Here is a 241,695-nt window from a genome sequence, read left to right on the forward strand (position 1 = left end):
AAGTGCAAGGCAGAAGAGCAGAATGAGTGGTTCTGGGGTGTGAGTCCGCAGCTGGAATAGCCGACAGCCTTTGGGCACAAGCCCAGCCGAAGCTGTAGCCAGCTGTGAGCAAAAGGGCATTTTGCTTTCTGGCTGCAGCTCTGTTGAAATGACCCTCTAGTTCAGAAGAGGCCTGGGAGGTAGTGAGGAGGCGATCTGGTGAGACGATGTGAGAAGGTGGCAACCCCAAAGCTGAGTCTGGAGTCCTGCGCAGCACGGGTCTGGAGGGAGATCTGGACGTGAGCTTTTCATCAAGTCCTGCTTATCTACATTTTTCTAGGATCATAGCTTGCTTTCTAGCATCAAAAAAATACTTGCATTAAGAATTGTTAGTGGGTTAAATTCTGCCGACAGTGCGAGAAGTTGCTCACTCGGGAGTCATTCGCTTCTTAAATTACAAATCCATTGCATAGAACCTGAGACAATCCAGCTGCAAAATGAAAACCTGATTTACATCAGGTTTACTCTTTCTGTTGATCTGAGTGCTAGAGTATGTTTAAAATAAATCAGTTCATTGTATGTATAGAAACTAGTTTCAAGACACACAGAAAACTAATCATAATTTATAAACTAGTTGCGCTGCTTTAAGACTTTTATATCATATGTTGCTTTGTATGAAGACATGTTTTTTATATATGACATTATAGTACACTTAAAAGCATTGAACACAACTGATGGAGACTCATTATAGGAATTGTTTACAGTTCTTACCTTCATCTCGGAATAATTCTACTTAATGTCCCAGCTAGTCTGTGCTACAAAGAAACAATTTCCTGCAGATTTGTCCTGTACCACTGACAGTCTGCCACTGCGAAAATCCCAGCGGCTCTGCTGGCTTCCATGGATCGCTCTGCCACACGATGTTTGCTTCCCCACGTTCCCTACCTGTTGGATGAGGCAAAAGGTGGGACCAGCTCTGATTTGAGCTCTTCTCATTCTGACGGGGAAAGCTTCCTACCTGCCTTTGGAAATACTAAATTGTGCCTGTCTGTTTCTTTGTGTGCTCACCAGTTTGGGTCTTTTTTCTCTTCCTGGCTTCAGGTTTTCTTGAATCTTGTAGAAACATAATATGACTGACCCTCCACTGAATTTGACTGTAATTGGTCAACAACATTAAAAATTATTAGTAAGCACAACAGGGAGGTTGATCATATCAGCTTGGAAATTTGGTGTTCTGTTTAAAGCCAGGATCTAGTTCATTCCAGAAAGACGAATCTTGAGTGATGGCTCTCAGGTTTCTTAGGGGAGATGGTGCTTTTTGAAACAGGATGTTTGGGAAGTTTTAGTTTGTAGATCCAGAGCTGTGGATAACGTCTTTGACACTAAGGAAGCTGGGATTCAGTCTCGCTCTTCTGTAGACCTGGGGCCAGTGATGAAGCCTTCATGCCTCCATTGCTCACTGATAAAACTTTGCTAGTAGTATTTTCCCTTCTTGAAGGGGAAGAGGAACTGGAAGTGGGGCAGTGTTGTAAGGGTAAATGTATTAAACACACTGAGATGCTCATATGTGTCAGGATTATATATGTTTGGGACTAATCAAACAGACCCTCTTTTTGTAAAACAACATGCACTTTTGAAAATTCAGGCCCAGTGAGGGCTTTTCAGTTTGAATGCTTTGATTTTGGCATGTTAACTCAAAATCCTTGTTAGGCTATAGAAATATTTCTCTGGAAAAAGCATGAACATGGTTTTTTTTTTTTTTTCTGGACAATGTTGATCAAGTAGTTTAAAGAAACAGTTTTCACTGTTACATTTCCACACCCCCTCCCTTGATCTTATGCATGCACAGTATTTGTTAAATTTTTCTAATCTGACGTGGGTGTGTTTGCTCACTGTGGAATGAGTAATTAACATCCGCAAGCCACCACATAATACCTGGCGTGGCAGCTGCCGGCTCTGTCCCACACTCTCAAAATCATTTGGCTGAAAGAAGAGTGCTTTTTAAGGAAAGGCCAAGGCATAAGCATGTCCCTGTCGTAGATTACGTATATTTTGTCCCTGTATCTCCTGCCCCTCCTGCTATCTTCTGAGCTTTGGGGAGTGCCGAGCGGTGGTCGCGTCCCTGGCTGATGCCGCCTGGGGCACCATGGGCGCTGCCGGGAGGCACGGGGCTCAGGTACCTGCCTGGCCCAGCCTCAGCTCTCCCCAGCCAGCCTCAGGACCTGGGACTCGAGCACAACTGGAGCGGCAGTGAGGTTCAAGACATGTTAAGGCACTTGAGTTAGTCCTAGTACGTCTTGTCCACATCCAGCGTAGGTTAAAAAAGGCACTGATGTCCTCATAGTCTCCTCTCCCCCCTGCAGTTTCCCCAAATAGCGTGTTTTCTGTCAAAATAGCACATGAACGAACATTCTCAGTTCGAGCCCAAGCCCTATATTCAAAATAACAGGTCTCACACAGGCAATCCTGACCCAATTTTATCCCTGGTTGCTATGGCACTCTGCGGGCTGGGCGGGCGGCGGGGCAGGGCGATGTGGCGATGGCACACAAGCCTTTTGTTGCTCCTTGGCCTGGGTCCAGCCAGCCCGTTTCCTCCCTTCTCCCTCCGCCCCGCAGCAGCTGGCAACAGCCTACCTCTGCCAGCCAGGAGCAGCAGCCAGGCTGCAGCCTCTGCCGACCCTCCGGCTCGGTGTCCCGGAGAAGCCGCCTTCTCCCAGGCACCCAGAGCTGTTCCCCTGCAGACCACAGCTCCCATCCTTCGGCTGCATGCCCCTGCACTGGAAAAGCCTTCATCTTCCTGCTCCCGGGCTTTGAGCGGGCTCCCTCTCCTCTTCCCTCGCTAGTCGCTTTCCAGCTGTCCTGTCCCCTGCTTTACCTCCTTCCAAAAAAAGGAACTTGTTACAATACTTTTAAAGGATGAGATTTAAAATAGGTCATCTTCTTAGTAATGGGTAGAAAGGAAAGTGACTTCTATGAGCAGGATTTAAAACAAAACTCATTATTTTAAAGGCAGATGTTTTAATTTCTAGTTGATGTTGAATATATTGCAATTGCCTACACGCAGTAATATAAGCACAGGATTTGCAAATTTGACTTTAATGTTAATTTAGCTGGTAGAGATACTCTGCAGGGTAATCAGTGCTTTGCATTTTTCATTCAGTCTTAATGTTACACTTTCCCTTCCACAACATAATCTAAACCGCCGACCAGCTGGCTGTGTTGATTAAAATCCTCTTTCTGCTTTTTATTAATCTTCATGGTTCTGCCCTAGAATTATGAAGTGGTCATGGTCTATCAGGAAGGAAATCTGCTGGGCCAGAATGCAGTATTTACAAATTGAGATTTCTGCCTAAAGCATATTGCTGGTTCCTGAAATAAGTTGTGTCCTGAATTCTTTGTTATATCCACAGAGCCTTACATCAGTTTGGAACAAAGCTCTTCAGATTAAATTACTTACAAATAATTTGTGATGCGTGTGGCTGACACATTTCCTCACTGAAAACTTAGATTAAGAGAATGTCATTAGGGGCTACGGGTGACAGAGGACTTTTGTTGTCCCTAGGCCTAATCCTGCCTTTCGGAGGCGTAGAGTCATGCAAGCTCTTCATGTGGGCCCTCATTGCCTTTGCCCTGATGGCAGAGGGAGAATGGACAGGGTCAGGATATTGCTGCAAGGGGGAGCACTGATCCAGAAGTCAGAGGTTCCTCTGGATGCACAGCAAAGGGATGGGAAACGTTCTCAAATGGAAGGTGATGGAGCAGTGGGAAGGATGCTCTGATTCCCAAAATTCATCCAAAGGCTGCTTGGGCACAGCCTCGATCTTCCTTGCTCTGCAAAGCTCCTTGCACAAAGGCCGTTTGTCCAGACTGGATGAGATTCACCCCAAACAAGTAATGCGCTCTGTGTGTTGTTCCTTTTTTTGTAAATAACTATTTGATCACGATGAATTGGGTTTTCTTAACTAATTTGATGTGATGATTAGGCAATCACTTTAGCATGTGCTTTTTCAATTATCTCTTGTTAACAAAATGAGGCAGTAACTAAGCATAATCTATCTTTTCCTGATTTCTCACAACGTTAATTAAGACTGCAGATATTCTTGCTGAGGGGTTTGGATATCTTTGGATCTAGGGATGGTTAATGTGGCTATATCCTGTATTTATGCCATCTATACTTTGGCCAAGACCCTACTCTTAAGGATAGTACCCAGTGAAAATGTTATGCAGGTAGAGAGATCTGCCTACAGGTCTTTGCTGCGCTGTTCCCTGCTGCATGTTGCTGTTGGGGACTGTGTCAGTGCAATACGTCTGGGGCAGAGAGAGCACAAAATGATGATGGACGCTTATAAATAACGCATGCTAATGCCGCAGAATTTTGCTAAAGGGAGTGAAGTTTGGTCTTAGCTTTTACTCTTTTGTTTCCATAGTTGCACTTAACCACAAACACCCATTTTTACTATTCAAAATAAATTGCCTTTCAAATTCTATGCCATTGCCATCTGTTTTGAGTTTTAGCAAGGGGCTGTAGGATTTGCAGGTTGAAGAGTCAAGGTCCCAAAATTTTCTAGAAGCTTTTCTCTCAATCTAAGGAATGATATGCCTTACCTCAGCGTGTCTCTCACCATTGCAGGGGTATCCAGCCTACAGCAGAGTAGGACGGAGATAGGCCATGAAGATGTGAAGTACCTGCAGCGTTAAAACCATGGCTTCCCATGACATGAAGGAGAAGGAAGTTTCCTGTGAGCCAGCTACACAACTACTTGCACTGTTGAACACAAGCTCTGACTATTTGGGAATTAGTCTTTTGTGAATGGAGCTGTTCTTTCTCCACCTTCTTGTGGGTGTCTTAAGCCTTTGTAGGGTGCCCTTTCCTCGAAGTCATGTTTCTCAGTTTCTAGGCTGGTTTGGAGTCTGCTGCAACCTTATGATTTTGCATTTTTACTCTTCAAAAGGCAATTCCTTTTTCTTACTTTGGAGGGTCTTAGTTGCAAAAAAGTCAATGCTGACTTCCCCTCTTCCCAATTTACTTCTGTCAGTTTTCCAGGCATTGACAATAGTTTTTGAAGCTCTGATTTCTTCAGGCATAGAAACTTGCACTAGCTGCTTGCTGTGGTAACCTCATTGCTGATAGGGTGCTGGTCAGCACTGTTTGGCTGGCTGCTGAAGGTTCATGGGCACTACTTAAAAAACCAAACCCCAAAAGGCTACTGGGTGGGGCAGGTTAATCACCTTGTTTTTCGTGTGACCGCACAGTTCTTACTTTCACTGGACTTTTGCCATCTCGGGCGTTTTCTTTAATATCGTGCACATGGAGGCTGGGGTCGGGCTGCAGAACTGACTGGTAGCAGCATTCAGTCGATGCTGTTCCCCTCTAGCCTCCTGTGTTCCCATCATGCTCCCCCCCTACAGCATCATGGCCAAAGCAGCTCAAATTACCCTCTTGGCATTTGTCTTATCGCTTTCCTTTGTGATCTGCTTGCTTTAAGGTTCGGTGTTTTGCCTCATCTCTTGGTAAATACCATGCCAAACTCAAAATTCATGCCCTTATCTTCCAGAAATGTTCAGCAACTAGGGATCTCTCTGCTGGCTTCTGTGTTTCTCCCTCCTTTTGGGCCATCGCTTTTGTCCCTGGGCTTTCTCATGTAAATCCCTCTTCCAGTTCACTATTTCCTACAAATACCAACCCAAATCATCAGAGGCTCAGCCATGCCACCAAATATATATTTCATGAGCTTTCATACTGTAGTGTTGTTTCTTCAATGGGCTTCTGTGCATGTGCATGGTCTTACTGACTTCAGCTGGTGCCCCACGTAGCACTGGTGGTCCTCTGGGTACACATAGCAGGCCCCGGGGCGCTTTGTCCACACGTGCTCCTCAGCACAGGGCACAAGCTGAACGCTTCATAAGCAGAAAATACAAAAATGAACAGAACTGCTTAACAAAAGAATGCAAACTCTGCATTTCTGGGTCACTTTACTCTCCCTTAAGGATTTCTTTTTGCATTAAGTTATGTGGTTAAGTGTGTTTTTCAAGACAACAAAAAGACTGACCTGCAGGATCTCACTCAGTCCGTCTGTCTCTGTGAGAAAGGGGTTTGGTCTCCTTGCATCTGCTCAGACAGCTACCAAGAACCATACTCCCTGTGCTTACTTATTTAAATTGAATTAGGTATCATGGTTACACAAATCAACACAAAACTGGTCTGTGTATATAAGAAACAGCTGATGTTCTGTTTCTGGAGTAAAATATATGTAAAGAAATTCTTTTTCGATGCAGAAAAGGGAAAAAACCCCAAATCTGTCGAAGTCAAGCATATTAAAGGAGATGGTTGCAAGAGGAAGACCCATATGCTGTACATAATATGTGACTTTCTTCTTCTTCTACGTCTGCCCTCCGAAAGATGAAAAATTACAAGGGCTGAAACTGAAAGCATCATTAAATGTTAATCTGCTGGGGCTTCCTTAGTGCTAGCGAGGTCAGGCTCTGCCGCAGAACATAGTGACAGATGGAGCATCCTCTGTGAAATCATTCTGCGTTGCCAAACGCCGTCGGTAGACGAGCTGTCTGCTGCCATGCACGTGCTCCGGCCGTGCGCCCCGTGAGCTCCCTGCCCAGGGGTGGGAGTGCTCCGAGGGACCCGGCCCCCCGTGCAGGAAAACGCTGGCGCGAGCATGTCATACAGACACCGAATTAGGAAGGATGGGCTTTAGATTAGGGCCAGTAATGAGCTTTCTGCCTCTGTGAGCGTATTATAACCTGCAGGCAGGAAAATGTGGGTTTTGAAAATGGTTTGTCCTGGCACAGCGCTGAGCCGGGGATCTCTAAATTGCTCTGAAGGGCACTGTCCCTGCCGAGCCTGGTTCCTGTGTTTTCCATCGCCTCGTATGAAAAAGACTCAAGTCTTGGAGATTTACCATGTTTGCAAAATTAAGTTGAAAGCTCCTGACTGACAGCCTTAAGGGCTTTTCACATGAGCACATAAAACTATACCGCAGCTTAGACAGAAGGATAGGTTTTGCTTGGTGTCTAGATACACCTGCTTGTGGCCAGGCTCCCTACGTTGCTGTGCTTTTGGCATCAGCGCTTTGTAACTCACCGGCTAATTTAGTGATGAAGCTGCTGACAGAAAAACAAACCAGTCAAGTTCCTTTGTGAAGCTTCAGCACAGAAAAAATGGGAATGATCCCCAAATCAGTGCCTGCCCCAGCTCCTTTTTGCCAAAGTCCTTTGCAGCGGAGGAGCTGAGGCTGTTCCCCAGGTCTGCCAGAGCCAGCGTTGCAGACACCGTGGCCTTAGGGCCTGTCTGCTCTCGTTCAGGAGGGAGATAACATGAGCACTAGTTCCATGTGACCTACGCCAGTGACATTACCCACAGCTGGTCTGCAAGCCTCATCTCTGCCTCGCGTATGGAAGGGAGCTGTTCCCGCTGCACTAGCAGAGGTGAAGAAACCTCAAGCTCTGATGTCCTGTCTCTGGTGTCCTAAAGCTCTGGTGAAGTGGTGGTGCCATTGCCTCAGTGCTACCTGATGCATTTTGGTGATGGCCTCGGTTACAAATGTAGTTCAAGCAACTTGTGAGAGGCACTGTCACCATCAATAAATTATATAATGTTTGGGGGGTTAGCAAAATCCTTAGAAAACTGTGAAGCTTTGCTCCGTCACTGCTGCTCATGAGTCCACTGATTTTAACTGTGTCTAACACGGGTTGCACATTTTCCCAGCATGGGTAATTTCCAGAAGTCACTTGCTGGGCTTCATTGCTTTGTGAAGGCCAAGGACGTTTGTGGAACCTTAAAATGAAGCTTTTAAACTGAAGTGTTAGATCAAGAATTGAGTTTTTGTATTCGAGCTCTTGCCTCAGATGAACTGAACAGCATCAAACCTGAAACAAATGGGGTGAGCACCTTCACCTATGCATCACAGCAAAGACGAAAACAACATAATCTTTGCTTAACAGAAAGACATTATACTTGCCAACAAAGGTTGTAGTTATTTACACTTTTGAGGCAATTGCAAGCTTTCCCTCACAGTGGTTGAAGAGATGTAAACACCCAGAATATGAAGGTGGCTCAGCCCTGAACAGAATAATGTCTAGGGCAAACCAGTACTGGTGGTGGTGTACCTTCAAATATCAATACATCAATGGTAGTTAGACTGACAGGCAGCTCAGATGTCCGTGAAGTGGGGACAAGGTGATAAATTGTCCAGCTGAGCAAGGGACAGCAGAGGCTGAGACTACTGCACATTCTCCTGGACAAACTGTCTGCATTCTCCTGGAGAATGCAGGAGACTCCCACAGCATTCTCCTGGAGAAAACTGGCTGCTCATGGGTTGGACGGGCATACTCTTCGCTGGATAAAAAACTGTCTGGATGGCTGGGCCCAAAGAGTTGTGGTGAATGGAGTTAAATCCAGCTGGTGGCTGGTCACAAGTGGTGCTCCCCAGGGCTCTGTATTGGGGCCAGTTCTGTTTAATATCTTTATCAATGATCTGGATGAAGGCATTGAGTGCACCCTCAGTAAGTTTGCAGATGACACCAAGTTGAGCGGGAGTGTTGATCTGCTGGAGGGTGGAAGGCCCTGCAGAGGAATCTGGACAGGCTGGATTGATGGGCTGAGGCCAGCTGTATGAGGTTTAACAAGGCCAAGTGCCGGGTCCTGCACTTGGGTCACAACAACCCCCTGCAACACTACAGGCTTGGGGAGGAGTGGCTGGAAAGCTGCCTGGCCGAAAAGGACCTGGGGGTGTTGGTAGACAGCTGGCTGAACATGAGCCAGCAGTGTGCCCAGGTGGCCAAGAAGGCCAACAGCATCCTGGCTTGTATCAGGAATAGTGTGGCCAGCAGGAGCAGGGAGGTGATTGTGCCCCTGTACTCGGTGCTGGTGAGGCCACACCTGGAATACTGTGTCCAGTTTTGGGCCCCTCACTACAAGAAAGACATTGAGGTGCTGGAGCGTGTCCAGAGAAGGGCAACGAAGCTGGTGAAGGGTCTGGAGCACAGGCCTTATGAGGAGCGGCTGAGGGAACTGGGGTTGCTTAGCCTGGAGAAGAGGAGGCTGAGGGGAGACCTTATCGCTCTCTACAACTACCTGAAAGGAGGTTGTAGTGAGGTGGGTGTTGGTCTCTTCTCCCAAGTAACAAGTGACAGGATGAGAGGAAATGGCCTCAAGTTGCACTAGGGAAGGTTTAGATTGGATACTAGGAAAAATTTATTCACGGAAGGGGTTGTCAAGCATTGGAAGAGGCTGCCCAGAGAGGTGGTAGAGTCCCCATCCCTGGAGGTATTTAAAAGATGTGTAGATGTGGTGCTTAGGGACATGGTTTAGTGGTGGACTTGGCAGTGCTAAGTTAATGGTTGGACTTGATGTTTTTAAAAGTCTTTTCCAACCTAAACGACTCTATGATTCTGTACTACACCTGAGGTTACCCAAGAGGGCCCTAGCAGATCAAGGAGTAGAAATGGCATCTTCCAAATTGCAAAACAGCTTCCAAGCCAACGGCTCACCTTTGCTCTCTCACAGACATCTCCTAACCCCTCTTGATAAGCTCTGCTGTGGGCCTGCCTTCCAGCAGGTGGCAGAGAGCCAGCTCACGTAGGCTTGCAAGGAGTTTTGTAGTCCTTTGTAGTAGTAGTTTTGTTTCTCAAAACAGCAGGCATCACACTGATGGTGTGACAGACAGTTTCCTGTTGGGTAAAATCTCACTGACTGTGGGATTAAATTTATGTTTCTTCAAAAAGGCTAGTAGAAAAACATGCTTATCTCAGAAGAAGTGAAGTTCTCCCTTGGCTGAGTGGAGTCGTTGGCTCATCTTCTGGGGAGGGAGGAAAAGTGGCTGCTGTTGCATGGGGTATCTGGGAGCACAAGCTCTACACAGGATGGGAAGAGAGAGCCAAGGTCACTTCCCTTATGATTCATTGTGGACTTGCAGCATTTCTGTGGACTGTGGAATTATAAAGTCCTGGCATGTCTTGGTTTGCTTCCTTTTCCTACAGGTTTTATTCAGACTTGTATCAATTTTCTTCTCCAGGTATATGCCCAGCTGGATTTTGATAATGCCTCCAGAGGCTCCTGTGTAGTTCTCCCTTCAATTGCTGCCTCCTCTCTGGGAAGATTTTACATTTCAAAATGTGCTGAATAGCACATTTCCCACATCTACTTTAACAGTGCTAGCAGAGCTCCATCCCCAGGCTCTGGACACTCCCAGGACACAGGATCAGTGCATTGCTCTGCTTCAGTGTAGCCATGTCAGATTTTGTTTTTAAAATGTCTCATTCAACATATCCTGGAATATTAATCCTTTCTCTTCAATAGATAAGCCCGTGTTTTTGGCAACAAATGCAGGAAAACAGCCAGTATGGAGCAAGAACTCTGTGAATTTGCTTCTACTGAATGCTGCACCATGCTAAGCTGCTCTGGTCCAGATGGGGCTGCAGATGGGGGTCAGACATCCACCTTTTTATGTCTCTGGAGCAAACGTTCCCCTCTTTCCATGCTTGCATTTGCAGGGAGCATGCCGCATGTCTGAGCAGGGAGATGGACATTTGTGTAACACAGCTGGTGCAATGTGTTGCAAACAAAACATGTGCTGTGCTTCATCCTGGAGGCCTTGGTTTTTTTCTTTCTTCTTTAATTGTTTCAGTGGACCTAACTAGGCCACTCAAAGAGGAAGCCTGTGGCTGTTCCATATGCAAGAAATTAGCCATCGCGAGCAGGTGATGAGGTTCCTGGAGCTCTGCGGTGGGTACCCCAAGACTGAGGTGCTGTCATTCGTCTGCGTCCATTAGTGACCTGGAGGAGAATTTGACTTATTAACTTGGCTTCCTCTGCTGCTTCATGCTGCAGTGTAAGCCAGTGCCATTGAGGGTTCATCTACATGGTGCTTTTCAGGGAGAAGTGGGTAAGCCAGCTAGAAGCCCACCCCAAAAGGTAAGCGAGGTCTTCACAAGTATTGCTGATGAGCCCTGCAGAGGCATAACTAGAGAGCCCTCACAACTTGCAAAAGCTCTCCTGGCATTTGTGTCAAGTATCAGGGAAAGAGGAATAGCCCTCTTGACTCCTCAGGTGATGTCTTCTGACATCTGCTTCAGGGTAATGGTGGGTCTTACCACAGTTTGCATAACTGCAGATATTTGTCCTGTCTATGAGTTTCACTTTTGGGAATCTGGGCAGGAGAGTTTATCTCAGCTGAAGTATTGAATGGATTCGTGTTGTATAATTTTCTGGGTGATCCAGATTAAACATCAGCTCCCACATCACTGAGTAGTTCACTGGAGGTTTTTCTTCTCATCTGCTTTGCATGTATCTGAGTCCTGGCTGCGGGTTGCAGCTGCAAGACGGAGAGCCAGAGGGTGCAGCAAGGTGGTTTCTGTGGGGCATGAAAGCCCCTCAATCCTCCATGAGCAAACCCATTCCCAGTACTGACCATTAGCCTTGCCTGTGATAAGCAGCAACTCTTCTCTGGTTTTTGTATTGTTTGGTGCTTTTTCCTTTGGAACAAGAATTGGTATCGTGTTATTTTGTCCCATTATTTGCTGTTTTTCTTAATGAGTGTCCTGGTTTCGGTTGGGATAGAGTTATTTTTCCTCCTAGTAGCTGCTACAGTGCTGCATTTCTGATTTAGCATAAGAATAATGTGATAACATACTGATATTTTAGTTGTTGATAAGCGGTGCTTATACTAAGTCAAGGACTTTTCAGCTTCCCATGCTCTGCCAGGTGCACAAGAAGATGGGAGGGGGCACAGCCAGGACAGCTGACCCAAACTGGCCAAAGGGCTATTCCATACCATATGACATCATGCTCAGTATCTAAACTGAGGGGAGTTGGCCAGGGGGCAGGGATTGCTGCCTGGGGACAGGCTGGGCATCTGTCAGTGGGTGGTGAGTGGTTCATTCACTTGTTTTTTCTCGGGTTTTTTTCTCTCTCTCTTTTTTGTTGTTTTCCTTTTCATTACAATTTATTAGTATTATTATTTTTATCTTGTCTTGTCTTATCTTATCTCACCATTAAACTGTTCTTACCTCAACCCACGAGTTTTCCCACTTTTGCCTTTCTGATTCTCTCCCCATCCCACCGGCGGGGGGAGCAAGCAGCTGCGTGGTGCTTGGTTGCCAACTGGGGTTAAACCATGACAATGAGTTTCTCTAAGGAACCTTATTTAAGCAAACAAAATTTGAAATTTAAACTTTAGACATACTTAACACGCATATGTACCTTTGGCAGGATTCAAGCCCAGAAGAGAGGGAAGAGAGAAACCGACAGACAAAGAAAGATGCAGCTGAAGGAATTGCTCGGTGAAGGAGCCTCTTTAACCTCTGTGGCTGCTTTGTGCTTGCTATTTTTACTTTCATTTGGATTATAATGTCAAAGTAACTAAAATAACTGAAGTACAAACAGTTGTACTTAAAGGAAATTACATGATTAAGGATTTGCCTGCTTGAGGAGAAAATAGTGGAGCTTAGTTACCTTAGGCACAAGCTAGATGGTGCTAGAGCATACCAGTGAGATGGAGTTCACCTAAGGGCTGTGTGAAACTAAAATATGATGGTCAAAAGAAACAATAATAAGGGGAACTCTTCAGCGTTAGAGGCTTTTTAACACCTGTTACTTTTGTTCTGACTGTGTAAAAGTAGTCTCTACTTCCCTGATCCTCTCAAGATGCCCTGTCAAATGTATTAACTTATGGAAACCTCCCTTTAATATTCTTATATTGAACTGACTAATACAGACGACCCTGCTCCATGACTTGAAGTAAGGGCAATTTTGTCTCTCTCCTTCACTTCTGTGTTTGCACTACATCAGGAGAGCAGTCAGACATTCCCCAATGCCAAAGGGCGGCACCACTCAGCTTGGAGCTTACGAAGAGAGATGTGCATTGATGGAGTAACGTTCAAAAGCTATTGTGGGACCAAAGGGCATAATTCCCTTCGAAAACCAGTGGGAGCTGTACTTTGGAGTTTCCTTCACCGCAGACCTTCCCCCAGCGTGCTTTCATCAGTACTTCCCCTGTTCAGACTAAGGGAAAAAAGCACCCTTGGTTGTGAGTGATTTAAATGATTAAGTGGTTTTTGGAAGTTTTGGCTTGCTTAAAAATGAATTAGTTTGACCTGAGGAATGAAAGAGTTTCACTCTTTTACCTTTAACTCCAGTCAAAAATTTATGGCCATAAATGTAGTCAGAGGATCCAATCCCTCAAGGGCTTGGCCAGCTGCAGATCCTGGGCTGCTGCTGTGTGTTTTGATGGGTCCTTCAGGGCAACATACCCCACTCGACAGAGCCCAGAGTGCTGTTGGATGGAAGTGTGTATTTGCTTCAGAGCAGAGAGGAAGCAAAAATGGACTGAGCAAGTTAAACAGGTCTCCTTTTTTTAAAAAAACTTTATTCTTACAGGTTTTGAAATCTGTACACTTATAAAAGCATGGCCTATGAAGACTTAAGGTGTATATAACTTTGTCCATATAAGCAATCCAACTGCAAGCAAAGCGGCTGTTCGTTTAGGTAAAAATCCCACATGTGCTTTAGTCTGCGCACTCAGCACCTTTGTCTGAACTTGTACAGCTTTATCAGCATGATATGGTAATGTCCCTACACTGAAATGTGATGTGTTGGATACAGCATTGGATGGTGAGTCAGGAACCATATCTTCTGTTTCTGGCTCTTCCCTTGACTTGCTGTATGATCTTCTGCAGGACTTAGTCTTTACATCTCTTCACTTACACATGATATAAAGATGTTTTCCTAGCCACTTTCCAAAGCACCTTGCTCTTCAGAAATGGATAGCCCTGTGACACCTACGTATTACTGAGTGTAGCAAAAGGAGGAAAGCTGGAAAAGCTGGATATGTTCAATGCATTTAAATATGCCTGGCAGTTAATAATTTAATTGGCAGAGTGCCCTAGGTTTCTGGCCAATATGCCTGTTTTCGTGAGCTCCTGCCGCGTCTGACATACTGGCCTGCTGCTGTTCAGACACAGTTGTACATCTGGTAATCTGAGCTGCGCTGCTCCATTTCTTGCGTCCCTTTGGTGAGCATGTTGGAGCCAGGGTGACGCTGAAATACTCAGCCAAAGATCTGTGCTTTCGTCTGAGGCTTGAGGACATGCTGAAAGTGGTCCTTTTTGCAGCATGCAACGTGATCGTCAGGCACAGTGGAAAGCTGCTGCGATGAGCGGAAGAAATGGTGCTCGCACAGCACCGGTGCTGCTCTGCGAGGTGTACGTGTGGGAGCATAGGTCGGCGAAACATCCAGAAGGGTTGCACAGCTGCAAAGGGCACAGGGTGCAGACAGCAGGCTTCAGCTAGCCAAGCTGCTGCTGAGCGGCCTGGTGTGTGCCTGGGGAACGGCGTGCCAGCACACACCGTGCGAGCCTGGTCCTCAGAAATGGCTACGGAGTTGGTCCAGAGCTGCCCTCAGGCTGGCATGGCTATTTTGGCTCTGGAGTGGGGTATCTGCAGCACAGGGCTGTGGGGCACAGGGACTACCTGGGACCTGTGGCTCCCCCAGGAGTCCTGGCAGGACTACATGCCTGGTTCTCAGAACTGCATTGGGCTTGGTCACTGTGAACGTGAGTAAGGTGAGGCTTGGAGGCTGGAGCAGGTATCGTCTGTGTTTTCCAGCTGTATCGACTTGATGTAACAGACATGGGTTTGGACCCACAAGCCCTTTTTCAGGCCTGAAGCAGTGGCAGCCAGTTTTGCTCTTAAGCAACCCAAAATTGTGCAGCTTCACTTGCATCAGCTGGTGGAATATTTATAGCTTCATACTATAAGGTCTCCCCAGTTTCTTGGTCCCTTCCTGCTTATGTCCGTGTGCAGCATCTTGTAAAATTTCTCCATTCTTTGCTGCTTGCATTTATTTGAGTGCCATCATAATTCCGGTCTGTTTTTAAGGTCTTAGGAGAACTAAAAGACTCAGTTGTCTTTTTTTTTTTTTTTTAAATTTTATGAATTTTGTCACAGACTTGCTAGGAAATTTCTTTTCAACCAACAAAGCCTACTGAAAGGTCCTACTGAAATATCAAGTTGCTAGAAGTTTTGTCCCTGTTTGGCTGAGTTTGGAAGGCACATGCAGCTCGGCTGGGAGTCTGGCTGCCTTTTAAGAGCAGGAGGTTTTTGGGTTGAACCAACTGCTGTTACAATCAGCTGGGAACAGTGCCTTGGTAGAGGAAGCCTTTCATATCTTTCTTTCTAATACTTACTATTTTATTTGTTATTCTGTCAAGGACGTGCTGCAGGGTCCTGACTGGGAGTTCTCATTAACTGCGATCTCTATGCATCCTGCAACAGGAATGCCTCAAACTGCTGCCTACAGCTTTCTCCATGGTCCTCTCCTGAGACCAATAAGAAACACCCAATTCCCAGACTTCCAGTGACCGCTTTATTTCCCTTCATTCTCTCTACCAGCTGACTTGCCATTAAAATTTTCCTGCAGGGAAGGGCTAGAGGCTTGCTTGTGAATAAAAAAAAAATATGGCTTAAGACTTCATGAGACATTTGTTGCCAACATGAAGACCACCAAAGCTTATTGTGCTATTACTGAAGAAAACATTTTTTTCAGAGGAGTTACTTTGACTAGTTCTAATTTCCTAGACAAGAGGGCCCTTCCAGAGTTCCCAGGCACCCTCTTCCTTAACTCATTTATGGAAATTTTCTGCAATCCATTTCCCAACCTGTAATTAGGTATTAGTTTCTTTGGATCCTTCACACATCTGTTTTCACCAAAGTGATGAGCTTACTACTGTTATACTGACTTCAGTTTCCCTTGATAAGGGAAGGAAAGAGGAAAGCATTAAAACCCAGCCCTCAACCCCATACGTTGAGAAAATATGCTAGCATTGACAACAGGCTGGCTGATATTCATAATAATATTTTAACTGGACTGCAGTGAAAGTTGTGGAAAGCATCCATATTCCTCAAAACCAGTCTGTAAGCTGGCAGTAGTTTCTGGTTTTGCAGTGGAAGAGTGGAGGTTGAGAAAAAACCCACAAGTTTAAGGGAAGATGGGATTGTTCTCCTGCCACTTAGTTTACCGTGTTTGGTGTGTTCAGCTACGTGCTGCTTGGAAATCAATCAAGGATGTTACAACAGATGTCTGACAAGTCATTCAGCTAGGTACTGAAGATTCAAGCAGTGCTGAGCTTGAAGTCTGCTGGTGGTAGCACTTGACCCAGGTTCAGTGATTGCACCCCAGGGCTTATTGAGCATGGAGTGATTGTTTGGTTATGTTGTCCAAGCAGATGTTCAGCTGCCAAACTTGCCTTACGCTGTTGTTCTGTCCCCTGAGAAAACATGGAAAACATGCTATGCTGGGTCTTCCTGGATGAGAAATTGTGGCTGCAGGGAGAACAGCTGGCTGATCGTGGCAGCCAAATGTTCCCACCTGGAACTCAGCGTGTCCCCTTGTCCATCTCGGAGTGAAGCTGCAAAGTTGGGTTCACTGGCAGCCCTTGCTGCTTGGTCTGGTTTATGAAATGAGCTCTGTAAAACCTATTCCATATGTTTATTTTACCAGAAATCCTATTGGTTTGTGATACCACAACTGAGCATGCTCATGGATATTTGATCCCTGACAGGATAAGACAATGATTTACTCTACAAGGAATTTTAAGTCAAATGTTAGTTCTGGCTCAGCCTGGATTATATATGTGCTGACAAAAATTAATTCGGTGTTTTATTCCTGCCGTGAACAATACAAGATTTTCCTTTGGGGATCCTAAGATTGTTCTTACCTAGTAATTAAATCTTAATTGTGTTTTTGCCAAAAGCAGCATGTTTGGCTCCCAAGGGGGAAGATCTCTCAGTGCCCGTCTGTCCCCTCTCCTCTTCCCAGTTGCCTTTGCCTTGTCAGCCGTTCAGTCCCTGACTCTGCAAACCGACACCTAGATCCGCCGCGCATGAAAATCCCTGCTCCGCGTGCTGCCAGGAGTCATTTCGTTTTGTTCCCCTGGCATCTAGAGGAGGTTTTCCTCCCCGTGAATTACATGCTTTCTCTGCCAGGAGCCACGGACGCACAGTGCGGCTGGCGCAGGGCCATCATGTGCGTGTACCTGCCCGCTGCCAAGCGGGAACACACAGCTGAGATCAAAGGGCTCTAGGCAGGAGGCCCCAGAGGGCTCCCACTTCTCATCCATCCCGAGGGGTTTGCTGGCAGGGTCACCTTGGGTAAATGACTTCAACCCTTGTAACAGCCAGCCTGGAAAACTGTAGGTGCGTGACAGAGCAGGGAAACTGGCTAGATTTAGAAAAAGGCAGTACATAATTCAGTGTGCAGATGTTTTATGTATATCTGCATATATAATATTTCATCAACATCAGTGATCGTAGATGTTCGTCCTGTTGTGAAATCAATCCTTTATGTATCCTGTCCAGGATTCTGACGTCATGTTTATCTTGTCAGGAGTTGAGTCCTTTCTTTGTTCTCCCAAGCCCAAATCCTTTACTGTTATTCTGGAAGAAAAAGCATTGTTCTTATATATCCACCCTTTTGGTGCTGCAGTGCCATATTATTATTTTGTTTCCAGAAATGCTCATAAAAGCTATGTACTTTTCCAGGAAGGTGGATAGCTGTCTCACTGGCTTTCAACACCATCACCATCATCAAAACAATGATGTGCAGTACTGGCAGTTTCGGGATGCCTTTCTTTGTACAAAAGGATAGTCTTCAAAAGCATAAATTCATCAAGCTCTGCAAAACCTTTTGTACAAGTAGTTAAGTTTATAGATGAATTAACTACCATGAAAAAAACAAACAAGAGAACAAGTAATAAAATCCAATCACCTTTCATTCTCTTGCTCAGACTGCTACGTATATCTGTGCCAATGACAAATCTTTAAAATTAATCATGGATTTGCTTTTAGCTAAGGATGAACTATGACAATACAGCCTATTCAAATGGAGTTTTCTTTTTTGTTTTCATTCTGGAACCATATTATGTGCTATAGGGCTTTCCAATATAATGTACAAACCTCTTTCTTTTCCAGACAAGAGCCAAACATATATTATATTATAAGTGTAAACACTTATTTCTGTAAGAATTCATTATTTTTACCTTTTAAAATGCACATAAACATTGCTAGATATGAAATGTTTAGAGCTTGTAGGGCTGAAAAATGTGGTGACACTAGTTTAGCTTTATTACAGCTTTGTCCTTTGCATGACTCAAGGACTTACTCTGCTATGAAAATTATATGCATATCCTTGGAGAAACCTTTTATTTTTCCTTTCTTTTTTGTTTTCTTTTGCAGACATAATCTACACAATGCCAGGAAGAATATTTCCCATTCTTCTCTCGTTCATCTTAGAGGACTTGCGGGGGATTTGGTTTGGTTCTGGTTGCCACAGACATGTGCACTGCAGATGCCAGAAAGACCTTTGGGAGACTCAAACACTGTCATGCAGGAGCTACTGGTAGCGACAACTGCATGTGACTAGGAGGAGGCATTCACTAATTCCTTTTGTCCTTCTGACATGAGTTTGTGAAAACAGACTGAAATGATGATTTCCAGTACTCAAACCAGTGACCAGTGGGAAGGAACAGAGATTTTTTTCTCAGTCAAATTGTCTGTAGCATGTGCCAGTGTTCCGAGTCTTGACCCCACAGCCAGATCATTTCAGTATGAAGCATGTTGCGAGAAGAAGTTTCTGTCACCCATTCAGAAAGATCAAAGGCCTCCAAGATGTGCATATGTTTCACAGTCAGCAGTAATTGATTTTATGTTGAGCTTCACTAGGAGATTGGTTTTGGATTTTGTCCGTCTGAAACAACATAGCAGTTAAGATTTACCTAGCTTATAGTGTTAAGAATTGTATGAGAAGTAATTTGCCTAATGACTAATATCTGAACTGTTTCCTTCAGCCACTCTTCTTGAGCAAGTCCACTGAAAATGGAGATGCTGTCTTCAGGTCTCCCAGTGACAGGATCTGTACCCTATTCTCTAACTTGGATAAACCTCCCTGTACTATGTAGGGCATTCAATTTCTTCATGTGCCTTTAAAAGTGGAAGTAACTTGATGATGTTGGGACTTCCCTAGCTGCGTTCGGTGTTCCCTGTGGATATCTGAGTGGCCTACTCTCTTCCTCTCCCACATACAGACCATCAGAGCCTTCTTCAGTCCTCCTTGTCTCACATCTCCCTGGCTTCTTCCAGCTCCCAAGAGCTATCTCCAGTACCCCCCTCCCAGTACCTTGCTGGGCAATAGCAGAAACCAGATAAGCTGCAGGTAGTGTGACTCAGTGCATTTGCTCCCATTTCATGCCCTCCAGCTTGTCCTTGGGTCAGCTGCCTGCCTTGCTTTGCCCGTAAGACAGTGCTGCTGGTCCTCCCCGTATTTATGCACTGGCTTTCATTTAAATGCATACGCCCGGAGTGCTCATAGGAGTGGAACCTGGGGCTGATGTGTACTTGGTCCAGCTGGAGAATCAGTGTTATTTAAGAGAGCATGGTCATTTTTCTGGTGGTTGAAGGGACAGAAGTTGAAAGGTGGTTGATAAGATCCCCACTGGTCAATGCCAACACCCTGGCGAGCACCTTGGCAGCACAGTGTAATGACATCCTTAGTGGCTTCCCTTCAAGTCAGCCATGAATGTGTAAGGATGAAGCCAGGACTCAGTTTACCAGTAAGTCTGGTTCCAGAAATCCAGCTGAAGCTTTTTTTGGTGGGGGCTAGGATTTGGATTCAAGCATTACCACATCTTGAAACCACAGAAGGCACTCAGCCTTATGGGTGCCCCCTGTGCACTTATGAAAGGTGGGCTCCTCTGGCTGAACATGGAAGGTTTTTGAGGGATAATGTAAGAATTATGTGAGTTACTGGTGAGGAGGATTGGTGGTAAAGGGGTGGCTTTTTCTGCAGCACCACAAGCAGTTGCCATAAGCAGGGGAAAGATGCTTGTCTTGGTTCTGGGGAAAGACACCTGCCTACCCTTGGCATGAGCACCGCAGAAAGCTTTCTGCCTGCTTCTGCATGTGCACGTGGACTGTTTCCACTGCCTCTCATTTTTATCTGTATTGTACCTAGGTGAAGATGAGGAGAAGGAAAAGTCGAGGCTCTCCATGTCAATTATGTTTTGGCAGCGGGTTGCTCTAGTGAGAGAGCATTACTGATGCGATGAGGCAGGGGAAGTGGGAGGGATGGGAGTTACCTGCCCCGGCTGGTTTCCTGCCTCTTAGGATAAATCTACAGCTTGCATTTTTTTCTGCAGCCTTCATCATGCTGACATTGATGTCAGTCTGTGCCGACTTGTTTTCTCACAGCGAACACAAACAGCATTTGATGTGCATATTGTCATTTTCACAGCCCATATGGTCTTCTCAGGTTCCTCAGGTGCTTGGCAGAAAGGGGTTATTCAGCAGCAGCTTAATTTATGGCTCCCTGGGGAGTCAGGAATGCTCCTCAAGGAGGACGAACAGCTAATCCCAAGCCTAGCACTAGCCTCCATCTACGACGGTCTGCAATGTGGAGCATGGGAATAATTTAAGAAAAAAATTAACCACCCTGAGTGAATCCTGAAGTTACTGTAATCATATGTCAAACACCTGCGTGCCCACGAGGGAGCCCAGCTGGATCTTCTACAGTAGCTGGGGCCATAGACTTTTACCCCCTTAAACATGAAATTGGAGCTGGTTGTCCAGAGGAAAGGGCAATGAAGTACAAAAGCTTCAAAGGCTTTAGCTACTGTTTCCTTCTGACTGGGGACAACCCCCTCAGAAGTGAGACTCTCTGGATAAACGAGCCTAGGAGGCACGGGAATTTCTGCCAGAACAGAGAGGCTGGGTAATCAGTCACATTAATTTGGGCTAAGCGAAGCATGAATGAGGCCTTTACCATTCATTCAATGTTAATCATATTGTTAGCTAGAATAACAAAACTGACTCTGTAGAAATCCAGTCTAATTTCCTTTTGTTGTAAAGTTAATCCAACCATGTTGTTATTGCGTAGAAGTTCTGTCTTCCTAAAAGATCTTTGACATTGGCTTAACATCTCTTTCATAAGCTTAATTCTCCTGATTGAATACTGTCTTGGTATTTAGCTGAGATAACCACTCCATATATTTTGTGAAAATAAACTTGTAGTCATCTGTGTACCCTTGAAAAAGACAACTACCAAACATGCATCCAGGCAGAGTATGATAACTCTGAAATAATGAGGAAGAATCAGATGAGAAATAATAATATAAATAGTGACCTAGACATTGTCCAAAAGGTAAAATCATGTGAGAAATATTAAGGTGTATCTTCCGCAAGAGATGAGACAGACAGATACGTGTTTATACTCATTTTGTGGGTGAGAGAAAACAAGACTTGGAAAGATGTCTTAATCACAGTTATTTAAGGTGTGTTTCAGCTCAGTAAAGAGTTACATCATATATATTACCTAAACCTTGGCTAATGATGGTTCTTCCTTAATATGTCCTTAAAATACCGAACTGCACTGAAGAAAAGCTCTAGGTCAGTTAATCTAAACCTATCCTGATCTCAACTTCTGATGCTGAGATAATCAAATGAGTTGAAAAATACAATTAAATCCTATTTTCAGGTCTGGCTTTTGAGCATGTCTTGTGGCCTCCACTTAAAATATCGCCTCCAGGTACCCTCACATATTTTATACACAAAAGCATGAAAATATGTATACACAGACACACAGTAAAGTCGCTGGCAGCCAATGCATTTAACTCTCAGCCAACTGTACTTGTGTGGTGCTTGTCCTTAGTGAACCTTCCTCTGGTATTTGTTTTGTGTTTCAAGCTCATGTAATGTCGAGTTTTGATCAGAAAAGCAATGGGGTTGCATTCTGTCGGTTGCTTGGTTCAGCGTGGGGAATGGTAGGGGCTTTCCTTTACCTCCGAAGTCTCAGTATAACCATCTTCTCCAATATTGCCTGAGTCTACCTTGAAGTGCTTAAGCAGATGTAAGACTGCGCTGCCCCGGGAGGGCTGGGTCTGCCCTTTCCACCTTGGTGCTCCCATCTCCTCCCTGTGTCGGTGTCAGTAACTGCACCACTGTGCCACTGTGCAGTACATTGGGTTCAGGTTGAGAAACACACCAAAACCTAATACAGCGAACGAATAAGCCGAGGTTAGTGCCTGGTCAGACCCGTGAGCTGATCTGACGCACCGTGTGGCAGCAGCGTCCCCAGCCCTGACCCAAGAGCAGCTGTGGGAACACGTAGCCAGGGAGCGGCTCATGCCTTTCAGCCACAACATGGTCTTGCGCTGGCTTAAGTTGCCTCTAACGCCTTTCCTTAGCCCACATGACTGAATTTATAGACAAAAGGGAAAATTCAGTAGAAGTTTTTAATTCTTCCTTTAAAGGTAAATCCCACTATCTAAACCCAGGAAACAATTAAAAAGAATAAACCATTCATTTTTAAAATTCCTTTCTCTTAAAGCTGGTTTCATGACTTTTTGACAGGCTGACCTGGAATGTCCAAGGCCCTAGGCTCAGTAGCTTTATGGATGAAGCGCCCTCTTGGAGTTACCTTCCAGTTAAGTGGCAGATCAGAGTAGTGATTTTCCTTTTCATATTTACAGCTGCTCTTTTAGTGCTGCTAAATATCTTAATTCCGTACATTTCAGCAGAGGTCCTAGCAGTGCTCTTGTCTCTGCATGTTTTATGACTGGCCATCAGACAGAGCCAAGGTTGTATCTTAGGCTTTTGCACCTTTGAGGCATAGACTCCCCTCCTACTGAGGGGCTCCCATCTATGCTTTGGACGTTGCTCTGGCAAGAGAGTAAGCAGTTCACCATTTGACTTCATCTTCTTGCAGACAGCAGGACCAGATCACCCCCAAATTCAAAGACTTGGGTCTTTGTCAAAAGCTGCTGGTGCCTGAAAGTGTCACAGGACTTTCATGCAGTGTGGCATGCCAAGCTTGAAGCTCTTCTCTCCGGCCCCTCCAAACACACATCAAGTGTTGCTCCAGACATCGCGAGCTGTAAGCCTGTAAAACATCCATGCGATGCTCAGCGTCACTAGCACAATTCTTTTTCCTGTTAATTAACCAAAGCCAGAGAAGGTTATAGAAAATATGTTGCAAGCATACCTCTCCAGCTGCTATCCTGCAGTATCACAGACAGGAGTGGGTCCAAATCTTCCTTATTTTAGTGGATTTCTGGGCATGAGTGAGGTGCCGGGTCTACTCTGAAAGGAGGTGTCGTTTTTCTCCTAGGCAGAAAGTGGCACCAAGAAAGAACACCCCAAATTACAGCACCTTTGAAAGCTGGGGAAGTTGGGCTACATTTTAGCTCATGGCAACCCTGAAGACTTGTTGCCTGGAGGCTCTGGTTGTTATCAGCACAAACTGGTTGTCTCTCTACCTGCAGGTACCTAGGTGGGGTTATATGGGGCCATAAATTGCTGCTGGGGAAGCGCTTTCCCTGGTCTTTGTTCTCTCTTGGCTTCGTGTGTCAGAAAATAATTAACAGATGTCTGTGAGGGATTCTTGGTAATGGGTTGTTATCACTGTTTTATGGGTATAGGAACTGCCTTCCAGGATAGTCCCCGGTCCACACCTAGATCAGTGTCCTATGTTTGATACTGGCCAATGTCGCTGGGAAAAATGCCCATAAGCTCTATAATAACACACTGCCCATGCGTTCCCCTTCACCTTATGTGTGATGCCTGAGTACCAATGAAACTTTTATCTTTTTCTCCAGTGTGTTGAGGAAAATGAGAACATTTTTGCAGGCTGCATTTTAGGGCAAGTGACCTGAGGACTATCTAATGTTCCCAAGTTTTCTGTGAGCTACAAAAATGTGACATATTTATAAACATGTTTCAGTTGTAATGCTAATCGACTGAGGCTGATGGCCAGCATTTTGTTGGGAAAGATTTTCAATCCTATAGTGCTTTTTAAAGATGTTGTCCCACGTACATCTGTTACTAGGCTTATTGCTTGGTATGTGGTCCTCAGTACTCCCAGTGTCGTTCATGTGTGGGTGAGGGGCAGTTTCTGACTGGGTGGGCAGCACATCCTCATCTTCAGGTGTGCCTGGTGGGACTGCAGCCCTGGCCACCGTGAAAGGGAAAGGCATGAGGTGTGACTTGCAGGCAGTCTCCAGCCCAGAAGCTCAGCCATGTCTCCCCCCAGCCACCTCAAATTGTTCATCAGCTGCTTTAGCAGACAAACAGTATGAGGTCAGATGGCTGCCAGATCTTGTGTGCTGGGATTACGCCTGAGGGGCTGCATCCTTCATTATCCTTAGCTGGCATCATGTTTGCCTGCTTGTGTTGCAGAGTTGTTTTTAATTTGCTATTTCAAAGTCCCATAAGTGAGACAGTCTTAGCTACCATACCCTTTTCATGGTCATGACATCTTATTCCTGCTCTCCTGTGGGACTTCAGAGTTCTTTTTTTTTTCTTTTTCAGTTTTGAAGATGGAATCCGGTGGCTGGAGTTGTTTGGTTTTGCTCCTCAGTGCACAGAGTAAGATGACGCATTGGGAATTAATTTTCTGCAGCAGTGGTTGGGGGAGCATTGTTCATCTCTGGAGAGACTGCGGCCATGTGAAGGCCAGCACAGATGACCAGCATCGCCTCGCACTATCCTGGAGCAGTTTCATGAGGCAGCGGTGCCTGGATTTGTCCCTCAGGATAAATCTGACTTCTTCTGACTCATTCTCATTTTACAAGACATTGGGGACAGAAACTGTCCTCAAGAAATTTCGTTATGAAAAATATAGTTGGGGCTTTGGCGGTTTTGCTTAACAGGGTTGTTAACAGATGGAATCGGATGTCCGAAGTTCTTTTAGTTTTGATTGAATGGAACAATGGTATAAAGTTAATTAAATGCCAACTGATTTTTGCAAACAATATTGGGGAACAAGAATTATGAAACATAAAATTAGTTGCAAAGTTATCAACCTTCAGATGTTTTTAATCAAGTGGCTCTTAATTAATCTACAATTGATGCATTGTATTTAAACATGTATTGTGATTGCTAAATTCTAATTAAATAATGATTGATTACTTAAAATAGAAGAGGGGAAAACAATCTGCTCTGGTAAAGTCTTACTCAAAGTGTAGATTTCTGCTGCCATCCCTGTGCCCCTGCCAGCACTGGCCCCGTCTGATATCAGCAGTATTTTCTGCTGGGAGAAAGACCGCTTCTCACTGAGATGTAATTAAGCAGTAAATTAATGTTGGTCACGCAAACGATGAAAACTCTGGAGCTTTGCTGGTGTGTGCAGTGAAAGCTGCTCCTGGCTGGTGGCTGAGGGTGCACACAGCTCCGCCAGCCCTGCCCGGGGCGGATGCTCGGGCTGCGAGTGCGAGACAGGGACCCCTCCTGTGCCCACCCCGCTGGGGCACCCCGCTCTCCTTCCAGGGCCACGACGAGGACGTGCTTTGGCGGTGAGGAGCACGGCAAACCCGGAGCTGACTTGGTGCCGATGGAAAAGCGGTGGAAGCTGGTGCTGTATCCTGATGGTCCTTGGTACGTGTCTTTTGACATGTCTTTCTTAGTCAGGCAAGTTAACAGTTAACTTTTAGGTTTTCTTCTCTTTGGTCTATTCCGAGAAGAATATGAAAGGCGTACAGTGTCTGGTACATTATAAACAGGAATAGAGAAATGAGTTAGATCAGTAAGGAAGGTATCAGGTGATACAGGGATGTCCAGCAGCAGGATTTTGGAGAGGCAGAGCATGAGAGGACAGTGAATGGACCTTCCCGTGGGTGGGTTAGGGGCAAAGGTTACTGCCCCTCTGAGTTTTCACCCATAGCCGTTATATAATCGTGGGATGTGGGGTCATGGATGTTATTCTGCATGTTATTCAACCACCAGTCAAGGGAACCCTTTGCAAAAGCTCATGTTGCAGAAGCAGTCTGCTGCTCCCTATTTTGGCAGAAAGACGCGGGATGAGCAAAGGAGGGACTTTTTCATGCTCTGAAGGCCACAGCCTTTCCAGATAGACATGGAAACGCAGAGATGAACCAGTTTACAGGAGCTGATGCTGCACTTGTATCTCTGTAAGATATCTCTGAATAAAGAAGTAGAGCTTCCAGCACTGTCGGTTCAGCACTTTGCCTACTTCAAACACAATGACAGGTGTTGTTTTGAAGTAGTGGCAAAGTAGTCATCATCGAAATTACACTTACAATATGACGAGCTTTAGCATTTACCAAGAGTTATGCATCTTCAGTATGTTTACTGGTATTTAATCTGCAAGGTTGGATCCCCTCAACAGAAAAGTTGACATTGAACTGCTTTCTGGATTCTCTCAAGCACCGTAAAACACAATTATCCTTACTCAAGCTCTCTGCAGATAAACTAGAAAATTAGTTACTCTCAGATGTTATCCTTTAAGAAGCTTTTTAAGACAGAAGAAAACAATTTGTAAACCCTGCAAGGAAGGTTAATTGTCTCTAGTGGGGTGGGAGTATCTTACAGTCTTGTAAAAGCACTGGTAGCTCCTGTAACCTAAAAACCCTGGTGAAGACAATTTTTCTACCGTAGTTACTTGAGGCCAAGCCTGTATGTTGCTTAGCTGAGCTTCGCCTGAGTGGTATTCAGGTAAAAACCATATTGATCAGGGTGTTGTTTCCATTGGGTTTTGCACTCAGCCAGTGAGGCAGGATTTGCTTTCCCCATGGGGACGCTCCTTCGCCTCGCTGAGGCTGTGTCGCCCAAAGTCTGTGAGCCTGTGTCGCTTCAAGGCTTGAAGCGAGTCTGATCTCTGTCCCTCGGCGGTCACCACGTCCCAGCTCTCCCAAGGGGAGGGGCTCCTCAGGACGCAGCTGTGTCCCTTCCATGAGCTCAGAGGGAAGGGTCTCTGTTGGATAGAGTAGCTCTGATGCCTCAAACATCTTGTGGAAATACCTTGGCTCAAATAAAGGATGTAGGCAGTAGGCAAAGTAAACAGACTTTCTTGTGACCTTTTTCTCCTAATCAAGAGTGAAAGAAAATAATTGGTTTTGCACCTGGCACTGTTCAGCAGACCAGCACTTCCACCTTCTGTAGGTGAGCCATGGAGTTATTTGCTCGACGTATTAACTATCTGAAGAAGGGATGGAAAAAATTTAGATGCATAGTTTACAAATGACATCAAATATTTAAGTTAGGAAAGAAAACAAGAAAATATGCAAATGTACAATTTATTATTCATTGGCAGTAGCAATTTCCCCTTAGAGCAGGCAAACTGGGAAGAGCAATTAATGAACAGTCTTGCGTTTTGGTGTGTGTGTGAGGGGGAGCACAACCCATTTGGGTTAAAGCACAAGGTGGAGGCAAAAAGTACTTCTGCCCTTCCTGGATGATGAATGAGAGCAAGCCCTGAGCATGCCTCCTGCTGATAGACAAAATTCACACCAGCTTTATGCCTCGAGGTGACCTGGCCCTCACTGTGGGACAGGACCCAGCCTGGCACAGCACCAAGCAGCTGTGTCCCTACTGAGGTGATGAGGTCTGGGATCAGTGCTTGTGCTGGTGAGCTGGCCAAGACCTTCACGAGCTGCTGACAGGAATGATTTGAACGATGGATTTATCCCAGGGGACGCTGGATTAATTTGCAGGCAGGATGGAGGAAAAAGCTAGATGTGATTGTCAACAGATCACAGAAAACCTCTAGCTGATGTTCTTAGTAATTTAAAAATAACAACCCAAGTGCCGGATTGTGTGAGGGATAGAGTGGAAAAAAATTTACATGGGATTATTATTTGTCCTTTCGAGGAATTTGCTGTCCACCTCACCAGAAATGCGGCTCTTGTTTTGTTTGCCTGTTGTTCAGTAGAGCAGAGAGTGCTCTGAACCGGGCAATAAAAATTAATGAGAGCAGCAAAAGATCTCCAGGAAATACAGCAGAAAAAAACCCCAGATTTTTTTCATCTAGAGATGTATGAAGAGATATGGTGGAAGGATGTACGACAACAAACAGTACAGAGAAAGCAAATTGGCCCAACTGAATTTCCTTCTAGTACTAGCATAAGAGGGGATTTTGTAAAATGAATGCATTAATATAAAATGAATGACTTAAAAGAAAGTGTTAGCAATCTTACTGAAAGGAACAAACCCAGTGTATTTCAAAAGCTCTGCATATCCTAAATCATCCAATTATACAACCTTTGCAGTAATCATATGGACATCACAGTATTACCATTTTACAAAATATCACAATGAAATACAGCTTTTTGTGTTATGAATACCAGTTTCAGTAAAGAGTAAGGTGGTTTTACAGTCAGAATAATCTTAATATTCAACATCTCCTCTTCAAATGTGTAATTGTGCATTTGTTTGATAGCTAGCTTGGGGTAAGCGTGCTGCAGATTCTTTTTTCCCTGACTTCTAAGTGGAAAGAAATAAAACATGGCAGAGAGATTTCGTGTTGAGAAGCGGTGAAATCCAACACTCACTTCTCAAGAAACAAAGGGGCTTTGTGCAAGGGGCAGCAGGCCACGTTACCGATCTGCCCAGGCAATGCCATGGGGTAGGAATACAGTGCTCCTGTTTCTGTGGCAGATAAGCAGTGGCTATTTCTTCTTGATACTCCCAGGAGAAGTCTTTTTGAACTTTGCAGTCATAGGCAGGGACTAAGTCTGGCTCCAGACCTGAGGAGCACTTAGTTCGATGTCATCAGAAGGATGGCTCCCCTGGGTCAAATCAGAGGTCGCTCGCCCCCTTTTTATTTTGTCTCAGGCATTTTACTATGTATCCTGAGGTTATCGTGTGGTTTCCAGTGCCTCTCAGTGCCATTCAGCAAAACCTGTCTCCAATCTTCTTTTTTTTTTTTTCTAGACGACTGGTGAATTTGTGGGAGAGCCCACAGTGAGGCACAGGTCCTGCCTCCTGCTAAATGGGGAGGTCTGCAGAGTTGAGGCTCCCTAGGTTTCTGGCTCAACTTATCCAGTGAGTTTTTTGTGTAAAAGTAAGCAAAATCCATCCACTTTTTTCTGCTCAGTACCTTCATAGGTATTTCTCTAGAATTGCTCTGCTGGTCAACTAAAAAGTGTTTTTATTGTTGCTGTCATTGTAGTGTAATGAGATTTCCCTCTGAGACGCTTTTATGTACTTTTCCGAGTAGAACCAAACCAACTACAATTTTAACGTGGCTTCATATCAGATTGAAATTGTACAGACTACAGAGATGAATTTTTTTCCTTTCTTTTTAAATTGGTTTCTGATCTACCATTATATATAAAACTGCTTACCTGGAACAGTCATTTTTGAAGTGCTGCATGTTCTACTATTTCCATGTTTGGCTGGTTGTTTTTTTTCCTGAAAAGTGGCACCTGTTTTTCCTAGTAATTAGTGCAACAGTTCATGCCAAAGCTAACCGATTAAAGGCTTGGCTTTAATTTTATCAGGTTACTAAAGCACGAGCTGATCTCTGTGTTTTATTCATCTAATAGTAAGTAGTGTTGCCAAAAGTACTCTTCTAGTTCCTGCACCATGCTCAGAGCAGAGAGAGAGGCACCCGCGGAAGGCTATTTAACCTGCAAATCTTAAACACTTAAGGAGATTATCTACCATTTGGAGATGCTCGCTTTCCTCTTTGACAGAGGAGAGAGCCTAGATGACTAGTTTAGACTAATCTAGCCTATGCTTAGGTAAGACAAGCACCATCCCAATTTACCAACTTAAACACTGACAAAGATCTTTAGACCACGAGGTTGTGCAATATCTCACTGGCCAGAGAGTGCACAGAGAATGCTCAGAATAGTCCTGGCTTGGCACCTGAACTGTAACTCAAAATTTATTTTAGGAAAAAAAACCCTCATAACAATGTTAAACAAAAAGTTCTGCCTTATTTAAATAGTACTAAATGCCATAATATTCAAGTTGCATTAAATTGTCTCATTTTCATAAGCAATTGTTTCTTTGTTTCCTGTCTTTATTCCTATTATATATGGCGTTTGTAAAATGAACAAATTAAGAAGATTCAACAAATATTTGTAAATGGAAACCGAATTTAACGATGAATAGAAATGATGAATCAAAAGGTTAAAACCCAGTTGCTTCAAGAAGTACGTTAAAATCCCTCCTGTAAAGCAACGATACATAGCACCTCTGGATGGGGCTCTACAGAAAGTAGGCCTTATATGTTTTGAAAGTTTGGGGTTTTTTTTGCTCTTCTGCCTTGTTGTCTGGTATCTGCTTTGGGCTTCCACCCTCCTTCTCTTTTTTTGGTGGAAAGATCCAGAGATTATAGCAACTCTGAAGTTTCATAGCATGGGAAAGCCATTTCCCAGCCAGAGTTAAACTCAACCTCAGTGCCCTCGGAGGAATTGATGAGGTGAGGTGAGCTTCTTTTTTAGAATAAAAATAATATTCATTATATTAGCATTACTTTTTCTACCCAAGTATTCAAGGACCACAGCAAGATACTGCACCAAAAGCCATTAGAAAGACACTGGAAAGTTTTAATCTTTTTTCTCTTTTTTCTCTTTTTATCATTTTTTAGCAGCTGCCTCAGGTCAGACCCCCCTTGGTTTTCTCCTCATTTGCAATCCTTAGCATATGAAATCCACAGCCGTGGCTGGCCCCAATGGGTCACAGCTGAACCTCTTCCCTCAAACAGCAGTGCAAGGTTTACCAGCTTTTCCTGACAAGAAGCGAGTTATCCATGGTTTGATAACACATTACAGGTCCAAGAGTAGTGTGATTGCAAAGGGGACATAGGTTTTTTTCTCCTGAACTTTGCATCTTCATTTCTTGGTTTTAGATGTGTTCATCTGGAGTGCTTTTAACTAAAATATTAGCTAAAACATTCCTATTCCTTATTTGGGCTCAAAAATCCCTGGACGAGGGACTGGCCTGTCCAGCGGGCAATAGGGACATGTCCTCTCTGCCCATTTTTTCTCTGATTTCTGAGGCTGCACGAGGCACTGCATGCATCACTTAGGAACAGTACGAAACTGCCTGCATCCTGATCTGATTGAAATTATTATGTTGTCTAGAGAAACAACATTCAGATCAAACATCTTTTAAAAAAAAAAAAATCCCATATGCTGCTAATTCCAAACAAAGCTGGAGTTTGCCTGGGATGTAATGACACCAGCCTGTTGTGCTCTTCCGCAACAGCCTGTAATTATTTCTCTCCTCAAACTGTGCATACATCATTGAGGAGGCTGATACATAAATAAAAAGGCTGCATTAATTTCAAGCTACATTAGGAACACAGGAGTAAAAATAACTGAAGTCTGATAGGTAGAAGAAAAAGGCAAAATTAGAAGAAATCTGACTGAGAGGTTTCTGGGGGAGTTATAAAGCAAGGACGGAAAAAATGAAACCATCAGAAAGCAAAAAAGTTTGCTATTGCTGCAGAATTAGGTATGGCATGTGGGCTCTGCGGGTTCCTGCAGGCCTTACACTTGATCATTTACGGGCTGGGCAAAGGCAGCGTTGCAAAGGTTGGGCGTAACCCCTGGGCCTTCATCTTGTCTTCTTCAAGGCCACGAGGAAAATGTGATTGTGGGAAGCCCAGTGTGATTTTCTAAATTGCACTGTTTCTCCAGGAGGAGGACATGTATTGGGAAAACAGGTAGATGGAGCTGACAGAGGCCGTCAGGGAGGTGTTGGGTGCTCCTGCTTTCCTTCTGCTATTCGGGAGTTTGCAGTCCAGCTTCAAAGGCGTCGGTGTGCCTGAGTACCAGCTATGTGAAATAGTGGGTTAAACTGGGACTGGAATTTCACATGGCACTTGGATTTGACATGACAAATCAAGGTATCTTCCCATCCTCCCCGTCTCACATCTGGTCAGTTCATCTCTCGCAGCTAAACACAGGTATATTCTATGCGCTCCCAGGAGATGCTGTTTTGGCTGCCAAAACAAACTCTTTCAGGCTAAGGGACATTCTCTGTCATTTTAATTTTTTCACAGCTGTTATGTATAACCAGGAAGGAGGTGGCTGCATTTTTCAAACTGGCATGTTAGAAGTTAAGCTTTTAAATCCATAATTAGGTACATAAATCTGAGCTATTCAGTTCCCAGAAAAGCTGAGTGTTTACATATTCTGCTGAAATCCCAAGGGTGAGCGTTTTGGCTAGCAGATAATGTACGCTATATATAAAGGTTTTTTTTAAAACAAACCAAATCAATTCTAATCTTAAATGTTCAGAAATCAAGGCCCTTGTTAGAAGAAAAGAACGCAACGATGAGTAACCCGCCCGGTGCGCAGCCGTGTCCTTCCCGGGGAGCACGCCATCGCCTGAACCGTATGTGCTCGGCAATTGGTGTCGCTGCTTTCTTTTTCCCTGATCTCATACATCAGATCTAACTTTTCTGGCTAGGAACTGACTAGTGACTTTCACCAGTATCACCCTTTTGGAAATTTCCCTCCAGCTCTCCGGCAGGGTTTTTCCTGGAGGTGAAGCCTGATGCTCCTGGGCTTTGGAAAGGGAGCCGGGTGCCTTGAGCCAGGAGGGAGGACGGGGCTGGTGGCTGAGACGGGGGTCCCGCAGAGCCCTGCTGCGAGCGGTGGGGTCTGCAGTGCCGGGAGGGGAGAAGGGAAGGGGCGCGAGATTCGGGTGGCGAATGCTGCAGCTGAGCAGGAGGGGTGAGACCCGGCCTCAAATCTCCATCCTGCCTCATGCAGGGGGGAGCCTGTGGGGGAACGGAGCCCCGACCACCCCAGGGTCGGATGAAGGTGTGAGCTGGTGGCTTTCCAGCATTTGGGGGCTTTTCTGTCCTTTTTCTGAATGTGCAAGGCCTTCCTTTTATTCTCATCCCAAAATCTAACTGGAATTTAAGATTTTTTTTTTCTTTCTTCCACATTTCAGGACTTGGGAAAAAAAAAAGTGGGCTGAAAATGAACATAAATTTCTATTTAATTTTTAAATAAATAATTTTTAAATATAAATAAATAAATTTTAAATATTAATCAGTTTTCCATGCGACGTACTAATGCTTAATGAATTACCAACTAGGGACCAAGGGTTTTTTATGCAAGGTGCTTTACAGAAATCTGTTAAAACCCAAGTGCTGACAGATCACTCTTTCCTCTAGAGTTTAGGATTACATAGCGGCTACTTATGTTATGACTAGAGTTGTAGTCTAAATTCAATTATGGGTATTCCATGGCAGGTTTTACTGCACTGTATATCCAAGTTAATCTCTGTAGCTTGACTGAACGGCACCAGTGAGAAACCTGACTCATGCAACACAAGCTAACAACTTGCTACCCTAGAAATACTTGAGAACTGACTTTTTCTTGAGTGTTAGCAGGAGCTGATCCAAATAAATTCTTCTACTGGCAGAGGTTGCTGAAGGACACCGGAAGTTTTCCTCTGAAGTGACTGCATTTGTCTGCAGAAATACTGAAGTAACAAGTGTTTGTTTGGGAAAACGTGTTAGGTTTCTTTCCCCTTTCCTTCTCCTCTCATTACTGTCTGTTGCTTCCTCTTTTACACATCAGTCTCCTTAAAGAGGGAGCCGCTCCAGCTGCGTCAAAATAATTTTCTTTTAAGGGTGCATGTTCTTCTTTTGTTGATCAAAAGCAATTAGAGAGAGAAGAGCTGACAGTTTCACTGAACTGTCAATGAAAATACCATAATGAACAGTTCATTTTGAAATAACCAATTCTCCCATTAAATGATCTGTAGCCCTGGGAGGAAGAGCTCTGTGGGAACAAGACATATTGTTTGTTGCAGTGCCTCTGTGTTGATCTTCCGATATTTTCTAGGAACACTGTGGTATCAGTATTTTGAAAGGAGCATTGCAAACTGTGAAAGAGACTGCAGTGTACCGGGATCTGACCTCACACTGGTGACCACGAGAAGTTTCCTTCTTTCTTCAGGAGCGTCTGGGTGTTTTGCCTCCATCAGAGCTTTACTATAAGCACAGAGCTCTGTGAACCCCTGTAAAAAAAATGTGAGAAAGATGCCAAGTTCAGCTTACTGGTTTTAAATAACTTTGGTTAATTGCTTCATAAACCCAACTGTACAGGTGTTTAATGAACCTTTTCTTTTAATGATCGTGAATGGTTTGAAGCGCTGTCCTCTTCCCCTGGGAAGGGTTTTGTAGGACACCGCATATCCACGATGTGGGCAGTTGGGTATGCACACATACACCTTTATCGTATTTCATAGGCAATTGCATCCAAAGAGCAGCAGCAGCAGCAGCTGAAAATGCAGCACATCTTTGCACTGGGCATGGTCCCTCTGAAAGACCCCAATAGCTCTTCGTGGCCACACTCTCATGTAAATGCCTGTGCTGCAGGCTCTGCCTGCCCTGTGCAGAGGTGGAGAATTGAACAGACTGAGGAACTGCTTGTGGGGAGATGTACACGACAAAACCAAATGCTAGAAAGACATTAAACACTTGGTGGAGTATAAGAGCAGTTTGCTCAAGAGAGGCAATGTGCCTAATGTGTTTTAGATGTATCTTGTTTAACCTAAAATCCATTAAGGAAGAATGTACCTGTCCCTAATTGGCTGTACTAGGAATAAAACTTGTTTTGCGCTCTTAAATCCTCTTTCTCCCTGAGTGACTTCCCCAGGACCACCCATGCGCAGACTTTTACTGCTTTCTCTTTTCCTTTCCATGACCTCCCATGTTTTATATATTTAGGGCTTCTCCCCCATCCCTAGACAAGTTCAATCCTCTTCTCTCTGTCCCATCTCCTCTCTCCCGTTATTCCTTCATGTCGTGGTTTAACCCCAGCAGCAACCAAGCACCACAGAGCTGCTTGCTCACCCTCCCCCCGCCCAGTGGGATGGGGAAGAGAATCGGAAAGGCAAAAGTAAGAACACTCATGGGCTGAGATAAGAACAGTTTAATAATTGAAATAACATAAAATAAAATAAAAGTAATAATAATAAAAATTGTAATGAAAAGGAAAACAATGAGAGAGTGAGAGAGAGAGGAACAAAACCCAGGGGAAAAAAGTGATGGAACCACTCACCCCCCACCGACCAATGCCCAGACAGTTCCCGAGCAGCGATCGCTGCCGCCCAGCCAACTCCCCCCAGTTTATATACTGAGCATGATGTCATATGGTATGGAATAGCCCTTTGGCCAGTTTGGGTCAGCTGTCCTGGCTGTGCCCCCTCCCAGCTTCTTGTGGACCTGGCAGAGCATGGGAAGCTGAAAAGTCCTTGACTAGCATAAGCAGTACTTAGCAACAACTAAAACATCAGTGTGTTGTCAGCATTCTTCTCCTACTAAATCCAAAACACAGCACTGTGCCTGCTACTAGGAAGAAAAATAACTATCCTGGCCGAAACCAGGACACTTTCCCAGACAGCCTCTCCCCAAGCCAAGGCTGATCCTTGGGCTTGTGAAAACGTGAGGGAGAAGAGTCTCCTCTGCTCCTTGCTGTCTGATCCTGACTGACTCACCATTGCGATAGCGTTTGACCTATTTCCAGGCCAGGAGCAGGCACGGGCAAGTGGCTGCTGCTTCTCTCTGCATCTCACAGATGTGTCCTATACTGTGTCGCTTTACGTCTACAGCGAAGTGAAACAGAGCAACCACTCCTCTCTTGCTCAGCTGATGTCTTGTCTACCTCCCTGACAAAGCAGGGAGGGCAGCTTATGCCTGGTATTACAAATCCCTTCCAGGTAAAGGAAACTTTCTCAAAATGCATCTGAAGCTAACCTGCCTCAGAAATGGTAGAGCTCATAATTTCTGTTGTGAATGTTCTCTCCCTGTCCTGGGATTTGAAGGACTTCTCCACTTTGCTCCTGGGGCAGGGCCAGGACTGTGCTTGCCATGACCTTTTAGCAGTGCATCAAATGGCGAATGGCTTCTCCCAGATATGGTCGACTGAAGCACTCGGTCTTCGTGGCACACTCAGGATGGCACCATCTTCACATCTGCTTATTTGGGACATATATTTTTTTTCCGCAAGGTCACATAGGAGGTGTCACACCGCTCAGCTTTACACATCTGATTTGACCACCCACTCTCCCTATGTTGTTGCCTCTGAAGTCAAAGGAGAGATAGGTGCACCGAAAACCCCAGAGGGGCACTCGGTCTGCAGCAGGTACGTGCAGGGCTCAGATGGCTGGAATAGGTACTGAGTGAGAAGCTTGACAAAACCCAGGAAAGACTTTTTCAAGTCTTACTTCTCCATGAAATTCTTCCCTGGAAGGCCTAATTTCCATGTCTTTTTGGTACTCATCAGACCAAATTTATGTCTTATAGCACAAGTATCAGAAATAGCTTGTACACTGAAATGACTGGCTGGCATCCCTCACACAGAAAGTCAAGCCAAATGGTCGGTAATACCATTATAACCCTCTTTCTTGATCCTTCCTGGCCTCTAGGCCCTGCTTTTATAAATGTTGCAGCTCTGTCACCGATGATCTTATTCAGTAAGGCATCTGCTTGAACTACCAGAAGCTCCAAAAATATGGAAGTAAAATTGCCTTCCACAAGTATCTTATGGTTCTAGGGTATGGTGACCAGCACTTAGACACCTTGCTGCAATTTGCAATAGGCTACTTTAAAGGTATAATCATTTAGTCAATGTAATCAGTAAGAGTTCAGAAACTAGCACTGAGCGCAGCAAAAAACTGATGACCAAGTTGGTGTCTTGACTCCCAGAGATCTGGAAAAGGGAACTTTATCTTTCCTACCTGACTGGCCAAATCCCCCAGCTGTTACAGCAGCTCTCAGGCTGCTGCTTCACTGCCCCACTCCAGAGCATTCAGTTGAGAGTTCAGAGCTCATTACTTATTTTTCTAGTTATACTTAATTTTTTAGCACAATTTCTCTCACATACTCTTCAGGGTGTGCATTTTGTGTTATTCCTATGCTAATAAGAACCCATGAAAAGCCTTTTCAGGAGGGCAAAATGGATCCCAAATTATTAACTCTGCCTGGATATTGCTTCTTTTCCCAATTCTTGTTTCCAAATAAAATTAGTCAGTTTATGCCTCCTGACCCAGATGTAATTTATAGCGTGGCTGTCAAATAAGAACTGGTTTAGTGCCAGCAACTAGGGAAGCCTGCTTTGTAGAGACATAAGGAGACTGTTACTTGCAGCTTCTCTTACAGGGTTTGGGTCCTATTTAAGTAATGAGAAAATAGCTGTCTGTCTCCAGAATAGTATAAATGGCTGCCTTTGAGTGAAACATTTGGTGCTGTTTTTGTGCTTTTCATGTTGCAACAGTATGCTGCCTCAGTGCAGCCTGATACAACCACTGATGTGTCCAAGCTGGAGATGAAAAACAGCAAACATAACAATTTTATTGGGCTGTTTGTTAGGATTTTATATGGAGTTTTTCAGTGGGAACCAATGCTGCTGGGGTCTTGTTGGCAAACATGAAAGTTCTAATTATAGATGAAAAGTGCATCTCACTTTGATTTGAGCTCTGTAGGACTAGGCTATTTTTGTGTAATTCGTGGAATGTAGTTTCACACTAACATCAGAGATAGGGATGGATCCTCTCCTTATTTTGAGGATGTTCATGAAGAGTAGTGGGTTGCATAAAGGCTTGGATATGGTGGGCCAAACACCCTTTTTTTTTTTTTTTTGGTTGCTGCTTTTCATTTGTGGTCCTGTATTGTGTGGCATGAACAGCCACCATATGAACATCATATCTTGGCATCCTATTACAAATTCTCAGCAAGTCCAAAGCTAAGCAAACATCACGAGCGTATCCTAAAAAGGCAAATTGCCTCCAGAAAATGGCATTCAAATAACAGAGTTTTTCCTCTTGTCCTAGGGGTTAGGCAACCATCTTTGGTCAGTTTGCAGACCAGAGGTCTGACACAGAGAGGATCCTTTTAGGCACGTTTTGTCTCATTGCGACATCCCTCGCAAAATGTGGCTTCTGCAAATTGACTTCTGTGGAGGTTGGTGTCTGTATGAACAGGGGCAGCATTCACTGGAATGGGGTTCAGTGCTCCAAGGGAGGGCTGCATGTGGCAGAGTGTGATGCTGCTTTGTCTTAAAACCAGAAAGTTAATATCCTGTCAGGTCATTTGGGTTGCATTTGGGACGGGGCATTCAGTGAGTGTGTGCCCCTGCTCGGTATCCTCAGGCACTCTGGAGCAGACTGATTTAGGAGTTATTGCCTCTCCCTGGGCAAGATGCCCTTGCTACCTTGCCTCTGGCAGGAACCAGGAGGGTCTGGGGCCTCATGGAGGGAAGCTCCTCCTCTTCCTCCTCGTCTCCAGTGGGGGTCCAGATGCCCTGGGAGCTCCTGACTCTGTGAGAGGCAGGAGCAACTCCCTGCTGCTCTCCCCGAGGTTAGAGATTCACCCCTGTGAGGAACTACGCAAAGCAAAATCTCCAGGTGCCTGCTGAGCCTGGAACTGTGCTAAGTCTTATTTCTCCATGCCGAGCGCCGTCAGAAAGATCAAAGCATTGCTGAGAGGAGGAAATAACAATTACTTGTTAGAATTAACTTCTGCATCATAAATTGCATTTTCCTCCTCTAATATAACTTCTTCCCAGTTGCCTCTACCCTTACTTGGAGCAAGGTAAATCTCCAAGGCCCAGCTTTGGATTCCATTAACACTCCTGGAAAGCTGGAGCAAAGCCACCGGCTCCTGCAGGGTCGCTCCAGCTACGCACCTGAATCCGGTTTGACGACGGCAGAGCTGACGTGACAGCCAAGAATGTGCAGGAACAATTTAAAGCAGGACTGGAAATGTTTCCTCTTTAAAGAAAAGGAGGTGATACTGAGCCCTTTCCACATGCCCATTTCTGAAATGAAAGCCAGGCTGAGAGCAATGGATATATCCTGCACAGACTGCAAATCATCTCATCTCATGTCTGGTTGCTGAAGTCCTGGATTTCCTAAGCTCTCTTTCCAAACTTAAAAAACTTTTTCCTAAGTATTAAACCCAAGGCAAATCCATATGGTGGATTATAATAAATGCACTGATATTAAAAAACGAGCTCTCAGAATAAATTATGTGATCATCTTAACCAAAAGCCTTTTGCCTTTGTAGAAGCTCTGCACTGGAAGACCTTCAGTTGCTGTTAATTTTGCTTGCTTATGGGAGCTGTGAGTAGGAATTTAACAGCAGCACTTATAGGGGCACCTCTCACTGAAGTGGCCCATCCTGTGACCAACATCAGTGCTTGTAAGCCGGGACGGAGGGCGAATTCCCATTGTCAGCTGAGAAAAAGAGTTTGCCTTTCTCCTGATAATTTCTGTGTGATTCCCCCTTTTTTCCCCGAGCTTAATATCCAGGATTGTGTAGCCGGTTCTAGAAATTAAACTCTTAAAGCATGGTCATTCCTGCTGAAAGGGTGAGGAAGGGAAGGAAAGTCTTAGTGAGCAGCAACCTTCCCCCTCCCGGCTCACCTGAGTGCTTGTTGCTGGTGAAATCCTCCCCCTGGTGCCTCTGAGCAGCAGCTCTCAGCCCGTGGTCTGGCGGTACTCGGGGAAGGGTGTCTGCCAGGTCCATGGAGGACAACTAGGAACAAAACCAGGAATGCTGTTAGGAAACCCAAATTCTCTGCCAACATTTTGGAGGGCGGAGTTGAAAACCAGTAGCTGAAGGGTTGTATGCAAGGTACCAAGAAGTGACAGGGCTGTCGCTCCATCTGTTCCATTACCTGCCCTATGGGATGGTCTCCCTGATTTTGCTTTGCTTGGTGGCACAAAGCTTATTGGTGTTATCCCTGCTGCTGGGTGGCAGCAGCCATCCTGAGTTTAGCACACAGATAATATACCTCTGCCTTCCACTTTCCAGAAAGCAGCAGTAACATTAACACAAACCCTCTTTTTCTTAGTAGTCCCTGTGGTTAAAGAAAATAGTGATCAAAAATCATAACTTTCCATGCAGCTTTTATACTATTTGAAGGGCTGGGCTCTCCGCTGCCCTCTCCGTGTGGAGTCATGTGGAGTGTTTGCAGTCATGGAGGCGATGCTGAATTCGGCACACTGGGCACTGTATGTGTGACATGCTCTGGAGTGATCAGCACTTTGAAAATAGCCTTTGGGTGTTACCTGTGTTAGGGCAACATTCCAGAAAGAAATAGTATTAACACCTCACAAAGCAACGTGGTGCTGGGCAAGGACACAGTGACAGTGGGCGGTTGGATACCCTCTCTCCCAAGTGCTGTGGTATCTCCTACCCACCTCTCCCAGGGATCCCTTCCTCTCCCAGGACACATCCTGCCCACCCTGGCTATCTCCTCACCCTGGCCCAGCTGCACATCAGCATCTGTGCCCTCTGCATGGATCCAGCAGCATGCCCGCTATTTAGGAAACCAGATGTGCTGCCTGTGCCACCTGCATGTGCAAGGACCATGGCACACATGCCGGTAGCACCACAGCCTCTCTCCTGACCCTCCATGCCGGGCAGAGCAAGTTTCCAGGTCTCTGCTCTGACTGCATTGGGTGTACGGGGAAGGCTGCGACGGATGAATGCTGGAGCAGGGACATGACAGATGCCCGTGCTTCCCGCGGGTGCACTGCGCTGTACGTGGGAGCCTTGCGCGGACAGCTTGCATCCAGGGATGACCTCGCGCTGCAGCCACCTGGTCAAGCACCTCTGCTGGGCAGCGCCTCCGAGCTGGGGCTGGGTGCCCGGCTGCGCTGCCAAACTCACAGCAGTGCGCTGCCAGGCAGCGCTATACAAAATATCATAGCCTGCAATAATTCAGCACGATCAAGTGATTAGCAGCTCATAAAGGACCGTGTAAGCCCATAAAACTGTTGGACTAATAACACAGGCACTTGTAGCCTGTAAGAACCGAATGATGGTAAATGAGGTACCAAGGTATTATTCTCCAGCCTGTCGTTACCCTAGTTTGTTTGTAATCTTGCAGGCATTAAACCCGATATTGATGACAATGGAGTTGACTGTATTTGAGAGGCTGGACTTTAATTTTCAGTGCAGGTACAAAACCCACAAAAGCAGCAAAACCAATCTGCAATTAGGAACATTTTCCTGAACATCTAGATTTACTCACAGCAGTAGAAAATTAAGTGCCCATCACTGTGATTTTGGCACTCAGAGTTTGATCAGTGCCTGGTGCTAAGGAAAAAAGATATTTTATAGCACCACAGTTCCACCTTCAACATCAGGTTAAGTGAAATTACCCTGAACTGGAAAAGGTGCCTTTGCAAGGAAGGAGTCTGAGTGCACTGCAAGAGCCTCTGCTTGCAGACTGATAGAATATGTGTGAACTGGAGACTCATTCCCATTGTACATATAGTCTTAATAAGGGAATAACAGAATAAAGGAAATATTTGTCTTCAGATTATGTTGTCTTGATAAACTCGTTAACACTGGTTAAACTGCATATTTCCTGGGTAGTGCCTGATGAAGGATGTGCATATGCCAGAGATTCAGCTGCCACTAATATAATTGGTTTGTGCCACTGGAGTTTTATTTCACAGCAGGTATATCTACCTTGCCATCACAAGGACCTCATTGTGTGGACGCAGCAGAGTGGCTTCAAGTGCTGAATCTGCATTTGTTAGCATACACGTAAATGTATTTTCTTTTTTCTACTTTGATGGAAATCCTTTACAGGCCCCCCGATCTTGCCCTGAGCCTGTGAAAGTCATGCTGTATGGAAGGTGCTGAGCACATGAGCCTAGCCCATTCCCTATTTGGTATTTTTCTCTCCCCTGATAACTGGGATGTTTCTGCAGGACCCATCCTCTGCAGCCACCACCCTGACCTCCAACTTGGATTGCAACTTGCTCCTGACTCAAACAGTAACACAAACTCTCATGCTGTTAGCATATATTTTTCTTTATTCAGAAGTTAATTGAAGGTGAGCATTTCTCTTTCTTCCTCTCTCTGCCTTTCAGGGGTTTGTCCTGGTCTGGTTCTAGGCTATGTTTTAATGAATTGGATGATGGAAATGGGTGCATGTCCATGAAAAATGCAGACAACATTAAGCAGTGAAGAGCTGCAATGAGGTTTGGACTTCCAGCCGGTCTCAAGAGGTTGGAAACAGGGTTGCAAACAAGGAGATATGATTCAAGGAGACAAGAGAGCAACTGCACTCAGGTATGAATAACCACATGCATCGATAATGGGTGCCAGTATCTGAATGCCAGTCAAGGCAGCTGCTCCCCAGAAGGGGATGGAGGGTTGGTAATAGATCACAAATGGGCAGAAGTAGATGCTGTGCAGTTAGGAGAAAAGGCAAAGGTGATATAAAAGTATGAGCAGTGGTATGGCCTCATAGGCATCTGAAGTTAATCTTTTTCATTATTTTTGCACCAGAAACTCTCCAGACTGAATGCTGGGACCAGGTTTGGCCTTTGCTCTTAACAAAGATGCAAACCACAGAGCCTAGTGCAGAATGTGCAGAAGTCTAGAAAACATCTCTTATGAGAGAATGTTTAGAGAGAGTTTGTTATATCTAGAGAGGAAAGAACTGATGAGAAACTGAGGATTCATGTGACATGTAAACGGCAGCTGGAGGGAGGAAGGAAATCTTGTCCCATTCTTAGTGTGGATCAGAGAAGTAAGGGGCATATGTTTCTGCAGGGAAGATTTTAGCTTTGATGTTAGAAAAATAAATTTGCGAAGTTGTAGCAGCAATGTAGCACATCTCCATGGAAGACCTTACAGTGGAATGTGATTGTATTTAAGATAAAATTGATTTCACTCATTCACACATTTCATAGCCACATACTCACATGGATCAAAAATGTGTGTATCACAAGACCACAGGGTAATTCACATTGGAAGGGACGGACCTTGGAGGTCTCTAGCGCAAATTCTGTGTTAGTGCAATGCTGCAGTCAGGTCCACAGAGCCAGAGGTGGTGATTTCACAACTTTTCTGGGAAACCTTTTTCCTTGGACAAGGCAGAAGCTCCATGATTTCAGTTTATAACCACTGGTTTTTATCCTCCCACTCTGCACCTTTATAAAGAGCCTGGCTTTGTGTTCTCAGTAACCTTCCTTTAGGTACTCGAAAGTGGTATCCAACTATCCAGGTGGTCTGGTCAGGATCCTTGTGATTACAAGGAGCACAAGTGACACCAGCTTGGGTCCTCATCACCTCTCATGGATTCCAGGTAGCTTGGTGACTCTGTGCTGGTTTTGGGCAAGCTTTTTGCACCCCTTGGGAGCAGGCAGTAATTAGGATCTTCTGTTTCTCAACCTTTTCCCAGCTCTGTGTGCAGGATTCACCAACTGTCCTCTGTCTTCTTATCTGGGCATGGCAAGGTTCCAACCCTGGTTTTTGTCTTTGCCTTTTTTGTCTTCCCACCATCACCTCTTAATGACTTTTCTTAGTCTGTTTGTAGGTTGTCCTCTGTTTTAGGCAGTTCCTTGTTTAGCCTAGTCCAGGTGTCTGGAGAAGCTCCTTGTAGATGTGATAGGATCCTGATGACCTGCTAAGAAAGGTGCTGTTAACCCCTGCCATTCTTCTGCTGTTTTTCCTGGATCTTCCACACTTGGACTTTCCCATCCATTCTGTATTCAGACTTAGCATTTCTGTTGCAAATGGGAATAAACTGCGTTTATGGAATCTCTGCAGAGATCTGGAGATCTTTAAGAACTGGCCAAACCAAAATCTGACAGAACTGTTTTAGGGAACGCTGAATCCAGCCATCAGCTGTAGTTCTGTGGTCCATGCTTACATTACTCTATCCAGATTTCTTCCTTATAGCACAAAAAGCCCTAAAAACATGAGCTGAGAATAACCAAAACCTTCAAATTAGAATGCAACTAAATAATTTTGTTAATAATGTAATCATTTCTAAGACACTGTCCTGATATTTTTGTGCCTACCATGATTTTCTGAACCCTTAAAATTAGCAATTTTAAGCATAGCATATGGTGTATAGGGTTCCACAATAGCAGTAAATAAATACAGGCCTGCATTTGCATCTAGAGTCCCCTTCACGTACTAATCGTGTCCATTCCACACCTGCACCCCTAAAGGCATGAAGGCAGTTCCCATTTGTTCCCTTTTTTCTTAATATTTAAGGGCAACAAAAGCTAATGCAGCTAAATGTTACAGTGGGAGCTGTAATTGAGGTTTCGAGGTCCTGTGGTATACACATAATTTAATTGGGTTATTACACCCTTTGGTGAGGAATCATTTGACAGATGGACACCGGTCTCAGCAAACCTCGCAAGAGCCTTCCTGCAGTAATGCTCTCCTTTTCCCTGGAGAAATCAGGGTGAAAACCTCAAGTCTGTGGTGCTTTTGTCCTGGATGCAGCAGTCACATCCACACAGCTGGGTTCACATTGCAGATGTGGTAGATGGCTAACTTCCATGCAGATCCAAGCACAGCTTGCCTGGATAGCTGTCAGTCAGCAGCTTGTCCAAACTGACAACCTTGGCTGAATTCACACCTTTGCTTACCACCTCACTAAAATAACCTGGATATTGCAGAGGAAGTCCAAGTGATCTGTCTTAGCTTAGCACTAGTTCATTTATTGTAAGTGGAAAGAAAGGGGCCCAAGGAAAAGCAAGGAGAGGTTTTATTTCTTACCACCATCCAGTCCTCTTCCTCCTCACACCACCAATTGCTGGTCTGTAATGCTGTTTGCTTCCAAGGTCTGTTCCCCAGTGGGTATTTTAAGGCTTAACCTTTTATAGGGAAAGGTGTTTTTTTATGCAGAAGGGCCAGGAAGTTTCCTGAAGTTACTCTGGGAATTCATCCAAAACATAGGACAAGTCCTGGCAAGTGGCCAGCCCTCTCTGTGAGCCACCTGGGTCGGGGAGGTTCCCAGGCAAATCCTCTTAGCAAAGGTTTTCTCCTCAAACAGTGCTTTGCCTGCATGTAGCTATTTCCAGGCTATAGTCAAAGCTAAATTGGGACATTATGCTCCAAGAAACTTGGCTCCACTCTAATTACATATTTAGTTACACCATTATTGAAATATTATAAATACCCTTAAAAGCGGAACAACAGCCTGCACTTTATGTGCAGTTTGGGAGCTCCTATCGCGGCCGATGTTTGCCTCTGTGAGCACACAAAACACTTCTGAAACCCAGAGGGAGCCCCTTCCATATGGGGACAGCAAGAGGTGAGATCCTCTCCCCCAAATTGCTGCTGGTGTACACAGAAGCACAGGCAGCTTGGCTGCCAGTAGGTGTAGGGATTCGGGTCACTGCAACCTAGGTGGGTGAGCAACCAGTTTATCGCAACTTTTCCTGTGAATGCGTCAGAGGGTTTGGAAATGGGTAGGAAAATACCACTGCGAACTGGTGGATGGCTTCAGGAGTTCCTCTGGATGTAACAGTAAACCTGCCTGAGCTTTTGCACAGTTTTTTCCCTGGTGACTGCAGCTGGATGGAAATAGAAAACGAAAGAAGCTCCAGTTTATTTGTCATCAAAGTGGATATTATTTACCAGACTCTATTCCAGCTACCACAATGGTATGGTTACTGGTTTTCTGTAAAATAGATGTCAACTGTCATCAGGCTAATGGGCAACAGATGTTGTCCAGAAAAAAGCCCTCCTGCACACAGCATGCAGCACCAGGCTTCCCGCTGCTGTGCCAGGGCTGCCACATCTGCAGGGAGCGGGGCACGCTTGCTCAGTGGGGGAAAGAAAAGGGTTATGTGTTACCTTACCTTTTACTGATTCAGACATGTTTCAGACTTGCACACCTTCGTCAAAGACGTGTTATTTCATTTAAATGAGAGCATCTCCAGAACAGGTAGTGGGGTCACAGCTGGGAGCATCACACACCAGTTCAGGCTTCGTCCTGACAACCGCATCTCTCCAGGGCCCTCATTTCCCTCCAGCAACCTCCACGGCTGAACGGGGTTCAGCTGAGAAATCAAAAGGCTTTAAGAGCAGCAAACACAACTGTGAGTTTCTGTACAACAATTAATTTGGTTAAAAAAAAAAAAAAAGTTACCAGGTTTTAGCATATCCTTTGGCAACAGGGCCCTGGTGGATGGGAGGTACTGTGGGAAATCTAATGAAATGTGGGGTTTTGTGGCCACCCCGCTCTCCGAGCAAACTACCGTAACACTGGGTTCATCGCAGTGCACCAGTTGTACCTGTGAGGACAGGACAAAGGCCAGGCCAAACGCTCAGAAAAATTGTTTCCCAGTGAAGACATAAACATTTCTAGCCAGCTCAGTATTTAATGAGGACAGGGTAAACATTTTTTCTTAGCGAAATACGATGCTGTACATTTCTTTGCTAAGCATCTGCCTGTTTCCTGATGGTAGCTTAAAAGTGCCTAGGTGTATTTAGGTGTATTATACCTTATCGAGACATTTTGAACCGAAAGCAGCCCTCCTGCCCAGGGTGTGCTGCTGGTGCGTGCTCTGTACTGGTCGTGCATGCTGATTTGCAGCACCCTCTGACTGCTGGAGCGTAGGAACCCTGCAAAAGGTGGGAGGTTTGCTTTATGAGACTACCTCCAGAGCAAAATAAAACTAGAAACAAAATATACTTTTTTTTTTCTTGGTTTTGTAAGCAGTGGTGGGACTTCTGCACAGCAGAACCTTGCTTCATTCCTGTAACTCGACGGGGTCTCCGTAGATTGGCACTGAAATTGTTTTGCCATTGTAATCTCGCATCGTAATGGCATCACCAGGAGGTCCTTCTGTGCATATGCAAGGTCCATTACACAAACATCCACCTCCTTCTGCTATGGCGGTCCCACCTAATAATGACTTTTTAATGAGTTTTTCCAGGGCTAGGGGTTTTTCTTTTAAATCCAACATTTTAATGACGTTTTTTATGACATAATCAGACAGTCTCCCCAGACCATTAGACTGCTTGTAGTGTTACAATGTCTAATTGTGAATCTCAGCAGCAGAGATTAGGTGCTTTCCCTCTTTCTCTAGGTACCTGGTTTAGCACTTAGAAACCCCATGGAAGACAAAGGCAGGCTTGTGCAAGGGACAGTTCGAAAAATAAGGCGATGCCCTGCTCATCACAAAGGACTTTACCTGTGTAGCAGACAGACGGCTGGCAGATGAGGGGAGGCAGGCAACAAAGGTCCCCATGCTGTCACCCAGCCTGTGGCTCTGAGTGCAGTATCAAGGCCAGGGTGCTCAGGGCAGACATCTCCGTTACTCAGAAGGGTTTTATTTTGAGTTTATGAACCAGTATATTGTCCTAAGCTGTCACCAGCTTCCAGTTTCCTGGTTTATACCTTGCATATTTTCTTTTTTCCCTTACAATTGCATTCCCTCCCTTTTAGAGTGAGGATTAGCAGTTGCCCCCTTTCCCATTTATGAATGTGATTTTTATCACAATCAGGTGATTGCCTTTTTTGTATGTATGATAAATACTTCTGTGTGGAGGGAGAACTGGTTTTAAATCCTTGTTTTGTACAACCTTCTCTGCAAAATGGGTCTTTGCTAGTTTTTCTTCAGCTCACGTCTGTCCCACCACCTCTACCCTGTGGACCTCAGGCCACAATTTCGGTGATGGTTTCCAGGCATGCAGGCTATCTGTGCCTTGCTGCGCTAGCCCACATTCACAGGGGAGGCTGAGTAGCCAGGCTTAAGCTCTGGCTTTTGGTGGGATACACAATTGCTTAGAAACAACATCTCCCCACGAGCCTCCAGGAGAGCAGGGAAAAGGGGCTGTCCCAGCCGCGTCCCTGCTTCAGGGTGCAGGGCACCTGGTGGCAGCACCCCTGTGCCCACGCATCGCCTCCACCTCTCAGTCCCACCAGGAGGTCCTGGGGTGAACGTGCTGCAAACCTTTCACTTCCAGCCCCTGGCTTTTCTTTTTGTATCAGTAGCTTTGCCTTCTTGGGTTTTACTTCTCTTTCCTAGGTGTGATTTGTTTCTTTAATACAAGGCTTTGTGGCTGGCTCAGCACAGAAAATGTTTGGGGTTTTGCCATGAATTTGCTGGTTTTGTTGTTTTATCTGCTGTTGAATCCGCATCTGCTGCTTTGCTCAGCAGCTCACCCCTTGGCTCCTCTCTGCCCAGGTTAAACAGGAGCTCTGCCACCCAGGGCCCTGTGCGATAGCATTTGAGACCCTGTCTGGGCACAGATTAACATTCATTTCTTTGATATGATGGTTCATAGCTCTGACGGGCTCTTCACACAGCCACAGCACCTCTGGCCTGGGGCATGTATGACACAAACTTTACAGGTCTCAGAGACCTTCTCGCCCTGGAGAGCTGTGCAGAGGACACAGTGCACAGCATGGTGTTTGTACATCACTGCTCTCTCTGGCTGAGGCTGTTGCAGGCTCAGCACTGAATTTTTCCAGCAAAGGGTGGGTCTGTGGTGGTGCATTCGCAGTGGCTGCTCCCTCGAGGCAAGGTGGTCCCTCTTTGCTCACAGGGATGGCCGTGCCCCTGCCCTCCTGGAGTGGCATCTTCTCTCGTGACACTGGGATTTGACCGTGGTCCCAAAAGGTTCTGAACCTGTGTCTCTTTACCAGCTCCCCCCAGGCACCGTGGGCACCAAGCTGTGGGAGGGACAGGGGAGAGGGACCAGGACGTCTGACTGGGGAGGGTGAGCTGGGGAAGGCAGCCAGACAGCACCTTTCTCCTACATATGCTGTGCCAAGGCACCTCAATTTTTTTGTCCGTAGGGGGAAATAGCTTCAGTAGGATAAATGGTGAGAACAGTCGAGAGCTTTCTGGTAGCAGACAAGGTGCTGTGGAGTTCAGCTGAGCAGATTAGGGTTTAGGGTTAAGGTGCTACATTCCCCTTCAGGCATCAGGATCTCCTTTTGGATCTGTCCCGAGACCCTGTCATGGATTTGGCCCTTCGCATTTGTGGCCTCTTCAAAATTGAAGTGCAGCTTTCCCTGGAGTTTCAATGCTGGTTTTATTTTCTTTACTAAACCCAAATTGAACCACTCTTTATAAATTAAATTCCCATTCTTGACAAGTATACAATGATAAGAGATTTTCTTTGGCCCTCAGTACTGAAAGCTCTTGCAGTTCAGCTTAGCAAAATGAGGATTGTTTGGGCTAGAACAGCCCAAAATGTACTTTTCCAGCTCTCTCATGGAGAATACTTTAAACAACGCCTTAATTTAGTCTCGGCATTTGCTCAGCTCCCAGCTTTAATTACAAGTGAGAACAGGGGTCCTTACGAGGGAAAAGCACAAAAAAAGCAGAGCTTGGTTTTCAATCTGATCTTCAGCCAGGTTTTGGCAATGAGGAGCCAGCTGGTACCCTCGGAAGGGAAAACAGCTTTAGTGCAGTGAGACCATCAAGTGATGGTGCCTTTCCAGGCTGAGCAGTCACCCGTGTGTCATCTGGGGGTTGTCCTCACTGCAGGAGCAGGACCACAGGCTATATCCAGCAGTAAATCCCTGTCTTCTCGCACCCCCCTGCTCCTGCTCCTTGCGTCTTTTCTCTTCCCAGCTGTGGAGAAAAGGGTGGTTTCTGTGCCCTGACCCTCTGCCCGCCCTCTGCCCGAACACCCTCTTCCCTGTACCCCCTCAACTCCCACCACCAGCTCCCAGTGCCTTCGCCCCCTCATCTCCTCCCCGCAGTCCACCCCATGGCCCACTGCAGCCCCTGGCTCCCCCGTGCAGCCCCTGTGCTCCCCAGGGAACGTGGCTGAGTATGTCATGTTTTGGGGAAGAATCATCTCAGCATGGGAATGTATGTGAATGGATCCTCACTGGAATCTGCAGCAGTGACAGCACCTTTTGTTTCTCCAGCATGCACATTTAACTTTATCAACCATTAGACCTTGAAATGACATTCTACCCTTAAATATACTGTTGGGAAATGAATTCAGCTGAGTAAATTGCAGCTCTCTCCAAATGTGTACAGGCTTGGGTCAGCTAGTATTTAAACTTCTTTTTATTGTACACTTTTTTATGGACCACAAAGTGTGTGTGTGCAGTTCAGAAAGAAAAAAAAAAGGAGGATTCTGCTGCAAGCAGATCATTTGCAAATATTGAGTGAGTGCATATGAATTTTACAGTGTAATTAATATGATGAAGTTGGTGTTTAAACAAGGAAGTTGGTTTGGCAAACCTGTGTTTGAGCAACACATCTGTAGGAATTTCATTGAGAGCACTGGGTTACATCTCTCCTCTGAAATGAATCTTCTGCTCCATCCATCCTGATGAGTATCCCTGAGCTGCAGAATTCCTTCCAGTACAAAAGAATTCATTTTCCAATATTGTTATCTTCCTGGATAGCTTTTGGGTGCATATATTCAAAACCTATAACCCATGCCCCAAGTGTGTTGCAAAAGCCACAAAGACCATGTTCTTCAAAGAAGATAAATCTGAAGGACTTGAAGTAAATGTCACAGGTAAAAAGCAAAAAAGAAAGAATGGGACACAGCTCAAAGAACAGAAAGAGAGGACAATTTGTATACAGTAAGCAGGCAGGTGTCTCTTTAGGATGGTCATGAAGAGGGAGAGTATTCACATTACCTGATCTCAGGCAGCAAATGTGGGGTGCATCAGAGATGCTTCCCACATAGCCATGGGGAGGATGGATTTGCTTCCCTCCCTATTGACTCTTGAGGACACTCAAGAAATGGCCCAGCACTCTGAGACCTAAACTGGCACCCTGAGAAGCTCCTGGGAGGACCTAAGGACCTCAGGCCATCTGACCTCTGTAATCCTTGCCTTGCTGCTTACCAGGAATATTTGCTGCCTCTGTTGGCCTCTTCTGAGGTTGCTGCAGAAGCAAACATCCTGCAGGGCATGGCCTGTCTGTGCCTCCCATGGGGGTCAGTGAGAAGCCCTGAAGGGTGGGACTCATGGCCACATTTGAGGTGGCTATAGTCAGTTTGTGTGTGTGTCTCCCCAAAGGCATAGGGTGCAGATCGAAAGCGCGTGTGACTGAGTGCACGTATCCAAAGTCACCGCAAGGAATGCACGGAGGCAACCAAGCTGGTGGTTCACATCCAAGTGCTAAGCGTCTCTCGTGGCTTTTTTTGCCCTGTTAACATAACCGGCCACCCACCAGTCTGTCTGTGGTTGTGGCAATTGCTCATGTGGGAAGCGGCAGTGTCATGGCTCGCTGCTCTGAGTGGCGCTGGCCCAGCGGACTGACTGTCCTGACCACTGCTTGTGTGAACACATCTCCTGAGGGCAGTATGGTGTTAGGGTAAGTGACTCCCTCATCTGAAAAATCCACTGCCCACTTTTCTTCCTACTCCTTTCCTGCTTCTCAACTACTCTCTCTTATTCACCCATATAGGAAGCTCTGACAGCTCCTTTTCCCTAAATGTCCTGTGTTTCCCTTCTCACACATACTCTCCCATTTAAAACACTGATGTACATCAGCATTAGAGAATTAGAAGTATGGTGCATACTGTATGTAGCCCTTCATCATCACAGAGGTTAACAACTTAGGGTCCCATGCTGAGCAGATCTTACACTCGCACCCTCCTGCCATGCCAGTTAGATGAACTGAGGAACTTTGATTCTAAGTAGTTTTGATTAGTAAAAGTTAAGGGAAATTATAAGAAATTTGTTTAAATAATTTAAATAGATTTTTATATTGGGCATTATGTATGTAATTGAAGTCAGAGACTTTTATTTGATTAGATATAACAAGTGTGGATGTTAGAAAAAGTGTCATATATTCATATGTTGCTGTTTTCTAGGCTGGGTCTATGGAAAACACTAAGAATTTCTGGGTATCAGTGAAATGTACAGCAGTGGTGAACATGATGCATTAATGCTGATTAAATACTGATAAAACCTCATTAAATAGAGATAGAAACTACTGAACTGAGTAGTACAAACAGAATGTATGTGTGTATATATATACACAATGTATCTGGAATGTTTTCTTCAATACTGTTTCTCATCTCAGGAAAGAATATAACTCAGAAAACATCCAGGAAGGAATAACAAAGCTAGAGATTTGTTGAGACTTACATTTAATGAGGAGAATACAAAACCAGGGAGTAGTTTTCTTCAGGAGAATGACGATGTAGTGAGAACTTGATTGATTATGAGGGTTATAACACAGATCAATCTGTTCTCTTGACTGTATTTTATAATAAAGGAACAGAACAGTGCTTACATGAAAGGGCAATAAAATTGTAAGCAATAAAAAGACTTACTCCCACAATAAGTTTGTGGTGGTCACTACTGGAAGAGGTCATCTGGGTAGGCAGTGGGGCAGGATTTAAACAAATGTGCGTCACACAGAATGAACAGGTAATGTATTCTCAGACAGCACCACTGGGACCCTCACCCTCCCCAAAAGGGGTCCAGAAATAAGCCAAAGAGGAATGAAAAGCAGCCCTGGAATGGCCTTTGGGGCCTGTCATGCCCATGGCTTCATAGATTGAAAAAAAAGGTGTTAATATATTCCAGGATGGGAGGCCAAAAGGAATGAAATGAAAGGTTGTGGTAACAGGAACAGGTTTGCTGAGAGTGCATTCCTCCACTCCATGTCCACACAGGATTTAGCTGCATGACGCCTCTCATTTGAAACTGTTGGAGTCAATAGCAGTTCTAGCTATATCATGTACACATCAGTTTAAGATTACTGAAAATACATGAGGTGAACAATGATTAATATGTTGATGTGTTTTTATAGTCTGCATGTAATATTCCCTCCTTTCATACAATGTAAAGTGTCTGTGGTATCTGCTCACCAGCAGTTGCTGCATCTCGGTTTACACCACCACTGGCTTAACAGAATATTTGTGACATAATTCCTCTAATTAATGACTTTAACAAACAGTAAAAGATTTTTCATAAAGTTATTTTTACAATGTTGGTTTTGGGTAGTTGTGTTGTTATTGTAACAAATTTCTTAATTATCAGGCAATGCGCTAATTTAAACTAGGCTCTACTTGTCTCTGGGAATAAGGTTCTTAATATATATAATTAGCTAAAACAACACATTATTTAGCTGTGGTTTTCAGAGCCATATTATATTTTTAAATATGCCTCCAGTGGGATGGTGTTATCCTTTTATTTTTCCCTGGCAGTGTTGGCTCCAGTCAGTCCCTACCTCCAGCGACTGCCAGCCTGCCTCTGCCCCCGCTTTATCCCGGTGGATCTGAGGGCCCAATAAATCTCATGTCCACCTGCGGCCCCGGGTTTGTTCCCACCCAGACTCTGGAGGAGGGAATCACTGCAGCTCTTTCTGGCTAAGCCTGAAGCCATGTTTCTTCCTGTTTTACCCTGGTTCCTCCTTCTGACCTTGCTTTGCTCCAGCACCTGGTCCCGTGTGAGCTCCTTGTCTTCTGTACCTCTAATGCCTGACCATGCTCTTGACTTGTCCTCTGGTCCGGTGTGCTCTCTGTTCCACTTGTCCAACTCCCAGATGTGCTTCTTGCCCAATACCTCCACTCAGCGCAGCTTTTGCAGTGACTTTGGCTGTCCTGCTGTAGCACACTGTCCCACGTCTAAGGCATGAGCCCAGCCTTGCTCTAAGGACTGGGACAACCTGGCAGAAAACAAAACATCCCCAGCAGGCAGGGGATCTCAGCCCACGTATGTGGTTCCCCAGCAGCCCCCGGCAGCCCCAGACCATGATCCCTCCATCCCTAAGCTCCCTCTCCCCTGGAGATGATGATGCAGATGTTTTATGTTGCAGTGGAACTTTGGGGTCTTCCCAGACCTTGCTCTCACTATCCCATGGTGCCTGCCTTCAACGAGGATTTCTGTGCTGTACAGGGAGATGGTGCCTGCTCCCACTTCCATCTCCCAGATGGCCTCTGAAGATGACTACTGGATTAAGTAATGGGATCCTGAGTTAGCTGCTGAGGCAAGGCAACCTCTTTAGAGAAGGGACATCTATACCTGGCCAGAATATGTGCCGCTAGTTGTAGCAGTTTTAGTGTGCCGGTATTATTCTATCAGTGAGGAAAGAGGAGAAAGTACCCATCATCACAGCTACGCTGGCCGTGTGGAAAGTACCAATATTGCATCTGCTGTTCCATCTTTAAGCTGATTAATTCTGTGCATAAAAGCTTGTGGAAAGCAGAGATTTACATCAGATCTATCCACGAAATTCAAGATATTTAGCAATCCTTCTATCCTCAATTAACCTTTAACTTCTACCAGGCCTAGGAGCCCTTTGACAGCTGTAATGGTATTCTCTGAAGGTAAGGAACACAATCATGCGGGCTGAATGGCTTATTCCATAAAATCTCTTTGTCAGGAGGCAATTAGATAGGCTATTTAGATGTCTAACTCTTAGATATCTTATTCCCATTGGGACTGATGCAAGCTGAGTGCCTAGGTAGCTTACTATGCCAATTGTTTCAACAGGTTTGGGGAAAAGGAATAAAAAGCTACACCACTTTTTTTTTTTTCTTTTTTAAGAAAACCATGCAAATCTATACTTGTTAATGGAAAACATTTCATTTTCAAGTCAGAAAAACCAGAAAGTTTTCTAAAAGAGAAAAATACCTGCAAAAATGTGTTTGTGTGAGAAACTAATTTTTTGTAAGGTAGCTCTAATGCCCTTTCCCCCCTGCAAGTATGATCCTTTCTGTGCTAATTTCTGAAATACAAGAAATCCTAAACTGAGGAACCAATGCACGGTGATTTGACAAGGGAGAAGGGATATGCTAATGCAAAGTAAATAGATGTAATTAAATTTATGCAGGTCTTTGCAGTGCCAAGGAAAGGAAGGAAAAAGTTCTCATATTGGAACAATGCTGGAATGAGTTTTGTAAAAAGCTGGCTTTCTCATTTTTATCCCTTTGGAGCAATAAAGCTCAAAACAAACCTCAGAATTTGCAAAAGTGAAACAAACACCGAGGAATACAGGCGTGTAATCTGATAAAGCTGATGAGCTCATATCTACAGGACCTTCCTTTGCCTGCTGTGAAAGCTGCCCGTGGATGTTCTCTTTGTGCATGCTGCACTTTTTCTAGCATCCTTTGTTCATGTTTCTAAATATTCCCTGGTCTCTCCATTTTCTGTTTCCAGTTGTACCCAAACTCTGTGCCAAGTAGGGTGGGAGAACCCCAGCATCCCCTCCAGCCACAGGGCAAGCACTCAGCGCCGGATCCTCCACAGCCACCTCAGTCATCTCCCTGCCTCGGGGCAGCTGGTCCAGTGAACCCCCCACCTCCCGCGCTCCGGCTGCCTGCCTGGAAATCATACCTAAGTGGAAAGGAGATTGGGAAGGACAGAGGATCAGGCTGAGGTCCAGGATACCCATTTGTGGAGCTGCTGCTGCATTAACCTCCCTCAGAAGCCGGGAGTTTGCTTCCTCTTGCTTTACCCAAAATAATTCATGAGGCTCTTAAAATGTATCCTGTGTGTACTAAACAGGGAAGCACACACAGTGCACCTGAAAGATGGGATGAGAAAATAGGATATCTGAGGAGGTGCTAACAGTTTTACTGGGTCTTAATGACTGGGGGGAAAATTTTAAAGGCTGCTAGAAGACAGAGGTTTCTTTTTTCCATGTATAACAACATACTCCTCCCAGGCACAGCATGGAGGTGTGGAGCCCCTTGGCTGGTCTACACTTAAAAATGATACTGAAAACCCTCCAGTGGGGCAACACAGCAGAAACTCAGGCAGCGATTCGGTGTGATCTTACTCTCCCACTTGCACTGGCATGTGTGACAACACCCATGCCCACCCGGCTACGTGCTGCCTTGGCACAAGCGAAGCACCCCATGTAGATGTACTGCGGGTTCCTCCTAATTGCCTGCAGACTGGCTGCCTTCTGAGAATTCTTGTTTTACAAGTTTTAAAAAACCAAACTCTCCACCAACCAGCTCTCCGGAGAGTCTGGCATGCTGTCAATGCTGAAATGTCCGCAGGCTTTTACTCCTGCCTGAGAGTGTGTGTGTAGATTATTCTCCTGTATTTCAAGTTTACAAGCACGCACATGCCTTGCTTTTGACATGTAAGTTACTCACAGTTAGATCAGTTGTCCTCCTCCCATGTAGATGCACGGGCACTCACAGAGTCAACACGTCTGTCCATAAAAAACAGGTATTATAATATTATACATGATATACAGACGCATGTAGGCATACACAGATGGTGGATGATCTATTGATTTTCATTGTTCAGAACTGACCCATATTTTCCTAGAGAGACATCTGACCTGCACATGATATAATACAGCAAGCCCAAGAGATATGGTTATCTTGAGGCCCAATAATGAAAAGCTTGAAGAACAGCAAAATGCTGTTGCCCTAGCAAGTGAAACATGCTTTATATAGTATATGCCTGCTTATGCCAAGGCCCTTGGTCAGATGCAGACACAGCTGCTGGTGCTTTATTCAGCAAAGCGAAGGAGTCTGTACCTTCTGCATTATCAAACCGACCACTGGCCTTCCAGCTGCTAAAGACAAAGATTACACTGCGAAGGAAACTCAGAGTTTTCTGAGGTCAGGACAGATGAAGGCAAATATTTCCAAGGACAGACAATACAAAGAGGGTTTTTTTTTCTCTTCTGATTATGGTAGCCCCTGTAAACTTGCCTTTTAAAAAGGTTATTTCTTCTAGTACGCAATTAATGGTCCTCTGCTTGGTGTGCTCTTGCGCTACCTTGCAATTTATGAACCATTTCCATTTCAGACAATGAAATTTTGACATGTGACATGGGATGTATGGAACTGCTCTCAACTGCCTTTGGGGCTGATTTTAAGCCAATCAGTCTGGAGTTTAGCTGTTGCCGAGAGCTTCAAACGGGTGCATCCTTTTCCTTGGCAATCCCTTTTATGCTATGTGATCTTTTTATGGGCATTAGCTGCTTGGGATGCACACAACTTCTGGTTATAATTTTCGGTAGCAACTGATATTTTCAAAGATGCTAAGAACCAGATCATTAGCTTTGAAGTAGTGGTATGAGTGACTGACATGCAAATCCGCCCTTACCATGGTTCATCTGGCTCTCTGAGGATTCCTTCAGCAGCAGGAAGCCCCCAGGGGACACACAGCTACTGCATCTGCCTGTGTCCCACGGGCTGGAGGCTGGCATTTTGGCATTCACTCCGAGGTGGCAGTGGCTCAGCACTGCTGGAACAGTCCCCGGGGCTGGCAACGCAATTTACAGCAACCACCAAGTTCCCTCATTTACAGCTAAGACGTGGCCAGCACGGCTCTGCAGCAGCATGGGGGAGCGGCACAGGCAGCCGAACCGTGTTCCCCCTCACCTTCTGTTGCTCACCATCTGTGTCCCTGGGGTCCACTGTGCTGCCTGCAGTGTCAGGAGAGGGTGCAGCCAGTGTAAAATTTCAGAATTAGCCTAATATGCTCTGACAAATGAGGGAATGGGATGGCTCTACCTCGTCCACCAAGCCATCTTCGTCCTCCTTCAGAGGACAGCTCATTCTATTACTGCCTTTTGAAGCCTAGTGGGCTTCCTGAGCACAGCTGGTGACCCCCACAGAGTCTGCTTGTCTTGTTACTCATGTCTATGATTTCCAAATTTGGATGCACTGATCGTGAAGGACTTACACAGCTGACCTGATTTTCCAAATTAGTGAAAATTACCATTAGTATCTGCAGCAGTGGCAGCTTATGGACTTGAGATCACTCGCTTACTGAGATACAGAAATTGTTCTTCTCTCTTTGATCAGAGGTACCTCTGAGCACCTGGAACTTACTTAGCACCTGATAAACTATTTGCACTGTTTGCATCAGGCCTGAAGTTAGTGGTGCCAACAGAGAGCTCTTGCCCGAACACTTCTGTCTCTCTTGGTGTACAGTCCAGATTTGGTGTGCCCCTTTACTGTTTGAATGCAGGCTATCTTCCCTTACAGTCTGAACGGTCGATGAACTTAATGAATGTAAGATTTTCTCATTACATTTCTTAAAGCAAATATTTCATGATTGGTGATATTATTACAGAATATCACGACGGTGCAACTTTTCAATAGGGACCACAGTAAAAATAAGGAACCCACAGAGAAAAAAGCATAGTCTCCTGGCTGCTGGTATTGATGAACCTTCACTTGAAGACTTTCTGAAGTCACCCAGAGGGAAGATGCCCTTAGAAAGTGTGCAGATAAAGATTTTACAGGGGAATACCAGTACAGAATAGATGATGGCTGAAGTTTCCTCTCTCACGGTAAGGCCCCTTGTTCACAAGGGTTTTCTTAAGATAATTAGAGGTTTAACTTCAAAGGACTTTATAAGCTGAGGGAGGACTCAGGAGGCCTGGAAACATTCATATACATTCATTTCATGATCTATAATCAGATGTATCTGCTCCATACGAGAAACTAGCAATTCTGTGAATAAAACAGTTTTGAACTCAGCTCTTTGACAGTAACCAGGTACGATGCTTATTTCATAAAGCATTTTGAACCCTACTCCAGGGAGGAGATATGCAGGCAGTTCCCCACTTTAGTGACTTTTTCCTAACTCTGGTATTATTTAAAGCTTGTCCCCTACCCCAGGACCCTCTGAGAAAGGGCCTCGGTGTGTCTGATATTCTCTCCATCTTTTCATAGAAGGAGAGAGTCAGAGGGGGAAGCTGCAGCACTGCTGGACATCGGCTCTGGTGGGATTCATTTCTCCCCCCACGTATCAGAGGCAAGAAACTCTCAGAGAGGCTTTTGGAAAGAAGTAGCCTCAAAGAGGACTTGTCTTGCCACGGCAGGATTTGTGTAGCCTCTGTCTTGGAGAGCTTGGGCCGTGCTAATGCCGATTCCTTTAAAAAATGTTTCCATCCTCATTCGTTTGTAGTTTGGGGTCTGCTGCTGAGGGAACTCAATGAGGAAAATGTGGTGAATGAATTAAGTCTCATTAAAACCAGACAATCCCCATTATCTGTAGAAAATAATAAGACCGAGTTGTCTAGCTGATGCAGTAGGTGCTGTTTAAATCACTCCTATAAACAGTAGGGCTTAGAAAAGTGCAAGTAATGCAAGTTATTCTACATTTTAATAGCGTATCTTTGTGTGTAATTGGAAACTGGAAGGCAAAATGCACAGTGGAAACCCAAATCCTGCAAGGTGAGCAGTAATGAAACAAAAACACTTTCTTCAGTGTTCAAGATACAAAAATTACCAGAACGAGATTTCTCAGTCTACCAGAAATAGTAAGAAATGAAGAAGTGGGGGAGGGAAATTATCTAACTTGGAAAGAAAAAGAAACAAATGGAGAAATAGCCTCATGCTGTGGTAGAACCTGGTTTTGCATTGAACAAGAGGCAAATTTCCTTTTGACTTTTATGGGAGCCAAACCTTACTTCTCATCAGAGCTGCATGTGCTGGGCCCATGACCACGTGTCCTCTACCCGTGTAGCTGTAGCTTATGCTTGGAGCAGCTGCTTGGGAGCAGCCAGGCTCAGGATTTCTCTTATTGGAGTGGGAGATAGCATGTGTAGCCTAACCCATGTCCCATCATTACATGGGAAGGCTCCAAGGCTGCATGGAGGAGTAAAACAGTCTTGGACCTTCACAGAGCCCTGGACCTCAGCTACTGCCCCTCCTTCAATAAGAGTATAGATGGCGACCTTGGGAGTCTAGACTTCAAAACCATGTTAGATTTATGTTTAACAGGCAGTAAATTCATAATTGTATACTGAGCACATTGTGCAAGGAAAAGCTGAGAGAAAGATGTAGCTCACTCTGAGAGAACCAGTCTGTATGACAAGGGTGATGTGTATCAGTGACTCACATGTTGGTGCTGGGAGAATGAACCTACCCTCCGGAAAAAGATTGACAGAGAAATTGTAGATTCTTCCTCCATGTATTATTTATGAAGATGGATGCGCAGAAAATGCTGCAACACTGGGAAGCAAGTATAAGGTACCATGTGCGAAGAGAATAGCTGAAAGGGCAATGTCTGGAGGGAAAAAGACTTGGGAAGAGTAAAGAAGGGAAAAGTAAAGGCAAAAATTGATACAGTGAGGTTGTCGTAGTGAAGGTTTTTTAAATTTCTGAAATATTAATAGTGACCATTTTCATAATAACTTTTAATGTTTATCAAATAGATGAATAAAAGAAGGGACCAACGAGCATGCCAATAAAGACTGATGAAGTAAATGCTTAAAGAGAACATTTACAAATGTATTTTTCCATATATTTACTTGAATAGCTACAGATATAGCAACCAAACTTAGTGACAAGACACAGAGATTATATGATGAGATTATATTCTCTCTCTGTAAGGAGACAAGCACTACTACCCTAAGGCTAGATGTGGTTTCCTGACAACTGCATTGTTATTTTCATTACATGATGTGATACCTGGATGCTACTAAAGTATCTTTCTCCTCTGGGAGGACTATCCTGATGAAATACAATTATTTTGCCTCTTTACTATCAACAGGTTTGAATTTTTACAGAGTATATTTTTGAAATCTCTGCTCCTACAAATTGAGTCAGATTAATGTAACCAAATAATATCGCAGCAGCTATGAATACAGAAACATTTGTGTATTTCTCACTACTTCTTAACTAATGCAAGTATTTTTTTCATTGCTTATGACTAATTGTTGTTGTGTCAAAAGCAGTAGACAGGAAAATTGGTGTTTCTTCCAAACATATCATTACAGTCACTGAAGTAATGAGAAATACATCAGATATTTTTAGGTCATCATTTTTTGTCAGGGAAAATAGCAACCTTTTTGAATAAACTGGAAATCATTATTGCTTCCACTGGGATTCACAGTGAATGCACTAATTATGGTGAATTCATTTGGTACTGACAAAGTTACAATGAAGTAATTTAATGGAAGCTCCATTATAAATTGCAATGGGCCGGGTTGTACCCAGGCCAGAAACTTGTTTTTCGGCCGTGCCAGGTTCTCTGTCCCCCAATGGGGTGCTGGAGGGAGAACAAACTGAGCTGAGGGGGTGTAAATCCCATCCCCCAGCAATTCCCTGGGATTGCTCTCCTGGCTACTGTGCCCTTGGGCCCCATGGCAGGAGAATGAAGGGCACCCCCGGGGCTGGGGGAGAGGCTGGGGGCAGCTTCTCCATGCTGCAGGGCTTTGGGGCATCTTCAGGGGCAGCACTGCACGTACAGGAGCGCTCAGGGGCTGCCTTTCCAAAATGACTTTATGTATAGGCACATCCTCAGGAAATTAATCTGCATTAACTAGAGGTGAGTGTGTAAAATACCTCATTAAACCACAGCAAGCTGCGGTGCACAGATGCTCACTAGACTTTCAATGAACCAAATTAGGGCTATTTCATTTCCAGCCAGGAGAGCCTCAGTGCAGTCCGAGAAGTGGAGATATCAAGCATGGTGCGTGATTCCTCCTTTGCATTCCTCAGCCACAGTGTCAGCTTCAGGCTTTCCTGCCCCGACGTGTCCTGGTGACATGCTGCCACCACGGCTTGTGGGGCTGAGCAATGAGACCTACCAGGGAACTCTTTGAGGTGGAAAAAGCCTTCTACCTTTTCACGCAGGTTTACTTTTATCCTGGATCAATTAACTGATACAATTTTACCATGTGGCTCTAAAAGCAGCTGGGGAGGCACAGCTGAGGTGATAGGGAGCAGGAGCGGGTGGCTGAAGTCTGATGGAAACATTTGAGCCGGTATTGCCACAGAAGAAAAACTCTGTGGCACTTGGCCATCACTTGCCCGTTAGCATCTTCTCCCTCAGAGTGGCTTTGGGATGATCTGTGCTTTGAAGATGCCAAAATGCTCAGGTACTGTCCTAGTATAGACACTGGACCTAATTTATGCAGTGAGAAACATCTACAGAAGCAACAGTCTTGATGCCTTCTCACAACTACAGCTCACAGAACCACCAAAAAAAGACTTCTTTTTTTTTCTTTATGTGGGAATTCCCTAGTTGGGAAGGGAAGGGAAGGGAAGGGAAGGGAAGGGAAGGGAAGGGAAGGGAAGGGAAGGGAAGGGAAGGGAAGGGAAGGGAAGGGAAGGGAAGGGAAGGGAAGGGAAAAGTCCCTAACACCGCCCTCTACTTTCCTTGTGTGTTAAGAGGATCACCTGCACAAACACACCTGATTTGCCAAGAATAGAGTTACCACTGCAGTCATTTCCCTACTTAAGTCTTCCTCATAATTATTTTTTTATTTGTGCTGAAATCTGTTTGTTTTGTACAGGTTCCATAAATGCAGTTCTGCTCCTCACAACATCCTGAGGTGACTACTGTGTGAAACATCCCAGCTGGGAGTAAGTAATGTTGCCAGTCAACAGCAGCTGAATGTTCAAAGCTAGGAATATTGAATGAAATACGACATTTCCAAAGACAGTCTTAGGAGAAGCAACACTTTCTGTTATTCTCCATAAATGAAAATATTTTTTTTTGCTTTTTACTGATTACTTTTACATTCTAAACTAGTAACTACTTGCCTCATCTAGAACAATAACTTTTTTTTTTTAAGCAGAAAGCATTAAAACTATAAATCAATTGTGCTCATTACTTCTTTAGAATAAATATCTTGGCATTCACTGAAAACAATCTCTCAGATGTTTATTTAATTCATAACACAGCCTTATACTTTATTACTTTCAAAGCTTAATGGTCTGAGGTTAACAAGTATTATTAAACTTTTTCCATTAACTAAAAGGCAATTCTGGAACAAAAAAAAGCTGTAATATATGTCAAAAAATCCTGGAAGATGTGGAATGACTCCTCTCTTAAAAAAAAAAAAAAAAAAAAAAAATTGATCTGTAAAAAAGAGGAAAATGTCTCCAAAGTCAAATGATCTAAAAATCAACATGCCTGTGTAAGTCATTCCACAGGTGCAAAACACTAGCATGAATATATCAGCCTATTCTTCAAGTGTATCATGGAGCAAAACTCAGTGTTATTTTCCTGAAGGTACCTGGTTTCTAAATAAAATGGCCATACCTAAAAGTATTTATGTTTGCTTAATTTTTTTAGACCAAAGATTTGCCTCATAGAATGGTTCCCACTGCAGGGCAGAGGAGTGATCGGAAAATGAGGATGGATTTCACTACAGTGAACAGAATTAAACTGAGCTACTGATTCAGCTTAATTTAGCAGAAAGAGAATTAATTTTTTAAATAATGAAATGTATTGGAAATTGATTAATGCTCACTTCCCTGAAGCCCCCTTTCTTTTATTTCAGTTCAGTATTTGGAAGCTCAGGACTGGATTTTTCTTTCTCTCCCATTGAAGTAAAAGGTCCGTATTAAAGATTTCCTTTTGTGATCACCGAACAGTGGTGTTTTGCAAACCAGTCTCCTCTGTTGCATTAGCCACTATACCTCTATGGCCATTGGAGACTGGGGGAGCTTTCCCATCAGTAGACCCAGCATAAAACCTCTAAATTCTTCAGCCAGCATTGGGCCCTCGAAGCCCTGTTGACTCGCTTCTGTGGGCACAGCGGGATCCACAGGAGATCCTGCAGAGCATGGTATCTGGATACCACAGAACTGTGCAAAGCTCTCTGAAAGGCAACCTAGCAATTTTTTGGGTTTTTTTTGTTTTGGTTTTATACAAAACTGCCTGTGTTTTCATGTTTCATAGACTCAGACAGGACGGCTGTGTTCCCAGAAAAATAAACCTATCTGCATCGGCCAGCACTCAGATCCAGGAGGCATTGCAAAAGCATCAGCATCAACCTATGAAAGGCAGGTATCAGCTCAGACACCTTTAAATATGTAAATAATCTCAACTTCAACATTCCTTTCATGCACAAAATTCTGGCAACTAATGGGAAGAATCCCTGTGCAATGCTTGGAGATGTTTCAAGACTTTCAGGAGTGAAACCTAAGGAGACTTACACTCTTAAATCACATCGTGGCTTCTGAAGATGCCACAGTCATACTGGGAAATATTAATACAAAATTAGTAGAAAAGATAGCTCCAGATCACTTTCTGTGGTGTACAAAGACTGCCTTACAGAGCTTTGCAGCCGCACACCACCAGTTCTTGCTGTCTGCTGAACCTGCCATTCAGGTACAGGTCTGTGCCATTCCAGTGGGGACCAGGCTTTCAGTCTTCTGTCCACAAGTACATATGGGTTAAAAGGCAACCAAGAAAGGCAAATCTATTGCTAGTAGGCTGAAATCCACTGCGCAAGGATCAGCTCCTCAGCTGGAGGTCATCAGCATGTACTTTGCTACCTATAATCAAGTGCCTTCAGAAAGGCACTGTATTAGAGAAGAACATCTGGATGAATCCCTGGCACTGCTGAAGTCAACGAGGGCTTTAACTGTGATTTTCTGGGTCTTTATCCACAATACTGCTTCATTTGTTTGAGGTCAGCTGAAATGGTGTGGCAGTTTTGTGCTTACATGATAACATGAAGAGAATGACAAGGCTGAAAAGCTTAATGATAGTTAATTCAAGAGCACTTTTAAGGCTGAGTAAAAGACGGTATTTAGAGATATAAGTGGATGGATTAATTTCTTGAAAGAAGTAGATTTACCACAGTATCAGAATAAGGGTATTTTGAAATAGTTTTTCAGAAAATGTCTGCTCTGGGACAAAAAGAACATTTATATGTTGTTCTTAAGATTTTATAAGTTTTATATTATAAACTTGCTTTCCACATTAATTTTCTTGCCATTACGTTTAGTGACTTCTCTTTTTTGTACCATGAATAATAAACCCTCTAAATATTCTTCATACTTTCACTGGACATAAAGACACAGTTTAAAGCCTTTTTGCTGTCTGTGGCTGAAGACATTTTTTTTTTTAATGCCGCTTGCTTGGTGACTGGTGTCCCATTGTACAGCGGGATTGTGAGCTACGATTTATCATCCCAGGCACTGCCTTTGCACAGCAAGTGGAAATAACTGAGTTTCATGACATTGATGAGGGACTGCAGAGATGTGTATGCACGCATGCCATCCTTTTGTATGCAAAACCTCCCTTTTAAAGAGAGGAAACATACCTGTTGCCAGATCTGCTAAAACTACAGAAAGGGTGACTGGCACAGCCAGCGTCAGACTGGAAGTCCCAAGTCCTCAATCTTTACTTAACAACTAGAATATCATAGGATCATAGAATAGTTTGGGCTGGAAGGGACCTTTCAAGGTCATCTAGTCCAACACCCCTGCAATAAGCAGGGACACCTTCAACTAGATCAGGGTGCTCAGAGACCCATCCAACCTGACCTTGAATATTTCCAGGGATGGGGCCTCTACCACCTCTGTGGGCAACCTGTTCCAGTGCTTCACCACCCTCATCATAAATATAAATATAATCTGCCCTGTAGTGATGAGGCTGTATTTCTCTGGATAGTTGTAGCAACTTGAAATAATTACATAAATTGTATAGAGACCATGTTCTCATCAGGTTAAATGCAGCCAAATGGAGACTCACTCCAGTGGGGGACTCTGCACCTATGCCATCCGATGATCCTGCCTTTGCTGCACTGCATGCTTTGCTGAAATACAGCTCCTGAATCGATTTAGCTTAGTGTTATATGTAAAAAGACACGTGATTTTGGCTTTGCTAGCTAGCTGCAAGAACAGTGCCACCAATCATAATAAATTAACTGTCTCACTCAGCTTAAAGATGCCATTGTATTTTCTCTCCATCGCTGTTGAGAGCAGAGGGAAAACAGGAAGGCCTGAAGCCCAGAGAGGCACAGAGGCAGCAAGAAGAATACATCTCTCCCTTAGAGGTAAATGAGAAGTGTAAATTACACCTTTTCAGTTTATTAAGTATTAATTAAGGGTTGCAAGCCTGGCATTCTTCTAGCAGACGTGTGGTGCCAGGGAAGCAGCCACCCGTGTGTTCGGAGGTTGATTGCTATCCTGTGATTATACAGAATCCAAGTGTGGCTTTTTCCTTTTTCGGTATTGCTGTCATTTGAATAATAGATCACCAGCATGCCTCGCTGTGGTGATCCGTTATTCACAAGTGGTTATTGTCCAAAGAAGATGTGTGACTGCTTCGGATAGCTCATGTGATGCCCAGGCAGCATGCCTGTGTGCTGGGAGCTTCATGAAGGTCTAACTGACCTCAGGAGATGAAAGAAAGGGTCCCTGGCCATCCCCCAGAAGCAGTGGAAATGAGCTGATCCCTGGTATGTTTAGGCAGGATATTCCTGACTCCAAATTGAGCCATCGCCACTGGATGTATTATAAATCTTGACGCAGCTCCAGGTGAAAAATACACATTCCCTGAAACCCTTCTCTGTGAGGAAGGTGTCCTCTGCAGAAGGTTTCTTCTGGTTTTCTCCTGCAGAGAAGCAGTGATCTACAGCACGTCTGCAACCTGGATGCCACCAAGTCTCTTACTGCTATGAACGCAAGGCGGGGCTAAGGAAGCGACCGTAAGGGGTCAGCGAGGTAGCTCTGTAGGTGGTTATAGGGAGCGTCCTCCAAGCAGGGAAGTATGTGTGAAGGACCTGGTTTGAAAATTAGTGACAGAGGTTAACATCATGGGCCAAGATGAAGCAGAAGGTCCCCTCCTGATACCTAATGAAATGAAAGTTTGTCAGGGGGTGGGGAACAGTACAGATGGGGAAGGGGAATAACCACTGAGAAGCTGCACCAGCGAGGACAAGCACCCTGCGCTGGGGAAGAGGGAGGGAAGGGGGATGCTGTTGAGGAGGCTGGCAAGGAGAGTGCTCTCTGCAGCCCTGCTCTGACTGGGTATCAGGCTGGGTGTGCTGAGGCCCAAGAGAAGCACACTATGGAGAAGCACACTGAGATTTGAGATGATGAGAACCCAAACAGGAGCTGCGTCTGAGCGTCCAGCTTAGCCATCTGGAGCCAATTTAATCTTGCACTAAAATGTTTTCCTCCCACACCCCAGCCAGAAGAAAACAATAGTAACATAGCTGAAGACTTTTTAGTGGCAGCGGAGCAAATCTGAGTTCAAGGGTGGCTAATTGGGTCACGCACCATATGATCTGCCATCTTCAGGCGCAGAAGCTGACTTACGCTCGGCTGTTCTCACTGTGCCTTGCTTTGTGCAGTTGCTTTGTGTTGCTCTACAATGGCAGCTCAGTGTAAACAGTATTTTACCCATACTCTGTGGAAGTTTACAGTGAGCATCTCCTGGACAGGGAGAGAAGCATGAGGGAGGTTCCTGCTAAATCCAATACCAGCTAAACCCCAGCTATCTGAGCATCTTCAGCATAAGTCCAAATAATCTACTTGACTGAACTACAGATAAATAGAAGAAAGGTTAGGCTTACTGGTTTTCTTTCAATGTTTTAAATATTTTGCTTTCCCTCCCTTAAGTTGCATTAACAAATACTAAATTTTTTCCTTCTTTTGTGACTTACAGCAGGTTTTTCAGTTTACTGGTAAAACCATTCAAGAAAATGCAGGAACCCACCCTCACCCCCTGTTCATTTTTAAGATGTTTTAAACTGTTTTCCCTTTCTTACAAAGCTGAAAGCATTTGAAAAAAAAGTTTGAGGACAGATGAAATTGGCTCCTAGTTTTATGCTTGCATAATAGCAGAAGGAGAATGGTTAGGCTGAAAAGCTTAGTGCTAGTTAATTTAGGATCATTATTTAGCCAAAGTATAGGGTAGTATTTAGAGATAAAAGAAGATGGAAGTTTTCAGAAAAGTTATGTTCTGGGAAAATAAGACTAGGAAATGCAAAACTGCAGTGTGCACTTCCCTTAACAGTTGAACCGCAAAATGCATCTCACTGACATTGCAGACCCCAAGGTAACGCCTGCATACCTCTGTATTAGCTTTATAATTAACCAAGTAATAGTGGTGGACATCATCATAAAGCTGTTCCTTGGCTTGACTACATCCAAGCCAGTGTGTGTAAAATAGTATCATGTGGCACGAATAGGGGAGGGTGTAATTTCAGAGAGATCCCTCCCCAGGTGGTATTCCTTAATATTACAACCACTTTGCTTAATTATGCAAATGCTGCTGAGAGTATTAAAGGAAAAGCTGGAATCTCTAACTGCATGAACCTCCTTGTCCATATTCTGGATACATCCAACCATCCAGCTGTAATGCTTTTAAGACTATTTGCTGTAGCAGTAATGTTGTGCTAATTGTATTTGGTACACAGGAATTACCGAGACTTGCTAATTTTGAAAATACTACCCCATTTTTGGCAATCGTCATTTGAACTGAGGTAACTAGTACATAAATAATTGGTCCATTGTAAGTATTTAATTAAATATTAGTTCTAATAGTTTTTAAAATATCAAAAATATTTAAAAAACAAAATGATAAATTTTGAAGCAAAAATTAATTTTTAATTAAATGACTTGAAAGATTTCCTTTAAAATGTGTGGAAATAGAACTTAAAATTTCGACCTAAAAATAGTACAAATGAAATAAACCTGTGGACCAAATACAATTTTTTTCATAAATTTTCATTTAAAAAATGTTTCCCACCTCAGTTTACAAAAAAGCAACCAAATAAATAATGTCAAAGCAACAAATCCCCAACCCTAAATTATTATTAATATGCTGGCTAGAATAGTGATAAGTAAGTATAAAGAACCCCAAACATTGTAAAAACTGTCTTTACATCTCACATCTGGGGGGCAGATGGCTTACCTGGCATTCAAAATATAAGCAATATCAATTTAAGTCTGGATTATTTTGAGGTGTTTAGGTGGAGGTTTTGATCCAAACCCACCTTCCACCAGCACATATGCTCCAACTTAGAAAAGAATTGCTCATCTGAATGAAAACAGGGAGAAAGTCAAGTACTTTGATCTCTAACTCCACATTTTTTTTTAAAGGCTTCTCTGGTAATGAAAGGTGCCTGCACAGATGATCTTTTTGTCTGACTTATCAATATAGCATGGGATACAGAAACAAATTACATCATCTTTAACAGATTTTTGCAACTGGGTGATTATAAATTTACCTTATCCAAGCGATTTACCTCTGGGCTAGAGTTCAAATTTCCACTACTGCTTTTGCAGCTTGCATCAGGAGGAGAGAAGGAAGAATGTGATCAGGAGAAAGCCCAAGCAAAGCTGCTGATGGCAGCAAAGGCAGATGGAGAAATTTGTGTTACATCGCAGTGAACCAGACCTTCAGCAAGAAAGAGGATTAATTACTGCATGCACGTACACAGTGACTAATGGCAGATAATTTGGAATGAAGATGAATTGTTTCCCTACTATGTTGTGTTTGCTGCCCACAGGCTGCCTGCCCGGCTGCCACACAGTCCCGTGGGAGCCTTACCAAACAGCCTCTTAGGACCTCTTAGGAAAAACTGAGGGATTATCCCTCCATGTGCCCCTTACGGTGACTTCCAAATAGCTTAGCTTAAACTATGTCCATAGTGTCCAACTATGTCCATATGTCCACTATGCCCAACTTAGCTAGTCTGTCCCTGAGTCTGTCCCATACCCTGAAGCTCTCCATTTCCCTGGGCAGAAAGCTTTTGAATTGGAGGCATCTGGGGAAATGGAAAAGCTGGAAAATAAATAGGAAAGATAATTTCTAGAGAAGTTCAGTATTCATTCTTTAAGGATCACTTTTCTTTAAGGAGACTGCGATTTAGCGAAGCTGTCATTCTGAAACATCTGCCTCCACCTTGGCAGGGTCCCTGTCCAAGCCTGTGGCATCAGGGAGGCAACTTTCAGACTCAAATTTGTCACAATTAATGCTAAAAATGACTCATCTGCAGAGCCTTGGTTTCCCCGCTGACTTGCATCAGCCCTGCACTCACACGTTTCTTCTAACTCCAGTGGAACTCCTCACCATCTATACGGTGATCTTGGAGGAAAGGAGAATCGGGCCATGTCTCTATCCTACAAAAACACTCTCGTCCTGGAGCCAGCAGCATCTGCTATGGCTTAAATTGTCCTTACAGGACTAGCAGCTGGTGTTTAGAAAAAGTGAGTCGTCTTCTCAAAGGAATGTCAGAGCCTGGAGTCTCGACCAGAGAGATCACTAATGATAGCTTGCTTTAAAAGTACAACAGCACGGAAGTTGAGGTATACATTCCATAAGCTTAAGCACTTGGAAACTTTTCATTATTTTTAAAAAAAGTTCCTCACATGCTGGATGTCTTGGGGATTTCTGATATTTACAGAATCGTTCAGCTCTCTGCAGGCAGTTGGCCAAAATTCTCCCAGGTCTTTATTAACTGATGCTTGCAAGTGACTCTTTGGTCCTGGCAGCATAATTCCCCAGGAACATTTGGATGCATCACAAAAATAATCAAGAACTGCATCCTTGCCTGTAGCCCCATTCGAAAGACTAAGTAGTAAATGGACATGTAGCCTGGATTATCCTGTTCCTTTTGTGGTACCTACATTTGTTCTTGCCACCTATTTGCTCGTAATAAGCACTGCATTGGTTTTCACAGCACAAGATTTGAAATCCTACTCTTGTGCTGAAAATGTAAATACCAAAGAAAAATAAGAAGCAGCAGCAAAGATGGCAGGAACTGAGAGAGATAAATCCTCCTAAACACTGGTGTTATTTTATATGTCTTTGGTGAGCCAGTAATTCCTTGTCTCACTGGACTACAGAGATGTATGAAGAATTACTAAATGAATGCATGATATCCATCAAAACAGGAATTTTCATGAATGTCATATATTAATCCCTCTGATCTAATAGCACAGTTGCAGAATGTAATTAGTAGCTCTATCAGCAGGAGTCTACATTTGTCAAATCATCATTACATCAAAATTGGCTTTACGTGTGCATCTTGTATAGTCACAGAGGCCAAGTTCTTGCATACTTTCAAAAAATAAATACAGGTTTCCTGTAGAGGCAATTCTACTGACTTTTTTGATGCACTCCAAGAGTTAAGGTGATATAGAGCACCCAGTTAAGGTGCCCCTAAGCACTATGTAGTGCTCTCGGTTTCCTAGATAAGACAGAAGAGAGTGATAGCACATTGATGTAATTGTGATGCAAATAGCTCCTTGGCCCAAATTGTTATGGGTCTCCTCACAAGAGCTATGACAGAAAAATGTAACCATAAAGAGATTAGAACAAGAAAGGAAGCATGTATCAGTAAAGAGATCAGTAATCTATTGTTCTTAGAATTTAATCAGGTGCACAAAAGATTATTTTAATTTTAAGCAAGGACTGGACAGATCATTGATAAGGACTGGTTGTAATTATGACTTCTTGAGAGTTAAGACTTGTAAATTGAAGCCTCTAACTGTGCTACTTGTGGAGCTGTTTGATCTGTATCCAAATGTACCGCTGCTGCAGTAAGACATGGCCTTTCAATGTAGTGAGTGGTTTGATAGCTTCACGAAGTTTAATGTTGCAACAAAAAGTTACTGCTTTTTAGTGTCAGTTGTTACTAATGATTATTAACGACTCTCATACACAGGGCTGTCTATACTTAGGCATGAGCTTTCTTACCAGTCCTCGTAGAACAACATTATAAACCTTTCCCTTGTAGTGGTAAAGATATGCTACTTCGACATGTAATTTAATTAACACTTTAAGTAATGTGAAGTTAGCTGGTGAATTAATTTAGATGCCTGTCTTATGGTTTAATATCATACACATGCAGTGCCAAATTCTGCTCTCAGGTTTATAACTTCAAGCTTGCTGGCACTTACTGCATCTTGTTGAAATGAGGCATCTAATTAAGTGAAGCATATATTCAACCTGATTTCCTTTCCAGTCAATGGAGAGATTTCAGTGGACTAATCAGGCAACTAGAAGATACCTGTCCCTTATTGGCGACAGAGCATGCCCAGACCCTGAAACAGGTGAGATTAATCTGGGCCATTGACATAAGATGTCCATATATGCCTTAGGATAGACCTCAGCCCTTAATCTTTTGAACTGTTCACTTGCAGAATATTCATATATCAAAAAATTAACTCACAGAATATTCAATAAAACTGTCAAAAATATAGTATCTTTATTGTGATAAAAGAAAAAAGCCCCCAACGATAGATCAAAGTTAGGGTTTATTTTTCTCATGTTGCTCCCCGTGTTCGTCACAGCTTGGTATACAGATACTTCTTTCTTCTTTTTACTTAGTGTTTATAAATCTAAATGAAAAGGTAAAATCATTTGTGGGTTTTTTCACTCATGAGGGGAGAATGCATACTTCTTGTGATTGACAGAATGTCAATTAATATATAGTGAGGTTTGTGTTTTGTGATGTAGTCTTGTCTCGATGAAGAGCTAGACTGCAGTCGCCAGTAGAAACTTCCAGTCACCATTTTTCAAGTGTCTTCTGCTATTTCCTCTCTGGGGTGGATTATGTTTGGCACTCCAGAATTGAACCGATCTATGCTAGTTGAACATCTCTAAGTAAACCAGTCTCAGGTTTTGAGTGAAGTTGATTCATATGGCTGAGCCAGTTGTTTTATGAATTTCCTGACTGGCAGAGTTTCATGGTACAGTCCTCAAAAGTTCCTGTCTGAGTACTGCATGTAATATTTCTTTCACTTAATGCTTATAGAATAGGCCAAGTTCATAAAATTTAACAGTGTCATTTGCAGAGGTCAACTGCCCCCCCCCCCGCCAAGCAATATTATTTAAGTGAAAATCTCCAGATATGAAAATCAATAAAAACACCTGCACAGGTATCCCCAAAACTGATAGTAAATTCAAAGAAGAGAGGCAGAGTTTCCTCTAAGCTAAATTTAAAAAGCCATTATTTGATTTGCAAAAATACACTAAAGCAACAAAGCCGTTTCTGTGGGTATACAGAAAATGCATTCACCAAACTTTTCTTGGTTTTGAGAAGTCTCCTAAAAGCGTCAAGTTACTTGTGAGAAAAATCTTCATCTGTGTTTTTAATTTCATATTGTTGGCTGTCTATATTTTTCTTATCACCATCCCAAATAATTTTGAAAGGTGTTTTACAAACAGATAATAAACCAAAGTCTTGGGAAAATCTTTAAAAAGTTGGAGAAAATATGGATATACAGATGAAACAGCTAATCATATTTTTTCTTTCCATGGCCCTTGAGTATCCAGTTACATTGGAAATATTGCCATGTGTATCTACTGTTAGCAAGAATGAAGAGAATGAAAAATACAAGATATTGGAGATGGTAGAAAGAAATAAACATTGAGTGGTTTAAATATTAATTTTGCCCTGGACCACTCTCATGTTTTCGTCTTTTAATCAAAAGTATTCTCTTTCCTTCTGATCATATTGATGGTACATGGGGATCTGTTACATTCACAAAAAAAGCCCTCCCCATCTTGCATTTTTGTATAGGTGCATACACCTTTTCAGGAATAATAAAAGAACAATGTGCTATCTGTAAATGTATTCCTTGCTGTCAATAGGAGCTACATTTATAGGTGAAGGTGATACATTTTCACCTCAGGTAATTTGACAATGAGGCTCACTTTCTTCCCAAAAATTGTGAGACCAGAGCACTCCCCTGGACAAGCGATCAGGAACTCACAATGGACAGACTTAAGAATGGATAAGGAAAAAAAGGTTCTCTCAGAAGGAAGAGGCATAAACCCAGCTGATGCAGAAGGATGGAGCAACACTTCTCCTAATATGGGCTTCCAGCATCTGGCAATATTTGCATTACTCTTGGAGCTGCTCCTGACCATGACGTATCAGGTTACTTGCAGCAGCTGGAATCAACTAGTATGCGATGGTATGCTAACTGGCATTTAAAACACCATATATGTCGGCCAGTATTATGAAATAAGTTTTACAGCAGGAACTACTGCATTCTTTTCCTGTAGTATTAAATTTCTATTTCAATCGCTAGCAGCATGGAGCTGATCAGATAATGTCTTTGTACTGGCTGGACTTTGATCCCAGGAACTCCCTGCAACAACATAGTACTCCAAGAAGATAAATTGGTGTACATGAATAAAAGCATAGAAACCATTCCATTTATTAATGGTGCCAGGAAATTCTCAATGATAATAATAAGCCTCCATACATAAAGCTGAAAAGTAATTCTGTACATAAGCTTTCTCTCCTTTTTTAAAGGGAGGCTTGTGAGGAGAAACTCACAGGAGCTGAGGTACTTTCTTCCAATAGGAAAAATCAACATAGAGCAACCCAGAGATTAAAACTCTGAAAAGCAAAGCATATATTTGTTTTTGATTTACAGTGTTGATGCAAAAAAGTAGAACTGTTTGACATGTGTGATCTGTACATTGTCTGGGCTAGTCTAGGACAGGCTTTGCCTTGTCCATTGTGAGGTTTGCAACAAGATGCTGGAAACCGTACCTCTTTCCTCAGCCTCCAGCTGCTCCTGTAGCTCTGCTCCCAGAGTCCCCCTCCCTGCGCCCAGGCATCTGGCTCCCTCCCTCTGCATCCACCCTGCTCCTGGGCAGGTCTCATGGTCCCTGGGCCAGGGATGTCTCCATCGCAGGCTCACCATGAAGGGAATGGGGACTTCCATACCTCCTCTTTAAGGCAAATCTCAGCAAAACAGGCTGCAGGCAGACTGCCAGGGCAGTGTATTTTGCACTCTCCACACGGGGTTTATTGCTGAGCAAAGCTGGTTGTCAGTACCACAACCTTCACGAGAACAAAATGTCATTTGAAAAAGGAAGTATGTGTGTTTAACTCAAACCAAAGGCTTATAGAGACAACCTCACAGGCTTGGACACAACTCTTTCACTAGTGCTTAGTCCTTTGTGCTGTCCTGCAGAAGTCAGGGAGCCTGGCATCCCTCATTCATTAATAGTGGATTAATGTTGAAGCTGGAGGAGAACAACTTCAGCCTTGTCCAGGCATGTCTGCAGGCTGGAGATGGGTTAACCCAGCCACATGACAGAATGTTCATGCTTCCACGCTGCAGGAACACAGGCAATTACCTGATCCAATAGAAACTAGAAGCAGCACAGAGAGACAATACATGGTCAGACCTGAGCACTGCCAGTGGAGAGTTAACTCGTTAATACTTTTTGAGCAAGGTTGAACTAATGAGTGTGTTATACAGGACACATGCTTGTGCCCAGTGTGGTTTTGATCTGGCTCCAGGAACCTGACAAAGACCCTTATTGCATGGTCCAGCCACAGCCTGAGGTTTGTGCACAGGTTGCACATCTCACTTCTCAAAGAGCTGTCGGGCAGCTTGGTAAAAGAGAGCACCCAAAGTATAGGAACACCAAGTAGTCTCAAAAATGGTTACACTTCAAATCTGCTTGACCTTCCCTCAGTCAGTTATACAAATGTAGCAGTGTTATTATTGTAATGCAGTCTATTTTAAGACGGGCAGACTAACAGACTTGGATTTCAACATTTATTTAGATTCTTAGTTTTGCCATTGCATATGTTAGCTCTTGGGTTTTGTCAAAATGGCTCGACTAGAACTAATGTCTAGCACATATTCCCTAGGAAGGGATGCCAAGCTGAACTGTGAAATACACTTGTAATTTCACACTCTTCTACTGTTACTTGGGGTGAATTTGGTTATGCCAGTCCCGCTCTAGCTCTTCCAAACCAAATTAATCAGATGGAGTCTCTGGTCCTCCACAATTTTTAAGAATCAGGCCGCAGAGATGTCAAACCGGGCAAAGAAAACTAGCAATAACCTGTTCAAAGACTTGTCTCTAACTTCTTTCAGCTCCCTCCATGGTAAAATAGAGGAACTTAGGCTCCTTGGTAAAGGAATTTAAAGTCCATGGACAAAAGTACCAGGGAACAAGGTTTAGGTGTATTAAGACTTAGCTCTCAGTAAAGAATTTTGTTCCTTCTCGGTGAGATTCCTGTGCTGTCCCATGTAGATTGCCATCATTATTTTGTTCTTCAGTACTTTCTTGCATTAGATATGTTTTTCACTATATCTGAGAGTAGAAAAGTCTTTACAGTGGCTTCTTTACAAGGACATTAATAATTTAAACTCTCTGAGAACGAGAGTCTTTTCGTCACTTATCCTCAGCCCCACATACAGGAGTTTCTTAGGATATGTAATCTGATCTCCCATTAGCCTTCTCTTGTGGCCTGAATCTTCCCTTTTTCATGTCCTCTCTTGCTTTTTAACACTGTGGGGATTGTCTGAAGCCAGCAGCAAGCTATGGAAGTTTTTCATCGCTAGCATTTCTTCTTCAAAGAAGCCTTGCTATGGCCACTCCAGTCTCTGCTAGCAGAGAAGGCCTTTGAAATGCATGAGGCTCAACAGCATGGTCACAGCACTGATGAGCATAAAAAAAAAAAAAAAAAAGAATTGTTTGTTTAAAATGTTGGTGGCAACGATATAATTAAAGAGATGAGAAGGTCTGGAGTTTGTTTGTCTTTTAGAGCAAGGTTACCCACACACTGGCTTCTGCTCTGCTACAGGTCGGGCCAACTATAGCCCTGCCACTCACCCAGTGACTGCCTTGTTATTGCCGCCCAGATGGATTTGGCTCTTGTGCCTTGGCACAGCCTCGGTACGTGCTTGCTAACCTGTGACTGTCTACTGCAGAGTAAATGTGAGGTTACCCAGACAGCACAAACCTCCTGGAGCAACCACAGGAAATCCAGGCTGGCAGGCTGCCTGCTGACCTTAGAGTCTGACGGCGACAGAACAAACTGAGAGGTGGTTTGCTCCTTGCCCCAGGGGGGTTGCTATCATTCAGAGAAGCGGGTGAAAGCTAAAAATACCCACCCTGGGTGCTCAGAAGCCATGGGATGAGCCCGGAGTGGGGAGGGTGAGGGCCCTGTCATCTGGGCAAGCTCCTGGGCAAGCGCTTTGGCTTCTTGGACCGGCGTCCTGCCAGTGGCTGCCCCACTCTGTTGCAGGGGCAGGCAAACGCTGTCAATGAGGCACCATGGCCAAACATGTCATTAAAACACCTTTTGCTTGAGGATGAGCCTTCAGCTGCAGGACCCCTCAGCAAAACCCCTCTGGGAGGTGAGAGAGCACCAACAGCCTCTTGCCGACAGCAGTCCAGGGATAAGTAATTTTCAACAAAGTAACGCAAAGAGAGCAAAGAAATGAGTCAATCTGCTTCATCCTATCTGGAAGCACACCAATTACTCAGTTACTCTGTCAGGTAATCCTGCCCCGGATAGAATTAAGTTTGTTAGCCCCTTCGGTAAAGCAGCATTAGCTAAAATGAGAGCGCATTATATTCAATCTATCAAGCTAATCTGCTGTGCTAATGTGATAATCTTGGAAAGACAATTTGTGGGAGATCTCTAGGAAGCTGGGTTTTACTTTTTCTTTTCTTTTGCCCTTTTTGGTAGAGTTCTAGGATAAATACGTGAAACATCCAAATACTGAGAAGTTATTGGAATAAAAAAGGATTAGTATACAGCAATATAATTCCATCTGTGCAATGACAAAGAACATCATGGTTGCAAAATGAGCATTTTGTTACTGTTGTGGAAATGCTTTTCTAATATTGCATTTCAGAATGTAGCCAGGGAAGATTAGACAAATGTGCTAATAAGAGAGGAAAATATGTGAGATTTTATATGAATGTAGGAGAAAAAAAGCAATGTGGATTAAACACACTCTTACTTGCTCCTTCAGGTTAGTCTCTCCACAGCATCTGCTCTGCCCTGTCATACCTGAGAACCTCATCAATAAAGAAGGCAAAGCTCAGATTTGGAGCTGTCAAGCTTTTTAACTTCATGGAGCTTGGTTCAGGCCTGGAGGATCACAGAGGACAAAATGATCTGTAACAAAACACAAATGTGTTTTGAGTTAAATGAAATCCAGAGGGAACCACTTTCATGACAAAATGATACCTGGCTGATCAGGCTTTGCCACAGGCAGGCAAATAACTGTGATTCGCTTGGCAAACTTGTGATCTGCTGGGTACTTCCTAATGTTCGTCTTATACTTTCTGAAATCTGCAGCTATGGGTAGATTTTCTCTCACTTAAGCTCTTCAGGATGAGAAATATGCAATAGTCTACACTTGCTGCTTGGGATAGTGGGGAGCAACCCAGGCCCCTGAAGGTGGTTCAGCCCCAACGCTGTAGTGCATCTCCATCTTCCTGGGCATCTCCATTTCCCCACTGCCTGTGGAGGAACATCAGACAACCAGTTTAACCTCAGATCCCAGCTTCTGGAGGGCTAGAAATGGCCTGGCTGAATCAATCCTTCCATGAATAACTGAAAGTGGGATCCATCTCACCTGGCTTTAGTGACCTAAAAATTAGGTGTCCAGTCTAAGGCAGCTGACTCCCTCTTCTAGCCAATGCAACGAAGTAAACACCTACAGAGTTCGATTTATCTGATGTGACAAGGTAAGACAAATTACCCTCTGGTGGTGCCTGTTCCTCTCCAGAAGAGAAAAAAGAAGTCTAGGGTGAGCAGCAGATGCTCTGTCTTGTCAGCTCCTTATAGTCTTGTGGAGGCATCGGGATTTCCTCATTATGGCAGAGGTCCATACCTGTGCTGCCGCAGAACACCACTGACCGCATATGCAGAAAGTTACTTTGGTAATGTCTTCAGTCAGACCATTTAAGCTAATGTATTCCTATTCGAAGGAACATCTCCAATATAATATGCTGAGTACTGTATGTAATGGGTTGGAAAAGCCTGTCGTGCTGTAATCACCTTGGACATGCAATGATAGTATAGCTGCAGGTGCTCTATACATGCAGCCTATAGCGTTCATGAATCTGAATAGATGGATGTGTGAAAATACTTATATTTTATTCACCAGTGGTATCTGGAACTTGTTGAAATTTTTATTTTCATTAAACATGCAAGAACACTATGTACTGTGGTGTGATTTGAATGCATAATTTAGAGGGAAAATTATTTTTTATATTTTATGAGGGTTGTTTGCTGCCATTCCTGCCTAGAATTTATTAAATCAAATTTGTTTTAAAACCAGCCACAGCTAAAGTGAGGATGAAACACTGCATATACATATTTTTTTTTCCAAGAGCAATACTAATCATGTACTTGGAAAACTTTTTTAAAGACTTTTGTCAGTCTTTATGACCCAGCTAAAATCTCTGTTTTTAACAAAAAGAGTCTACAAAGTATAAAATGTTGACAGGTAATTCCTTGTATAATGTATTCAGCAAGTCAGAGTAATTACAATAAACGTGGACTGTCTGCCCAGATTTTTGCAAACAAAATCCCTGAGTCACAGCTGCCTTTACGATTTCAAAGGTTATTTGGTTGGATCCACACTCTCAGTCTCCCCCCTCATCCCAACTCCATCACTGCTCCACCGCTTGCTTCTGCAATGAAATTTCCTAGGCCTGTATTAGTTTTGATATAATCCCATCATCTGCACTCAATCACATACTGCTCGAGACACCCCAAAAAGCTAGTTCTCCTGTATATGAGTTTTACCAGGTAACTTATTAGTGAAATTTACTTTAAGATGAGTATGTTCACCATGGAGAGAGCAGATTGTGAATATTAATATCACAGTATATAATTGCAGTGTTTAGTGTGAAATTCAAAATGCAGCTACAGATATGCACCATAAAGCTCTTGCTTCCACAAAGTCCACTGAAGTAGAAAATAATTTTGAAGCTAAGCAAGGCATGATCAAATAAAATCCCTTGACTGATATTCTGCATTTTTAAACTTGCCTAAGTTTTATGTGACTTAGTCAAGTAATTTTCTACAGTTTACAAAATACTCACAACACAGCCAAAAAAATGTAATAATTTTGAAGATATGCATATTTTAGTCTAACTTTCTTTGCTTTTAACAAGCTTTTGTGTGAATGAGTGAGAAGCTTTCACCAGTATCTTGTGATTTTTTTTACCTGATATTTCAAGGATCTTTTAATTTGTCAAGAAAATATGTCACTATATGTCATATCTGTTACAATGCATTAACATTTGTGACTATTTTGCTTTGTTTGTGGGATGAACTACTTTATCTAAACTACATGACAACAGCAAAATCGCTACTCTTCTGGTGAAGAAATTCAACAAAACTAAGAAGAGGTTGGTTAAATTTTTATTTACCAGGTTTTTACTAGAAAAAAAAATTGGGTACTAAAGTGGAGAGGAAGGGAGAAAATCCTCTGTCTTCTTTCTTTTTCCCTTTTAGAAAGACAGAAACAGACAGAATAAAGTGAAAAAGCCAAGGACTGTGTGAAGGCAAAGAGCTCAGCTCTATAGTTTTTGCTGGAAACGCTGTGTGTATTACCATCAAGTGCTTGTACTGTCCACTTTTACAAACTTTAATAGGGGAAAAAAAGTCCTGGTTGAGGAGAGGAGCTAGGGAGGAGATGGAGAGCTCGGCTTTGTCTGTGCCATGCAGGTGCTGAACCATGGAGGGTCTGCCTTTATTACAGGACCAGGGAGGATGTCCTGGGCCAGACACGGATGGACATTTTGTCCCAGAACTCAGCATGGGATGGTGATGCCTTCTCCTCACCAGGTGTACCTGAACCTGGTGGGGTTGGGCAGCAGTGAGTGGGGAAGGCAGCGCCCATGAATTTCATATCCTGTCCTCCCAGGATGTCACACCGCTGCTCGGTCAGCTGTGCTCTGTGTTCTCACTTGGCAAATGGACCCTTAAATCCGACATGACAGATGACATTTTCCATTTTCATACTTCTAAGCTCTGCTTCATCTTTGCTGAACTTTCACTGATGTCCTGAATGTGGGCTTGTCAAAGGTCTTTCTGCTAGCACTGAGGTGTTGCTACCAAGCTCTGGTGCCTGTAGACTGTGTCAGGGACAGCCAAATTTAGTTATGTTTATCTAGTGTGCTGCATGACGGTGGGGGTGTATTTGTCATTTCTGTGCTGTAACATGTGCTGTCACAGCATTAGCAGAGTGAGCATTTATTTTGTGGTGGTAACTTTCATGAGGAGATACTAGAAAAGATCCATGCGATGGGACGTAAAGTGCTGTTACGAGCTAGCTGGGTGCCTGAAATTATCTCACTAATGCTTCCCACTATAATGTGGTAATCATGGGGGACTGGGGTTATTTATAGCTGACTGGGTGGGGAGTCACAGAAATTGTTTTACACGCACGGGGAAAAGCACTCAAGTTGTTTCTGGTTTTGAGACTCCCAAGGAACATGGAAAAGAACAAATCGTTTGGCCGTAAATGATAAGGACTGACGAATGAGTCGTTTTGAGGCAGCTGACGTGACTTAGCAGCTAGGGGCAGTGGCCATGTGCTCTCAGACTTAGAAGCGAGCTGGAGAGCAAGAAAACCAGCCCCGGTCTTCTCAGCTTGTACCTCCAACCTGATCTCCTGCTGTCACCAACGCACACCCCTCTCGGCTCCCTCCTAGGAGGGAAGGCAGCATGAATGCAGGCAGCAGGGCCACTTGCATGACTGCTCAGCACGGACACCCGCCATAATTTGAAGGAGAACGTGCCCATAGCTACTGAAATGCCTGGAAGCCTGTAGGAGACAGGGATGGCTGTGACGGGCAGCGGCAGCATCCCGTTTCTGTGTGACCATGTGCGCTCTCAGGCCGTCAGGAGGGACGTGAAGTGAAGGGCAAGGACATGCTCTCTGTCCACCCCCTCTACGGTCGTAGTAGGTAATGGGAAGGAAATGTTGATTTGGTTCCCCTGGCCCTGTATACTGCGAGAAGTCCATCTCAGCACACGTGTGGTATCCCTGGTGGCTAGTGAAACACAGAGAGGGCCACTAGAGGGCTCAGAAACTGCTTACTGGGGAGATACCCAAATCCCATCTACTGCCATGTGCTGCAACTCAGGCATCACTGCAGCATGCCACCTGTGTGATTTACCGTGGTGTTTACTTCATTGCCCACTACCCAGAGTAAATGACATCTGCAAAATATCTTCCTGTGAGTTTGAGACACCAGTCTATTTACTCAGCGATGCATCTCAGCGTCAACGAGTCCTATTTGCAAGTGCAGGGTATTGATCGTCACTGAAACTGAGCCTCCAGAAGTTGAAAGCAATTATTAAAGGAGTGAATGAATTCCAAATTGCCACCTACAGGGAATTTACCATTTTGGAAATGTTTTTACTTTCATCTTACTGAAAAAAGAGGTAACAATATACCAAATACTTCAAAGGTAATATAATAGGGAAACATGTCACAGATTCAGGTTATAGTGTGCACAGCTTATCTGTGTTTCTAGATTACTGAATAAAAAGGCAAGCTGTTGCTTATGTTGAAATTACTGATTCCTGCAATTTTTTTTAAGTAGTATGTGAAAAGCTGGTCAGAAGCATTTTGTCTGAACTACGTTCTGTCAGAAAATAGTTTCATTAAAACAAAAATATTTTGTAGAAGCATTTCAATTTCAACAAAATATGAGACGAAATAAAAGTTTGACATAAGATTTCATCATGTCAAATATTGATTTTTGGTGCTGATTACTAGCCCAGTGACTCCCACAGAACATCCGCCGCTGAATAACTAAAACTAATTGCTATAACATGTCTGCTTTTTCTGGGATAATTCCTGGCCCCTAATCTGCTGAGTCCTGACACATAATAATGTGAAGTAATATACCTCTAAAATCCTAAAAATCTCTCACAAATGCAGACTGCATGGCCTAATGTGCTCCTTTTTATTTTTCCTGTTTCTTAAGTTGTTAAGTTTAAAGTACAGAGTTCACAGTTTATTTTCTCATTGTCAGCTATTCACCTACAAAACAAAGCATTGGCTAGGCATCATCAAATCATTGCTTAGTTTTGCAGGCAGGGTGCTTGTGCTCATTTTGATTTTCAATAGAATACAGCTTATTTTGTTTTCTCAAAGTAATTTTACAATGAAGATGGTACACAGTTAAAGAATGTCAAGGAAACTAAGTTTACCAACATAAGTAATGTGAGCTAATATTGCTGCCCTTAAAATAAACAATGAGATGTGATGGCTTTCATTTCACTTCTTAGCATAGAGTGTTCAGGTAGGCATAATACTTTTTATTAAATCAGCTGATACAGTTGAATTAAATGAACATGCTGCCAGACAAACAATTCTTATCTCAGTCTAACAACATTTTATCAAAAGTAAATGTTTCTAGCCTTGGATTTTTGACACTTCTCTGTCAGAGATGATGGAGATACTGTGTGCTCAAAAGTTTCTTTAGTTTTTGCAGATGGCCTAAGAAAAATATTACCTCTCTCTGCACGCATTTGCTTGTACTGGATTTTGGAACATCATGCTTACAACACTACTATGACAGCTATAACATTGATTCTTTCTTGCTTGATGTCATTGGTTTTAAGTATTATTTAAAATATATATTTTTGTGCATCATTCATTAATTTTGGTTCACTATCAGTAAAATATTCATTTTTGTGTTTATATCCTCAAAGCAGTGTGCCATGGAATTTTATTTTCTTAGACCTGGGAAGATTCTTCTTGTGTATGGAAGTCAGGGTTATAGCCCCTTACAGTCCACACCAGTGAATTACACTGTCCTTCCCATTATGAAATATTTCACTGAAGTGGCTTGATCTAAAAATTTATGGCATAATATAAGTTACTGTCAGAGCGCCAGTGCTGAAAAATCTCAGAGTAAAATTTGGCACATGCCAGGATTTAATCCTGGTGGAAGGTGCCTACTGCGTAGTTGCAAGTTGCTGCACAACGCCAGAACCTCAGGTCAGGATTTCTACCCAGGCAATGACTACAGGACCCTGCTGTGAGTTCCCAAGACCAGAGACCTGCAGGAACCTAAGCACCGTGCGGAGAATAGACGCAGCCTGTTCTGAGGGAGACGCTCCTGTCAGAGAAAAGTTTTGCAATTTCTCCCTGGTTCTCTTCAGGTCAGGCAGCAAGTGCTGAAGAACATCACTGTCAACAAGTGACTTTCTTGTTGGTTTCAGGAGATGGAGACAGCCCCCACCAATGCCTGCCGGCATCCTGACAGGGAACTGATTCAACTGTGACTCAGAAGGAAATGTGTCACATAATGAGTCACCAGCATCGCACCCCCAGCACCTCTGCTCTAGTAGTTTAGGTCTCCTGTCTGAAAGCTGACAGTGACCTCACCTTACTTGTTGTTCCTGGGGACAGTGAAAGCAACAGATGCCATCACTACGAGGCATAAATATACTGTGAAGTGTTCAGCTACTATGCTGGAGTTTGCCATCTAAAGCCCTTTGTACTCTTCATTTTTGTTTTCGATAAGAATGGACAACTGCTTAGGTTTTCAAGAAACAAAAAGCTAAGGCAGCATTTACAGCACATTGGTGCCCTTATCAGGATAATGATCACTCATTTATGAACTCTGCATTACTGTAGGCTATGGCTATCTAACTACGATCCCCAGCTGGAGAAAAATTGGAAAATCATGTCTCATTTTCTTTCTAGCTGTTTTTTAATCTATTAAAAATGTTACCACAGTGAAGAACCACTTATAAAGACAACTGGACATGAAGAAGGTTGGGCCATCAAAGAAAACAGGAAGTGCCCGAAGGAGCTGCTCCTAGATAATATCACCTCTCACGGGGGTGGACCTAAAGCAGTAAAAAATCCCTCACTATGTTTCCATTTCCAAAATAGGTATTTCTGACTTGGATAAAGGTTTTGAGTTTTAATGAAGCCAGATGTCTGTCTCTGTGGGTCTGGGACAACAGATGGGTTGTTCTGTATTAATACTGTCTTCATTGTAAGTCTGAAAAAGGAACAAAGGTTGCTGGACAGTTTGGGGAGGGAGAGATGTGTGGCCGTGGTGCAACCTTTGTCATACTCTTCTTAATTTAGAATAGGAAAAGAAGAAGGAAAATGGAGGAAAAAGGAAGAGGAACTTTTACTCGCCTTTCCAATGGGAAAGAGAATTTATTTGCAAAACCTGTTTCCTTCCCTACCTCCCCACTGTTTGAGCTACTCTTTATAGGGTTAGGTGAGATTGCCGATCGTCCTCTCCCCTCTTCTCCCATAATCTCATTATCTCGTCTGTTAGTAGGAGCAATACAACGTCATAGTGGATATTAAGGCTATATGTCTACTGGTAAATCAAACAAGGCAGGTAGGGGCTTAAGCCCTGGGTCAGCCACCCACACCGCTCAGTTATTGGTGTGGTCCCTGGCCTGTGACACGTGGTACTCTCTGAGAAATGCCTGGGCATGGTCTGGGGATAGCATGTCTCCAGCATACATGCTGAGTCTGCCCACGCTGCGGCTTTGAAAAGTCAGGTTGGTAAAGGCAAGCTGTGGGGGTCGGGCAGGGAAAGGCTCCCTGGCCTGCTATTTAGGAGCATAGTTGCAGCTGGAGATAGTGCAAACAGACAAAATGGCAAGCAGCAGGAGCGAAGAGGTGGACCTCCTTCCATAGAAACAGGTCTGCGTGCTGTCCAACCCTTCTCAACCTCCTAGTCTTCAAGATTCCCTAACTGGTCCTTTCCTTTGTGACCGCTATACTCTGATATATCTTATAGAATCATAGAATCATAGAATCGTTTAGGTTGGAAAAGACCTTTAAGATCATCCAGTCCAACCATTAACCTACACTACCAAGTCCACACTAAACCAATCAAGGGTAGACTACACTAAACCATGTCCCAAAGTGCCACATCTACCCATTTTTTAAACACTTCCAGGGACGGTGACTCCACCACCTCTCTGGGCAGCCTATTCCAATTCTTGACCACCCTTTCCATAAAGAAATTTTTCCTAATTTCCAACCTAAACCTCCCCTGGCACAGCTTAAGCCCATTTCCTCTCGTCCTGTCACTTGTTACTTGGGAGAAGAGACCAACACCCACCTCACTACAACCTCCTTTCAGGTAGTTGTAGAGAGCGATAAGGTCTCCCCTCAGCCTCCTCTTCTCCAGGCTAAACAACCCCAGTTCCCTCAGCCGCTCCCCATAAGGCCTGTGCTCCAGACCCTTCACCAGCTTCGTTGCCCTTCTCTGAACACACTCCAGCACCTCAATGTCTTTCTTGTATTGAGGGGCCCAAAACTGGACACAGTATTCCAGGTGCGGCCTCACCAGCGCCGAGTACAGGGGAACAATCACCTCCCTGCTCCTGCTGGCCACACTATTCCTGACACAAGCCAGGATGCTGTTGGCCACCTTGGCCACCTGGGCACACTGCTGGCTCATGTTTAGCCGGCTGTCAGCCAACACCCCCAGGTCCTTTTCCGCCAGGCAGCTTTCCAGCCACTCTTCCCCAAGCCCGTAGCGTTGCATGGGGTTGTTGTGACCCAAGTGCAGGACCCGGCACTTGGCCTTGTTGAACCTCATACAGTTGGCCTCGGCCCATCGATCCAGCCTGTCCAGGTCCCTCTGCAGGGCCTTCCTACCCTCCAGCAGATCGACACTCCCACCCAGTTTGGTGTCGTCTGCAAACTTACTGAGGGTGCACTCAATCCCCTCATCCAGATCATCGATAAAGATATTAAACAAGGCTGGCCCCAAAACAGAGCCCTGGGGAACAGCGCTCGTGACCGGCTGCCAACTGGACTTAACTCCATTTACAACTACTCTCTGGGCTCGGCCACCCAACCAGTTTTTTACCCAGCGAAGACTATGCTCGTCCAAGCCATGAGCTGCCAGCTTCCCAGGGTGGTCTCTTCAGTACAAGAAAACACTTTAAAATTGTCCATTTAAATGTGAAATGTCTTACATTTTTATATTGATTTAATCTGGTTTTCTGGAATAACCACACAATTCCCTTTCTTGCTTTTTCACCACCTGAGAGACAGGACTCTTTTTTTTCCATCCTGTGCTAATATTTTTAACAATCACCCCACCTTCTCTAGTCTGGCTACTCAGAAAACACAAGAAAATGCAGTAGCATGTTGTCAAGGGGAAGATACTTCTCTAAAAGCTGGTATTTCTGGCAGTAAAATATCATAAAACCTTTTTTCTTTTGCATCTTTTACCAGAAGTGGATCATATTCTCTTGAGCATCTTAAATCTCTTCGTTTGAAAAGGCACCAAGCCCATTAAAGGCACCTGAAAAATGAGAGCCTGCCATAAGGTGCCATGCGACCTTTGCCTTGTCACTTCAAACCCCATCCTGGGTGCTACAGAGCAACGGCTGCTGATGGCTAAAAGATGGCTGTGGTCAAAGGGCAAGATTAAAAGTGCTGCTGTGCTGGCATAAGGCATCCTTGCAGAATTTAATCTCATGATTAAAAACACCTCGTGTAATCAATGAGTTGCATTGTGTAAGACAGAACTTCTGAAACATCAGCAGTTCGGTGACATGCTTTTATGAGACCTGTCATCAACCAACAAGCATATAAAGGCTTCTGATTTTCTAATTAAAAGGGTGAATTTATCTTGATTCCCCATATGCTAAGTGAGGTTGATTAGTGAAAGATATAAGGGATTAAAACTTTAGCTGATTATAATTAAGACTAAATTATTCATTGCAAATAAATTATCTGACAAGTTGTCCATTATCCTGCTCCTGAGCCAATCAAAACCCAATCCAACGTTTTCAATCCCATAACTATTTTGCAAGTTATTTCCAAATATTGACTACACAGGACAAAAACATTTCAGAAGACAAGCATGGATACTTAAGTTTATTGTCCATCAGTGTGAGATGGATAAGTCTGGAAAAGTTGGACAGTCTTAAAAGTTTTACTGTATGTCTAAAAAAATATATAGATACATCTTACGCACCATCCAGTACAAGACTCTTACATGTGCGTTTTGTGTATCTTGCTAAAAGATATTTAATTGTGAAGGAACTTACTTTCAATTAGAAGAGGGGCACAGTGAGGCATTTGCTACTCTATTTTTACGGTTCTCCAGAGGTGGGCCTGAGCAGCTATAGGTTGCAAAATGGTGGTTGAGACCTTGTGGTCTTTTTCAGGTTTTTAATGCAGTGCAAGGCTACAACAACCCCCTTTCCTTTTATAAAATCAGCTTTACACCCAGTAAGAGCACTTTCTCTGCCTATACCATCTCAAAGCTTCCTGCTGCTTTCAAAGGCTCAGCCTAGCAAAAGCTTTCTGTATTTCCCGCTGGCAGGTACCTAAGCAAGCAGCGTGACATACCAGCTCGCCGTGGCACACTGTGGTGGCAATGGGCCTCTGTGCACAGGTGGGACGTGGCCCTGGCTCTGCTGGCCACCACCTGCAGAGCTGGCACCAGCACCCTCCTGACCGCTGCCCCGCTGCCCCCGGCTCCCTTCAAGGCTCAAGAGCCGCTCGCCAGGTAACACTGCAGGAAAGAAACCCAGGGGAGCGAATGAAGACTTTTGTAACCCCCAAAACTCCTATTTGTTGTGGGATAACAGATATCCTGCCGTCGCCTGTATGCTCAAACAGCCCCCCGCCCCAGCCGCCCGAAAACAGCGGCGCCTGTGACGGGGACAGAGCTATCTACGCCCATGTCACGGGATGCTCACCAAAACCCTTCCTAGTTTGGCACTGGTGAGTCATTAAGCCTGGCACAAGCCCTTGGCAGTGGGCAGGGTGCCATGTGAACAGACGAAAAGCAGCGCAGCCGTGCCAGGGATCTGGCCGACTTCATCTCAGGAGCGACGGCACCGGGGTCGGCGGCATCGCACCTGCGAGCTCAGTGCCAACGCACTCGGCTAGCGATTTTAGACTGAGGTTAATATCTGCTGGGCCGAGCGGGTAGAGGAGCGTGTTCATGTCACTGCAGGCCAGAAGTAGGTTATGCTGAAAATTTTAAAGATGAGTTTAGTGGCCGCTTGTGAGAAACTGTTGGATTGAATTTTTAAATGAGCAAAGAGGAAACAATTATTTGCAAGGTTTGGGTGGGGGGTTTGTATTTTGTGGGGCTTTCAGGGTGTTGGGTTTTTTGCATTTCTGAGTCATCAGATTAGAAGTCTTGTTTGAATTCTTCATACTAGAGGATGACTTGCATGACTGGTGTTTGCATTTTGATCAGGTTCTTGAAAGTTTTTCTGCTTTCAAACGAAAACCTCTACATAAATGCATCTTTCAAGAAAAAGTGTCATCCGGTTTGTTCATAATTAGAAGGATGTTTCAGGAAAGCAAAACCTTTTATCTACCTTTTAAACATGAACACCATATTTATTGGCTATTAGAGTTTGAAGCTGAGGTACATAAAATGCACTTCCCAGGAAAGAAAGTGCTGTGTTATTGAGCAAGGCTGCAGTTATTTAGACCGAATCCTCCTGTCGCGGTTCTTTCAGACAGAGGAAGGTGTGAGCAGCAAAATGTCTATGTAAAAGAGCCATCTACAGTGGATTCAGTGTCTTTATTCTTCTCTCTTATTCCAGGATCCTTTTGCAAGAGGAATGGAATAAGAGTGGCTAAAGAGGGGCAAATTTGCAGAGAATCATGCTCCTGTAAGTACTGCACATCCCAGGTTACCAGAGTTGCGTGTGTGTGTGTAGCTACTAATAGTAACACCACACTTTTGTCTAATCCAAGCAGTTTTTCAGCTACTCTCCTTCTCACTGCCAGGATGCAACTTCATGTGTGACAGCGAAGCATGACTGTAAGCACGACCAAGGCTGAGGAGAGCCAGAGCCAGAGCGTATGACAGGCAGCGTGCTGGTGAGCCTGCGGCTCCGCTCCAGCCATCGTTGCCCCCCACGGTGAGAGATTTCATGATGAATAGTCATAGTTGCCACATCCTTGGCCTTGGAGGTGATCCTCCGTGATGTGGAGGTTGGAAAGAAGCGGTTGCAGCCCAGGTGGGGTTCCTAGATGCAAAAGCTTGTTTTGGCATGGTGGGGGATTAGTACAATCCCTGACGTATCAGTGTGCTCTGATGGTGCTGAAGAAATCTGTGTACAATCCCTTCCCTCCAAGAGCAGCAAAATAGCTAAGGGCTTGTAAGAATCCTGTCATGCAAAAGAGTAAAGAGGAGAAAAAGAAGTAATTAAGACTTCACACTGAGAAGAGGGAGGGGACGCTAAAGAGTGTGCACTAGCTGGGAGGATCCTTTTGTCCCAGGGAGCTAGATGGAGGCAAGTATAGAGTGCAGAGCTATACCAAGCAGGGAACACAAAACAAATAAAAAAGCCCAAACAAGTATCCAGGCTATCCAAGTGCTTGCCAAAAGCTGAGACATTGAGAATAGTCTAAAAGACAGAGGTTTTATAGGCAAGAATTCCCTTTTCCACTGATGGACCAAATGGAGCTGAAGAAATTGTACTTCAAAGGTCAGAGGAAGAGAGAAAGAAAGAGTCCCTGATTAGATGAAGAGAGTAACCTAGAAGGGAATCCCAGAAGGAGGGTGAGGACGTAGGAACAGGGGTGTCATGAACAATAAAAAATTACTGACCTAAATCCCAAAGAATGTTAAAATGTGGTAGGGAAATCAAGCAGAGATTTATATGCCAAATTTCTTATGCTGCTTAAAATAAAATTCAGTTGAAGCAGTTTAATTCAGAATGAGGGTTTCCACAGGATTTGGATTCTGGGACAACACAAGCTAAACTAATAGCGTGTATTCAGTGGTTATCACTGGTCCAGAGATGTTCACTACAGCTGTTCTGGAGCATCCCACATATAGGTAGTGGGTCATGATACCTATATATCTATAGACCTATACTATCTATATTGATACAAGGATCCAGGGAGTGAGCTGGAAGGACCGACAACAGAGGCAGTGGTGCAGGTTAGCCAGCTCGCAACCACGCGGGTCAGTGCTGGCACCCAACACGGAGCCATGCAGTGAATGTCCAGCAGGGACTTCTGGCTTAGGTTATGACACTCCCTAGGCATTTCATGCAAGATCAGAATTTAATTTCAGAAGCAGACCTAAAATAATTAAATGCTGAATATATGATTTAGAAAGTATCGATGGATGAAAGATGTTCCTTTTATAAGACGCAAAGGGAAAATCACTGCAGGTCACTCCTTTGCAAAGGTAAAAAGAAAAATATTCTTATATGCAAGCTATAAGCAAAGTAGCAATATATCTACAAGAGAAATGAAGTAGGGAGGAGAATATCTCTGATATTTCTGTTGTGTTATGAAATTTTGGTTCCTTTTGTATGTGAAGTGTATTTAATTTCTCTGGCAATTTTGGTTTGGTGTAGAAGTAGTGTTTTGATACTTCCACCACTGACATAAAATAATCAGGGTATATCCCCTCTGGAAAAGTTCCCAGACTAAAATAAACAAGTATTAGGACTTGAGAAGTAATTCTGTTGGCAGATGAATGCCAATGCCGGCTATAGCCAACAGACAGGAGAAATCAGAATATTTTAAAAATTATTTTGTGGTTAGCTAATATTTCCAGTTATTTGTTATACAAGAATTCAAGAGAGGGAATGTTTGTGTGAAAATTATAACTGGGCATCTCTTTCTCTTAAGAAACCCCAAAGAAAAAGAAAGTCATACGATATGTAGAGGCATGGATGACTAGTGAGCTTTTAATTTCATCCCAGGAGATGGGTTTAGAAAGTAGGATCCACGACTGCTCTGTTTCTCTCCAGAGAACTGTAACAGTACAGTATTCACACACACAACGCACATGCATGTGAGACAGCCCCTAAAACACAATTGTTAGTTATTTTCCTTGCTGCGTGTGGGTGAAGCCCCAGTGCTCATAAAATGTCTGTTATAAAGGAGAAGTGAAAGAGTGTTTGCCCAGTTTAGAGAATACAAATGAGGAATTATTCTAAACTAATTCAATAGCTTTTCTTTTCCCCAAACTGCCATAAAATGTAAAATATTTGATAATACTGTAAACAAAAAAATTATTGCTTGCACTTTTCCAGATGAATTTGTACAAGTTACTGCTATATTATACCACAGGGATTTTAACTATATGTTACAAATGATAAATTCTTTAATGCATTAGATATGATTAAACTTATGAAAATGCCAATGGTGAGCTTAGAAACATGTTTTTAGCACTAGGATTACTCCCTTCCCTCCAACATAATTTTTATCTATAGCATCAGGAAGATCTTCTACTGAGACTACCACGAGGCCAAGACACAGAAGTCACTTGACGATAGACTTGAATTAAGATACTTATTTCCCGGTAACTAGTGAAAATGTGGTCAACATCATCCATTACTTACAGTGGCAACAGACAGTGGAAGGAGAAGTTGAGGCTGGACATTTGTGACAGAGAAACCATCTGGAGAAACACGGAGAGAACAGGCTGCTGTCTTGCTTCTGAGTGTCAGACCCGCCTGGGAAGAGAGCTCAAGCGATCTGCCCCAGGCTGCGCTGGAAACGGATCTTCCCTGCTCCACAGCAGCTGGCTGTCGCTCTGGGAAGGTCCTGAGCTAACACACTGCCACCTGGGCTTGGTTAAATACAACTCTTCTGCAGGCAATTAGCAACTATAATAATGATAACACTAATAATAACATTTGAAACTTGTCTCCACCGGTCCTGCTTATGAATGCCTATGGGAAGCGCAGGGGAGTGTATAAAACTACTTAGGTAAATGTGAATTCACTCATGAAGAGTTAAGCCAGCAGCAGTTATTTCCTACCAATTGGTGTTTCAGTTTCAGCTCAGACCCGGATGATTTTGGCAACGAGTGTCCTACGCTGTGCTCCTTTTATTGCTTTAGTGGTTCAACAACCAGAAGTGATGGATACAGATATTGCTTTAGTGGTTGGTGGGTCAGTAAAACCCCCATCTGCACCAGAGGAGAGAGCAATGCCAGCTCAGGTATCCCAAAGGCAATGAATGACAACAGACTCATGCACTTCATGAAGGGGGGAAGGAGCGCAAAGGCCAAACTTTGTAGTGCTTCGCTGCGTGGCAGAGCAACGCACAGGCTGTGCTCCCAGGGTAGGTCCATTCGATGTTTTCCAGGCAGATGTGAGGCCTCTCCCTCAGCTCATCCTCCCTGAAAACAACGTAACTTTGTTAGCCGAGCACAGAGACCTAATTATTAGGGCTTCCTGGGCTAAGCAGCTTTTTGTCAGTTCACAGTGTGACCAGCTATAAAAAAACCCAGCCCAAAATACGGCTCTCTACCCTCAGGCCGCGATGCCATGACGGCTCATGCCAGATCTGCACACTCCTGGGTCATGGCACACTCCGGTCCATCCCAGCATGGGCTTGCTGACCCAGCCACAGCTAGTTCATAGCTTTTCCTGATTTCATGTTGACTGCTGAAGGATGGGTAATACATGGTCTGGCATGAAGCTAGGCTCTTGATTTGGCACAAAGCCTGCTGCTACAAAATTAATCCATTTACATTTTTGTAAACGAATATGAACCAACAGAAGAGGGGCCATAATCTTTTAGAGTCAGTATTGGGAACTCTAAAGTCAGATTTATCTTCTGACCAAACCTCAAGTGGTTTCAGGGCTCAGAGCACCAACCACCTTTTCACTGGATTAGCATGAGAAATCTCCATAAATGTTCTCAGTAGAGAAACACTCAAGGCTGAGTGGGGAAGTTGTGACAGGGTCAGAGCATGGGCTGCTGAAGAAGATGTCTCAGATTATCTCATATTTGTACACTTTTTAAAAAAAATCATACTCAGCAGCCTTCAGCTATTATTTTACTTGGGTTCTAGTATGGATTACTAACAAGGACATGGTAACCACAACTATTCATCACAAAATCTTTTGCCATGCTAACAATGCTAAAAATCATAAAATTCTTGCTCAGGATAGTCCATGTTTGAATATAAACCATTTTTCATATTGTTTTTCTCCCTAGGGAACACTTTTCTTGAACTGGAAAGGCCAAGCTAACTGTAGGGTAAGCTACAACATCTGCAGTCCCAGTCAGCAGCTTTACCCCTGCACTGGAGCTTGGAAAAGGAGACTATTACATGACTTTTAGCAAGTCACTTCAGCTCTGTTTCATCATCTCCTCCATTTCTGTCTTGTCGGTTTTGATAGTAAGCACTCAGAAAAGGACTGTCTCCAGCTATGTATTTATAACACTAGAACCTTGATCTCTGGAGCTCGTAACAGCTCTTTATGCTGGTGAATTTGAAATAAATATGCCTTTAAACTGAAAAAGCAGACATATCTTCATCAGTATGAAAACAGAGGATGTTAGAACTGCTACTTACACTTTAAGAAGATAATAACAATTTCATGTTAAGAAATTGTTTTCCTGCAGATGATTTTTCCAGCCCTGAAAAAGGCAGGGTACTTCTGAAATTGTTTTTAGGAATATACACTAGAATTACATAGTTCTATATCTAGGATCTTCCTATTAAATTAAATCTTGCAATCAAGAGAACACTTCCCATTCTCTTATGCCAACATAATATTTCATGACCAGATTTACCATATAGCGCGTAAAAGAGAGACCTTCTTGCACACTTTCCAAACACAGGCCCTGAGCAGAAAATCTTTATATTTGAGCACAAACTTACTTTTTAGTAAACACCTCCTAAATGTGCTGAATGAGTAATATTCAGGCTTCCCATTTGAGTAAACAGATTGTATTACTTCTCCCAGCTAGTGCTAGCCATCTGAGTGCCACACATCCCATCTACGCCAGTCACCTGCAGTCAGCAGAGACACCCACCCTTGGGAGGCAGCGGAAGGAGTAAAAATTCCCTTCTCTCTCCATTGACTTCCAGGAAGACTGGATGAATAGCTTAGACCAGGTGCCTCCTTTTCAGACAGCTAAGGGTGGTGAGATGAATCGTATCCCTAGCCTTCAAAGTCATCTGACTTAACATCAAAGGAAAAATATGAAAAGTAAAATATATTTGTGTATGGGAGATACATGACTCCTGCCAGTATGTGATACTGTATCCGTTTGGTTACCAGCGGGAATCAGTGCTACACCATTGCCTAGTTATAAGGGAAAGCGTGTATACCCCATAGAACATAAGCTTGCTGGGACTGTACCTAGAAAAAAAAGAATTTTAAATGTGCAGGGTTGTCTTGGTGGGTCTGCCCCTGTGCCCAGCCACCTGTCACAGCTTCTGCCTGAGCAAGCGCTATAGAATTGGGGCTTTAATGCTTTTATTTCTAGCTATCACAATGTGTAATGAAATAGGAAACATCCTGGAGGTAGAAACTGTAATTGTAAGTTTTGCACATACGACCCGTGTGTTTCAGGCCCGTACCAAAATCTGTGGGGCTCCCCAACAGGCGCAGCAGTTTGTTTGTGCAGGAGCCACAGCAGGAGTGGGGTTAGTCTCTTGCACTAAAAGGATTTGGTTGTTTATTGCAAGAATATTTATATCACTCTGTGTGTGATTTCAAAAAGACAGCAAGACAAGAGAAAGAGATAAACCAAAAGAGAGATGAGAGAAAAAGAAAGAGAAAAGAGAGAGAGAAAGAAAGAAAGAGAAAGAAAGAAAGAAAAGAGGGGGAGAGAGAGAAAAAAAAGAAAATCTCACTTTTCTTCTCTGAAGGTGCTGCCACTTTTTTCAGTGCCAACCCAAGCAAGAAGCAGATCTAGTTAAGGAGCAGGGTTGCAACAGGAGCCATGTGCTCTGCTGGAGGTGATGGGAGCATGGCAGGTCACTGAATTTAAAATTCAGCTTATTTCTGCTGAGAGACATGTTCAGCTGGGGAAGCAGCAGACTGCCTTGGTCAGTTGGTCTCCCCACGCAGAGTGGCTCTGTTGCTCTCAGATGTGGCAGCTCTTCCACTAAGAGTATTGAAAATGATGAGCAGGATTGGAGTGGGAAGAGGTGGGAGAGGTTCAAATGTTCTAGCATGCAATATTTACAGTTGAATTTCTGCGTCATGAGATTTCATAAATAGCTCAGCTGCATGGTAAACAGAAGTCTGAATTTATAGTCCCAAATGGGATAGGAGTACGGAACCATCACTGGTATCCAAGGCTTTGGGGGCAGTTTTGTAATAAACCAGCATCCTATCAGCTGCAGCAAAACTGAGACCCAGGAAATTTCTGGAGGGTCCCGAGCTGGCATGTACATGGAGTTATATCTCTTGCTGGACAATGTAGTGAAGACAAAGAATAGCTCAAAAGTAGCTGCTATTGCCCCATTACAGAGCATTATAGTCCATGATACAGTGGGGTTGTGGCTCACTTGGGAAGGCTCAGTCTCAGCCCTGCGATGGTAATGGCTATTGGAGTTTCCCAGGCATGCCGGGGGTTGGTTTCATGCAAGCCAGAATGAAAAGTAATGCAATTCAGTTTACTGGCTGCAGACACAGATTAGCTTTGATGCAGTAATTCTCTCGCATCAGCCTAGAAATATGTTGCTGCTTGAATTGGCTAAGGAGGTAAGCAGCAGCTTTGGACTTACGATCTGGGTTTCAGCCTTCATTGGGATGAACACGCAGAAACACCGAGGCTGGCAAGAGCAAATGGCTGTGCTTTTTGGTTTTTTTCTGCCTAAGTCTGTAGTAAACAAGTCTCAATTTAAAACACGAGCTGGTGATGGCTTTGGAAAATAAGGTAGCTCAAGCCCTTCTGAGTCCTTGCAAGCCTCATTCTGTCCTGGATCTGCAACACAGTACCAGAAATCACTGCTGTGCCTGGCGGCTGTGCCTTTGGCCTTATGGAGCTAAAAAACGTGCAGAGTCACCCAGCGTGATGAACAGGACCCCAGCAAAGCTTTCAATGTGGCTTCACAGCTGATTCTCCTCTTCAAACAAGCACAAAGCCCAGCCAAACACTTCCACAGTCTGTCCATACATGAAACCATCGGCAGGCTGCGGGGCCGGCATGAGACACAGGTAGCTAACGGCACCGCTGGGGAGCTCAGGGACCCTTCTCCAGGCACCACCAAACTCCTGCCAAGTGGCATGAGCTGGCTGCCTTGGGCTGCCCAGGCAGCTGTGCTCTTGTGGGTCTTCCGTAGGTGCACGCTGGCAACTTGCTTGAACAGGGCTGGGGCTGTGCTCCCAGCATGACCCCGGTGGGGCAGCAATACTGGAGTCCTCTGGCTTCTGGTGGGATGTCAGACTGTCACCATCTGCTGTAGCCAGAGTTCATTTGCTGTGCTTATTAACACTTATTTAGGGGAGAGCACCTTTTTGGAAGTAGGCCTGAGTGTCAAACTTAAAAACCTGTTAAAAAGCAAGAATGAGAATCCAGCACATTACAGCTCTGTTCCCTTCCCTAGCTGAGACCTGTCCGAAGGGAAACTAATCCTCCTTTTACCTTAGAAACTGTGACTGCTTTCCCCAGGCTGCTGGTTATACACTTGCCGATCATTTTTTACAAAGCCATTATAATAGCTCTTACTTCCCAGATTAATTTTTAACTATGACTCTCTTAAACACTTTACATTTTTATCAATAGCGACTGCAGCTTAATGGAGAGACTGTCCTACGTAGCACATATTCATAGAAACTACATCAGTCAGTCACATGGAAAAGTCATGCCAAAAAGCCCACAACACACAAAATAAAACATTGTCTGTCTTTTGACATGATTTAATAGTTTCAAATGAGAAACAGCACGCCTGACCAGGCAGCTCTCCAATGACCACCAGCAAGAGCACTGCTGACTGCAATCTTGAGAACTGAGATAGGAAGGGTTCCCCTGTCACCACCGCTGTAACTCCTGTCTCTCCGGGGATAATCATGCTTGGGAATGTCAGTCAGCACCTACTGTGGCACTGGCTTTTGTTTCTCTAATACTTTCTCTCCTCTGGAAAACATATTTCCATCTGTAGCATTACTCTTCATCTTAAGAAACACTTGAAACTGCTGCTATCTCTAATTCTTGATTTATCCTCTCATTTACTAGCACTCTGGCAGACCTCTTAGTTGCTATACAGCAGCGTGAAGCATCTTATTTTTGGAAAATTTTACATTTTATCTCCTGTTTGGGGTCATATTATTTTCCAGAATTGGCAGATTTCTTTTTAAACTTGGTATTTTTTTTTCCCTGATGCTCTGGTATAATTAGCACTAAATCAGACACTGAAGGCACTACAGCAGAAGGCTGAGATAGGGTTTCCTGATAGTAAAAATATATGAGAGACTGAGATAAAGATACTTCTGCTCCCAATATTCCCTCCTGGAAACTACAAATCCAGCAGATGAGAGGCCATCTGTGGGGATACCTTGTGATGCGTTTTAACACTAGAACAGTAATGGAGCTGCACTTCTAGGGATTCCCTTGCCAGCAGCCATCCCTGGAAATCCCCTGTAGGAGTGAAAGGATAGATAAGGACAGTGCCATGGGAACAGCTAAACCTTCCCTTACCTTTCCTAAATAAACTCAAAATTGGAGAGTAACTTGCAAAAGTCAACCTAACTAACCAAGTCTTCCCAAATCTAAGTATTTTGTGCTCCATTTTAGTATAATAACTAAGAATTATGAGAAAACACAGTAAGAAAATGAGAGGTCTTAGTGCTTTTTTTCTTGAAAAAATGTTTTAACACCTCTTTGCGGTGAAATCTAATATCAGATTCAGTGTACACTTTGACACACCTTTATCCTTGTGTTTTAGAAATATTAAAAAAAATAAATAGGCTTTATTTATGAAAAAAAATCTGCTACATTCTTCTAGGGTAAAGATTAATGCAGAGCAGTGCGGTGACCCTACAACTTTCTTCCAAAGAAAGCAAACTGACAGACTTCTCAACATCATGCAGCAAGACAGACATCCGTGAGAAGCTGCTGCTCCCAATTCATGAGTCTCACACAGTTTTGAGTTCAGCAGAAATCAGAAATCTTTGCCTCCTTCAGAAGTGGTATTTCACTGTTTTGGCTAATCAGGTGCACCTTGCAATGAAGGGGCACTATCTTCTGGTTCCAGCTGTTTCTTCCAAGGGACTTAAACCCTAATTTGAGAAAGAAAAAATTAGCCTGTTTCACCACTGCTAAAAAGCTGCTAACCCTTGCTCTAGATGACTGCATTGTATTTGTTTTTCCTGAGGAACACTGGGACAATCTGTAGGTGGGAGAAGGAAAGACCCTTGCTGTGCTCCAATGCACTTTTTTGTTCTGTCTAAAAATTACTTACAAGGTTGGCTATTCGCCATGTTCTGCCTCCACTCACGATGGAGGATGGTGGTCTTATTATGACTAATTTAATTTAACGTTTTGGCAGAGTGGAATGCCCTAACTGTGCCCTGCACATACTCTGGGCAATTTGCCTTCCACCCACTTCTGCAACTGCATTGCCTGCATCTTTTGGTGATGCTTTGAATAGAGCCAAAGAGCATCCACAAACTCTCTGGAGCAAAGGTTTAGAAAAACTGCAGAGAATTTCCAGTGAACACCCAGAGCTATGACAATAAAGCATTTGGGGATTCTGAGCATGTTCATCTCTCTTGATGACCTCTTCCCAAATTTTCCAGCCAGATGCCTTAGGCTTTTAGCCCTCTGTGGGCATTAGCAGAAGGAATAGCCAGCTGGAAATCCAAATGGCTACTAGATGAGTGTCATGACTGCTTCAGAACATGCTCATTAAGGCCTTGGCTTTCACAAAGACTAGGTAGAAGACTGTACTGGTTGACTTTAACAGCACCACATGGATACCTGACTGCATGGGCCTGCACATGCAATCAGCTGCAGGACAGGTTTTCTATAATTGCTGCTGTCATGTGTTAAAGTCCCTTCACCTGTGCTGTCATAGACAAAAGTTTGCAGATTGACTCCTATAGACATTCTTATATTGATCAAAAATTGATGTGTATCAGCCTAGCCTGTGAATTAAGTCAAGGAAAAAAAAAAAAAAAAAACATTGATTAAATGAGAATAAAAATAACAAATGCATATCTGTTTGTAGACCAAGACACACACAAGGAGGTCAAACCGTACCATACAAGGTTCAAAACAGATTAGGAGTGTCCACATACGATTAGCAGCCATTGTATTAAATGAGCTCAGGATACCTCTTTAATTAAGCAGGTGCAACTATGCAAAACAGGCCTCACCACTGTAGAAGAATGTACTGAGCCAAGACCAAAAATAGCAAATGTATGAACACAGCACATACATGACAATACATCCTCTTTAGCAGCTTCAAAGGTTATTTTGAAGCATTAAAATGCTAACAGCTTTCACTTTCTTTAAGAAAACAAAGAAGGAAGTCGAATACACACCTACAACAGCCACAGTGTTGATGTTCCTCAACTAAACACAGAGTTTTAGGCAGAAGGGCAGGTCAGATTTTTTTTTAATGAACAAAATTTAAATCACAATTTACACACATTGTGATTGCTAGTTAGGTTGTTATACTAAGCTAACCAGTCTAAGACAAGAAAACGTATTTTTTTCCATTCCCTAGCTCTGTTGAACATTACAGGCTTCTTGTCACATAAATGTTAATTGATTTGCATGTAAACTATAGTTTTGTAGTGGACAGAGAGATCAGTCCACATAGACGCAATGACAGTGTCAGGTGCGTTGTTCACTTGCATTGTATCACTGGGTATCGTATGTCTTGAATGACTTCTCTTTGGGGAAACAGAACAAAAATTAGCTTTTGAAAAAGAAACTCAGACCATTAAAGTTTAAAATGAAACATAATGAAGCAAAATATTTATAAATGGATGTCAAAGGGTCAATCAGACTATAGAAAAGTTTAACAACAGTAAAGATTAGTAAGATTCATTACTGTTTTCAGTCTAAAAGTACTGCCTTTATATCTGTCATGTGGTGTAAAGAAATCTTTGCTTTTTCAGATTGAACAACAAAAGTACTCCAGAAGGCCATCCTCTACTTAAAACAGGGTGTCACTTACGGTATTTTGTAATTTGTTTGTAGTAAATGCATGAGTATTTGAGTGACAAAAGAAAGGTTATATTAGAATAATAAAATGCAGTATTTTCCTGGACAAAGTGTACAGACGTTCATTTCAATGACATGGCACAGATGCTCAGCACGCAATTATGCTGCACAAAAAGGTGGCGGCATCATGAAACTGGTCTCCTAGTTTAGATGAAAGACTGTGTTCTTTCATCTTCAAAACTTGTTTATGTTACTGTAGGGACCAACGTTTCTGCGAAATATCAGTGTTGTGTAACCTACTGAGTATTTATTTTTTAAATTCAGTTTGGAGCTCTAAAATCAAACTTGAGAAGAAATCACATGCGTGAAAGAAACCCACTATTTCTGGCAAAGTATTATATGCTCACCTATTTATTTGAATTTTAAATTTTATGATTTCATAACAAAATTAAGGTAGTAGCACCATTGTTTTTCTTGATGGAGCAGAGAAGCCAGTTCACAAACAATACTGGCCTCGATTCTGTAAACACTTGTGTACAGGCTTAGCTTTTGTACCGTTGATAGTCTCATTGAATTCAAGGGGATTATTTGCATTACGAGTGTTTTGTGCATCTGCCTTTGCTTGAGCTGTTGTTATAACATACACGTTTTCAGAGCTGATAAATTAAAAAGAAGGTCCAGTTGTGTCATCCTGGCAATGCTTTTCCATTTTAATAACAAAAGTGAATGGCAAGGCCCGCCTGCCCAGCGCTACCTCGCCCACAGAGAAAATACGAACTTACACACAATTTATCTAATCAGGACGGTAGTTCCTGACCTAGATCCTCCGCAGGCTAACGCAGAGCCCACAGCAAGGCCAGGCCGTTCCTCACGCTGTCTGTAACCCGGGCAGGGCTGACAGGCCGGGGCCACAGGTGATGGGACCCCCCCTCTGGCAGCCAAGGCGCTTCCTGGGGGAGCGCGGCCGCCCGGGGTAGGTCTCCACAGCCCCCCGGCACCCCCGGGGGCTCCTGCCTCCGCAGGGTAACAAAAGGACCGGGGAGCCCCGCTGCCTCCGGACCCTGCTCGCCCCCACACCCCCGGCCTGGCCCGGCGCACCCAGCCTGCGCGCCGCCCGGGCCGGGCCGCCCTCTCCCCTCACAAAATGGGGGCCGGGCCGGGCGCCGCCGCCCGCCGCGCCGGAGCTCCGCGTCCCCAGCCGGCAGCGCCTCTGTCAGCGCCGGCGCCTCCGGTCCCCCCAGACTCGCGGAGCGCGGCGGGGCCCGGCCACTCCGCGGCCTACGTGCCCTGCCGCGGGCCCGGCGACGTGCGCGGCCCCAAGCGCTGGGCCGCGTCTCCCGCGGGAGGCGGAGGGAACGCAGCCGAGCGAGCCCGGCTGCTCCTTCTTCCTCCTCCTCCTCCTCCTCCCCGTCCCCCTCAGCCCCTCCGCGCCGCTCCCCGCGGGGCCGCTCCGCTCCGCGTCGCGCCGGGCCGGGCCCCGCGGCAGCGCCTGCCCCCGCCCCTCAGCGCTGGCTGCCGGGCCGAGCGGCGGCGGGGTCACGGCGGCGGCGGCCGGGTCAGAGGGTAAAGGTTGCTCCCCCAGCATCCTCCGTGCTGGATACTCAGCCATCTTGGATCCGCGGGACAAGAAAATTCATGCGGTGAGTCCGGCCCCGGCCGCCCCCTCCCCCGGCCCCCGCCGCCGCCCCGGGCCCCGCCGCCGTCCCGGCCGCGGGCCGATGAGGGAGGGCCGGGCGGCGGCGCGGCCCGCGGCGGGGCCCTGCGGGCCCGGGGCCGTCCCGCCGGGTTTCCGTTTGCTTTTGTCTGCGAGGGGGAGCGGGGGGGACGCGCGGCGCCCGAGCCGGGAGCGCAGCCGCAGGCCCGACCCGGCCCGCCGACCCCCGCCCTCCTTCGCGGCCGCGGGCGGCGGCGGCCGCCGGGCGCCGCTCCGGGGCCGGCCGAGGCCGCGGCCCAGCGGTGCCTGGGCCCCGCATCCTCCGCGGCCGCCGCTGGCAGCTCGCCCCGCGGCCCGCTCGGCCCGCCCGGGACGGCTCCTTCCCGCCGCCGCTTCGCCGCCTGCCCCAGCCCGGCCCCGGGCCTAGCGGCGGTCGCCTCAGCGTACCCCCCCACACACTTCTTTTCCTCCTCCCGCCGAGCCCGTCTCCGCGCTGCGGCGGGGGTGTGCGGCCGCCCGGCTCCCGCCCGCCGCCTTCCCCCGTTCCCGGCGCCGGGGCAGCGAAAGCTGCCACCCACGGCCGGGGCTGCCGCCGGCCCCGCTCCCGGGCGGCGCCGGGCTGCGCGCCTCGCCGGGGTGGCCTTGCGGCCTGCTCCGCCGGCCCCCGGGAAGGCCCCGGGTGAAGAAAGGGGGTGAGACAGGGGTACCGCTGGTTTGTTTTCTTTCGAAAAATTTTCTTTTTTTTTTTTTTTTTTCGCCTGCGCCTTTTCCACTCTCCTCCTGGCGGCGGTTAAGGTGGTGTGTAAACAGGTTCTGGTGTTCCCTCAGACGTGTTTGTAAAACAAACTTGAAACGGACCCGGCCGCTTTCCCCAGCGCTGCCCCCGGAGGAGGGAGCCGGCCTTCCCCTGCCCCCCCGGGGCGGTAGTTTGAAGCTTTGGCCCGAACCCGACCCGGGGTGGGGAGCGTACAGGTGCGGGCTGGGGGAAGAGGTGACACAGGGTGACAGGTTAGGGATGAGAGGGGGACAGTAGAGCGGTGGGAGAGGCGGTGTTTAGGCTGTAGTTCGTGTGTGTGTTCCTGACGGAAACGAGGATTTGCTTACAGGTATCCTAGGTTTAGCGTTTCTGTTTTGGGGTGGGTTTTTTTTTGTGAAGTTACGGGTAACTTTGTTTTGGAGGTTTTGTAATATGAGAAAATGAAAACATGCTTGTGTTAGATGTGGATCAGCAGCAGAAGCTGCTGATCCACATCTAACAGAAGCGTGTTTTATCAGGGGGAAAAACTTGTTTCCAACTTCGCACTGTTTTATTCCCAGGGGAAGATAAGAACTTTTTGCGTCTCCTCCTTGTATATGTACATGTGTGCGTGCGACTTGAGTGTGCGAAGGAGACATTCCTGTGTGCTTGCACGGCAGTAACATCTGGTGCTGGTGGCTGGCTGCTAGTCTTAACTCTTCAGCTGGGGGAAGGGAGTTTAAGATGATCAAACCTGCTGTCGCATCAGTTAGTAGAAACCTTTATGTTTCTGGAAACTTGGATGTGTTTCAGACTGTTAAAACTTGTAAAGACCTGCAAGAGCAAAATAATTGTTTAGGTTTGTATTGCAAAGGCATCTTTGCTTGGACCTGGAAGAATTGTGTGTGTGTGTTCATGTACTTTGAGTTCTTTTAAAGTGGTGGTGTGTTAGTAGAACGTAACTTGTGAGATCCAGTTTTATGATCTTGAAGACTATGTGTGTGTCCAATGCCTTTTTTTTTTCTAAACTTCTACTGTTGTTTATGTTGAGAATTCAGCCGGCATGCTAAACTTTAAGGTGTTGACTGCTTCTGATTTTAGGAAGGGATTTGAATACTTGCTATCATGAGCTGACTGACTTGACTTGCAAGTGTATTTCCGTTTCATTTTCAGGAAGCTGTTGATAAAGCTAAGAGTGTAGTAGTAGATAAACCTTGTCTACATGTCTCTTCCAGAAACTTAATATTGCTGTCAAAGTAGTCATTGTTATTGTAACCCATTTGTGTGTCAATTCTACCAACAAATGAAAGCAAAAGCCCTTGGCTAAGAAATGAATATAAAAAAAAAAAACCCTGGAATTTATAAAAAATTTGATTTGACTTCTCTTTAAAAGAATCTAATTTTAGAGAATTGGTATTCAGTGGAAAAAATAGGGCAGTTAACATGTCCTGAAGTTTGGTGCTAAAAACTGGTCCCGTAAGTGGCTGTTTGCACCTGAAAGTCTTGGTCTGTACCTCAGCCCCTTCATATGAAAGTTGTGTGCACCTGCAGTGGAATGGTACCTCTCAAAGTATTTCTGCTGTATTTGCTATACTTCTAAATGTATTTCTATCTAGATAGAGATTAGCTCTGAAATTAGAAACATTATTATTGCATTTTTAGCCTCTGCTGTAGCCTTTCTAAAAAATTTTACTTATTTCTGTGTTAGTGCAAGGGTCTGTCTGTTGTGTAGTAATTGCAAAGTTGTAACCTCATTATAGCTGTAAAGCGGTCTTGTATCATTGTGTATTAAAAAATATCTTGCACCTCCTTGTTTTTATTGACTCAAGAAGCAAACAAAACTTAAAAATACACCATAGTTGAATTAAAATAGAGGTTTCTTGCACCTGGCTTTCTGACTTGATCTGGAAACTTAAGAGAAACATTGAACTGCTTGTTTTGTTATGAGGTAGTATAGGAAGTGCGCCTAAGTTACCAAGTACAGAATTTTGTTCTAAAGTAAGCAGATACTTGTATTTAACTTTTTAAAAACGATATCTTCCCTTAAAGCTATGATGTGCTTGAATACAGATTTTTAAAAGGCACCTTAAAAACGTGTTCTTAAAAAAAAAAAAAAAAAGAAAAAAATTCTTAAATTCTTGGCAGAATACTTGCTGTATTTGTTGTGTGTGTTTCTAAATGCTAGCTTAGATAGAAGGCTCTGTGCCAGTTTATGTAGAGGTGCAATACCATAGTAAGTCAAAACAATATTTTTTTTTTTCTGCAGATTTAAATGATTGCTCTCTAAGTGATGTAGTCTTTCTCATTTTTTAATTATTATTAATACAGTGTATACATGAATTACAGTGCTTGTCAAAAGCCAAGAAGTTCAAGTTAGGTTAACTTTGCTTCATCTGAGCTTTTGAGGTGTAAATAAATAAAAAATTGTATGTAAACATTCTTCTACACAGCAGAGATCTGCTAATATTTTTGCTTGAAATTTATCCTGATGTCTCAGATACACTGTACTGAGCAATTCAAAACAACCTCTTTCAGTTGTGTTTCTTGAATTAGGGTTGGCCTTTCTTTTTTTTTTTTTTTTTTTTTAAATTTATTTCCAAATGTGCTTTAGCACATACGTTCTGTGTTTGTTGCATTGGTCTCCTGACTCAGGTTCCTGTAAAAACATGTGAACAACTGAAAGTTTGTGGGTAGTCTCATTGACTTAAAAGCACCTACTTGCATGTTGACAGTTAACTTTGTGCGTGTGAGTTTCAGGATGGATGCTGTATGTTGACAGCTAGCTGTGCTTTTATTGATCATTATAACAGCGTAGGAAGAATTGTGTCAAATGAAATTATTGCACAGTAGGATGTTTAAAATTGTCCTTCTGCAATTATTTTGTTTTTAGAGAAGGTGTGTGTATACCAAACGTGGTCTGTGCTAATCAGTAAGAGATTTCTGCATAGGATTTAAAATATTTTGTGTTTGTATTTAGCAAAAATAGAAAAAAACCCATAAAATGTTCAGATTGCTTTTAGTTTATATTTTGTCTTTTGTTTGTAATACTCCGCTGAAAAACCAAATATTTGGATTGTGGTAGTGTGTACTAGCTCAGCTTCTGGTCTGGTTGTGTAATAGGCCCCAAATCAAGGTGTAAATGATCCTTGTCCAAAGAGGTTACTGAGTGTGTCCCCCCCGCCCCGATTTGTCTTGGGATAATGTTGGTTATCAGTAGTGTTACAGAAAAGCATGCATTATTTTTTTCCCCTTGACTTGCTTGCTCTGACTGCTCTTTACACTGCTAATGTGTTTTATTTCACAACTTTCTACGTTTCCTAGGATTCCTTTCAGGTTATGCTGGTAGGTTAAAACGTGATTATAATTGAGACTTTTTACAGACACATCCTTCTCTTGTTGAATTGCAGTGCAAGAGTTATTGATCAGAAATTCATCAGTAAGTAAACCATTGTTTCCTCCTGTTTACCTTTTCATTTGGGATAATTTTTTGGGGGGTATTTTTAAGAATCATCTTGTACCCCATGTTGCTCAGGATTCTTTTTGGTTGCAGTGAGTGGTTTAATGAACTTCTGAAACGTTTTCAGGGTTCTGCCTTCAAATTTTCTATGCATTTGAGATCAATGATGGATGAATGTAGTTGGCTGAGGTCAAGTTATTTGCAAAAAGGTATCGTTTATTTAAAATGAAAACTAGTCTAAAACGCTGGTGTATTTGCTGGAAGCAAAGTGGAAACTCCTGGTTTGTGTTACTCTCACTTGAGCAGACAGTAATCCAGTGGACTGAGCGTGAGAGTAAGAGTCAGAGCGTACTTTCTGTCTTTCTCGGTTACCTACTGAAGTGATGGGTAACTCTGGGTAAGTCGTTTAACCAGTCTATAGCTGAGTTCTAGTCTGTAGTAAGAGCATAGTGCTTTCCCATGTTTTACTTGCATGGTTCAATGCTTCTGTGGAACTAGATACCAATGGCAGTTAACATGCATAGTTAGAGAAAGCAATGTTAAAAACCCCCAAATGGTCCTATACCCAATTCAGTAGGTGGCAGTTGTATTGTTTGTTGTTACATGTTTCAGAATTGTATGTCCACAACATTTTCCTTACAATCTAAATACATGTGTATTTGAAAACAATAGCAAGGAGTTTCCAGGCACCAAAAAGAAGCAGGGTGACTATTACATTAAAACAACCGCAACTATTTTAAATTATAAACTGTTAATGCTGAGATTTGTAGGCAACTTCTTGGAAAACAAGTTTTTTCTAAGGCTGCCTTTGTAACACGGACAATGATAATGTAATATCATATATTATCTTTTCTGTCTAAGGATTGTAGGAAGATGCCCATCCTAGTGCAAAATAACTAACTAATGCTTGTGTTGGTGGACCGTGTACTTGTCATATAGTCTATATGACTGCGTGAGTTTTTTCTTCAAGCTTCCCTGGAATAGTATTTTTCAACTTCCAGCCTACTAAGACCTTGCATTGTTTGAGGTAGACTGACTATTCTTTGTAACTATTTTTAATGCATTTTTTGTTCTAATTGTGAAAACTGTTCTTGCAAAGGAAGCATTGCCAGAGAATTATAATGATGGTCTGCCAACCTTCCTTCTGTGGCTCTGCTGTGTAGGGGACTTGTTCAGGTATATACTTGGAGTCTTTCACCATTCAGTAGTAATGCAATTTGTGAGAAAGTACTTGTTGCATATAAATATATTTTTTAAAAAAAGTATAAAGCAGGAAAATAGCTGTGAAGCAGGAACTTTATGTAATGACTGAGTAGGCTAAAAAAATGTATAGAAGGTCTTCTCTCTTCTTCAGAGTGTACACCATGCTTTGTGGTGTGGAGAAGTGGAAATCTGAAAGGTTTTCAAAAAGTAATCAGAGCTGTATGCAATGTCAACTTTTGAAACACTGAAAAGATGATGAGCAATTCTGTATGTTAGAAGTACCTTGCAATATTGTGTCCACTTGTAAAACTTTGCAGTAAAAAATATTTTTATATGAGATATTTGATTGATCTGTTGCAATGTTGGTACTGTTCTTTATACTTCGCTGTGTGGTGTACCTTTTTCAACATGTGAAAAGCATCATTGTAAAGTAGAAAGGTACCTTACATTGAAATCTTAATTTGTTGGCTTATTTACTGGATGTGGACACACATTTCTAGTAAGTTGATTCTTCAGTATCAAAATTATTAAGATCAGCATTATACACAAGAATAAGTCAGTATCTCTTTTTATTTCATGGCAGAAGTTGAAGTAAATTCAGGTTCCTGTGCTATTGTGATACAGAATTAATTATTTTCTTAGGAAACTTTTTGGCACTTTCAGGATGATATGTTTTGGGCAATAAATACATGATTTGTTTCCCCCTAATTTGTGGAAGTTCAGTTATATAAGAACATGTATGTTGTGAGACATCTGTGATGAAACAGGAAGTATTCTGAAATTCTTGGAAGAATAAAATGTAGTTTTCAAGAGGTTGGTGCTCTTCTGAGTTTTCCTTATCTCAGGTAGGTTTGTATTGTGACTACCAGCAGTATATGGTTGATGGCAAGTAGTATTTTCATAACAGTTTAATTAGGAATTTGCAAACTGTTGATATCAGCTGTGATCTTGATCTGTTTTATTTGTCTCCAAAAGACATATAACTTTATGTTTAAATGACCTGTTGGGGTTTTTTTTGTTTGTTTGTTTTTTTTAAAGCATCTGGCAGTTCTTTTAGGTTCCTAACTGTATATTCGATTTCAGGCCTCCCTTTCTTAAATAGGCTACTAGACTGAATTTGTTTTTAAAGGAACAGCTCAACAAGTCTTGAAAACTGGGATGGCCAAGGGTAGGTCTGGTTGGCAACCAGGAGTGACTTGCTGAGAGCAGGTGTCTTTAACTGCGCCTTAACTGCAGCACACGTGTATTCCAGCGTACAGCTGCTGGATTTTTCTATACTAGGGGGTACCTGCATCTGCATAGTCTGGTTTTTAAAGCAAAAACATTTTGTGAGGTGTATTTTAAAACTTGATAGACTAAGCATAGTCCACAGGCCGTGCTGTTAATGTACTTAGCAAAGAGCCTGAAGAGGAATAGCGTAGGCTGCAAATGAATAAACAGTGGTAGTAAAATCTGTTGATAGTAGGATGCGCTTAATAGATTGTTTTATGCCTGTATCTGCAAGAAATAGGGGAAGCAATATTGATAAATTCAGGTGGAGTTATTCTGAAAAGCAGTGTGATGCATGACCACGAAGTGAGCTGTAATTTTTTAAAAATCAATAAGAATGAGAGGAACAGTGAAAATCAGAGGTGGTGAGGGAAGAGTGAATTTTAATCTAGGCAAATGCATACTGAGTTCATTCTGCAGTATTTAGTACTGTTTAAAGAAAGCAAACACCTAGGAAGGTTTGATTCAGTTGTTCTCAGGAAGTGTGATTTATGAGATTATTTGGTTTGTCTGTCCCTCCTCTCCAGTGTGTGAGTGTGTATGTATATATAAAAATTTGAAAGATGATAAAAGTTGGGTTACCTATGTATACTTTACATATGAGTTAATCAAGTTAAATGCTTAACTTTTGATTTTATACTTATAAATATATTTATGTACGGAAACTGAAAACAAATCAGAAAGAGGAATTAAGACTTAAATTATGGTCCTACAAGCCTCATAAAAATGTGTCTAGGTAGAGGAAGGAAGTCCAAATTAATGTACCCTCTTGGAAAAGAGATAGTCTGACATGATCTAGTATGTATTCTGTAGGACGGCAGCTGGTCAGGTAGCCTGTGAGCACATGTAGACTTCCAGAGTGTCTGTACCATGACTCTCTTTTCCCTGGAGCAAGGGGGAGAGAGTCACGAAGAGATGTGGAAAAGAGGGAAGTTGGGGGTTATCATGGTGTGGGAGAAGTATTAAGAAACAAAAGAACAAATCACAAAAAAGAAAAAGAAACTAGTTTTTATTATTTCTGCTACTCATGGAAAATAATATGTAGTAGTGTGTTTGGGTTGGGTTTTTTTTTTTTAATGAACCCGAATTAACTTTCTTAGTCTCAGATGGTTCAGTATTTTGGGGATTGGCAGGAGAGAACTCTAATCTGAATCAAATCTAATGTTCTGCTCCGACTGAGCAATTGTTCTTTGTGCACATTGATGTAACTGTCCATGGCTCTGCAACAGATTCCAGTGCAGTACTTAATTTTGTAATGTGCTTCTAAAAATAAGTGCATAGTCTTATGTAACACTTCTTGTATTGTTAGCACCTAGAGGCTTCATCCCCACTGGTTTGAAGTAGAACACATCATATGTAATTTTTGATTGTGGGTATTTACATCTGAAATATTTTCCCTCTCAGTATCTGTGGCCAAACAGTAACTTTGCTCGTGTTTTAGGAATATCAAATATCTTGTTTGTGCTGTTAGGTATGTTACTCCTCTGCATTTGCAGAGTTTTACAGTGTTGTTTTGGCATAGTTGAGCAAAACAACAGTTAAAGTGCTGTATCGTACAGTAGACATTTGTTTCTGTAATTTAAAGAAGCCCAGTGGATTCCTGCTCATAGGTATGTGCACTTCATATGTTACACTTTCTCAGAGACCTCTCACATAATCTGGCTCTGCACTGTAACTGTAAGAGTTCTGAAAGTCTGTGGATGTTGCAGACGTGAAGAGGAGATGTTAATCGCATTACTGCAGTTTTGAGGGCAAACTTGAAATATGCTTGAAAACAAACCTCACTTTTTTCAGTATTTGAGGTGACATTTATGATCAAATTATACTACTCCTAGCTGTTGTACACCTCTTGCTGTAGTCTTAGCAATGTTTTGATCTCTTTAATGTGACTTTTCTCACGCCTCTTCAATTCAGGCTGCAAATAACATGTTAAATTAAATGATAGAATGCATCATGTCTTGCTGATAGGATGACACCTGTGCAGAACAAACTTGTCATATATAAATAATTTAAGGGATGGAAATTGGATTTATCAAGAATTATAGCTTTATTAGAGAGTAACTTGGTTCTCATTTTTCACCACTTCTTGAAGTAAGTGCTATATTTTTATGTTAAGAGAGTAGAGGATTGAAAATTGAGAGTCTCAAAATCCAAGGCCGAAACAGGGACATCCATTGTTTGTTCTGTTACTGTCCTTATAAAAGTTAATTTTCTATAGTGTTGTTTACTGACATCCCAAGTGCTTGATTTTACAAGGTCCTTCTCTTTCCCTGAGGGATCCTGTAGTTCAGTGAAGGGTGAATTCAAAGGGATCTAAGGTCTGAAGGAATAGATACTTGTAAAACTGAACAAACAGGTAGTCCCTTCATTAGGTTGTAGCTTTAAGAATAAATGAGATTTTGTAGATGCTTTTAATGACTGCTTTATGTGAACAATTCAAATTATTTAATTTCCTAGCAGTGTCTAGGTCAGGTATCCAGAGCTTTGGGGTCGGGGAAGCACTGTCAGCCCTTAGACTTCCTTGTCCACCATGGAGGTCATCCTGAAAGAGTGAAAAATTTGTAAAGCTTGGTATTTATGACATCAGTAGCCCACGCTTCAGTATGAGGGTTACCCTTGGCAAAGTATGGGTTACCTTTGTCCTTCCTGAGGCCAAACAGCATATAAACATATTCAGATAGGTAGATATGTGCCGTTTCTACATGGATAGGTTTTGTTTCTAGGTTGGACTCGGATTGTTCAGTGCGAGAGTGGCCAACGACAGTAGGTGATGGCCTGCTGTACAGCCTGTCATCCTGTGCCTTTGCCCTTTGGTTGTGGATCTTAAGAAACCCTCTTGACGCAGCTTGCCTGCTGGGAGGAAAAACCACAAAGCACTGCACTACCCTTCCTGGAGGCCTGTGGGCACCATCCCCTTATCCTGATGACGGGGAGACAATCCCTCCTGTTCTTGAGGAACTGATGAGTATGCCTGCGAGGGGAAGGAGCAGGATGTCCAACACAAAATTGTTGTTGCTCAGCTTTGCCTTGTGAATATCAATGTTTTGTGTTTTTCTCGGTTCTGGTCTCTCCAAAGAGCCCTGGGACGCAGCTGGAGCACTGTGGCTCTGGGGGAAGGAAGGACGTGTGTGTGTTGGCACTGAGGGACTCCCGAGTGCCGTGTTCTTGGCACGGGAAGGCCAGGACTGTGCCCTAGCCATGGTGCAGCAGGCACACACCTCTGGTAGGCAAGGCAAGGAGCAGGAGGGCAAGGGCAGGGGAAGCATCCCAGAGAGGAAGAGCCTGTGCAGGCCAGGCCATGTTGTTCTGTGCCCACTGTGTCAGCCTGGGCCTGGCCTGTCAGTTAATACTGTGTTTGTAGAGGAGAAATGCAATGTTTTTATAGTAAATATGCGCCTCTGTTCTGTTTGGTATTGTTTCCTCTTTTTCTAGAGTAGTAATCTAGGGAACCAAGCGCAAGAATAACACATTGGTTGTATTTTTCAGCATTTATGTGTCCACTCTTTCTTTTTTTTTTAAGAGTGTATCCCAGAGTTTCCTCACCACAGCTGTCTGTCATCCGTCTGTCCACTGGTAAGAGAGGACTGTTAATGTCGAGGAGGCCCTGGTGGTTGTTGGCATTTTATCACTGAGTCTTCTTGGCCTGGTTTGAGCAGGGCTGTGTCAGGAAACCGTTGGTATCACTAGGTTCACGGGGGCTTGTTAGGAGCGGGGGGAGTCTTATGAAAAGAATTTCCTATTTATTTTTGTGTAAAGAGTCAGTACATGCTTTTTACTTTACATGCTTAATTGTCCTGTTAATATAACTTAATTGTGTGAAGTTAGTGTGTTTATCCTACACTCCTTGTGTAACTTGCTATTTATAAAAAGTTTTAGATTTTTGTGGAAGATGGTGTAACCCCCCCTTCCCTCTCTAATTAAGTAAAACTTTGAAATTTTATGTTAGGTTTATTCAGTGTCTGCCTTTTTGACTTGCAACATACAGAATGAATGGATAGTCTTTTCATTGACTAAGGCAGGGTCAGAATGAGCTCACATCCCTCTAATGTTGCCCTTGCCATGGCACTCGATAAAACTGTGTGGGTATGTTTTGATCCTTCTGAGGTATGGATATTTTGGTTGTGAATATGTTTTCTGTGAAAACTCTTAGTCACTAATAATTGTAGTGACACTTTAAAATATCTGTTACTATTTTTACTGGAAAGGGAAAAAAGTGTATAAAACTGCAAAAGAATGACAGATTTCGCTTAGAAGTAAGCTTCTGAAATTGTTATGCATGAAGAGCATTTAAAATAATCTAGTTGTCAATGTTAAACTCTAATACTGAAATAGGAAAAAAAAAGAAAGTGAAAATGGTCTTGCCTAATCAGTTGCCCTCATGCTTTGTAGTGTCAAACTCAGAAGACATACCAAGTTTTGCCTCGGTTAATGAAAGAAAATTCCCTTTGGTGGTGTGTTGTTTCTCTCTGAATGTAGCTATCATGGTTCTGCCCACATTATCCTTTTTTCTTTTCTTTTTTTTCCCCTCTCTTCTCTGAAGAACCACTCAGTATTTTTCTCTGAGCTGACAGGCCAGCGGTGTCAGGGTAAGGGGGCTATCTTGGAACGAGATGGACAGCTGCTGGTAGAGCACCTTTGGTTTGGGTTCCACAGCAAGGTCTTGTCATTTGCTGGAAACCTCGCCAGTTCCTGCTCCTGTCAGCAGTCTGAGCTCTGTGGACACTGTCAAACTGGCCAAATAAAATCAGCAAAAAATCAGAATTACAAATGGCTAGATTACTAATGGAAATATGTCCCTTGAGTAAGAATGAGATTCTTGGTGATACCTTGTAATTGTACATGTTATGAGGAGCTAATTTAAATTTGGGGTTGATGTATGAAGTGATAGTGATTAAAAATCTATGCAACACTGCTGAGGTGGTCATATCCCTCACATACTCATTTTGTAATGTTTCCTTTACATTTTTTGTAATATCAAATATGCTTTGAAATTTTAGCTATTAAAAGTATAAATTTTTTTTTCACTTAGTGTGAGAAGCTTTGAATTGGGTTGCTATATAAATCTAGAGAGGAGCAGCTATGTTCCATGAAGTGATGAAGGCTTTCCCAGTGTTAATGTAGGCACATGATGCTGTGAAGTTAATTTTTATCTGAAGACAGGGTTTTAGATAAACGCAGAACACTTCAGCTGGCCTTTTTTGTCTCCTGTGGTCTCAGAATGCCTTCTTTTTTCTAGCTTACGTATTCTTACAGTTTGGTGTGTTTTGTCCCTGTACTTCTTCTTTTTCACCTATTCTTTTTACTCTGTTTCTTTGCTTCCCCAGTAATTTAAGATTGAAAAGCGAAGTTTTGGATTACATCATTGTTCTTCCTGATACTTAGTCTTTGTATTGCCATGTCATAAACTTGTCTCATTTTCAGTTCATAAACTGAGAGGGATGTAGGTCCCTGTTTATATGAGCATTTGAAGTTTTGTTACAAACAAAACCTGCCCTCAGTCAGTACATAAAACCTTGCTTCAATAAATGTTAAAATTGCAAACTCAAGGCAATCTGAGTTTAAGAAATGCTGGAATGAAGGTTTTCTTTCCTATCTTAAGTCAGGTTCCATCTGCATATCACTATTACATAGTTTTTTGATCAAATGCTGTTTTTCCCAGAGGACTCCGGCCTCATTTGCTGGACAGGATGCACGGTGTTCACTCACTGAGGTTTTTTCTTTTTTAATCCCACTGTTCAGATCATGCTATCCAAAATTATAAGTAAATTCTGGATTAATGTTTTCTCCCCAATTTCTTAGTTACAGTTTCATGGAAGTGCTTTATATAATATGTTTTCGAAAAAGTTGTGTTTTTATATTGCCTCACTGAGGTTACAGCCATGCCTTACAAAGAGAACCTGAGGCATTGGTTTAACATTTCATAACAGAAATACCTTTCATTTAATTTGCAGCTGTGAATGGTTAACGCTTCTGCATAAACTCTTGAAATATTTCAAGCAGAAGGCACTTGTGAAAATTTTTGTGTGGCTCTCCCGGCATTATTAAAATTAAAAAAGACAAACCTTAAGAGACAGGCATGACATTAGTTTACATATGTGACATTTAAACATCTTAGCTAGACACGTTTTTCTTCTATAGTCTCTACCTCATTAATTAGAAGAGGATAGAGGTACTTCTTGACAGTGGTCGCTGGTTCATTGACTGTACACCAGAAGAATGAGGAAATCCAGAAATGGTGGGTATGAGTCCAGGGTCTGAAGCTCTGCGTGCCATAGTGGCTGGGTCTTTGGGACTCTCTGCTTTCGCATCAGCATCTTACATGTCTGTATTTTTCTCTGTGCAGTTTCTTTTTCTGTTCCTGTTCTGAACTCTTAATTCCTCTTCTTGTTTCCTCCTCCCCTGTGTCCTAGCTATCCTTCTGATGGCACCCAACTGATCTTTAAGAGAATTAAAGTATTTCTCAGTCCTAGGATGAAGTGTCTTTAGGTATCCTGTGGCTAGGCTTACATCCACACTGTTGCACAGAGGTCTCATGCAAGAAGGTGGAATGTGTGTTGTAGATCAGCAGAGAGATGTGAAATTCTGCACTATCTCAGTGTAGCGTGTGAGCCGGGGAGTGTTGCAGAGCCTTACAGCTGAAGTAAACTTGAGCAGGTTTCTTGCTTGTGACGGTACACATTGTCTTCCTAAGACAAGAACATGCCCTGTTTGTCAGTGTTGCACAGCATTCAAGTGCTAGAGCATCCCAACAGACTAGATTTTGAAATGTTTTCAGCTGGAGGGGGGATATTTTCCTGTTTAAAAACATTCAGAAATGATTGAACTATCTCAGCTACTTTAAAAAAATAAATCAATCTGATCAGTACGGCCTGAAAGATGGTTAAAGGTGGTATTTGGGCATAAAAGGCTTGTGTGTTCTCTGATTTGGCCAAGTGAATGAATATGGGGTCTTAAAAGCAATGACTAAGATTGTCTAACATAGTATTACTGCCTGTGCTGTCTGTAATGATGTAAGTTGCTCTTAAAAGTAAAACTGAATCTGTATGTTTTCATAGCTTTTTCTTCTTCCAAACTAGTGCATTTGAAGGCAATTTTAAACAAGGCCCAGATTAAAGTGCATTTCATGTGCATGCAATTTATTGTGCAGTTCTCTGAATGTGGCGTATAAGAAGAGCTGTAGAAAATTCCTGGAAAATCATTAGTCTAGAAGTGTTGGATAAACCTCAAATTACAGGATTGTTTTCAGAATTCCTAACTTTAAAACATAATACAGTTTTCAAAGTGAGTTATTTGCCCAGGATTTCTTTTGCAAATGGCACTGGAGTTTAATGCTTAGAAAAAGTATTTTTGTTCTCTCATTTTTTTTGTTTGCTTGTTTGTTTTGTGAAAAGAAGCTTCACGTGAGAGAAGTTGTATCCATAGGAAGATTACTAGCATTTATGAAAATGGATTGGAAAGTAGGGGTTAGCTGTAACTCCATAGTTAAGGAATGGCTACCATTGCTACCTTAAAAAAAAAAGTTTGTGTTATAAATTAAGACACTTTAGTTGTAGGGGTATAGAAGGATTATGTGAAAGAGAAAGTGTTTGTTACAAGAGGAGTCAATGTTCTCAGGTGAGGTGAAGGTTTTAGTTTTATTTGGTGTGTTCACCTGCATTAGAACTATCGTGAAGATAGTGAAGATGTTTATTCAAGTAATACATGACTCATTTTCTCATCTTCTTTGTGTTTTACAAGTGAGGCAGTTAACACCCAGACTCAGCTATAAATCTTTGGGTGTCAGTTTAAGATCCAGATTTATCTCACATATCTTCCTCCACTTAATTTTAATGCTTGAGGTGAATTTTCCCTCTTCTGACTTCAGCTAACTATAAGGTAGGCATCTAGGCCTCTGGAAGTCCAGGGAAAGAAATGGAAGATCTTCTTATGTATCCTTGAAAAGGCATGCATATGCCAGAAATGAGCATTTGCTCTCTGAATAAGTGTAACTGAACAGACTACATGTGCTACTGTAATGTGTATAACATCATACAGTCAGTGTAGGCGCTGCTGTACCCTTTTTCTCCTTTTCAGGCTGTACTTGTGGCAATACACATATAGCAAATCTATATGTTATGCAAATATGCTGCAGATAATGAACAATCACTAATTCTCATTAGGATGGACTTATAATGGGTAACAGTGGCATTGTGAGTTGCTGGAGTGAAATTTTCCCCCTTTATGCTTCAGCTTCCAGGTAGAGGGATTTTTTTGTATTATGCAGGTTTCGTTTTCTGCCTGTAACCTGGGATTTTGGTAAAAATCTTGCTATATAAAGCAGCAGCAATGCTAGACTTGTGCTAAAGCATGAGAATGTAAGTAAGTCTTGTATCACTACAGCAATTACAGTATAATATATTAACAATTGCGAAATCTTTGAATAATCTGTTCTTTTTTAAAAAAAAAAAAAAGCATGCAACAATGTATGCATGCAACAGTAGAACCCCTGTGGGATTATGCATTTTTTGAAGAGTGCCTCTGTGTGCCTGTGTGAGTAGTGTTTATTGAGATCACAAATGAGAATGTGGGTAGCATATTTTCCTGTGAGGCATCAGTTCTGGACTCATACTTTCTTCTCCCCGCTCCGTCAGGCCTGTGTTGTGGTGCTCATCCTTCGCGGTGAAGGGCCTGTATCGAATTATGGTTTGTTTACTGGCTCTTCCGACCTCAGGCACAGTGCCTCTGGGATCCTTCCTCTTAAACCTTCTTTGTCTGGGAAAACCAGAGTCTGCAGTTTATAAAATTTATTTAGATTCTTTTGGCTGAAAAGTGCGATAATTTTTTAACGTATAATTTTATAATGATGCGTAGTGTTAGTGCATAGTTTTGTTAATTTTCCAGACTCTTAACGTCTGCTTCCCCCTTCAGATGCATATATAAATCATTGCCAGTTTTGACTAAACACATTTAAGTTACAGTTTTGTGCTTATCTTTAGAGAATCGGAATAGTATAAATTGGATTAGGTGTAGAATATGCAGAATAAAAAGTTAGAGCTGTGTAATTTTTGCTCAGTAAATGACTCGGTGTCCTCCAATTTTGCACTTCTCTTTAGATCTATTGTGAGAAAGCCCTTACTGGGCCACCATGCTCACAGTATGAAGTTAGCCCAAGGTACTGACCTTGCTTATAAAAACCTCCTTAAAATATGAGGTAGAGTTTTTGTCACTGATTTCTGTGTCCAAACGAAGTTCTAATTCAGGCTAAATTGCCTTTCAGGTTTTTTAAATTTTTTTTTCGTTGAAGTTTTGTTTGTCTATGTCAAACCAAGTATGTAACATACTCAAGAATCACTAAATTTTAATGCTATTAAAACTCATCTTTATGATGTGTTTGTTATTGAAATTGGCTATTAGACTTTACAACTGAATATGTGCTTGATACTGATGGACTTATTATAAACATTTACTGTGAAAACTTTTAAAAAAAAAAAAAGTTCTGGATCAGTAAGAAATGTAATGGTAAAAAAATCTAATTTTCTGAGAAGAGGTAGATATGGAAGTGGTTAAAGGAGCCTCCGTTAGGGCAGCAGAAGTATATTACTCCCATATACATCATGTAACTGACACATGTTAATCATGATGCACTTCAAAGGAGTAAACTACTGAAACAATTTTTTTTAATTTAGGCTTTTATCTTGGGATGTTTGGTTGTAATTTAGGAACACTTTACTCTGAAAGAAAAGTACGAGTGGGTTAATTATATTTAATTTTTAATGTAATTTTTCTTAAAGGATTTTTTTACACTGGAGCCATACTAAATGACATTAAATAGTAACTATGGCAATTAGAAAAGACGATGATCTTTCATACTTTAGTGAAAAGTTTTAACTTACTTTTCATGTGGTTTTTGAAGATTATTGAAGGGCCAATTCTTTTAAAATGTGAAATTTCTTTTTCTTTTGTGTTAAGCATCAGCCTCATTGGATTTAACTTCAGTATTAAAACCTATAGTTTCTCGATATTGCAGGTAATAGGTTTAATAATGAAGATGATTCCTTTTCCTTTTCCTTCATCCTGTTACACAGAAGTCAAGAGATTTATGGAATTTTTCTGTTTTTTTTAATTCTGTAGTGCAAAGTATGTGTTCACTCTTGATTTGCAAACATGAGTTGCAATCTCCAAATTGATATGCCATCAGGTATGTATTACAAAATTGAGCAGTCATTTTTTTACATATAGAGTTGTTTTGAGGGATAATATACCCTGAGATTGTGACTTTGCTACATTTTGCATTCTTGCAGAATTTCATAAACAGTTCTCAAGTGAACTTCTTCCTTATAGAACCTTGTTATGGGAAAAGTAAAATTTAGGATTGGATATTGAAAGGTGCATCAAAACATCTCAAACCCACAGTGTCACTTTCATTAAGCAAAGTTAATAGTTCAAGTTTTTATCCTTCTGAGAAATAGCAAATCACACTGCTGCAGTCTAATACGGTGCAGAGAAATGCCTGTGATATCACTAGCTATTGCAGAGGACTCTGATCCTGACCTTAAGATCAGAGTGGTGAGTAAAGGAGATACTGAAATTAAAAGCACGATGTACACTTAAAAATATCTTTAGCTTGTGTCCAGATAGGAGACTGACAGTACTGTCTTCTATTTGTTTCAAAGCACATGTTTGTTAAACAAACACTTTGGATTACTGGGATGCTTGAAACTACCTGATGGACTTCCGAAGTAATGTCTCTGTTAACCCTTTAAGTAAATAATGTCTCTTACAACCCTTTAACAGAGACATTACGTAGGCATTAAGTCTAGCTTTCCTCATTTAGCTCAAAGGACCTTCCCGTAAGGTTGTTATGGAAAGTAAATGTCTAGATCCAGGGATTGCCCTGCTGTGGCTGAGTTAGGAGAGGGAGAGCTGATTCTGGATCTCCTGTCCTGGACATCAGTGTCCTGGAAGGTACTAGTATTTGATAAACAGATGCTGTACAAGACTGTAGGAGGGTGTTCCCTGAAATGCTGTTTAAGGGTTTATAAAGAGAAAGTCATTAAACTGTTCTTCATTTATATGATTTCTCTGATTCCTTGCAGCTGGTCTTGCAGCTCGCTGTTCCAAGGGCGTAGAGGAATAAGCTCTGTCTGTTAAAATTATTTTTACTTCTCTGCTGTTCTTGGAAAATGCCAGTGTTACCATTCGTAGCCTGCAAAAGGTGTTTTGTATAGGAAGTGAAAAGCATTAGATGGAGAGATTTTAGAAAAGGTGTGGGAATGGAAAAAGCAATGAAGGTCTTGGACAACGTGGGCTGTTCAGGACAGTGTCATGTTTTTCTCTCTTGGGAGCAGGAGACAGAAACTGTTTATGCAAGGTGCTGGTTTCCCCTGGAAAAAGATTAAGGAAGAACGATCTAAAAAGTAAAGACTATTCTGACCTATTAGTCAGTCTGACCTACTATTCTGATCTATTTAGTCAGACCGTTCTGGCTAAAGCAGACCTATTCTGCTTCACTTCTGTGGTGTCAGCCTTCCGAGTGAAATGTCAAGTGCAAAGCAATAGCTGTGATACAGCCATGTCTGAGCAGACTATTTATGATCATGTCTGCCACAAAGCGCTTTGCTCTTCCTTTTTTTTTTTTACTTCATTCATAAAAGCTTCCCGGCAAACAACGGCCTGCCAGCACAGGTACCTGCATGACAGGGAAGTGAGTAAACAAACATAAACCCAGGAGATCCTGCCAGTCCGTAAACTGGCTACAAAGTTGCTGTGAGAACCAGTGGAGAAGTTGGTTGGCAGAGCCTGCTCTGATAAATCTGGAAAGTCGTTTTTTCACTGTTCGTTGCTAGACAGGCTTGCAAGCACTGCCTTAGGCTCTAACAATTATCTCTGATTTCCAGCAAGGCAGCTGAATTAAAGAGAACTGCTACATCAGGGAAAGACAGGAACAAGTTTCTAAAGAGATATTTCAGGTAGTTTGCTGGGCTCTTCTCCAGCTTAAACGTCATCTAGGAAGCTATTGCTGTTCTTGGTCCTTCTCACAAAATTAGATTTTAGAGGTCATAGATGGAATATTTCATAGATGGAGCAAGATCCTGGCTCGCCAACTAATTTAAACGTGTCATTGAAGTAAGATGTTGTGCGTCTGTTCATGATGTGACTAATATGATACTTCATGGAGTATCCGTTTGAAATTGCCCAAGTTGAGGTGAAGTCCAAGATCCTTTTCTGTATAGGATGGCTTTTTCTGTAACTGTCTGTAGTGAGTATACTTCTTTTGCACAACATTTCCAGAATAATTTCTGCATTTTTGTTCTGCTTTGTTGCTTACTTAAAGGTATCATGCCAGTAAGCAAATGGGTAGAAAGGTTCTGTTGTTTTCCATGTCAGCATTACCTTTTTACAAAAGTTACTTGATAAGCTGCTAATTCAAAATAGAAAACATCTGTTGGGACAAATCTGCAAAATGAGTTACATTAAAATAAACTTAATGGGGGAGAAACTTCAAGTCTGTCATCTTGCGTTGCTCTAGACTCCTCTCAGTTTTTTTCATTTTGTCTTTGTTCTGTTTTCATCTATATGCCTGTCTTATCCAAAGGTAGCTTTCTGATATTTTCCTAACAGTCAAATTACTTGTCATCTTCTTTAAGTGTGTCTGTTTCCAGGAGCCAGACCTTCTGCCTTTCTAGTAGCAAGTCCTAAGTCTGGCTCTTGGCTGCTGCAGGCTGAGTATCCATTATCATAGGCTTATAGAATTTATTTCTCTAGGAATAACAGTTTTTATAGTAAGTTCTGTTTGTCTTACTTCTCAAACTTTAGGTAGAAACAGAAGCTGCATTCCTTGCATTCTGTCCATAGGGAGGGAATGAAGGAGGGAACCCGTGCTTTTTAGTAAAAAGTATAAACCTGGGATTTGCTCTTCTGTGTAGTAGCAAAATATGCTGACAATTCCCCATAACTTTTGTTTGGGTTACTACTCGCAGCTGGTTAAGGTCTATCCAGTACTAACAAACATTCAGTGCAAAATTTTAGCTTTAGAGACTCATTGATAGTATGTAAAGGAAGGAAAAGTAGAATAACTCATATCATATTAAGTCTCATTGTCAATCTTTGATCATACTGTCAGCCCCATTTTCCATATCTGTTGCTTTTGGTGTTTAAGTGGTACTATCTGAGACCTTTGGGGTGTTTTCCCTTGTCTCAGTTGCTCCTTATGCTCTTGTCAGAAGTGAGTGAAAATGGGTGTAGGACATGTCCAATTCAACTCAAAGTAAACTCTAGAAGGGACCTAATATTTATTCATCTTTTTATCTAAATATAAACTGTTCTAGTGTGCTTTTTTCAAATAATTTATTATGAGAATATATTGAACTTTACAAAACATTGTTTTGCTTATTGATATTGTAACTTAAGACATATTCGGAAGTCCAGATATGTACAAGAGCAGAGATTATGCCAGAATTATTTTTTTTAATTGATTTGCCATGGAAGGTTTTCAAATACTTTTTTGTTATTGTATTGTTACAGGAGCTATTTTTACGGGATGAAAGGCCAGCAAATACGTAGCAAGAAAAATTTGAGTATGAGGCAGCCAGGGGTTGATACTATTGGGAAAACTTATTAAAAATATGTAATATTTTTATATTTAAATCTATGTAAATATCATTATCTGTAGTGTTGACTTTGGAGCATTTTTTGGAATGTTTTATTATGCATACATATCTTTTAATCTTAATTACATATAGTCAGTCAAGAATATCTCTGGGTGCTCATTGCTAGAAGCTTAATTACTTTTAAATACTGCAGGAGAAGGGTTTAGCATACTTAGTAACATTTTTAATACTGAAATTTGTTGTAAAGCCTTAAGTATTCTAATGCACCTTCTCTTAAAAGAATGGTTCTTAATATATTGTGAAATAATCAAAGCAGTGCTCTGTATAGCTCTATTTATAAGAGTGCTTGTGTAATGACACATTTTTAATTACAAGATTCTTGTGCTTTCAGATATATCTGTACTTACTTTAGAAAGGGAGCTTTTTTTTCTTTAGCTGTCATCTAAATCTTACTAGTGCCTCTTCAGAACTGATGAGTGGAGTTACTGTTTCAGTTCATCGGCAAATTAAGAGTGTGGAGTGTCATAGACAATACTGGAACAATAATTTGACCTAACGAGTTCTTGCATTGTCATCTGCAATACATCAAAAGAAAAGTTTGCCATTTACCTCTTCCAATTTAAAGAGTAAAAGGCTGACTAGTTTTCTGACTTGAGAACTGAGCATGTTTATGAGAGAGGAGATGAATAAGCTTCCTGTTGTTCCTGGGTACTTTGGGTTTACCTTTCAGGAATAAAGAAGATATTTTGCCTCTAATCAGAAATAACCTGGACACTGAGCAGCTGGAAGAGATGAGCAGATTGGTTAATTGACAGTACTACCTTCCTCCTTCCTATAAAGGGAATGTAAAATCTGGATGCGCCTTAGAAGGAGTAGTTGTAGCCATACTGTTACATGTTAAATGCAATTAGATTTTTGTAATTTTGCTTGGTAATTGTAGGTACTCCGCAAAGACTGAAATGTTTGAAGAATTGTAAGTTTACATACAGCTTGTGCTGTATGTAAAGCCAGGGCTCAGATACGGGCATCCAATAGTTTGAGAAGTACTTAGTTAACTTGTTAACATCTTTGCCCATACTTGTTATTGAATGAAATACTCCTTTAACTATACTAAGTATTTGTTTCCCAGTGTTGAAATTTAAGCAGTAAAGTCCAAGTTTTTAGTATACCTGGCCAAGGACAGCTATGCAGGTCAACATGTAGTTATGAAAGAATACGCTATATTATTGAATGTGAAAACCAGCTTTTCTCAAAATTCCTGTATGAAGGATATCTTATTAGTGGGGAGTTGTAGATCACGGTGCTTTTCTTGTATTTTCTCCTTGGATTTGTTTCCTTGATGTCTGTTTAAAACAAGATGAGGGAACAGTGAAGGGAAAGGGAAAAAGCTCTTCTACAACCCTCTTTTCCCCCTTAAAAAAAAAAAAGGGGGGGGGAGTGGGGGCAACTTAGTTTTCGGACCTTAATTTAGGATAGACTGGGCCATGTTGGTGTCGGTAGGATTCCCTATGTGTAAAAGCACCTGCATTCGGGGAGAGATTGGCCCCAATCCCACACTAAACATTGTTTGATTTAAGACACACGAGTTTCTGATTTAACTTCAGTGAGGCCAATTGTGTGTATACTGTTTCCAGTTGAGGAGCAGGTTGTATAAAAGGAAAATAGAGTGATGGAAGGGGCACTGCTGATTGTTTTAAGTTGACATTTTCTAATCGCACATTTTGAATATTTTACCATGAGGCCTTTTTATTTAGTCAAATACTTCCCCTGCTCCCCCTGCCCCCCCCCCCCCCCCCCCCCCCCCCCCCCCCCGCATGTCAGTTGCTGGTCTACAGTTTTCTGCAGAAACTTTTTTGTATGTCAGCAAAGGTATCTTGCTAGTCCGTTCTCCTCCTTCTCCTCATGCACCCTCTGCTGCCTGCTGGCTCTTCAGGGGCAGGGTTGTTTCTGCTGTTTGTCACTGTTGGACGCTGCGGTTGGTCTGGGCGTGTGGGAATGCATGAGCAGTGCACAGCATCGATGGACGAACCAGGAAGTGCCAGTAAGAGTGAAACCACTGATCTGCAAAGTGCTCTCAAACCAAATAAGCAAAAATACTAACAATATTTTGAGTAACTTTCGCTGATGATTAGGCATTTGTTTGCAAGCAGAGCTGACAAGTGCATAAACCACTGTTTCATGGTTTTGATGAAGTCCGCAAGAGGTATTTGTTGAAGTCGTGTACTCTTGTCTCTCTAAGGAGTATGTGTATATTAAGGGTGAAGGCATGTCTCCTTATCCTTGTAATAGTAAGTCCTAATTAGGAGATATGTAGCTGTTTATCATGAATTGCACTTTTATTTTGTTCTGTTATTGTTGCTGCATTACTGTAAAATTGCTGTACTGGCAACCTAAAGATAAGGGCATTTTGGGATTATCTAATATCCACTTAAATAGCAGTGGCTAAAACGCTTGAAACATTCATGGGATATTGTACTGTGGTGTCGGGTTAAATGGAAAGTTTGGAGAAGAAAGATACACCCATGTCTGGGCTATGTTGTTTGAGTAAATTAAACAAAATAGCTCTGCATCAGTGCTTGACTGTGCTAGACTAGCACAGGTGCGTGTTTGTAGCTCCACATAAACATAAGATGCTTGAAGAATTAAGGAGAATGAAACTTGGAGAAATATAATCCATTAGATGAAATAGAATGAAATCCATTTGCAGTGTAAACTTTTATTTAGCTGCAATGATGTATACTGACCAACTTCAAACAAGAAAGCAGGGATAGTGCAGGTGGGCTCAGATGGGTGGTATTGATTCGCGCTGAACTCCCGGTGTGCAGAAGCTGAGTTGTTGCTGTCAGGACTGTCTCAGTTCCGTTTCTGCAGGCACTGGGCCGAATGCTACTTGTGCTGTATGTAAAGCCAGGGCTCAGATACGGGCGTCCAATAGTTTGAGAAGTACTTAGTTCACTTGTTAACATCTTTGCCCGTACTTGTTATTGAATGAAATACTCCTTTAACTATACTAATAAATAAATAAATAAAAAATTACTTTTGCAGGTTTCTGACAGATGTGAGGATTGTTTTACCTTTGAGGCATGAGCCACATGTGTTTGCACAGAGATCCTTGTAATGCCTGCAGCTACTTGAACCAGAGACCTCTTCTCCTTTGCAGTTGATGTTTAGCTGGAGTATTCTTGGTGCCCTCCCCTGTTTGCTGACAACACTTTGCTATTTTTGTTTTTCCCTGAGCTGTGCAGTTTTTCAGTCAAAGTTTCTGACCTTTAAATCTACTTGCCCTACTTGTCATTGGTATCTGTGGTAGTGGTTTGATGGTCTCTCTGAGCTGTGTGTGGTGTAGGGCCAAAAGATGGTGGCTAGGTGCAAAAGCTTCTGTTTACCTCTTTCTTAAACAGCAGATGAGATGGATGCCTGTTAACGTAACCTGTCTGGGCATGTGCTCCAGGCTGTGGATTTGTGCAGTACGTTAGTGGATCTCTGTCTTCCCCACATCATCTGGGAGTAAAATAACTTCTCTTTACAATATAGGTCTTCTGCTATCTTTGTCCTTCAGAGAGAGTGCCACCCCCAGGTGCTAGCGGGACAATGGCTAGGATTTAACTGCAGGCACTGCAATGTCCTGTATATTAGAAACAGAAGAGGGAAGGGAAGCATCCCACAACCTCACGGATGTTCTGCAGTAGCTAGGCTGTTCTTATCTGCTGGTGTGACCAAAGCACAACTGTGCTTTGCTGCAGACTTCTGCTTCCTTGGCTGTTGGGAAGAAAGGTCAGAAGTTCCCAGGCTCCTAGATGTATATTTTTGGTATTGCCTTCATGTCTGGCTGTCTTGACACAATTAGAGATGTTTTAATAGTCAAGAGTTTAGGGATAGGTGTTCTAAGAAAGCCCAGGATATGCAAGAATATACCTGTGTGTTGTCAAAATGCTTGTATCTTGTAGAGGATCTGCCTTTTAATAGACCTGTGCTGTCATCTGTAAACAGATGATCTTTCATTTTGTCAGGGTTTCTAGCTGACAGTGTGTCTGGTGAGCATCTTTTCTTTTGCCTCTTTATTCACCCTCCCCCACCCCCCCACTCCCCAAGTAAGGTGGCTTTTACACTGCTTGAAGACCTCAGCTTCAGCTTTTCCTTACTCTCTGTTCAGAGTTGCAGAAAAACACTGTTGGAATTGAAGGCTTTGCAAGTGTTACCTCCAGTACCTATGACCCATCTATATTCGCTCTGTTGGTATCGCTAGCTGTCCCAGCAGGTTCATAGCACCTGCTTTGTCATCCCCACTGCCTACATTTTCCTTTTTCTAAATTAAAAAAACCCACACAACAGACTCGCTCTCCTGTTCTTGATACACTAGCCACAAGTCTTCCTAGTCATGCTACTACTGTCCTACAGTTCGTTGCTACCTTTCCCTTTCTGGAGTGGGAGTGTGGGCTTTCACTGTATACTAGAGAAACTTTCATTGCGCTCCACAGATAAAGGTTTTTACAGCCTGTTTTTCTAATATCAAAAAGGAGGAGAAAGATGGAGTCATTTTAGACTTGAGCATTCATCTTCTCCCCTCCCTTTTCCTTAGGGCTTCAGGACTGGCTGTTCCCTTGGTCAGTCAGGAAAGAAATCAGTGTATCTCTTGATTTCAAGATACTGGAATGGAAATACAGAAGTGAGCATGACAGAGGAAGTATCTGTATTTTTTCAGTGATGCAAATCTGCTAACAGTAAAATATCTGGTTGATTGGCTTCTTTATGGCACTAAGGTATGGTGACGTTGTCTCCTTTCTCTTCATAGTAATGAAATATGGGTCTCTTAATTAAGAGGCTCAAGAAACTGTATTCTTGACTTGAAACATCTTTTTTTCCCTCAATGGAAGTCTAAACTTCAAGCCCAGTGCCTAGAAATTTTGCTTCCGTCCTATCAGTTGCATGCAGCTGACTGGGGTGATTCTGGACACAGTATCTTTGAAGGCTTTTCTGCCTTGGTGGATTCAGAACCGTTAAGTCTTGGTCTAGATGCCCATCATACTGCCTGGAGTAAGGCCCTTAGGATTGTCTTCATAATGGGTTAATCCTTCCAATTCAAAGTTTAATTTGAATTAGTTTAATTAATCTAGGATGGGATGCACAGGTCTTGCAGTTTAGAGTTGCTCATCCCAGTGAAGCAGAAATGTCACATCAGCTTTCTGGAGCTCTTCAGTGAAGTGGAGTGGCTGACAGGTCACTGCCTTTGGGTGACAGTGATGGTGTGTATTGCTACAGTGTAGGAATATTGAAGAAAATATTGTGAAGTCATGTGGTGTTTACCAGGATCAAATAAATTAACATGTCAGGGGTTGAGTGTGCCTTCAGTTTGTTTTCTGGGTCTTTAGAGTACCTTAGCAAAAGTCTGAGTATCTTCATGACTTTGAGTCTAAATGGCAGACTTGGACCAGTGTGTTAGAGATGGACATGTACAGATGGATCTCTGTCAGCTCTGTTACACATTCAGAGAAAAATTCTTGAAAAATCAGTTCTGTTAATTTTAGTGCTGCAGTGATGTGTGTTGGTATTTGCACACCTTAGAGAGCACAGCAGGGTTAAAATCTGCCTCTGACCAGTGAGAAAGTTGGTTGCTCTTTTAAGTATGATCCATGCTCCTGTTTGGACTTGCTTCTGCATCTTGTTGGGAACCTGAAGGTACTTTTTAGTTTCTTTTTTCCAGCAGTAATGTCTTCCAATTTTTAGGATAATATTCATTTAATGTTTCTTGAATTAAACCTTGGGATTAAAATAATGATCGCCTACAATGGGTATTTTGAAATGTTCTTTATTGGTAGGAGAACCACTGAAAAACAGCTCAAATGGTTTGGGTAGCTGTAATTTCCAGGTAGTGGAACAAATACATGAGACCATAAAAGCATGTAGTATCAACAGGAAATTGGGTAATTTCATTGACATTGTAAACACTTACCTATACTGGCCCAAATCAGATAGTTACTTTCTTTTTTTTAATCCCTTTTTGACCATATACCCATTTGAAGTTCCTTTTATCTGCATGTTTATTTGTAGGGAGCCTGTGTTATGTCTGTGCAATGTGGACCAAGTCAGTGTCCTTGGAATACTGCAGTTTTATGCATTTTTGTGGTGAAAATTACTTGCCCTTTTTTATCTGTTTAGAAGACCTTTGACAATCTGAAATCTAACTAAATGAATGCTTCATCATTTTTAGTCATCTTTATTAAAAATAAGTAGTCTTCCCACTGGAAATTCACTGAAGACAGATGAAGTCTTCAGTGTATATATCCATTCCAGATACTGAGGAGGACATCAGTTTGTGCAGAGATAAGAGATGTGGATTTTAAAGTTATGTTGTCAGAGGTGCAATATGAGGAGGAATTAAAAATGAAAGGGGAAAAGGAATTGTGAAATCATACAGGCTAATGAGGAAATTTGAAAGGAGCAAGTTGAAAAATGTTATTGAATGTGAATATTGTTAACCAGCAACTGAATATCTGCTTAGGTTTTGTGATTTTGAATACCCTTCCATTACTCTTTTGTGAACTTTTTGGGGCAAGTGCGATAAGAGAAAGCTTATATTATAGGAGTCTTATATTATCAAATTGAAAAACCAGCCCCCTCCCCAAACCCCCAACCAAAAAACCCCACCCCCAAAACCAACAACAAAAACAAATGTAAGTGCTACCAGTTCGTAAAGCTTTTGAAATCTGTAGTCTGCAGGGAGACCTTTTTGTTGAAATATGCATGTACACACATATTTGTGTGTGTGTGCGTGTGTGTATCTTGATATATGGGTTGTTATACCCCTGCTCCCTAACTTTGGTGAAATGAAAATCTTTGTTCTGCTAGGATTGTTCGGTCATCTGCATGATGCAAGTGAACAGGAATGTGGTTGTAAGGTGCCAAGCAGAGAAGCTTATTTTTTTTTGTCAAGTAAACTGGACAGAAAAGTATGCAGAATTGTGAATGCTTTAGGATGATCTCACTGTTAATATGTTAATGCTATTAATTAAAACTTTCCTGCATTATTTTTCTTCATAATAGTCAGATGGTGACTTTTTCTGAATGGAAATTGTTACTGTATTTTGGACTTTTATATGGAAAGAAAGGTAGTCTTTTTGGTTTTAATTCCTGAAGTGGTTAAAGTGGGAACTGGTACTAGAACAAGCTTCAAGTATTTATTTTTCCCTACTTCATTTTACCTGCATAGTAGGAAGTTTTGGAAGCCTTATTCAAATATTTCTATGTGTCTATACTTACCAAGTGTGACGCTCAGGTCACATAGGTGAACTTGTGTGCAAAGTAGCAGTGGTTCTGCTTTGATAGCTGTCTCCCACTCAAGTTAATAGCAGTAATGTGTATGGTAAAAGATAATTCAAGATTATGGGTCCTTTGTGTTTCATGTTTGTTTTCTGTTAACTGCCTTTTGTGTAGTCGTTTTGTGCTCCTGCCAAAGTTCTTCATGTTTGAGCAGTTTGTAAATCATTTTTGACTGTTTTAAGTGCGGATTATTGGTGTCTGTTCTACTTCAGGCTTCAAGTGCTGCATCCTGAGATACTAATGGCAATTTAGAGCCATCTTAGATGCATGTAAGATGCTGTTGAAATAGAGTATGTGAGAACATAAGTAAATGAGCTGCAGATGAATACAGTAAGTTGTAAACTTTTGGTTTGGTTTATTGTGCATGGTTAATTAATCATTCATTTTAGATGGTGGTTGCATTTCCGTGTGACAAATAAAACAACGATACTCTCTTTAGTGTAAGCCATTAGAATTCTGGTGTGACAAATTTAGGATTATTGGTTTTGTTCTAATCAGTAAGATCAGAGGAAATGTAAAGTATGCTCAGCTAAACGCAGTGAGCAGGTCTGCTTTGCTTATATTTAATTACTAACAAGTTTGAAATCTGGTTCACCTACCTCTTCAGTCTCCCTTTATAGTCAGTGGATAGAGGTCACTCTAGGGAGTGATTCCTCCCCTGATACTTCTCTTGACTGACTATAAAGCAAGCCTAAATGTTGCTTTTGAAAGCAGGATTCTTCATCCAGCTATCTGTTTCTGATCTATTCCATTACTGACAAAGACCTTGTGCTGCAGATTTGCTTGGTTTGGTGGGGCATGCAAAAGGGCCTCATTACCTAGAGAAATCTTTTCCTTTTATTTATGCATTATGGGAGGAGGGAGCCATTTCTCTGTTTTTAAAAAAAAAAAAAAATTCTCTCAACAGTTTGTTCCTGAAAATGAGCTGAAGTGGTTGGGATTAGGATCACTGATCAGCTGAAGGTTTTGCAAGTGTGTAAAGTCAAAGCAGTATAGGAATATCTGAATTTGAAGGAAGATGCTGAAATTAAATTTAATTTTCAACTGTAATAACAGCAAATCAAAGTTGAAAATAATGAAACTGTTCATCAGTCAAGACTAATGAGTATGAGACTACAGAGAATACCTTTCAAAGTAATTCTTCTATGGGGAAAAATGCAGGCAACCTTCTCCAGTATTCAAAATGCAAATATTAAACTAATGTATCACAAGTAGCAGCAGACTATATTATCTGAACTTGGTGGAGAGGAAATGTTATGCAAAATAACATGCATATTTTAATGTGTTTTAGTATAAACACTGTTTTGACATTTTTACTGGGATTTGTAAATTAAATAATGAAACCTTTCCAATAGTGAAATACTGTTGTCCTTACTGTATGTAACCTAAGGTCTTAACGTCAGAGTTGTCTTTGGTTTAGCTTTGCATTAATCCATGTTAAAGTTTGGAAAGCTTGAAGAAGTATTTTCCAGTTTTCCTGGCCCTTAACGTGTACTTTTTTGCTAGGATTTGTTTGTATGGAAACAGTTGTCCAAGCTGTGTAGTCTGGAATTCAAAGTGGCACTGGGTCAAATCAATACTGCATAGTATTTCTGAAAATCAAGGTGGGGGGAAGCTGATGTTTTAGAAAATGTTTTATTTTTCTGTGGTTCTGTCAAATTTATCGTTAATACCCGTTTTTTCTTTTTTAAAAAAGTAGTTTGTTACTTATTTTTCTGTGACCTTTGCTTCTCTGTGACTAACTTTCTTTTAAAATAAGATAGTTCTTAGAGTGTGTTGTCTTTGTGGTTTTTTGGGTTTTCTTTTGTTACCGTTTTTTGTTACAGTTACAGTTTGTTAGAATGGAGGGTCAGTCACTTAGCTGAGGTTTTGGAAAGCCTTTACTACAGATTGAATTTGACTTGGGTATTGCTCTTGAAGCTTAATCTGAAAGAGATTTAGTACAAAACCAAACTGTGCTAAAGCAATCCAGTATCCTCCTGTGGTGGAGCAGAAGATCCGAGTAGAGGAGCAGCAGTAGATAGTGTGTTGTTTTAAGAAGAGCTTTTGGAACACACTGGTATGATCCACATAACTAAGCTAAAGATGTATGTCCTAGATTGAAGCTACTACACGTTGTCTGGAAAACTGTAGTATAACTACTTCACTGGGAAACTGTAGGGAAACTGTAGGCTTCGTGTGCATTTTCTCTAGTCTAGTACTTGTTGATATTTTCCTGAATTATTGGATGATAGAAGAGGAAGTAAAGGTACCCATTTTGCATAAAAAGGCAAATACAGAGATGATGAACAGTGCAAATATGTAATGAGGAGTAGTGATTAATTAGCAGGGAAGTACGTAGTGCTTGTAGTGTGTAATAAGGCATTGAGACTGGCAGTACGTTGTTGAGGGAAAGAGGGAAGCAGATGCTGTTCCAGGATGTATGCGTAGGAGTGCCTGTATCCAAATCGTAGTGAAATGCTGTTGCTGTGGTTGAAGATTTTACGACCTCACATGGAATATCGTGCTTACAGAAGTACATTAACTGTTAAAAGGACTAAAAAGGAACATGGGTCTTGCAAAGATGGCCCAGAAGAGCAGGGTGGAAGAACTGGAGCTGCTTTTCTCTGGGAATGAGTACAGTGCTGCACCTCATGCGTGCAAAAGGCAAGGGAGAGGAAAAGCTGTTCTTTGCCTTCTGGGAAGGGGTAGGATCTTCATGATGCTTGTACAAAGGGATTTTTCAAAGGTTGGAGGAACTTCTGGTAAGTATGGTCAGGCACTGGCACAGGTTCCTCAGGGAGGTTGTGTAAGGTAGGTCTGTTATGGGTCTGAGAGCCAGTGATGGTGTTACCAAGTTGTATTGGTAGGGCAAGGTTTTGGTAGTGGGGGGGGCCTACAGGGGTGTCTTCTGTGAGAAGCTGCTAGAAGCTTCCCCTGTGTCCGAAAGCGCCAATACCAGCTGGCTTCAAGACGGATCCACTGCCGGCCAAGGCCGAGCCAATCAGTGATGGTAGTAGCGCCTCTGTGATAACATATTTAAGAAGTGTGGGGGGGAACTGCACAACTGCAGCTGAAGAGAGGAGTGAGAATATGTGAGGAAGAGCTCTGCAGACACCAAGGTCACCAAGGTCAGTGAAGAAGGAGCGGGAGGAGGTGCTCCAGGCACCGGAGCAGAGATTCCCCTGCAGCCCGTGGTGAAGACCATGGTGAGGCAGGCTGTGCCCCTGCAGCCCATGGAGGTCCAAGGTTGAGCAGATATCCACCTGCAGCCCGGGGAGGACCCCATACCAGAGTGGGTGGATGCCTGAAGGAGGCTGTGACCCCTTGGGAAGCCTGCACTGGAGCAGTCTGCTCCTGAAGGACCGCACCCCATGGAAAGGACCCATGCTGGAGCAGTTTGTGAAGAACTGCAGCCCTTGGGGAGGACCCACGTTGGAGAATTTCGTGGAGGACTGGACCCCACGCTGGAGTAGGGGAAGAGCGTGAGGAGTCCTCCACCTGAGCAGGCAGGAACCGCAGAGACAATGTGTGATGAACTGACCGCAACCCCCACTCCCCATGTCCCTGAAACGTTGAGGGGGAGGAGTTAGAGAATTTGGGAGTAAAGTTAAGCCAGGAAGAAGTGAGGGGTGTGGGGAAGGTGTTTTTTAAGATTTGGTCTTATTTCTCATTACCCGACTCTGATTTGGTTGGTAATAAATTAAACTGATTTTCCCCAAGTTGAGTCTGTTTTGCCTGTGGTGGTAATTGGTGAGTGATCTCCCTGGCCTTCTCTTGACCCATAAGCCTTTCATTGTATTTTCTCTCCCCTGTCCAGCTGAGGAGGGCAGTGATAGAGCGGCTTGGTGGGCACCTGGTGTCCAGCCAGAGTCAACCCACCACACAAGCAGACAATGGCTTCTGCCTTCTGCAGGAGTGAAGGCTCAGCAGGAGCCCGAGACTACCATCCAGGAGATGGTAACAGCTGCTAGCCTCTCTTGAGTATGAGGTATCTCTTTGCTAGGGAGAATTTCCCATTTCCTGCAAAATTCTTAATCAACAAATTAACATGTAATTTGGAAAAGAATACAGCTTGATGCACAGCCTTTGGGCCGAAGAAGTCTCATTTTTCATAGAACACTGAGAACAAAAGCCCTGTAATGAGGTGGAATTACAGTGATTTTAATCAGTATAGAATTTGTGTGTGTATATGATATAGGCTAATATTTATATTAGCATTTTGTCTTCTCAATATAGCATTATATACATACGTAACAAAATGATGAAGATTGGCATTTTCTCATTCAAAATGTATTTATTTTCGATTTGTTATGACTATAGCTCTCAAATCATATTTTGGTACTTGACTAAGGTCCTACTCTTGCTCTCTTAATCCTGTCCCAGGGACGACAAGATTGGAGTGTTGTGGAATTTCATCGGTGCTGTTTGCATTGGCCTAGTAAAGATTGCCTTATAATGTCACAACATTTTTCTTCTGCTGGAACTGAACAGAAAGCTGCTTTGGTGTAGTTGGTGCTGTAAAGAGATGAGAGGGAGGAGCTGAAACCCAGCTACTTCCGTGGCGCTGCATAGAGAGGCTTTGCAACCCAAGGCCTTTCCCTTCTTGCAAGGGAAAGGGAAAGTCTAGTTTTGTGCTGAAATTATGATAGTTAGTGATTATACCCTAAAACCAGTTGCTTGTGCTGTGACTAACTTCGTAATATCTATTCAGGGAAAGTATGTAACCCTTTCTCTCTAATTTCTCTTATGATTTTATCATATTTGCCTGTCAGGTATGGTGCATGCTCCCACCAATAGGTTTATAGGACTGGATGAAAGAGCAATTCCATGTGTAGTGAGTCTGAATGTAATGAAATAAAAGAAACTTAATACAATCTGAATGATTACAGTGTTAGAAAAAATACTTGTCAAGTGCATGGAAGCTAGAACTGAAATCATAACATTTTAAGACAAGTAAAGAAAGCAGCATTACTGAGGGTGATCCATTCTGAGTTTAGAATCTACCTGTAAGGGAGTCTTGGAAATTCTAAAGTTTTATGTCTTACGGTGTTGGAGCTCCCTAAGGATCCAGTACATTGTCAGGCAGAAAGGATCAGTCTGCATATAAGACTTCAGTGTTATAATTTGTATTTTTATAGCAAATGTAGTTCTTATTAAAAATCCCTTCCTCAAAAAATAAACCTGTGTGTTTTCCACAGTATTTGGTACCATTTCCATTTTGTCAGGTGAAGAACCAGCTGTCGGGCACAACCTTATACCGTTGGTGCCAAGTCCTACTTGCATCAGGCAGCGCTACTGGTCTTTGCTAGTGCTGGCGAAGAGAGGGTGCCTGGATCATCTGGCGTAGGTACTTTGCTTGCGAGGCTTGGTCTCTTCACAGAACCAGGCAAATCTGAAACTTTCTGCTGGCTTTATTGGTGGTGTATGTTGACTTTGCAACCTTCAGAAGTGGAAGGAGGAGGACAGCAGCTTGCCTGGTGTCCTATGGTTTCTTTGCGGGATGTGACGAGGCTGGGTGTGCACCAGGATGGTATAGCCATGTTGGAGATGGCAGCCTCTCCTGCTTTGCTTCCTCCCATCACCCCACCATTGGCAAACTATGTTTTGGTTTTGTGGTGCAGCCCTGGCACTGGGGCCACACTTGAATCGCTCAGGGACCACAGGGGGAACTGCTGTGGGCCTCGAACTTGGTTGTTTTCTTCAGACACTTAAGTCCATGTTCAGTGGTAACCACTTTGAATAGGTCCCCTAGTGTATCAGTGCTTCAGTAATATTTTCAGTGAAATGTTTTTGTTGAATTGCTCAAAGCTGAAGAAAAAGTTTCGCAGAATAAGTGTACACAAATTATTTAGCAAGTCTACTTTGAAATTCTGCTGCTCTCCTGAGGTGAGGACCGTTAGGAACATATTGTGAGAAGGGACGGTGCAAAACGCGTGGTGGAGTTTTATGCTGTAGCTACAGTACCCACAGCTGGTTGTGTGGTGCCTCCTCTGGGCATCGCCCTTAACAGTGTGAATGTGCCTTTTGTTTTTTTTGGTGGAAAAAAATTACAAATTTATCATTGCATGCAACAGCTGGTTCCTTCACTAGCTTAGGGTCTTAGAATACTGCTCTGTGTTCAAGGCTGGGGTGATGTGGTTTTTCACCGTTGTAGCTGTTCATTTCCTGTACCAGTTAAAGCCAGAACATACTGATTCTGGAGATCCCAGAAAGTTAGAGCTTCTGCTTTCCCAGTTGTTTCTTGGTGGCTTTTTTTTTTTCCCCTTCCCATTATTTCTTCAGTGAACCAAAATTTCTGTTGGGAATGGTTTTTGTTTCCTTCCTTCCTCCTCTGGATTTGGAAACACAGATTCTGTGCTCCCAGCTTCTGGTTGTGCTTTTTCAGTCATCTCTGAAAACTGTTGGGGCATGAATATGTGCTTGTTCCCCTGCTATCCCAAGGGTGGTTTGGAAGCATTTCTGTATTTCTTTTAAGGAGGCAAAGTTCCCTTTGAGGTGTACAATAGAAAGAATCTGCCTGTATTCAAGTTTTATTAAGTTTAGCAGAGAATAAAATACATGCAACTAAAAATAATTTTGGGACCATTTGTGATTTCTTATGTGGTTTTCTTACGAGACTAATTCTGTATTATTTTTAGAATAACTTGTCTTTACAGGTTCAAGGCATCTTTGCCTCTCTGTTTGGACAAAGGATCTGTAGATACCTTAGATCTCTGTAGCCTTTTAGTTCATGTTGTGAACTCCTTTCTTTTTCTAGGAGGGAAAAAAAAAAACTTACTACCCATTCATCTTTTTCCTAAGTCTCCAAAATAGTACTAATTTTGTTTTTAAAATGAAATTTTGACAGTTAATGACTCCTGCTTTAGTTTGTGATTATTGCTTTTAATTGCATTTGCTTTTTGCTTTAAAACTACTCATCTTCTTATTTTAAGTTTATTTTTATATTATTTTAAGTGCACAAAATGTTTTGAAATGGTTTGGTTTTTTTTTTTGTTTTGTTTTTTTTTTTTCCCCCATTTATGGAACAATAAGAATTTTAAGAAGCTTGGAAGATAACAATATATTTTTACTAATAATGTTTTATTAATCTACTTCATTTACAGGAAGTGGTCATCGGTCAAAATTTGCTTACCTCAGCAGAGACAAAAAATTAATGGGCAAAAGTACAGTGTGTAGGTAGGTAGCTATTTTCAGTGCACTTAAGGTTCTTCGAGGAGAACCTTATTCTAAGGGAGTGGGATAGCTATCAAAATGTAAGATTTTGCTCTTTAAAATATTCAGGCAGTAGATTAAATGATGAGGTGTTGAAGGAAGTGGCTTTGAAGTATATTAATGTGCTCCTTACTTTTATGAGATTTTATTAAGAAGTGCCTTGGAATGATGCATATGTGCTTTTATGTGGTTGAGAGAAATTGAAACACGTATATTTACTTTTATATGTGCTTTTAAAAAATTTGCAAATATATTTTTTAAGATTTGTAAACAAAGTGTTCTTTCTGGTAGTTTTCCCAAATTTGAACATAACTTACCTAATGTAAGTTGTAAAGGGATTTGGCATAGGCATCTTTATTTTGTTGACTGTTGGTGTTCTACTACATTCAATGCATTGAAATGTAGTGCAATTATTGTACACATCAGTATATTCTTTTCTTTTGCAGTATTCTGTAATCATAACAAAAGTTAGTCAAGGTTCAATGATTTTAACTTTGCAGCAGTAGTACTGTACAGTGGGTGGTTGAGTTCTGCATTTTGGCATGTGAGCAACAGTCACGTTTTATTTATCCCCTTAAAAAAAGAAATAAAATAAATCCTTGATTAAATTTTCATATTACCATAGTCTGCTCTGCAAATAAATGTTCTTGGGAATCCCTAGTGTTCCTTCAGCTCAAACGGCAAAGGCTAAAAAAATCCCTGAAAACAACTTGGTTTTGTGCATACAGAAATGTGTGTTGTTAATAATTATATAGAATATTTCAGGATAGCATTGCATTTAATTCAATAAAATCATCTTTGAAGATGGAAGGTTTCAATTTCAGGACTGTTTTGTTTTATCTTTGCATCAGTAAAGTAAAAATTCAGTGGCTTTGTTTTTATTGCAAGTCTCAAACTGTGGTGCAGTGTAATGTAGCCAATTTTTATATTTATGGGCTAAAAGTAGAGTAGGAAGGAGGCGACATTTCTAAATGGGGTATTACGCCATTTTAGAAGTAAAATTTGTTAAATTCCTGTGAGTTTGGAAGACATTTCAGCGGACTGCAGACTGTGGGTTAATTAGAGCCTACAAATTACTGGGGGGGGGTGGGGGGGGGGATGGCGGGGAAGTTAATCTGTTAAGACAACATGAAGCTAAAAACATACGAGTTAACTAGGGTTTTGGCAAATAGCATGTTAAAGTAGCATGGACACATTCCCAGGAACATGTCATGACATGCTTAAGATTCATTAAGATGAGCAGAAGAGTCAGTAAACCTCAAGAATAGCTTGCTTTTGTGATTACTCTGTTTTACGTTTTGGCAATATGTGTTTGAATTTAATGATACACTGCGGAAAGTCCCAGAAGTCATTTTGAAGAGATTTTCCTTTTATTTGTCATGTATTGTTTGTTATGCTCAGTTAGGCTTCAGATTGAGGATTTAAATGTGAATGTGAACTTTTCTCCTATGCACTCCTAGCTCTTGTCCCAGAATCCCAAATTGGTTGGGAAAAAGTTATGCTTGGCACAAGCTGGTTTCTTGTTCCACAGAATAATTTATCAGTGTGCTGCTTTTGCTTCCAAGGCAGTCTCCAGACTGTTTTGGCTTTCCTAGAGCAAAGCTGAGTATGTAGTTTACCTCTAGAGAGTGTGCCTTTTCACTAATAGTTTCTGAGAAATATTTATTTATTTATTTAGCCGGGTGGTGGGTTGGTTTTTTTTTGGTAGCAAAACATGTTTCTCTTCAGTCTCTGATGTAGTACTTGAAAGATGCTGAGATCTTAGCAGCCTGTAGTGTGGAATTACAGTTCCCTACACAGGTGAAGGCTCAGCTTTTGAGAGTCAATGTTTAAAGTGCAGCAGTGGAGCATGCAGACTGGTAACTGGGAGTTCGAGAAGTTGCAATTCCAGATATCCTTGGTATCAGGAAGACAAAAGCTGTCCTGACTTAATTGCTGTGATAAGGCAGGCAGGTGACTTCTTGTTTATGAATTTATTTGTTCTCAACCAAGTGATAGGATCACTTTGTAAAGCCAGAAATCCTTGAGACAGATGCAGACACCAAGGTATGGGGATTAAGGACTGGTATAGTTTAGGTGCTCCTAGGCATGTGATTGAGGAGTGGCAGTGCAGCCCTGCTTATTTAAATTTGGACTAGATCTGATACTTCATGAAGCAGTACCAGACAGACCTGTTTTGAAATACTGGATTCACAGATGAGAAGTCATTCATTTATTGAGAGTAATCTTCAGCTCTATTCTTTTTGAAATATTAAAATGGGTTTGTCTTGTAAAAGAAGCGTGCTTTGGTTGTGCACTCTCTCTGTTGTCTCTCTCTTCCAGTCTCTAGCACTTTTGGTACCAAGAAATTTTATAGAAACCTCTCACGGAAGACTATACCTAGTGTATGTTCTGCTTCCCTTAAAAGTAGGTATTTTAGAACAGAGGGACGCTTTTGTGAGAATGTTTTCAGATGTGGATTTTTGTTATATTAAGTCCTTGAGAACAGATCCGTTGCTTTGAACAAGAATGATGTAGTTATGTTTCAGAGACCATGATTTAGAGGATATGTCAGTCCTTGTGAACATATATAGGGGGAGGGAACAAACTATAAAATTCTACTTCAATATAAAGTGTAAGACCAATGATAAAAGTTAGTAGTCTTTACAGAAAGAAACTGGAGAATCCTTGTAGAGAACAGCATGCGTGCTCTGCTCTTGGTAAGAAGAGATTAGGAAGCATCAATACAGAGCAAAAGATCAGATAAGAAATGTTGGAAGTCAGTAAGTTCCCAGAGGGACTCCTGTCTTTCTGCTCATTAGGCTAAGCCCCAGCTGCTCTTCCTTAGAAATTTGTTGAGATTTGAAATATTTTTCCTCTGAAATTTATCACAATCGTGATAAGAAAGCAAGCTGTTAAACTGGAAAACAATATTAAGAGGAGGAAAATGGAACTGACCAAGGATGCACTTTCTACCCAGAAAATAAAAAGCCTGAGTGGTTTCATTTCAATTGTTTTGTGAATTAATCAGACTATAGACTTCACAGGAAGCCCAGAAAAATGAATACACAAAGGATGCAGAATACTTTCAAAGTTCACAGAGCCATAATATATGAAAAAACCTTTGTAGAATTACATCGTTCCAAAATAACCTGAAAAGTAGAAACTTTTAAGTTCTCTTTTAAAATTTATCTTTTTAAAAGAAAATTTACAGTTCCTCAGTTTTATCTGCATAACTAGGGCTATGCATGCCCAAACCAGCTATTTAAGCATTTAATCTGAAGTTTAGCAAATCTATCTTTATTTCTAAAAAAAAAAAAGAGAGAGAGAGAAGAGCTTCAAAACATACATCATTTCTCTGTATGTTCTTCATGGCTTGCTGACAGATTCTTTTCCTTTAGCATTATTTTCTCATAGCACACTTGCTTGATTACCCGAAGCACAAATTAAGAGGCATTGGTCAACATTTTCTTTCTCCAATTGAAATTTTAGACTGAGTATTAACACTTCATTGGGAAGCATGAAGGTAACAGTAGTTAAGATCTTTTAGGATCCATGGCTTTATTGGGTTTTTGTTGTCATTCTTTCCCAATGAGAAGGCAATTGGGCAGATAAAGGAAAACAGCACAGGCAGGTGCTGCATGGCAGTTGCACCCTGTGGAGTGAAAGGTGGGGTGGTTGATGTGATTACCACCCTACTGTCCCAGAGGTGGTAGGGATGGTTGGACAGGGTATGTAGCAAATCCTGTGTGCATTTCAGCATAACCTACCAGTGGTAAATTGGTGGTAGCTCAGTTGATACTCGTATTGTGCAACTTGTCAACAGCCCCTGGGGAAGGGGCATGATGGAAAAACTTGGGATGGCAGCTGTATCGGCCAGCCCTAGTTCAATCTGCCGCTCTATGTGATCAGTTACATGTTACACTTGATAGTATTGCTCACCATACAAGGATTCATCCTTTTGCTAAAGTGAATTTGGACAACAAGGTGCTTGCTTCTTTTCATTTCCTAGTACCTGGAACATCAGATACAGTTTCTTTGGCCGTTAAGATACTGTAAATTGGGGCTGTGGCTATTACATTGTCCTACCTCTGTGGTGTGGTGTAACCATGGCTGTAACCATGTAGCAAAGCTGCACCACGGAGCCGACTGGCTGAGAACTGGCCAGCCAAGAGCAGGACTGGGAGGGTAGACTTCACTGCTGTGAAACCTTATGCCTTGTGAAAATCCTGCTCAGTGATGATTCATACTGTAGTGAATCTTTAATTAAAAAAAAAAAAATCTTCCTGTGCATACCTTTACTGTAAGAACTGCCCAGTGAATGTGTAGAATGTGTAGAAGGCTTCTCTGTTACTTTGAAATCCAAAAACCTTGCTTACCGTCAAATTTTTGTAACTGCAGCCTGTAGTGGACCATGTGTTTGTATTCTTCCCTACCTATAACTGACTTGCTGTCACTTATAGACAGATTTTAGAGTATCCTAAACAATGTTCCTATTCTCAAAGAACACTTTGAGGTTGCTTTCTACCACCCATCAGTAGTATATCTATTTTTCCTTGTTCTGCTTTCAAAGTCTTTCATCAGATATTTAGTTTTATTGAGTCATGTAGACCTTTCTTTGCAGCTGCTTAACAAAATTCTGGTCAGTACTTCAGGAGCAGTGAGCGCTAATGGATCCTTCCTTCCAGGAATCTCCAATTTTGGAGGCAAATGGTTTGTCTGCAACAGAATTTGCTTGATAACTGTTTAAGTTCAGATTCCTAAAAAACCATTTGTTTGTGACTGAATTTTTTTCTGTATTTCACTTAGATGTGGATGATCCAGCAATCTCATCCCAAGTGTTTTTTTCAGTTAATAAGCAGAGAGCTTTTGATGTTTGGTATATATCTAGTCATTATAAAGAATCATAGAATCGTTTAGGTTGGAAAAGACCTTTAAGATCATCCAGTCCAACCATTAACCTACACTACCAAGTCCACACTAAACCAATCAAGGGTAGACTACACTAAACCATGTCCCCAAGTGCCACATCTACCCATTTTTTGAACACTTCCAGGGATGGGGACTCCACCACCTCTCTGGGCAGCCTGTTCCAATGCTTGACCACCCTTTCCGTGAAGAAATTTTTCCTAATTTCCAACCTAAACCTCCCCTGGTGCAGCTTGAGCCCATTTTCTCTCGTCCTATTGCTAACTATGTGGGAGAAGAGACCAACACCCACCTCACTACACCCTCCTTTCAGGTAGTTGTAGAGAGCGATAAGGTCTCCCCTCAGCCTCCTCTTCTCCAGGCTAAACAACCCCAGTTCCCTCAGCCGCTCCTCATAAGGCCTGTGCTCCAGACCCTTCACCAGCTTGTATGGTTTTGGCTCTTTTATTCTTACCTGTATACATTAAAAGTATTGCTGTTTCTAAACTAGCTTTTTGAAGATAAACTCTAGGTAGAACTAGAAAAACATTTTTTTTTTTTGTGCGTAGCTAGGTTTTGGAAGTTGCGAATTGTGCACAGTGCTGCTCTATGGGCTGTTTATGTACGCTGCCTCTGGGAATGGTTTTTTTGGTAGCAATAAGCATTTTGATAACTTCTTTTTTAAAAAGGGGGGAAGGGTTAACAAAACTCGTAAAGAATACATTATTTAACAGTGCAGTAAAAAAGCTTATGGCACCACAGAGATTCAGAAACCATTTTTTAAAAATTATGACGGTAATGAAGGAGATCAAATACAAAGAATACTTCAGTATTTGTAAATGCTTTTGCCACTTGTAGTTTTTGAGAGCCAATTATTGTACACTTCCTGTCATTGAGAGAGAGCTGTGCTATGTGGGTGATGTTTTGTTTAATTTAAGAATAGTTACAAATTTATGTAACACGTAACTGCCTCCAGTTATCCACTATATAGGTTCATGATGAAATGTATCGCCCTTCATATTCTCACCAGCCTGATGCTCAGAGAAAGATATATCTGTGCCTTTAAAGTATTCATTTGGATTTTGAGTGCAAATCTTACCTTTTTTTTTTTTTACATATTTAATATATAGATAAATGTAGTTCTCTAAAATTTATTTTACATTTTGAAAATGTGGTAAAGAGGTAGGGAAAGACTAAATTTTCCTGAACAAGATTTAATGCAGGAACGATGTGTCTTTTTAAAAGCAAAACTTCTAAGAGTCCCGCTTCAAGATTGTGCAGGGTGGGGGAGGGCAGGGAAGGGATTATATCACTCAAGAAGCAAGAACTTCTTCCAGGACTTGGCTGACCCTGAGAAGACTTGAAAGAATTTGGCACCAGATTGTGGTGTAATGATTTAAATACCTATATTTTCCCCATCTGCAATAGTGGTAAAATGGGTTGAGACTAAAATTGATTTGAGTGTTTTGCTATTGCAGCTCTAGATGAAAGCGTAGTAATGCTGCTAGTCAGGATAAGTTGAGTCTTAAGAAACCAGCTGCCGGAAAAGAAAAACTGAAAGTTGAGGTCTTGCATTTGTAAGAACTTCACCAACTACAAAACTTGCATTGTGAGCAAGACTACATTAGCTGAAGATTGAGTAGTCCCGTTTTCAGTAAAAATACTCTTTTAATGAGAACAGAATAACGGGAAGTAATGCCCTATTGCTTGTTTTACCAGGCTGTTAAGGCGCTAAACATTGCTGTCCTGTCTTGGAGTTCTAAATGCATGCGACTGTTTTCTGAGAAACTGTGAGGAAGGTATGAGATGGAGGGGACCATCCCATGTCTGGGACTTGGGCCAGGTCTAAGCAACATTTGCAGTCTCAGCTTAGACTGCCAATTTGAGGTACCTCTATTTTAGAATGTTGTGGCGTAAAGTCTGTCACTTCAAAGGGGAATTGCTTTAAATAAAAAATGACATGTTATTTCAGTTTCTGACATTTGAACAAAGTTTACAGTACATATTGAGCCAAAGTTTTACAATATGGAAGTCTGACTGAAGTCCACCTGCTTAAATGAGAGAGTGCATAGCTAGATTAATTCATTTTTTGACAACCTTAATGGAGAACAGAATGATCGAAGAGGTTTAAATTAAACGTGTGGAAGATTAGTACGGTAGAAAGACATGATAGGTGCATTCCTGCTTTCTTAATTGACTTGGTGATTGTATTTGTGATAGCATGGTGGGGATCTCAGAGTCTGTAATTTATCTTTTCCAGTGTGGAATAGTATCTAACTCTGAAAATTCTTTACTAACATCAATTAACACTTAAATAATAAAAAAAAATCAATGAATAATTGTAGTTCAGCAATTTAAAGCCTTAAATAATTCTGGTACTTTTTCATTATCTTTAAAATAAGTTCAGTAATCTTTTTTTTTTTTTTTTTTAAGACTGTTTGTGTCCTTGTTCTTTAGATATGATGTAAAAACATCAAAGTTGTTTTGCTATACTTTATTTTATGTCTGAACCCAGTACAGCTGTAATCACAACATAGCCTGGCTGCATAGTCAGAAGGTTACAAGACAGAGGCCCTGGAATATTTTGAGAAACATGCTTCCTGAAGGGTCTTAGGGCTTTCATTTAAAAAAAAAAAAAAAAAAAAAACAAAAAACCAACCAAAGGATAGAAGTCTTTAATTTTAACTTTGCATTTTTGCATTTGCCCTGAAGAGTCACAGATTGTCTTAAGTGTGTTTTAGGAGGACACACTAAAAAGCTATACATTAATTTAACTTTAACCTGTCTGTGCTCTTGGGATATGTTTCTGCTTTTGCAGAACGTACCATTAGTCTGGAGAAGGAGAGTCACTGAGAAGCAAGTATGCTGCCAGGAAGTTGTGGCAGCTCGTAAATATTTCTTTCTCTTCAAGGATTCAATATGTTAAATATACTTAATGTCTTGAATTTTCCAGTTGTATTTTAAGGTAAGACAAGATGTTTGATGTGCTGTGTGTGTAGAATGAATTTTTTGGCCAGAGTATTCTCAGCTATTTCTATTTTTAGAATACCGGGGGACGGGGGGGAAGCCCAAACCAAAAGGAATCCTGTATTTCTTAAAATTCAACATAAAGTAAAACTAATGTTGTTAATAACACTATTTTGTGTTATTTTGAGGATGCTTCAAACAAATGGTCAGCAGCTTACTTTAAATACTGTATGTGTGAACGTACTATTAGATAAATCTTTAAAAATTAGTTGTGCTCTTTTTCAGTTGTCCTCTATCTTGTGATCCCTAAACAAAAAAAAACCCCAACATACTTCCCCCCGCCCCCAGCAAAAGCTAGAGTAGAAATGGGTCTAGTACTGATTTGCTGAATGTCAACAAACTCTGTCCGACTAATGAAAGAAAAAGAAATAATTCCTGTTGCTACTCCATTAATCATGATCTACATCTGACTGTATCGTGCTCAACTGCAGGAAATGCTTGAGAAACCATGGCTTATTTAAAATCCAATGTTTTAGATTAACCAAACACGAAAGTTTTGGCTGTATCCAGGAAGGAATAGGTAGGCAGTGCTGCTGTCTTAAAAAGTTAGTGGAATCAGTTGTTATAGAAGAAAGACAAAAAAAAAAAAAAAAAAAAAAAGAGAGAGAGAGAGAGAGATAACTGCAGTATTCCTGGAAAGAGGAGCCTGTTCAAAATCAATGTGGAAATGTCCCAGCTGGAGCAATGGTTACCCTTCTTTTAGCTGAAGCACAGATGCAGAAATCTGGCCTTCTGGCCAAGAGTCTCAGCTGAAAGCAAATAAAAAGTCAGAGGAGTCCTATTCTTTAATTTTTAATCTTTTGTTCTTCTCCCACAATGTAAGAGTTTTGACGTGATGGAAATATCTAAACACTGAGATCATGAACCAAATTTGAATTACTTCAAAGTTTGGTTTTTCCTCTCAGTTTATAAGCTTTATCTCCCTGTCTGATGCATAGTGCAAAAGTTTTTGAATGCTAAATGAACTAACAAAAGATAATGTCCAGTGAACGGATGGAGACTATCTAATAGTTATTGCAACTTACATAATTTAATAAGGCTTAATATTGTACAAAAGTACAGATCTAGAAAGCTTATCAACGGGCATTTTTGGCTTGAAATGAATTGTGTTTGTAGGAACTGTTCAGAAATATTGCTTGAAGAGTATGTAAGGTAATGACTCTACAGAGAAAGCTGGAGGATACTTAGCAGATGAAATGGTATCAGCTTGGCTTAGATGTGATATAGGGGACCACATCAAGATTAAGAGAAAGGGGAAAAAACACTCTCCCAGCGATAGAGTGTGCACGTAGTCGTCTTAGTTGCTCGCTGACAAGCGTATCGACGCTATCCTCCTAACGCTGCGCTATCAGCAGCCATCTTCCCTTGCCTGTGAGGCCCAGCTGACCCTCGTGTTTCCGACTCGCCTACTCCTGTCCCTATGCTACCCCTCCTGCCCTGCCAGTATGGTTGCTGCTGGCGGTCTTCAATTTTGCATTCCCCGGAGGGCTAAAGCCTCCCTAAGACCTTTGGGAGTGTTGTTTTCTCTTCCCTCACCACCAGCTTTCCTCGTAAAAGTTTCTGATTTGGCAAATGCAAGAAACTCAGTGAAGGTTTTGAAGCATTGGGATGCAGTTTACATGTGAATTAAAAGGCTTTAAATTGTACAAAAAGAGTAAGATGTTTGGCTATCAGTATACAAGCTGTTGTTTTAGTGTGCCGCTTTCATTTAAGGCTATTTTATTTTAATTATGTCTTACCATTTAGGAGGCTTAAGTGTATACATTTTTTTCTTTTAAGTATAATGTCACACGAGGCTGGCATGTAACTAAATGTGTAGATGTTTTTAAAAAGAGGGATGGTAATGAAGCTTGCAGGTGAATTTGCAGAGTAACACATGGTTGTCTGTTGTGAAGTACGGAATAGTAGACCCTTGGTTTGCAACAATGTTGGCAATCAGATACATATCTGTCCTCCACATGGACAAATGGCTTTTCTCGCTTTCAGTAAGTGGTAGCAGTGAGTTGGCTTGCGGAACAGTTAAGGACTGTTTCTTGGGAGGAGTATCAGCTATTAACATAGTAGTTACAATGGGCATAATTCAGAAAAACAGTTACCACATTATTTCAGTTTAAAATAAGGTTTGCATGTTACTCCGCCAAGGGTTTTCTTTTGTTTTTATAACTTCTTAGGGGACTCATCAACATAAAAGGTTTCTGAGATGCTCCTTATTAATGAAACCTTTATATCATTTCTCTAATACTGGCAGCAATTATCTCTGCTTCACAAGTGGGACCTTAGTGAGAGCAATTTGCTGGCTTGGACTAGATTAGGACCTGGTTTGTTTTCCAGGTTAAGCTCTGTTGGTCCATGTATGCATCATCTGAGTTGTCTGTCATTTGTGGGAAAAGGTGTTGAGTCGCTAGGAGCGATACCAAGCATCAGAGGTGGCAAAGTATGTCATGTTGATCTTGAAGCTGTAATGCTTGGTAGAGAAGAAATATTTTAGCATAGTAGGCCTCTTGATTGTGAAGCTGAAGTCTGACCTACTTAATCTTACTTAGTTAACTTCCTGTTCTAATTGCTATTAAAAAATATATGCTTTGTGAAGATGTGATGACTATTGAATACTGATGAAGAATGAAAACCTGTTAAAAGTTTTTTCTTTTTTTTTTTTTTTCTCCTTCCCTTAAGCTGTTCTGAACTTTTCATCAAAAATCGTACTTAATTTCTTTGCATTTTTTAACATATGTGTCCTGTCTGGGGATTCTATGAATTAAGATGCTAGAATTCCAAGCCTGGTTTACTGCCTGTCTGATTATTGCTTTACCTGCTAATTCTCTTTACAGGAATGCCTTTATGTCCCTTGAGGATCTTTTCTCTGCTATATGCCTATACACATAACATGGAACACATACTAGTAAAACAGCTGTCCTGTTTTGGTGCATTCTAGCAGAGGGGGAGTACAGTAAAGAGAGAATTGATAGTACCAGTACTCTTGACAGCAGACTGGCCTTTCCCTGTTGAAATCCCCTATTTTCTGTTGCTTATACAAATTGCAACATTTTTTGGGGGGGTTGAAACTTCTTGTTCCCTGTATCTGCTTTGCTTCTTTGTCTTGCACCCCTCCTTGAGTTTTCAGCTGAAGTTACTTAAATTATAACTAATTCTACGACTTATTTCATGCACAAAGGAGTTTTTGGAGTAGGAAGTGCAAATTTCTTTAACTGTTGGCTTTTTTTTCACTATTGCCTTTTCTGCTTCCATGAGAAATGCATACAATCTGTCACAGTTCTGAGTCTTTGAGAAGAACCATTTGCACGTGCTTGGTATGATTTTATTTTATGGGTTCATTTCTCCAGTTACATGACCCAGCTTTCAGACTGCACATACATCATGTGAGTTTGGCCATATGCACAATTTGCTGCAGCAGAATTTTGCTGAACACAGAAATTGCATTTTTATCAATTTGCTCTGAGTATTGCAATGCTTAAGAAAATGCTGAATTCCAACTTCTTTCTCTGGGGACTGGAGAGAATGATAGGATTTTGTTATTTCTGAAGAACTTAGTGCAGTAGCTGATTTCCTAATCTTTTAAAGCTGGGCTTTACCACTGTATATGCCCTATTAAGGAACTCTCTAGAGTGCGTCTGACTAGATCTAGAATTTCTAACTGGGTAAAGTGCCTTTTTATTTATTTTATAAAAAAACCCCACACCACAAAGCAGCAAAAAAGGCAAGCCCAGGCATGAAACTGGAGATAAAATTCAAATAGATTAACTTGCTGAATTAGAGGATATCTTACTCTAATTTGTTATGAAAGGGTAATTTCTGAAATACAGCAAAACTTGTTCTGTCTACAGCACAATAGTCAAAAGCACTAATGCAGTCCATATGGCAAACTGCAATGTTGTTCAATTGCAAAATCAATTTTTAGTTAAAACTGCAAGTAGTTTTCAACCAGTGCATTTCTGAATTACCTAATGGGATGAGTCAAAGGTTATCAAACAAAAGAAGGTAGGAAGTTGTTGTTCTGATGTCTTCCAATGGCAATTTTTCTTATGGTTGAGGTGCAAAATACTGGTCAAGAGAAACTCACAGAATAAAGTTTTGAGGAGCCAGGAGAAGTGCCGCTGTAGTAGTAAGTTTATTATGAGAATATTTGAAGCAAATTTCATTATCTTTCCAGAATGGAATTTTGGTTTTTGTTTATTTATTTACAAACTTGACAGCTGAATTTCTTTCTAAGACTGACCCATTTCCATATTAACCAAATACCAATTTTCATAGATGGGTTTACTGTAATAGTTACTAGAAATGCAAGTTTGCCTATCTGTTATTTTATGTGATTCTTTGCTTGTTTGCTGGGTTTTATTTTGGTTTCCCATGACAACATAGGTACTTCAGAAGCTTGTTTGGTTTCTGAACTTAATTTTGGTGGTCTGGCTTCTTAGTGTAACTGATTTCTTCTTTGATGGTATTCCCAAAAGACAGTCAGTAAATAAATGTGGTACACAGATAGTGTGTATTTAGCTGGTAATTGTCTTGATGGATCATCAAGTGAGAACTTATTTTAAAAGTTAGTTTTTGTTTACTAAAAGTTGAACTAATTTCTCTTTTTAAAAAATATTATCGCTGGGGAGTGTCTTAAGTAGGTAACAGGAGCATGCCAGTATATCATCTACTTTCAAGATTCTTGCTGTTGTTCACTGCATGCATACTTAAAATAGTATTGAATTTAAAAGTATGGGCCAACACATTGCCCCCTAAAGTTACTGGCACGATTGGTCACTTCATTCTAAAATGCAGTCACCTTTCATGGTGAAACCTTAGAGTTGAAGGTCATTGCACAACGAAATGTATCACATTTTACAATGGTAACTCAGAAATAATATGTTCAATTCAGTCTGAGTCTCTCTTAGTCTTGAATGGACTGTAAATACTACAAATGACTGGAAGCATGAAGAGGAGAGAAAATGGGCAATTATACTCACATTTTGGATAGGCTCTTGAAGGTGATATATTGGGTTTGGTTTTTTTTATTATTGAGTAAATAATATTATTTATAATATTACCGGACAAGTAATAGTTGCTCCTGATTGACAAAATCCTTAAACCATGCCTTTGACAGATAATCCAGCTGCACGTTTTACAGTATGCGTGTGGGTATGCATATGTGCGCAGTTAGTCAGGAATTGCAACTTCATTGTCATGTCTACAAAGGACATGCTCCTGCCTCTCCTCAGGTCACGTCACTAAATAAGGTGGAATGCATCTGGCTGCTTCTTGGTTTCTGCCCCCAGCTGCTGTAGATGGAGTGCTAGTTTGTTTGCTCTTCTGGTCACTTTTGCAGATCCCTTGCTGCCTTTCTCATCTTTGAAGTGTCTTTCTTGCGTGTTTTTTGGATTCTGGTGAATGGTGTGTCACAAGATTATTTCCTGAGTGAGTACATCTCATTGATCAGACCCATAAAAGGCATCCACACAGCTTAGTGCAGTTATATCCCCAACCACTGTTGGTTTCTCACATATTCCAAAATCTTGTGCCTGTGATTAGCAGGAGTAGAACCTGCGGGAATCTGCCCCAGGGTGGGCATGGTGTCAACCATGTTATGAAACCAAAAGGAGCTTCTTGTAATCTCAATTTTCAAGTTTAGCTTTAGTAATTGCAATGTTGTCTTATTTTTATTTTAATGTAGTATAGTTTTTCTTGTTTCTCCTGTGCTGTTTTATTTCAGGAGTGTTTGAAAATGTTCATTTTGTAATAGTTAAGGATGGTTAAACGTTGAAAACAGTTAACATGTAGATCTTGGTCAGGAGAATTTCTGTGGCATTTCTGTGGCTTGTTTGATGTTAGGGACTGCACTTACCTGACATAGTTTGCATGCAGCAGAGACTCAGTTTTATTGTAGCTTTTGAAAGCATTATTATACTTTATAGAACACTTGGAAAATTTTACCTTGTAGATGGCTGTTCTTGAGAATATAGTTACAATTTTAGACTACACTCCACTCATAAGTTCTTTATTTCCTTCATGCTCAAAATTTTTATCTGGAGTTCCTGCACAGAAGTTGCTATGCACCTCATCTGCCATAATATTTCCTTTTTGAAAGGAAAGACCATGCACTGTTTTAAGGAGATGAGTTATATCTTGAACTGCTTTGAGACTTGGCCTAAGTAAGTCTGTAAATCAAATAGTTACTTTATGGTTGTTATTTTCTACAGTGCTCTGTGAATTTGGAAAATAATCAATTTTTGAATCATATGGCACAAGTACTGTGAGATTATCTTAAAGGCTATCCAACCTTCAGGGTTTTTGGCAGAGTTGTGTCTCATACATTGTAGTGGTCTTCATTTCAGTCTTCCATATTTCTGCGATTTAAAATTTAAAGTACTTACATAAGTTAAAAGACTATAAAACCAGTTGTTAAAGATGGACAAAACATGTATTTTACTATTACATTCTTACAGTGAGTGCAAATTGGTGCCAGTATTAAGCTTATCAAGGAAAAAGACTTTTTAACAAAAAAGAAATATACTGAAATGTTCTATTTTCCATGATTATGTACTGTTGATACTACAAAGTTGTTTGTTACTGTAGCATAAGCATATAGTATACTGTTAGAGAACATCAGTCACCTTGGAGAAATGGAGTGACTGTGGTTGTGAAATGGAATGAGGGAACAAAGGATCTCAACTTCTAGTTTTGTTTCGTCTTTCATCCTGAAAATAAAATGTATCTATTTGTACTGGTGTACATTTTATGGTGGTTTTTAATAGCTAAATCACTAATGGCTTGGGATTTGAGAGATCTTTTGTATCTAGCAAGTTGGTAGCATGTATTCTGTTGTATATCAGTTCCAGTTTGGGCCAAATAGGAATTATCTTTGACACTGAAAAATAGGATCATAAACAGTAGCAGTTTCTACTATAAATTGAATTTATGCTACCTTTTACCAACTGATGGAATTCCAAATTCTGTATTTTGACTTAAATGGCAGGCTGATTTGGTAGTTACCACCATGTGACTTTTGATAGACACTACTTCTCCCTGAAAGGCTCATGAAGGGTCACTTTTGTAGATACTTTGGATATGCAAGTATGTTACCATATGTGAAAACATCAATTTGTAACAGAAGAGAAAAATAGAGTAAATTATTAACTCTGCTTAGTAATACCTAACCAGCAACATCAGAAGCCATAGTATATAGATGGGTGGAAGCTCTGTGACATCGGACTGAGATTACAACTGCTAATTGTTCTCATTTAATGATAGTTGGCAAATACCATAGTCATTGGAGGAGCAGGAAAGGGAAGATATTGCTAAAATTCCTTAAGTGGTTTCTTTTTTTAACTTGTATTACTGTATGTAGTTTTCAGCTCTCGTAAAGATGATGAGTTTAATCAGTTGTAATGCAGTGATCAATTTTTCTTCTCTGTGCAAAATTAAAAAAATTCATTCTCCAGGGAGATTTTATAGTATCCTCTTAGAGTTGGTCATGTTAATGTCATGAGTGAGCTTTCCTTGGGCACTACCTATAGTAATATTGCAAAACAGAAACATAATTAGCTTTCATATTTTAATACTATAATTTGCTTCAGGCTGTTAAACTAATTTAATATACAATCATAGCATCTCTTTATAAGTGATTATAGAGAAGATCTTTTTGCAGCTTAAGATGACAAAATTTTTAATGACTTTTCCTTACAAATTCTGTGTCAGTAACGTATTTTCACTTATTGCTAATAAACAAGTTTTTGTGTGCTGAAGTATGCTATATTGCAGTGTATCTTGTAACAAAAAGGATTTTTCTTGAAATCGTGGTTTGGGTTTTTTTTTAAATTTTTTTTTAAGTAAGTATTGTTGGTTGTCATGTGTTATATACTCAGCTGAAGGATAAAGGTCAATGACCACAGCAAACTGTTCATGAGATGCTTCAAGTTCTTAATGTACGGTGCTTTTAGTTCCCCCATAGTGGTTGTTGTTAGGAAATGTTCCACAGTATTTAAAGTATTTAAAGGTCTTGTCGGGTTTGGGACTGCATTTTGCTTGGTTAACATTAACTTGAAGTTGTGGGGAAATCTGATCTTCAAACACGATGTGCTTGTGCTTTGAAAGAAGCGCTTCTGTTCATCTGATCAGAATTGGGCATGGTTTGTGGCAGCATGGCTGGTTAGTTCTCTGAACTCCATCCTAACATGTAGCTCCTTCCCTTTTTTTCCTCTGTTACCACGAATATTTTCTAATAATATTTGTACATGGATCTACCAGTAGGAGTTGTATGTACTTTTGCAATATTATGCTAAAGGATGAATTGACAGAAGTGCACCATTTTTACGTTGTTAATAAATGGTTACACTGCCAATGCGTCTTGTGCAACAGAGGACCGAGTTCCCACAGTAGAACAGGAAAAGTAGTTACAGGATTAGGAGAGGGATCTGTATGAAATTAGGCTGAGTAGACAGGAATTCTTTACTTAATAAAATTGCCATGCAACTGGAGTACCACTTGTGTGAGATTGTGTTGGCATAAGTATGTGTGTATAGGTATATATGTATGAATGAGGGACTTAAATACAAGAGCTGATTTCTCTCTCTCACCTCATCTAGACCTTGTGAAAACAAAACCTTAGGTCACTGTTACTTTGCAAAGGTTTTAAAATGTATTTATAAATGCTGCGTGAAGTTTGCTTTTTTTAACTTTTGTAGCTGATTGCACACTGATCTATCAGTCTATGAAAAAGGAGCTGCAGTCTTTGTCTATGAGGCTTCCTGGTGGCTTGTTGTCCTAAGAAATAACCAACGAAGTTCTATCTGCAGGTCTGCCCACGTTTGGCACAGCCCCAGTTGTTCTCACACCTCCTTACAAATAGTACTGCAGCAAGTTTTTTCGGTATCTGTGTATATGCTTGTAGGGTGATTGACTAGTGAATACGTTAGTGAGTACTGGAACAATTTAACGTGGATAGGAAGGTGCCTGCTGCTTAACCTGGCAACCATCCGACACTGGCGTTGCGTAAACCTGCTGTAGTATTACAAAAGTCTGCACGGGGATAGGTGCTCTATTAGTTTGCCAGCCGTTTACTGACGCTGTGACTACTAGGAAGTAGATAAATTGGCTGCTGGTGTTAGGCTGAGAACAAGCAAGAAGTAAGTGGCCTGGCTACGGCAGCTGCAGCTTCAATCTCTAATCCCAGTTCCTGCCCTTTCAGTTACTGGTCTTTAGCGGCTGCCTCATTTTATTGTGCTGTTAGTTTTGTAACAGGGGTGGATAGCAGCGTGAATTGCAACACCGCGTTTCTCTGTGATCTGTGCTGTGGTTCACCCTGAGAACAAGTGGCAGTTCTTTCTAGTGAAGTGAAATCCTGTTAGGGGTGCAGGCAGCTGCCAGAATGCCCTCCAGCGCCTGTACTGCTTCCCTTGGTGGGAATGTGGACAGCTTGAGCGCTCCACGCGACCGCTTCGCTTGGCAGCGTTGAACGACACAGAATCGCTTACAAAAATGCTGCTGCGAAGAAGTGTCTGTCTCTGCAAAAAGTTTTTGAAGGTCTTCAGAGCGCTCGGGTGCAGTGATGCAGCTGGGTTGCAGGCAGGGCTGCTCCGGCCTTCCCCTCTTCCCCTGCAGCTGCAGCCTGCGATGCGCTGCTCTGCTCTTTGGAGTTCAGCAGCACAGTCCTGTTAGGTATCATGTAGAAATATGGGTTGCCAATAAAAATATCAATATTTAATCTATCTAATTATTAAAAGTTTTCTTCATTTCTTTTCTAATAACCATTCTCTTGTAAGACTCCATATCAGTGCACTTCATCAGTCTTCAGGGCATGATCTTGATTAGTTTTTGGGCCACTGTCTTGCACAATTATCAATATAGAAAATAATCTTTTAGACAATTTAAATTTAGTGGAGAGTGTTTAAAATAGCTTTCAGCTTTTCAGTATATAGATTTCATATTTGGACATACTAGCTTTCTTGCAGTATCTTTAAACATGTATTTTTGAGACTGAAAGCTCTGATGTTACCCCACTGACTCAGAAATCTTTACGGTGCATGTGTAGCCAGCCATGTGTAAACCTTTACGGAAATAAGATCAAAAGCTACAGGGTCAAAGACAATCATTTTTTCCCCTTATATAGTTCCTGTACTGTAGCTCAGGGTTAGGTGTTACATTGGTACAGTATGGTGTATGCTTCAGTGACTTGCTTTCTATCACAATTAACCTTCTCCTGTGATACAACAAAATTCATGTGGCAAAAAAATTGCTTCTCTTCTCCCAGGTATTGTTAAAGGAGCACCAAAAAATTCTTTGGGCCTTGTGAGAAGCTGCCTTTTACCTTCTCAAGAGCAGTTGAGACGCTCAGCTTCTCCTCATTGCCCAGGACAGCTTCACCAAAGCATTTCACTATCCTTTTTACAGCGGTTAAAGGCAACTGCTCATCTCTCCACACTTTACTCAGGCAGAGCAAAGGACAAGATAATCCCTTTAGCTTGTTAAATGCTCCATCCCATCTGGTAGGTGATAATTGCATTGTAAGGGGATTAGCACAGTGGGATATGCTTATAGTGTAATGAAAGCTTCACTACAAGTGTGAAAGTCAGCTGAATGCATTCGAGCAGTTTGGGACCTTGCATTTGCACATTTTTGTAAATACCGTAAAATACAAGTTTCATCTGGAGATGTGCAGTACCTTTACATCCCTTCATATGTGTGTGACATTATAAGTTTGTTCTGAGACATCAGTAGTCTAAATATCTGAAACACTCTTGTAGGAGTAGTGGAAGATGCTTTTGTTTAGCTGAACATTTTAGGGCAATTCTGTGATTATAGCTGTATTAAAAGCATCCTAAGTGTTGACTTTACTTTCACTCAAAACTCCTATGACTGAAATCATGAGGTTAAGTTGTTACTAGTATAGGAGCACCCATGTTATTAGACACTGCCTAGAAATCTTTGTCAGTAAAGGTGAAATTTGAATAGGACACACCGAGAAATACCAGAGTAATTTTGTGTCAGTAGGGATAAGAGGATTTCAAACTGAAAGTAACTGTCCTTGCAGCCAACCAGAATAAATGTTTTGAAATTTCAATTTCAAGCATGAGCATAAGTTAGTGCAAAATGACTCTTTTTAAAAAAACCCCACCCTTAAAAATTGTCCTTTTTTTTTTTTTTTTTTTTTTTTGAAGTTTAGCTAATGCTGTCATAGTGAAGATAGCAAATCTTAGGGCTTGGAGCATTTCATAAGCTAACTGTAACTTAGCTTCCTTACCTTTCAAGATGTTAAAGATCTGTTTGAAGGTATGTTATGTAGGGCGGTAGCTCAGGGTTGATTACTGTCCCGTTGGTTGTGCTCTCTCAGGTTTCCCTGTATGGCACGAGAAACTGGGCAAGTTGCTCAGTGCTGACCAGTATGTGCCATTTTGCTGGTTTGAACATTAATCTGTTAGGTTAAAACAGGGTTTGGTTAGCCCATGCTGCATTGTGATAGTGTTTCATAGCCAGATAGATTAGGAACTTAACAAAGGTGTATGTATTTTTACATAAATAAGAGTATCAGGTGTATAAATACGCAGTGCATGCGGTAGATACTTTAGCGAAGTTGTATGAGCTTGCTGTGAGATAAAATTTTCTAATGAATTAAGGTTCTGTGACCAGCTGTGTGGCTGCTGTTTCTTCAGTTTCCAGTTCCTGACTTAGCAGCTCTGTCTGTGTCTGTATGCTTGCGTGTCTCTGGGAGTAAGGGCAAAATAAAATCTAGTGGTTTTTTATGGGCTGTCTGCAGTAACTTTGCCAGTCTGTGATGAGGTTGTTGAGTGTGGTTAAGCTCAACCTTCTCTTACTTAATCATGGCTCTGAGTGCGCAGGGTCAAGTCGAAAGCTGCTTTTCCAAAGTCGTGGTGATGAGACATGGGAGTGATTTTACAGGTGTTTTTTTTTTTTTCCTTGTTATTTCTTATAAGGGGCTGAGCTCTAAAGAACATTCCTTAATTTTCTTCTGTTAGATGGAAAGTGTTTACCTGAGGAGAGGAAAATTTGAGAAATTTGCTGGTTTGTTGTCTGACATTCTGTAATTTTAAATAAATCTGAGTGAAAGGTCATGAGACTCAAAAAAAACCCCCTAACTCAACGAAGAAACAAACACCCCTCCAAAACACGAAGCATGTCTCCTCTCCCCACCCCAGTCTGTTCTGAAACATGACTTTCTGTCAGATGAAAGTCCCACTTGGAAGAACCATTACATTGGCAATATACAGAAAATATTTTTAAAGAGGAATTTTCAAGTGTTCAGAAACAGGGTTTTTTTTAACAATCCTTACACGTATTTAAAAACATATACTATTATAAGTATGTAGCAAACCAAATCATATATGGTATATAATCATTTTTCTTCTTATTTAGGTGACAAACAGCATGTTTGGTGCTTCAAGGAAGAAGTTTGTAGAGGGGGTTGATGGTGACTACCATGATGAAAACATGTACTACAGCCAATCATCGATGTTCCCACATCGGTCAGAAAAAGATGTAAGTTGAATAAGCTTATTTTTTCCCATTTTAATAGTGAGATAATTTCAAGTATGTGAAATATATGTGAGGAAAGGTTTCATTTAGCTTTAAGCTGTGAATGATGGTGTTTTCAATGTCAAATGCTTAAATTTTAGTGAGTTTATACATGTAAACTTCAGCCATATGCTTGCTAGAGTTTTTTATCTTTAAGAATTGGATTTGTAACTTAAATTGGGCTATTGATTATATCTTGTGTTTACATGTTGTGTCTACAGTGGTTTTGTTGTGGTTTTGCATTTTACATCTTCAACCGTTTTTCATTTCTGAAAATGCCCTGTGCAGCTTGTTTGTCTGCCCAAGCATTCTACTTCCCATTTGTAATGACGCAAAGTTACAAACCCAACCATTCTTAAACATTTTTTCCCCTTGATAATGCATTATTGTATGTTAGACCTGCATTGGCATTACTGAAGCTCTGCTTATTATGAAAATAAATAAATTAGCCAGTGAAGTATTTCACTTTTATATGGAGTGGCATGTAGAAACATATGGAAGACTGAAAGCATGACTTGAGGTTCATGTCACCTGAAGGTCAGTAATACCATCTCATGACAGGCTTGCATTTAATATGTGTAAGCAACATATATGCTAGATTTTCTTTCTAATTAAAAAAAAAAACCAACAAACCAACAAAAAACCAAAAAACAAACCCTTCAGACTTTCAGAAAGGTGTCATTGCTTCGAGTCTGCCTCCATGACTGTCCAGAAATAGTTGTTTAATAGCAGATATGAACGTAGTCTTGACCTATGTAAACATAAACATTTCCTGTAGACTCTTAGTTGAATTTTAAACCAGATTTTCAAAGATAGAAGGAAATAGGTTTAGAATTAAAGTTTTGCTAAAAATAAAACAAAACAAAATGCTTAAATGCAGCTGTCCAATTCAGTTTCATAACTTATTTCTGATGAGAAATTTCAGGTGAGCCAGCAAAGGATTAAAATGTACTACAGTGTAAAGAAAATTAAATAGGCTGCTCTTTTCTGTTTATGTCCATTACAAATGTGCATGTACCACAGATGCATACAGGCACAATGGAATATTTATAATGTTGAGCATACTTTCCTTTCTGTGAGCACTGAAAGGCGCAGCTAGCACTCTCAAAACCAGTAGAAGTTATTTCTCCAAAGTGATTCTTGGGTATGAAATCCCCACTTTTAGATTTGATGCACTAAGGGAGAGAAGTCGTTACGGTGGTGTAGTAATAAGGTAAAGCGAGATGAATGCTATGCTGTACAGTGTACACAGTGAAAGCTGATGCTTGGAACGTTGTTGACACAGTGAATGAGTGTTTTAGTTGCCTACTCTTTCTGTAGGCAATGTTGCAGAAGTGGATCTTAGAATGGGACTTCAAGAGAAGGAAGGTGGGTGTTCCAGACACGAGGAATGACAAATGAGAAATCGTGAAAGCTTGTGGGAGAAGTGACCAAAATGGGGCATAGAAGCTGCTGTAGTTGGCAGAAGAGTGATGTCATTCCGACAGGAAATGGAAGAGTGATTTTTGCAAAAGCTTTTTAAAGTTTTATTTCCAAATTCTTGTTAAGGGATTTTTTCCCCTTGTAGCTTCACTGTTGACCATTACAGCTTTCTGAGTTTATGTTTATGAAATCTTAAACCATTATATGCCTTTGTAATATTTTTAAAAAGTTGGTAAAAATAAATATATGGTGATGATATTGACATTGTCTGTACACCTTTGATCACTTGTGTGTAGCTAAATGTATATTCTGTATTACATGTTCCTTTTGATATCTTATTTGGCTCACAGTAAATGAGAGAGGTAGCAAAGGTGGTTGTATTCTTTTAGTTTCCAACTGATTTTGTGGCTTTGAAAAACTTTTCCAATTGAAAATAACCACGTTTTCAAGTAGTCTTTCATCTGGAATTCTTCTAAAGATGTTGTTCTGTGTATGAGAACACAATAAATGAGAACACAAAAATGAGAACTGTATTGTTATTTGAATAACACCTAGTATTGACAGACAAAAATAAATTTGCTCAGAATTTTCTCTGAGTCAGGAAATAAAGATTAATGTTCAAAACCTGGATCCAGTTTTATGAACACCTGTGGGGAAAATCTTTGAGCATTCTAGATCTTGAAACACATTGAATCTTTCTGCCTTCATATTTATATTGAAATGAAATAAGGAAATGTGGGGGAAAAAATAAAGGTAGAGGAAACTTTGGGGAAAGGAGTAAATCACTTTTATATTCAGAAAATCCAACTGGTAATAAAAAGACTAAAATGTAGCTTACACAATCTCTTTGTAAGCTTACTGAAAAATGGCAGTCTTTATGCATTTTTTAATAGTAAAATTGTCTAAACAAGGTGCAGTTTTACTGCAATTTAAATTATTGCTCTTTTTTATTTTCAGTTTCTTATATGTCGTTACACAGAGAGCAGGTAAAATCAATGTATTGCAGGTTTTAGCTACAAACCTGTAGAAGATGATTTAAATGTTGATTTTTTTTTTTTTTCCTGCAATGTATCATATATACACATGAATCCCAAGTCCTTCATTCATGCTTCATTTATCCTCTAGAATTCTTCAACCCAAAATAGAGTGGTTCTGAGGGAAGCCCTCTGTGAATGGCCACCTTATATACTGCTCTTCGGGAAGGGCTAAAGCTTGTTTAGTATTTACCCTTATACTGGATATGACTAGGTGTTTTTCTGTTTTTTCACTTTGAAGTCTTACTCATTCTAACCTTAAAAGTTGCTGCTTTCCAAAGAATTGCTACTGCGTATGTGTACTCCAAGCAGAGGAAAATACAGAATGGTGAAAGCTGCCTAAAATTTAGGGTAGAGTAAGGACTATTACTGCAAGCATATTTTTTGTATAAACTTCAGAACCTATTTTTCGCTTTACTTTTACAGTAGGGTTTCTGTCCTTGTGAAGAGGCATTGTCTTCAGGTGGGGTACAGTGATGACTTGCACACAGTTTGACTAGGTTGGGAGCTTTTCTGCTTTCTACCTTGTTTTAACACCCAAGGTGGAGGTTTTAATTTTTTTCAAATTATACTAGGAAATAGTTCTTCACTTGTTAAGTGAAAAAAGAAGTTAGAACCTATCTGAAAAGATGTGGAAAAAAATATTTTATGCCTTTTAATGAACAATTTTCACTTACTGATATGGTATTCTTGTGACTTGTTGTTTTGGCTAATTTGAATTTTAAAATAATTTCCTTTACATAAAGGTAAAGTGAACTAAGGCTGCTCAAGTCCTGTCTTAAATTTTGAAGACTTTTTACAAGTAGGAAGAAGTAGCAGCAAATAGTTTAGGAGATTTTTTTATTATTATTATTTCAGAGCCTCAGTGTAGCTAAAACCTAAAAGCTTTCTTTTAATTTACCTGCTTTTTCACTAGGGAATACATTTCTAGACAGTCAGGATTGATGTGGTAATTGAAATGGAAAAGTTGCTTGTTAGTCGTGCACAAGTGCTTCCAAAATCATACGAATACTGTTTGGGTCTATTGTTTTAGGGACAAAATTATGGTTCCTTAAATGAGATTAGATCTTACTCAAGCCATCTAATGCTTCCTTTTTACTAAAGGAGTGGCTTTGCCTTGAGTCTTCACAAACCTTGCTGTGCTAAGTAGGGAACAGAGTATATCCATGAATGCTCTATGAATTCTGCCGCACTTAAGGTCAGTGCGTGATAACAAGGTCAATAATCCTTTGGCGAAGAAATTAGGTATTTTATAGAACTTGAAGAAATTAGAACAGTTTAAGAAAATAGTTTAAGATTTGGCTTGAAACAAATATGGTCCTGTAACTTGAATTGACAACAAGATGCACAGTGTGCCCACAAAATAATCACAGAGCTTATTTGTGGGCAATTTCTCCAACTTAACTGAACTGTCTGTGCACTCAGCAAAATAATTTTGAGGACTGGGGTACATGTATTTTTATTTGGATAGAGTGACAATAGTAGAAATTGGTAACTCAAAGCTTTCATGTGCTTTTGAATCTACTGTCTTCAAAGGAGCAAAAAAAATGACAATGAGCTTTGAGAAAAGGTGGGACCTGTTCAGTCTGAACTTCTTTGATTTCTCATGTATAAGAATGTAAGAAGCGCTCTACAATGTTTGACCAGTCTAGCCCAATCCACTGAAGATGCCTATGTGAGAATATAAGATCAGAGCATCTTCTGTTCTGAACTGCAGTCATAAATCTGACAGTAGTCAGACATGCTTTTTAGTGAAGATCTGCCCAAATTATGAGGAAAGTTAGGATAACTTTTTCAATGAATGCTTTTTCCATTTCTTGGCCTGGTGCTTTGCTGTTCATTTTCTCTCCCAGTTACTCAACAGGTGAAAAAATGCTCACAGTAACATAGTAATAATTCTCCGATTTGCATTTCTCATGGGTTAGTTTTGAGCTTATTGTCCTCTCTGAAAAATCTTAATGTTTTAATTAATTCTGGACTTTCTCAGTTGAGACCTGATGTTCTTTTGCAGCTCAGTTCTTTGCAAATGTGTCTTCTTGTGAAGTCAAATATATTTTAACAACTGGGGCAAGTAAGATCTAGCCTGCAGATTAGATTTGGCTCATTGCAACTACAAATCTAGCTTCCTGGCACTACTTTTCCTGAAGTAGGAGGTCCTCAGGTTTGGATATTGAGCACAGTGAAATGGGTTATTGATTCTGGGAGCCTGCTTTCCAGAGGTTTCTTCCATCCTGATGTAGTAGACATGTGTCTGTGATGGATCAAATTCAGGTGTTCCCATGTCATGAGACACTTGCATGAAGGCAGACGTCAGTGGATTTGTCTTGTTATGCGCATGATGGTGGTGATACATCAAAGGGGTGGTCAGAAGCTGTTAACAAAGCCTTCTCCTGAAAACTTCTGTTAAAGTAATTTGTAGAACCTTTACCTCTTACTGTGTTTTGAAATATGTGGTCTTACAAAGAGGTGGTACTTTTACAAGAGATAAAACCCTGAAACGAGACTTAGCTTACCATGGAGATAGAGATCCAGAATCTTGCTAAGTTTGGGAAACTAAATGTGGGAAGGGTTTAATCAGTTGTCTGGAGACAGCTTTGGCTTTAGAGTTGCTGAACACCACATTGTTCCAGGTGGATTGCTGACTTTCTAATGCTGTTTTTTAGGATTCTAAGGAAACCTATGGTATCTTGTTTCCCAAGGCATCCGGCTTGCCATTTGCCTTACTCATTGCACAAGAGTTTGTTAGCTTAGTCATAATTTAACTTCAGATGCTGCACATAGAGTTGCAAGTATTTAAGAATTCCCATGGAATCCTCTTGTATCAGAAGCACTCACAGCATTCTTGCTAATGCTGGCTTGTTGAATAGAGCTACTTCACATTAATGTAACTTTTCATAGTCTGAATAGTTGTGATCCATTTGTGGAGGAAAAAAAAAAGTAAAGGTTATTTTTGGGAGAAAATAGATTAATGTCTTTAATTATAAATGGAAAATGAATACTTCCATATGCATTACTTTGCATGGAAACATTCCTGTAGATTTGACTGAATAGTGGGTTGGTTTGCTCTGCTTGCTTTGTGAAACACATGGCTTAAGCTTTTTTTCTTTGAAGTGTGAGTTGCAAAGCAACAAAGTTGCTTTTTACCTTCCCAGAGAGTGATTAAACATACTTTGCATCTTTTAGTAAGCACATATTATGTTTAAAAAAAATAAACAAAAACAGACTTTAAATGAAAATTGCAATGCCATTAATTGAAAACAGTTGGAAGGACTTGCAGGGTATGAGATTAGAAGCAAATTGAGGGAGTTTTTGTGCTTTAATGCAGTATACGCTTTCAGAGCCTTGTGTCATTCTGCTTATAGCTTGCATTTTCATAGTAGTTATACAGTATGAAGAAAAACCCAGAAGTTTAGAATGCAAAATGCACCCTTTTACTGTGTTACCTACAAGTTAGTACTCGGATGGGTTTATCAAATAAAACAATACTTGATAAACTAATTTTGCTTAGAGAAAGATGGAAAATGGGTTTTCATACTCCTGTCACAGTTTGCAAGAAGTATGTGTCTGACTTAGCGATGCGAAATAACTTTAACTTACTTTACAATTTAAAATCATGTCACAAAGAAATTAATTTCATTATTGATGACCAGAGTATATACTTCTCACTATGGTTGAGTTTGTGTTTAGATTTTTTTAACAGAAGAACTAAATGACTGCTAGGTGTTGTTTCTGTACTTTATCTAAAAGCTATGTTGTACTGCATCTCCACTTAAAAAAACTATTATATATTGTTGATTTATGTCAGCTGTACCATTTGAAGTGGTTTCTTGGACTGGATTAATTCCATGCATAAAATCCTCTGTCTCTTCTAGAAGGGGGAGGTTATGGTTTCTTACGCAATAATTCAGTTCACTAAACATATTGTAATATTGGTGGTTTACATGCACAGTACGTGGGTGGCTTTTTTAGTTTTTTGTATGCAGCTGGTTATTTAATTAAAATTAAGTATTTGCTTTGTTGTCCAAGTTCTTAATTTCTTATGGCATTTTTGGTAGCAGCTTTCAACGAGTCTTCAGTCATCTTTTGGCTCATTAATACACTGTACCATTGAACTGAATGTCTCTACACAGGGAGATTTTGTTTTTACAGTTTTACTTTAATAGCCGTATTAACCTCATGTTAGTAATGTCATTGTCATTCAAAGGCAACATCTTGCCTTTAAGATCTTGAGATACTGTTGCCAACAATAAAAAAATTTCCGGATAACTGTAAAGCAAAAGGTGATGCTTGCAGTGCAGTCCTACCTCAGTGTGCTTCCCAAGTGCCACTGGAGGCTGGAGACCACGTCCATAAATGATGAAATCTGAAAGACTGAATAAAATTTCATCTATTTTTCAGTATTGCATTTGGGTTTGTATTTCACAAGTAACGTATGTCAGTAGCAATTTTCACTTGCAAATAATACGCAGCAAATCTAAGGCTTTCAAAATTTCTTTATTGGTCTCAGATTTTGAGATTTGGAAATATTTTCTTGTAACGTAAATTTTGTGAACACTATTAAAGTGCTTTGTAATCTAGAGGAGGACTAATAATAATACTAAAAAACTGGCAGACTATAGAAAAATATATATTCTTTTAATCTTTTATTTGTTGGCTTGACTTATTATTTTTTATGTCAGTATAACACTTCCTCCTTTTGAGGCTGTGGGTCAGCTGTTTTATTATTAAATAGTGCAGCACAGATGGCAGATACCAGAAATAAAGTAGTGCAAATACAAAATGATGCTGATGTTTGCACCTGTGAGAAAACCTTCATTTATCAGGCCAGATATTACTCACAGACTTACTTATTCTAACATGTTTTGCTTTTAGTTGACTTTCTAGCATTGGATTGATGTATTTTAACTTCAGCTTGCTTTGTGTTTAAGAAAGTGGCTTCAGGCTGTAACTGCATAATGTAGCAGCCTTTGCAGAAGTGTTGCTTTACCGAGTTTTCTTGGTGTTGTCGTGCCGAGGTGCGCTACCGTGGCAGTTCTGGTGACAGGCAGCTGTCCCCGCCGTAAGTTGGGGATTTGCTTTGAAGAGGCAGGGTGCTGCAGTGCAGGGGGAAGGCGGGAACCCTGTCAGCCAGCTCTGCTGCTGGGTCTCCTCCCACTACCTCCCTCTGCTTTCGGGGAGGCTGCAGCCTGTGTTCACCAGCCTCCCGGGAGGATTGTAAAATGCAGCAGCTTTTTCACAGTTCTGGCAAATTTAAGCATTTTGCTGGGGCTGTTTTTTTGAGATTGTTGACACTCTTAAATGAACTTGCTGCAGTAAACCCATCAAGAGTTAACAAAAGCAGTTACAGTAAAATCTCGTTCATCACTAGGGGTAGGAAATTGCCTGATTGCACGTTATGGCTCCTGATTTTTGGTGTGGACCAGTCCAGAAAAATTGGGCCATCTGCTTGGATCATCAGTTGTTTTGAGCTTAGAGGCAGAATCTTCCATGATCAGAACTGCACTGTGACTATTTGAGATTTGTGAATAAAATTATGTTCATGTCTTAGTTGACTATCACCAACTCAGTCCTTCAGCCTGCCAGTACTGACTGTCAGTCCTTCCGTACGCTAGCAGAATAAAGTGCACCCTTCATGTTACACAAGGTCTTGTTTGCTCAGTTGTCTCCTTGTCCTGTGGGAGATGCAAATCTTAGGCCCCCTCTGTCTGCTGACATGTACAGGGAAAGCCAATTGAAACAATCTGTCTAGCTCAGTCATACAAGGTTGGAATAGAAGCAGAAATCCCATGCTATTTCACAGCTGGGTTTTATAGCTGTTAACCACTGGCAAATTGATTTAAACCTAAATGCCAAAGTTTGAAGAGTGGAGGTTTTTTGGTATGTGTGTAGCAAAAGCTGTAGGTGTCAGAAGCTTGTTTAACAATTCCTTGACTTGTTTTAAAAAGTTGATAATGTATATATACTGCTAGAATATGCTGTTCATTGATGTGACTCAGTAATTTGGTACGTTTTGTTTTTCAAAGGTTGTTACAGGCATAATTCTGAGCATTTTTTTTTCCTAAAATATTGACACAATTGCATAAAGCTCAAAAGATCTTATCACCTGGAAGAAGCTTTAGTGACCTTAAGCGTTAGACTGCTTTAGTTTTTATTAAGTTTATCATGACCTTTGGCTGTTGTAAACTAAAAGAAATTCATAAGTGACTTCCAGCCACCGTTGCAAGTACACTCACGGAGAGTTGTTATGTTTTGTGTGTTGTGTGGCTAGTAGTCCAGTCAGATAAAATAAAGATTGCAGAATGCCAGAAGGAATGTTTTAATACTACTAATAGCGTTCCTCTTGAATCTTCATTATCTTTGGTAGACCGAGTTTGAGTAGACTGTTGTCTACTACAACCTCAGAGGTTGTGAATGCAAATAAAGGTCCTGGTAGTGTAGGTTAAGGTTTTGGCTCATTTAGTTGTTTTGTTGTTGACCTAAATTATATGGAAATAATAGAAAAAGAAGACAAAATTTTAAACTGCTTCTTACTTACCTATGACAGAAAAAAGTGTTTAATACTGAGGAGAGTTTTTTGGCATATTACAAAACTAGGGAGAGAATAAGTGAGATACCCGTACAGCATACTCCTCTATGAGATTTGAGAAATGCTGTATTTAATCAGCCTGGAACAGATCCACAGAAACTTTTACTTATTTCTTCTTCAGGCTTGTTATCTTTGACGTTCTCAGTATGTTATGACTTTAAGACTAGTTGTTAGACTTACTGAATTTAATACTTGGCCTTTATTATGGTTTTCTACAAAGGTTTCTCTACAAGTCATTTTGGAATTAACTTTTCATATAAAAGCAAATGGCACAATACATGTGACCTACTTTGCAATGTTTCAAAAGAAAATCCTATTTCTAATATACATTAAATATTATTTGGCACTCCTTTTCTTTTAACTGAATTTAAAAAGTCAAGTAGTACTCAGTGTAGAAGAGGTGGGATTCTTTTTCCTCTCTTTCAAGTAATCTAGTACATCTTAGGTCTGTGATTTTTTTTTCTTGATTATTTTTCTTTGTATCCAAGTTAACATTATACATAAAAGGGGTTTATGCCAAGATTTGTACCATTTTCTGCTTATTATATCCCATGCCATCACAACAATTTTTGAATGCCTTGAGCAGCTGTTCTTGTGGGATCTTTTTTGGCTTAACTGTTTTGCTTACCTGTCCCAAAGTTGGTAGTACTTTTTGACTGCTGTTTCTATCTCAATGTCTGCTTGGTTTGGGGTTTTTATTTTTGCTTGTGTGCCCTTGTCATTGTCTCTGAAGATATCTCATAACTTCTCTCTTCCCCCCACCACCATGAAATTACAATTTGCCACACTTTGCAACATTGTTCTAGGATTTTCCAACTTGTCATACTTGAATGTTTTTTTACCTCAACATTTTCCTTTGTCTTTCTTTTCTTAAAACTACTTTATCAGCTCGTTTTATCAATGTTTAACAAACATCCATTTGTTAGTTTGGGTGGGGAGTGTGCTTTTGAAGTCTGTCTCCCAAGTGTCCCCACTTCTGCATGCTTTGGTTTGTGTTGCAGAGCACTCTTGGAGTGAATGAATTTGATTCCTTCTGGATCAAAATAGGCTGGAAGAAGTGCTCCAGGAGTGCACCAAACGTGTTCCACTCACTAACGGGCAACCAGTCGGTGGCATTAGGTGTTTTAGTCATGGCTAACTCTAGTTAGAAAAGCACACAGTATGTACGTTAGGCCCGCAGGACCAACCTTTTTGTTTTACAAATACACTTCTCTCTGGTGGCATTACTTGCTGATGCAGATGTGGCCTGTGAACTTTGCTGTTCGAGTGCTGAGCTGAAGCCACTGGTAGTTATTTAAAATGTTCTTCTGTTCACAGTCAGTTCTTCACTAAGAAAGGAGAACTTTGGTCCAGTTTGGCATATATTTTACTTCTGGGGTTTTTTTCTGCAGGAAATTTTTGTCTTAGTGTTTCAAACCTCTTGTGTATGCAAGTGTGGGTGTTTATTGCTGTAGTTGCTTACTATCAAATATGTGCACTTTGTTCAAAATATGTGTCAGTACATAAGATTTGGGGGTGATATTTCTGATACATTTTCTGATGGTCTACAGTAATTGCCTGCTGTAATTTCTCATGCCTTCTGTATGTATTCAAAAATCATAAATACTTTGTGATTTACAGTCATGAATGCTACTTTTGATATTTAGTGTCTACCCTGCATGTCTTCTTTCTTATTTCTACCATCCAGATTTGGCCTCAGTATAGACAACTAGCAGATTCAGTTTATAAGGTTTGTTTGAGTTTTACATCTGTCTAGATTAAATCAATAAAGCAATTTGCAATTTATCACAGTAGAAGTTACTTTGATTTGAATTCTTTACTCTCAAGTTGAAAGAGCTTGAAATCCCCTTACATTTAAGAATCCAGACATTCCTTTCCTTGAAACGATCCTAAAATTCAATCCAAGTCCAGACTGCTGCACTAAACAAGCAGACATTTGTCCATGGGTTAGTAAGTATGAGTAGCATATTCTGTTGTGAGCTGAATTGGGTCAACTAATAACTCTTCTTGCTCCAAGGGACAATCAGCTATATCTAATGTTGATGAACATCTAACTGTTCTTTAAAAACATCCAGGGCTGGATGTCCCAGTGCTTACTGTTCTCAAGACTGCACAGAGCTTTTTTTTCCCCAAATATTTAACCTAAATCTCCTGTTTCTCAAATTTATTAATACTTTCCATTTCTGCAGCAGCATGGAGAGTATTTATTCTTTTCCTCTTACAGCAATGAGTGGAAGTCTGGTGTCATGTCCCTACCTTAGTTGCCTTCTCTTTGGAGTATGCAAACCCAAATCTCAAATCTTTCTTCATAGATCATGATTTTATTTTTTCAGATCTTACTCTTCTTGAGAGTCTCTTTAGTTTGTCACACTTTGTCTGAAAGTTGTCAAAGAATGTATTAATGGAAATATCTGGAAATATGTGATGTCTCTAAAGTGGGTATAATAGAGCAAGAAGGATTGCTTCTGACATTCGTACATATTACCTATTCATATGGTGTATACAAGTATGAAGCTAGCTCTTAGGGGCGTACATTATAATTTTAACATTGGAATCTTATCTGATCTGTTCCTATATACCTGCTGCTACCTAGCCACTCATTCCCACCTTTTGCTATTGTAACTGATAATATGAAACTTTGCACTTGCTGTTATTACATTGAACAGGGATTGATCTGCTTGTATGATGCATGTTTTGCAGGGTGGAAAAAAACCTATATCTGATTTAAATAACTGAGTATTCCTTCTTTGGTAAAGATGGGTCTCTTAGCTACAAGGGTAGAAAAACTGAAAGCTTTTAGATGATCTTCCTCTGTGCTATTTGTCGCAAGTAAAAGAAAGTCTGTTTTTATACATGTAAAATCATGAATTTTTATTGACATGTAACACAGTGCTACAGTTGTTACTGTGCAGATATTTTGGGGAGCTTTTAAAACTTTTGATGACTTAAAACTCCTTTTAAGTTGCTGTTTCGGGTTTCTTGGCAAAACAATATACTGTTGTAAACTTTCAGAGCAAGTTAGCACAATATCTTTGTGTCTTCAATAACCTTTTCTTCTTACATTTTAGATGCTGGCATCACCATCAACATCAGGTCAGCTGTCTCAGTTTGGGGCAAGTTTATACGGGCAACAAAGTAAGAATTCTTTTTATTGATGGTATATATATTTTATGCTAAGTACGTTCTAGTTTCATGCTCTTTGGATAGAGAACATGCATATGGCTTTGTTTTCTGGTGATTGTAAAAAAGGCAGTATGTCTCCTTATTTTGTGTTTTGTTGTCTTTTTTTTAAGGTATGTTTTTGCTTTGCTTAGTATGCATTTTTGCAGTGTTTAGTAGGCAAAGTGTCATATATTGATGCTGTATAGCTGTTAAATATCCAAATATAATTATCCTATAAAGAATATCTGTGATTTTAACTGTGACTCTGAAGAAAAAACTAAGGAATGTGAGCTGGGCCAAAATGAGCCAAAAATGTAAGGAATAAAAGGAAATTATATCTTAAATTATAACTGATATTTCATGCTCTACAGGAGCAAATTAAATCTTGTGTACATGCTTGGCAACTCACATTTGGCAAAGAACTATGCCAGTAAGATTATTGCCTTCTGCACCACTTTTTTTTCTTTCCCATACCTTGAAGATTTTTTCTGTATCTGCCAGTCTTGTGTATACTGTTGCAATAGAAGACTTGTAGAGCAACAGTCCCAGTGTGTAACGCTAGCCACCTAACTTAGGGCCAGTGCAGAGGACCAAAACTCCTTGTAACTGAGAGGTGCATCCAGAAAGTGTCTCAGAATATCTGAGTTGGATACAATTACAGAAGTGAAACGGGTTTGTGAACATCTCTCTTTTATCACTGTAAGTTTTTGAATGTTTGCAACTTTCTTGCCAAGCTCATCTGACTTGGATTCTAAGAAAAAGTGTCTTCAGAGTATTTTAGAGAGTCTGGACTTTTTTATCTGGACAAACTAAAAGCTTTGTCTGCTAGATGCATGGCCTTCACAACTTCTTTCAGCTTTCTTCAAACAGTTTAAAAAATACAGTGATTTTTTTACTCTCTCAGTGGCTGTTGATGAGTGACCATGTAATATAAACTGGCATTTGATTATGCTACTGAGATTTATGTGAGCAGTTTCGGGCCAGTCTGAGAGTCATGTTTGGCTCTTGGCTTTTTGGGTCCTGAATCTGGCATGATTGAACCTTTCAGACTTAACTGTATAGAGATACTGAAGTAGTTTATTCATTCTGTTTATCACAGTTATTTGTTGTTTATTTTTAAGGTTAACTTTTTTCATCAACTTTATTGTTCATTCACTTGGTTGTGGTGCCTAGGACATAATCTCCCTAACGTGGAGACACATATGGCTAAAAACTAGAAAGTAAATGTTATCAGGGTTCAGTTTCTACCAAATATTGAGAAAAAGGGGCGAGAAACTTCTGTGTTGAAGTCAATGCTTATGATTAAAATACTTCTGGGAAAAACAAAGCTGATAATGCCTAGCCACTTCTAGATTGGTAGCTGTCAGTCATTTAGCAAGATGTCATGTTAAAGAGTTAATGTAAACTTAACTATTAGGCAGGAAATTGGCCACTTCATTGATCAGCCTCCAATATAGCCCATGTCCGTCTCTTGTCTCAGTTAAAAATGTGGAAAAAGGAAGCATAAGAAAAAAGATTTTTTTTTTTTTCTAAAATTTTTTTTTTCTTCTTATGGTGAATATTTCAACTGCCCATGCTTGCCAGCCACAGGAATATAGTTCTATCACTGTTACAGCCCCACTCATTAAAAACGCTAGTTTAAAGAAAGACAACAACAAGTAATAACCATCAGTGTAAAACTGGCTTTGCTGAAACAAATGCTTGCATAAAATTAACCTGAATATTGTAATCATTTTTCAGTGTACTGTATCTGGTTTGGAAGTGTATGTATTTTTTCTTTACCATTTTATTTTTAAAATTCCACCTAGTTGTTAATCAGCATGAAATATTATTTATAATGTATATTTATGCTCATTGAAATTATTCTGATGCAGCAAATTGCCAAAATATTTACAGTGAACATCTTGATATAATCAGCATTTAATGAAGTCTTAGGAAGCTTGTTATAGCAAGCCACACTACCTCTTAATCTGAATGTATAGAGATAAATTTGAGTGCTATTAAAACTTTGAGTGTTATTGCAAACTTTTTGGATTGCAAATTGTAGGGTAGGACACAGACAGCAGTTCTTAAAGTGAGGGAGCCAAACAACTGTGAGGTTTCTTCAGACCTTGTCCGTGATAATAACCTGAGCGTATGCTATGTCCGTTCTTTGCATTCTTGGTATTTAATCACGTTATACACTGGCATATTCACCTCTTCTGCAGGGGTAAACTACCATGGGAGAGTGCTGATTCATCATCATTTTTCTTTAGTTTGGTCTGCAAGATAAGGTTTTGAGTTCTGTGAGTCCACTTCAGCAGCCTTATGCCAAAGCAATAGGGACCGTTACTTATAGCTATCACATTTTATATGCTAAGTTTGTTTCTATTGATACATTGCACTAAATGACTTTTTCTTGTCTTTGAACATCATTCTGAAACTTCCTAAACACAAAAAAGCAATGTGAGAATGATGAGAAACTTCATAAAGTTGCTGGACATTTTGAGATGGGCAGCAGCTGGTTATCTTTCGCTGTTCTGAGTTAGTGATTTCTTTTTCTACCTCACTTGAAGTGCTTACTTTATTCTGTCACACCCAGTTGTTTGTGTAGAAAATACTTTTGATCACAATGTTAAAAATCTGTGTATTTTTAAATGCTAAGAGAGGGCAGTTAAAATTCTGCTTGCTTTCTTTTCTGAAAAGATTGAGCTTGACTTGATCATGGACACTGAAGTTCTGTTATCAAAAAGGAGCAACTTGAACTTTACAGAGAACTGGCCTAAAAAGTTGCTTTTGTTGTCCTAAAAGCAATGTTATTGTGAACTACATAGTAATAACTTTCTTTTTTAATTAGATTTGTTTAATTTTTAACAACACAGATCTGTGTTCTAAATACTGGCCAAACATACCCATTTATTAAAAAGAAATTAATGTATTTCTTGAGTGCAATTATTAATTTTCTCAAAGTGCTGCCTTTTTGAGATAATTTGTAGATTTCCATGTCCTCATCAAAAACTCAAACTAAAACCTTTCTCTACAGTATGCATCTCAAAAGAAACAAAATTTTGTTTATGACTCAAATACAGAAATTCCTTAAAGAGCCTTTCTAACGTTTAACAGAAATGGGGCTAAATTTGAGATAATTGGGCTTCTACTATGCAAACAAGGAGTTAGTTTTTACACTGCACTTTCCTTCAGTCTTTACACTTTTTTGTAGGTTGTCAGCATAAATTGTTTCCATCTACACTTGATGGAGAAGACTTTGTTCCTGATTGCTCTATATCTCCACCCCTCTGAATTTTTTTTCAATAGGTGCACTAGGCCTTCCAATGAGGGGAATGAGCAACAATACCCCTCAGTTAAATCGCAGCTTATCACAAGGCACTCAGTTACCGAGCCACGTAACGCCAACAACAGGGGTACCAACAATGTCACTTCACACGCCTCCATCTCCGAGCAGGTATTTATTGATAGCTGCTATTTCTGCGATTGTGTCTTTCTGCAGAGCTCTTGTTAAATGTTCTGCATATTTTGCCTCACCTACTTTACAGTCTGATTAATTAAAAAAGAAGTAGTTTCTATTGACCGCTGCCTATGTTAGGGAAATAATACTGTAAGACAGTAAGATAGGACTTACTGTAAGACAGTATTTGATTTTTTTTTTTTTTTTTTTTTTTTTTTTTTGTATGTAAAGGACAAATGCTGGCAAATTCTGCTTCAGAATGTAAGAGGCTGTTTTTTGGTTGTTCTGGTAAATGTAGAGTTAAAATTTTTATATGGCTGTCATACACTGCATAAGAATATTAAGGTAGTAGGTCTAAAGCGCTCATTAAAAAAAGAGCTGTAACACCTTTTCAAATGCATAATATTTAAGTATTTATCTAAACCTGACCAAGGACTTGATCAGTATGTAATGGGTCATCTGGTATTTCTGAAGAAATCTAAAACTAAATTAATTATAGAGAGTAATCCAAACATGCTGTGTTGATGCTAAGCACAAGTTAAGTTGCAACAGCTCAGAGTCCATCCTACGTTAGTAACCTAAATGAGTAACCAAATACTACTGTACACATTCATCTCTGTGGATGGTTTTTCTCTTTCAGGGGGATATTGCCTATGAATCCTAGGAATATGATGAACCACTCCCAGGTTGGTCAGGGCATTGGAATTCCCAGCAGGACAAACAGCATGAGCAGTTCAGGGTTAGGCAGCCCCAACAGAAGCTCTCCAAGCATAATATGTATGCCAAAGCAGCAACCCTCTCGACAACCTTTTACTGTGAACAGGTAAGGCTGCTTAGTCAGACCGTCCCTGTACAGCCATGGAAATGCTTGAATGCTGCTCTGGAAATCTAATTTTTATCCATTAGAATAAAGCTCAAAAGCGCTGCTTCATGTGTTCTTGTCTCCTGGTGATAAACTTTGAAGCTGCTTTTAATATTCACACAAGCTTTGTGAGACCTTTAAGTTAAATTCTGTTTCTGACTACTGAATTTCTGCTGCTGCTTCTTTAAGATATGTGATGTTTCTTGTGTGTTCCTGAGTTTTTGAAACATACATTGATTTTTGGGTATATGTTTCCATTTTAAGACTATTCATCTATGAGGTTGGGAAGAAGTAAGGCAAGATTTAAAAACACAATATTTACTCTGGGATAATAGTTAACTGATTCAGATTCAGTAGGGACCTAGCATTAAATTCTGGAATAATATGGAAAACACTGCTTTCCCATTCATTTAAGGATAAGGTGCTCATTTGGGTGCCAAAAGCTTCTCAGTCACTTCTGCTCTTTTTCTAACTGGGCAAGACTGTAACATCATAAATCATTGGGCTTTAACTGTGTTTTGGTGCTATGTTTATGCTTAGTTCATACTGATAAACTTGTAGTAAAAAATGTGTTGATTCTAATTATTTAATGTGTGTGGTCACAGCTTCACACAGCTGACTGCTTTCCAGGCTTCATTCTATGACCTCAGAATCTCTGCTCGCAGTTTCATCCTTTTTCTCCCTTCAGGCCCTTCCTTACAGGACTGACTCTTACAGGGAGCACAAACAAGCTCATGGCAGTCAGGTGCCACCTCTGACCCAATCTAGTATTTTACAAAATGGATAAAGGAAGGTGAAAACTAACGTTATGGTTATCTGAAACTTGGTCAGGCTATTTAGTTCTGTAGTTTCGTACTGATACAGGCATAAAAATGCTTTTCTCAATCACAGCAATAGAGATTTGGTAGTACCGGTTTATGTTCTTGGAGTGTGAGAAGATTTTGTATCTTGCCTCTGATTACATAGAATTTACCTTTTCTTTCCTGTAATGTATAGCAGCAAGTAAAGGAGATGATAATTTGAAAAGATAATTTTATATCTTAAGGTATTTTTGAAACTTGAGCATCACAGAAGGTCGAAATAGTAATATTTAAACACTCTACATAGAGAGGACAATGATTTTGGAGATTGATATATTTATAGAAAGTACTTGTTTAAATACTGCTCAGCTGTAGGGTAGATAATGAAATCCCTGTCTGTAGGAGCATTTGAATTAAAATCCTCATCTTCTACTGTTTGCACTGTGTATCATATTTTCAAGATGCTACGACTTTTACAAGTCGAGAAGGAAATATCACTGGAACAATGACAAGTTCTTATTCCGCAGTTTATTAGCCTACAGAAGATTAGTAGTAGTACATAGCCAATTGTTAATTGATATATTTAACAAAATTTTGAAGTTATACTTGGAAAAAAAAAAATTATGGTGTTTCCTTGACAGGTGCATGAATTATGTGACTTCTGAGAAGTGTTTTCTGAATGGTTGCCTTAGCAATGAAAGTTTTTAGGTTTTTTAATATAAAAATACTTCACTTCCCCTTTCTTAGTTACGTTGGTAAAACAGGTTACAAATAATTGTAGAGAAGTATGCATTTTGTGGCCTAATCCATTTCTTATGCCTGAAATTCTTAACATGGTTATTTTTAATTACTTTAAAAGCAAACCAAAAAAAAAAAACCCTTGCATGAGAAATACTGTCTGTCATCAGGCTGGGTTATATGTTCTCAAGATTGAGTTGTCTCCTGTTGGTGCTCTCACCAGGTCTAGAATTCACAGATGATACCAGCAGTGTGTTTCTTCAGATGCGTGAGGTGTCAAAGATCTGGATGTCTTTCAAATACACCACCTTGGGGAAGCAAAGCAGAACAGGACCAGTCTTGGCTAACTGTTCCCTTTCTTAATGTCACAATCCAAAATGAAGCATTTAGGGCTGTTTCAAATTGGAATGCTTCAGATCTGTAACTGGAAAAAGTCTGTGTAGGTAAAACTTCCACTAGGAAAAAATTTGTCATTTTTATTTACAGAAACTTCTAAAATCATGTCAACTTCCATCCTGTTACAGGGAAAAAAATGAATGTTGTGATTTCCCGTAGGGCAGAAATTCAGAATTTCACTCAGCTGGGGCCTACCTTTGAGCTTCTCAACATCTCCAACTCTCACAGAATGAAGTGGATCATTTGTGAGGGTGTCTTTCCAGCCACAGTAGTCCTATATATTTAGATGTCTTCAAACATTTTTGCCTGACTCTGTGAGACTTTAATTTGGCTGGTGCCCTTGTGTGGCAGAGACCATCCCTACGCTCATAATAGAGCCATATGTACATGGTGATGGTTGCACACCTTAACTGTTCAGCTTATAACTGAGTCATGACAAACTTGATCGCTTCCATGATCCAGCTTCCCACCTGTAAATGAATGGATTGCAGCCTAACTTTTCACTATTGCATTTACTGCTACTTCATTTTTCTATATGAAATTACTGAGTAACGATCATGTTTGTCATAACTTGTTGGTTGACAGATGTCTTAAGACACAGTGGCTATTAAAAAACTAGGTTATTTTGAAGTCATTCCAGTTGTCTTGATTGAGCAGTGCCTGCTGCTGCTGCTCAGAGTTTTCAGAAGTATAAAGGAAAATAATTAAAAGCTGAGTTTAGGCTAATGTGGGTTGCTTAAGCTTGAAATAATTTAGGTGTCTTAGGGGTTTTTTCCCCTTAATGCATTCCACTGGAAATTACAAAGTATGTATACCCTTTTGTCTGACTTCCTGGATTTTTTTCACAGTATGTCTGGATTTGGGATGAACAGAAATCAGGCATTTGGAATGAATAACTCCTTATCAAGTAACATTTTTAATGGAACAGGTGAGTTTACTCTGATTAATGTTGATCTTAAAGTCCAGTAGAGAGATTTTTTGACTAAAAGAGTCTAATCGAAAATACTTTGTTCTGTTGGAGTGCAACTTTGTTATAATTTTCAGTTGTTCCACAGAAATGCTGCTCCAAGAGCAGTGCTATGAAACTGTTACTACTTCATAACAGTGGATTTTAATACTTTTGAAGACAAAACGAAAGTATTCTGTAGAATACTCACTGTACATCACATGACTGTAGATTATACCTAGTCGGTTAGAAATGCAAAATAGCTTATGGAATTGAAAATGGGATCAGAGAAGAAAAGATCTATCCTTTTTCTACGAAAACATTATATAGGGTAAAAACAGTGGGAAAGCATTTTTTTTGAAATCTCCTTTTGAACAGCTGGTTTATAATGTTATCCTTTCATTTGGTTGTTTCAGTTGTGATTTTTCTCTGGAAGTTACTACTTCTCCTGAATTTAATGAACTAGAGAGGGGAAAAGATCATTGTGCATAAATGCCTTAGGTTTGTCCCTGCTGATGTTTCTGTAGGTGGCTGTGTATATGAAACAACTTGAGGTGCTGGTGACATCACAGAGTGGAAGGGTTTGGGCACCCCCTAGGACCTTGTGACATCTTTAGAGAGCTGCAGCTCTGGCCTTGCCTATATAGTATTTTCTGCTGCATATCAAAAACAGTTCCCATGTAACTTGCACTGCATTGGCTTTACAGCTGCTTCAGCTTTATCTTATCTAAGGACAAAAGAGCTCCTTGATGCTGCTGCTAATATGGGTTATTATTATCTCTCAAATTTCTTCTTGATAGCTCCTTAAATTTTAAACAGGCTACCTATCCTAGTACTGTAATTTTGATAGTCACCTGTATTTTATGCATGCAGTCTTTAATTCAAAATGAGTAGACCTTGTTACTAAATACTGTTGACTAGCTATTGTTTAAAAACAAACCCCAAACATCTTGATGCTCTTTAGGCTAGCCTCATAACACAGAGGCTGTAGTTATTTGTAATAATTACAGTAAGAGTAAAAAGATGAACTTGAAGAAAGAAAATAAATCCTACGTTTATCTTGCACATAATGAAGTCTTTGAGTAAAAAATGTAAGGGAATTTAAAACATCTGTTTGTATTGTAGATGGAAGTGAAAATGTGACAGGACTGGACCTCTCAGATTTTCCAGCACTAGCAGACAGAAACAGAAGGGAAGGAAGTGGCAATCCAACTCCATTAATAAACCCTTTAGCTGGAAGGGCACCCTATGGTAAGACTATACTTTTGAAAGCTCTTTGAATGAAATCAGTATTGATTCACCTTTTGCTGTTCATAAGACAATAGGTAGTCTTTTAAAAGAAATGCCAGACACTTGAGCTCCTAAGTCTCATTTTTTAAAATAAATAATCAATATCTCTGTGATTGGAGATTCCCCTCAGGCTTTTGTAAGTATTAGAACTCATCTGCTTTAGTTTCACTGTCAATAGACGTTGTTGGGGTTTTCAGTCTGTATAGTATGATTACTCTGAAGCTGCTCACTCTAGACATTTCTTAGGCCATAGGTTGTTGTCTAATTGCATGTATACAAGAACTCTTGAGGTCTGAGTAGTAAATTTTAGAAATAATATTTGATTGCCAGAGGTGTTACTGTGTAAAAAGTCAGCAGCTGTAAACATACTGTATATTTTCTCTGTTTATTGGTAGTACTTGCAGTAGTACTGCTCACTGTCAGTCTTATGATGAACATCAGGTTTCAAAAAATAACCTGTAAGCATCAACGATTATCAGTCAGATTGCAAGTCTGTGTCTATATAATTCTTGCTGAACAGCTTAAAAAAATAATAAAAGGAAAAACTTTAAGGTGGATACAAATCTTATTATTTGTGTCTGAAAAAAATTCAGGTAAGCTTAGCGTGAGGCACAATACTTTTTTTTTTGTTACTGCTTTCGTAGATTTGTCGTGCATGTTGCATCAGCTACTCTGAAAAGTTGCTTTTATAACCTAAAGTTATTTTTGTGACACTTGTCAAATTTCCAACCAAAAATAACCCAGTGTTTTCTAACGATAAAAAGCTAATGTTTTTTCAGAAATATCTCCAACTTTAATTGGAGAGAAATAGTAGATACTGCATTATCAGGAGAAAGTAGCCTCATGGACTGGGCGTAACCAGGGCCCTCTGCTTAAGATAGCTGTGAGAAAGAGCAAAATGAGTTAAACTGAAGTGGCCCTAAACACAGGGAAAAGTCACTTCCCCAAATGAAGACATGAAAAGTCACACTGAGAGCGGAGTGCTAATACGTCTTGTGGTTTATATGAGGTTTTGTCTGTCTCTGAAAGATGCCATTACATGAAAAACTGATTGAAAGTAGGAAGGAGATCCACACAGATGTACTTCCAGCATGGAGCTGGAGTTCAACATTCAGCAGCACTGCTGCATAAAAAAAAATCTGCAATTCTTCCCATTTCCCTGTTTTGGTGCTAGCATAGCTGTTTGCATGACTGTGTGATATACCAGGAAAGAAATTTCTCTGTCTGAAGAGTTATCTTGAGCATCTGCTTAATACAGGGGGTGGGTATGGTGGTAGAAACAGTCAAAAAATAGGGATATGAAATGCAGTGGGCACTGTCTCCAGCAACAAAAAATGCAGAGTGCTTTTGGTTGTGATCAAGAAAAACAAGGTTTGAAACTGAGCAGAGACATACTTTCTTCATGCTTAGCTTATTTAGCAAAATTAGACTTCAAAGAACTTTTTAGCTAGAATGAGAATATGCAATACACAGTTAATTCATTATTAGTTTTATTCATCCAGTGGAAGAAATCATAACTCTGGATGAAAAGGGTGAACAGCAGAAACAAGATTAACTCGGTGTTTTTTTTCTTAAAATAAAGGAACTTTGATCTCTATCTTCAGAATACTAGAGAAAGTCATATATTGTCAGCTACTGAACTATTTTAGATCCTATACATCTATTAAGAATCTTTTGAAACATAGGCCCTAGACTACTTCTGTCTTATCTTCCTCTAGTGCAGTGTTGTTTGCAACCAAATCACTCTTAGTTTTCTTGTCTCTAAGCAAAGAGTAATTGCCCTTGGGTGTGTGGTGTGGGGGCTTTTCTTTGGTTGGTTTTCTTGCTTGTTTGTTTTGGTTTGGGTTTTGGTTTTTTTAACTGGCATTAAAAAAAAAAAAGAGAATGTTGCTTTTCAGTAGTCGGAATCCATGTTCCAATGTGACTGGCCTACTTTTTTTAAATTAGGGTCAGAGCACTGAGAGTTGCAGGCTAAATGCTTTCAGTTTTCATACTGAAAGTAGGAGTCGTTCTTATGTCACAGGCAAGTATTTCATTGGTGATATGTTCTGTTGCAAGTTAGCTGGGCATCCTTTAAGAATACCTGCTTCTAAAGAGATTATGCTAAGAAATTCTTCATGCAATTAGGGGATGGAGGAAAAATGTATTATAATCTTAAAAACAGTATATCCTTCCTTCATCAGTGGATTTCCTTAAGTGCCGCTTTTAATAATGGCTGTAAAGATTAGTTGATTATTTAGATGTGCAAAACAGGTGCTGTTCCTGGTAAAAGTACTGGGCTTCATTCTTAAAGCAGCGGATGTGTCTATGAATTTAACCCAGAGTGTTTCTCAGCTCACACTTAAATAAGAGGCTTTAGTCTAATATGTGTGGATGTTTTAAATGAATATGCTTTGTTTTGGTTTACCTGTCTTTTTTGAAAGCCGTTTCTGCTGTACAGCTTGCACATAATGAAAATGGGCAGTAAGCAAGATCAACAGCAGAAAATTCTTTACTTAACAGTCATTTAATGTTATTCCTGCTTTCATTTTGATGATAGTTGGAATGGTAACAAAACCAGCAAGTGAGCAGTCCCAGGACTTTTCAATACACAATGAAGATTTTCCAGCATTACCAGGCTCCAGCTACAAAGACCCAACATCAAGTAATGATGACAATAAATCTGTAAGTAAACCTTAAATACTCTTTTATTCTGAGTGTTCATACTTAGATGATTATATCTTAAAATGGGCAGTGACTATATTTGTAATGTAAGATTTTCAAATTTGCCCCTCTAAATTAACAAGAAATTTTGCATAAGCAGCATTTCATATATAACTATGTAAATGGAATTTCTCAGGAACTTTTCTGGTCCCAACAGTCACTATGACCTTGCTTTCTTAATTTCATGTGACTTTTGTGTATCCTTTTGTATTTTGTGGAGTGGCCAGGGAGGAACTTCCAAGAACACCTCAAAATTTATTTTTGAGAATTGATATATATTTTTCAAGTTTTGCAGTTCATAATTTCTTTTTCTACTAATTCCAGCTCATTTTTCACTGTTGGTACCTCTCATCAGTAGTAGTAATTTACACATTATAACATCTCTCTTCAAAGCTGTCAAATCCTCTAAAAGTTAGGTGGTAAATATCACTTGAGGATAAAATTCTTGATAGGGAAATGCAATCTCAGGGAACAAGCTCTTTTAATAGAGACCATTGAAAATGAAAATGTTCTGATACAGTTAGTGTTGAATACAGTAAGGAAGGAGGGAGTAAATGTGATTAGATTGTATTACTGCAGACTTGTTTTAAAGAAGAATAATGAGTAAGAAATAATAGTTACAAAGATATCTTTTGTCAGTATACAGGCTCCTGGAGTGCAATCACAATTTTTTTGCCAGGCATATTGTTTACATCTCTTTCCTGGTAGCTGCAAATGTGCCAACTGTATGTTGCTTGCACCTGAAATTGGCTTGAGTTATTATCTGTTGCTACATCATTGAATGTTATGCGGGAGCAAGGCTGTATGGGGAAAAATACATGATGTGATGAATCCAAAATATCCTCTAGTCACAGGCACTTGGGATATCCATTGTGTATTCAAACTCAGGTGTAAAATATCTTCTCATTGTCTTAGACTGCAAGCTGTAGGCTCATTAATAGCTCTTACTGTATGACAGGAAGTGGTAAATTTTACATAAGGTTTGTCAACAGAACTCAAGAGCTTCAGCTTGGTTCTATTTTAGTGCCTAATTCATTAGAGTGACTTGACGTACTGGTTTAGAGTGCTTGACTGAAAGGTATGGTCAACAGGTTTTTCCATTTGGGTTTGTTTCCATCATACCAATTCTGGAAATTATTTTTAATAGAATTTGAGTACATCAGGCAAAACATCATCCAGCACAGATGGGCCCAAGTTTCCTGGAGATAAAAGTTCAACTACGCAAAACAACAACCAGCAGAAAAAAGGGATCCAGGTGTTACCTGATGGTATGTGTCGTTCCACTTTTTCTTCTTTAAAAGTTTTGACAGTCATTTAGATCACCTTGTTGATTCCTCCACTTCTTGAAAGGAGAAAATTAATTTGTTCTTCTTGCCCAGGTCGGGTTACCAACATTCCTCAAGGGATGGTGACGGACCAGTTTGGAATGATTGGCTTGTTAACATTCATCAGGGCAGCAGAGACAGATCCAGGAATGGTACATCTTGCATTAGGAAGTGATTTAACAACACTAGGTCTCAATCTCAACTCTCCTGAGTAAGTTTCTGGTTTTCAGTACTGTCTTCAGTTTTGATTTTATTATGCTGTCATTCATAATAATATGCTCGCTTAGCTCACACAACTATCAAACCCACAAGATATTTTGCTAAATATAATTTGAAAACGTAATGACAGTAAAATAAAATTTTCACAAACAAGAGAATTGTGCTTCAAGGCATATTGAGATCTTGCTGTGCAAGCTTTGAATAAACCTAGTGGCTTTGCTTATTCTCTTAACTTCTTTAGGACTTTCTTCAAGGAGTTGATAGTGTATTGTTAATAAATTTCATGTATACGTTATTTTTCAAATAATAATATTCCTTCAGGGTATCTACACTTAACTCTCAGCAATTTGGGTGGTAAATTCAATTGATACTAGTGTAATAACAGAGCATCTGCAAGTGTTACCCTGCACCAAAGATTAATTTCAATGAAAATGTAGTTTTATAGTTAACATCTAGTCATTCAGTTCACCTAAGTTTAGTCATCTAGGCTTCCTGCAGAGGCAGTGGGGAGAAGAGTAGCTAGCGACTGCACTAACAGTGAGGTAAGTGCTTAAGGTAGATGAGGTGAATCATGAGCCCAGGTTGCCTCTCTTTCTCCACTAGTTATAGAAGGAACCTAGATCAGTTTGGACAAACCACTATCTTCTAGGTGACTGTAATTGTGAGAGCAATTTAATTTCTGATACTCTGACTTTCACCCGAGAATCTCCTATCATTTTGTTTCAGCAGAGATATACATAGTGTTAGCCTTACTGACAGAGTAGTGTATGCATTTTAAGGTTTGCACATAATATATTAACGAAACAAGGACCAAACAACATGCACACACACGGTTCCCATGTTTCACAAATTTCTGTGGAGCTGCACTTTGAATGCACGAGTTCAGGGAAGATAGATGAATGTGGATATTAAGTTGAGAGGGAAAGCATAGGAAAAATGGCTCCTGATTTTTTCTGTCTTGAAATAATTGGCATGAATTTACATATTTCTTTCTAGAGATGTAACTTTTTTAGAAATTACCACTTCTAGAAATTTTGTAGAGCTTGCATCAAAACTTAGTCAAATTGTTGTGCCATTGACACTTTTAAAAATATTTCAAAACAATCATCCAAAGTCAGCCTTGTAATACAATTGTCTGTAGTTATTTGCAGAATGCGTTACGTTAATGTAGTATCTTCTTCATTTGTAGTCTCGCAGATCACTCCTCCGTTGAATCCAGTAGTTTCCCACTCCCGTCCCCTTCTCCCACAACATAGAGAAGTCACAAAGAACAGTTACACTGACTATGGGTTGCTCTTTTTCCTTGGTAGTCCCAGAGCTTACAGCACTGACTGGGAGATGGGTCTCCTGGATCTACATGATACTGAAGTAATTTGCTGTTCTCAGTACAGATTGCTTAAACATAATTTGAGGATGATCAGCTGAAAGTAGAACGCCTTTGTTCATTAAAATAATCTCAAGTACATCAGTCTCTGAATTCTTGAGCTGTGCCTAGACACAGGTGGAATCCAGTTATGTCATTTGGTTACATAGCTACTTTCTCTAGATGTTGGCAGGCAGAATAATAGTAGTGATACTACTTTTAGTGATACTATTTGATGTTTTTTATTCAATGTTATTCATTAGTTTTAATGACTTAACACAAAGCTTAAGCTTAACATACCTATTGGAGAGTCTACATAAAACTGGTACCTCGTTACAGAGGGGTACGAAACATGCTTTGATGATGTGATGACTTGTAGCTGTGTTACGCAGCTCCTGAATACAGCATCCAAATTATTAGTGTGTCTTTGTACATAAGCAGTATATATACCTGGCATATGCTGCTGCTTTTCCTTAGCAGGTATGCTGTAAATAGCTGGCTTTTTAAAAGCTTTTAACAGTTTATTTCTCTGTACAGGGTATTAAGGGTCTTGGAGGGGGTAGGGTTAGTATTTTATCCAGACAGTTCTGTATCAGAAAGCTGGTTTTATTTTATACTACAGAAAAGATTTGCAAACAGCCTGTGCAGTCCTCAGTGTCTGGCCTGCCATCTTGCCTTATGTTAAACATCCTTTGCTTCCTTTATGAATTGTTGTTTGAAAAACTAAAAGCATTTCACATGTGGAAAGCTGAAATTTTCTGCCTTGTGAGCTACTTCTCACGGTAAAGATACCTGTCTGACTTAAACGCTTTGCACAATAAATGTGCTATTAGAAAAAAAAATTAGAATTCTATCTGTATCTCTAAATTTTGAATTAACCCTTCTAACTCCTAGTTTTATATAGATTTTTCCATGCAGGTATGTTAAGATTTATTTTGGTTGTTGAAAGAATGATTATGTATTACCTGTACAGTCCTGTATTTCTTTGTTAAGAAATATGCTTCTAATTCCTTAGGATAATTTAAAATTCTACATAAACAAAAATTAAAAAATACGGCATTACTATATTTAATTCTTTAGAGATTATGTAGCTGTTTGTTCATGTTCTGAAGCTTTCTGAAATATTCATCAAATAGACTGTAGGCTGTCCGATACCTTCTTGAAAAATGTTAAATTAGTAGAGTTTTGTTTGTATCATAGAGGGAACACTGTGCACAAATGCTTCAGTTTTTATTGCATGTGGAGGTGCACTCCCAAGGATGTAAAATCCTGAATTCTCTGCCCTAGGAAACAAAACCTCTAGGGCACGCACGAGGTGATGGACTTGCAGGACGCTCCTCTCCTTGGGGCAATGCCTATCCATGCTTTCAGTAGAAGGAGTGGTTTAGTTATTTTCAACATCTGCAGATTTTGCCACTGAAATCTTCCTTCAGGCTCTAAAGCATAAGTTTTTGCTAATAGTAGGATTAACTACCCTAGTGTAAGATTGACACCACTTTATCAGTGTAGTTTTTTTCCCCATATAGCTCAGCTGGTAGTTGGTTGTGTTCAGGTCATTTGGTAGGTTTCCGATTGTGGTTTGGTGTTTTTTTGGGGTTTTTTTGTTTTGTTTTGTTTTTAATTTAAATAGTAATTATCAGGCCCTTGACAAGAAGGAAGCAGGGATTTGGTAGGGTGTACCATACTCAAGTTTCATTTACAAAACTTGCTATAATAGCATGCTATCATGGATAATTAAAAGCAGGCTGTAGCTATCTGCCAAAAGTACATTTTGTTCAGTCCTTTTTTTCACGTCTTTAACTGTTAATTAGAAAACTCATTCCTCAGTACATTGGTCATTGTAGTAGAGTTGGAAGGTTCATCATTTTCTCTTTATTAAAAAAAAAATGGAGCCATTAGTTTAATATATGTTAGCAAAATTTATATGAAAGAAAAATATTAAATCATAATAAACTTATGTTCATGTTGTGCTGGGATTCAATTTACTTGTCATCACTGAAATTTAGAAGATGACTAAAATCTTTACTGGGTAGTTTAAAAAAAAATAATATCTACCAGTATAAGCTTTTCCTCACCTTTTAAATCAGAGGCTAATAAATCAGAACCCACCAGGCTTGTGGCAGCTGTTCCTATGCAAATTGAAACCCTGTGTAAAATTGGATCCCTAAAAAGGGTTGGGATCCCTGGCACCTAAGTTAAGGGAATGGTAGATTAAAAAGGAAATCTTGGCCTTGTTAGATTCCTGTGGCAGTTTAAATGCAATCTTACTTCACGTATTAGAAAGAAAATGAATAAATGTAACTATGTTAGGAAAGTGGGCTGGAAATTTCCTCTTCTCCTTCCTTCTCACCCCATGTAGTAGTTTTGGTTGTGTGATATGGGTTTTAGGTTTGCGAGCTTGGTTGTGGGGATTGTTTGTTTGGTTTGATTTTTATTTTTAATTTTGATAAATTTGTGCTTTTATTTTTCTTCAGAAATCTTTATCCCAAATTTGCATCACCCTGGGCATCATCACCTTGTCGACCTCAAGACATAGGTAAGAGAGAAATAACTATTTAATTCAATATTAATATTTGCAAATTATATTCATTTACGTGTCTTAATAGTTGCATCAATTCCGATTCTTTTTTAGACTTCCATGTTCCATCTGAATACTTAACTAACATTCACATTAGGGATAAGGTGAGTACGTGTGTGTGTGCTTATTTTTTGTTAATTTATTACCGGTAATTTTCTGAATTTCCTTTCAGATAGGTAACGTTCAAAATCAGTGCTTTTTATGGATGTCCTCAATCTTTTTAGGAACAGTGATGCATTAAGCGGCTTATTGGACACATTATACACCCATTCCAGCTTAAAAAAAGAAAGGGAAGACAAAATTGAGAGTGGGCATGGTTAGCTAAAGAACACATTATGTTTTTAAGAGTATGCCCTTCATGTAAAGCAGAATTTTGTTATAATCTGTATACTGTATTATGCAAATGCCATATTAAATTGAGATATTTCTTCTTGAGATAAGCTCAGAATTGAGGTTCAAGATATTCTCATGTTTATCTGTTGCTTTCCATATCTACATGAATAGGGATTTTTTTTTTCTGAGATGTATTTTCTTTCAACTATTGTAGTTCTGTAAGAGGGATCACTGAGAAATATTGTAAGAAGTTGTAGTAATGTTACTTAATAAGTGTGAAGTGAGCAAATACATGTAAATTTTTTTTTAATTTAAAAGAAGTAAGTAGATGAGGATACACACAGGTGCAGGGAGAAAATTCTGTCTTCCTGATTCATTACTTCTGTTTATTTTTCTCTTGTATTTTTTAAGTTGGAAAGGTTAACTAAAAATGAAGAAAAATGATTGTTTTAATAATTATTACTCTCATTATATTAGAGTATAATTTGCAACACACTTAGGATGGAAGCGCGTTCTGGATGTATCCTTGTGTTATTTAAGTGGGATAGTATGTCTTAAAACATTTATCTATTGTGATTTTTTCATCCTCATTTTCTTCAATCTTTTGCAGCTGGCTTCAATAAAACTTGGCCGATATGGAGAAGATCTCCTGTTTTATCTCTATTACATGAATGGAGGAGATGTATTACAGCTATTAGCAGCAGTAGAGCTGTACGTTCAAACTGTTTGTCAGTCTTATATGATTTAATCTATTGCAGTAATGAAGTAGTAGATGTAAAAAGCATTTTTTAAATACCTCCTCCAACCTTGGTTCCATTTTGTACTTTTTTTTTTTTCATTCATATAGCAGAAATCAAAAGTTTTTCTCATAAATTTTGCATTATTATGAAGCACTGTGAAAAAGTGGCAAGTGCCAGTCATCATTAAACATATAAGTTATCTTCAGCAAAATGAAAAACGGTAAATAATCATAAAAAGAATTTGTTGTTTGAACCTACCAGACTTCTTAAAGTTTCATGTGATTAGTTTGAGGTGTAATAATTGTATGGAAGAGGTATGAGATCACAGGTATAATGATGTCTTACAAATTTTGTTTTGGTTTTGAATGTATTGTATAGTTTTGATGGAAACCCTCAAAATTGTATTTTACAAAGTCAAATTCAGATAACTAACAATAAAAATTATTTTTCCTTCCTATTAAAAATGAAAGATTTAACCGGGATTGGAGATACCACAAAGAAGAACGAGTATGGATCACCAGGGCACCCGGCATGGAGCCAACAATGAAAACCAATACGTACGAGAGGGGAACATATTACTTCTTTGACTGTCTTAACTGGAGGAAAGTAGCTAAGGTATCTCTTTTCCCTTGTGCAGATTTTTTAAGTCTGTCAACTGTGTATTTTTAAAAGGACGAAAGTAAAACCCAGCCTCCTCCCCAAAAATCTCTAACTTTTTAACCTCCTATTGTTTTAAGTTCATTATCTTAATTTCTGATGTGTGAGGGAATAGAGATTGCCTAAAACACTGGCTTGTTTGTGGAAAAGGAGGAGATGTCTCCCTTTGCTGTGTTCTTTGGAAGGTACAAGGATGTAGAACGTGTGAGTTTTGTTTAGATCAAAAGCTTTTTTCAAGTACAGAATTACAGAACAGAAAGCATTATTTGGCACTTGAGAAATTGTGCTTGCGGACATTTTATTGTTTTTGCTTTAGAAAATTCAGTAGGGTGTTACCGCATCTCACTTTGGAATTAAAAATAGGTATGGAGGGGTGTTTTGTGGGGGTTGGCTTTTTTTGGTTTGGTTTGGTTTTTTTGTTTTGGCATTGGTGTTTTGGGTCTTTCTTTTTGTTTGTTGTCCGTCGTCCGTTCCATGTGTCATCCCCCCCCGCCCCGAGATATTGTCTCTCCTTGAGCGTACTGCAGGACTTTTGTGCCCTGTTGTTTGAACATCAGAGTACTCTGAAATAAATCACTTCTTTTAGGGTGGAGGCATATTTTCATGGTGCATGTTTTCTGTATTCTAGGCCAAGAGACATTAAAAAAACTCTGAAAGCTACAGTCTTCTCCCTTCCCACTTCTGATAATTTGTTTGTTCCTTTCTGTACATGAATACTGTCAGAAATGTTCACCCTTTACTTGTTAGCTGAAGAAATTAATAGAATTCTGCTTCATTTTCTCCACCTGCCCCCAGAGATAATTAATTTTCGGTATCTTCCAACTTCTAAGACCATCCAACTTCCAATTCCAGCTTTTAAGACCATCTTGTAGAATGCCTTTTCCTTTCTGCATCCTGATTTCTGTGATTTCTCTTCTCCACTAAAGCAAAGATTTTTCTAATGCAGATATGTGCCAAAACACTATTTGAGAAATCAGGAGTGCTAACATTCATTAACCTGGCAAGAGGTGTGCTCTTTTGAAAATAGCCTGCCCTACAAGGTGATGCATTCAGCTTCAGCTGGAGCTGAAAAAAAGATAGGTTCACAACATACATACAACCATTACACCTACCTAGAGTCTGTTTGAGTTAAATAGTTTGTCAAGAATCTCATTCCCCACTTAAGTTTGATTATATGAGATTTTATGGATGTGGCATGATTTTGCTTCAAGTTTTAACCGACATGTTGGATCCATCAGTGAAAGAGCAAACATAAAACTTCCATGTGAGACCTTCTGTAGATGCAGTATCACACTGTTGCTTTTCTCTAAAAACACTTAACAGATCAGACCAGATTAATCTTGAAGCCTTGAACTCAACAGATGTGATTCCAGCATGTTGGAACTGTGTTTTGTGTTCCACATGCTTCCACGTGCTTAGGTATTTCATTTAATCGGAAATCTTTTCACCTGGAGCCTAACTTACGAATTGTCTGCTGAAAAGGCATTTCATTTCCGTGAGCAAGTTGCATCTATACACTTGGAGATTGCGAAGTGTTGCATTAGATAGTTACATATCTGTTGATGTGTTTGTAAACATCAGCTTTAAATTAAAGGGAATAGAGTTCAGTGTTCTCCCCTCTGTTAAGTGCATTACATTTCTTCCTAGCCAGTGTGTGTGTGTATATATATACACATATGTTTGTCATCATCTAGAGATTAACTAGATATGATGCTCTCTTTTTTTTCTCCCCCTCCCCCCAGTAAATTCACTTAGCCTGTGCAAGCTCCCCTCTGAAATTAATGTTTTAATTGCCCCAACTGATATGGGAGGCTCTTCAGTCCATTTGCATGCATGACTCGTTGCCTCTGCTGCCTTTCCTGTGACCATAAGAAAACCAAGATTTTGTAACTGAAGATTTTAATGGCAAGCCCTACTTGTATGGTTTTTCATATGTGCAAGGTAATGCCAGAACTTCTAAGCAAAACCATCACTCCCCTCAAAAGAAAACCCAAACAAAAGGGAAGTTTTAATTTCTACTTGAATTATTTATTTGCTGCTTGGTATACTTTCTTAGGTTTCCCAAGACTCTGTTTAAAGCTATTTTATTGTTACGTAAGATCATCAGAGGGGAAGTAATTACCTTTTGAAAGGATATATTTCTTCTTTGGAGTCAACTGAACATGTTCCATTTATTTATGAGCAATAAGAGCCTCATATAGGTTCATACATGGACGGATCAGACTTGAGTTTTTACCCTGTGTGGAAACACATCATTTCTTTTACTAGGAGGTAGTCATGCCCATTGTATAAGATTTAGTAACCTCTTCAGTGTCTCCTCTTTTTCTACCTGTAGTAAATGTGTGAAGCTGCTACTTGATGCTTAAGCATTACTTTTGAAGACAGTATTTTCTCTGTTTGGAGTCCTGAGTGCTGTCCTGAAACATCCAGTGCTTGAATTGTTAATTAGCATACTACATCATTCCTCTTTTAAAGAGTAGAGCTGGCTTCTTCTGGTAGGCATTCCTGGAGATACTGTGTTGAGAGAGAGATATGATTCACTACTGTTCTCCGAATGATTTTGCCCAAGATCTACACAGATTCTCTTCTCTTTACTTTGCGTACTGAAAATAGTTCCTCCAACATTAAGAAGCAATTGGTAGCTAGTAAGGAGAGGGATAGTGTTTTCTAAAGTTTTGCACCTGTTGCGGTAAGCTAACAAGGAACTTATACCACCCATCCCCGCTGTGTCCATAGGAAGAGATAATATATTTTCTTTTAGGCTTGTGTATTTCTTAATGTAAAAATTGGAACTGGAATATTATTTTGAAATGTTTATTTAATTTTAGTTTGGTGCAAAATACAGCAGGCAAGTTGAGTATTGATCACAGGAAGCTAGAGAAGGATTTGCTATTTTGTTACATGGAAAAGGAATCACTTGCTAGAAATAATTCTGTAACGTTCCCATCTATGATCAATAAGAACTTAGATGTATGTCAGGGGTGATCTTGGCATTGTATGGTAATGTTGTTACCTCTGGTATTAATTTCTGGAGTTGACATTAACAAGAATGGCAGTATTTGATAACTCTGTGTTGCTTTGAATACAAAGAAAAGTATGGCCAAGTAATTTTTTCTAACCGATGCAGAAGTATTAATTAATGTTTCAGGAAATCAGAAGTATAAGAAGCTGGAAAAAAAAGAAAGAATTCTGATAAATTGCAGTCTGTTACTATAGCTGCTACATTAATGCTGGGAATATCAGTTCCTTAGAAAGCCACAGTAGTAATTGCTGCTTAATGATTTAATTAGTCCTTTTTTGAAGCAGTCAGACAAGAATTATTTCTGGTAAATCACTATCTCTTGTATGTGCAAATTCAGTTGTTTTTCAGGGTGCTTTATAAACTTGTCTGTTGTTCTAGTGTATATGCTCAAATGTAGGGCAGCACATATTTTAATGGGTTGTGCTTTGCAGACATGGTGCATTATGCATTATGAGCTTACATATTTGTTGTACCTATTTTAAATTATACTGCATTACCATAGATACAGTGGAATACAACTGTTTACTTTGGATAATATTACTAAATCTTAAGACTAAGTTTGGAAAAACATAAACCAGACATGGTTTAACAGATTTTTTGATAGTGTCCTAGACCGGTTTTGACAAAACCCAGTAAAGTAGACTGAATAACTTCTTTCAAGAAAACATCAAATAATGTATTTATCTTTTCTATTAAGATGTAGGCTCTATTTTTATATTTCTAATAGATGATAGACCAAAGAAGGAAATGTAGCAAAACAGCCGAGTAGTGAGACAATTTCTAAACTGTTAGGAGATGCGATCAAATCAATTCTATGTTGATATGTGGTAATAAATAGTGAAAAAATATTAATGACAATAAACTTCAAATTCACCTTAAATGCAAAACAAAATGCAGGAAAATGCTGATTACAATATGACTGTATATATGGTTTTTCATCCTAGGGCATGTGGAAAGTACAGTATGATTAAAGACACTTTGATTTTTTTACTGAGGATTTGGCTATGTAGTTTGCTGCTGTTGAGGAGACATGAGAGAGAGATGAGAGAGGAAGGGAAGTAGCTATGAGACCAAAAATGCCTTCTACAATTGCACATTTAATGAAATCCTGATTTAAATTGTCTGAAGTAAACTGTCTGGAATTTCTCCTTTGAAAAGTAAGGAGAATTAATCCCATTTAAGGAGCAAGATTATAAACCCCTTTTACTTTAATTCTGTAGTTATAAAACATGGAATTGTTTATGAGAGAGAAGGTTTAAATTTCCAAATGTTTACTTGCATGTAAGGGTTGCTGCCTATATTAAATTACTCCCTATCCTTTTAAGATCAATATTAATGAAATATTTTTATAATAGCTAGAAAGTTAAATTTGTTCTTCTAATAGAGCTATGCCATAGCATTTTAATTCAGCCCCTAATTTAAATTTGGGTCTTTGCATCCATCTTTAAGCCAGTATAAATGCTGCTTTTTCAGTCCCATTTGGAATTTTTGAGCTAGCCTTGGGATTTCTACCATCTCCTTTGGTGGACTTACACAGTCCAGAATATTTTGTCCTCGGGACACTTCCTATGCGGCTGACGTTTTGTTTTGTCTATTAATGCTATGGATGACCTTAAGCAATTCTCTTCTATTTTTGGTCTTCTTACCTATTATCGTTTGTACATGTGCAGGCTGATGTAACTTTACCATCAAAACAAGTTTTCAGGATGACATGAGAAGTGGTTGATTTCTTTGTGTAGAACAATTTATTTAGTGTCATACATGTGCTATAAGTTTCCACATACATTTAGTATTCATTATTCTTGGTTAATAAAAGGTATTTAATTTTTATTAATTACTTCCATGTGGAAAACAAAACAATTTAACAGATGTTTGTCAATGGATAAATGGCATTTTTACATTTTATTTGTATCTGTTTATATTAAAAAAAATACCAGTGCTACTGTTCACATCCTAAACCACAGTGGCCCCTGGAATCAAAAGCAAAACCATAAATTATACCTGTAATACAAGTATTTTTCTATATGTAATAAATAATTGACTTTTAGTTTTCAAAAATACTTGGTCAGTGAGTTCTTTTTTGTGGTATTGTCAGATATAACTTTAGGTATTCTTATACACTACTGGACATTGGACTTAAGCATTGCTGACACTGGGGTGCAAATCAAAGGCTGATTTAAGCCTGTTTATTTTAAAAATCGATGACAGTTTGAAGTATCAGCTTACATACTTCTAAAGAAACTTTGGTAGGGAATCATACTCCTTTTTCTAAATGAGGGGCGTCCAGTTTGTGGCACACAAAGGACTGCTCAAGCTACTGAGCATTTCTTTCAGACACACACCTTGCTCGCAGCTACTAATGCCAGTAGAGGGATGCAACCACCTTAAGTTTGGAAAGCCCTTTTTAGACTACTGGTACAGTCTTACCAGTTTAAGTAGCCATTTTCCATGGGTAATTTTGAAGGCATTTCAGAGCATGTGGAGGTCCAGGTAACTGAAGCTTTTACTGTTGACCCTTCTCTTTGTTCACAATTTTGTTAAAGCAGCAATTCCCCAACAGCTGACCATAGATTGGTAGTAATCTGGAGACCCTTCCATGATTATGTGCAAAATGGAAACTTTGAAAGCCATGAATGGGAGAGAGAGAGAGAAGTTTGAGTGGTATTTTTTCTTTTATAAAATTACTTCAGAATTACTGAAGATCCACCCAATCTAAACCAGCCTTTGACATCAAGATACCTGCATAGACTTACACACCTTGACCCTGCTTCTGACAAAGGGAGGGAGGAGGCATCTCTTCAGTATCAGGACATGTGTACATATATATATGCACAAAAAGAGAACGTGCACCAACTGACATGCAGTGTTAATTAGGAATGCCAAAAGCAATTGACTTTGTATATACAACCTAAAAAACCCAAACAAACAAAACAGACCCACCACCAAAATTAAAAAAAAAAAACCAAACAACTAAAAAAACCCTAGGTTGGAGTAGAGGGCAGGGAACCAGAAATGAAGCAGATGTGCACCGCTTCAGTGCAGATGGCTGTAACCTCACCTAGGTTTTGCTAGGATTTTCCAGCTTTAGGGATAGTATTCTCTGGGGAATACAGGCTTACTGAATGCTTAGCATTTTCCCCTACTTTGTTTCCTTGGCATGCTGAACATTCTTTCTATGCTAGATGGACCTTGTTTTGCCTTAAAGAAGAGGTGTCTGAGAGTTAGATTTCCTAGATTTTTATTTCTAGTCTTGCATTGACTTGGTCTTTAATTTAGTTTATCTACCTGTAAAAACTGAAATATTACACTATTTAATCACTTCAGGAAGTGTTCTAAAATAATCTATTCACTACTCTTATTGTTTTCATCTGTATGTAAAAATAGCAAAGTTTGCTGTGCAGATACAGATGATGTTCCGCTGAAGTTCTCCACTGAGTTAGGCAAAATAAATTGCTGTGCGTGTCCAAGGTAGCTGTTGTTGAATTACCCACAAGTACCCTTAAAGAAAAATTCTGAAACTTCTGCTTACTCTGTTTCTCGAATGAAGATAAAATGGGTATGAGACACAGTTATGCTGAGAGGATCTGAAAAATACAAGATTTAAGTATGTCCTTGCACATTTTTGCATGAATGAAGTAACAAGCACCAAATGCCAAAGTGCACTAATTAGGGTTGTGTGCACAAATTAAGGTCAGAGGGAGGGAGGCTGCTTTGTCAGTGTAATAATCAGGATGCACTTAGACATCAGGAGTGGTTACAATCTGATTTGTAGTAGCTGCTATAGTCAGAATAAGAATTCCTACTGGATCACAGAAATGTTTTACATTTATGCAAACCAGACACCTTCAAACAAAAGTCAGGGGATTATGCTGCTGAGACACTAAAGATGTTTGTTTATGAACCAGTAGCTTGTGTGGGATTAGTATATGGGCAAAGATTTTCGTGTGTTTTTTTGTAAAACACTGGGAAAATTTGTCGTGAAAGATGTTGGCAAAGTACAATATAGGAGCAAGGAGCTGAGGATATACAGGATGGTTGGGTGAGTGAAGCTTAAATCTGAGTATGAAATGTGGTGAAATATTTTGTTAAATTCTGGCTTAAGTAGGTTTCAGTAGTTTGTCTTTAGCATTTTAGATAATGTTTCCCAATTCTGTACTAAGACAGAGAAACCCAGCTAGTTTAACTTACAGTTGGGTCTGGTAGTATGGCACAAAATATCCCAGAACTTCAGGTCATCCCACATAAGTCTCTGTACATCTGAACTGTGGAAAGACAGAAGCTTTTATTCATAATTCAGCTCATGTTATGATTGTATGTTTGTGGTTTGTGTGTGTGTGTATATGTGTGTGTGTATATATATAAAAAAATCATTTGAGATCATAACCAGGGTTCCGAGAGTAATGTAACATGAAAAAGGAGAGCCTACGTGTTGCAGGTGTAGTGGCTTAGGATATTGACTTTTTCCTAATCAAAATGTAGAATCCCAGAGAGCGAAGTCATGTATTTCTGCCTTGAGTTAAGCTAGGACTTGATCTCTTCTGCATTTGTGCTTTTCAAGTATGGCTGGTAGAACGAACGGTTCTCGACAGGTAAATGATATGTTGTTTTATTTGATTTTGTCTTTTTTATTTTAATTGTAGGAGTTCCATCTGGAATATGACAAATTAGAAGAAAGGCCTCATCTGCCATCAACCTTCAACTACAACCCTGCTCAGCAAGCCTTCTAAAGACTTCCCTTTTCTTGGGGTATGGCTGTCTCAGCACAATACTCAAAATAACTGCAGAACTGATGTGGCTCAGGCATCCTGGTTTTAATTCCTTGAGGATCTGGCAATTGGCTCATGCGAAGGGTCACCATTTGAGGTCCTGCCTTACTAATTATGTGCTGCCCAACAACTAAATTTGTAACTTTTTCTTTAGTTTGAGCAGGGTCTGAATTTTTGTTTTTGTTTTATTTTTTGCCAGCAGACAAGCTTGGGTCTGTAAAGACAAGCGAGTACACTGACAGAAGTTTACCACTTAGTTTTCCAAAATGTAAAAACGTCAAAAAAAGAAAAAAGACAAAAAATTAGACAACAAAATTTGCATTGTTCATTGTAGCACTATTGGTAATAAAAAATGTTTGTGCATTTTTATGTGAAGATCCTTCTCGTATTTCATTTGGAAAGATGAGCAAGGTTTGCTTCCTTCATTTTACTTCCCCTTCTGTTTTTGAAAGGCAGTTTTCGCCAAGCTTAATGCAAGAATATCTGACTGTTTAGAAGAAAGATATTGCCACAGTCTCTGGTTAGTTTCCAGAGTTGTGTATTACTGAGCTTCATCTTTCCAGAATGAGCAAAACACTGTCCAGTCTTTGTTACGATTTTGTAATAAATGTGTACATTTTTTTTAAATTTTTGGACATCACATGAATAAAGGTATGTATGTACGAATGTGTATATATTATATATATGACATCTATTTTGGAAAATGTTTGCCCTGCTGTACCTCATTTTTAGGAGGTGTGCATGGATGCAATATATGAAAACGGGACATTCTGGAACTGCTGGTCAGGGGACTACTTTGTCGCCCTGTGCACTAAAGGGCCAGATTTTCAGCAGCCAAGGACATCCATACCCAAGTGAATGTGATGGGACTTAAAGAAGTGAACTGAGACAATTCACTCTGGCTGTTTGAACAGCAGCGTTTCATAGGAAGAGAAAAAAAAAAAAGATCAATCTTGTATTTTCTGACCACATAAAGGCTTCTTCTCTTTGTAATAAAGTAGAAAAGCTCTCCTCACTGCAGTGTTGACTTTGATTTGAGATTGTGAAATTATTTCTTCAACAATGAAAAATGGAAAAAAAGAAAGTTGAAGTATTAAAACTATCAAGCTGTACAGTGGTTAAGACACTTGAAGAGTCTTTTTGCTGCTGACAAGTAAATTTGAGAGAGTTTCATATTCTTTTCCACAGTAAAGTTTCCACAGCCAAAAAGTCTGGTTAACCTTGGTTTGAGATCCCCTCTCTATAATAGCAAGTAGCAAGTCATTTTTAGAAAGGTGGGTGGGTAACATTTCAAATGATAGAAAGATGCTTCAAGAATTCATCACAGAAGGAACACTTGGAAGAAGCTTGGTTTAGAACTGATCGTCGCTTGTTTCCAGGTTGGTATTTTCCCACTTGAAACAGAAATGCATTTCATTTGATGATCTCTCCTGCTTGAACTTCCAGATGCAAACAAACACAAATATACACTGGTTCTGAAAATTGTAACTGTTCTGTAGAGCAGAGGAAGAAGAACCTGAACCGTTTGGATAGTTTCCTTTTTCTTGACATGACTGCCACTTCTCACCGAGTTGCTTCTGATGATGCAAACCATTTCAAAATACCTGAATTACCAAAGCAAGAAAAGACAGAAAAACACACGTCAGTGAATCGTGGGGTTTTATTTTTAGGTTTTGACCTTTTTTCTGTGTAGTGCAAAACCAGCTTGTTGGCATGTATTGAATTATGCTTGGAAATTGGACCATTAATGGCATTGCTGTGGTTCTGTATCAAGTGTATAGCAATTTTAAATTCTACACTTTTTTATATCTATTTTAAAATGATAGACACAAAAATAGAAGCATATTGATTATAACTGGTATTACTAAAGCAAACTGCTTTCCCAACTTGAAAGAAGAGGATGGGCATAATCCAGATGATGGCTAACACAGCTGAAAAAGATGGTGGCTTTTTCTTTTTCTCAAATCGGAGCAGATAGAAACATATATTTGACTATTCAAACATAAATTTATGAATTTTAAAAATTGGGGTTTTTTTTAATGTAATTTTTCATCTGCATAGCCAATCTCATGGAAATGAACAACAGATATAGTAAAGGGTGCAAGATAAGTTCTATTAAAAATGGTATCTTATACTACTAAATACCTGTGGTACTTTAAAAACAATTAAGCTGAAATGGGGAACCTAAGTTCTCCAAAAAGTTACTTTGATGATACAGTTGTATTCAAAAATGTGAGATGCTTGATTTTAGCAAACTTATCACCTGTGAGCAAGGAACTGGTGCTTTGCTCCTTCCAAGGGGAAGAACAGTCTAGCTCTCGTTTCTCAAATAAATAAGCATATATGGAGACTTTAAAATGTGTGACTTAATTTCATGTGACACTCTGGGTTGAAGCAGGAGAAACAGGTTTAAACAGAAAACAAGGTGTAAAATTGGAAACACTTCTTAGCCGATACCACATTAATTAGAAAAATTGAAAAAACCCCCGCATACTGCCACCTTTTCTGAAAGGAAGAAAGCCTCAGCGCTCACTTACGCATTTACACACGTGGCAAATTGACAACAGAATTGAATTTTAACACTGACGGTTAAGGTCTGAGGCTTATTTAATATGTTTTTATGTTCCACTAACACAATGAATAAGGGGAGAGAATAGAATGATATTTTAAAAATACATTTATTTGAGGTGGGTTATTTCCCCTGCAATTATAGCATTCTACAACAACGTGCAAGGTAAGTTCTGAGTAGTAAACTGCGTGTTCTTGGAAGCAAGTAAAAGTATTCCTGTTTCTGGCCTGTTTAATACACTCTCATATTCAGCACTCCTTGTTGCATGTTGTTTATAAATCTTTATTGAGTAGTTACTCTGGTTTCTCTGGAAGTCCACTACCCAGGGTTAAAATGGGTTTTCACCCACTTGATTATCCCTAGTATTGCAGAAAAAAACTTGCAGTTGTTATTTTAACAGTTATTACTCGAACCACCCTGCTTGTGGAAAAATCAAGGGTACCAGGGAGTCATGGAGGAAGGAGGTAAGGACATTCCACCTGCGTGTTTAAAAATGAACAAACAAACAAAAAACCACCCAGGACTCAATCTCCTCTGCCTTAGCACCTGGTGCCGCAAATACTCAAGCATGTGGGAACCTTTGTGGGCTTGATTAATCTAATTGAAGACCTGAGTAAGCCAGGGAAGCCTGCAGATACTCACATGGGTAAAGCTGTTTTGCATGTGACTGTGACCTCTGTTAAAATGTTGGCTGCATGTGGGTCAGCATTCATGGCTGGCCACGCTGCTCTTTCACAGCCATGACATCTGTATGGTACAATGATGTATAATGGTATTTTTGCTGCGTGTCACGTCTGAAATCCTCTCTATCCCTAAGCCAGTGGTTTTTGTACTTTCCTGTTCCCATTTTACACTTTCTGTGAAAAAAAAATACTGAGATTGTACCCAAAACAAGAACTTGTCTCTTGTAGTCAGATGCAAAATTGTTTGCAGAGTGCTGAGGGACTCTTTTGTTGACCATAAAGAGACCAGAAACTGTCTTTGGTAGCAGCTAAGCAGTGCTGGAAGGCATAGAGGTCTATGGGGCAGTCAGCTCGATCCCGTGTGACTCGTAGGTGGCCATGGCTATTGAAGAAGGGTGTTCAGTTTCTAAAGAACACTGTTTTAAAGATACATGTCACCTAAAAAGAACACATTTTAATTTTTTAATTAATTCCGTGTACCTTCTGATTGCAAGTACTTCCATGGCTGGATGTTGACTGAAAGAGAAAAGAAAATTTGATTGCTATCTGTCACACTCCAGAAGAGCTTCTAAATGCACAGGTGTCATCCTAAGCATGAGGTGGCTAGACAGTGCTTTTGATTTAAGATCCTAAATATAACAATTGCTTCTGTTAAAGCAAAATTTCTGAGTGTGCTTAGTTTGCAAATACCATACCCTTTCATCGTCAAAATTTGCCGCTGCCTAGAAATTATGCTAGTAGAAGTTGAAATCTGGTAAAGAATGCAGATTGGGCTAAGCAGTTAGTCTGGGTTGACAACTGATGCTTTTATTTTCATATAGCATGAGAATTAAAATGGTGTAGCTGTTTTCATTTCTCTCCTCCGATAAGAGGGTGTGCTCTCATTTCCACAGATCAGAAAGCTTCTAGTATGTTTAAAAGACCAGAGGAAATGCAGCTGGATGACTTATTTTGAAATTGTGGTTTGCATTACTTTAGTAGGTTTACCTCTTAAAACCACTGTACTGTTGGAGTTAAATTTTATTTTTTCAGAAGTAATGTTACAGGATATCGAACAATCGCTTTGAATATTACTGATTCAGCCCACTTCAGAATTAGCAGTGCTAACCGAGCTTGCATATTATTTTCCTAGACTTTGGTTTATCGTTTGCATTTCGCAGTCCCTTGTCGGTATTAACATGCCAATATTGGACGTGGGTATACATCAGAATTTTCCTGCTGAAGCTGTCAAAATAATTTTCTGCAAAATCCCTTCTCTCGACTCCCATCGGGTTTACCAGGCAAACAATCCAGGGAAGTAGCCAATTTTCACGACTGCACCATCCTGCATCACCTGTGAAGCAGTCCTGATGCGGAGCGAGGGGAAGGCAGGCATCCCGGAGCTGCTCTGTCTGATGAGGACATGGATGAAATTCTGTGGAAACTCTTCAGCTTTCTCTACAGCTCTTCTTTTGGACGAAAGGGCTGGTTTGGTTGTTCCCCTGCCCCTAGGTGTGTTTGTACCAGCCGGCTGGGATCTCCCTCCTTTTGAAGGCCAGTTTACTTTCTGATGGGCATCGCAGTACTGGTTTCAAAAAGGCATTTTTGTTACCGCGTATGTGCGCGTTTGCTGTTCGAAAAGGCGGTTCATGACTGGCGCTTTCATGGAAGAGGGTGCGAAGCAGCTCCAGGATCGACGTCACGAAGACCAGCGCCAGGCTTCTGCAAGGAAGCAGGGAGGCGCGAGCCCGCTCCCGTCGGCCGGCTCCTGCGGGCGGGGGGTGGCAGAGCCCCGCCGCGGCCCATCCAGCCTCGAGGAACGCGACCGAGGTGGGGGCATCCTCGCCACGGGCCGGACGAGCTGCCTTCAGGTGGGTGGCCAGCGGTTGGCCGCGGGTAAGCCTGCCCCTCGGTCGCGGGGCAAGGAAGGGCCTGAAAAAGCAGAGAGCAACCTGTTTTCCTGATGTTGCAAATTTCATACGCATTGAACTTTCTACGCCGGCTTTCTCAGCCCTGGCTGCTCCTGATGCAGCCCATGGTCGTGGAGCCAGCGTGCCCTCAGCAGGTGACAGCAGAGCTAAAAGCTTTGCAACCGGCCCCCCAGTACCCAGCTGTACCCTCTTACAAACGAGGCATTAATGATCATTTTTCACTTCTGACATCCAAATAGAGTCCTGACTGAGTTATCTGTGCAAAGCTTCCAAACCAATGAGATTATCTAGTAAATGTTAAACGCCCTTCCCAGTTAACATACAGCCTCAGCATCTCCGCGAGTGATGCACGCAGGACTAACTCTCAAGGTTACTGTGTTACCCAGTGAGCTGCTGCCTTAATTTTCAGCTGATGGTACTTTATGTACAGGGGAGAGCAAGGAATTGAACCGAGTACCGAACGCAGGGAGACTCAAGGCCAGCTGTTCAGAAGGTGAGAAAGGCAAGAAGTCATAGCCCATCTAAACTGGGAAAGCAGGGCTGGAGCTTTCCTCAGGAAGGTGGCTTCAGGTGGCAGGCAATTAATCTACCTGATTAAAAATTTATTTTTTATAATGTGAAAGCTTTATGCAGCGAGCCCCACCGTTAAAGACTGCCATCACCACAAGCACGGGCAGCAAAGCCGGACTGAGGGGAATGGATGAAGAGAGCCAAGGACTAACCAAGATGCGTTCAGTTTCTGGTATAAAAACCTACTGCAGGTTTAAGAAAATATAAAAACAAATTAAAAAAAAAAAAACCCTGGCTAAGAGCTGAAGTACTTTTCTTCTGAAACTGTTTGGTATTAGGAAAGGCTACTACAGAGCAGCTGGCCCGAGGGCAGCGTGGTAGTGCACTGGTGCAACCAAGGACAATATTTGCATCCATTTATATTCACATCACAGCGTGGATACTTAATAACCTTCCTGCCAAACCTCGCTCAATAGTCCATTTGGAGAACCTATGGATCAACTTTATTTTTAAAAGTTTGACATCGCACTCTGCAGTGGGAAAGTGATTGAAAAAGGTGGCCAGAGGAAAATGCTATTTCCCATATTTATTTTTTCTATTATTTTTGTACATTCTTGTCTGCTGTATCATCAAGTTCAGCTATTGGCTCTGAAACTGTCACATTTTGTTCTACCTAATTGCCTATGATAAAGACTATGGAATAAAAATATAACTATTGCTTATGGTACTTTGGCACCCGAAGATCTTGTGCTGTTGCATTGCCATAGTGGGAAATGCTGGGTAATAACCAAACTTTATTTGCAAAATCAGTGGATTTTCTTGGATCGACTGCCTTTCTGCAGACATGCTTCAAAGAGGGCACTTCTTAGGGCAACCTTTCCAAGGTCAATACCTTCCTCATGAAAGAGATTCCCACCTAAAACATTTTGACAGCTTTCATCTTGCCTACCTGTCATCTTCAAATGTCCCTGCTGTGTGAGTGATGCTGGATTTGGGGCTGGGCGGAGCAGAGCACTTGCCCTGCATCCCCAAAAAATCTTGTTGAGGCAGGATAAGGTTCAGCCAACTCTCATTATTTCCCTCCTCAGTTAATAAGGTGAAAACAGCAGCTGCTTCCTTGCTTCCAGACATTCCCTTTCTTTAATTTCGGGCCTGACTCCGCATCTATATACGTCGAGACCCCGCAGATTTTGACGCACGAGGGTAGCGAGCGTGACTTCGCACGTGCTCTCCGGGACTTAAGCAAGCTGGCGGCGAGAACGGGGACGCACAAAGTATTTTCACGGCCTGGCTCAAGGCGTGAGTTTATTGTTCTGGATTTAATTTGCAGGCTCGCTAGCCTTCTCGTGTGGGGATGTCGGCTTAGAGGGGGACGGGCGGGGGGGGGGGGGACGCACCTAGACATCGCACCTTGCGCAGTACCCGGTATTAATCTGGACTAGCAAATCTCCCGGGCCAGATAATCCAGTTGCAAGCTGTCCCTTCCGCCCCCGGAGGAGCTTGAATTAGATCAACCGCCTTTCCATTTGCATTTTATTTATTTATCTGATTTTTTTTTTTTTTTTGGGTGACTGCTGGTTTACCCACACCCCCCCTGTGAGTCCCTCAAGCCCCGGAGGAGGCGGGGAGGGAGGCGGGGAGCAGCGGGAGCTTTAGCCCATGGCAGTGGATGCCCGGCGGCGGATGCCAGCGGCAACCGGGCGATGGCGCGGAGCCGGGCGGCTTACGAATACACGGAGGCGGAGGACAAAAGCATGCGGCTGGGTTTCCTCCTTATCGCCGCCGGTTTGCTTTCCCTCCTGGGCTTGGGTTGTTGCTGGCTTCATCCAGCGTTGCAGGAACGGGGCGGCGGTGGCTTCGCCAACTGCACGGTGCTGGGGGTGCGGCTGCTTGGGGAGCGCTTCGCTTGCACCTTCTCCTGCGGGGTGGCCTGCCGAGGCACTGCCCGCTACCCCTGCCTCCAGGTCCTGGTCCGCACATCCCGCTCCTCCGCGCCCGCGCTGCTCCATGAAGACGAGCGGCAGCTCCGCACCAACCCTAAGGTGAGACCCGACCCGCGCCGCGCCCCCAAAACGCGGCACCCGCGGGGCGAGTCCTGCCCCTCCTCGCCGCGGTGCTGGGTGCCCTCTCACTGCCCCTGGTGCCCGACATCGGGGTCCGGGTCCCCCGTCACCGCCCTCCGCTGGGGCGCGGGTTTTAGACTGAGGAGGGTGGGATATGGGTGAAGTCACGGAGCATCCCTCTGGAATGCCCCTGTGCTGTTACTCAGAAAAAAGTCTATACAGAGTACATGTATAAAAATACTATACATGGTATGCATGTGTATCTATATGGTGTGTATGTATCTAGGCTGTATATGTAGTGTATACACACTGTATATAGTTATAGTCTAACACTATAGTATACAGAGTACATATATAAAAATACTATACATGGTATGCATGTGTATCTATATGGTGTGTATATATCTAGGCTGTATATGTAGTGTACACACACTGTATATAGTTTAACACTATAGTATACAGAGTACATATATAAAAATACTATACATGGTATTTGTGTATATATATATGGTGTGTATATATCTAGTGTGTATATATAGTGTACACACATAGTGTATACACACTGTATATAGTTATAGTATAACACTATAGTATACAGAGTACATATATAAAAATACACGGTATGTGTGTATATATATATGGTGTGTGCATATCTAGGGTGTATATATAGTGTATACACACTGTATATAGTTATATTATAACACTATAGTATACAGAGTACATAAATAAAAATACTATACATGGTAAGTGTGTGTATATATATGGTGTGTGTATACACACTATAGTTACAGTATAACACTATAGTTATAGTATAACACTACATATACAGTAGTAGTATACATACACACACTATATATAGTTATAGTGTAACACTCTGTATATAGTATAACACTATATACACACACACTACATATATACACATTTTTCCCCAAACGGCCCCAGCCCCAGATTACCCTTCCCGCGGGAGGCTGAGTGCACCCTGCAGCGCCGCGGGGAGCAGTGGCCGTGGCTCCGCTGCTGGTCCCCGGTTCGCCCCACCGGCAGCCCCCGGGTGCCGGTGGGAAGCCAGGGAGGAACTCCTGCTGCCGGCAAGGAGCTCCGACTGCCCGAGCGGTGACCGATGCGGTCGCGCTGCGTGTCCCGGAGGGTGAGGGGCTGCCCAGACCAGCTCCCCGAAGCGCAAGGGGAAATTTTAACGGAGCTGCTGCTGATGGGGCGCTGGGGAGAGGGCTGCGCCGAAACAGAAGTTTCCTTGGTGCTGTTTTAACTCCTTAACTTCTCCACCCACATGAAAATGGACCTAGCGGAAGTGTCTTTAAAGTTGTATCTTCTAGCAAGCTAGGATAGTCTGAAGGCAATGTGTGACTTATGCTTTTTCTTTCTTTAAAGGCAGTTATTCAGCTTTCTCCTTTTACTCTCTGTGCTGAGCAAGGATTAACTTGCCAGCGTGCTGCCTGAGTAGAGGAGATTTTGTTAAGTAGTTTTTAGAAAATAAAAACCACGGCAGAATCCTCCCTCTTCCCCCTTAAAGAACCTGAAATTGGGAGCATATTGGAGAAGCAAATTTCGTCTCTTTGACCGAGATGCAGATGTAAGGCAGTGCTAAGCGTGGTGCAGGGATCTGCGTGCAGGGGCTGGGGAGCAGATCTGTGTGTCCAGTTTGGGATGTGCAGCCTCACATCTCCGCAGTCATCGTTATACCGGTGTGGCTCTGTCCCTTGGAAGGCGGATTAAGTTGCAAGCTCAGGGTTTGGGGGTTACTCTGTTCCCCTTGGCAGCTTGTGGGTTTGGAAGGGTGGTCAGGGCAAAGATCAGCAGAGCGAGAAGCAGGACAATAAGTCTGACGGGATTTGGATTAAAATGATGCCGCAGTGCTAGATGGTGCCTGATAGCGAAGCGGCTGAAATGTTGGCCTGTGAGGGACCTTTGCAAACTTCACCTTTCCCTGGGGATGCTGCTGCCAGGCTCCCTGCAGACACGGCCGTGCTTAGAGAGGCACACCGTGAGCACCCCAGCTGCCCGAGCACCGGGACTCCCCTAAACTTCTCTCCATCTTCAGGCAGGCAGGGTGTAGTTGGGTGAAATGCAGGAGAAAAGCCACGCTTTTGACGTGGGGCAAAGGCGCCATGTCGCTACAGAGGGTGCCGCACGGCTGTCCCTGGGCACGGCCCGACGGCCCCGTTGTGGCCATCTCCAGCAGGGATGGGAGGTGGGCAGTGGGCGGTGAGCCGTGCCACCAGCACGCCTGGGCTCGGCAGCTCTTGCAGCGTCCTCGGTTTCAGCAGAGGCTTTCAACCACAGCGTGTCTCTGAGTAGCCCGAGTGCTTTGTTTTGTTTTTCCTTCTTGGTCTGGTCTTCTCCGGCCTTTCTGGAAGTCCGGTGGGAAGAGGATTGCCCTACCCAGGGGCTGGATTGCAGTTTCTGCAGGGAGGCATCTAGAGCTTCAGAAGCAATGCCTGTAAATGTCACTCAGAAACCTGTTTTTATTTAACAATTAGTAAGGAAACACAGGGCTGCGTGTTGGCAGAGCGCTGTACTTGCATGCTCTTACAAGTATAATCAGTTTTCTCTAGCTTGCACCTTGCATCTCTGGGTGTGGGCTGTTCACCCTGCGTGGCGGTGGGCTCCCTCCTCCCCGCTCGAGCAACAACCACCCGTGGGGTGGTGATGGCTGCACCCAGCTTGTGCTGGGCGTTGGGGACGGCACCGCAGTAGCTAAGGGCTGTCTGGAGGAGTGACCCAAACGTCTTGCTGGTGTGCAAATATGACTATAAGTCAGTCATCTTACTCGATAAATAGTGGGCAGCCCAGGGCCCTTTGAGCTCTCCTGCACGGCGGCAGGCTGCATGCCAGCATCTCTCCTTGAGTAGGGACGCCTTTCAAGGTTACTACTCGAGGTTGAGAGATGCCTTGCCGCAACAGATCCTCGGTAAGCGACTAATAGCATACTAAACTTTGAAATCTTAGCTAAATGATATCAGGGATTGATTGTGCATATATAATCCTTTAGACATAAACCGTTGACCAAGTCTGGGACTAGGATTGGATCCAGCCGCACCTAGACTCCTCTTTGAGAAGAAGTTTAGAAAGCAAGGGGGTCCTTTCTGAACCTCATGACTCAACGGGAGGGTCCCCCTGGCAGTTTTGTCTGACCCTGTCCTCTATGTAGTAAATAATCAGGTGTACCGTGCCATCGAATCCTGTTAAAGCACTGTCGCATTTACCATTGAACTTTGTTAACTCCCTGTTTTATATCAATAAAGTATATTTTTGTTTCTCTCTCATGAGTGAAGTGCACTCTCACTCCATCCGCGACACCCTGGGTTATTGATTGCTGAGGATTAAATCTGATTTACCAGATGAGACCGAGCAGAAAGGATGTATTTTTTTTGATGTAACCGCGTCCTCTGGTAGTAATTGAATTTAACTAAGTGGAAAACAACATAGAAAAAAAATGGGATCCAGTTATTTTCCTTACCTTAAGAAGCTTATGTAAAACCAATACAAAATAAGAAGAAAAGTTGTTTAGGTCTCATTAAGAACATACCTTTTTAAGGGAATGAAGCGTGTATAGCTGTCGCTTTGGTTTTCCCTTTTTTCCCCTAGTTTAACATCTGCGGAGCTGAGCAGTTACACTCTTCTTTTAATTTTTTCTCCTAAAGTCTCACTGTCTTGAAAAGCTTTCAGGGTTTTATGCTGAAATAGGTTAGTCATAGCAACAGAGTAGGAATCTGCTGGATTTAACGCTTGGGATCCAGTATGTATTTGTGAATGAACACTTAGGGAGCTGTTTAACCTTTCCTGTTTCCATCGCCTTCTTGCAGCATGCTTGCCTGTGTTTGTGCAATTAGACATACAACACGCTAATCAGAGCCAACTAACTAGAAGGAAAAAAAAAAAAGAAATATTTGGTTTGGAATGATCTTAAGATTTTACATTCTGTCTAGCTGCTCTGTGTGGGGTAGCAATTCTTCCTGGTAGATCAATAGTGGTGGAAAAGGCATAGTTCAGGCTCCTTACAACATGCAACAATATTGAATCAGTTGACAGCTTCACTCCACCCAAAAATTCCCAGTGTATTGGACTAAAATTATTCTACTTTCAGTAGTAGAGTGAGCTGGTGTATAAACATACCGTCAGCTACAAATCTGTCTGTTTTAGCGAGGTCTAGCTACAGGAAAAAGAAACTATTTTTTTTTCTCTCTCTTGCTTCCTAAGATAATCACATCATTGTACAGCCCAGCATTCATTTCAGCTCTTAAAAGATTATATAGCTGGGTCAGAGTTAATCCAGAAACGTATATATAAAGCACCAGGCACGATGACATTTGTGTTCAGTCAGAGTGATTTGTGGATTTCTTTTTTTTTTTTTTTTTTTCTTATTTAATTGTTGTCTCAGAGGAAGAAATTTCAGCGGGGGGACGGTAGCCTTTCTTTGGCTGCCTTGATAGCAATAATAGTCTCTGAGATAAGGCTTAAGGGGGATTAATTCCAAAGTCAATTTGTCACTATCATTCTGGCCATCATGTGCATCGGCAGCGCATACAGCCAGCGCTGGGGCCAGGCTATAGGTTTGGATGGGTGAAATGACAGTGGAGTATGACAGCTGCTAAAAAGATCAGCTTTCTGGCTCTTCAGAATTTTCCCTTTCTATGCTTAAAGTTAAGCGTAGGACTTGCCGACTGTTTTGTTGAAGAAACTTTCAGGGGAGTGAATGGTGAGCCTGATGTTAGCAGCTGCGCAGCAGGACCCGGTTCTCCCTGTCCCCATCCCTGGAAGGGGAGCAGAGCAGGTAGCTGCTGCTCCTGTCACGCTTCTTTCTGTAACTGCTCAGCCTGACGAGATGACACACAGTTCTCTCTTCTGTGCACTTATAAATAGAGTTGGTTTTGCTTTTTGGATTCTCTTAAATATGACCCATAACAGAAGAGGTTTAATACCAAAATATGCCCAACCCTACAATAATTTTGGGAGGGTCTGGTGCATCTGGTGAAGCATCAGATCTGTGCTCGGGCTGGTGCCTGTAATGGGCAAACTCTGCAGATGCTGTCTAGCGATTCCTCTGGAAGCAGCCCCAGGTGCCGCAGATAAACCCCATCGCCCTCCCCTCTCGCCTGCAGTGCCCCTCACTGCCTCGAGCTTCTGTGAGGGGTTGTGGGTTTGGTCGCTCCTGGTGGGTTTGTCTGTGCTGAAGGCTGCAGGTGAAAACCAGACGTGATGCTTAGCTCCAGCTCCCTCAGTACAGTCCCCTGGGAGGGGGGCATTTTTTTGTACTAATGGGGTGAGTTCCCCCGCTCATCTCCTGCCACAGTGAGATGGTTGTGGCAGCGCTTCCTCCCTGCCAGACCATGAAGTTATCTTCAGTAATGCATGGAGATGCTCACATACAAAGTTAGGAGAAGCCCATACATTGCTTGGTGTGGTGGATTGACCTTGGCTGGCCACCAGGTGCCCACCAAGCCATTCCATCACTGCTCTCCTCAGCTGGACAGGGGAGAGAAAATATAACGAAAAGCTCGTGGGTCGAGATAAGGACAGGGAAAGATCACTCACCAATTACTGTCAAAGGCAAAACAGACTCAACTTGGGGAAATTAAATTAATTTATTACCAATCAAATCAGAGTAGGGTAATGAGAAATAAACCCAAATCTTAAAACACCTTCCCCACATCCCTCCCTTCTTCCCAGGATCAACTTCACTCCTAAATTCTCTACCTCCTCCCCCTCAGCGGTGCAGGGGGATGGGGAATGGGGGTTGCGGTCAGTTTATCACATGTTGTCTCTGCGGTTCCTGCCTCCTCACACTCTTCCCCAGCTCCAGTGTGGGGTCCCTCCCATGGGAGACAGTCCTCCATGAACTTCTTCAATGTGGGTCATTCCCACAGGCTACAATTCTTCAACTGCTCCAGCGTGGGTCCTGTCCATAGGGTGCAGTCCTTCAGGAGCAGACTGCTCCAGCGTGGGTCCCCCGCGGGGTCACAAGTCCTGCCAGCAAACCTGCTCCAGTGTGGGCTCCTCTCTCCACAGGGCCACAGGTCCTGCCAGGAGCCTGCTCCAGCGTGGGCTTCCCACGGGGTCACAGCCTCCTTCAGGCACATCCACCTGCTCTGGCGTGGGGTCCTCCCTGGGCTGCAGGTGGATATCGGCTCCCCCATGGACCTCCAAGGGCTGCAGGGGGACAGCCTGTCTCGCCAGCCTGTCTTTACTATGGGCTGCAGGGGAATCTCTGCTCCAGTGCCTGGAGCACCTCCTCCCCCTCCTTCACTGACCTTGGTGTCCGCAGAGCTCTTCCTCTCACATATTCTCACTGCTCTCTTCCCACTGCTGTGTTGCAGCAGGTTTTTCCCCTTCTTCAATGTGTTATCACAGAGGCACTACCACTGTCACTGACTGGCTTGGCCTTGGCCAGTGGCAGGGTCCATCTTGGAGCCGGCTAGCATTGGCTTTATCAGACACAGGGGAAGCTTCTAGCAGCTTCTCACAGAAGATACCCCTATAGCCCCCCTGCTACCAAAACCTTGCCGTGCAAACCCAATACACTTGGAGATCAGGAGTCAGAAATTGTTGGCTTTGGTGGTGCATCGTACTTTTGCAATGATACTTTACCTAGAGTGTCCTTTCCTCTCCTTCATTTCACCGCAAGCTTCCCAACCTGCATGGGACACAATGTGGGGGCTCTCTGCCACACAAAGCAAATGGTACACGCTGTGTCCCATAGTTCACCAGCAGCCAGGAGGATGGTCCTCAACAAGACACTTGGAGACTGAGGCTGGAGACTTGCTTCTTAGTACCATCGGTTTGTCTTCTGATGGGCTGACTTGCTTCTGCTTTGGGCCCTTATCTCTGTTTGCATTTGAGACTTTCTTGGTCTCATCTTCTAGACAGTATTGAGACAGCTTCCCTCAGAACCTACCAAGTCTGTCTTCTTTTTCCTAAAAATGTGACTAAATTAGGCAAGAATTAATCTTTGAAAAGCATGAAATGCAACCTGGAAGCGAAACCATGGCTGAGAGTTCATGCCTCTGCCCTTTCTCCATGATATGGAAGAATATCTGCTCCGATGAAGTGTTCAGAAGGACTGGGAATCTTCCTAGGCATCTGCAGAGACAATAGAGTGGGAGCATCCAGCAGCAAACATAGATACAAATCTTACAAAATCTTGGTGTAAAGGTATATTAGCTGCTCACTGACATTTTTACTGAATTGAATCCTGAGTCATCTATCCAAACACTGGCTGTGATTGAAGGGGGAATATTATTAGCCTGATACTGGTTTTGAGCTGTGTAATTGAGACTGTGTTTGAATTGCATAATAATTTTATCGTTGCTATGACATAGCGTAGGAGGTGCGATTATGGCACCATGTACCAATAGATCCACTGAAAAGGCCTCCACTCTATTAGATTTATTCTGAATGTCTGATCTTAAGTGCTGTTCTCCAACTTCATTGTAACTTGTTTAAAAAAAAAAAAAATCAAAGTAATACAGAGTGGGACATTTCCATTGAAAATGGATGTTGCTGCATGAGCTGCAGTTGAGCACAAGGCATCCTAACTTGCTTTCAAACACTGGGCACTTATTTATGTTTTGATGGTAGGATTTCATGCTGTGTCTTGTGGGGGAGGCCTGTGGAATTAACCTTTCAGAAACTGCCTGTTGCCAAAGCAGGAGGTCATTTCAGGTTCATCCACCAACTTGCAGCAGCGAAAGTTGCCAGGTTATGATTTCCTTTTATCCGCGTGCTGACTGCTTTGGAGAGCAATACAGCTGATCAAGCAGAGCGCCCAAGAAGTGTGCTTGGGAGGCTGGGAAAAGAGAGATCCACCACCTACATTCATCAGAAGGGGCCAAAATGAACGTCAGGTTGGTGGGAACTGTGCTGACATCCTGGGGAGGCAAACCAGCTCTGTGCAGCAGGTGATCAGTCCACGTTGGAATTGGACCTTGGGTGTTCACCGTGGCTCAAGGCCTTCATCAGGTTGAGCAGATGTTTCAGGGTGACCCCTGCGATTCATGTGATGATGATTTTGCCTCGGGCAATGAGCACTCCTCTCTTTGAGATTGTTAATTCTCGACAGGCTCAAACAATGAGGTCCCAAAGATTTATCGCAAGACCCCGGGTGTCTTCTTTGTGTTTTTCACATGAAGATAAAGAGAAAGAGGTGGAAATGAATCCAGTGTGTTTTCTGTCAGCTGCCGTTGGGATTACTTGTGCAAAGAGTGGTGTGAAGTGCCTCTACACCAATGCACACAACATGGGCAACAGATGGGAGGAGCTGGAAGTCACTGTGCTGCTAGAAAGCTATGACCTAGTTGCCATTAGTGAAACTTGGTGGGATGAAACCCATGACTGGAGCATGGCTATCGATAGCTACAGGCTGTTCAGAAGGGACAGGCAAGGAAGGGGGGGTGGAGGCATTGCCCTCTACACCAAGAATTGGATAGAATGTGAAGAGCTGTCTCTGAAGAATAGCCACAAGCAGGTTGAAAGCTTATGGGGAAGAATTAGAGACCAAAGCAACAAAAACAACCTTGTGGTTGGTGTCTACTATAGGCTGCCTGATCAAGGGGAGCCTATTGATGAAGCCTTCTTACTCCAGCTACAGGAGGCATCACACTCGCATGCTCTGGTCCTGCTGGGGAACTTCAACCACCCCAACATCTGCTGGAAAAGTAGCATGGCAAGCTATAGGCAATCCAGGAGACTCCTGGACTGTATTGAGGATAACTTCTTAAGCCAGGTAATAGCCAGCCCGACCAGAGGTGATGTGATACTGGACCTGATGGTCACCAACTCAAGTGAGCTAATCGGTGATGTCAAGATTGGAGGCAGCCTGGGCTGCAGTGATCATGCACTGGTGGAGTTCACAGTCCTGAGGCATATGGGTCAGGCAAAGTGTAAAGTCAGGACCCTGAATTTTAGGAAAGCAAACTTCCAGCTGTTCAAGGAATTTGTCAGTAGGACCCCCTGGGAAGCTGCCCTCAGGGACAAGGGAGCAGAACAGAGCTGGCAGATCTTTAAGGATGCTTTCTATAGAGCGCAAGAGCTCTCGATCCCCAGGTGTAAGAAATCAGGTGAGGGAGGCAAGAGACCAGCATGGCTGAGTCAAGACCTGCTGGTCAAACTAAAGGGCAAGAAGGAAATGCACAGGCAGTGGAAGCAGGGACAGGTATCCTGGGAAGAGTATAGAGACTCTGCCAGGTTGTGTAAGGATGGGCTCAGGAAGGCCAAGGCATGGATGGAGCTGAACTTGGCAAGGGATGCAAAGAATAATAAGAAGGGCTTCTACAGGTATGTCAGCCAGAAATGGAAGGTCAAATAAAGTGTACTCCCCCAATGAGCAATATTGGCAAACTGGTAACAATGGACAAGAAGGCTGAGGTACTCAACAACAACAACTTTTTTGCCTCAGTCTTCACTGGCAACCTCTCTTCCCACACCTCTTGAGTGGATGGACTGCAAGGCAGTGACTGGGGGAGCAAAGTCCCTTCCATGGTAAGAGGAGGTCAAGTGACCACCTGAGGAACGTGAATATACATACACCTATGGGACCTGATGAGATGCATCCCAGAGTCCTGAGGAAACTGGATGATGTAGTTGCCAAGTGAGTCTCCATGATACTTGAAAAGTCATGGCAGTCAGGTGAAGTCCCTGCTGACTGGAAAAAAAGAAATATTGCACCCATTTTTAAAAAGGGTGGAAAGGAGGACCCTGGGAACTGCCAGCCGGTCAGCCTCATCTCTGTGCCTGGGAAGATCATGGAACAGATCCTCCTAGAAGCTGTGCTAAGGCACATGGAGAACAAGGAGGTGATTCGAGACAGCCAGCATGGCTTCACCAAGGGTAAGTCCCGCCTGACCAACCTAGTGGCCTTCTATGAAGGAATGACTGCATCAGTGGGCACGGGAAGAGCTATGGATGTCATCTATCTGGACTTCTGTAAGGCCTTTGACACAGTCCCCCACAACATCCTTCTCTCTAAATTGGAAGGATATGGATTTGATGGGTGGGCTGTTCGGTGGATGAGAAACTGGTTGGATGGTTGCATCCAGAGGGTAGTGGTCAATGGCTCAATGTCCAGATGGAGATTGGTGACAAGTGGTGTCCCTTCCCTCAGGGGTCTGTACTGGGACCAGTACTGTTTAATATCTTCATCAATGACATAGATGGTGGGATTGAGTGTACCCTCAGCAAGTTTGCAGATGACACCAAGCTGAGTGGTGTGGTTGACACGCCTGAGGGATGGGATGCCATCCAAAGGGACCTGGACAAGCTGGAGAGGTGGGCCTGTGTGAACCTCATGAGGTTCAACAAGGCCAAGTACAAAGTTCTGCATCTGGGTCTGGGCAACCCCCAATATCAATACAGACTGGGGGGTGAAGGGGTTGAGAGCAGCCCTGCGGAGAAGGACTTGGGGGTACTGGTGGATGAAAAGCTGGACACGAGCCAGCAATGTGCGCTTGCAGCCCAGAAAGCCAACCATGGGCTGCATCAAGAGCAGCGTGGCCAGCAGGTCGAGGGAGGTGATTCTCTGGTGAGACCCCACCTGGAGCACTGCGTCCAGCTCTGGGGCCCTCAGCACAAGAAGGACATGGACCTGCTGGAGCGGGTCCAGAGGAGGGCCACAAAAATGATCAGAGGGATGGAACACCTCTCCTATGAGGCCAGGCTGAGAGAGTTGGGGTTGTTCAGCCTGGAGAAGAGAGGGCTCTGGGGAGACCTTACTGCAGCCTTTCAGTACTTAAAGAGGGCCTGTAAGAAAGTTGGGGACAAACTTTTTAGCAGGGCCTGTTGCGATAGGACAAGGGGTAATAGTTTTAAACTAAAAGAGGGTAGGTTCAGACTAGATGTAAGGAAGAAATTTTTTACAATGAGGGTGGTGAAGCACTGGAACAGGTTGCCCAGAGAGGTAGTGGAGGCCCCATCCCTGGAAACTTTCAAGGTCAGGTTGGATGGGGCTTTGAGCAACCTGATCTAGTGGAAGAAGTTCCTGCTCACTGCAGGGGTGTTAGACTAGATGACCTCTAAAGGTCCCTTCCAACCCAAACTATTCTCTGATTCTATTCTATGATTCTGTGTCTCTAAGTTTGAGTTACAGAGAGCATATTCACTGTTGTCCCCAATTTCCAGGTGTTCCTCCTGTATGTACTGTCAGTACTCTTACACACTGTATTGCCTTGGCATGGGGAGAGATGCACATGTTGATTGGGAAAGCTCTCTGTGGGCCCCTTTACATCTTCTAAATCAAGCAAAATCCCTGCCCTGAAAAACTTAATTGTAATAGCTTCATACTAGCTCAAAGTGTGGGGACTGATGTCAAAAAAAGTGAAGTCGTCTGTGACGGAGCTGTCCTTGGAGACTGTTATAGTTTGCCGCTTGTCTGTTCAGGTGGACATCTCTTGGAAAAAGAGATCTCTGCAGTTGTTTCTAAGCCTGAAACTCAGGATGGGAATAAACAACAGTTGACCAGGTTGTGAACTATGTGAAGGATTCATGCGATATTTGCGGGAGGTTGAAGCTCTCTGAAGGATCCAGAGAAAGTTTGGCCAGCAGAGGAGTAGTGGGGTGGTCGCACTTTCATAGCAGAGGACAGGAGTAGGCTCAGCCATGAGGAAGAAACATTTCAGAGGAGAGAAAGAGAGGCTGTGTACTGGAGCTGGTACCACAGGAAAAGGAGTTTTTGAGATCACTGAGGAAATTTAGGTGGAAGAATGTATGTGGTAGCTAGTTGTTTTGTCTAGTTCTGCACTTCGTGTGCTGGCTAAATAGTGGTTGGCTGGGGGGACTCTGAGTAAAGCCTGTTTGCTTCTACTCTCTTGTATCCCTAAAAGCTGTGGGCTTGAGGAAGAGCAGGGTGTAGAGTACTGTCAGACATAGGCAGTGGGAGTACAACCGGTGGGATATGGTACCATTTCCACAGCAGTATGTGAAAGACATCACAAAGGAAATCACTGGATTGGAGAAGGCTGGGAGTGCTGGACAGTGGGCCGAGCAGGGAGGACCAGCAAGGGACCAGGTGGAATGGTGTGGCATGTTGGTGGCTGTCAGATGTCAGCAGGGTCAGCATTGCCCTCAGGTGTCTTCGTGCCAACTCTGCTGACTGCGTCCAGCTGCTGCACAGATGTGTTCGTGCACTGGGAGGGTGGAGGAAAGAGGAGTGTGGTTGATGCTTCCAAAGTACACAATCAAACCAAAAACATTGCCGGCCAAGGAATATTATCTAAGATGGAAATAACTGTGCGTGATAAACACTGTGTTCTGGTTTCTGAAGCAGAGTGGTGTTGCTGCTTGTTTCTGTCCTTTGTCATCAGCAGCAGGGGAATCCTTGTATAGGGTCATCTGAACAGGGATCTAAAGGGAGCTCTGTGCCATGGCACCACCAGATGTGGGCCCATGTGAAAATGGATCCCCTTGCATGTGAAAAAGGCAAGTTTCAGCTTGGAAGCAAGAAGCAAGACCTTGCAGATCCTTCCAGTCTGAAGCATGGAAGCTACTGGCAGCAATTGTAAGTGCTGACAGAAGTGGTCAGGTTTTACATGATCAGGCCAAGAAAATCCTGAGATTTCTCCCATCCCCCTGGAACGGCAAAGATTCCAGCTGTTGTACAGTGGAGATGGACTTCTAGGTCTGTACAGCTTGGGAATAGCGTGCAGCTCGGGGCACAGTAGGCCCCTGTGAAACCTCACCAGATGGAGAGGGAAAGGAAAGCACTCACTAGGCACAGTGAGTCACAGTGATCTTTATTTTCAGGTTAGAGAGGCTATCTCCTTGTTGTTATTGCCTTCAGGATACTGTGAAGAAACTCATGTTGTGATCATATGTGGGGATCGCTTTAGGGGCTTCCCACACCCTGCATCTCCTGCTTCCTCATCCTACCTAAGTAGGAGGCTTTTTAGCTGCCTTGCCAGTCACTTTTTTCTGCTTGCAGCTCCCAACTTTAAAGGAATTAAAAATCTGTGTGTACACCTGGACCCTTGCTGTCCGTGCGTCCTCCAGGGCAAAAAGCCTTTATGTTATCCAAGGATCAGTTAAGCTGTGTTACGCAGTTTGGTTCAACATCTCCTGTAATGATCTCCCGCATAGATGGCTGGTAACAATAGGAGGATTTTGCTTGGATGCTGAGATCTTGATACCACCAATACTGGATTCAGTTGACTATTTGTTTTTTTCTTGCTTAACTCCCTGTGGCTGGGAAGGAAGGGTGGTGTGTCAAAGACGAGACTTGGAGACAAGGTATGTGGGTTGTGTGTGACCCAGACTTGAGTCTCTGAAAGCCCGGACGCAAGTGCACTGAGCTGGGGCAGAAACCCCCTTGATCTCTTTGGGCTTTGAAGCAGATGTCTGAGGGTGAGATCTGCAGATAGCTCAGCTGCACGCTCAACTTTTGTTGACTTCTGTGCAGCAGAAGCAGATGCTGAACCTTTCGGCTGAAGCGGGGCTTTGAACTTTCTGTGCTTGTTTCCCTGTGTTGTAATAGTGGAAGAATACCTGTCTTTTGCCAACAGATATCAGCTGGGTATCAGATATCCCATCATCTGGGAAAGCTTGCCGGAATATTTTGGTTATTTATTAGCATGGTGCTAAACAAAATTTGTGATTACGTGCCTCACTGAAAATAGGAAATAGTTCAAATCCAATCCACACAGCTGGCTAGGAATACGTCAAAATGAAACAATCATTTTTACGTTCATTATGCAAAAACCCAAGGTGCTTTGTGGCAGGTTGGTTTGATAACGGAACAAAACATGATGAAACCTTTATTTTGTTTGTGAACACTGGTATATTCTTTTCCAGTACCTGCAGGGAGTAACTAGCAATTGAAGTAAAGTTCAGCTAGCTTTTCTTTTTTCCTTCTTTGGAGCTTGTATTTATTGTCCTTTGCCCATGTCAGTCATACTGGTATTATGAGGAAAATGCACAGAAAGTGATGGCTTGCGTCCTTGAGCGCAGAAGTAACTCTGTTCTGTACTATCTGTTGGCAGTGTTCGTACATCCCTCCCTGCACAAGAGATGATCAGGAGAACTCTGAGAATGTCACATACAAGCAGAACTACTGGAAAGAGAAAGTGGGTTCGCAACCATTTACATGCTATTTTAACCGCTTGAGGTGAGTAATCTACATTTGCATAGGCAGAAGTGCTTCTGCATCTGTTTAACAGCTGTCCATTGGTTCTCTTTGAAAATGTATATAAATGCATGCATATGTATATACACACACACCCATATAGTGATGTGGTTTAGCACACAGAGTTTGGTGCAGAACTTGGCAAGACAAGTATGTTGATGAAAAGCTACACAGAAAGCAGAAAAACTTTACCACTTGAAGTAAATATAAAACTCTGAGGAAAGTTTCCCTTAAAACGTGCCATTTTATGGCAAAAAGCATCTTGGCTTTTAACACTCAGATGGCAGATTTCTGGCTTGGATATTAATGTTCCTTCCCTCTGTGGAAGAGGAACCCTACTGTGTTCATGAGGGGCTGGAAGAAAAGGGGGGATCAGTAAATAGTACAAACCAACTCAGGAATTGTGATCCTAGAGGATTAATGAATCAGATACGTGTAATAAATGTTCACAGAGCTGCCAGTTTTCATACATGCTTGCAGAGTAGAAAGTTGTAACTTCAAGCATCTCCTCTTCTGTTTCAATTCTTAATTTTACTACTGATGTTGATATGATTTATGCGTGTATAAGGATGACATGTGGTTTCCTTCCTCCAGTAAATAGGAAAAGGAGGGAGTCCTTTTACCTGTGTCTTTCTGATGATGATGTGCCGGGAAATAAAAGGTGAAGTGGCAGCAGCAGCTTACTGTTACTGCAGTGTGCAGGCTCGCTGGGAGGACTTGGGAGAACAGTGATGACTGGGATGATAGGTCCGTGTAGACAGGGAGGCGGAAAGAGAATGTTTAATATCTTGAGATCAGCCAAGGTTTTAAAGTGTTTAGGCTCCAATTCTGGAGGCATATGACACTTGCTTAATTTGATCAGCATGAGTGATTTTGATAGATCCAGGGAGACTGTTCTTGGTTGCTAAGTTAAGCACTCAAATAAGTATCTGCCACATCAGAGACTAAAGGAGGAGGTTGGTCCTACCCCACCAGCACCTGGAAGTTAAAAAGATGAAGGAGACCTAGGTGGGAATAGCTTGGTGCTTGCTCATTCAATTCAGGGCTCAGTGTGGGAGTGTTGGCATCAGATATTTAAGTTTATAAAAACACACAGGAGGAAAATGGATGCCAGTGTGTGCTAGGACCTTGGAGGAACTGGGGAGCTGGAGCAGGGTGGCAGACACAGAGATGCTCGACTCTCCTGTGGGTGGCCCGCTGAGTGCCTTGGGAGCTTCAGGTTTGTCCTAGGCTGGTTATGACTGTTGTCCCTTCCCTGGAGAGGCCATAGACCTGGTCGGCGTGCCCAGAATGACGGTCTGTTGTCCCTGGTCAACTCTTTGCAGAGGGAAACCACCAATGCTTTGTAGCAAAAACTAGTTGTTTCTTATAGTGGGGAAAGAAGCATTGTCTACAGCATGCAGAGGGTAAAACTTAGGGCACCCTGTGCAGTGACATCTGGCAGGGACCTTCTTGGGAACTGCCACAAGGTGCCAATGCTTTGGTCTGCTAACCAGGAGCCGAGTGATGATTTTGGCTTCTCTGGGCAGGAGGTGCTGCTAGTTCCCTGTGTTGCCAAGACCTGGGACCTGCAGCAGCTGCTGCCTGAGTGAGCAGGATAGTCAGAAACATGGGATCTTCTGCAGGAGACATCGCGGCTAGGATTCATCTGAGCTGGTGTGGACAATGCTGTGAAAGTTAGCTTTTATAGTTAGTGGAGAGAAATAGGGGCCTTTCATCTTACCCCAAAATAAATGCCTAATACAGGTTGGATGCCCAGAGATGTTTATTTCTCTGCTATAAAGGAGCTTAGGGTGATCTGCTTGGGTGCAGGCACCTAGGTGGTAGGTATCTAGAGCTAGGTGAGCTGGTTCTCACATTCTATCTGTAGGTGAAGCAAAGGTAAAACTTTTTTGAGGTTCCAACTGCTTAGGGTCTGCCATTTACGTAGGTTGACACTGAGGAATTGTGCAGCACTTGAGCAAGGTTTTTTCCTTATAGTTGCTGCATCCTATCCTGTTAAATGTTCTTGCCAAATGCAATGGCTGCCTTGAAACGCTGCCTTTTGCTGGTCATACAACAGTTTATATACAGCAGAAGAGAGGCTCACTGACAGAGATACTTGAAGATAGTCTAAGCTGAAATGTGTAAATCATTTATTTTCTTCTGGAGATAGGAATGAGCTTTGAGAGATAAGTTTTGCTGACTAGGAGTGTGCTTGCTTAGGTATACTTTTAGAGCTACGATGACTAAACAGCTTGTGAAGCAGTAAAAAAATACAAACAGGGAAAAATCTGTTCACTTCAAAATAGAAGTGTGCATGCTTTCTGTCAGTATTTTTTTTAACTGTGTGGATGAGCTAAATCTTCTGTGTCAGTCTGTATAAAGCAGATAGAATATAGTGGTAGGTTCCTTAGAGTAGTATTTGCAATATTAATACTCTCTCTTTTGAAACAGCGGAATAAAATTCTAGGTAAATATCTAAGCAACGAATGAACATTGTCTCCTCTTCGTCAAACTTAATTTAGCATAATTCTCAGAAATGTTGCTGCATGCAGAGCACAGTTAGGTAACATCTCCCTTCAGTTTGGTGGGGCACATTGCAATAGGCTGCTGTGAAAAGAAGTAAATGATGCCATTCGTACAGTTCAAAGTTATACAAAAGGGGTGAGAAGCAGACTGGGCAATTTCAGTAATTCTCAGTTAATATAAATAGAGAGGCCCAGCCCAGCTAGCTATCTGACATTTATCTTAGGGAACCAAAGCGCAGCTTAGCTTGGAGCTCAGCGCTTTGCTGAAAAGCGAGGTTTTGCTTTGCCACGGTAGGCACTTACCTTTAGTGTCCCACTCTGGCTAGCTTTGGGCCAAGTGGTGCATGCTGCGTGGCGAAGTTGCTTTTCTGGACCTCTGGTGAAGGTGCCTGTCTGTTGGTGTGATGATACTCCAGTCTGAAGGGAGCCCTGCCCAGCAGAAACCAGTCCCCAGTGCTTCAGAGCACAAAATAAATGACAAATGCAGATAAAGTTCTTGGGCTGTTGCCAAAGGTTTGAGAAGGCACTGAGCTCTAGTGCTTCAGTATTCATAGATCTCACACCGAGTGTCCCAGGGGGTCTGTAGTCATGACCACATGCAAACAAGGGTCACAGCTGCATGCCCTAAAGTGGGAGGTGTGCGGGAACGGGTGGGATGGGGGAGATCCTGTCACTTTATTTCTTCATGTTCCAGGTCTCATTGACATCAACAACAAGGACAAAAACAGGGAAACCAAGATCTCCATCAGCTCAGACCCCTCAGTCTCATGCCATGCAGAGCGAGACAGAGCAACGTGTGTCAAGCCATTTCTTATTAGTGTCTCATTTATGCAGCATTATTACTTTTTAGCTCTGGGTTCATCCAGTACGGCAAGAATGCTCTGTGGTTCCTTTGCCACAGCACAGTAGATGAGCCAGTCGTGCTTTATACTTCTCTGTGTTTGCTGCAGGATGCTGTACATAAATTCCCCTGAGATTTGAAGAGCAAACACTGTCTAGTGATTAGTGACCACCTGTATGGTGTTGGGGTACCCTGCAGGCCATTTATCTGGGAATAATTATCTGCAGAAGCCAAGGGTGCTCAGGTAGTAGGGCTGCTCATTCATAAATGGTGGAACAGAAATCTCAGTTTGCTTTGGTACTTCACAAAGTTTTCTAAATTAATTCCCTCCAGTCAGAAGATGGCATTGCTATTTCCTATCCTTTCTTTTACTCTATAACCTGTGGAGCAGTGCTCGGGTCTGAGAGGGGAAGGATTTTACTGTTAGTAAGACACAGCACTGCCCCTGCGTGCAGCCATCCAGCCGAGGATCGCTGCATCTTGCAGCAACAGGGGAAAAAAATACTGATGAGTGCTTGCCATAGTGAAGGGATATGAATCATTGTGGGCAAAGTACGTGTATGCTGATTGTGAACATCTTTAAATCCAGATTGTTTGAATACAAAAAATGTTTGTAAGGTTTCCCTACCCCATGCCCCTGCCTCTGTCAGCTTTCTGTGTGTCACATAAATTGCACAGTGTGGTGCATAAGTGGTGACTGAAATGTTTACGTGCCTGTAACTTTTTGGTTGTCGGTGACTTTTTGGTAACTCCACACTGCAGTTCTTCCCATGATGTTCAGTAATTGCTCCGAGGGCTCTGATAGAGGCCTGCTTTATCCAGTGTCTCTTATGAACTGCTTGGCAGCACCTAACAGGGATGTGCTGCATAATGCAACAACTAATCCAGTTACCCCTGGTCAGAGCCCCACGAGGCTCCAGCCCTGAGCTCAGAGTCCTGCTAAAAATAAGTACTGGTCTCACCTTCGAGCAATAAAAACAGAATTCCTCCCTCCTTGTCTACTCAGTGAAAGGGAAAGGTGTTTTCAGAGTTAAGGTAGACTTCTTCAGGGCTTTTTTTTTTTCAGTTTGTTCTTCTTTCACCCTGGGGCTGCTGCAGGGCAGTGGTGATGGTGCTGCACAGTGGCCATCACCATTCGCAGCAGAACCAGCTCTTGATGCCTGAGCAGGGCTTGAAAGTATTAAGGTTTTTTTCCCCCTTCTATCCCATTAGGCCTCTCTCTTGCCCCTGCCACTGTTTCGTGCACTGATAATTGGTGCATCCCCTCGAAAGGCTTTGCATTTACTGAAGAACTGAATGGCAGCGTTGCTAGAAACAAGAGATGGTCCAGAACTGAGCTTAGGGGGAATATGTGCAAACCCCTCTAGTCAACATCTTTGAACTGAATGAAGTATTATATGGAAGTCACAGAGCAAAGATGGGTTTATTAAATGCACTATACTTGCAGGGACAAGGCAGTATCTTTAATTATATCTGCTGATTTTCAATGGGAAAAGAAACACATTTCCAGGCATGACATACCTCCTTTGGGTTTGGCATTGCTGCCTCAGCCCCAGGGGAATGATGCTGTGGGGGCTTCCAGCAAAGCTGTGTCCTTGCCGTGAGAGGGTTTCCCCTGGGGATGGGGGCACCTTCTCTTTTCTGTGTCCAAGTCAAACAACAAGCCTTCAGACTCTGGGAACAGGCAGGTCACCTCTACAAAAGTAGCATGAAAAAGTCAAACCTGCAGTTTCAATACATGCTGACCTTGCCATGCAAAACCAAAACAGTGATGTTGCTATGTTTTGGGTGTCCTGGTAGCTATTTATTTTAATTCCTGAGGAAAGGGGTTGTTTGCTGTGGAAGTGCAGCCCTCTCTCTTTTCTTTTTCCTGCTTGACTGTTAAATACATATTTCTCCTTTCCTCCTGTCACTGTCCCCTTGTTTTCTCTGCCCAGCCCTGCCAGCCTCCTCTGCTGCTCCCCCCAGTCCCACGACAGCTCTGTGGCTCCTTCCCAGGCTCCTGCTCTCCTTGCTTCTCCTGTTGATAAGAGTTATTGTTTTAGAGGTGGAATCCAGAGATTTCAGCTAAAATTTTCTGCTCCTTTGCTCTGTATCTAGCGTTCTCGGGTGGCTGCAGTATTTTCCTGTTGCTGTGGGCTTCTCTTTCATGGGCAGGTGATAACCCCCCAAAGGCTCATTCTCCTGAAGGCCTTATAGGGTGTCTGAACTTCTCCATCGTGGTGCAGCACAGTCCTGGGGGTCTGGTCCTGCCAGCGCAGCTTGGCTCTGGCTCCTCTTGTCTCACAGCACAGCCATCATGATTATCTCAGGGCTCAGAAGTAACTGTGATGGGCCACAAAACCCTCATGGCTCACTGCCAGCAACTTTGCTCTCTTGGTGATGCTCTCCGTCTGTGCTTGGCAAGAGAAGCACCTCTGTGTGCGTATTTCTGATTCGAAAACATGCAGGGCCGCTCTCTTGTATTAATCACTGTGTAAGCCTTGGAGCGAAAGCCAAAGGTTTTTGTACCAGGACAGCAGGACATCATCCAGCTCCTGCTGATCCCCGAGGGGGGCTGGTGCAGTCCCCTGGTAAAAAGCTCAGCCCCAAGCAGGATGCTGCAGTGAGCTGTCCAGCAGCATGGCTGTGTCCCGTGGGTCAAGCAGGGCTTCTGCAGTCCTGGCTGCTGCTCTGGGTACATTCTACAAGCAGATTTTATTCCTTTTCCCTCAGGGTTCATTGCAGGATTGCTTAGGAGTTGTCCCAGGGATGTCCCCAAACACTCTGCAGACTCAGGTGTCAGAGGACAGCTGCTCTGCGCACCTTGCCGGTTCCTTCAGAGGCTGGCCGGGTGGTGGTGGCAGTTCTGCTCTGCCTGAGAATTAATTTCTTCAGGAGGTGGAGGATAGCTCTTCCCCTGTACTGATGCTGTCACGTGGGGATAACAAACAGCCTGGACGAAGTGAAATCCAGCCTGTGTAGGCTAACCTCTTAATTAATCCCTAATGACTTTGCTATATTTAATTCATCTGACTAATTCTGATTCTAACTCCCTCTATCTCCTAATTTTTCCCCAGTCTTTTGTTTTGGACTTTACAGATCTCACATGAAATACCTATGGTTTGTAGCCTGGCACGGATCACCTGAAAACAAATGCAAACGTGTTTATTCTTCAAGTTTTTAGGCAGGCAGCCTCCTAGACCCTCACTCACACTGCCCGCCATGCCAGTCCCTGGCTGCTGAGCCAGGACTTGCAAGTCCAGCTTGCAAGCCACCCCCCTTGTGCCTCCCTACCCCTCTTTTCAAGGAGCAAGTGAAAACCTGGGGATGATCCCAGTTACCTTGTTCACAGGGTGCAGAATGTGAGGCCATGATGAAGCCCCAAGCCTCTGCGGTCACCTCTGCACATCTGCAGAGCCGTGGGGCTGCCGGGGCTGCAGCGTTCCTGCTGCAGAGGACGTCTGGCTGCCCAGCCCCAGCTCCTTGGGCTGCTCTCGCCATGGCCTTGCAAGTCCAGTATAACCCATGTGCCTCTGGGGTGTTTTTCCTCATCAGGGGTGTTTTCCTCTGCCTGGATGGTCCTTCTTAAGTTGTGTTGGCCAGCTTGGCTGCGTGGGCTCCCTGCCAGCACTGGCCCTGTGCTACGGCAGCAGGGCAGTGGGCTCGGGGTCTCGTGCAGCGCGTCACGAGGGTGCAGCAGGGCTGATTTGCCCTCCTCGCTTTGAAAGCTGTTATTTGCCGTTGTTTGCAATCTCAGCACCAAAAAGCCAAGGTAAAAGGAGTTATCTTGTAAAGGAAAATAGTAAACATTTTCTTTTTCAATAACCCCTCTTCAGGTATTTCCCTCTGCTATAAAAGCTGCGTCTCAGTGGGACCTTCTGCTGCCATTACAGTCTCTAAGCTGTTTTCCAGAGCACTTTCCATGACTGGTCTTAGCTCTGGTGGTGGATCTGCAGGGAAGGACTCCTCAACCGGGCACCACCGAGCCCAGGCTCCCATTCTCCGCTGCCTTCTCCTGCTGCCCCAGCGCTCCCCAGTGCTCTCCTCTACGCCCTGTGACATCTCTGCGTGGGTCAGCAGGTGCAGGAAGGAGGGGCTGGTCCTGACAAGAGAGGGAGGGAATCATATGAACGCAAAGAAATGGCATTATACAGTGCCAAAGTTGATCGTGATAAGTTTCCACGGGCTGTTACAGGCAGATAACCGGGACATTGCCATCCAGGAGCATGAGGTTTATTTGCTGGCAGCGCTGTCTACCTTTATTAGCTTTTCTCCTGGGGTCCAGCAGTGCTTGTCTTCACTGGAAAGTTCATCTGGGATAAGATGAAGAGCAGCTGAAAGCATGGTAGCTCTTCCAGAATATCCCTGCAGATTAAATGAAGTAGGAGCAAGGCTGAGATGTGTCCCACCATTTTTTGGCAACAAGAGTCAGTATTGAAAAGCTACATCCTGGAGGGTCCCTGAGCTCTGCCATGCACTGTGTCACCCTCCAGGTGTGCTTCTGCCTCCCCTTGACTAAAGAGGGGCATTTAATGTCTTAAATGTGGTGCCAACAGTAACTTAAGGACATATTTTTGGGAGACCCAGTCATGACTTGGTGCACTGTCTGAAGAGATGCTGTGAGCAGTTGACAGTGAATTGCTGCACACCTTCTGCCATGCAGGAATTGCACAGGGACTCCTGCTGTAGCTACAAATAGCAATAATATCCATCTGAACCCAAACCTCATCCTGAGGCATCATGAAAGGCCTCTGTAAGCCTTTGACTCTTTTCCAAAAGGGAAACTCTTAAATTACTAAGTTGCGCGAGTTACAGTTGCACCTATAATGAGCGTTTGGCATCCATCAGTGCTACCTTTGGTACAGATGTTTTCCAAAATATCTAAGATTCAGTCAAAAGGATATCTGGCTCTCCCCAACCACACTTTCTTTTCTTTAACAGAATCCAATGTTTTAGTTGTTTGCTTGCCCCTTATTTTTTAACTCTTTGAGTAGTATCTGCTTTAAAAAAATAACTTAAAATTCAACCTCACTTGTAAGCTGAGAGCTGCAAGGATTGAATGCTGCCTACTTATGGCCTCCTTGCCAATTAGCCCTCTGTTATTCACAGGTGATGATACAGTAAATGTGAGGGAAGCAGTATCATACCTCCTGGGAAAGGTTTTTTCTGTTCCGGTCTGTCATTTATAAGGCATAGACTGGTGAGTTTGTGCCCATAAAGTTAATATTATTTTATTCAATTTATGATCTCTACATGTGCCTGATTATGTGTCTGGAGCATTTCAGTTGAGCAGACTTCATGTGTTCCGCTATTGAATACATCTGGGCTTCTTTTGATCATTTTTTACGTTGCTGAGTTTCAACTTTTATATAGCTGAGCTGCTCATAATCAGAGTCTTATTCTGCTCCTTACTACACAAATAAAGAGACACACATGGTGCCAGCCTCAGGGACTTGCAGGCTGGCATGGTGCGGAGGAACGTCCACACAGCAATTTTGGGGGAGACCCCCAAATGCAAATGCAGGTGTGATTAAATTGGGGATCAGGTGTAGCCTGGTGGTCTGGCTCCACTGGCTAATTAAGGATGGATAAAACCCTGTCAATTTGCAGGTGTCTCCATTAATTAACTTCTTGGTGAAGGAAAAAGTTTCTTCTTGTTTCCCCTATGGGGAATGTTTTCTTAGGTGCTGCTTTCTGATCAGGACAAAGCTGTTGGGGGACAGACAGCACAGCCATTGCACAGGTATCTGTTCCCATGTGCCACTGCATTAGGAGAGATTAATTCCCAGGACCCGGCTGGATGAGCCTGGGTTGTCAGCATTTTAGGCTGTGAGGTTTGTTGCTCCAAGGAACGTCGTGTAGCCTTGATGGAGCAACGTGGGATGGGAGTGTTCAGTGTAAGTGAGGACCAATATGAGTCAAGACTATATATATTTTCCTAATTAAAGTAAGTTCTGTTTCCTTCCTTTGCAGATAGTTTTCCAGCAGAATGTGTGTCTCTGGCTGTAGATGGGAAAGCAGCAGCAAAGTGCAATTGCTGTGAGACTGATTTCATAACTCTGTTAAACTTCAGGGAGAGCAGAAAGAGCCAGAGCTGAGGAAAGCCTGCCATCAGATTTCCCAACCAACTTCCCAGACTTGGAAGAGGCAGATGGACACCTGATCTTTCAGACATGTGGCATGGCTGAATTTCCAAGCCTCCTGAGATGCCTCCTCCTTGCTATTCTCCTCCTCCCTCCATTTCCCTTTGGAAATGCATAAATCCATCACACACCCAACCATGACTGTGTGTTAGATGCTTGTTAGGCTGAGGCATGGGGGTTCAGATCTGCAGGGGAGGCTCCCCAAAGTGTCTCTGTAGGAGCATATTCAAGTCCACTGAGCAGCTGGTGTTTGCAGTACCGAATCACAGTTTATTGCTGAAGTAGGCTCTGCTGCGAAGGAACTGAGTCGGGAGCCTCCGGCACCCCTGGGCTGGGCAGGAGTCCTCCTGGCCATAGGTTTTGTGCAGACTGGGCCTGGACCACCAGCAGTGCAGTGCTGAGGACAGGGACTGGCTCTCCATCTGGACCCAAACCACAGCCAGGGCTTTGTCAGGAGCCTCCATGTAGCCCCGTCAGGGCTCAAAGCTTAAAGGGGAGCTTTAATTGCACTTTAAACTCATTGCGCAGTGTCTGATGCCATTTGAGGTAGATATGTATAACTGCTGCCTTGGATTATGTTTTCCTTGGAGCAGTTTTTCAATCCACAGTGTGATATTGTATCTCTCACGGCTGTTTGTGATGACCATGACCCCTGGAAGACCTGAAGTACCAATGCTTTTTCAATTTTTTTTATCTGAATGAACTTGTTAGCCTGTAAACACTGCAAGTAGAAAGCCCTCATTGCCTCCCATGAGTGCTGGTGATAGACGGGCAAACGAAAGCAGTGAATGAAATGGTCCACTTAATCATTTTCTAACACTGTTGCAAATAAAACACCTTTATTGTTTCCATGCCAGATAATTTCCACTTATGATGAATTGATGATGTCGAGTTGATTTATATTTTCTCCCACTTCTGTTTCTCCTCTTGGTAGGCCAGATGATGTGATGCTCAATCACACCCATGATGAGACTGTCCTCTTGCACTGCTTCCTCTGGCCTCTGGTTACGTTCCTGGTCGGAGTCCTCATCGTGGTCCTGACAATCTGTGCCAAAAGTTTGGCTGTCAGGGCAGAGGCAATAAAAAAGAAGAAGCATCTGTAAACAGCAAGGCTCCTGATGGAAAAGAAAAACGTGCAAGAAGGTCTCAAGTGGGGCAACTCAACGCATCTGCAGGTCTGCAGGGCACCCGGCTGCGCCTCCTTCCAGTGTCTCATCTGACGGTGGAGTTGCTCTTGCCTCAGGATTATTCTTGGGAGACTGCCCCATGAAATGTCAGCTGATGGCTTCTTCTGCTATGACAGTAAATAAGTATATTCTACCAAAAAAACCCCTACGCTGCACCAAATATGCTTGCGCTGTTAGCCCTGAACAGCAGTTACCCAGGTCCTAGCAGTATTGAGAGACAGTTTATAAAAACCCCTGATTCACTCAATTTCATCTCCACAAAGTGATCTTTAGTATTGTTTCATATTAAATATTTAAAATACTTAATCTTTGATAGACTGTATTTCCAAAATAATAAAGTTTGTTTGGTTTGGGTTTTTTGAAACCTTTGGTTTTGTTTTGTTTTGTTTTGTTTTTAAAAAAAAAGCTTTAGGACAAAAATAACACTCTGGTGATTTTGTTTTTTTTCACTGTGTAGAACTTCATTTTAAAATTCAAACTTTAAATTCTGTTTGGACAACATCTTTCATCGTCACCCATTTATTGTGAAGAAATGTAGAAATCTCTCAGAAATACTTCTCAAAAAATTAAACAGTTATTGGAAAAGGTGATTAAATGCTGGATCTAATTCTATTGCCTCTGTGGTATTCAGTCCCTACAGCTTTTCTTGTCTGCTCTCAGTTACCCTCTTCAGCAAAATGCTCTCAGGCTGTAAGGAGCAGAGTTTTGGAGTGGTTTTACATCAATACATTTTACCAGCGATTCCCCCAAATAGCAGAGTGCCTGAGCGCTTGCTGAGGGGAGCCTGTGAGCCGTGGTGTCACGCACATCATGGGTCTCCAGGGATGGCCAGAGAAGGACATCAACTCTTTGTAGCGCCGTGGGTGTTTGCTGCTGAAACGCCCGTCCCACTCATGCTGGCCTCATGCAGGGTCCCTCCAAGGGGATGTTCCAGAAAATGCAAGGCAGGCTGGCCATGGCATCTCGCTGGGTCGCCTCTCTCTGCTTGTCCCTGCAAATTGCTGTGTACGACGGGAGTACCGGCCCTCGTCTGCTTGCTCGCTGCAGAGATTTCTGTTACGTCTGGAAGTTTCCCCAAGCACATCTGAGACCACAGTCGCTTCATGGCACCCGTCCTCGCCCCTGTAGGGCTGTGCACCCCTGGGACCAGCTGTGCAGCTTTGCAGGGCTGGCACTCAGCAGAGAAGAAAAGCCGCGTGGCTCAGCCAGGAAAGTGAGTCTCTCAGCATGTGATTACTGGCAAAGCATTTTAATCTACATTAACAATTCTGCAATTCTAACCAGACTGTCCATTGTACTAAGCTCTGATATTCTTAGTATTATGCTTAAATACCTTGTGTTTTGTTGTGCTTTTAACACATAGGTGAGGTATTTCCCGAGGATGAGGGAAGTGCTACATTTGAAAGCCTGAAAGCTTTGTTGGCACAAGGCATGGTGACAAACCTGCTTGGATTGCCCAGTCTCCATCTCAGATTAATCATATTGTGCCTTTAAGTGCTGATTTCTGTACGGCTTCTTATTTTGTAAACTTGTACGTGTTGTGGGCATTGTGGTGCCCAGTGATGAGGCTGGAGGTCATTCCCCGCTCCCCTGCTTGCTTGCTGTATAACTTTCGGAGAGTGGTCTGGTCCTGGTGCACTCCAGGATAGCTGTTCCTTCGAAGGAAGTTAAGGAAATCTGTTTGTGGAGGTGGGAACTTGATGCCTCTTGGCTAGTTACTCTGTATGAAAGATCTGATTAGTGTTAGTTGCACATTTTCAAGCAGTTCCATTTCTGGGGATGAAAAGTGCTGCTTGCATGAAAAATTCCCAATTCTCTGTTTCAAATATCCCCCCTTTGGAGGTGCCTGTTGTTAGGCTTACACAGGGACCCTCTGTCTCAGCCTGCCAAAAAGGATGGCACTGGATGAAGAGAAGTTGGGAGCACTCAGCCTGTCGGATGAAAGCCTGCTGACTTCTGGAAGTGCTGTCCTGCAAAGGACATGGCGTTTCCTTTCACTCGTGTGTCTATGCCATGGCCTCGCTCCCATCCTCTGCGATTCCCTTGCCTTGGCAACCCACAGGAACATTGCACACGTGCGTCTGGTTTGGGGGGTTGGTTACTGTATATATTTTCTTTCATATATTACTTTTTCACACTCTGCAAATCGTAGAAAGCTGCCACCATGGGGTGGTTTGGTTATCTGGGTAAGGTGGTAGCAAATTCTCCTCCTCTATTTCCTCTTGCTAATGTCTTGCAGGTAAGGGGAATAACCCAGATTTTCTGCATATACACGTACTTTATTTTCCCAAGGGAGTTGAAATATTTGGTGACACAGATTCATCATGGATTTTTAAGCCAGTAGCTTGGGGCTCACAAATCCAGATTAACAAAATCCTCTCTAGCTTTGCTCCAGAAGCTTTTGTGACTGAATCATGCAGCTGCTTCTCTGAGCAAAAGGCAAGAAGTGAATTCAGTTGATGCAGCTCACTTGATCAGCAATCGTATCTTTAAATCTGTTAGAAATGACATTAGCGAAGGCCTCTGGAAGTAAGTAACGGTTACAAAGACGATATGAAATCATTTTGCAGAGAGACTAACATCCCAAATTAAACATCTAAATTGGCATGCAAAGACAGACAGTAAGTATCTCCCTGACTTGGCAGTATGTGATGCTGAGGGATGGGAAAAAAAAAAAAAAAATCCTAAAATTCACTCTTCTGTCCCAGCCTGCACCTTGCTGATTTAGAAATGTCTTTCTAATCCCCACAGTTGATCGTGGAAGCTGGGGATTTCCTTCTAGTGGATTATTCACTGATTTCCCCCTTGGCTTTGTGGATTTCCAGTTTTTGCAGTGTATTCTCTGAAGCATATTTGCAGCCAGAATGGCTGCTTTTTTCCAGAGCCATCTGCAGAGTCAACTTTTGCATTTTATTAAATATTTATATGCTATTGCTTTGAGGAATTTTGTTCTGTCATGCTGTCTGCTGCTCCGCTTCAGTAAGACCTGCCTTCTCTTTCACGTGGTGCAACTAAATCGTTTAGTTTATACAGTATCTTTCTCTGTTAGTGTCTTAGGCTCATTTTAAAAGTTGAAGTAGTAGGAGCATTTTGTGCTGCATTTTTCTTGCTTTGTGCATTTCTGTGTTGCCAGTAAAAGATGAGATTTCACAATGCATTAGAAAATTTAGCTACTGAATAAGAAGCTTAATTCAATGCTTGGAGCAGATGAAGGATGTCATGGGGGTATCCAGGGGCATTTTTAAATATCGTTGCCTGTCATTTCTGGTGTACATGTAGCCTTTTGACAGGGGTCCAGCACAGTCTGCTGGATTTGAAGGGCTTTTACCAGCTGAGCTCTTCAGTAAGCGCCGCAGGATGCAAGCTGGGAGGCGTGGTGAAGAGGTAGAGCCGTTTCCAAACTGGCGCTTCCAGGTGTGTTTTGAGGAATTTGTCCTAGATCAGAGCAAAGATGCCTGCAAGGTGTGAGAGTCCAGAGCTCTCCGTGCATCTGCTGCCTCGGCATAGCCTGCCACTGCCTGCCCCAGCCCCTGTGCTGCTGCCCGCAGGGTTTCCCCGGCTGCTGCTCACCTCTGGGAGCCCTCTGCTCCCGAGCCAGCGCTGCGGTGTCATTCCCGCAGGGGCAGGGATGTCTGGAGAGGGCCATCTCGGCTCATTTCACGCCCTACACAAAAGGATCCGTCGAGCATGTGTTACCCATCAAAAGTCCAGCTGGGAAATCTGAAAGGGGAAAGACTGGTTAATGTTTAAAACCCTTTCAAAGACAAGGTGTAGGGATTAAGTAACCTTGAGAAAGTGTCTAATGCAGGTTGCTAAAGGTTTAGGCCTTACTTGAAAAATTAGAACTATTTTCAAGTGGGCAGTCAGCACCTGTGTGAGTCTGGTACGATGGCAGGACAGCGTGGATCGCCTGTTAACAGAAGGAACGTGCTGTGCAAGCATCTTTGCTCAGTACTGCAAATACGGGAGCTGCCTGCCGAATCTGAGTTTCTGCAAACTTTAGCCTAAATGGCCAAAAGTATGTTAAAGCCAAGAATCAACACGTGGAAGAGGAGCCACGTAGAACAGTGTTTAATAAGAAAAGAAAAAAGCTCAGGCCATGGCTTATATTTAGGTAATCAGATGAAAGGAAGCACAGCAGAATTCCTAATTATGAAGCCTATTGTATCATGCGAATATTTTCTTGCTGTCCCTGACAGAAATCCTATAGCTGGAGTTATCGAAAAATCAGCTTATTTCTGTGTGTGATTTCTCCAAGAATCAAAAGCTGCCTTTTTTTTTTTTTTTTTTTCCCTCAGCATGGAGCAGCTGCTATTCCTCCATTAACTTTCAATCAGAAACCAACGCCTTCCCTTTCTGGCATCTTAAGAGGTTGCTACGCTGATCTGTCAAGCTAACAATCTTTGCTGCAGAAAGCATGAGCGGGAAAATCTCCGAGGGAATATGTGTGCAATTAATCATACTGCCTTGTCAGGTCACAGACCCACCGAATGAATCAACCCCAAAGTTTGATATTTGAGAGGCTGTGCAATTTTCTTTCTGGTTTGATATGCTAGCACGAATGCTGTCATTACTTGCACTGTGTTTAATTTGCAGCTCTTTGGTGGTCTTACGGTTTTAAGTCTCCTAAGCCAAGAAATCGCTTTGCATGCATTCGGTGCATGGCTGGAGATGCAATAGAAGAAAAAGAATAGCCCATTGAATTATATAGTTGTAATTTGGATATAAAATTTTAATATAAAATATGTTGGCATAGCTGTAAAATTACGTACACACCTACAGTACACAAACAATTTCCAGACAGCACATACAGCAATCAACCTGAAATAACTCTCCCAGAAATGCAGTAAGTTATTTAAATCACCTTCGATACAGCATTTAAAAAAAAAAAGCAATCTGCCTGTAATTTAATTTAATGAGCTAATGCAAACATTACCTTACATAATGTAGCTTTTTCATAACTTTTCTGCTAACATAAGGTTTATCCCTTTATTTGCATGCCAATTACCATTCACTAAAAGCAGTTGGAAAAAAATCAACTATTAAGCTCTTTCATATTACTGCTTATTCAGCAACTGACAGCAACTGATGGTTTCTGGACAAAATACTTTAAATATTTGGACCACATACAGCAGGATCAATTCAAAAAGAGATGTGAGTATCTAATGTTTTATTTCAAAAGCCCCCGAAGAGCCAACTTTTAGGTGTTTCCATTCCCTCACTGTGGGATTAAGACAAATCCAGACTTCAGATACGGAGCAATTTCTGATCATATCTATCAGAGCACGAGCAAATATTGAGGTCTGTGTCTTTTCAATACACACACGTGGCTGCAATTCAGTTTAATGCATTTCAATGCAAGAATGCATTTCAATGCAAGAAACACGGACCACTACGCCAAAGGTTTGTGGGGCTGCAACCTGAATTTTGCAGGTCAGCTGCTTTGAGCAGAGCCACAGCCCTTCTCCACTTGGCAGGAGGGCAGCTCTTCCCCAGCCCCTTTCCCCCCTTGCAGCAATCTGGTTTGGCTCACGGTACCCACAGGAGAGGGGCTAGAGCAGCTGCCCCCTCTCCGCTCCTCTGCCCGCTGAGGTCGGAGGCAGCAGCATCTCCAGGATGTAATATTTGGTGTTTGCCAGAGGCTTGGATATCTGGAACCCTGCCAGGGTGTGGGGCTGTGGGAGGAGAGCACGACCCGGGGCCATCGCAGGGAGCACTCCTGCCTAAGGGCAAATGCGAAATACTGGAAGGGGCATGGGTTTGGCAACAAGTGAAATCTTGCGTGGAATTAAAAGGGCTGAACTATCCTTTTCTGCACTCTTCCTCTGAAGAATAATGTTTGAGATGATTAAAAATCAACTGTGAAATTGTCCAGAAGTCTGGTTTTAGGCAGGGGGAGACTAGTTTGGAAGGACAGAATATACAGCAGTCAGTACATTAAATGGCAGGTAGCCTAGATCCTAAACACTTTTTTCTGAAAAATCATGAAAAACGGAAAGGAAAAAAAAATAATATGGAAATTCTGGAGTTAGCTAGTGTTTCTTGCTTTTGATGGATTATTTTTCAATCCTTATGGAAAATATAGAGTGTATGCTATGAATCTACAAGTATCCGGACAAGTGAATCACAGGCAGTAAATGGTTCTGGTGTATTAAAGGCAAATAGTGTCCTGTGAACTTTGCTGCTTTTTTACAGCCAAACTGGAGACTAATGGAGACATATACGGGAAGCAATATACTGTAGGGAACATTTTAAATAATGCCTTGAGATCTTATTTAAAAAATTAATTTAGATCAGGCTGGCAACAAGCGAGGGGAGATTGAAAATGGGCTGCAGAACTGTCAACACAAAGCAATAATGAACAGCGAGATACTGAGCGCAGGTGTGGGGTGAGGTGTCTTGGTAGCTTTATTCATGATATGAAATGGCAAGGTAAAGGGCAAATTAATTGAATTTTTTAAAATATGCCAGATCAGGATGTTTGCGAGCTCCAGTTTGATGGGCAGGTGATTCAACAGCAAATATGAGGAGCTAAGAATGTGAGCAGAAGAATAAAGTGTCTTTTCTATTCCTGAAAAATACAAGGTAATAAATGAGGGCTGGAGGGACAGAGCAGATATAAAGTTTGGTGGGAGGAAACGTCTTGGCAAGCAAAAATGTGACTGTAAAACCTTCGGATACATACTAGGGAGCACGGTAGTGTGCTTGGTGCTAGCTAACCCCAGCTTTGATGGCCTTTAACTGGTGTCTCAGGCTGAAACCACAGTCTTTTCTCCAGTAGCTATCACTTAGTGACCTCTTGGGAGATTATGGACGTACCACATTGGGTTTTTTAACCTCTTTTAACCTATTTTTTTAGCGTGTTTTGCTTAGAACAAAGTGTATTTCTCATTCTTTTTACGTTGAAATTGCTGGGAAGTTTAAAGCAGTGTTGCACAGGATTTTTGCAGCAATTCAGGCAGTTTCTGGTGCCTGAGGTTGCATGGCCAGGATGGAGCTGAAGCTGGCAGAGCCCAGCAGCATCAGCTCTGTCATTGCAGCATCAGGAACGTCACACTCCCTTTTCTTTCTGAAAAACAACATGTTTCTGCTGCAGATCCATGCAGGGCTACAGAACCCCTGCCTAAACACTTTCCCAGGGGAAGAAGTTTGCACGACTGGATGCAGCAGGCAGGAGATTGCTGGGGCTCAACATCTCGAAATTCACTGGTGTCAATGTCAACAGGTTTGGGGTTAGGTTGGGTTTTCCTCCAGAGACATTTTAGGCATAAAACACATAGGCATGCACAGAAGTCATTGACAGTAACCTGTTTTCCTTGCTTATAAGACTTGCATGCATGCCCAAGGAGTTCTCGCTGTGCAAAGCGAGCAAAATTAAAGAAGGCTGAGGCAGAACTCCACATTTCAAATCAGTTTCCAATGACCTACTGTTCAAATTATGTTTTGACCTGTCTCAAAACTTTGTGGGAATTATTTCTTTTTGTCCAGAATACATGTACTGATTTACAGCCCATTTTGTAGCAATGGGGCAGCTAATGTATGGCTGCGTAGTGGAAGCTCGTTGCAGCGTTAACTGTGCCTCCAGGTAAGATGGATTGGGAATTGTTCCTTCCTTCCATGCTGCTATTGGAGTGACGCACATACTCTTTGATTTCTCTCTGTTGCTTCCTTCTTAAACACCCTTTCTCCAGGCACACACATACATACGTATTGTGCGGTAAAGGTTTACCAAACTCATCATTATTCTGTATTCATGCACACTGAGCTGTGTCTCTCAATAATTAGCTTTATAATGATCAAAGACACTCTGTACCAACTTGCATTCCTCCTGGTTTTATTGTTCCTCTATCGCTGCTGTCTAACGCTTCTTATGTTACATTTTCAAGGTTGCTTTTATTGATAGCCAAAACAAAAAGGCAAAGTAAAAGTGAAAAGCCAAATTGATTAGTTTTATATTTATTTTGCAAAGACATATTAAAATTAACTTTTTTTTTTGTTTGTTTGATGTACATTCTGTGCTTTGCTGAATAACCTTGAAGACTGTGTTGTCAAGTCAAGCATTGCTATTAGCAATAGTCATTATGTCGCTCAAAAGCGTTCTGATAATTTGGTCCTCTCCATTTAAATACTACCTATTATCCCCTATGAAATCTGAGAAAAAAACATGTAAGAACTGTTGCAGCCTTTCTGACAATGAAGGGCTTGGTTCCCCTTTCAAGAGAGTACATTTCTGGCAAATGTACCGTATTAAAATCTGCTTCATCCTTGGGAGAAGGAGGAAGAAGAGGGCTGGCAGCACCATTATTTTTCATAGCATCTTTCAAACAGGGTTTTAATTGGACTGTATGTCTTCTCACATCCCCGGGAAGTGAGAATTTCTTTTACAGGCAACTGAACTTCTGGCTGCAGAGGTTAGTTGTTACATACAAGGTTGGACAGTGAAACAGAGATAGATATGAAATGCGGGGATCCTAGTTCCTCAGTCCCTACTCCAGCTACTAGCCCAGTTTCTCGTCCTTTGCTGAAAACATCCACAGGAAGATGCAGGTTTTGTGGTGGGATTCAGCATTTCTGCACATCAGCAGCCCCATTAAATGCTAATAATGCTTTGGGGGAGCCAGCTCTGCAGGCCAGGATGTGTGATTGCAAGTGGCAGTGCTTGCTTCTGCTTCCACCGCAAGCACTGGATGCAAGTTTGGCGATGAAGCAGTGGTTTGCCGTGCTAGCTGGGGATGGTAGTCATGCATCCAAGGGAAGGGAGACAGCTTTTCCTTCCCTTCCTCCCTCCGCTGGTTGCTTTATCCCTTACTGTTCCTCTGAACAATGCCCTCACAGTTTGATCTAATTTTCTTTGAACTTCAGGCACTGCATAACTCATACTTTTGCCTGTTATTCCTTCCCTAAACATCTGCCATTATTTATCTGGACAGTTTAAACTCTTTATGTTCAATTTATTAGTCTCTCTGACAATTACCTCCAGCTTTGTGTGGAAATATACTCAGTGGTGGAAACAGCTGCCAGCCGTAGGCCTCCCCTAGCTCCTCTCGTGATGGTTTTCATTACAACAAGGCGATCTCCAGCTCCATTTCAGAGGGTGGGATTTGATGACCATGCCATTTTCCTGGAAAGAGGCAGCAGCCCCATCCAACTCTCTTTTACCATCTAACTTTTGAGTGCAGACATTTTTAATGCTGATTCAGAGGCAGATGCCATTGGCAAACCCCTTTCCTTGGCTACATCGGGCAAAAGAGCTCCCCTTCTCCTTTTCTGCTGGGCATGTAGCGGCCAGGAGGCAGCGGTGGACTGCCACAATGTGGTGCTTTGCCAGCAGGTCTGGGGACACGGCATTCACGCTGCCAGCAGCTGTGGCACCTGGTCCTCGCCCAGCCCTGCCCCACTGAGTTCATGCCGTGGTCTTAAATGTAAGGAGGATAGTGGGAGAACGGGCTTAGAGCCTTACACAGATTAATTAATGATCCGCTCTTTTTTTGTGTCATTCTGCTTTACTTTTCAGACTAGTGCTAGACTAAACTGCTTGCTTCAAGATCCCATCTTGCCCAAATCCCATATTTCCTACCATTGACATTTACCAGGAGCCATGGCTAGGTCACACCAACTAGTGTGGCAAATCAGACCAGCCACAATGTTTGGGGAAAAGCTTGATTTTATTACTTAATTGCGAGTATCAGTTGGAGGCTAGAGGGCCATTCATTTCTTCTGGCTAAAGGCCATTGCACAAACAACATTTGAAGTTCAATTACTTCAAGGCCCATATACCACCCAAATCTGTCTGTGTCTCTGCTGTAAGGTTTAAAATGCACCACTGTTTTCTATAGCATCTTCCATGCCATCTGTTTTCCAAATCACTTTCTTCAGCTGCATAATTTAATTACCAAGATAAGAACTAGAGGGGGGGAGGATACAGACATGTAGGCAAGGGGAATTTGTTTGTGAAGTCTCTGCACCTAATTGTCCCTTTCAGAGTATGGGTACTAGAAGACGTAAAGTGGCATTGCAGGAGCAAAAGGACCCCACACTAATAAGACCCTCAGCTTCCCCGTCTGCCTGGAGGAGGTCCATGCAGGGAACCAGAGTCCCATTGCATCAGGGTTTCATGCACTTGGCATAACACAGGACATGAACCAATATTCATCCTCCTCCTGCTGTCCAGATCCTTTTTTTCCCTTTCTCTGGTCCCCTCCTCTTTGAGGCTGGTTCCCAGTCATCATGCATATTGGTACCTATGGGAAAGCCAGGGTTAGATCCACTTTTTTCCAAATCTGTTATTCCTGTTCCTCACAGATGTAGGGGGCAGGTTGGGGACCGAGCTGGGTTGGAATCTCATTTTCTGGGCGCAGCCTGGTGGGACTTGTGAGGGGCAGGTCAAGCTCTGCCAGAGCAGGTGGGCTAAGGGAGCGGGGAAAGGTCCGAGAAGTAAAAAGAGCGATGTCTGACTACCCATGCCCTGCCAGCCTGCAGCTGCATGGAAACCTCGGACACTCTCTCCTGCAACAGACTGGGGAGATTAAAAATAGCCATTTACTTTTGTTGATGACAAAGTAATTTCAACACAGATCACTTCCCCAGTCTGTTGCGCCGAGTAGCAACAAGCAGAGGGATGTGAGAACAAGTGGGCGGCACAGGGGCTGGAAAGGAGGTGGCAGGTGAGAGCCACTTCCCTGGGGACGGCAGCAGCGTGCACAGACAATTCAAGTGTGGTTTTCCCTGGTGAGGCTGAGCGAGGAAGGAGGAGCGGGTCCCACCTTGGTGTGAGGACCTCCTGGGCGAGGCGTGTGTGCTCCTGCTTGCACTGCATGATCTCAGCAGCTCAGCCCCCTACTCAGAGCACGATGGTGTCTGGCCCCTGCAGTCGCCCTGTATGGTCCTTCACAGGCTTTTCTTTCATCTGGTCTCTGATGGAGTGTTGGATAGAGAAGGGAAATTAAATAAAATACATCACCACAAAGTGGGTGGAGGTCTTTGCTGGCTTTAACCTTCTTCCTAGCTGCTTTCCCATCCCAGCATGGATGTATGTGCATTTCCCCCCCCTGAAATGAATGTGTCTTTTTTAGACAAGAGCAGTAGAAGTTCAGTCACCATATTTTCTGTCCTTTTCCTCTAATGGACTGAGTACAACAAGATCCCACCAAAGCAAACAGAAAACCATGCTCAAGAACATTGCCAAGTCAAGGATCTCAAATATTCCTACCTGCCCTGGTTCTTCAACCACAACATACTTGACAACAGCTCTTCCTTTTGCTTTTTCCATCTTTGCTATTGAAATTTCCGGCATTTTAAAGGCAAGATTTCAACCACCCTGGGAGCTGCTGGAGGGGCTGAGGGAGTTTCTTGTTCACCAGAATGTTTACAGAAAATTTGTCACAGCCTGACCAGATCTAATTGGCATGATGTGTAAGAAACAGGCTCCTCGGATATTTTTAGTGCTCTCCAATCATTCTAGCACAGATCTGTAGGGTATTAATTAATTCTAGTTGTCTGCCAGTTCATTCTCTCGAAGTCAGATTCTCACAAATAATTTGGCTCCAGGTGTCTTTTAGATCTAGTGATAAGATAACAGGATGCTGGCATTTATCATGTGTGGTGTCTTAAGCATATCCTTTCTCATCTGATACTTTGGGCATTATATACCTCTTTATTGCCTTTGCAAGCATCCGTCTTTTTCTGCTAGTGGTTTCATTACTGCTACTTTAGTCATTGACAGGCAGGAGAAATGCCCCCAATTAACACATGGCCCTTTCTGTAGCTGTCCTTTATTTGCATAACATTTTCTTGCATAGCTAAGCTGTGTGGAGCATTCTGACCACCTTCACTTCGCTTTCTGCATCCAATTATTTTTACTCTGTGTTTTTACAGTGTAGCTCAGCTCATGCAAAATCTATTTGGGTAGCTTTACTACATGCCATCTGGTCCATGTTTGATTTTCCAGGAAGTTTGGGCTTTCTTATCCATAATGCCACTAGTCTCTTTTTTAATTTCAGGATTCTTTACTCTCTGTGAGATGGAAAACAAAATTGAAGGGCTTGCTTTCTGTGCTGGCTGCGCTAGAGCCTTAAACTTGGTCCAGGCAAAAACCAGATGTGTTTGTGTCATGTATCCAGTGGGAGTGGGAGAGACCATGGAATTATAGTGGGAACAGATAATTTTTAAAACTTCTAACAGTAAGTTTGCAAAGTAAAACCAACTTTCATAACTTTGCATCATGTGGCAATGCAAACAAATGGATTTAAAATATATCCCCATGCCTATTGGGGGGGGGGGGTGTGTGTGTGTGTGTGTGTGTGTGTGTGTGTGTGTGTGTGTGTGTGTGCGTGCGTGCGTGCGTGCGTGCGTGCGTGCGTGTGTGTGTGTGTGTGGCCAAGGGAGAAGTTCTAAAGGAATATATATTCCCTGCTGATTCCTTCGTGCTTGCAGACTGACGCAGGGATCTAGTGCTAGTGTCCTGTGGAGCCACCCCACACAGTTGCTTTCCTCTCTGAAGAGGTCTCTGGCACTATTTTCCCCCAGTACTTTGCTACTCTGATGACCAGTGATGGCACTTCAGCTGCAAATCTCATGCTCACCAGTTGCAGGCCTGGAGAAAAAGCTGAACTAGCATGAGAGCTGGGCTTGGGTCTTAGTTTAGTAGAAGACCTCTGGAAGTGACTCCAAAGGGCACCACTTAAATTCAGAGCTTTATTCTGGAAATGCAGAGCAGCTTCTGCAGAGCTGCGAGGGTCCGAAGTCCCCAGGATGACCTCCATTGGGCAGGGTGAAGATGCTCAACTCCTAGTCCATCCCCAAATGTGACTGGGATACAGGGATAGTAACCCGTTCATTTAAGGCCATGGATGTCTACATTAGGCACTATAGATGTCTACTTAGATGACTGCTTTGTCAATGTAACCACTTCCTGTGTCTTTGACAAGAGGCAGGCACTTCTGGGGTATGGTTCTTTCAACCCCCTTCGGCTGCCTGGGGATAGGCAGTCATAAAGGCAGCCTGGGATGACTACTCCAGACAGACATCTCTCTGCTGGAAATGTTTATGTGTGATCAGATGGAAACAATCCTGGTGTCTGTGCTTTCTCCACAGTCAACAACCTTCTCCAGAACGTACTTCAGACCTAAGATGCCAGAGGCAACTGCCGCAACAGGTTTGAGGGAGCCAGTGTTAGGCAGTGGCTTGGTCAGTGCTTCTTGAGTGCAGCCTGTATATGGCATAGAATCATTGAATCATTTAGGTTGGTGTACTGGTTTTGCGTGGCAGTGTTTTAGTAGCGGGGGGGGCTACAGGGGTGGCTTCTGTGAGAAGCTGCTAGAAGCTTTCCCTATGTCCGATAGAGCTGATACCAGCCGGCTCCAAAATGGACCTGCTGCTGACCAAAGCTGAGCCCATCAGTGATGGTGGTAGCACCTCTGTGATAACATATTTAAGAAGGGCGGGGGAAAAAACCTCCTGCAGAACAGCAGCAGTGGAGAGAGGAGTGAGAATATGTGAGAGGAACAACTCTGCAGACACCAAGGTCAGTGAAGAAGGAGGGGGAGGAGGTGCTCCAGGCACCGGAGCAGAGATTCCCCGCAGCCCGTGGTGAAAACCATGGTGAGGCAGTCTGTCTGCAGCCCATGGAGGTCCAAGGTTGAGCAGATATCCACCCGCAGCCCGGGGAGGGCCCCATGCCAGAGCAGGTGGATGTGCCCGAAGGAGGCTGTGATCCTGTGGGGGACCCACGCTGAAGCAGTCTGCTCCTGAAGGATTGCACCCTTAGTCCGGCTGGCCACACTGTTTGATACAAGCCAGGATGCTGTTGGCCTTCTTGGCCACCTGGGCACATTGCTGGCTCATGTTCAGCCAGCTGTCTACCAACACCCCCAGGTCCTTTTCCGCCAGGCAGCTTTCCAGCCACTCTTCCCCAAGCCTGTAGCGTTGCATGAGGTTGCTGTGACCCAAGTGCAGGACCCGGCACTTGGCCTTGTTGAATCTCATACAGCTGGCCTCAAGCCCATCGATCCAGCCTGTCCAGATCCTTCTGTAGAGCCTTCTACCCTCCAGCAGATCAACACTCCTGCCCAACCTGGTGTTGTCTGCAAACTTACTGACGGTCCACTCGATCCCCTCATCCAGGTCATTGATAAAGATATTAAACAGAAC

At 42.0% G+C, this 241,695-nt stretch overlaps 2 protein-coding genes across 7 annotated transcripts; both read left to right on the top strand.

The window, feature by feature from the left end:
- The first annotated feature begins 101,321 nt into the window (after nucleotides 1-101,321).
- CNOT2 (CCR4-NOT transcription complex subunit 2) lies at nucleotides 101,322-195,393 on the top strand. Of its 6 annotated transcripts, XM_075723592.1 has the most exons (16): nucleotides 101,322-101,413; nucleotides 156,479-156,601; nucleotides 157,958-158,005; nucleotides 168,748-168,814; nucleotides 172,136-172,283; nucleotides 172,927-173,109; nucleotides 175,931-176,010; nucleotides 177,154-177,279; nucleotides 179,858-179,982; nucleotides 181,169-181,289; nucleotides 181,401-181,557; nucleotides 185,403-185,464; nucleotides 185,561-185,610; nucleotides 186,450-186,550; nucleotides 187,050-187,194; nucleotides 194,899-195,393. In XM_075723592.1, the coding sequence occupies exons 2-16, from the start codon at nucleotides 156,491-156,493 to the stop codon at nucleotides 194,983-194,985; spliced, it is 1,611 nt and encodes a 536-aa protein (XP_075579707.1). In that variant the 5' UTR covers nucleotides 101,322-101,413; nucleotides 156,479-156,490; the 3' UTR covers nucleotides 194,986-195,393. The 6 variants fall into 6 exon arrangements, with proteins under 6 accessions (XP_075579707.1, XP_075579787.1, XP_009491337.1 ...); XM_075723672.1 differs by lacking the exon at nucleotides 157,958-158,005; XM_009493062.2 differs by lacking the exons at nucleotides 101,322-101,413; nucleotides 157,958-158,005 and adding an exon at nucleotides 156,352-156,360.
- A 7,006-nt stretch (nucleotides 195,394-202,399) lies between these two features.
- On the top strand, nucleotides 202,400-227,463 carry KCNMB4 (potassium calcium-activated channel subfamily M regulatory beta subunit 4). Its single transcript, XM_075727786.1, has 3 exons — nucleotides 202,400-202,738; nucleotides 216,742-216,866; nucleotides 227,295-227,463. The coding sequence occupies exons 1-3, from the start codon at nucleotides 202,400-202,402 to the stop codon at nucleotides 227,461-227,463; spliced, it is 633 nt and encodes a 210-aa protein (XP_075583901.1).
- The last annotated feature ends 14,232 nt before the right edge of the window (nucleotides 227,464-241,695 follow it).

This window comes from Pelecanus crispus, chromosome 1 (assembly GCF_030463565.1).
Source record: "Pelecanus crispus isolate bPelCri1 chromosome 1, bPelCri1.pri, whole genome shotgun sequence".
Lineage (NCBI taxonomy): Eukaryota > Metazoa > Chordata > Aves > Pelecaniformes > Pelecanidae > Pelecanus > Pelecanus crispus.

Coding starts and splice junctions, on each gene's coding strand:
- CNOT2 (XM_075723592.1), top strand. CDS start 156,491: ATGTTTGGTGCTTCAAGGAAGAAGTTTGTAGAGGGGGTTGATGGTGAC. Junction 176,011..177,153: donor TAACATTTTTAATGGAACAG/GTGAGTTTACTC, acceptor TTTGTATTGTAG/ATGGAAGTGAAAATGTGACA. Junction 185,611..186,449: donor ACATTCACATTAGGGATAAG/GTGAGTACGTGT, acceptor AATCTTTTGCAG/CTGGCTTCAATAAAACTTGG.
- KCNMB4 (XM_075727786.1), top strand. CDS start 202,400: ATGGCGCGGAGCCGGGCGGCTTACGAATACACGGAGGCGGAGGACAAA. Junction 202,739..216,741: donor AGCTCCGCACCAACCCTAAG/GTGAGACCCGAC, acceptor ATCTGTTGGCAG/TGTTCGTACATCCCTCCCTG. Junction 216,867..227,294: donor TGCTATTTTAACCGCTTGAG/GTGAGTAATCTA, acceptor TCCTCTTGGTAG/GCCAGATGATGTGATGCTCA.